The sequence below is a fragment of the Cricetulus griseus genome (assembly GCF_003668045.3).
Source record: "Cricetulus griseus strain 17A/GY chromosome 1 unlocalized genomic scaffold, alternate assembly CriGri-PICRH-1.0 chr1_0, whole genome shotgun sequence".
NCBI lineage: Eukaryota > Metazoa > Chordata > Mammalia > Rodentia > Cricetidae > Cricetulus > Cricetulus griseus.
In genome coordinates this window covers 104,413,472-104,701,829 of record NW_023276806.1, presented here as the reverse complement: position 1 = coordinate 104,701,829, position 288,358 = coordinate 104,413,472, and positions in this window count along the sequence as shown.

The following is a 288,358-nucleotide window of genomic DNA, read 5'->3' as shown; positions in this document are numbered from 1 at the left end:
TCAGGTTTACCTAGTCCCGATTTGGGAAAGCCTGTGGGTCCCACCAGAATGCTGGAATAGCTGGATGGGAAAGCACTGCCTCTCTCCACAGGTGCTTGCAGCTCACAGCCAACCCACTATACCACAAGCACCTTCCCACTGCCACTGAGCCTCTCAGAACCTTCCACCCAGCTGGGAGTGTTCTTTATATGTCCCCATGGACTGCTGCAGTTTCTAGCTGCCTGCATGGGATCAGACTGGACTGTGGGTTACCCATAGCCAGAGGCCTCCTGCCCATGAGCAGAATAGGCCTCAGGAGTAGGCCTCAGCTTTCAGCAGGGTCCACAGCTTCCCCTGGCTGCAGCTGCCATAAAACTGTGCCTCTTTCAGTGGTTGCGGCCTCAATGCAGTACACTTCCATCTAAATTGCAGCTGCCTGTGTGACCTCAGCTCCACCGCCACTGCTGCCATCTGGCCTGACAGACTGCTTCCAAAGGCCACGAGGACCAGCTGAACACCTTTGCCACCTGCTGATCAAAGATAGTTGCTGCATCTGGAGTAGAAATCAGGTAAAATCATGACAGAATATTTATCATTCTCTACAATTGATAATTTTTTTGCTTATTACGTAAATTCAAAGTTCCAGGAGGACGCTAACTTGCCAATTACCTGCCTATATGCAGTAATGGCAGTTAGCTTGCTGGTAAAAATAACAGTACTAGCTAGATCCAGGAACAGGGACAAAGATATCCTCACCACTTGCTTACAGGAAATACCAGCTTTACGCAATGAGGTTTTGAAGAACGATTAGGTAAGGCCACAATTGTGCAGCAAGTAGAACAGAAGTTGGATGATAAACTTGGCTCTGTGTCCACCACGCTAAAAACAGAGCTGTCTGTTACCCAAGGTGAGATGCACCATACTTATGAGAAGATAAATACAGAGAGATTCTCCATGTCTGAGGCATTCAGGCTAGGCTATCAGAAGACTGTGACAAACTAAAAATATCTGTAGCCAGCTAGAACCTCAGATAGGCACTGTGTCCCAGAAACTAGATGCAAAGGTGCAAAATACCCAGGATAGGGTTGAAGAATTGGGCAATACCATTCAATCAATTATTGAAACATTTAAGATCACAAAATTGAGTCTAGATTAGAATGTTTGGAAGCTAATTTAGAGAACAAGGCTGACAGATTAGATATGTCCATACGGTCATTTGCTGAGGACTCAATATCAGCAAATCATGAACTTGAATCTAGACTCCAATACCTAGAAGACAGTTTCCATATGATCCAGATGCTGTCTAAGGATGAGCATATTAAAGACCTAGAAAAACGTGTAGATGAGCAGTTAGAGCAATTTACTGATTCACTAACATGCTTGGAATCTTTTATGATGCAGGAATTTGAAACTTTTCATGAGGATATCATTACTAGGCTTAAAGATCATTGGGATGCCTCAGACACAGAATCACACTAATCTGAGGCACCTACACCTCCCAGGTATCATGACTATTCTTCTAAGGTTGTTACTTGTACACCATTAGTGTACACAGCTACCATGGGAGAAAAGCCACCTTCTAAAAAACACCCTCACGGACAGATGGCTTATGTATGGCAACCTATACAGCTGAAAGATCTGAAGAATGTTAAAGAATCAGTTGTCTCATATGGTCTCCATAGCCCATAAGTAAAACAGCTATTAGATTCATGGGAAATCTTTAATAGGGTGATGCACATGGACTGGGAAAGACTGGTGGCAGCTGTACTTGAAAATTCATGCCAAATCCAGTGGAAGGCATTGGTCAGGGAAGTGGTGAAGCTCCTTGAGCATCAAGGCATTGAGAATAGTTATGAAGCACATCTAGATAAGATTCTTGGTGAAGGAATTTATGGTAACCCACGGGATCAGGCTGAATATGATGACCATACACTGTCCCTATGCAGGAAAGCAGCATTAAATGCCTGGGATAAGGTTTGTGATGCAGGAGAATGCCTAGAAGCTTACACCAGAATAGAACAGGAGCCTATAGAACAGTTCCAGGACTTCTTACAAAGGTTAACTAGGGCAGTAGAATTACAGTTAACAGATCCAGAAACAAGACAATCAATTATATATACAATAGCTTATGAAAATGCAAACCCAATATGAAAAAGAATACTTTTGCCTTTAAAGATAAGATAAGCTCCGCTAGAAGAATGGGTTTTGTATGCAGCCAACATTGACTATAATGTGCAAGATAGCGGAGCTTGGTAGGAGAATCTATCTTGAAACTTTTAAAAAGGAAACAGGAGATTAAAATTTCTAGGGGTGAGGACACAAGGCCTTGAGAAGGAGAAGCATCTTACAGAGGTCAACATAGGTACCAAGAGGCCAGAAGTTATTACTACAATGAACGAGAACCTTGGGTAGGAAAAGCCTTGCCCAGGAGACTGAGAAGGCGCCAGGAACCTAGATTTTTCAGCTATGATAGAATGGGACATATTAAGAGAAAATGTAAACAATTTCTAACAATGCCTCATACAGAAGGCCACTGCCCTCTGGATTGTGTAGAAGATGTGGTAAGGGCAGGCACTGGACCAATAAATGTAGATAGACCAGAGACCTGCAAGGAAACCAGTTAAGGCTGGGAAGCCCCAAGGGGGTCCTCAAGAAGGCCCCCTACATGGAGAAAGGTCCGGTCTTTCCCAGTAGCAGTGGATGACAATCTCTCTCAGGACGAATAGATAGTTCGTGCCTATTATGAAAAATAATACTGGTATAGATGGTAGTTTGGCATTGCGGTAAAGCATCAAATGTGACTGGACAAAATGAGAAACGCATATTTTGGCAAACTTCCATTAATGATAAAAGGCCTCAGTTGAAAATGAGAATTAATGGGAAGTAGAAGGGAACAGGGATTGACATGTAAATCAATCTTGTTTCTAATTCAAATAAAAAATGATAAAAAAGAAAATGAGAATTAATAATAAAGTTATAATTGACTTAGTAGACACTGGGGCAGATGTGACTATTATTACCTTAAAGTCCTGGGGTCAGAGTGACCTCTTAGAGAGGCGAATATACAATTTTTATGAATTGCAGCTCTATCTACAGTTTGACAAAATGTTCACTCGGTAGTCTGAATTTGACCAGAAGGACAGAAAGGGAGACTGAAATCATACGTGGCAGATATAGCTATAAATCTCTGGGGTCGTGATCTCTTACAGCAATGGAATACTTAGATTAATATTCCTCCAATATAGGTTACAAATTATGCACAGTCTTTAGATAGTAGAAAAGATCTGGTAAGACACTATGGAAAACGGTTACCAACCATCCAGGCTGTACAGAAAATAGGTACAAATGATATACCTTCAGTGGAGCCAAAGACCCCGTCATTGAAGTGGCTTACAGATGAACCTGTTTGGGTAGGACAATGGCCTATCATCTCTGAGAAGCTAGAGGTTCTAGAAAAGTTAGTACAGGAACAGCTAGAGGATGGATACATACAGGAGTCTACCATCCCTTGGGATTCTCCTGTATTTGTTATCAAATGAAGTCAGGTAACTGGAGAATGCTGACAGACCTGAGAGCCATAAATGAGGTAATTCAGCCTATGGGCACTCTACAGCCTGGACTGTCATTGCCTTCCCTAATACAGTCTGTATTCTACCATGTATTGTAAGTCAAATTCCTTTTTCTGGAGTTCATACCTTCTACACTGATGCCAACAAATCAGGTAAGGCAGGTTATAAAGCAGGTGAGGAAATTAAAAAATTTCAAAGCACATATACTTCTATACAGAAGGCAGAATTATATGCAATTCTCATGGTACTCTTGGATTTTACAGAACCTCTTAATATATTTACTGATTCTCAATATGCAGAGAGTCGTGTTATACATTGAGACTGCAGAATTTGTTTCTTATAGTACAGAATTAATTTCACTGTTTATTCAATTATAGGAAACAATCAAAAACAGAAGTAATCCTATATATATTACACATATCCGATCCCATACGGGTCTGCCAGGCCCACTAGCACAAGGCAATGATGAGATTGATCGTTTATTAATAGGAAGTGTGCTAGAAGCCTCAGAATTTCATAAGAAACATCATGTAAATAGGAAAGGTTTAAAAAAGATTTCTCCATCACTTGGCAACCTGACAAGGAGATAGTAAGAAACTGTCCTACTTCTTCCTTTTATAATCACACTCAATTGCCAGCAGGCTCTAATCCTAAGGGCATTCTGAGAAATGAGGTTTGGCAGATGGATATCTTTCACTTTGCAGAATTTGGAAATTTGAAATATGTGCATCATACTATGGACACATTACCAGGGTTCCAATGGGCTACTGCTCTTAACTCTGAAACACCTGCTAGAGGTGATTGGAGTTATGTGTATACCTGCACAAATAAAAAACTGACAATGCTATAGCATATATCGCCACAAAATTGGAACAGTTTTTCAAATATTTTAACAAAAAGCATGTCACCTGTATACCACACAATCCTATGAGACAAGCAGTGGTTCAGAGATCTAATATAACATTTAAAGAGCTTCTCTATAAACAGGATTGGAAGACTAACCCCCCCCCAAACACAGGTTGCATAATGCTTTATTAACACTAACTTTTCTTAATGCCAATGAGAAAGGACAAACAGCTGCAGAACGACACTGGACAACGGAAAAAACTGCTGAAATAAATCAGCCGGTATACTTTGAAGATGTACCAACCTCTGTATGGAAACCAGGACATGTGTTACGATGTGGTAGGGGTTTTGCATTGGTTTCCACAGGAGAAGAAAAACTTTGGATACCATCAAAGTTGATCAAGATTCGAGTTGAAAAGGAAAAACTTCTCAACGAGGAGAAATGACTGATATTCTACTAAATTATATCTCATAAACTAAATAGAAAACTCCCAAAGGAAAGGGAAATGTTTTGCTTTTATCTTTACAGGAAAACTCATCTCCAGAAGTCAAAGGACACTGCATGGCTAGATACTTAAGAAGAGAAGGTAGTTATAACCAAAAAAAAAAAAAAAAAAAAGGAACATGCCATATGGTAAACTTTACAGCTATCTCTCAGAGAACGCTATATCTTTTTATTTCCTAGTGCCTATTCAAATAAACCTGTGCTGGCTTTAGAGGTTGATTTGGCTTTCCTCCTCTAAAATCCAAGCATGTTGTTTAACTAAACTTTAGAGTTTTTTTATTGTATCAATAAGCCAATTAATTTAAAACAGAATAAGTGAAGAATTTGGGGACTGTCTTTGTCTTTCTTGGCTCTTTCTTTCAAGGTGTATACCCTCTCATAATTGGTATGCTCCCATGGTTACCTTTTCTAGTATACATACTTACACAAGCAAACATTTCTCTGCTAACATTTATGTTTGAGTCCCATACAGCAAATGAGGACCTGTCTGACAGCAATTCCTGGACACCCTGGAAAGAAAATGGGCCACACATACTTGACTGCACTGGATCCAACTTGCTCCATTTTAACTGACACTCCGACCAGAGCTTCAGGTACTGACTTCAATCAAGTTGAGGATTTCACACGAGATTTTCCATCAAGCGAATTCCATCTAAAATGCACTGGATACAATGCATTCAAGATTGTCACTATGCTAACATTTTCATCCTACAGAACTCCATGAGGCTATCATCACCCCATTTCAGCAGGAAGTAACTTGGAGAATGCTGTGCCTTCTTTCCCCCATTGTTGTCACTTAGGATAGTGTACATAACTAGTTAGGGATAGCTTCCAATAGTTTATGGTTGGGATTGGAAGGAGGTGTTTAGGCTTGGACACCTCTTTCAGATGACTTTAGGGTTTAGTTAAAATAGATAGGATGTGACAAAAGCAGATTGCTCTATCTTGTTTTATTTCACCTTTATGATTGTTAATTTTGTATACTTTACACTGTTAAGTTTTAAACCTCTTTTAGACTAAAGGGAATTGTAGGGGATGCTGTAGCCACATCTGCTAAGGGGCTTGCTACAGGTATGCCTGAGCACATCTTCAAGGGTGTGGTCAGGGTGATGTAGGGAAGGTTTAAGAGGGAAGCTCAAGTGGCGGCCCTTCTTTCCCTTTCATCTCCGGCTTGCTGTACTTATTGCTGCCCCACTGCCTGGCTAGGTCACTCTCTAAGTAAAGCTGTTCCCTATGAAATTCCCTTGTATTTTTACCTGGCTCCGTATTGGTAATTTCCCTCATAAGCAATTTAAAATGAAATAAAAAAATGGAAATAAAATGTATTATTTGGTAACATTATTCAAACCTATAATTTGTTTGATAAATTCCCCATTCCCTCTCCTCCACCAATCCATCACCTCTTCCCCCTCTTGGTTTCATACAATATTTTTAATATCCACTGAGATCACTTAGTGTTGCTTATATATACATGAGTTTAAGACTATCCATTGGAACATAGACAGCCTAGCAATGACCCCCATCTGGAGAAAACTGGGTCAACCTTCCATAGAAATTAATAGCTTTACAAGTAAGCACTAGTTTTGCAGGTATAATAGATGCAAGATTGAATGGGTCATTAACCCTTATCCCATCTACACTGGAATTCTAATGGACTTTATCTTATTCAGGTCTTCTGCATGAATCATAGCTCTATGAGGTCACATGGGCAATAGCATTTGCATCTTCCCCAAGCCTTGTGGTGTCACAGTCATTCACTACCTCTGACTTGTAAAACTATTTCTTCCTATAGATATCACTGAAGTTGCACCATTTGCACTTTACATCATGATGTTGCCATAAAAGTGTTAGGAACTAAGCATAAAATAGGATTTGAGTGTGAAATATTCCTCATGTGAATTGGCACTTCATCCTCAGTTGACAGCATTGTTGGAGAAGGTTGTGAAAAGTTGAGGATGTAGAGTCTTGCTTAAGGGAGTAGTTCACTAGGAAAGGATTTGAAGCTGCAGAGTCTGTTTGTGTTTGTTGCCTGAGCAGTCTTTTCTACTTCCTGACTGTGGTGAAATGGGATTCTGCTCTGCTCTCTGCTTTCTTCAACATGCTTTAATCCTGCCCACCAAAGGATAAGCCATATAAGCTTTTGTTCTCTTAAGTTGCTCTTGTCGGGATCAGTAACAAGCAAATATTTGATACAGATATTGTTTGTGCAGTTAGAAAACTGAGCTTATTTACAGTTTTACCTGTAGTAGTTACCTCCATCCTCATTATTCTAAGAAAGGGAAACTATAATCTTTCCAATTCTTTTATAAATGTCTTTATAAAATTTATTCTATTTTCACTGTCTGGACCTTGAGATTGACACAGTAAATGACCACTTACAAAGTCAGTGAGAGAATTATGTCCACACATTAACATAATTTCTACATAATTTTAAAAATTACCTAAGTCAGAATACTAGCAATTTATTAAAGTTACTAAATTGTTGCATCTTACTTTCATATGTCTCTCAAATAACCTGAGATTTGTACATGTACAGCATGTGCTATGTACATTGAATATATTTATTGTATGTCATATAAAGTACCATATATATGTATAATATGTTTTATAAATATACATATATAGAGAAATATATATTCCTCTATATTTGTATATGTGAATATATGTACATTTATTATCCTTTTGACATTCATTCCTTTTTGTGTATATATAGAGAAAATATGTAGATGTGTTTCTGCTTTTATTCATAAACTAAAGAAATAAGTGGTTTTTGAAATAAACAAAGGTCAGAAATCAAAATTAGTATTGGTCTTTTTCATATTAGTCAGTCATTTATATAAAAAGAGAGATGCTTAAATTCTAGAAGTTAATTCCGATTAAAGAGAAAAAGTAAATAAAACTAGAATACTTTACCATATACTCAGTAGTAAAAAAGAAAAAAAAAACTACAATCTTTATGCCCTTGGACATAGGAAGAGAATTGGTCCTAGATGCCCAAGATAGGGTTTTTCAAATAGCACAAGGATAACATGAAAATGTGAAAGTGAGTGAGGAGCCTTGTCCTTCACCCTATCAAAACTCTGCAAGATGCTCAAAGGGAGACATATGGAAGCTCAAACTTAACTAGAACTGGGAATTCCCTTACAAGGATCACAATGATTTTATAACATGTTTTTCAACTTCTGAGATGTGTATTGAAGAAATAAAAACATGTCATATTTATGATAAGCTGTTTTGAATGTTTTCTTTTAAATAAAACCTCATGCTCATGGCACATATACATTAACAATACTACCTACTTTCAACCATAATTTTGCAGACTAAATATCACCTATCATTTAATTTTCCACAAATGACAAACAGTTATCAAACCTTTATTTAATTGTTGTATATGAATACATTTAATTTACACACACATATGAAAATGCTTCCATCATGTAGTTATATCTTAAATAATAGACACCATTTTATACTTTGCTCTTAATGACTACTAGATAACATTTTAAACTACATTTAGTGAATTTGAGGGCACACTTCAGCACAAAGTACATACATGAAGTAGAAACAGAATGAGGAATATTCATTGGTACAGTTATGTGCTAACATCATTAATTCTTCAATTGAAGAATGTGAAAACTATACTATTGGGTTTTCTAAGTAATTGCTAGCACTGCCCAGATACCATAAGTGGTTCTACATATAAGACAGCAGAAAATATTCCAGTCTTTGTCATATTATTGTCATTAATATAAAAGTGGGACATTTGAATAGCATATATGTAACATGTACACTTTATATCTCTTTATATAGTTATATGTGTGAAAATATGCATGAATACTGAGATTTGTGTAGACATTATTATACCATTTCAAAATTTGTTTGATGCTATTGCTAATTGAAATGACTAAACTAGCCTGAACAACCCTATCACTGTAATACTTTTCTTTGGAAGTCGAGAAAAGTTTTCATTACTGAAAAGGTCACAGTGATCAAACTGTTATTTCAGAAGAAAATTTGTATTACAAATCTATGTTTAGAGTTCAATTGGTGGGTTCTTACATTTGAATTTATAGCGAACATCTTCTTTTGCATATGCAAGTACTCTGGGTTTGTGGAAGAAACCTTCAAAGTACTAAGACATTCTTTTTTAATTGCATTTTTTTCACTTGAATTCCCCAAGTTCTATCTCATAACCAAATTCTGCAAGCTAGTTCTGAATGACTTATTTCTTCAAGGGGATAGTTTTTATGGAACTTGCTCCAGGATTAGTGAGAGGTGGAATTACTTGGAGTTCATGAATATAGAATTATGTTCCATGAACTAAAAAACAAAACCAAACTATAGAAAAAGTGCAACTGTCCTGGAACATATATTATTAGCATTATCTGTCATCATTTTGTGTCACCTCCACCATCACAGTGTGTCAGATAGACAGGCTATTATCTCATATTCTGCCTATAAAAACACTTGAATGTCAGAATCTAAATGATTAGTAGTGCAGTGGTAGGAACATAATGTCCTGGAGACAAGAGAGTAAGAGAAGTTTGTTGCTATGAAAAGAAACAAAACATTTTTTTAGTTCTACACAAGAACGTTCTCTGCTAGGATTGGAAAGGCCACAAAATTTCATCTGTTTATAGAAAAGTCTTATTCAATTATCTTAAGTACTAAATATCACATAAACTAACAAGATGGACTAGTTGTGCTCTTTCTGCAAACTTAATTAGGATTTCCTCTTAGTGGCACTGAACATGTTTCTCAGAGATTGTCTAAGAACATCTGATGCTTACTTTTTTATCGAAAATTCTGTTACCTTGCTTCAGTGACCTTGGGACTCAGGGGAGTTATAGGATGTATGGGAATACAGTGCTTGTCTACCAACACTTTCATGTCATACTGTATGCAGTACAATCTTTATGCTAACAGAGCTATTTGAAAAGGATTAATATTAAGCTGATAAACAATAATTTCTATTATTGTTTGTATTGCATACACACTATTTTTCTTTGTAAGTCAATGATAATTTTCAGGAAAGTCATTGTGATGTAATTACTTGACTAAGATTGACAGCAGCAGCCAGTCTAGTACGGATTTTTATGACATGCTAATTTCCCATCTGTCCAGGCTACTTCTTTTTGTGTGCCAATGTTTTAGTGGAAAGTCACAAGAACTGAAAGCCTTCTCTTCTTTTAATTGCAGGTTGACAATTGTTAATGCAATATTCTTGCTAAGAAAAAAATTCACGCCTCTTCATTTTTCAAAAGGTCATTTTCATGAAAAGCTGATAGTTCATTATAAACTCTCAATTGAAAATTATTTTCTACTAATATAAGCAGACACTATCTGTCCTTTACAGTCACTTCTAACTTTAAAATGTCTTCAGCCTTCACTTAAACTTGTCCTAATGTTCTCTGTGAGATTCCTTCAAATTTTATCCATTTCTAAGACACTTTCATGCCTCCATTGAATATACCTCTCATAAGACAGCATACATGTAACTCTTGTACTCTGATTACTATATGGAAATCAATTTATTGCTTTTCTCAGGAAAGAAAAAAATAATATGATATGCAAAGAAGAATTAAGAAACTTTAATATGAAGGGAAGCAAATGTAAGTTATATTAGAAAGAAAGTATGGATCTTTATTTTTAAGATTTGTTTCTGATTTGCTTAAGTTATGTTACATTTTTAACAGCTTATTGATAATGTTATTCCATGTATTTCTGAAGATGAGTCATTATTTACCTTTTCTTGCTTCACCTAACAATAAACCTCAAATTCATACTTATCCAGTCAGTTTTGCAGTGAAACTTTTGAGAGGCATTATGCTCTATGTCAATATTGAGGCATGCCACTAAATAATTTTATAAATTAGTTAAACATAATAAGAAAGGGAAATTTCCCTTCTATAGTGAGTTTGAAACACGATGCATCTTTGGGAACTCATTCCCCATGGAGGACTACTCTCTCAGCCTAGATACATGGGCCTAGGCCCTCCCCCACATGATATGATAGACTCCTTTGATCCCCCATGGAAGACCTCACCCTTCCTGGTGAGTGGATAGGGGGTGGGATGGGGGCATCAGTGAGGAGCATGGGAAGATGGAAGGAAGAGGGAACTGAGATTGATATGTAAAATAAATTGTTTCTAAATAAAAAAAATACGATGCATCAAATTAGGTACTAAATAAGTCATTTTAGGCACAATATAGAAGATTGTATGTTGTGGATGAGACAAATTTTTGGACATACTATAGAGATGTGGACTTTGCCTTACAGTGTCCTACTGCTGTGGAGAGACACTGTGATCACAACAACTCAAACTTTTAATTGGGTCTGACTTACAATTTCAGAGGTTTGTTCCATTATCATGATGGTAGTAGCATGCTGGCATGCAGGCTTGCATGATACTGGAAAAGGAAATGAGAGTTCTATGTCTAGATCCACAGTCAGCAGAAAGTGAAAAAGCCACTGAGTCTGCCTTGGGCCCTTGAAACCTCAAAACCCACTTCCAGCAACAAACTTCCTGCAATAAGGTCACTACCCACTCCAACAATGCCATACCTCCTAACACTTCTCGGTAGTTGCATATCCTGTTTACTAAGAATTCAAATATAAGAGCCTTTGGGTGCACTCTTATTCAAATCACTACAGGCTTTAACTCAATTGCAGAATTAGAGTATCCTAAATCAATTGTGTTTCAAATGACCTGGATAATAACTTCTCCCACTTACTATAGCTTTAATGCACTGGTTCTCAATCTGTGTGGGTCAAGACACTTTGGAGTAGAAGGACCTTCACAGGTATTTCCTAAAAACTTGGAAAATACAGGTATTTAAATTTTGATTCATAACAGTACTAAATTTACAGTTATAAAGTAGCAACAAAAACAATTTTATGGTTGAATATCACCACAACACTAGGATCTGCTTTAAAATGTCTCACTATTAGGAAGGCTGAGAACCATTGGCATAAGGGATCTCTGCAATACTTCTTGCCTCTTAATTGATTCAGGAGAAATTCCTTAATTTGATTAAACTGACTTTAAGATCATGTAAAATTATGTATTTGTAAAAAAGGTAAATTTAGTATTGCTGATGAGATAAACCCTCAGCTGATGTGACAATTACAGAGACCAGTGTTTCCACATTGATGCTGCTGGTCTGTGTCTATTCGTCATTAATTTATTACAATTCTCAGAATGCATGCTAACTTCCTTAGACTAATGTTTTTGCATCATTAGCATTAAAATGATGTTGCAGTTCCTTGGAATAACCTTTACATTTTAAGTTTTTCATGACTTCTGATACATCTCGAAGCCTCTTTGAGCTATTATTTTGCCATGATCAACTCTTCTCAAGCTGTGTTGAATTTATATTTAACCAAAGATTTAGAGTGATAAAAATTGGAGAGGCCATGTAAAGTGGTTTATATGCACATATATAATTACTTATATACACACATTAATAAAACTAGCAGTGAGACTACTTAGGAGAAAACATTGGTATATTCAATTCAAATATTACAGTGCATCCATTGCAACAAGGTGTATAAATATGTTTTTCTAGTTCAGAACACTAATGTTCAGAAATAAAAATGAATTAAGTTTATAGGTATTCCATGGCTAAATGGACTGATTGTACACTCCACAATTTACTGGTACATCTGACAGAGTTTTAAAGGCACTTCAGGAAATTGGATTTTTATGCTTTATTTTCAATGGTCAAAAACAACATGAACATTTAAAAATATATAACAAAATCAAATATGTAGCTTGGGTCATAAACAATACTAAGAGTTAACAATATAATCAATTTTGAAATCCTCATATTTTATGATTTCTGACACCACAGCTACATAGTAGAGAAATATTAATTATTTTCTCCACATAATATACATTTCAATGAATGTCACACATGCTCATGTCTCTCTATTTCCACATGTAAATCTCTAATCTTTTATAACACTATTTTGAAATAATTTTCTCTCTTTTGTTGGTAACGTTGATGGTGTCTGATCTAACTATAATAAATGAGGTTTAATACTGACTTTTCATTTCATTCACTAATTCATTTCTTGTATGTATGAACCTTCAGTTTGTGTTGTAATTGCTATCAGTAAACAAGTGAGTTTAGTAACCAATATCCTTTGTTAAATCTTATTACATGATAATAAAGCATAGCAAAACCAGAAACTCTATATTGCAATTGCTTGTTCTTTTTTATCATCTTAACAAGACTTTTTGACTTTATTCTAGTGCAAATAAATGCTGGAAAAAATAGGCTATAAATATTATCTGCTGAGAAAAGACCTTCAAATCTACTTTAATTTCTAAAGAAACAGAATCTCACACTCTAGATGCAGTATTGTTAACTTTGATGAAGAAATGCTTGCTTAGCTAGTCCCATGAGCTGTACATCAGCACCAGGACTGTTTTGAATCACTTCAATTCATTGGTAATGACTTCAGCCTAGTGTGTTGGGTAATGCCTGTAATTCCAGCACTTGGGAGGCTGAGGCAGAAAGGCTACCCCATTTTTTTTTTTTTGCAGGCAGCCTAGGGTTGCATAATGAGGCTTGTCTCAGAAATTTAAAGTAATAATAATAATAATAATAATAATAATAATAATAATAATAATAATAATAAACAGTAATCCCCAAGCAGCCAAGTATCAGTTAAGCAATTGTGATTTGTGAATGGTCACATGAAACAGCTTATGTTGGTTTCAACAATATGGTCTAGTTAAAAGTTTATAATTCAACTGCCTCACCTATATTAAATCATGTAGCAAAATCAAGCTCATTTAAAATATCTTCAAATAATTTTGTTCCTCCTAATATAACCCTCTTTTGTATGCGGTTAGGTAATAACTTCTTAAAAAATAATGTGAGAAAAGAATTAAAAGCTATTATCAGTAAACCTTGTTTTGCATTTGGACATATAAGCATTCACAATTTCCAGGTTCCTAAAGTTCTCAGGTACAATATAGGCATCCAAGATATCATACGTAATCCAAAAGTTAGACAAATTGTATCATACAAATTCTGCATTAATTCTGCTGTTTGTTAAAAACCAGTGGGCGTTTCTTTCAGTCATTTTAGGAATGAATCTTTGCATAATGACTAATTTAGATCACCATTCTCAAACGAGAGTGTTTTCCCTTGGAATTTGATGCTATTAGCAAATAGTCTGGAACTGCAGAATTCTCTAGCATCAGTATATTTTCTAACAAAGGACCTTTAAAGATCACCTCCACAGGTACTTTGCCTTTTTACTCTTGCCGAAAAGAATACTGCTTGTTCTAAAGTTTACTTCATTTTATCTACATTTACATTAGAATTTTTAAATAATCCAGAACCTTAGATGACAGAGAATAACTTTCATCAGTAAAGATAAGCCATTTGATACAGAGTTAACTGCATGAAATCCAAGTCCTTTGAGGAAAGAAGGGACAGTTTGGGAGCGAGAGGGAGGGAGGGAAGGAGGGAGGTTCGCAGAATAGGGGAAGGAGAAGAGGTGACAATGTAGAGGGGTTCCTTCTGAAAGGCAAGGGAAAGAAGTAGGGAATGGGTAGGGAAAGAAGAAATTGGAAATTAAAGGAGGAAGGAATAAAATACAGGTTTCAATAGACCAGATACAAGGACTGAACTTTGAGATCTGCACAAAGATTTAGTAGCTTTTCTAGTTTTCCAAGAAACACAGTTTCACACTCTCAGAATCAGGGGCAATGGAGCTGAATAGCTAACTCCTCAAAATAGCTGAAGCATCTTTTTTACTTCCTTGCTTCACTTCGAAAGCTTGCCTAAATGGTCCACAGCTTGAGAATCCAACAGATCTGCACCCCCACGTTCCAGACTAGGGCTCCGAGTCATTGGGAAGGAAACACAAAGATCAATGTAGCTTGCAGTTTCAATTCTTGATTCTATTTTTTTTTCAGATTGTTATAATCTGTTATATTTTTTTTACCTTGATTCTACTTTTAAAAAATTTCATTGTTCTGGACTTCAGCATTTTCTGTAACCCAAAGCAAAGTCATCAGTAGGTTTCATGTGTTAAAAGACCACATTTATAATCAAGTTTTAACTGAGAAACATATTAAGTATTTAGACAATTAATATTGGTTATTAAATGAAAATTCTGATATTTTATGGTGAAATGTAGAACTGTCCAGGTTGCCAATAGGTATGCCACTGAATACTATTTAAATACGGAAAATTCAATTATTAATTTAGCTTGTTGACATTTAATCTAATAAAAATTTCATTTAAACAGTATTTAGAGCTGTTATATCCATATGAGATATGTATGCCCAGAGCTTTGCCAGAGGCAAAATGTATCTTTGTTGTTAGAGGGAACATTGTGCTTTTTTTCTGAATTCCCCACTCAAAGCTTATTCAGGGAGTGTGAGTTTGTGTGCCTGCGTGCACGTGTGTGTGTGTGTGTGTGTGTGTGTGTGTGTGTGTGTGTGTGTTGTGTGTGTGTGTGTGTTTTCAATATTTATTGATGTTGTTTGTCCTTTTGATTTGAAATCTGTAAAGTGGTTGGCTAGAATTATGTGATTTGAGAAAAGGCCATATGGCATATTTTTCATAAAATTCAGTTGATCTTCTAGTCACAATCTTTTCTACTAACAAATAAAAGCATTAAATAGAAATAATCATCTAGATATGATAGCACATGTTTATTGTCTCATCACTTATAAAGTGAAGGCAGGAGAATTAGTATTTCAAAGCCAGCCTTAGCTAAGTTTAATAGCAAGTTACAGGCAATCCTGGTGAAGCCGGTCTCGAAAAGAAAATCTCAAAACTTTAATAATAAAGTTAAAAGAAAACAATGTGTCTGAGATTTATATTAGCTCAAGAGAGATATGTTCTTTTTTATTATTATCATTAATTCAAGTTAGGGAACAGGCTTGTTTCACATGTAATACCCCTCTCCCTCTCCCTCCCCTCACCCCCATTCCTTCTCCTCCACCTCCAACCTACCCCCCACCCCATCCACCCAACACTCCCCAGGCAGGGTAGGGCCCCCAACAGGGGCTCCACCAAGTACACCAAATCTTCTTGTGCTGGGCCTAGGTCCCTCCCCATGTGTTCAGAGACAGAGTGCATCCCTTCAAGTGGGATGGGCTCTCGAAGTCCCCCACACACACCAGGGCAAAACAGCAGTCCACCTCCAGAGGCTCCCAGGAGTACAGGGGCCTCCCCATTGGCATCTATGATCAGGGGGCTGGATTAGTCTCGTACTGGCCTCCCAAAGAGTGTCTGGGATCGATATGCTTTCCCTTTTTCAGGCCAACTTTTTCTGTGGGTTTCTCCAACCTGGTACAGACCCCTTCGTTCTTCATTCCTCCCTCTCTTCAACTAGGTTCCAGAATTCAGCTCAGTGTATTTCTGTGGATGTCTGTCTCTGCTTCCATCAGCCACTGGATGAGGACTCTAGGATAGCATAGAGAGTAGTCATCACTCTCATTCTAGGGGAAGGGCTTCTAGGCCATCCTCTCCTCCACTGCCTGGACTGTCAGATCGTGTCATCCTTGTAGGTCTCTGGAGATCTTTCTAGTTCCAGATCTCTTCTCAGACCTATAGTGGCTCCCTCTGATATGGTATCACTCACCTGCTCTCTTTCCTCTATTCTTGCCCCAACTCAATATATCTGCTCCTCCATTTCTTCTCCTCTCCTCTTCTTCTTGTGCTCTTATTGTGGCAGCACCCACTTCCCTACCCTCATGCTCTCAATTAGCTCAGGAGTTCATGCCACTTCCCATTCCTGGGGTCCATTTATCCCTTAGAGTCATTCATGATTTCTAGTTTCTTTGGGGAAGAGGATTATAGGCTGGTAAACCTTTGCTCTATGTCTAAAAATCATATATGAGTGAGTACATACCATGTTTGTCTTTTTGTGATTGGGTTACCTCACTCAGGATGGTTTCTTCTAGTTCCATCCATTTGCCTGCGAATTTCAAGATTCCATTGCATTTTTCTTCTGAGTAGTACTCCATTGTATAAATGTATCACTTTTTCTCTTTCCATTCTTCAGGTGAGGGGCATCTAGGTTGCTTCCAGGTTCTGGCTATTACAAAAAATGCTGCTATGAACATGGTTGAACATATGTCCTTGTTGTATGTACATGCACTATTTGGGTATATACCCAAGAGAGGAATGGCTGGATCTTGAGATAGATTGATTCCCATTTTCCTGAGCAACCGCCATACTGATTTCCAAAGTGTGTCTTACAAGTTCACACTGCCACCAGCAATGGAGGAGTGTTCCTCTTCTCCGCAACCTCTCCAGCATAGGTTGTCATTGGTATTTTTGATTTTAGCCATTCTGACAGGTGTGAGGGTATCTCAGAGTTGTTTTGAGTTGCATTTCTCTGATGGCCAAGGATTTTGAGCACTTTCTTAAGTGTCTTTCAGCCATTTCAGATTCCTCTGTTGAAAAATCTCTGTTTAGTTCTGCACCCCACTTTTTAATTTCATTGTGTGATGTTTTGGTGGCTAGCTTCTTGAGCTCCTTGTATATTTTGGAAATCAGTCCTCTGTCAGATGTGGGATTGGTGAAGATATTTCCCATTCTGTGGGTAGTCGTTTTGTATTACTGACTTTGTCCTTTGCCTCACAGAAGCTTCTCAGTTTCAGGAGGTCCCATTTATTGATTGCAGACCTCAGTGTCTGTGTTTCTGGCGTGATGTTCAGGAATCGTTCTCCTGTGCCAATTTGTTCAAGGGTTATTCCCACTTTCTCTTCTGGAAGATTCAGTGTGGCTGGATTTATGGAGAGATCTTTGATCCATTTGCACTTAAGTTTCGTGCATGGTGACAGGTATGGATCAATCTGCAATTTTCTGCATGTCCAAATCCAATTGTGCCAGCACCATTTGTTGAAGATGCTATCTTTTTTCCATTGTATGGATTTAGCACCTTTGTCAAAAATAAGGTGTTCATAGGTGTGTGGGTTAATATCTGGGTCTTCAATTCGATTCCATTGGTCTATCTGTCTGTTCTTGTGCCAATACTAAGCTGTTTTCAGAACTATGGCTCTATAGTAGAGCTTGAAGTCAGGGATGGTGATGCCTCCAGAAGATCTTTTATTGTAAAGAGTTGTTTTGGCTATCCTTGGTTTTTTATTTTTCCATATAAAGTTGAGTATTGTTCTTTCAATATCTGTGAAAAACTGTGTTGGGATTTTGATGGGAATTGCGTTGAATCTGTAGATTGCTTTTGGTAGGATTGCCATATTTACTATGTTAATTCGGCCTATCCAAGAGCATGGGAGATCTTTGCACTTTCTGGTATCTTCTTTAATTTCTTTCTTTAAAGTCTCAAAGTTCTTATTGTACAGGTCTTTCACTTTTTTGGTTAGTGTTACCCCCAGATATTTTATGTTGCTTGTGGATATTGTGAAAGGTGATGTTTCCATGATTTCTTTCTCATTGAGTTTATCATCTGTATACAGTAGGGCTACAGATTTTTTTGAGTTAATTTTGTATCCTGCTACCTTGCTGAAGGTGTTTATCAGCTGTAGGAGTTTCCTGGTAGAGTTTTTTGGGTCACTTATGTAGACTATCATGTCATCTGCAAATAGTGAAAGTTTGACTTCGTCCTTTCCCATTTGTATCCCTTTGATCCCCTGTTCTTGTCTTATTGTTCTAGATAGAACTTCAAGTACAATATTGAAGAGGTATGGAGAGAGTGGACATCCTTGTCTTGTTCCTGATTTTAGAGGAAAAGCTTTGAGTTTCTCTCCATTTAGTTTGATATTGGCTATTGGTTTGGTGTATATTGCGTTTATCATGTTTAGATATGTTCCTGTTATTCCTGTTCTCTCCAAGTTCTTTATCATGAAGGGATGCTGGATTTTGTCAAAGGCTTTTTCAGCATCTAGTGAGATGATCATGTGGTTTTTCTTTTTCAGTTTGTTTATATGGTGGATTACATTAATGGTTTTTCGTATGTTGAACCATCCTTGCATCCCTGGGATGAAGCCTACTTGATCGTGGTGGATGATTTTTCTGATATGTTCTTGGATTCGATTAGCCAATATTTCATTGAGTATTTTAGCATCAATGTTCATGAGGGATATCGGTCTGTAGTTCTCTTTCTTAGTGGAAATATGTTCTTTGACTTTGGAAAAATATAAACTTAAAAGTTTAAAAATGCTAATAATCATTCATTAAAATCTTTAAATGTTGAAATATTGTTTGATTCCCTTATTTTCTATAAACCTTTTTGCACTGTTGTTTTTGTTTTTGTTGTCTATTTGATTTCAGTTACATAAATCTAAAGGGATCTGCTTACCTAATTTATTTATTTATTTATTAATTTTTGGTTTTTCAAGAAAGCGTTTCTCTGTGTAGCTTTGGAGCCTATCTTGGCACTCACTCTGGAGATCAGGCTGGCCTTGAACTCATAGAGATCTGACTGCCTCTGCCTCTCAAGTGCAAGGATTAAAGGCGTGCACCACCAATGTCCAGCCCTAATTTTTTTTTAAAACTCTAAATTTTTATTTCCCTATTTTTATTCAAATAACACTATAAAATATAATAATGGATAGAGCATATCCGATAATTCTAATGAATCTGTATCTGAGCTTTAATTAGTGCCTGATTAACTCTTTAGTTTAGGTAGGGTGCTAGTCTCCATTTGTCATATAGTAGGGGGTCTATGACAATAAAAATAATTGCATTAAAATAATAAGTTTATTTATTAATAGGTATTTATTAATGTCTACAATATAGCATAGGAAAACTGTTCACATGATTACAAAGCAAAATTTTTAATTATTTTATTTTTTATTGTAAAATTCATTTTTATTACCATACAATTACTGGGTATAAGATGTAAGGTTAGTCATAACAATTAGACAGTAAATTATTGTGAGGCTATGTTTTACTTTTTTCTAAATTTTATGATCTTAGTTTTCTAAAATGCCATGTTTCATGTATTGGGGTTTTATGTGTTGTCCTATGTTATATTTTTGTTAGGCCATAATTGCTATAAAATAATTTATAAAAATAATATTGCATTTGACCAACAAACTAAAATAACTTACTGGTTTTAAATAAAATATTATATTACAAATTGCTTTTAAAGTTTGGAGCACAATGTATACAAATGACATGGGAGTTGCACAAGATTTCCAGAGTAAATACTAAGTCCCATAATAATAATGAAAACAATTTTACCACCATTACTTTGCTAACAAATACAATAAGCATGCATATGCATGATACCTTGCTTTAATCCACAAAGTTGCTTATTTATTATATTTATTCACTGAAATTCCTTGTATCTTTTCTTATTTTTTGTTTTCTTTATTTAAATTAGAAGCAAGATTGTTTTACCTGTCAATCCCAGTTCCCTATCCCTCACCTCCTCCCCTGCCCCCACCCAAATAACACCCTATCTATCCCATAACCTTACCGTTCCCTAGACCACAGAATGATAATATACAAACTCTAAAATTGACAGAGACATCTTGTTACCTGGGCAGTCACCCAAAGTTCCTCTGTAACTTTGGAGCATCCATCTTCAGCCCATAGGCCACAGTGTGTCTGGCACACCTCTCCATTTCAACAGGAACCCTTTAGTACTATCTTATTTTGTAAGTTCAGCAGTCACTTTCTTGTAGGTCCTGCATGTCTAGTTTATACAGCAAAAATCATTCCAAGCAAGATCAGTTTAATGCTCAAATGGCTAATCTTGCCATATTGAAAGCAAACTCCATAACGAGTTTCTTCAATGCCCCTCCTTTCTGGCATAATTAGTGTGCCAGGAGAAGTTGTGTCTCACTGCCAAGAAAAACCCTAAACATTTAAATGCCATATTTCTGTAGGTCTTTGAAAGTTTTGAAGAATACCTAATAATCTCAAATACATCTCTATATCTAGAAAGCCTAACTAACCTAATTATAAATTCTGACTATTATAGGTAAAAGATCTGTATAAACACAATACCTAAACAAGAGGAGACATATACATATCACAAAATTGACCTTAAAATTGTATCAATAAATGAAAATCTATACCGATGTAAATTATTCATTTCTAAATCCTATTCCCCTTTTCTTTCTTTAAAAAGAGATTGAGTATGCTCATTATCATTTATAACTAATCCCATTTAAATGAAAACAAACATTTATAAACAATATTTGGGGATTTGGGCGTCATTCCTTCTAAACTGCTTCCTGATGATTGGGGACGATGTTCATATACCATGCGGATCATGATAAAACATAGAAATCTGACCAAGTCCTTGTTTTGTAATCTGTAAGGCTGTATCATCTCAGCTTCAGGGCGTCTTGCTTGATCAAACCATATTAGGCTGGAAGGAATCCAAAGCTTTCCATTGTCTGTGGAAACACAAACAGAAATTCTTTTTCCAAGTATCCTGTCCTTAGACATACATTGTGAAGTCAAAGCATTTTTAAAATTTGTAAGTTGGATTAATTTAGCAGCATTTATAATCAAATATATTTTAACAGCAGTAATTCCTCCTCGGCAATCAAACAATTTAAAGACAACAATATGGCATATACTATGCAAATTCTCTGTGTATTTTCCATTTTATGTGGCTTTTTTATTACTTTATTTTTACTTTCTTTTGTTTACTTTTTCCTGAGACAAGATTTCTCTGTGGAAATCTGCCTGCATGTGCTTCCTTCAGCAAATCCTACTGGCGTGTGCCACCACAACCGGCTACTCTATTTCTTCCTGTTACTTTTTCTCTCACAAGCTTACATATATTTTTAAATGTAGTGTAAACCTTTACAGGTTTTTCTTTATCTGTATCTATCTTTATCATATCGACAGTGTCAAGTCCAATGCCCAAAAGCACTGGGAAGGCGCAAGCCTAGGGAACTGCTCCAATGCCTCTCAGCAGCACAACAGGGCTTGTTGTGGCTGCAGGTGTCCCTCTTTCTCTGGGAACCTTGGGGCATGGGGTCAACCTGCTCAGTGACACCATTCTGTTACAATAAATCTTTCTGTCAAAAGCTGCCAAGCCCCACCACCAAGTGTATGCTTTATGCCAGCAGCCCACCCGAGTTAGGGCCCAAATTAATGCACAGAGAGACTTGTATTAGGTTCAGTGCTGCTTGGCCAATGTCTAGGATTCTTATCTGTTAGCTCAGTCTTAATTATCATAAATATATATATTTTATAAGACTTATAGAGAATGCCTTTTGCTAGCACCCTGTCTTACTGGTGGCTCACATACATCTGCTGGAGGAGGCAAAGGGGAAAAGGGCACACTTCCTGTTTCTCCTTGCTAAATATGAGTCTCCTTGCTTTGTCACTTCTGGCCTGGACCACCACTTCTCTACTATATTTCCCAGAATCCTCTTTGACTCCTAGTCCTGTCTAATTTGCTGTCTCATTGGAAAACAGAACTTTATTTAATAGTCAATAAGATAAACATACACAGAAGTACTTACCCCATCACAGAAATGCAAACCGAAACAACTCTGAGATACCATCTTACTCTTGTCAGAATGGCTAAAATCAAAAACTTCAATGACAGTTTATTCTGGAGAGGATGTGGAGAAAGAGGAACACTCCTCTACTGCTGGTGGGAGTGCCAACTTGTACAGCCACTTTGGAAATTAGTATGGCGAAAGAAAATGGGAATCAGTCTACCACAAGATCCAACAATTCCACTTCTAGGCATATACCCCAAATAGCACATTCATACAACAAATACATCTGTTCAATGATGTTCATAGCAGCACTATCTGTAATAGCCAGAAACTAGAAGCAGCCTAGATGCCCCTCAACCAAAGAATGGATGGAGAAAATGTGGTATATTTGCACAATACAGTACTACTCAGCAGAAAAAAAAAATGGAATCTTGAAATGTGCAGGAAAATTGATGGAACTCGAAGAAACCATTCTGAGTGAGGTAACCCAATTACAAAATGACAAACATAATATGTACTCGCTCATATGTGGATTTTAGACATATAGTAAGGGGTTACCATCCTACAATCCACATTGCCAGAGAAACTAGTAAACAAGGAAGACCCTAAAAGAGACAAACTTTGTCCCCTGGAGAAGGGGAAAGGGTCACCATCCTCTGAGCAAATTGAGAACATGAGAAGAGGGCGTAGGAATCTATGGGAGTGAGAAGGGAATTAAAGGAAGGATGCAGAGGTCACAAGGAAGCAGAAATTTTGAGTCAGGTATAGATTAGAAGAAAGGACATATGATAGGTACAATTTTAGTGTGGGGGTGGTAGAAGAGGAAGGGAGGAAGAAGGGAACTGGGATCCTCATGTAATTCAATCTTGTTTGTAATTCAAATATATTAAAAATAAAAAAACAAAAAAAAATAAATAAAATAAGCTGTATTGGTTTAATCCCAGCACTCAGGAGATAGAGGCAGACAGATCTCTGAGTTCAAGGCCCACCTCATTTACAAAGTGAGTTTCAGAACAGCCAATGCTGCAAAGAGAAATACTGTCTCAAAAAATAAAAAAATACAATAAAAATATTCAAGGATATTAATGACTATTGATTGTTCATTATTGTTGTTTTGGATTTGGTGGTTGTGGTGGAATTATATGTGGATTTCCACCCCATTTTTATTTTGGCTGTTGGTAAAGTGGGATTATCTCTTGCCTATATTTTTCTGGTTGTAGTTATCTTCCTTGGCTTGGAGTTTTCCTTCCAGAACTCTCTGTAGGACTGGATTCGTAGATATGTATTGTTTAAATCTGGTTTTGTCATGGAATAACTTGTTTTCTCCATCTATATTGATTGAAAAATTTGCTGGGAATAGAAGCTGGCATCCACAGTCTCTTAGTGTAGGGAGAATACCTATTCAGAACCTCCTGGCTTTTAGAATTTCCATGGAAGAGTCAGGTATAATTCTGATAGGTTTGACTTTATGTGTTACTTGTTCTTTTTCCTTTGCTGCTCCTAATATTCTTTCTTTATTCTTTCTGCTTCGGGTTTTGATTATTATATGAGGAGGTGACTTTTTTCATGGCCCACTCTATTTGGTGTTCTGTATGCTTCTTGTACTTGTATTGGCATGTCTTTCTTTAGGTTGGGAAAGTTTTCTTCTATGATTTTGTTGAATACCTTGTCTGCATCTTTGTAGTTCGTTTCTTCACCTTCTTCTATACCAATTATTCTCAGGATTGGTCTTTTCATGGTGTCTCATATTTCCTGGACATATTATGTTAGGGAACTTTGGACTAAAATTTTTCTTAGGACGATGAGTATATTTCTCCTAGTGTATATTCAACAGCTAGAATTCTCTCTTCCATCTCTTGTATTCTGTTGGTTATGCTTGCATCTGTAGCTCCTGATCATTTGCCCAGCTTTTTTATTCCCAGCATTCCCTCAGTTTGTGTTTTCTTTATTGTCTCTATTTCAGTTTTCATGTCTTGAATTGTTTGAATTGTTTCCTTCATCTGTTTGATTGTTTTTTCTTGAATTTCCAGGCTTTCTTTAAGATATTTGTTGATTTCTTGCATATCTTCGCTTTTTCTTCCATTTCTTTAAGGGATATTCTTATATCTTCTTTGAGAGGCTCTATCATTTTCATGAAATTGTTTTTAGATCATTCTATTCTGCTTCATCTACACTGTGATGTTCAGGTTGTGTTGGTTTAGAGTCCCTAGACTCTGATGATATCATATTGTTTTTTCTGTTGTTGGATGTATTTTGTGTTGTCTTCTTCCCATCTCTTCTTCCAGTGGGTGTAGAAGGAGTCTCTTCCTCTCTTGGTAGGTGGGATCCAAGGTTCCCTTCCAGTAGGTGCAAACAGTTCCAATACTCTGATGTCTCTCCTCTTGCTATGGATGGAGGCAGGAGTGGTACCGGGGCCTTGGCAGTCTCTGGGTGTTTTAGATCCCTCCAGGATGGGATCCTCCCTGAGCAATCCCCAGGCCTCAGGTGTCCCTGAGCTGGGCAGACAAATGCGGGCCCTTTTTATTTTCTTAAATATGTCAAATATAAAAAAAAAATAAAAGCATTGGCTTTTAAAAAAATCATCACTGATTATAGAAATATAAATGACATGGTATCTGAATACCAAAATTTATTACTTACTCCCATATTCAATAAGAATGTGCAATTTAAAATGCTGATAATGAAAGCATAGTCTATTACATAAGCTAACAGTTTTGTATTATACCACATTTTTAGGTATCCTCTTTGGAAGGATAGAATTAAAAACATGTTTCTGGGCATGGGTGGCACCTGCCTTTAATCCCAGCACTCATTAGGCAGAGGCAGGCAGATATCTGTGATTGCGAGTGCTGGGATAGGCTCCAAAACTCCACAGATGAACCCTATCCCCAAAAACCAAAAAAAAAAAAAACAGTAATTTAAGAACAATGTATTCTAAACACAAAAAGGAAGGCTTCCATCTATGTGTTACAGATATAAATTATCTAGAGCAATCAATTCCTTGGGCCATAGCCAGGGCTATTTGGAGATTTCCATGATACTCCTTTGGCCAAGGACTGAACTAGATATAATCTATTCCAGCTTGGATGTTTAAGTTGGTGGCAGAAGATAATACCCATGTCTGCCATTATTGTGTGGCCAAGAACCTGAGACTAGATAGGTCATGGCTTTCAGGGAAATCAAATTGTGATTGTTCTGCTAAAGAAACACATCAATAAAATGACTACTGTTAGTATTCTATATGTCCATAGATCAGTGTCTTCAGCCATTATCAGAGAAGCTTCTTGTAGTAGTTGGGGACCAACAGACTCACAACTAGACAATTTACAGAGAGCAACAGACTTTGGCACAAGCTGTCCCAAGTGTGCTGTCTTTATCAAACCCTCCCTTTGGAGCTCAAGGAACTATGCTGAAGAAGCAAACAGACTGTAAAAGCCACATGGCATGGATGACACTGAGGAAACAGTGTTTTCTCAACAAAATAGGACTGATGAACATATGATCTCACAGACACTGTGTGAGTATGAACAGGCCCATACAGGTCTAAGCCAGATCGTGTCCCAATATTGAGAGGGGGGATGTCAACAAGAATCCTAGCCAGAAAGCTACTGACACCTGCTTGCAAATGAAAAATCCATTTCCTTCAAAGCAGTGTCACTGAATGTGTTAACATTGACCCTATGCCTAGAAGTAGATGGGCAACACAAAACAAAGTCCAGGTCCCTTTGTTTTGGTATTTAGAAAAATATCTTACTGGTGTCTGCCTTTAGTTTCTGGTGTGTGTGTGTGTGTATGTGTGTGTGTGTGTGTGTGTGTGTGTGTGTGTGTGTGTTGTATGTGTTTGTGTTTGTGTGTGTCTTCTCATTGCTTTTAAACCAATTTTGTTAGTTAATTTGTTTTACTTGCCCGTTGGTTCTCTTAGGAGACAGAAAAAGAAGGATTGGAGTTGATAGGATGGGGAAGTTAGTAGGAGACAATATGGAAAGAAGTTGGTAGAAATGATGATCTGAAAGTATTGTATTAATTTGGAATAAAAATTTAAAAAATAATAATTCTTGATATATCAAAATACATCTCATGTTTAAAACAATATCTTTTGTTTGTTTTGTTTTTTGAGACAGGGTTCCTCTGTGTAGCTTTGGAGCCTATCCTGGCACTCTCTCTGGAGACCAGGCTGGCCTCGAACTCACTGAGATCCACCTGCCTCTGCCTCCCGAGTGCTGGGATTAAAGGTGTGTGCCACCAACGCCCAGCTAAAACAATATCTTTAAAAAAAATGCAGAATAGTGATGTTAACAGAGCAAGCAGTGTCACAAGAAATGAAAAAGAGAGATCTTCAGGTGAATAAGGGAAAATCCTCAATAGTAACTTAAATCCTCAGAGTTAAGACATGCACTACTGTGTTGCTTTTCTTGGGTTAAAGGAAGCAAACATGCATGCACCAATATAGGGAACTGACCCCAGGGGAAAAAAGAAAGGAAGAGATATCACCCAAGTGTAGGTCATTGAACTAAACTGGCTATTGAGGTTGTTTGCAGAATTGTGAGAGAGGAGCTAGTGGTAGGAACATGGGCATCTCAAAGGCCATTGTATTATAGAAAACCCGACTCCACCACAGGTAGGTAGTGACTGACTGATTGTAGTGTTCTGCTTGGGGAGCATCTGATCCCAGAAGAGTTCTTTCTCACAGATGTTTTTCTCACAGATGATTTTCACTGCTTTTCCACCTTGGGGAAGAGCATTTGCATTTTTGCATCCCTTTGAATTCCTGATTTCCTTCTTCCTTTAGGAGTGGTGATCAAATAACTTCACCAGATGAACAAATACATCTGTTAAAATTATACTTTCCTGTTTACTTCCTTTAAGTACACATGACTGTTTAACATTATCAAGTAGGGCTTTCAATAAATGTAGACAACATTCATACAAGACAGATATAAAAATGGCTTAAAGGTGATAACCAGAAATACTGTGTTCAAATGTTCCTGGTTTTCATGAAATGACACTGTAAATTTAGTTAATTATAAGTTACTATAAGTCAATTATTAAAATATAAGGAAGAACATTTTGATTCTTACTGAAAACTTTAGAACTCAGAGAATGATAAAATGTTAAAAGAAAAATAAAAAATCACAGATAAAACAGATATTTCAAGTGGTTGAATAGTGTAAGAGAAGCAAGATGACACTGGATTTCTCAGTGGAACTGAAGATCAAAGATGACCAAATGATAAAATGATGTATACATCAACATCAATAGGCACACAGTATAGCAGATGAGTCCTTCTTATTAAGAGGTAAATGGCAATGATTTTTATGAGTATGTCAGTGAAAGTATCATGATACAAATTTTCCTTGTTTCTTTGTTCTTCCCTTTATTCTCAGAGATTTTTCATTTTTACTTCTTTTTAGTGGTTCTATTTAGCTTAATTTACAAAAATATTATTTATATTTTAATGCATAACAAATTGATCATGACTAGACCATGTCATAATATTTTTCACTTTCTATTCTCTCTCGTTCTGTCTTTATTAGAAATTCTGACTCAAAATACTGACATAGTCACATGAGATTTTCTAACTTTTCAATAAATTACATAATAAACTAGAGCTAAGAAAATAATTTTAGAAAATATCATTAATAGAGAACAATTATAGTCAGAATTAAAATCAATAGAAAACAATCTTTGACTTCAAATGTTAAAATGATTTCTTTAAACATAATAGAAAACAATACTCAGTTACACTGAAGTTATCATTTTGCTTTGCATTACTTTATGGTTACCACCTTTTAAAATATGTGAAATAAAAATAATCTTTTCTTTTATTTTACTATATTTTTAATATTGATTTCAATATTGTGCACACAGTTTTTATGTGAAAAGATTCATTTATGCTTTTATTGTTTGTATGGCCCATCCTAGATATAGTATTAGAATTAAGGTTAGAGTAGCTTATTAAAATGTGCTATTGTGTTATCAGACATATTGAAGAATGATTGGTGGCAGCTGTATGGGATGATCATGTTTCTTTGAGAACAGTTGCTTATATGTTGATCATGCCCAGGTGGATGGCAAGACATCCATATTGATATAGTAAACCAACTTAAATACTCCAAATAACTAAATGCATCTTCAGGCTTTCCTAATGAGGTAAACAATAATAAGCAGAATATTGTATAAATTGTGGAATCAGTTCAGCCATATTAATACATATCTTCAAGTTTACATAAAATGACATATATTGCATTTTTAAAATTTTAATGCTTTCCCACTTGTTTTTAAAAAGTTAAAGACCATCTGAAAGCTATTGTCCTCTACATCTGATTTCATTAAATTTTCAGGTGTGTATTTCAGGGATGCTTGACTTAAGAACCGATTAAAATGAAAATGTGCCCAGGAAGCCTTGCAGAGAGGCTGCTCTGAGATGTTTCCTGAACATATTTGTCAGCTGGGGACACCTGCCAAGTTCTTATAAGAAATATTTTCATCTATAAAAAGGTACCATTGCACCTGTGACATATATACAATATGTGTCTTTATTTTTAAAAAGGATGTGTAAACTGTAAACTTAAAAATAGGAATATTTTGCTGTGAATGATTATTTCTTTGACAGATGTGCTTCTCTTCCACAGTGAGAGCATATTTGTAACTTTTAAAAGTTTTTAATTTTTTAATTTATTATATTTTTAGTTCAGCAAAGTATAAAGCTCTTTTTCCTTCTTTCGTTCTTTCTAACTTTATTACAGTTGTGACGACATTACATGTTCTTGCAGTCCTCTTGGGATATGTTTGTCCAACCTGACCATGGTCAACATTGTTATGTGCAGTTACATGGACACAATCAGCAATATTTTCATTTTTGTATTTTATCTTTATTTTTTCCTCCTTGCTTTTTTCATTTATTTGCATTTTATAGAACTCTACTTGGTATTTCTACCTCTACTACTTCTCTTTTAAGTCACCCTTTAGTCAGTGGTAGGTCACAAGTAACATTTCATATTTGGGACAGATTTTCAACCTCAATTAGTAAGACACAAAGTTTCCTTAAAACAAAATTAAGCCAATGACTTGCTGAAATTATCACTGTGGCACACCAAAATTATGTAGAAACACAAGTACTCCTGGAATTCAGTGAAGATCCTCAAGTAAAATATAATATTGCATACATCCAAAATCACTCTGAAGACTATGATGACTGTGTTTAGATCAACTTTTTTCTTTTGGGTTTTTGAGACAGGGCTTCTCTGTAGGCTTTTGGAGGCTGTCCTGGAACTCCCTCTCTCGACTAGGCTGACCTTGAACTCACAGATATCTGCCTGCCTCTAACTCCCAAGTGCTGGGATTAAAGGCCTGTACCACCAACACCCGACTTAGACCAAATTTTTATATGCAGGGTTGAACCTGTAGCTTTAATGGAAAACTGACTTGAATCAGAAATTAATATATTGTAAAATATTGCTTAACTTCACTTTGTTAAACTAATAGTAATTTTGTTTTGCTTTTAGTTATGATACCTTGGGTAAGAAATAGCAAAAAAATGAGATCCTATTTCATAAAATCTTGGTAAATATAGGCTGTACCCAAATACAGTATCTTTTCCTTAAGAGGAAGAGACCCTATGCTTGGTGGCAACTGGGGCTCTCAATTCAGCAAAACTTAGGATTTGTTCTCTGAAAATTTCAGATATACTATCACTGGGCCACATACCTCTTCAGTGTTTTACTTCCTTTCATGAGGACTGACTCATGTGAAATCATGATTTTATTGTGTAAAAATTCACAGAATGATATTTCTATTCTGTTCATCTTTCTTATTTCTTCTCTGAATTTTCACATATGCGTTCAACAATGAAGACACAGGTGTTATGAATGCCCTTTTCATAGTTTCATTCACCACAAACATTTTTAGGGAAGAGCAATCTTGGAGTAATATTAGTGACTGCTTTGTGGTAGACATCATAGCAGTATTTTTAGAACCCACCAGTGATACTGGAGGTTCCATATTCAAGCTAATAAATCATTTAAGATGAAATTTAAGGCCTTTCATTTTAAATAAAAGCTTTACTTTTAAATACATATTTTCCCCCAATTTTTTTATTTGAATTAGAAACAGGATTGTTTTACATGACGATCCCAGTTCCCTTCTCCCACCCATCCTCCCCTACCCCCCCCAACTAAAACCTTATCTGTCACATATCTTTTCTGCTCTCCTTGGATGGTGAGGCCTTCCATAGGGTGTCATCAGAGTCTTTTGTATCCTTTGGTATAGGGCCTGGGCCCACCCCCGTATTTTTTTAGGTATATGAGTTGTTTTTCTTCAAATAATTATGTGTACAATGTAAGTGTCTGGTGCCTCAAATGTCCTGAGAAAGGTATTGATTCCCCCTGGGCTGTAGTTACAACTGACTGTAAGAAACCATGTAGGTGGCCAGATATGACCTAGGTACTCTGTAAGAGCAGCAAGTACTCTGAATTGCTGTGCCATTTCTCCTATCCCAGAGCACAGATCTGCTGAAATGCAAAAGTGAGTCCTGGAGAAAACTGTTTCTTTCTGCTCCCTTCCCACCCCTCCCTTACCCTTGTTAACTTATACTGAGTTAACCAAGTTGTGATTGAAATATTTAAGAAAACATTATCTTTTTCAATAACTTCAAAGCTGATATTTGGAGTAGAGAAAATTGAAATTTCACAATATTAAATTGCTAAGAATATCTTACAGAATTTGTTCTAGATGTCACAAATATGCTTCTTGACAGTAAACATATCACTATCAAATTCCTTATGGAGTCAGATTATGCTTACTATATAATTGAGATAAGTAAAAGCAGGTTACATTTATAGGCACTATGTTTAAAACATCAGTTTCTTTTACTTCTCCGCAACAAGTCATTACTCAATGTCCAAATCATGGGCTATTGTTCAGTCTGGCTGATGTGGTGTTAGGTTTTTTATTTACTTAGATAATTCATATCATATACTAGAAACACAGCTGCTGTCACAGTTGTTCACCCTGTCTCATACACCATAAAACTCATGTCTAATTTTGCATCTTACTCAAATTGAGCTGTAAGTCTTACTCCAACATGTTGCTATGCATCCAGGCCTTGGCTACTAAACTATTAAGAACCATGAATAAGTATCTATTTTGCTTGATATATAAATGTATCTTATTTGAAATTAGTTGTGTTCTAATATGATCCATGAAAGGTATTGGTTATTTAAAACCTGATGGTATGAACAATTTCCTGTAGTTTTTCCCAGCTCAATAAACCACATTTTGGGATGATATATATATATCACTGTGTTACCTAGAACTCATTCATACAAGCTCCATATGAAAATGGAGACATCCAAAATATTGACTAATATAAGACACTACTGAACCCGGACATTTCTTTAATACCAGCAATTGGGAGGCAGGGACAGGCAGATCTCTGTGAGTTTGAGACTAGGCTGGTCTACAGAGTGAGTTCCAGGACAGATTCCAAAGCCATAGAGAAACCCTGTCTCAAAAAAAACTAAATATAAAGACATTACTATAATTATATTTTTATAAATATATATTTGTGATGAAAGATAAAGATTATTATCAAAAACTATTCATAAGACTTGGATTATGTTCCCATTTAGGTCTGTCAATTCCATTGATAACACTACATAAAAACCAGCTTGAACTGACAAGATTTATATTCATTTCTATCTTTTACCATAAAAAAAGAAAACATAGCCTTTCCTATAGACTTAGCACATCCTTCTGGTCTATGCTACAAACTCTCAGTTACTCACTTATCCCTTAGTCTTATGTGTTCTAATTTCCCATTCATATATTTAATATAGATCCAGGAGTACACTATTACATATTTTCTTAAGTAGCTTGAGGTATTCATGTTTATTATTATTATTCTTTTTGTATGTTCAGGACAGGGTCTCACTATGTAGCTCTAGCTGTTCTTGAACTCACTCAACAACAAGGTAGCCTAAAGTCACAGAGATCCACCTGCCATTTCTTCCCAAATGTTGTGAAGAAAGGTATGCACCATTATTCCCACCTATGAGACCTTTAAAAGCATTATGGGAAATATACAGAGGAAAATATTTGAATAAAAGACAAATATGATTTGTAGTTTCTTCATTAAATTTTGACAGCAAATCCCACTATTTTGTCTACAAGCTGATTTTATCTTGCATCATTTAGCTATATGCACCAATTGGAGATTTTAGACTCAATCATGAAATCCACTTCTTATGATGAATTTAGAGTATTTTTCTTCACTGGTCTGTCCCTTCTTCCATATGGAATAAACAATATTGACAACTTTCATCTTTGATTGACTATTATTGTGTGAATATAATGTAATAAAAGTAAATATTTAAACAAATACTCAGTGGTAAATTTTATAGCTATTATCTTCATAGATGCAATAGATTATCTTGACTTTTATAAAATGTACATAGAACAAGCAAATATGAATATTTAAATAACATATAAGAACATTATTCTGTATATCATATATTAAGCTTTCATACTACTTATTCCAATTTAAAAGGCAATGTTAAATACTTCCACTAAGAAATGTTATCAACATATGATCACTATTTTTAATTAACATTAATTTATTGGTATGAATAATTAATGTATTTTTATCTATGGTTAATTTAAATTTCATATAAAATATGAGCATAAAATATTCAGGAAAATACTGTATATATAGTATTTTTATTTATATGCTGCACATTACATGAAACATTACCTACTGTGTAATATGAACGTTAAAATATGGCTTTATATTTCAAGAATAGTTTGATGTAACAAAATGTGGTCCTGAGTGACAAGTGTATCTGCTGTTATAATATTACTCTCTTCTGCTTGCTGTAATAAGCAAATGCTGATTTCCCAAAATTTGTGATGAGCATCGTGATAGAAATGATCTTCTATCTGCACTGCGGTTTTCTGCATTTATCTTTGATACTTGGAATTTTGTTTAGGTCCAGATCAAAACAACGATTCTATCTCAAAGTGCTTCAGCAGGCTCTCCGGGTGCCTCTCTTTTCACAGTCGAAGCTGGGGCACACTGGCAATAGCTTCAAGGGAAATTCAACACTACTTCCGGCTGGATTTCCCAGAGTCCAGGCAGGATTAGCCGACAAAGGAAACTCTGGGCTGCCAGGAAAGCAATACTTGGAGAATTTCGTGGACTTGGCCAAGTGGATATCTCCCCAAAATTTGCTGTTGTGTGCATTCTTCCTAAAATCCGGAATGAGAGAAAACAAATATAGAGAAATCTAATACCAAATTCATGTTCTCTCATCCATGCAACATTTTTTTAAATTGTGAATTGAAGTATGATATTCAAATATTGAAAGATCCCTTAAAAATTTGTACACAAACTATTTTCCCTACACAAAATTATAAATTCAGGTGAATGTTATTGATTGCTCCAAATTTTTCTGAGTGATTGTATTCTGTAATTCCTCAGAAATCTTTAAAATAAAAATTAATTGTACACATATTTCAAAAAGTCTCATAAGTTTATATAAACAATAAGAATACTGTTTATATTCTAATTTTTCATTGTTACTAGTCATTACACGCTTTTGTTACCTCACTGTGCCTGATGCTCCAGGTATTCATTTAAGCTCCTTCTAAGGCTTTGCCAGAATTGAATGTTGAAGGCCCACCTGGGCCACAGTACAAACCCTTGTCAGCCTGAACAAATCAGTGGGGCTGCAGCTAAGAATTTTAAAATGTAAAAAAAAATGCTTGGAGGAAACACATTTCAAATTAATTTGAATTTTTAAATATAATGTTCTAGAATAAAAATGAAAGACTGCCAAAAGAACATTTCAATTTGTCCAGTGCTAATAGATTTTTAAGATATAGGCAAATATACTCTTACTGGCATTTATCACTCATCCTAATATTTTCCAACAAAAGTAAAGCATTAGTTAGTAGTCTGGCAAATAGTTTAATTTTTACATGATCAAGGCCATTTTGTCGAGTGAATGGTGTTACATGACGCAGAATATTTTAAGTAAATCATAATTCTTTGAGTTTAGAAATATGAAGAGGAATTGTGGTAACCAAATTAGATGTCACACTGTGCTAAATATGCAAGACTAAAAAATCTACGTACAGATGGTGAAAATCAAATCCATTCTCAACTTCACAAGCCAGGTCTATATGATGAAAAATATCAGTTCAACAAATGAGCCATCTGCCACATTCAACCATCTTCAATCCTTATAAATTTATTTTAAATATCTTGTGGCTAATTGTATGAAATATTTTGACTTAAAATATTATCAAATGTGTATACAACTCCCTGTGCAACTCTTAGATGCAAACAACCTCATATCTACTAAGAAAATTGGCTCAAGAATATAAAAAATATAATTGATATGTTTTAGTGAGGTCTTTCTTTTCAAAATGAAGGAAAATACACAGTTCAAGGGCATAAACAAATACCCAGTTTCTTTTCCCTATATATTATTTTGATAAAACAAAACCTGAGTGCTTATTTTCTACTTATAATTGTTCTTTTTTATTTATTTTTGGGTTGGTTAATTTTCCTGTATTGTTTTTCTATCCCTGTATTGAAAATAGATTTTTTTCTCACATAATATATCCTAATTACAATTTCCCTTTCTTGTACTCCTCCCAATTCCTCTTCACTTGCCCACCTATCTGAATCCATCACCTTTCTTTCTCTAATTTGATAAAAAAAACAGGGTTCAAAAGGATAATAAGAAAATAAAATATAGTATTATTGAACATATAATATAATAATATATAAAAAGCATGTGATGGCACATGCCTTTAATCTCAGCACTCGGGATGCAGAGGCAGATGGATTTCTGTGAGTCTGAAACCAGCCTGGTCTAAAAGGGCAAGTTCCAAGACAGCCTCCAAAGCCACAGAGAAACTCTGTGTCGAAAAAACAAATAATAATAATAATAATAATAATAATATACAAAACTAACGCATCAGAATTGGACAAAACAAACCTGTAGAAGAAAAAGAGAACAAGAGAAGGCACAAGAATCAGAGACTCACTCCTTCACACCTTTTTAAAAATCAGTAAGCTGTATAGGCAAAGGACTTGAAACAGACTCATGCAAGTCCTATGCATGTTACCTCCATATATTTGAGTTATTATGTGCTTCGATAATGTTGACTTAGAGGGCCTGGATTTTTGTTGTCTTCCATTCCCTCTGACTCATACATTCTTTCCATCTCCTATTGCATGGATTTCCATGTGCTGTGAGGGAAGGGATTTGATTGAGTCATCCCATTTAAGAATGGGAGTTCCAAGGTATCTCATTCTCCATGAAATGCATGGCTGTGAGTTTCTGTATTTGTTCTTATTTTCTGCAGGAGGCAGTTTCACTGATGAAGGCTGAACAAGGCACTGATCTAAAAATATGCAGCATATGATTAGAAGTTATTTTTCACAAGCTGATTGCCATAGTGGCTGTATAAATTTGCACTCTCACCAGAAGTGGATGATTCTATGCCCCCTCTACATCCTCACCAGCATGAGCTGTCACTTTTTTTGTTATCTTAGCCATTCTGACTTGTGTAAGATGAAGTCCAAAAGTAAATTTAATTTACAATTTCCTGATGGCTAAGGATACTGAAGATTTCTTTAAATGTTTCCTTCTCAACCATTTGATTTTCCTCTTTTGAGAGTGCTCTGTTTAGATCTGTACCATTTTTAAATTGGATTCTTTGTTTGCTTGATATATGAGATTTCAGTTCCTTTTATATTTTTGATATTAATCCTCTATTGAATATATAGTTGATAGAAATCTTTGCTCTTTATGTAGTATGCTGTTTTATCTGAGTGACAGTGTTCTTTTTTGTATAGAAGCTTTTCAGTTTCAAGGGTGCAATATATTAATTGTTGATCTTAATGGCTGTGCTAATGGTCTTCTATTCACAAAGTCTTTTCCTGTGCCTATGTGATCAAGGCTATTACACAGTTTCTCTTGTACCAGTTTACATCCATCTGGTGTTTTTTGTTGAGGTCTTTGATCTATTTTGATTTGACTTTTGTTCAAGGTGAAAAATATGAATCTCTTTTCATTCTTCTACATGCAGCTGTTCAGTTTGAAAGACACCATTTGCTGATGTTTTCCTATTGTCCGGATGTATTTATAGCTTCTAAAAAATCAGTTGTCCATAGGTGTTGTTTTTGTTCTTTACTCTTCGTTCTTTACACTTGCCACCCAAAATAAATCATGCTGGGGCTTATTCTTTCTTAAGAATGCCTGTACTTAGCTTTGCTTATTTCAAGCTAGCTTACCTTAAATTGAATTATCCCATCTACCTTTTGCCTCTGGGTTTTTACTTTTTTCTCTTTCTCTGTACCTTATACCTTTTTTTTTTTTCTTCTTATTCTGTGTAGCTGGCCCCTTGAGTCCTCCTCCAGCTCTTGCTCCTTTATCTTGATCTCCCCTTTCCTCCTCCTACTTATTCTCTTGTCCTGCCAGCCCCACCTATCCTTTCTCCTGTTTTGGTAATGACCATTCAGCTCTTTATTAGAACAATTAAGTGTTTTAGACAGGCAAATTAACACAGATTCATAGAGTTAAACAAATACAACCTTAAAGAATGCAACACATCTTTACTTCTATAAACAAATAGTCCACAGAGTAGACAAATATAAAACACCTTAAATATTATTCCACAACACATAGATTCATGTATTTATGTATGTATTCAATTTGATTTTACTGATCAACGTGTCCATTCTATGGCAAAATCATACTGTTTTTATTACTATAATTGTCTATTACAACTTGAAATATGGGACAGTGATAGCTTTGTGGGTTCTTACTTTATTCAGGATTGTTATTGCTATCCAATATTTTTGTGTGTTTCTATGGGAATGTGAAAATCATCCTTACAATATCTGTGAAGAATTATGTTGGAATTTTGATGGATGTTACATGGAATTTGTAGATAGCATTTGATAGAATTCAATTTTTACTACTTTTATCCTACAGATTTATAATTATGGGAGAGTGTTCTATCTTCTGATATCCTCTTTAATTGTTTTCTTCAATGTCCTAAAACTTTTATCATACAAGTCTTTCACTTGGTTTGTTAGAGTCATCCCAAGATATTTTATATTATTTGAGACTACTGTGAAAGTGCTTTTGTCACCATATAAAGGAGGCCTGTTGATATTTGTGAGTCAATTTTGTGTGCAACCACTTTGCTGAAATGGTATCAGCAGTAGGAATTTCCCAGTGGAAATTTTAGGTTACTTTTGTATACCATTATATCATCTGAAAGTAATGATATTTTAACTTCTTCCTTTCCAGTTTATACTCCTTTGATCTCTGTCAGTTGTTTTATTGTTCTAAGACTTTAAGTAGTATATCGAGTATGTATGGAAAGAGTTGATGACCTTGTTTTTTTTTCTCTTGAGGAATTTTTTTTCTAATTTTTTAATTGAATTAGAAATTTTAATTGAATTAGAAATTAGAAATTTGTTTTACATGACAATTCCAGTTCCCTTCTCCCACGTGTCCTCCCCTACTGCTCCCCCCAACTAAAACCCTATCTATCACAAATCCTTTCTGCTCCCCTTGGATGGTGAGGCCTTCCATAGGGTGTCATCAGAGTCTATTTTATCCTTTGAGATAGGGTCTAGACCCATCCCCGTGTGTCTTGGCTCAGGGAGTATTCCTCTATATGAAATAGGGCACCCACCTATGCTAGGGATAAGTACTGCGCTTCTACAGGAGGTCCCGTAGATTTCTTTGGTTTCTTCACAGAATCCCATGTTCCTGGGTTCTGGATGAGTCCCATGCTGGTATTCCAGCTATAAGTCTGGGGAGCAGTAGTCCCCGGTGTTCAGGTCAGCTGCTTCTGTGTGTTTCACCAGCCTGGTCTGGACCCCTGTGCTCTTCACTTGTCCTTCCTTCACATCTGGGTTCCAGGTAAGTTCTGTGATTAGTTGTGGGTGTCTCCTTCCATGAGCTGCTGGATGAAGGCTATAAGATGACATATAAGTCAGTCATCAATCTCATAATCAGGGGAGGGTATTTAGGGTAGACTCTTCTCTGTTGCTTAGATTGTTAGCTGGTGTCATCTTTGTAGTTATCCAGACAATTCGCTATTACCTGATTTCTCTGTAAACCAAAAATGTCTTCCTCTATTATTATGTCTCCATTATTATTATCATCTATTCTTCTCCTGACTCAACCTTTCTGCTCCCTCATGATTCTGCATCCCTCCTCTTCTCCCCTTCTCATTCTCTTAGCTCCCTGCCCCCTCTTCCTGTGTTCCCAATTTACTCAGCAGATTTTGACCCTCTTCCCTTCTTCAGGGACCATGTATGTTTCTCTTAGGATCCTCTTTGTTTATTAGCTTCTTTGGCAGTGTGAATTGTAGGCTGGTAATCCTTTCCTCTATGTCTAAAATCTGCATATGAGTGAGTACATACCATGTTCGTTTTTTTGCGATTGGGTTACCTTCTAGATCCAACCATTTCCCATAGAATTTCAAAATTCCATTGTTTTTTTCCGCTGAGTAATACTCCATTGTGTAAATGTACTACATTTTCTCTATCCATTCTTTGGTTGAGGGGCATCTAGGCTGCTTCCAGTTTCTGGCTATTCCAAATAATACTGCTATGAACATCGTTTTTGAGGAATCTTACTAAGTTTTTCTTCAATTAAATTGATGTTGGCTATGGGCTTGTTGTAAATTTCCTTATTACATTTAAGTCTGTTATTTGTATCTGTAATCTCTTCAGGACTTTTATGATGAAAACATGTTGGATTTTGTGAAAGGTCTTTTTGTATCTAAGGAAAGAATCCTGTGGTTTCGGTCTTTCAGTTTGTTTATATGGTGGATTACATTTATCTACTTATATATGTTGAACAATCCAGCATCTCTGGGATGAAACCTTCTTGATCATGGACAATGACATCTATGATGCATTTTTGGATTTGATTTGCAAGTCATTTTTTGGGGGGTGGGATTTTTGCAAATAAGTGGATTTTGTCTCTCATTATTTTTCTTTGTTCCCTATTTACATAGTAGGGTGTCAGGATAACTGTGTCCTCCTATATTCAAATGGACATTGTTATTTATATTTCTCTTGTGTGGAATAATTTGGGGAGGACTGGCATTAACTTTTATAAAACTGGTCCTTCTCTTTTTTATTTCAGAAAATTTTAATTACAGCTCTTCCATTTCATTAGGGGTTATATGTCTGTTCAAGGTAGTCATCTGATTAATGATTTAATTTTAATAAGTGGAATATGTTGAGAAAATTATCAGCTTCTTTTATATTTTCAATTTAATGGAGTTCAGGTTTTAAATTATGTTCTTATGATTATCTGTATTCCTTACTGTCTGGTAGATGTCTCATTTTTTCATTTTTAATTTAGTTAACTTGGATCTTCTCTCTCCTACTTTTAGCTAATTTGGATAAGGATATGAAGATGGAAGTTTCTGTCCCACCCAATCCCAACAGTGGCTAATATTAATTATAAACTATTTAGCCAATGGCTCAGGCTTCTTATTGGCTAGCTCTTTCTTAATTATTAACCCATTTATATTAATCTATATATCTCCATGTGGTTGTGACTTACCAGAGAATACCCAGGCATCCTACCTTCCCAGTAGCTACATGGCATCTCACTTGTGATTCCTTCTCTGCCTTTCCTCTTCCCAGAATTCTCCTAGTCTGGTAGCACACGTATACTTCCTGTCTACAGTGAACAAAAACTTTGTCTCACATTAAAAGTATGTCAATCTGATTGATTTTCTCAAAGAATGAACTCTTTGTTTTATTGATTCTTTTTATTGTCCTTGTTTTTTTTTCAATTTTATTGATTTCAGCCCTTAGTTTTGATGTTTCTTACAATTTACTCCTTTTCATTCACTTTTGGTCCTCAGCTTTCAGGTGTCCTGTCAAGTATGAGATCTCACCAATATTTTAGTAATATGAAATTGCCCGATAAACATTTTCATTGTGTCCCATTAGCTTGTGTATTTATTTTCATTTAATTATAGCAATTATTTCTGTCTTGACAGCTTTTCATGCAGTAGCCAGATGTTCAGTTTTGGGGAGTTTTTAAGCTTTCTGTTATCTGTTGTTGTTGATATCCAACTTGGATCTGTGATGGTCAAGTAGAATGTCAGGTGTTATTCTAATTTTCTTTTATTTATTGATATTAGCTTCATGTTCAAGTACATGGCCAGTTCTCAATAAAGTTCAATGAGGTAATGTAAAGAAGAGTGTGTTTAGGTAATGCTCAATAAATGTCTGTTAGGATTATATGGTTTATAACATCAGTTATTCCCATTATTTCTCTGTTTAGTTTTTATCTGAATGACCTTCCTGTTGAGGAAAGTTGGGAAATGAAATCTCCCATGATCCACATGTGAAGCTCAACATGTAATTTAACCTCCTGTTATGATTTTTTATGAACTTGGGTATCTTTATGTTTAGTACATAGATGTTAAGAATTGTAATGTCCTCTTGTTGGATTTTTTTTCTTTGATGAATGTTTTAAGTCCTTCCTTATCTCTTCATATTTGTTTTCCTTTGAAGTATCTTTTATCAAACATAAAAAGGAAACAACAGCTTAATTCTTTGGTCCATTTGATAGGAATATCTTTTTGAATCACTTTATCCTTAGGACACGACTGTCTTTGAGGTTAATGTATGTTTCTTAGATGCAGCAGAAGCATGGATTTTTGTTTTCACATCCATTCTTTTAGTCTCTCATTTCAATTGCAAACTAAGACCATTGGTGATGAGACCTATCAATAAGCAGTGTTTGTTGCTTCCTTTTGTCTTATTTTGCTTTTTCTGTGTGTGTGTGTACACTCTTGTTTCACTTCTTATGATTTGCCAGTCTAGGGATTTTTATTCTTTGAGCTTTGTTGGATGTGGTTAACACCTTTTGTTTGCAGTTTACCTTCTAGTGTCTTCCATAAGGATGAATTTACAGATAGATTTTTCTTAAAATTGCTTTTATTATGGAATGTCTTATTTTCTCCATGTACTGTGATTGAAGTTTTCCTGAGTATAGTAGTCTTGGCATGCATCTCAGACTCCTAGAGTTTTAGAACACCTGTCAATGTCCTTCCGGCTTTAGAGTCTTCATTGAGATGTCAGGATTTTTACTAATACGTCTACCTTTGTATGTTACTTGGTCTTTTTTCGCTTGCAGCTTTTAATAGTTTTTCTTTGTTTTGTGTGTTTTTTATTTCTTTGTTTGCTTAGATTATCATATCCTCAGGGGTATTTTTTAAATCTAATCTATTCCCTGTTTCCTCTGCTTCTTGTATATTGATAGGAACATCCTTCATTAGATCAGGAAAAATTCTTTATGTGATTTTGTTAAACATATTTTAATGGTTCCTCAGAAAGAGGAAAGGGACAAGATCTCCTGAGCGAATTGGGAGCATGGGCACATGGGAGAGGGAGTTAAGAGAAAGAGATAGGGGGAAGAGGAAAGGGTAGGAAAACATAAGGGAGCAGGAAGATAGAGTTGGGAGAAGAATAGGGAGAGTAATAAAAGAGACACCCTAATAGCGGGAGACATTATAGGTTTAAAGAGAAATGTAGCACTAGGGAAATGTCTAGAGATCTTCAAGGATGGTCCCAACTAAGAATCTAAGCAATAGTGTAGAAACTACCTTAAATGTCCTTCTATAATGAGATTGATGACTACCTTAAATGCCATCCTAGAGCCTTCATCCAGTAACTGATGAAGCAGAAGCAGAGAGCCACAGCTAAGCACAGAGATGAATTCCTGGAATCCAGCTGAAGAAAGGGAGGAGAGATGATAAAAGGGGTAAAGAAGAGGTGGGGAAAACCAATGGAAATAGCTGACCTGAACATGGGTGAGGTCATAGACCCCAGACTGACAGCTCAGAAACCAGCATAGGATAGAACCAGGTCCCCAGAATGTGGGTGTAGGTTAGGAGACCTGGGAAGTCTATGGGGCCTCTGGTAGTGGAACAGTATTTATCCCTAGTGTATGAATGGATATTGGGAGACCATTCCCCATTGAGGGATACTCTCTCAGCCTAGAAACATGGGTGAGGACATAGGCCCTGCCCCAAATGATGTGACAGACTTTGATGATCCCCAATGGAAGACCACACCCTTTCTATGGAGCAGAAGAGGGATGGGATATTGGTCAGTGGGGAGCATGGGAGAATGGAATGGAGAGGGAACTGGGATTGATATATAAAATAAGATTATTTCTAATTTAAATAAAAATATATATAAAAACAGAAAACTCAAAAAAACAATTTAGTGACTTTGACCTACATTTATTCTATTCCTATTATTCATAGACGTGGTGTTCTGTTTCCCTGAGTTCCTTGATTTTTATGCCAAGAGTTTTTCTTTATTTTTAGACTTACATTTTCTCTGACCAAAGAATGAAATTAATTTTTGTGTCATAAGTGCCTGTAATTCTCTCTTTCATCTTTTGTATTTGTTAGTGATGCTTGTCTCTAAGGTTCTTTTTTGAGTCTCCAAATTTTTCTTCTTCAGATTTTCTTCATTTTGGATTATTATTATTATTACTATTATTATTATTATTATTATTATTATTATATATCATCATCATCATCATTATTTCTACTTCTGGTATTGAACTATTTTATTAATTAATTTTCTTCAAGTTTGTTTGTATTTTCATAGATTTTTAAAGGGATTTATATATGTCATCTTTAAGGTCCCCTGTCATATACATAGAGTCTGTTTCTAGGGTCTTTTCCTCACTCTTCAAGCTATGGTACAATTCTGTGGGCCTGCTATGATAGGGTTGCTGAACCTTCATGGAGGCATGTTATCCTTGATGATACTGAATATGGCTTTACACTGGTTTCTGCACATCTGGGGTTGGGAACTTTTAAATTCTATCTGTTATATATCTTATCTTGTCTATGTGGTTGTTCTTATTGCCTGGTTTCTGTTGACATCTCTGATTTTTAGGAGGGTGTGGTAACTGTAAGTTGACTGGTAGGAAATTCTTCTGGGATCCTGATAGGTTTATAGAGTCAAGGTTCCAGATAAAAAGTTTTTCTACGCATTGGAAGCTGTTACTTAGAAATGATGCTAGAAAATGGATAAGGTGATCCTCAGGAAGAAGAAAAGCGGGGTGGTTTTTGCATACTATGTTGGCTAATCACCTGGGCATTGGGGCAAATAGTGTAGGATGCAACCATAGTTCACCTATATGTCTAGAAATGAAAATTGGGGATTGGACTTGGTTGAATGGAAGGTGCAGGGAAGATTTAGCCTATCTCCTTTGCTTGTTGAAGTGTTCTGACAGTTCCAAGGGTATCCTTGTTGGAGTTTGGGTTGGTATAGAGAATGAGTGGGGAAATGAAATGTTTAGGGGAAGGACTATGCGTCTCACTGGAGCAGGGGAACGAGAGCATGGGGAACTGAAGCAAGTGGTCTCCTGCACACTTAATTATGAGTGAGGGATTGGAATTTAGAAATGAAAAGAGAAATGAAGTTATACACTTAGTCTACCTGCTACCCTAGCCAGAGTGATCTATGAGTTTCCAGCAAATGTCTGCTAGGTTTGGGGGCTGGGATAAAGCAATGAGTTGTAGGATGGGAAGATCCTTTTGACTCACTTGACCAGGGGAAAGAGAGCATGGAGACACTGCAGGTGGTCTGATGCAGAAATCAGGATGAGACCTGGGAAGTGGATTTGGAGAAGAAGAGGAAAAATGAATATTTGCATTTAGCCTCCCTGTTACCCTGTCCAGAGTGCCTTGTGGCTTCCCAGGGACTGACTGTTAGAATTGGGGCTTGCGATAAATGAGTAAATTTGCAGAAGGAGTTTAGGATCTCCTGGAGATGCAACAAGTGTGTCTGCATGGGACCCTCAGCAGGTAATCTGATGCAGACTTTAGCAAGAGATTGGGGCATTAGATTTAGAATATCTGCAGTTATTTTTATTTGTGATACATCTATAATATAATATAGCAATAATATAATTATTTCACTCTTTTGAAAATATATGTAGACTTATTCCTCACTTTGAAGTTGAGAAATATGGTATCAGATGACATCATTGGGAAAATACATGTTCTACAAATGCTGTGGAATTTGTAAATCTCCCTATTTCCTCATCATTAGAATCATTACACATCCATAAGCAATTTCTAAGATGACCTTAAGTAATCAACTTGAATCTGAGTATTTCTTTTTTGCCTTCATATGGAAATGGATTACAAACATGCTGTGATTGTAAATAGGATACAATAGCTTAGAATTTTGTTTACAAATAGAATAAATAGAAGCTAACTGAGACTGTAGTCATTGTAAAATTTTAAGTTTGGTTATAATTGATTACCTTATTCATAAAATGAATGTACCAAATAATTTGATACTTTTTCAGTATAAATGAAGTATAAATCTTATTTGAAATAAGAATCACTTCAACATAATAATATATGTGCACCTTCAAGACACTGTATTAAATATGATCATATATGACTACATGATCAAACTAATTGAATTTAATAATACTATTTTTCAAAAATAAATATTAAAGTATTCTCAATTGTTAAAACAATAAAATTTTTTCCCTAATTGGATTTTAAGTCTCTGGTACAGACTACTGAATGAAGACCAATAACAGCTATTTCCAGTGATAATTAGGTTGTCATGAAGAAAAGGGACTAACAAAAAACAAATATTGAAAAGCTAAATTATTAAGAAGGAGGACTAGTTAATTTTTGAAATTTAAAATCTGAAATAATGAATTGATATCATTGGTCATTCAGAAATCATAGAGCTAAGGGCACATTGGAAGTGTGATGAAGCTTGGTGCTATCTGTGTGAAAAATAGTGCATATTGTTTAAAAGGAATATGTGATGCAAGTAATCTCACCATTAAGAAACCAATATATTTGGATTGATAATATGTCAATAAAGATGTTCAAAGCATATTTATTCATAATAGTTTTGCATTGGAAACAATTCACATAGCTAGCAACTTATAAGTTAGTATTACTCGTTATGTCTTCCTACTTCAAATAAGTCAATAAACTCATGATGACTCATCACAAGCAAAATGACCAGCTACAACCCAGAAGGGGAAAAAAAAGTGAGCACAGACATTGCATGTGATTACATCTGGAAGCAGTTTCATGACACCAAAATAATTTGGTTGAAGTTAGGTCAGACCAGCTATTGTCTGGATTATATACAGAACTTTCATCAATCCCTTTCTAGGGAGGTAAAAAAATTCAGTCTTGATTGTTACAGTAGTTATAGTAGTGTGTGTACTCATAAAGAATAATCTAATATGTACTGAAATCTATCATAGGATGTTAGAAGAACAGAACAGACACATGTTTTCCAATATTGTACTCTATTTAATCTGAGACTATGATGATATCTTTTCTATTGTGTAACTCAAATAGGAAACTAATCAAGATATAATTTTTTAGATATCATTTGGCATAACAAATGCAAGATGACCATTAAGGGGCCAGTGTTTGGTAGCATATGACTTACTACTATTATAGAACTACTGTTAAGAATCTCTCTCCATATTTTTGGTTGTGACACTAGCCTAAAGGATGCAGATGTCATGAGGGAGCAGAAAGGTTGAGGCAGGAGAAGAATAGAATAGAGGGTATGTGGTAGATAGGGTTTTAGTTGGGGGGTCATAGGGGAGGAAGGGAGGGAGAAGGGAACTGGGATTGTCATGTAAATCAATCTTGTTTCTAATTCAAATAAAAAAGTGATAAAATACAAAAAAAATGAAATTCTCTCCAATAAGGGACTGAGTCACATGTGTTCCAAATCTATTTTACTCAAAAATTTTTGAATGCATAATACCAGTCTACCACAAATTTCTATCAGGATTCTCATGGTTTAGATGTGTCAGGATTAATTTTTTAAAATATTATTGGATTTGTGGCACTATATATGTATTTTTTAGAATGTAGTTTTGGGTTTCCATAAGTTAACAATACAGTACTTTTTGCTCTATTATGGATTAACACTTTTTCAGAAAGGTAAAATAATATATAGATAAACAATAAATTTTAAATGAAGTACATTTTATAAGTACATGCATTTTGTCCTTTAGGTGGTCTTATATGAATTAAGAATATAATATGGATTATAGGAAGAATATATTTAAGGAAATTGGCAAGGTTGAAATCATGTGTGGAACATATAATATCGTTATGTAATGAACTGACTCAAAGAATGAAACAAAGAAAATTCCCTTTATAAAGTAATATGTTAAGAAATGAAAACATATAATTTTTAAAATACAAAGTTTATTTCCCTATATTAATATTTATACCATAAAACTAGACTTTAAATTACGCTGAGGAAATTTCTATCATTAAGAAATTCCCATGTTAGGTCTCACTCTTTCTATGGAACAGAAGAGGGGTGGGATGGTGGTTGGTGGGGATCATGGGAGGATGGGAGGAAGAGTGAACTAGGATTTATACATAAAATAAGATTGTTTCTAAATTATTTTTTGTTTCTAATTTAAATAAAAAAGAAATTCCCATTGTGAATTGGCAACCAAAACAATAGGAGAGACAATGTGAATATTTGAGGTAATATTCATATGATATGAATGATATCATATGATAAATGATAAAATATTCATATTCATTTGAAATAGATAGGAAAGTTGGGTGAGAAACCAAAAGATACTTCCAAGATTTTATATCTGTGAGAGCAGGATGCTGGCAATACATTTTACAGATATCAAAATTTGGTAGTGAAAATATACAAAATTCTTTGCTATCTTAAGAGAGAAGTCACATCAGGATTTTAAATCTATATTTGCCTTTCCGTTTTATACAATGACATTTCACATGATTTTAAAAGAAATCAATGAACATCCTAAGTGCATAAATTGTATATCCTTAATCATGATACAAAGTACTAAATGTTTAAAACGTTGTTATAATTTTGAAAACATTTAAATTAGCATTTAAATAAACATACAAATTAAACATTTAAATCTTAATAAAGTAGAAAATTAGAACATATATTTTTTCTCTATGTTATTCAGTTTTCTTCTTCATGGTCATGTAATTTTGTTGCCAATAAAAGGGTCTCCTTGGCTTCATTTCTACCTATGGACCTCTGATTGCTTACTATTCTATCCAGGAAAAATTGTGAGCATTAGGGTAACCTTGATCCCCTATGATGTGTTTATGCTGCACATATGTAACCATCCCCTTATTAACCTATGTTAACAACTTTTTATATACTTCTTTAAACTACACAGCATGAATCTGTTGCTGCATTGTGTTCACTTTTGAGGGGCTATTATCTTTGAATTCCAAGTGTAGGTTCAGTTTATTCATATCAATAGGATAGCTTTCTGTGGAATGGGATAGCTTTCTATGATTTTCATTTGAATGGTATTGAAGTATAAATATATTTGGGAGAGATACCCTAAGCATTCTCTAAGTTTAAAACCTACAATTTCTCCCTTTTGACTTAGATTTGCTTTCATCTCTCTTCAGTTTGCATGCACCCACATATACACCTTAGTACATACTGTACTATATATTTTATATCAGCTTGTAAAAGATTATTAAATCATAGAGAATATTGTTTGAAAATTATCTAATTTCTTTTCTTTGTAATAGTTAATTTTCTTCTTGTGGTCGCCTTCTATCCTGTTATCTCTATAAAATTTTCTATCTTCCTTAATTACATTTCATTCCTATTATTTTAATTGGATCCTCTAGGGAGCTTAGGATGCTGGTCGTATTCCTGATTTTCAACAGATGTTAATAAATTTTGAGTTTAAATGGCTGCTGATTTTGGATTCAGGAGTTGAAACAAGAGTCTGCTAAACCTGTATATTCTATTGAGCTATGTCTGTATCTCTTAAGGTATCTATATTTACAGGGCTGAAATGAAGTTTCAGAGTTTTCAAACCCTTGGTGAACAATCAGGAGGTCAGAGGGGTTTTTTTGTTTTGTTTTGTTTTGTTTGCTTTTTCGAGACAGGGTTTCTCTGTGTAGCTTTGAAGCCTATCCTGGCACTTGCTCTGGAGACCAGGCTGGCCTCGAATTCACAGAGATCTGCCTGCCTCTGCCTCCCAAGTGCTGGGATTAAAGGTGTGTTCCACCAATGCCCGGCAAGGTCAGAGTATTGATCCCATCACATGAATAACAAGCCAGATGTTATGTTAGTACTTGTGATTCCAAAAGAGAGTATCTAACACTTTAGTACTTATGTGAGCCTACACTATATGCACTTACACAGACACAGTCATACTGATAGAGAAACAGAGAGCAGTATTTATCATGATGAGAAACTTTGATTTGATTCCTAGTGTACCAATACCTTTAAATGTTAATGAGTACTAAATTTTGTCTTTTTCTCTGTCTTAACTGATATGATTTTATAATGTTATCCTATTTAAAATGTAAGTATGTAGTGATAAATATCTGATTGAAGAAACAGTTCTGAGATTTTTGGGAGCCAAATCTCAGGGCTTGGCATGAGATCCTAGGTCATGCTTGGCAGGCCACATAGTTAACCTATACATAACAGCTCCTTAGAACCTCAGCTCAAGAAAAGAAACAACCTGACCCAGGCCTCCACCCACAGGCTCAGTCACCTAAGCAACCCCTTCTTGGACCTCTTACTCATGAACTCTTTACCCTGCCAAACATCCTCTATGTGGCTTCCTAATATCCTGCCTATACCAACACCTGGTGCACAAACAACCCATTTTGCCCCTCCCCATATCCTGACTATATAAGCTAGGCTGAGAGAAAAGTAAAGGTTGCCACTTGATCAGAATCCTGTCTTGTGGTCATTCTTTCTGCATCTCTTGTCCCCATTCCCTATCCCTGACTCTCTTGGCCCAGGTTGATGTCCTGCAGGTCAGGACATGAGTTCCTACAGTGAAGCTAAATTTGTTGGAGTCTAAAGCATGTGTGTGTCAGATTATGCACATGTTTGTGTGTGTGTGTGTGTTTGTGGAGGTCAGAAGAATACCTTTAGGTATCAGGTCTTGACTTTCTACCTTGTTTAAGGCAATGTCCCTCTGGGGATTCTGCAAACCTCTGTCTCTCAGTTCTTTCTGGCATACTGGGATTACAGACAGCTGAGCTTTTCTCTTTGGCTTTACCTGTGTTATTGGAATCAACCTCAGCTCTTCAGAATTCTGCAGTAAGTTCTTTTACCCACCGAACTTTAGTGATATATTATTTATGATTTAATAAAGATTGCTTGAAAGATCAGAATGAAAAGCCAGCCACACTAGTTAGCTATAGAAGCTGGGTAGTGTTGTCACACACCTTTCATCCCAGGACTCCGGAGAAAAGGCAGATGGATCTCTGTGAGTTCAAAATCAACCAGGGCTATATTAGAATGAATCAGTCTAAAAGAGAAATGGAGCTCAGGCCTTTAATTCCAGGATGAGGAACTCAATCCAATCTCAGAAAGCAGTCTAAGATTCTGAGGCATGTTGGAGAGCAGTGTAGTCTGGAGATGCAACTTGAGGTTCACTGGATCACCCTTTATGTCTGAGCATCAGTATATATGAGAACTCTCTAGTGGCTGGTTGCTTTGCTTCTCTCATCTTCAGCTTGAACTACTATATCTGTCTCTGGGTTTTTGCTATTCTTGTTACACTGAACCACCTCCCCATTCTGGTTATATTTTTAATATAGTTTTTATTTGCTATTATTTTTATATATTATTGATTCCATTTTCATTTGATTTAGGAGATTCCTTTCTGGTGATGTATTTGTTTAGTTTGGGTTTTAAAGTGATGAAGAGTTCCAGTGCTACAAGGCATTACATAAAGTTTAAGGGTTGACTTCCATTTTCAATCCGTAAAATTTCATGGACATTCATCTATGTGGCTTCATATATGAATGTGTTTATACTTTTAATGGTGGTATCATTGCATTAGATGGACACAACCAAATAAACTTTATTATTTGTCAGTTTAAGGCTTTAATATTTACCTCCTCCTAGCCAGATCTCCTACATCTTTCCACAGGGTTTAGCCTCAGGAGTCTCTCTGATCATCCTGTTCATACATCCTCCCCATCCTCTGTGATATAGCCCAGGTTCCACATCCAATTCCCTGGCCTATTCTGGCCACACCATCTCGTTCCCCAACAAATCCAAGGCATCTTTCAAGACCTTCCCTAAATACTACACAACCCATAAACCCTTCTACATCACATATAAACATCCTATACAGTTAGATCTACCCCCATGTTCCAGGCTTAGACCAGAAGGCACATTCAATAATACAGTCCTGTCACCTTCTGTCTATCGGACTTTATTGCGTCTAAGCCATTTCTAAGCTCTGCTATCTCTCCTGCACAAACTGTCATCTGTCCTAACCTACTTTGTCTATATCAGACGCAGAGCAAACAAAACAATTCATAGTCCTATATCTCATCACATAAATACAAATATGAAAGATCAAACTAGTATCATCTCTCTAAAACCAACCTGCCCAGTAAAGACGTTTGCCAATGACAATTTTCTAATGAAACCTATGGCACAGAATTTAATTGTACAATCAATAACATCATCAAAAAATCAAGGAATTAAAAGAAAACACAAAGAAACAGTTTAACCAAATTAATGATAAAGTAGATAATGAGAATAAATATCAGAGTAATAGCCAAGAAAAACACAAATGTATACCTGTTGGGAATAATGAAGACAGTCCAGGAAATGAGAACAGAATTTAATAAGGAAATCGAAACACTGAGGAGAATTCAAGCTAAAATAAGATGGCACTGAAAAACCAATTATTTAGCTAGAAAACTCAGAAGAATACATCACCAAAGACAAAATAGAGAATATATAGCAAATCCTCACAGCCATAAATAAAAATACTGGAAATAAAGACAACATTTTTGGTTAAAAATTTGAATTATAGGCAGAGATGAGGGAAAAGACTCATCAGTCAATTCTGTCAACACATTCCTTCATGGTAAAGAATAACACTCTAAATGAACTGAAGACCTGTTCAAGAAATAATATATGCTTGCTACTGGAAACCTATCAACTTCCCTGGGATAGTGAAATCCTGTTATTGGAGAAGAATTGGAAATAAATACTTTACTAAACCAGCATAATCATTAACTTTATTAAATACATTTCCTGTAAGTTTAGTACTCAAGTTTCTTTGAGAAAACTTCTCTTTGCAACAGAGACAAAAGGCTACAACCAATTTTAAAACACAGTTATGGATCCTTCCTTCCTTCCTTTCTTCCTTCCTTCTCCCTCCCTCCCATTCTCTCTCTTTTATTCTTTCCTTGAACCAGATCTTCTGTATCCTAGGCTACCCCAAACTCTTTATGTAGGTGATGATGACCTTGAACTTCTAATCCTCCTGTCTGTATCCCCTGAGTGCTGAATTATAGGGTGTAGCCTCATGTCTACTTTATGTGGTGCAGAATATTGGAATCAGGATTTCAGGTATGTTTACAAAGTTCACTACCAACTGAGTTATATCATTGGTTCTTGAATAATTCTTTATAAAGCATTAATAATGTCTCCCCCTTTTAAGTGGCACTTCATTCACCTTCTGTTATTCCAAACTTTCAATTTCTAACATAAAAAAGTGTCAAGACCATTCTGGGGAAACCCATAGAAACAACTGACATGAGCAAATGGGAGCTCACAGACTCAAAACTGACACTGAATGTGCCTCCTTTGAATATATGGCCAACAGTGGGATTGCAGGGTCTTGAGGTAGGTTGATGCCTAATTTTCTAAGAAATTGCTATATTTCTCTTAAAAACAAAAACAAAACATAAAAAATCTGAAAGTCAAACCAATTACATAAACAACCAATCATACACACAAACATACTCACAAAATAAATAAGTAAGCAAATAAACATAAACATACATGTAGTAATATATTTTGTATTGGTCAAATAATTCTGGGAATGAAGCCTGCCCTAGAATTGGTTGACTTAAACATTGACTATGCATTGGAGCAAACTTATTTTTCCTTTTAAAACAGTTATTAATTGCGGAAAAATTTCTCTGTAAGGAGTTGAATATTGTGTTCATTATCTACTCTCAATGTTGAGAAGCCATCTGATTTGATACTACTCAGGTCTCCTACATGCTGTCATTGCTTCTGTGAATTCATATATATGTCAGTCTATTTGTGACTGGAAGGAGCTGCATCATACATAACCTCTGGTTCTCACAGTCTTTCCACTTCCTATTCCAGATAGATCCCTGAGCCTTAGGGGGAATATGTAAATGAAGAAATCATATTTAGAACTAAGTGTTTCAAAGTCACTTACTCTCAGAACATTCCATATTTATGGATCTCTGTGTTAATCACATTCTACATAAGAAGTTCCTGTGAAATGTAAATCAAAATCACTCTGAGATTCCATCTTACACCAATCAGAATGGCTAAAATCAATAACAAAAATGACAGCTCATGCTGAAGAGGAAGTAGAGAAAAGGCAGTGCTGGTGGGAATGCAAACTGGTCCAGCCACTTTGGAAATCAGTATGGCAGTTCCTCAGGAAAATGGGAATCAGTCTACCACAAGATCCAGCAATTCCACTCTTAGGCATATATCCAAAAAATGCACATTCATACAACAAGGACATCTGTCCAACTATTTTCATAGCAGCATTATTTGTAATAGCCAGATCCTGGAATGTTCCTCAACCTAAGAATGGTACATTTACACAGTGGAGTGAGTAATACTCAGAGGAAAAAACAGCAAAATATTGAAATTTGCAGGCAAATGAATGGACTAGAAGAAACCATCCTGAGTGAGATAACCCTGTCACAGAAGGACAAGCATCATATGTACTCACTCATATATGAATATTAGACATAGAGAAAATGATTATCATCCTACAATCTCTGCCCCCACAGAGGCAGTGAAGTAAGGAGGACACTGAGAAAGACATACATGGTCCCCTGGAGAAGGGTAAAATAAAAGAGCTCCTCAACTAATTGGGATCACAGGGCAGGGAAGGGGTAGGGGAAAGGGAGATAGAAGAAGGGGGAGAGGGAGTAGGAGGAGGGAGGAGAACATGGGGGATCAGGAGGATTGAATCTTGTGGGAATAGAGGAGAGCATGAGAGGAGATGCCTTAATGGAGGGGGGCCATTATAGGTTTAAAGAGAAATCTGGCACTAGGGAAATGTCCAGGGATGCACAGGGATGAACCCAACCAAGAATCTAAGCAGTAGTGGAGAGGCTAACTTAAATACTCTTCCCCTATAATGAGTTTGATGAATACCTTAAATGCCATCCTAGAGCCTTCATCCAGTAGGTGACGGAAGCAGAAGCAGATACCCACAGCTAGGCACTAACCTGACCTCCTAGAAATCCAGTTGTAGAGAGGGAGGAGTCATGTGTAAATGGGTCAAGACCTTGCTGGGGAAACCCACAGAAACAGCTGATCTGAACAAGTGGGAGCCCATGGACCCGAGCCAGAAAACTGGGGAACCAGCACTGGACCAAACCAGACGCCCTGAACCTGGTTGTCATTTGGGAGGCCTAGGCAATATATGGGCCCCCTACTGCAGGACTTGGTTCTGGAGGGATACTCTGTCCGCCTAAATACACAGGGGAGGACATAGGCCCTACCCCAAATGATATGACAGACTTTGGTGATTCCCCCATGTAAATCCTCACTCTTCCTGGGGAGTGGATCGGTGTTTGGCTGGGGGGTTGGCAGGAGGCAGGAGAGGATTGGAGGGAGAGGTAACTGGGATTGATGTGTGGAGTAAGATTGTTTCTAATTCAAATAAAAATAAAATATAGTGAAAGGGAGAGATAATATGAACTGTGTGTAGGAAGTATGAAAGAGGATTGTGGGAGGGGAAGAATATGAATAAAACATATTGTTTAAAATTAATAAAAATATTCTGCATGTCAAAATACTATTTCCATAGGCATGTTCTGATCCTGGACTGTGGATAGTGGATGGTAGCATCTTTATAAATATCTCTCATACCATTACTTTCCTTTAACTCACTGTTTTGTGATCATTAGCAAATATTTTACTAGCATTCATTTATTTAGTATAAATTTATAAATTTCTTTACCATAAAATAATAGAGAATTTTGAAAAAATGTAACTTCACTTGCCCTTTTGAAATGTACTGTTACTGAATTTTTCTTGACACAGAATTTTAACACAAATACATATAAATTTCGGCTGCTGTGGAGATTTTGTTTAAAATAATTTCAAATAGGTTGCAATATTACAGTAAAGACACAGTACAAAGTAAATCTGTAACTGGAGATGAAGCATTGCAACTCATCCTAGAAACCAGTAGGCTGTTATTTAACATCTCTTGTGGTCACATTTTGATCATTATAGTACGACATTTTGATTAAATGATGCCTAATTTTCAAAACTTCTGGAACTTTAACTTATGGCTATTATAATGAAGATAAATAATATGCAGCTATAACTTGCCTAACTACTTCGATTGTAAATTTTGCAGAACTTGAATTGACAGCATATGCAAGTTTGTTGTGTACTTTTTAACATCTCTTTACCTAATTAGGTAGATAAAATAACAATGGATTAATACAACTATCCAGTATCATGTCTGCACTTCCAGGGATGTTAGGAGGTATTAGTGCAACAATATGTTATCTTGTATAGTGATTTGCTTATAGGGAATGAAGATCAGGTAATATTTTAGAAATACAATTTAAGCAATTCAATAATCCTACAAAATTTAGTTTTTAAATTCTTGTATCAGCCAACAGTTAATTAGATATGTGAACCATCATATTTTCATTAGAGATCAGTTATGTAATTAAAAAAAATTTTCTTAATAATTATTCAAGGGAACATGACTAATTAGACTTGGCATCAGAATTGAAGAAATTATTGAAAATGCAATATTTATTTTGTAGCATAAAATTTTAATCAATCAAAAAGAAATATATTAATTAAAGAAGAATAATAACTTAAACTTTAATTTTTACACATTTCTTATACATTTTACATTGGCATTTCAATTATTGAGTAAGTATATATTAGATTTTCTAGGTCTCATGATGTTTTTATCTCTACACAATTTTTCTCATCAAGAAAAAATCAGCTGTTTCTTTCATCTGTATAGGTATGGCAGGGTTAGGGTTAGGGTTAGGGTTATATCTTAGATAGAAAAATTACTAATTACTCTACTAACTAGTATAATTTGCCTTCAATGACATGAAACATTTCACCACACACAATAAAATATTGAAATGTCTATATCTAGGCATTGAGTTGTATTTAGATTTGTACTAAATGAAAATTCCCCAGAATATGCTGCATTACAAAAAAACTATTTTTAATAAAAGAATTAAAACTAATTATTTTACCAGATTCAGTGTATTTTTCTCTTATACTGAGGTCTTTGATCCATTTTCAGCTTGGTGCATGGTGATAAGTCTATTGGGTCTATTGGGATATTTCTTCTTGCTGTATTTCTGTTTGAACAACACTTATGCTGCTGATGCTCTCTCTTTTTTATTGTGCATTTCTCTTTTTAAAACATCAGATACTCACAGGTACATGGATTTCTCACTGGGTTTTTAAGTGTTTTTCCACTGATAAGCATGTCTATTTTTATGTCAGTTCATTGCTCTTTTTATTACTATAATTCTGTAGTACAATTTAAGATTTGGTAATTTGATAATCCCGGATTTTTATATTATTATTCAAGAGTATTTTAGCTATCAGGTTTTATGTGTCTATGTGTTTTTCCATATGAAACAACACCTTTTAAATTTAATACATAAATCATGTTAAGAAAATAAATATGTGTTTACGAAATAACACTTTGGATAATCTATTTGCCATTGAAGCATTGGAAGTAGAGAACAGATCCTGGGAATCCATGTAAACTCAGCTAACTTGGATTACTGCTTTTAATCCCAGCTCCTATGGGAAAGGAAAAGAGGAATCAATGAGTAATCTGTCTTTATGAATAGCCAGAAATGGTGAGCTTCACATTCAGATGGATACCTATGTCAATGAATAAAGTAGAAAGTGATAGAGAAAGACTATCAGCAATTTCGGGTCTTTATATAAATGTGCACACATGTGATTGTGTGCTTTCACAAACATGTGCACAAATCTGCATACAGACATAAGACATACATAACAGCCACATGCATTTTCTCATATTATTAGCCTAGAAATAGTCCAATAATAATGATTAATATAAGCATACTAACATTTAAGCATTTAATCCTGTATTGAATAATTTGTAGCTCAGAGAAATTGAAGTTTTCTCATATATTGTTAAGTAAAACCCTTCATTCTGGTTTAATATATATGTTTTTCAAGACAGGGTTTCTCTGTAGGTTTTTGGAGGCTGTCCTGGAACTCTTTTTGAAGACCAGGCTGGCCTTGAACTAGGGAAGGATATCAAAGTCTAAAACAACAAAGAAAGCAGCCTACATTTCTGTTGTATGAATCCCTTTAAGTTTTATGTCATTTGACAGCCACAGGATATCCAGCAGCCTGTGGGAAATTATTACCACTGGAGTTTAAGTCTTCCTCTGTGCAAGGCTTTGCTAGATATAGCTTCCCATAAAAGAAATGTCTTTATTAGGTAATGGTTGCTTCTATAGGAGACAGCAAGTTATCAGAGAAAACTCAGCTGCCCAGATAGCAGAGAGGGCAAAGGGAGACAAATCCAGCAATAATGAAATTAGCACTGTAATAATTAAGATGATGAGCTAATAGTAATCCCACTGTAATTTAGGTTTTTTTCAGCATTTGTGAATGAATTAAAACTCATCTTTCCTTTATTTTTATTCATCATAAGTTACCACTAGTTTTTAAACACAAAAGAATGTAATGTGTTTTTAAATAAAAAAAATAATGCTTATTTTATGGATAGACTACCCTGTGAACAATTTATTTGTAGTGGACAGCATGAATCTCTTAGCATACTGTAGAAAAAAAATGGCTGAAATTAATTTTGATGATAAAGGGCCTATGGCCCCAATTAGTCAGAAAAAGCAAAAGCACTTAGCTTATTTCCATATTTATTAACAGTTAATGAGAGTCTACCATGTCTTAGAGAGTATGCTAGGAACTGCATACATATTATGAAACTTAATTCCTGTTTTCTAAGATATTATCTACAACTACACATAAAAATAAATTTGGGGTTAAATAAGTGAAGCAAATTTCTGAAGTATGACTCTTTTAAAGATTAGAGATTGCCAAACCTATACAGATGAAAGAAAACAGCTGATTTTTTTCTTGATGAGAAAAATTGTGTAGAGATAAAAACATCATGAGACCTAGAAAATCTTAATATTTTAATGAAACTCCAGTTTCAGCTTGATTTTTGTGTTAGTTCGAAAGAAAATGTCTCATAAAGGGAGTGGAACTATTATGAGGTTTGTTCTTGTTGAAATAGTTGTTATTATTAAGGGGAAATGTGTCATCATGAAAGTGGGATTTGAGGCCTCACATATGTTCAAGCCATACCCAATATCTATGCTTAATTACTATGGCCTGCAGGATCATGATGTAACTCCTTCTCTACATTCAATTCCTTTTACAGCACCAGGTCAACCTGCACATCACCATGTCCTACCATGATAGTAATGGACTAAACCTCTGAGACTGTAAGCTAAACCATTAAACGTTTTCCTTTATAAGAGTTGCCATAGATAAAGTTTCTCTTCAATGAAACAGAAAACCTAAGACAAATTTACTTTTAAATTTTATTTGACAGAATACTATCACATTGTAAACATTCTGTTTGTAATAATCAAATTCTTCTGATCATTAATTATCTTTCCATTTATTTGTGTTTTTCCATTGAACTTAAATGAAAATCTATTTCCTAAGAAATTTAGGTTTTTCCACTTTGTATTTAATACACTAGACATGTAAAGCTGGCTGTCATCTTAGAGTTTCATATTGGAACCAGGGTACTTGCAACCATTATGAAATGGCAGTGAGCATTATAATAATAGTGACATGTCTTGGAAATCATTTGCAGTTACTAATTAAGAAATGTAGGAGAATAATTAATGCATTAACTTGCTCTGTATATACAATTGTAGTTTAGTTATTCCTAGGCCAGTACTTCCTGAAGAGTGTCTTATATAAATCATTGTTTTATGCAAATTTTCATAAAATTCATGTTGTAAATAATTGTAAATAATTGTAAATGACACTTCAATTTATCTATTCTTTCCACTAATTAAAAGGGGAAATATTTTGAAGTAAAATAAGTTTATAACAATTCATTTACTGTTTTCCTTCTAGGCATAATTTAATAGACACATTTAAGGAATATATTATTTTAATACCTACCAATATGTAAAATTAAATAACAAAGAATTTATCATATAAAAATAACAGAGGAAATAGCATATAATGTTATAGGATTTATTCAACTTGATTTAAAAACTGATACATATGATATTTAAGGATATGCATGTATCTACAGATTCATGGGTGGATTTCAGTACCAAATATACTTGAAATGATTCAGGGCACAGATATTGCTTTGTAGGGAAACATTCTTGTTTTTGCCTAGCTTCAGTTATTGTTGATCTTCCTGACTTACACAATAACAGAAATATTCATTTTCAAAATGTATGATGTTCATTTAACAGACAGCATTGCGGTATTAAGTCATTTATACATGCAAGTAAGTTGATATTGTGAAAGCATAGCACAACAATCACATGCTTAAGTATAACTGGTATAATGGTATGGAGAAACAATAATGTACTCCCTGTGTTAGGTTAACTGTTGAATCAGTAGACTACTCTGTTGAACTTGAGTGAATAGGCACTTGATCTCACAGAAATACAACTCAAAGTTGGAGATCTCAACGCTAAGTAATTCTTTATTTCAAATTTCAAATCACAATAGCACTGACTTAGAAATGACTATTTTGAGGTGGGAAACATAACAGCCATTTAGTATTGTAAAGAGTACTTCAAATCTGAGTTATGAATGTAGAGTAGGAAATGATAACAAAATCCTTCACAAGGAAACAACATGGTCAAAGATATTGAAATTGAATGTTTTAGTTATTGGTTTTGAATTGGATTCAGTAGAATACTGTTGCCCATGTCCAGCCAGTTTCATATCCAAATGTCATCAAAATCATATACGGTAACTAATATTTATAATTAGTTTTTATGTCAAAGCACTAAGGCAATTTCTGGAATAAGATCAGTTCTTAAAACAAGGACATAATTGTTTTCAGATAATCAAAAGTTCATGTTATACTTACAAATAACATAATAAATCCTGGTTATTAGCAATATGAAGGACTGTTAGAAGTGCTACTCTCCTAATAAACTTGGGGTCATGGTTCATTACATTACTTGAAGACACTTATTTTTGAGTTGACTCTTTTATGTATAAAAATGGGAAGAGGGAGTTCAGTAAGATTATAATGAACTATGTAGCAAGTGATCAATAAGGTAGACAGAAAATGCCTTTGGTAACCACTCATTTGATAAGTGCATCTGATTATTTCTGACTTGACTAAAGGACAACAGTCTTTCTTCTGGATTTTTATAGATTAGTTCCTGTAAATAAGAGCTAATATCTTACTCTTAATTTTCATAGTCAATTTTCAGGCTATTACAAAAAGATCATATGACATATTTTCAAAAGCTGAATTTGCGTTTTATACTGGTTTATTTTAGAAGAAGGATGACTTAAACCTATTATGTTAACAATGGTTACAGCTATAATCAGATTAACTTTTAGAATTTTCAAGGAAAATCAAAGATTACAATAATACAAACATATTTACACACACACACTCACACACACACACACACACACACACACACACACACACACACACACACACACACCTTTATAAAAGTTTGAAGGAAAGTGTGTTTTGGTTTGGATTTCACTTATTGAACTTAAAAGTCATCAAGATCAATTATACCAGGTAACCTGAAACCTCTTTTTATTTTCATTCTACTCTTCGTCCTATTAATTTTCTAAGACATATACCCCTCATTAAAATGGCACCTTTTTACAACACATTTTCTTATCAATTTTATTTACAATTTCTTGTTTATTATTTGCTTTGTCATTAGTGTTTCTGATTTACTTTATACACATTTCTATGTATAACTCACTCACTGAACAAAACACAATTAAGTATTTGTCATTATTCTACCTTGGTGGTTACATTAGCCATCTTTTACACTAGTTCCTTTAGACTATGGGTTATTTGATTATGTCTTTGACAAGCAATACTTCATTTTCATTCCAGAAATGCTTTTTCCTGATAAATGTTAATATTAGTAGCTTGTTACAAACTGCTGTCATGGACACAGTGATATCATTTTGTATATGTTATTGTCATTTTGAAAATATTTGTGATAATGAATACATCATTTACAAATGCAACACAGAGAATGTGACATCATCTTGTAAAATTAGTATTCATATAGTCTTTTCTTGAAAGTAATATTTTTTTAAATATTTGGTACATTAATCCCCAAAGAAAAAGTGTCATTTGTGAAGCAGATAATGGGAGCATCTACAGGAATCATATAGATCAACAAAAGCCTCAGTAACTTTTTAAATATACTCTGTTTTCATATTTTGATTATTTTGATTGATTTCAAATAAAAAATCCTAGTGTGATTTTGTGGTACATAATTTCAATGTAAAGATTTTGACAGTACAACTAAATATGATTTGGTTTTTCCCGTCTTTTTGAGATTATAATGACATTACCATCCCCTCCACCACCTTTTTTTGTTGTTGTTTCTAGCTCCAAATCTTTGTATGTGAGTGCATAATGTGAATTATATGTAGACAGCAGCTAAGTAAAACATGGTAATGTTGAGAATGGGAGAAGCAATGGGGAGAGGAATAGCTGAGTACAAGTGACCTGAAAAGGAAATTAGGAAATAAAACAAGGATGAAAATAAATATAAATGAAAGAGATAACAGGGTAAAATAACAATAAGGATGTCTGAAAAAAATCATAACTAATCTCAGTATTAACCATGTAACTAAAATGTAACTAAAATACCTTATAATACATGTAAGTTCTGGCAATAAATACACAGAGATACTTTAAATACTTTTCTTTTTTTGCATCTGGGCCAAGAATGCTCCCTCCAAGAACATTCTATCCTACAAAATCTCAGACATCAGGCATTTGAATTGTTGGTCAGTGTTGTTCAAGGCATTCCAAAAACATAATTGATACTGCTAATGCCCATGGATTCCATTTCAAAAGTAAAATATAAGTCCCTATTACTCTTCAGTACCATGTACTTCTTGGGCACAGGGCTCAAAGGCCCCAAACTGAATCAAGCCAGAAGCCATTTCTCTGAGCACTAGCTTTGTCAGCACAGGGAGGAGCACTGACAGTTTCCAAAGGGTGAATAAACCTGCAGTGCAACCTAACTATGACACCTGTGAAACACAATAATGAATGGCATCTTAGGGTGCAGTGATGGCATCCATACTTTGTCAGTAATCAACAGCTTTATAATTGGATTAACGGCTCCGTCAACAAGAGGAAAGGGATGTCTGGTACTGGAAATATGACTGTATTTTGAAAACTACTCTTTCACATCTATGCTCTTCCACAGTTTCACATAGTGAATTATGGTTTCATTAACTATTTTTACATGAATACAACTTATTTATGGGAGTCAAAGAAAGTAAATAAAACATTAAAGTAAGAAAGTTATTTATAATTCATTTGGCAGCAAAATATGGCAAAGGTTATTTTTCTATTAAAATGTGCTTTCAAATGATTTACTCAAAAAGAATAACAAGGAACTTTCCAGACTTTTTATTTAAATTACCAATCCCAGAGCCCTCTCCCTCCTGTCCTCCCCTGACCACAATCAACCCCCATCCCACTGCCTTTCCACTCCCCAGGGAGGGTGAGACCTCCCATGGGGGAGTCAAAGTCTGTCACATAATTTGGCATAGGGCCTAGGCCCTCCCCCATGTATCTAGGCTGAAAGAGTATCTTCTTGTTGTGAATGGACTGCCAGAATTCATTTGTGCACTAGGGATAAATGTGTTTCCACTGCCAGTGGTGCCATAGTACTCTGGCCTCCCAAGTGACACACACATTGAGGGAGCTTGGTTCAGTCTTTTGCTGGTTCCTTAGCTGTCAGTCTGGGTTCTGTGGGCTCCCACTTGCTCAGGTCAGCTGTTTCTATGGGTTTCCTCAGCATAGTCTTGACCCCTTTGCTCATCAGTCCTCCCTCTCTACAACTGGATTCCAGGAGTTCGGTTCAGTGTTAGCCTGTGGACCTCTGCTTCTGCTTCCATCACCTACTGGATAAGGGCTCTATGATGGTGTTTAAAGTAGTCATCAATCTCATTATCAGAGAAGGCATTTAAGGTAGCCTCTCCACTATTGCTTAGATTCTTAGTTGGGGTCATCTTTGTGGATCCGTGGACATTTCCCTAGTGCCAGATTTCTCTTTAAATATATCATGGCTCCCTCTGTTAAACTATCTCTCTTCTTGCTTACTTTCTTTATTCTTCCCTCGCCTAAATCTTCCTCATCCCTCATATTCTCCTCTCCTCTTCCTCCTCCCTCCCCACACCATGCTCCCAATTTGTTCAGGAGATCTTATTCTTTTCTCCTTCTCCTGGTGATGATGTATGTCTCTCTTAGGGTCCTCCTTGCTTTCTACCTTCTGTCGGGTTGTGGATTGCAGGAACTTTCCAGATTTAAGTAAAGATATTATAAAACAAAATAAGAAAAATACTAAGGGATGTATTAATTTGCAATCGAATCTATAAATTTTATTAATACAATAAATTTGAAAGTATACTAAACTTCCTGATTGCCTAGCTACATTACTAAGATAATAGCATTTGAAGCATTTTTCTTTTGTAATGTAATTATAGTAAAAATCACATATTTGTGACCATGTCATTCATGATGGTTTAATGAATCATCTAGGTTTCACTTTAAACTACAATTTTTTTCAAGTGCCTTCAATGTAAAACAAACATTTTCGTTTTCTAGATATGCTAGAATGTTTGATAAACTCTCACAAAAGGAAAAAATATTCCAAGGTCTCTCATTAACTTTTGTACACTTACTAAAGCCATGAGAAATTGTTCATAATACTATATAACAACTAGCTAAATCATGTATAATGATGCATTTCATGTTATTGGGTGATGAATATGAATTATGCAGTAGATTTTGCTATCATGTGTGAATGTGTAATAAAATGGAACATACTCGCCATTCTGATATTACAGGAAGTTTTATGGATGCCATCTAGGCTTTTTATTATGATGTGTTTTAAATTCATGAACATGCAGATTGATGACGCAAGGATATAGCAACACAATGCCTTGGGCATTAAAGTCTCTATAAAACATTACAACAGAATAAGGAGGATTTTAGACTGTTTTTTGACTATTCAAAGTAATTAGAACATTTACCTTTTATTTGCACCCACAAATAAACTTAATTTTAAAAAATATCATGTTGTATTCTTTCATAAATTATGTTATGTTTACCTCAACTGTAAAATGTTTAGCATCTCTTTAGAAATAATGAAGAAATTTTATTTCAAAAGATGTGAATTGACAAATCATAAGAATACCCAGAATTAGGAACAATTAATGGCTATGAGCAAATTTTTATTCATGCATAAATTATAAGCATTAACATTTACTTGGCAGTTTATGCTAACTAAATTATCTACACACACTTTATTTTAAGTATAAATGCATGAATAATCACCATTACCTAAAGCACAAAGAAAAAATAAAACTGTTACTTTTTATTTGAAAAATTGACATTTAAATTCCATATAGTAAACATTTTCTGAAAATGTACCCTCAATATGCTTACATTTGAATTTTAAATGTCATACATGTTAAATTTTATAATTTTAAAAGAAAACCTTCTTTAATACAAATGAATAAGCATTGGATTAGAGGGAAAACAAAAATTCTAAAACATGGGTAGCTACAATATTCTGTTCCTATGTAGGACTAACTGTTCTGCCAGGCTTTCTCAGATCACTATTCCTTCATTCTCTACTAATGGCTGGCTGGCACTTCACTACCCACTGAGCAAGCTGCTAATGCTGTTGTTACAATTGCTGCAGCTAGGCCATTGAGAAATGTCCTCTGCTATTATGCCAGGTATAAAGGGGTGACTCAAGTTCAATCTGGACCCCTGAAGAGCCCTTCCCAAGGTCTTAGTAACTGCAATCTTCCTGAAAGCTCTGTTCATCAGGTCCTGGCTATGGAAAAGAGGAAATCCCCGTGGGTAGTCTGTTCAGGAGAATAAAAAAATCAGCAGAATTAGATCATTTTATCATGATTCAATCGACATACGAGGTAATCTTCTGATTTTTGTCTATTTTTTAATCATTTTTGTGTAGCTAGCATAGGCATAGTATCAGAAATTATTTAAAACTTTGGCCCTATACAATATTTATTTGTTTATATTGACCTAATACAATTTAATATTACAAGACATTTTTACATAAAGGAATGCAAATTTCAACCCATAAACATTTACTCAGAAGTTAAACTTTAATGGAAACATATATAAATTCCACATGAAACATAATGTTTCCTTTAAATGAAAAATTCCATTGCCTAATATTTTCACATATACCTAAAATTATTGTTTTATAACAAAACTATACTAAGCCTTATAATTTAAGAGCTATTTTTCACACAAATGAGTGATGTTCTAAAATGTTACAAGTTATAAGCAAATCAATTACTGGATATAGTTTTATAAATGTTTTATTTTTATTACAATAAAATTCTAAATTTCATTTTTACTGTCCCCCAAATAATACTGTGATTAAAACAATAATTATTAGTTAAATAACCATATCTTAGACTACACATTTGGGAGGAATTATTTTGGTGTGAGCATATATTGCATGCTCTATATGATGATTGTATTTAATGTCTCTTGAATTTTTAAATGAAAAATCCACTACTTTATAAATAACAGAGAATACTATCACCACATATCTTCTATATTTTTCTTTACCAATTACAATTTGAAATTACAATTGAGCTTTTCAAGTGTTAAATTTTAACATCTTCAATGACACTTAACTTAGATAGGCAATAATTTTCCACACTGGAGACCTGCAAGGAATGGTGACTAATCAATAAATGCAAGGAAAAACTCATAATGATTTCTCAAAATATTGTCAACATTGAATATATTCACACAGCACATAGATCCTAGGAGCATAACACACTCCTATTCTGTGAACTCTGTTAAGTCCTAGGTGATTTATTTTTAACTTTCATTTTGTATATTGTATTCTGTTAGACAAGGACATTTTCACATTCACTATAGACAAGTATAGGTTGTATGTTGAATATATTTTCACACATAGTGTCTTTTACGTACATCTCCTTTGAATTAACTACTTTATTTCCCATAAATAGAATTCTATTTTAATATCATATATACATACAGGGTTTTATAGCATATCCAAAATTTATAAGTATTTAAGAATGTGGCTTGTATTATCACAGCCAAAATGACTGTACAAGTGCACACTCCCTCCAGCAATGGAGGAGTGTTCCCCTTGTTCCAAATCCTCTTCAGCATGAGCTGTCATTTTTGGTTTTGATCTTAGCCATTCTGACAGGGTTAAGATGCTATTTCAGAGTCTTTGACTCACATTTCTTCGATGGCTAAGGATGTTGAAAGTACCTTTAAGTGTTTCTCAGATGTTTAAAATTCTTCTGTTGAGAATTCTCTGTTTATATATATTCTTCATTTTATATTGGATTATTTGGTTTGTTGATGTCAAGTCTCTTGAGGTCTTTATACATTTTAGATGTTAGCCCTCTGTCAGATGAGGAGTTAGTAAAACCCTTTTTCCATTCTGTAGGTTGTAGTTTTGTCTTATTGACAATGTCATGTGACTGACAGAAGGTTTTCTATAACAGGAGGACCCATTTATTAATTGTCAGTTTTAGCACCTGTGCTGTTGGTGTTCTGTTCACAAAGTTATCTTCTGCACCAATGTGCTCAAAGCATTTTAACACTTTCTCTTTTATCAGGTTCAGAGTATTTGGATTTCAGTTGAAGTCTTTGGGAAACCTAGACTTGAGTTTTGTTCAGAGTGATAGGTATGGATTTATTTGCATTCTTTTACATGCCAACCAACACCATTTGTTGACGATGCTTTCTTTTTTACACTGTACATTTCTGACTCCTTTTTAAGAAATAAGTTACCCATGGGTAGACTTTTGTCTGGCTCTTTGATTTAATTCTATTGAGCAATCTGTGTAGTTTTTTTTTTTTTTTTGGCTTGTTTTATTTTGTTTTTTTTCTCCATTTTTTAATTTAAATTAAAAACAAGATTCTTTTACATGTCAATCCCAGTTCCCTCCCCTTCCTCTCCTCTCCCATGCGTCCCACTAACACTCTATACCCGTTACCAATTATGCTCCCCAGGGAGGGTGAGGCCTTCCATGGGGTGATCTTCCGAGTCTGTGATATCTTTGGGATAGGCCCTCCCCCATGTGTCCAGGACGAGGGGGTATCTTTCTATGTGAAATGGGTTCCCAAAGTCTATTTATATGTAAGGGATAAGTACTGATCTACTACAAGAGGCCCCATACATTTCCAAGGCCTCCACACTAACACCCACATTCATGGGGTCTGGATCAGTTCCATGCTTGTTTCCCAGTTATCAGTCTGTGTACCAGGAGCTCCCCCTTGTTCAGGTCAGCTATTTCTGTGGGTTTCACCAGCCTGATCTTGACCCCTTCTCTCATCACTCCTCCATCTATGCCACTAGATTCAGTTCTTTGGTTAGCTGTGGGTGTCTGCTTCTATCTTCCATCAACTGCTGGATGAAGGCTCTAGGATGGCATATAAGTTAGTCGTCAGTCTTATCATCAGGGGAGGGCATGTAAGCCTCTCCACTGTTGCTTAGAAGGTTAGTTGGTGTCATCCTTGTATGTCTCTGGGCATTTCCCTAATGCCTGATTTCTCTTTAAACCTATACTGCTCGCTCTCTGATGGTATCTCTTTTTCTCTCCTCTATTCTTCCCCTACAAAAAACTTTATGCTCCCTTATGTCCGCCACACATTTCCTCTTCTCCCCTTCTCATTGTCTTTGTTCCTTCTCCCCTCCTTCCATGCTCCCAATTTTCTTAGGAGATCTTGTCCCTTTTCCCTTCCACAGGGCACCATGTATGTCTCTTTCAGAGTTGTCCTTGTTGACTAACTTCTCTAGTGGTGTGGATTGTAGGCTGGTAAACATTGCTCTATGTGTAAATTCCATATATGAGTGAGTACATACCATATTTGCCTTTTAGTGACTGAGTTACCTTGCTCAGGTAACCATTTCTATACATTTGCCTATGAATTTCAAGATTCCATTTTTTCTGCTTAGTAGTACTCCATTGTGTAAGTGTACCACATTTTCTCCATCCATTCTTCAGCTGAGGAGCATCTAGGTTGCTTCCAGGTTCTGGCTATTACAAATAATGCTGCTATGAATATAGTTGAACAGATGTCCTTGTTGTATGAACGTGCTTCTTTTGGGTATATGCTGGATCTTGTGATAGACTGATTCCCATTTTCTTGAGGAATCACCATACTGATTTCCAAAGAGGATTTAAAAGTTGGCACTCCCACCAGCAGTGCAAGAGTGTTCTCCTTTCTCCACATCCTCTCCAGCATAAGTTATCATTGGTGTATTTGATTTTAGCCATTTTGACAGGAGAAAGATGGTATCTCAAAGTTGTTTTGATTTGCATTTCCTTGATGGCTAAGGATGTTAAGCACTCTCTTATGTGTCTTTCACCAATTTAGATTACTCTATTGATAATTCTCTATTTAGTTGGGTACCCCACTTTTTATTGGATTATTTGTTGTTTTTATACTAATACCATGTGTTCTTCAGTACTGTAGGTCTGTACTACATACAGATTGAAATCAAGGATTGTGATACCCCAGGAAGTTTTTGTTTTTCTTCTTCTTCTTTTTTTAATAATGCAGGATTATTTTAGCTATACTGGGTTTTTGTTTTCTCATAATATGATTTGTATTGTTATTTTTCAAGGTATGTAAAGGATTGTGTTGGAATTTTGATGGGGATTTTGTTGAATATATAGATTGCTTTTGGCAGGATATATATATATATATATATATATATATATATATATATATATGGTATTAATCCTTTGTCCACCCAGTACTCTGAAGATGTTTATCAGCTGTATGAATTCTCTTGCAGAAGTTTTGGAATTGCTTATATATACTATCATGTCATTTGCCAAAAAATAAATAAACAAACAAACAAAAAACTTATACTCCTTTCTTTCCAATATATATTGATTTGATCTCTTTTAATTGCCTTATTGAACTAGCTATAATTTCAAATAATATATTAAATAGATATACAGATAGTGGACAGCTTTGTTTTGTTACTGATTTTAGTGGAATTTCTCTGAGTTTCTCTCCATTTAATTTGGTGTTGCCTAGAGGTTGTGGTAATTGGCTTTATTAAATTTAACTATGCCCCTTCTATCCATGATGTCTCCAACCCTTTTATCATGTAAGGGTGTTGGAATTTTGTAAAAGGCTTCTTTAAAAACTAATGATATGATCACAAAGAGGGTTTTTTCTTTCAGTTTCTTTGTCTGGTGGGTCACATTTTCAGGGTTTTTTTTTTAATATTTTGAACCATTCCTGCACCACTGAGATGAAGCCTAATTGATTGTGGTTGATAATATTTTTATGTGTTTTTAAAATTGGCTTGTGAGTCTTATATGAATTGATTTTGTATCAATTTTCATGAGGGAAATTGGTCTGCAGCTCTCTTTCTGTGTTGAATATTTGTGTGATTTGTTCATCGGGGTTTCATGGATTTGATAATGTTCTTTTTATTTTACCTTGTTGAATAAATTGAGAATTGGAGTTATCTTTTCTTTGAGATTCTGGTAGGATTTCTAGCTAAAATCTCTGGCCCTGGGCTTTTCTTTGGTTAGCAGACTTTTAATGGTTGCTTCTATTTCCTTAGGCTTATAGTTTGACTTAAATAGTTTATCTGATCTTGATTTAAACTTGTTTAAGTGGCAGTTATTGAGAAAATTTGCCTTTGCTTTTAGATTTTATAATTTTGAGGTATATAGGTTTGTAAAACATATCCTAATGGTTCTTTGGATTTTCCTATTGTCTGTTGCTTTATCGGACTTTTTGTTTCTGATTTTGTTAAATTTGGATATTAAAGTGGGAAATTACCAGTACGGAATCAGGTAGAAATATAAGGGTATTTAATAGGGAAAAGCCTTACTTACAGAGCCACCTAGCTAGCCGACATGGCAGTCTGTACAGCAAGCCAAAAAGCGAAACTGAAAATGAAACCCAGCCACCTGAACCTCTCACTCTATGTCACCTGGACCATGGCCTTGCAGGAGTGGTCAGGCACACCTGTAGCCAGCCCCTAAATAGGTGTGTCTATAGTTTCCCCTACAGGATATTCTGTCTGCCTTTCAGTTATTTTGGATAAGGGTTTGTCTTGTTGATATTGTGTTTTACTCTTTAATCTGTGTGCAGTCTGCCATTCTTCTCCCAAATAATTACATGGAGATTTATTCTTACCTTAAATGCCTAAAAATAGATTGTTTTATTTCTAGCCACCTTTTCTAATTTAACCTGTTTTTCCTTCTACATTTTACCTCTGGGCTTTTGCTTTTCTCTATATCTGTATATCTTTTCTATCCTTCTTATTCTCTATCTGTCTGTATGGCTGTGTAGTTGACCACTGGCAACCTCCTCTTCTCCTTTTTTCTGCTACTCCCTTTCACAGTATTCTCCTTGTATTTATGCTCTCTGCATATGAAATGTGCTATCCTTTTTCCTGCCTAGCTATTGGCTGTTCAGCTCTTTATTAGATCAATCAGTTGTTTCAGGCAGGCAAAGTAACACAGCTTCACAGAGGTAAACAAATTCAACATAAAAGAATTAAACACATCATTGCATTATTAAACAAACATTCCACAGCATAAAAGAATGTAACACATCCTAAACAAATATTCCACAACAGGTTTGTTGATTTTCAGAAAGAACTAACTATTTTTTCTTTGATTTGATGTACTGATGTGTTTCTATTTACTGAATTCAGCTCTCAGTTTCATAATTTCCTGTCCTCTATTTCTTTTGAGTTTCTTTGCTTCTCTTTGTTCTAGAGCTTCAAGTTGTTCTGTTAAGTTGCTAGGATGTGATCTCTCCCAATTTCTTTGTAGGCACTTAGTTCTATGAACTTACCATTTAGCATGTCTTTTATTGGTTTGAAACGTATGTGCTCATAATATGAGGTATATTGTGGATTCATTTTCATTGAATCATAGCAAATTTTTCATTTCTTTCATTATTTCTGCCTTCACCCAGAAATAATTCAGTAGAGATCTGTTCAATTTTCAGGAGTTTGTAGGCTTTCTGTTGTTGTAGAAATCCAACTTTCATGCCTGGTGATCTGATAAGATACAGGGTATTATTTCATTTTTTTTCTCCCCAGAACAGAAGACCCATTTAGCATTAATAAGAGCCATTTCAGTTGTTAAAAGGAACATCGAGACTTCATATTGTTGTAATGAATGAAAGAAAAATGAAATTAAATGAAAGAGGAGTAAGCAGGTGGCCTAGTAGGCTGTGCCTTTTCTATAAGCTTAAGACCTTAGCTTGAATTGTTAAGACCCCTTAAAGCTGAGCTTGGTAATGTGCTGTTGTAATCATAACTACTTTGTTGGGTAGTAGAGAGAAGGGGACCACTGGAGATGATAGTTGAGTAAATATGTGCTACTACAAAAGTTACAGACCACTGCAAATATTCCCAAATAAAATGAAATGGACAGTGGCTATTATTACACTTAAAGTTGTCCTCTGTTCTCCATACACACATGCATACTCATATACACATATTTTCATACATTAAGGCTAGTATTTTATTATTACTTTTTATCTTATGGCATCTCATTTTGTATTTTCATTTTATTCATTGTACATTTACAAGTTTCAGCTTTCACCCATGTTGGTCTTCAGTACTCACCTAACGGTGTCATATAAACTTTTGTCTTGGTGAAGTCTAATGGCACTGTGTTTGGGAATTCAAGCTTCACTTATGAGTCAAGCCTCAATTGGAATAATGGCTCTAAATGGATTATTGGATTTCTTTCCTCCAATTGCTTTTTTTCAGTATGCAATGTCATAATTACCTCTTATTTTTATAGACTCAATCATCCTACCAACTTGGATACACTTCTTAATATCATATACTCCTTAAACAGACATATAAATATAATGGATAGCTAATAATTCAATGTCTTTTATAGAAAAGTAGAGAGGGATATTTACTATGTGTGTATGTACATCACAATATACATATGGTGGATATGAAGACAAAAATAATGCATTAGATCTCCTGAAACTTGAGTTACAGATGGTTCTGAATCACCAAGTGGGTGCTAGGGGTAGAACCTGGATGATCTATAAAAGCAACAAGGGTCCTCAACTGCTGATCCATCTCACTAAACTAGAGCAATATATCTTTTGACAAAAATATAATATCATTAGCAAAGGAGCTTCCCAAATTCAAGAATAAGAATTACTGTCATGGTAGCAGAAAATCCTCCCACAGGTTGTTGGAATTTGCTATGAATGGAAACAAGTGTGCTTTCCTTTCTTTGTTTCCAAATCCAGAAGAAGTCTACAGTTCTGAGAAATTATTCATGTTTTCTGAGTATTGCCTTTGAGTTGGAATTACTGATACATTGCTAGACTCAGTGCATAGCTTTAAGATGCATGTTATAAAATCATAAATGTAGTCAGTTTACTCTTGCAATTCTGTTTTAATGTCTATATTATGTTGAAATGTGCTACTTTGTAGGATGTAAGATCACATGTCTCAGGCATTCCATGAACTTTCAATATAGTGATTATGACTAGGGCTAACTAGTTAGGCAGGTAAAATATCCAGAAAAGGGCCATACATATGAGAATAGGACACTGTCATTCAATGTGAAAGGAAACAAACATTGTTTACTTGAGATTAAATGGCCTTTTGTTTCATCAAAAAAGAGTGCCTGGAAGAATCTCAAGACTTGATGCTTGCTGTTGTGTTTGCAAGAAGAACCAAGTGTGGTATGTAGTAATTCTGTCACAGTAGGTACAACATTCACAGCCTTTCTAGATAGTCATTGGGATCTCAGTGAGTTATAAGCTGAGTATGTTTTATCTAAGAAGTTTGTCGGAATATTTTTCATAGTACATAATTTCTCATGAATATTAACCCAGAATTCAAGAATACCCCTTCATACAGAGTCTCTAGAAAAATCTCTAAACCACATATTTGTCTCCTTATTTAAAGCAAACCAGCTGTTAGCAATATCTTTTGTCAGTCAATATCTTTTTTTCAGTCATCAATTACTTGACACAATCAATTTAAGGTAGAAAGGATTTATTTTTTGTCCACTGTTGTATAATGATTTTTTTTCCCATCGTCACTTGTTCTCACACACTTCAGCATAAGGTCAACATTAGAGTAGAAGACTGTGTTTGAAAACTATTTCTCCCCTTAAGATATAGGCAAAACGTGGGTGAGAACAAGACAAAAGAGAAGATAAACCCAAGGATTTTTCTTATACCTGGTGTTCCACTACATAAAGTTCTAAAAATAAACAAGATGAATCCAGAATCTGTAGACTAAGTGTGCAATAATTGAGCCTGTGGGAAGCACCTCATAGTCAAGTCATAATACTTATTTAACAAGGTGATTACCAACACACCTTGTGAACCCTGAAAGCTATATCTATCTGCCAATATATGTTTACTATTGTGATATTGGTACAGATAACATAAGAATAACAAATCATTTTTTTCTTGAACTTAAGACCTGATTCATGAGATGAAATATACAGTTGGAACCATTTGGGAGCCAAGAACTCAAAGCTGGACAAGCTACTGTTCCTGGAAGAGAACCTATTATTATTATTTAAGATGAACATAGTATTAAACTCTTCTCTAAGGTAACTGGCAACTGATACCTGCTGGAAAATGTAGTCATTTTTCTTTAAGAATATTGACCTTATAAATTGACAATACTTTCATTAGAATGTCAGAACATATTGGCAACACAAATTGGACACGGTAAGGCAGAAAAAGGAACACAATGTTGGTTGGTGGGCAAGGTGGTCCCTCTGAGACAAGTTTGGACAAAAGATGAATATGATGTTAAATGTTGCCCAAAATTGTCAAAGAACTACCAAAAATAAGAGAATAATCTTGAAAGCATTTTAAATATTCCAACTCTTTTAAAAGCTCATAAAACTTTAACTTTCTATGTTACTATTATTTTGTTTTTACTTTACTTTTTAAAATTTAATTAATCAACTAATTAATTAGTTTTTTGTTTTTTTGAGACAGGGTTTCTCTGTATTGTTTGGAGCCTGTCATGGAATTTACTCTGTAGACCAGGCTGGCCTTGAACACACAGAAATTCACCTGCCTCTGCCAGGTGTTGGTCATGTCTTTGATCTTTCTTTATTTTTTTAAATGGACAAAGGATTTGGCTATTTTAGTCTCATGGTGAGAGATGAACATATAGGATTTAAAACTTTACTTTCTGATCCCCTTATTTCTTATGGTTATAATTTTACAATGGATTCATTTATCCAGACAAAAATATGGGTAAATATCTAGCATAAATTTTTCAAGTCAATCATTCTCCTTGTGTGGAAAAAAATTCCAGGAGTTTTACAAAAGGCAATAAGCATAGGAAGTTATTCCTCATCTTAAACTTTGCTCACTGGGGATGGGCTTTAGCTTAGTCAAAGAGTGATATCCTACCACTCATGAAGACATCAGCTAGATATTCAGTACCATAAAAAGAATTTCCTTATTAGTTTAACTCCTCTGTGGTGAGTTAAATTGTTACTTTTATTATATATGACTGCCACTATATTTTTTTACCTATTTAACTAAGTTTTTCCTTATTACTTTGAAAACCAAATGGGGCAGTGAGATAGCTCAACATGTACGGGAGCTTTTCTCTAACCTGAAGACTTGAGTTGAAACTCCGGGAACCCATGAATGGGAGCAGGAAAATAATTCTCACAAGCTGTCTTCCGACCTCCAAATATGCTCTGTGGCATGAATATGGCTACACAGATACAGTATCTTCCATGTGTATAAACATATATGGGTACAAAAATCACATGGCTGAAAGTACAATTTTATTGTGGAAGTCATGATTTGTGTTTCATGGTGCCAAATTATATGCAATCCTCATTTTACTCTGGTCCACTTCATCTACAAGTCTATCATGAAATTATAAAGAGGTTTTCTAAAGAGGTTTTCACATGTAATTTTAATTATTTATAATCAGCTTGCTCCATCATTAATTTGCAAATAAATTATACTACTCAAATTCAATATATACATACTTCTAATTGCTTAATTTAACACAAATAAGAGTGTTTACCAAAAATATCCAATTTTGAATCAGATATAAAGAACCACTGCATTCAAAAAGCAATATGAACATAATGAGATCTTTCACAACAGCAAATGAAGAAGAATGTTTTATTTCATTGAAATAAACTAGCTTCAGGAATGTAGAATCTCAGCCTGAATACATACCTACAGAGAGTATATAGACAATTGTACTATGTTGCCAAAACTTAAGGCACTGGTAACATTTGATGAAGTATTCCACTTATTTGTCTATAGTACCCTTATTTATCTAATATGTACAAAATGGGGAAAGAAATCTAAAGTATCACTTAAATAAAATTGTTATTTTCTTTTGCTGGAATAAAATCAAATGATGGCAATATCTTTAAGGTTTCATCAGACATGCTGCTTCAGTTTTAGTACTCCTGAACAAATGTTGTGGTGACATGAAAATTTTTCACCTAAGCAGAAATGCTTGAAGTTAACACAAAGCTTAGAATAAACATAAATCCTGATTCATTTCAGGTTCTTCATGGATTAACCTTCCATTGAATGGTATTTTTACTCATTTTAACTGGATTTGAGGCAGAAATGGAGGCTCAAATTTATGTGAAAGTGATAAAGTCTTTGTCCTGTATTTCCAAAGTCAGTTAATAAGAAGAACAAGGTAATGGGGGACAATTGGAAAGATCTGAAGATTATGTAGACCAGGGATATATGTGTTTGTGTCTAGACTTTATCTTTCTTTTTTATTCTAATTCCTGACCTTTGATAATCTTCCATAAGCAATTTACTGTAAACAGTTACTGTAGTCAAAATTGCCAGGTTTTGTTGTAAAGTTCAATGATCAACTCTAAATACATTCTACATTTGATAATTATTAGAAAATTTATCTCAATTATTCTGTTCTTGAAGTGCAATGTTCACTTTGTTTTTGTGGCAGTGTCACCTCCCACTCTATCCTCTCACACAGAGTTAAATAATTATGCTTTATAAATTTCTAATGTAATGATCATATATATTGTTCACAAGGGTTGCCATTATGTCCAGTGTTTGTATATTCAAGTTGTTATCTTTGCCAAATGAAATAATTGAATAATCTCTTGGTTACTTAATAGGCTGTGAAAAAATAGCATGCTAAAAGGCCAATGAGGGGAATCCATTCTCTTACCTAGCTTATTTTTTTCTCAATGTCAGAATAAAACAAAACATAAAAACCCCACAAACTTGTATTTATTTGCTTTAAAAACTAATAAATATTTCTTACTTTATAGTTTTCACATGAAGATACTAATTCATACAAACATTGTCATGATTACACTATATATATATATATATATATATATATATATATCATATACTGTACTTAAGGCTTTTTAGCACTATTGTCCCTGTGTAAGCTACTGTTCACTTCTGTGTGAGGCATGGACATGACTGTACAACAGTCTTCTCTTCAGTAAACACCAATGTGGCTTTTCTAAAATCCTGGTTACAAGTGCCTTAATGGACAAGTAATCTCCTGACCAATAAAAAGGTAGGCTTCCTGGGAAACTTAAAAATGAATTTAAAAAAACAGCCTTCATGGGGACACCTGAGGCTGGGGGACTACTCACAGGATTTGAATTCAGCAGGATCCAACCCACCCAGAGACGGCCAAGGCCCCAGTACCAGTCTTACCTCAATCCATGAGAAGAAGACATATATCAGAGTATTGGAACTGTTTGCATCTATCAGAAGGGAACCTTGGTCCCTTACCCACCAGGAGAGGAAGAGACTCCTGCTACACCACCAGAAGAAAGGATGGGAAGAAAACAATATAAACGCACATTCAACAACAGAAAAATCAGTATGACAATACTGGAGACTAGGAACCGTACACCAGCAAGACTGGAACATGACAATGAAATGAAGCAGAAGAGAATTGCCTTAAAAACATCTTCATGAATATTATAGAGGGCCTAAAACAGGGTATGAGAAAATTCCTTAAGGAAATAGAAGAAAAAACAAACTAAAAAATACAAGACATCAACAAATCTCTCAAGGAAACAGGTCAAGACCTTAAAACTGAAATAGAGACAATAAAGAAAGCACAATCTGAGGGAATTCTGGAAATAGAAAAGCTGTGTAAATGATTAGGAACTGCAGATACAACCATAACCAACAGAATACAAAAGATAGAAGAGAGAATCTCAGCAGTTGAAGAGACACTAGGAGAAATAGACTTATCAACCAAAGAAAATCATAAGTCCAACAAACCCTAACACAAAATATCCAGTAAATATGGGATGCCTGAAAAGACCAAATCTAAGAAAAATTGGTATAGAAGAAGGTGAAGAAATCCAACTCAAAGGTGGAGAAAAAATATTGAACAAAATCTTAGAAGAAAACTTTCCCAACCTAAAAAAAGACATGCCAATCAAAATACAAGAAGCCTACAGAACAACAAATAGAATGGACCACAAAAAGGTCTCATCACCACATAATAATCAAAACCCAAAACGTACAGAATAAAGAGAAAATATTAAGAGCAGAAAAGGAAAAAGGTCAAGTAGCATATAAAGGTAAACCTATCAGAATAACACTTGAGGTTTCCATGGAAACTCTGAAAGCCAGAAGGTCCTGTATAGATATTGTACCTACACTAAGAGACCCCGGATGCCAGCCCTTAATACAATACCCAGCAATACTTTCAATCAATATAGATGGAGAAAACAAGATATTCAATGACAAAACCAGATTCAAACAACACATATCCACAAATGCTGCCATACAGAAAGTTGTGGAAGGAAAACTGCAAACCAAGGAACTTAACTACAACCAGAAATATATAGGCAAGAGATAATCCCACTTTACAAACAGCAAAAAAAAAAAGGGATGGAAACCCACACACAATTTCATTACCACCACCAAGTGCAAAAAAAAAAAAAAAAACATGGAGAAACAATCAATGGTCATAAATATTCCTCAATATTAATGCTACTAACTCAACTATAAAAAGACACAGGTTAGCAGAATGGATAAGAATACAGAATCCATCCTTCTGTTACATACAAGAAACATACCTTAACTTCAAAGACAGACAGTACCTAAGAATTAAAGGTTGGGGAAAAATTTTCCAATCAAATGGACCCAAGAAACAAGCAGGAGTAGCAACCCTAATATCCAACAAATTGGAATTTAAGTTAAAATCAAGCAAAAGAGTTGAAGGAGGTCACTTGCTAGTCATCACAGGAGAAATCCATCAGGATGAAGTCTCAATTCTGAACATTTATGTCCCAAATACAAAGGCAACCACATTTGTAAAAGAAACATTCCTAAGATTCAAATCACACATAAAACCTCACACACTTATAGTGGGAGACTTCAATTCCCCACTCTCACCAATAGACAAGAATACCAGACAGAAACTTAACAAAGAAACAAAGGAACTAATAGAAGTTATGGCCCAATTGTGCTTAACCAACATCTATGAACCATTCCATCTAAATACAAAAGAATATACCTTCTCAGCACCACATGGACCCTTCTCTAAAATTGACCTCATACTTGGTCAACCTCAACAGGTACAAAAACATTAAAATAACCCACTGTATCTTATCAGACAACCATCTTTTAAAGTTAGAATTCAACAACAAGCAAACTGCAGAAAACCTACAAACTCCTGGAAATTAAATAGTGCCCAATTCCGCAATTACTGGGTCAAAGAAGAAATAAAAAAAGAAATTAAAGATTACCTAGAATTCAAGGAGAATGTGAACACAGCATACAAAAACTTATGGGACACTTGGAAAGCATTGTTAAGAGGAAAGTTCATAGCTATAAGTGCGCACATGAAGAAACAGGAGAATTAACAGCACAACAGAACACTCTAGAGCAAAAAGAAGCAAACTCACCCCAAGGAGTAGAAGCCAGGAAATAATAAAATTGAGGGCTGAAATCAATAAAGTGGAAACTAGCAGAAGAATATAAAGACTCAATGAAATGAAGAGTTGTTTCTTCAAGAAAATCAACAAGATAGGCAAACCTGTATCCAAACTTACCAAAATGGCAGAGAGTGAACATGAAAATTACTAAAATCAGGAATGAAAAGGGGGACATAACAACAGACACAAAGGAAATGCAGTGAATCATCAGGTCATTCTTTGAAAACCTATATTAGTCAAAATTTGAAAATCTAAAGGAAATGGACAATTTCCTGAATATTTTTCACTTACCAAGGTTAAATCAAGAACAGATAAGCAACTTAAATAGACCTATAACCCATAATGAAATAGATGCAGTCATCAAAAGTCTCCCAACCAGAAAAAGCCCAGGGCCAGACAGCTTCAGTGAAGAATTCTACCTGAAATTCAAGATAGAGCTAATACCAATTCTCCTCAAAGTATTCCACACAAGAGAAGAAAAGGTGTCATTGCCAAACTCCTTTTATGAGACTTCAATAGCCTTGATACCCAAGCCATACAAAGACACAACTAAGAAAGAGAATTAAAAGATTATATCTCTCATGAATATTGATGCAAAAATACTCAATAAAATAATGGAAAATTTAATCCAAGAACACATCAGAGAAATCATTCACCATGATCAAGTAGGCTTCATGCCAGTGATGCAAGGATGGTTCAAAATATGAAAGACCTGTACCATAAGAATTTTGAGTCTCTAAAGAAAGAAATTAAAGATGATACCATAAAATGGAAAGATCTCCCATGCTCTTGGATAGGTAGGATCAACATAGTAAAAATGGCAATCTTGGCAAAAGCAATCTACAGATTCAATGCAATCCCCATCAAAATCCCAACCCAATTCTTCACAGACCTTGAAAGAACAATTCTGAACTTTATATGGAGAAACAAAAGACCCAGGATAGCCAAAACATCCCTATACAATAAAGGAACTTCTGGAGGCATCACCATGCATGATTTCAAGCTCTATTACAGAGCTATAGTCCTGAAAACAGCTTGGTATTGGCACAAAAATAGACTGGTAGACCAATGGAATAGAATTGAAAACCCTGATATTATCCCACACACCTATGAACACCTGATTTTGGACAAACAATCCAAATTTATACAATGGAGCAAAGAGAACATCATCAACAAATGGGGCTGGCATAAGTGGTTGCAAACATGTAGAAGACTGCAGTTGGACCCAAGCCTATCTTCTTGCACAAAACTTAAGTCAAAATGGATCAAAGATCTCAACATAAATTCAGCTACACTGAACCTATTAAAAGACAAAGTGGGAAATACCCTTGAAATAATTGGCACAGGAGACCAGTTACTGAACATTACACCACTAGCACAGACACTGAGGTCAACAATTGATAAATGGGACCTCCTGAAACTGAGAAGCTTTTGTAAGGCAAAGCAGACAGTCAGAAAAACACAACGGCAGCCCACAGATTGGGAAAAGATATTCACCAACCCCACATCTGACAGAGGGCTGATCTCCAAAATATACAAAGAACTCAAGAAGCTAGTCTCCAAAACACCAAACAACCCAATTAAAAAGTGGGGTTAAGAACTAAACAGACAAATCTCAATAGAGGAATCTAAAATGGCTGAAAGACACATAAGAAAGTGTTCAACATCTTTAGCCATCAAGGAAAAGCAAATCAAAACAACTCTGAGATACCATCTTACTCATGTCAGAATGGCCAAAATCAAAAACACCAATGACAGTTCATGTTGTAAAGTATGTGGAGAATTGGGAACACTTCTCCACTGCTGGTGGGAGTGCAAACTTGTATAGCCACTTTGGAAATCAGTATGGCGACTCCTCAAAAAAATGGGAATCAGTCTACCACAAAATCCAGCAATTCCACTCTTAGGCATATACCCAAAAGAAGCACATTCATACAACAAGGACATATGTTCAACGATGTTCATAGCAGCACTATTTGTAATAGCCAGAAAGTAGAAGGAGCCTAGATGCCCCTACACCGTTGGATAGAGAAAATGTGGTTCATTTACACAATGGAGTACTACTCTGCGGGGAAAAAAAAAAAGAAAAACAATGGAATCTTTGATGTGTTTGAAGAAGAAAGGATCATGGAAATGCAAACACAAGAAACATGCATATATTACTGAGTTTGCTGATTGAAAACTAAATCATTCCTTGCAGGGATAAATTGAGATCAATCTACGCTGAGAGTGGAGGTGTCATGATGAGTAAGAAATCATTTGCCCTTTGATCACTCTGATTATGCAGGCATATAAAAATTCTTCAAGGAAACACAAGGATGTCAGCATTGCATTTATAATGTCCAGGATAGACTTTAAAATGATAATTAAAAGATCAACATATATGATGAATGATATATCTTCAAAGATAATACAGACCTATAATATATGATGACTCATATACTATAATTATAAAAAATTCTTGCCTGGATCTATTTTGATCATAGTTAGTAGCTAAATATATTAAATCAAATGAAAGATTAGAATGAAGCATATAACATAACCAACTAGAAAATTTAGAATTGTAAATCTTCTGTAAGTTTTTTGGATTAGAATGTATTTGGTGAAGCCAGATGTTGATGAGGCATGCCTTTAATCCCAGAATTTGGGAGACAGAGGCAGTTACATTTTTTATGATTTCAAAGGCAGCCTGGTATACAGAGTGAGTGCCAGGACAGGCATGGCTATGTAGAGAAACCCTGTCTCAGAAAAAAAGAATGTATTTGGTGCCATAAAAGTTTGAAAAGAGCCAGTAAGATTGAAAATAAGGTATCTTAATTAATGTTTCTATTGCTGTGAAGAGAAACCATGACCATGACAACAATTATAATGGATAAATATTTTATTAGGGTCAGTTATATTTTCAAAGGTTTAGTCTACTATCATCATGGTGTGACATGGCAGCATGCAGTCAGACATGGTGCTGGATTGATGGATAGCCAAAAGGAAATAGTTTGTTTCACTGTATATGGCTTGACTTCATAAGAAATCTCAAAGCCTGCATGTACAGTGACACTCTTTTTATAACAAGTCCACACCTATTTCAACAAGGCCACACCTTCTAATAGTTCCACCTCATATGGGGACCATTTTCTTTCAAACCATTGCAAAAGGCAATAAATATTATGTACTATTGGTAAGAGGGAAATGGAATCAAATGAGTTCCATGAATCCAAGGAATTAAAATTTTGAAGAAAATGAGAGACAAAATACTTGGTTAAGAAAATCAATGAGCCAGGCAGTGGTGGTGCACTCCTTTAATCCCAGTACTGGGGAGGCAGAGGCAGAGGCAGCGGGATCTCTCTGAGTTTGAGACCAGCCTGGTCTACAAAGAGCTAGTTCCAGGTCAGCCTCCAAAGCTACAGAGAAACCCTGCCTCAAAAAAAATTAAAAAAGGAAAAGAAAATCAATGAAAGAAAATTACTCCCACTAAGTTACAAAAAAAAAAAAACTGTTATAAATTGAAGAATTTCATCAAAACCTTAATTGCTTAAATATTAAAGAAAATCATTCCTGCCCACAATTAATGTATCAGAAAGTATGAGGAACAGAAAAAATCATACAATTACATTTTGCCCTCTAATAACAACTAACACTAAGACATCATGACACATAAATGAATGACCTACCCAGGTACAATCAGATGTCCAACTATTGTCCTGATCATTTGGGGAGACTGGCCAAGAAGTATATGAATGACTTTTGGGTACAGAACAGGGGCAATTACAAAGACTTAATCTAGTCCCTTAAGATAAGTTTCACTTTTCATATAATATTTATGGAACTGTATTTTATTATACCCATATGTAATGTTAAACTCTTTCTTGTTTCTATTCCAGTTGCTTGAAGTCTCATTGTTACTGTTAAATGAATGTTCACATTAACCTAATTGGATTCAGAACACCAAAAATGTTAATATTTTCTGCTGGATATGAGATAGCCATAATTAAAACGATAAGAAGGAATAGGTTATCAGAAAGTCCACAGCTGGTCTCTAAGAATCCTTCTGGTTCCAGAAGAGATTCCTTAGTGTGTATCCACAAACACCACTCTACTCTTTTTATTGAAGACAGATTCTTTTCTCCTACATTATATCCTGAATACAGTTGCCCCTCCCTCTACTCATTCTAGTTTCTCTCCAATTATCCTCCCATAAAGATCCACTCACTTTTGAGTATATTCCATTATAGTGGAATTGCTGGATCTTGTGGTAGACTGACTGACATTTTCCTGAGGAATCGCCATACTGATTTCCAAAATGTATGAGCTGGCACTGCCACCAGTATGGGACTGATCCAGACCTCATTTATGTGGGTGTTAGTGAGGAGACCTTGGAAATCTATGGGGCCTCTTGTATTAGATTAGTACTTATCCCTAGCATAGGAATGAACTTTGGGAGCCCATTAGACATAGAGGAATACTCCCTGAGCCTAGACATCAGGGGGTGGGCCTAGACCCTATCCCAAATGATATGACAGTCTCTGAAGACCGCTTATGAAAGGCCTCACCTTCCCTGGGGAGCAGAAAAGGTAGGGTGTTGGTTATGGGGGCAGGGGAGGAGAGGAGGGAGAGGGATTGACATGTAAAATAATCTTGTTTCTAATTCAAATAAAAATGGAGAAAAAAGATCCATTCACTTTGTGTGTCTTCTATGAAAATAACATGCTTCTAAGAAAAGACAACAAAATATAACATAATACAAAATAAGATAAAACAAAACCTATAAAGTAAGTGTTGGACAAGACAAACCAACAGAATGAAAAGAGCCCAAGAGAAGGCACCAGAATCAGCAATCCACTGATTCTCACACTCACACACTCAGGTGACCCATAAAAATCCTAAACTGAAAGCTAAAAAATAAACAAAAATGACCTAGTATGTACTCTTGCAGGTCCTGTGCTTGCTATTTCAGTCTCTGTGAGCATTTATGAGCTTTTATCAATTTATTTAAAAGGACATAATCTCGTGGTATTCTCAATGCCTTCTGGCTATTACAATGGCTCCATTTCCACATGTTTCTCTGCTCTGTGAAGGGAGGGATTTGATAGAGACATCCCATTTAGGACTCTGTGTTCAAAGGTCTATCTCTTTATATATATAATATTGTCTGTGTGTCTCTGTATTTTTTCTCCATTGCTTCAGGAGGAACCTTCTCTGATGATGGTTGAGCAAGGTACTGATCTATTAATAAAGCGTAGTACTAGGATTCAATTTTTCACTATATTTTTAAATACCTGTAATATTTTGTTTTACTGTAGGTCCCTGGACTAACTTCTCTCTAATTCTTGGTCACCCAACTATTGTGGACTTTGAGTTTCATCTCATGAGGTGGGTTTTTAAGTCAAATCAGATGTTGGTTGGTTAATTTGACAAGCTCAGTGCCACCATTATTCTAGCATATTGTGCAGGAAAGTTGGCATTGTAGAAGAAATAATTTATTTCTGGGTTGGCATTCCTTATCTTTTGTTCTCTTCAGACATATTTGAACATAGGGTTGATGGTGCTATGTAGGAAAAAGCTAGACTTTTCCTTTTTTAATGAGTTGTGAGGATGTCGTCTTCAGCAGTTTGGTCTTGCTGCCAGTTTGTCTCTGCCTGAGTTGTTTGGGGTTTTCCATGTGATTCTTTTATTCCAACCATCAATGGGATATAACTCATTTCTGGTAGTGGAAGCTTCTTTTAGTGACAAAAGGCTGTTAGTTAGGATTCTGTTTCCCCCATTGTTTGAGTAGGCCATTGGGATTGCCTTCATATATTTATGGTTTCCACTGCTCTAGGTTTCCTTGTCCTCTCTCAAATGTGTCTCAATCCTTGTTTCTATCCTCACATTCCTCCCTCAATCCCATCTTTGTCCCCCACTTCCTCTCTACTTAATACTTCTATTACTTTCCATCTTACTAGCTTCATCTACAAATTTATTCTATTTTTCCCTCCAATGGAGTTCCATTTGTTCTCCCATCCCCAGTCACTTCATAACCTCTGATTCTATGAATTTCAACTTGGTTATCATTTACTCGGTGGCTACTATCTACCTATAAGTTAATATATAGCACTTATATCATTCACAGTCTGAATTACCTCACTCAGATTTTTTCCAAGTTCTTTACATTTTCCTGAAAATTACATGATTTCAGTTTTGAGAGCTTGTGTAAAAGTATAACAGTTTCTCTTTATTCCTCTGTTGAAGGACATCTATCTTGTTTTCGATGTGTATCTATGAAGAATAGAGGAACCATGAACGTGACTGACCAAGTATCCTTGTAGTAGGATTAAATGCCCTTTGGGTATATGCCCAATAATTGTATAGTTGGATTTTGAGGTATATTGGCTGTCTTCATACTTAGAAACTAGCACAATTATTTCTATATTTGCTCTACAAGTTTGTAATCCCACAAGCAATGGTGTCATTTGTGTTATTGATCTTAGCCATTCTGACAGGTGTAAAATGGAATATCAAAGCAGATTTGATTTGCATTTCTCTGATGTTGAACTTGTCTTTAAAGGTTTTTAGCCATTTGAGATTCCTCTATTGAAAATGCTGTTTAGATCTATAAACCATTTTTAAATTGGTTTAGTTGGTTTTTTGATATATAGTTTCTTGAATTATTAATATGTTTAGAATATTGATCATATATCAAGTTTGGAATTGGTAAAAATCTTATCCCATTCTTTAGGTTGCTGCTTTGTGTGAATGATGGTGTCCTTTCCTTTAGCAGACTTTCAATTTCATGTGTGTGACCCCTTTTATTTGTTGTTGATCTTAGTGCCTATGCCAATGGCATTCTGATATGGAAGTAATTTCTACAACTTCTGTCATATTATCCATAGTATGGGAGGATATTTCTTAGGATGCACTTTAAATGTAGCAACATGAATTATTGGTAAGGATGTGCTCTATGAAAACCTCAACCTATTCCCCAGGTCTGGAAAATGTGGCATAAAGACTAAGCACAGACATTAGAAGCAGCATTTTGTCACTGATGCATGAAATAATACATTCTACAGGAGGATAATTCCTACTTTTACTTTCTTTACTACTGAAAATAAACCTTGGCTAATTGATTGTTGATTTCTGTGCTCTAATGTGGTGATAACTTGCTTGTACAAATAAAGCCTGTCTGATTGTCAGAGATTGGAGCTTGCCACTAGCTAACCACAGAAGTCTGGAGGTCTGTCCATATAAACAGTAAGTAAGCTAGCTGGGAAGAAACCATATATAAGCAAGGAGAATTAGGAACTCACTCTGCTCTCTGCTGAGACACTAAGGAGGTAAGGTGAGGCACTGGCTTTTAGAACAGCTGATCTAACCTTCATCTCCACTTTTAGAGTTTCCAGAGTGGGCAGCTCTACTATCCTCAGCATGAACAGGTTCCCTAGGCCATATTTCCCATGTCCTTTGATTTCCCTTTGGGTCTGTCTTATGTGCCATAAGAATCAAAATTTGTGGCATGGTTATCATGAAAAAGAATATACAGTTTTCCATGTCCATAACTCTCACATTCTGTCTTTCAGTTTTGCAGCCAAGTGCCCAGGCTGAGTTTGCTTTGCTTGCAGTAGACAACCACATTTAAAACCTCCGTGAAATTCTTAGTTACTAACCAGTAATTTCCCCCCTTTTAGGCCATTATTTTCCCTTACTTCTGAGTGTACTATACTGCAGGACCTTTGTTTTATACAATTGCTTGGCAAGCAGATGCCCAAGGGTCTTTGATAATATACCAAATTCTAGCCATGTACAGAGTTTCATCGTAGTGAATGATGTAAGACTTCACCCCTACTATGGTTCAGCCTGTTCCTTATTAATACTGCCACTGTTAATGAGCAATGGTTGACTGTGACTTACATTTATTTGATTATATTAATTGGCTACTCCAACACTAGACAGATTACCTGTCCCTCAAGTTCAGCAAAGATCTTGACAAATTATCTCAGCCAGGAGAGTAATCAATCAAGTGTAAGGTCTTGAGAGGATGAAATGACAAAAGATGTAGGAGGACTCTTCTGAGAGTTAGAGATTTTTCCAAGCATATTGAGGAGATACTGCTGGAGATTGTAAAAGGGGAGTCTCACAGAGTACTTCACTAATGGTCCTTGAGGAAGTAGCAGTGTAACAGGAGAGGAAAACTCTTCATCTTCTTCGGGGGTCTGGGTATGGCTTAGCATAAACAATATAGAAGATTTGGAGAACATTGGGAGATGTTCTATAATTGATTTTTTGTTCCAACATTTATTTTTGTCTGTGAAATCCATTAAAATCTTCTGGTACAGAAGACTACAGATTTGCTGGGCATTGGTGGCAGATGCCTTTAATCCCAGCACTAGGGAGGCAGAGGCAGGCAGATCTCTGTGAGTTCGAGGCCAGCATGGTCTCCAGAGCAAGTGCCAGGATAGGCTCCAAAGCTACATAGAGAAACCCTGTCTCTAAAAACCAAAAAAAAAAAAGACTACAGATTCTTCCAAGACTAAGAATACACAGTAGTTGAGAACAATGAGCTTTGAGTATCTCCTAGCAATTTATCAAACAGATTAAAACAACCAACCAAAAAACAAACAAAAAAAACCCCAAAACTGGGAGGTAATAAAACAAAAATATGCGTTACCGTTGTTACAATTTCAGAAATTATTTTTTAAATATGATGAACATTTAGGATTGCTTGATTGTATCTCTAACGAGGCAATGAAGATTCAGTGTAATATCCCATGAAGACACCTTACTACATGAAAAAGAAGTGTGGTAGAGTGAGTGATAGTTGTATAACTATATCAATCCCTCAAGGGAGCACCCTAGCAGCAGGCTCATCTAGACAAAAGAATACACCAAGCAGCAACAATAGCAGCCACTGTTCTGTGCACAGTCCCCTAAATCTTGGCTGTTTGAGAGATATTCATTCATGACCCTTGTTATATCCAACAGTCTGTCTGCCTCACATCATCAATAATGCTTGTGGCCCAGTCATAAGAGACACAGAATCAAAGAGCCCAATTTTGGCAAAAGTTTCTGCTATTTCCTTTTTTGCCTAGATCTTTTACCTCTCTGGAAAAATGAAAATAGGGAATGAGCTCATTTACCTTCATTCCCAAGGAGGACTCAAGGGCCTATCTCATGACTTAACTTCAGTAGCATCCCAAAGGAAGAATATATGTAATCCTCTTGCACAATGGTTAAAGACTCTGTTCCTCATCAATCTTATTACCAAGTGGATGGAAGCATGGTCTGTATCCTGATTTGGGATTGAAAAAATTGTGACTTTGGTCCTATACTGACTATGGATAAGAGTTTTGCCCCACATCTTTCCCATGTGTCTTCTACACCTGAATTTAATAGTTCCTCATGTATTCTCTTTGCAGAGTACTTCTAGTCTTTATTATACAGTTTTATTTGTAAGTATAGATTAAACTGGGAACATGGGGAGAGGGGAGAAGGAGTTACGAAAATGAGAAAGGGAGAAGAGGAGGAATGAGGAGGACATAAGGGAGAAGAAATGTTGTGAAGAGGGAAGAATAGAGGAGAGAAAAATAAGAGATACCACAATACAGGGAGCCATTATAGGTTTAAAGAGAAATCAGGCACTAGGGAAATATCTGGAGATCTACAAAAATGACACCAACTAACAATCTAAGCAACAGAGGAGAGGCTATATTAAATTCCCTCCCCTGATAATAATATTAATGACTAATTCATATGCCATCGTATAGCCTTCATCCAGCAGCTGGTGGAAATCGAAGGAGAAACAAACAGGTAAACCTTGAAATGAACTGAAATCCAGTTGCAGAGAAGGAGGACTGATGAGCATAGGGTTCCATACCAGTCTGGTGAAACCCACAGAAACAGCTGACTTGAACAAAGAGAGCTCTTGGTCCCTAGACTGATACCTGGGAAACCACCATGGGACTGATCCAGACCCCCTAAATGTGGGTGTCAGTGAGGAGACCTTGGAAATCTATGGGGCCCCTTGTAGTCATTCAGTACTTATCCCTAGAATAGGAATGAACTTTGGGAGCCCATACATGGAGGTATACTCCCTGAACATAGACACAAGGGAGTTGACCTAGGCCCTATCCCAAAGGATATGACAGACTTTGAAGACGCATATGGAAGGCCTCACCCTCCCTGGGGAGCAGAAAGGGTATGGGATAGGTAGGGTGTTAACTTGGGGGGCAAGAGAAGGGGGGATGGAGAGGGACCAGGGATTAACATATAAAATAATATTCTTTCTAATTGAAATAAAAAGAATAATATTGGAGCATAATAAAGTGAAGCTTCTACCAAAAAATAGAAAGTTCCCATATTCTTATATAATTATGAAGTCATATATATAATTGCAAAGGGAAACAAGAAAGTTTTTTTAATGTAGTTCTCATTTTTGTATTTTACAGGAGTGTATAGATTATTCCATGGAACTTAATTGCTGGAAACATTACATCAAGTAAAAACAATACATTACACAGTACTTCTGAGAAGAGAGAAAAATACTTTCTGTTTCACTGATTCTTTATAAGCATAAACTTTATTAGGGAACTTAAAATTATTCTAAAAGAATAAATATACTGTCATCATTTTCAAACTACATGTATTTGCTGTTATTTTAATTACTAATCCAAATATAAATTTTCCTCAATATTAGTTACATGTTAGTTACATTCAAATAATACATTTATTTAAATTTGTACTCAGAACCTAATGGGAAATTAGATATATTTTCAATCAAAACTGGGTTTCAGAAGACTATATGAAAAAGAGTCAGGCTGACACAAATAAAATGCAAAGGTGCTGAGGTCTCTCGTCTTCAAGCAGACAGCAGCAATCTCGATGGCACCTCTCCATGAATTTTAAAGGAAATGAACATGAAAACCAGTGAACCTTTAACTGACATTTTTAAAAGTTCACCAGACTTGGGAGAGATTCTAGAGGATTTGAAAGCAGCAAACATGACTATGTTATTTCAAAAGGGTCAAGATAGAAATAAAAGAAAAAAATGTTATGAACTCCGGAAGCTGAGAGAAGTCTTATTCACCAAACCTTGGGCCCAGAGAATAGCAGACAGATAGAGTTCTTTTTCTAACTGAAATCAATCATCTCAAATACTCACAGTGGAAAAAGTGTTTAGATTATATAAATAAAAGATATAAAACATGTGCATCTCGTGTGAAGTTAAAATAGACATTGAATTTTGTCAAGGACATTAGAAAACAGGCAAAATTAAAATTACAAAGTGTAATGGGAATGTTTGGCAAGATAAAGAGAACAAAAATCTTCTTAATCTGACATTTTTCTGGTCTTACTTGTTTTTACAGTCTTTCCTCTCCATCCTTTCACACTCTGCTCCTCCTCCTCTCTCCCTTCCTTCTCCATATATCTTTTTTTATTATCTCACCCCTTTCTATACTTGTCTGATACTGTGGTGGTAGGCAGGGTTGGGGGGACCCAGAGCTTCTTGCATGCCAGGCAAACATTGTAACTACTGTGCTACATCCTCAGGTCCACTCCAATAAACTCTTTTCTATGGTTGGAGTCAGTGTCTTACTTAGCCTATGCTTCTTTCAGATTCACTATGTAGTCCAGACTCACCTCAAAATCTAATACTCCTAGAGTAGCCACCCATATACTGGGATTACAAGTATGTGTTTTAACGCATGACACCAATGTTATGTCAAATAATGAAACCACATTTTTCTGTTTATCATTCCCAATTCATCCACTTGCCTGTTGTTTTGTGTGATTTTTTTTCTTACTAATTCTTGAGAATGTTTTTAGTTTGTTGGGTTCTTCCCAATACTTCAAGCCTGACTTATTAACATTGTCCTGACTCTTCCCTTCCATTTCAATCTGTCTTCATGACATCTGCCCCTTCTTTTCAATCTCTGTTCAAATGATATTTTATGCCATGAAGTCCCACCTGGCTATACAGTTTAGGTTCTGATAACCCCATCTTATTTTCACCATGTTACTTTAGTACCCCCTTAGCATAATATATAATTTATGTATAAAGTCTAGTTTCTTGGTCTACTTTATACAGATAACAAATAATCTCCTACAGTGAGAAATAATTTTCCTTCTAGACTGAGTGATTTATGTAGTGTATCTGAGAATATTCTTGGCATTTGTTTAATGAATAATTCAGTAGGGGTTCAATGTTCTCTTATATATACAGGAAAATTGTATCTCTCATAAGTTATTTGATTTATAAGAACCATGTGATTATATTGATATATGAATATTGGACCAACTTTATAGCTTAGGTTTAGCAAGTGAGCTTTAAAACAAACAAATTTCTCCTTGAATTTCACTTGCATGTCTCTTTATTTCCTACTACTTACATGCTTTGTGTCAACTTCCTTTTGATTCTTTATTTTGTTCCACTCCATTGGCAGTCCTGGGCTCTTTCTAAGTTAGTTCTGAAAGAATAAACAATAACTCAGTACTTATTGTGATCTAACATATGCTGTGTGGCTCCACTCTTCTTATTTATCCTTAAGACTTACCTAGGTTTTTCCCATGTCTTTTGCTGTGACTACCATGACAACAATGAACATATAAATCCTTAATTATTGTATTTAGCTCTAATCTGTAGAGCAAGGGAAAAGTCATAAATAAAGCCATAAAGTCCAGATATGGATGTTGTTCAATGAATAATAAAGAATTAGTCTAGCATATGAAGAGCAAGTGCAAGGATTAAATCTTCAGCACTGAAAACCCATCCAACCCAATAGAGAAAAGTGAGCAGTGAAATGCTACTTTAGTGACAGACATGATTGTTGAAAACTACAGGTACTAACAAAGGACAAAAGCCTAAGGACACATGAATACATGATATTTGTAGGCATCAAAATAAATGTTTACCATCATATTAAAAGATAAGGGATGCTTAAATGTTCTTAAATGTCGAGTAGCTACTGAGTAAGAATGTGAATAAATGATGAACAAAGTAGCAGAGAACATTGAACAACACAAAAATCAGTTTCAGGGTAGAGTTTAGACAACCAGGTTAAAAGCTACATCAACCATGGAGAAATAATATTAACCATAAAAATCCTCCGTAGATGCAGCATCAGTCAAAATTTAGACTAGAAACACTTTTACCAAACAAGTGAATCATAAAAATGATTAATCAAATACAGCATGGAAAACTTTGTATATATGCAGTGAATGTGTGTACAGGTAGTCATGTGTGTGTAGGATTTCTTAGTGTCACAGATTGACATCTACTGTCTTCATCAATAATTGATTTATTGAGACAGGGTCACTAACTAAACCTGAAGCTCACAGACTGGGGAGAGTAGCTATGCAGCCAGTATCAGAAATCATCCTCTCTGCCTCCCCAGTTTAGTGATTACAGGTAAATTTGGTTGTTTCTGGCTTGCTACATAGGTGCAGGGTATTTGAATTCATTTCCTTATGCCTGAGCAGCAAGTACTTTACTAAGCTAGTCTTAAACTGAGCTTCTGACTGGGCATGAATGGAGAAATTTGGGATAGAAAGGTATAGACCAGTGTTTAGAGAAAGGGTTTGGTGTGTAAAAGACTACCTGTTCAATCTCTAGATCTGGAAACAAAAACAAAATAAAAGCATTATTTCCCTAAGATCTTAATAATAAAAGGAAAGGGGGTTTTATTTTTATTTTATTTATACTGTATTTATTTAAGAGTAACAATATGCTTCATATAGATAAGGGAAAATGTTGTTCTACTCCAGAAATTATGTGGAAAAGGCAGAATTGTAGAAGAGATGTAAAATTGACACTGCTCAAATAAAAACACTATTCATACTCTATTATTATCCATTTCAAATTTCCCTCAACTAAAAATATTTCCACAACAACATGAAGGATGAGGATAAAGAAAACGGGAGGAGGAGGAAGAAAAAAGCAATAGATGAAAGTAAATGAAAGAAAGCATTATAATCAAATGGTTTTATAATTGTTGAGAGAGATATACAGTGCACTCAGCTGTGCTATCAGCTTCATTCTTTTTTTTCTGGAAGAGTCATGTACTTTTCTCTGTATGAGTTAAATATTTTGTATTAATACCTTTATATAAAGAATCACTGATGTCTTTGCTGGCAGAATTTTCTATATAAAGCCTAGGTAATTATGGCCTCAGGTTACATATGAGCATCTAATGGCCCAATTAGTCCTTCAGGGAAGCTGGTGTTATTCCCTTGTTTCCTCTGCAGTGTTTCCAATTTTAATGTCGTCTCTGTATTTAGAAAGTTCACTTTGTACTTTGACTAAATTAACTTCAAAAATGATGAACTTTGGAATCTAGCAAACACTCACACCCTCATACATCCACCCAACACACATACTCACCCACGGATATATGTATATATACAAACACACACATAAACACAAAAGATACATAATTAAACTATACCAATAAAGGACCTTTGTTTTTCTTTCAGATTTTTTTTCAGCAAGGATTTCTTTGTATAGTCCTGACAATCCTGGAACTTGCTTTGTAGACCAAACTGGCTTCAAACTAACTGAGATCCACCTACCTCTGCCTCCCAAGGGCATGGGCCACCACATTCTCCTTTATGCAAACTCTGCTCAGTTCTTTAAGCTGTCTTCATGACTTTGTACCATCCTTGCTAGACACACAGAACATTCATTTTCAAAGAATCCTTTAAAAATCAATTTAGTCTCTGTCCACACTCTACCGTTGGTCCAGCAGCGGCCACCTGAGACTCAGGTGAGTACAGGCATTGCTCTGCCCCCCCCCAAACTGATGACTACTTTTTTATGCCATCCTAGAGCAGTCATTCAATGGCTGATGGAAGCAGAGGCAGACATCCACAGATATATACTGAACTGAACTCTGCAACTTAGTTGCAGAGAGGGAGGAATGAAGATCAAAGGCCGGTGAAACCCACAGAAACAGCTGGCCTGAACAAGGGGGCGCACATCAACCCCATACTGTTGTCTGGGAGTCCAGCACAGGACTGATACAGACGCCTGAACATGGATGTCAATTAGGAGGCCTGTACTCTAGGGGGACCCTGGTAGTGGATTATTTTTTCCCCTGGTGTAAGAAGGGACTTTGAGAGGCCATCCCACATGAAGGGATGAACTCCTGGCCTGGACACACGGGGGAGGGCAAAGGCCCAGCCCAGAATGATGTGATGGACTTTGAGGAACCCCTGCTAAGGGCCCTACCTTGACTGGGGAATGGATGGTGGATGGTGTGAGGGGTAGGATGTGGATGGGTGGGGGAGGAGTGGGATAGAGGTAAGGGAGAGGGAGAAGGGATTGACATGTAAAACAAGCTTTTTCCTAAATTGAACTAATCACAAAAAAGAAAGAAAGAAAAGAAAAATGTCAGTTTAGCCAGAATCTCCTACTCCCAAATAACTGATTACTCAGAATGTCAAATTTAATTCATCAACCCCTATAGTATGCTAATTGATAGCAATAATCTAGATTGTTTATTTCAGTTGTAATAACTCTGTTTTTTCTGGATTTTCTTTTTCTTTTTTTCCCCAGAATCCCTCAAACCCATTCAATTGTTATGCACCCTTAGTTAAAATTGATAATCTTTGTGGTGGCACTGTACAGTAAACAGAGCCTTATATATGCCATATAGGTGCTCTACCACTGAGTCTTTTTCCACTGATTTCTCTTCACCTGGATTCATATGGACAATTTGGTCAAATTTCTTTTGTATAGGAATGAACCTGTAAGCTGAACACCACCTTACCAGGAGATTAAGTGAACTCTATGTTAGACACCTTATATGAAGTAACCTTTCATACTCTATGTCACAACTTTCTTAAACTTGTACATCAGTGAGGCTGGTGTGTTTCACACAGAAGTAAATGGTTGGATCCTTTTAATTCATGAAATGAATATTATAGCTCATCCTGTCTGTAAAGGCTGGTGATCAGGTATTGAGGGATGCAAGAAATAGCCCAGGCCATGGTGGATGTTCCTAGAGCTGCTATTACTGGAGTTCTGTCTCTCATCAACTGAAATATCACAGAAGAATGTATGACCATGTTTTGTGTGGGGGATTTTTTTGGGGGGGGTATTTCTTTGTAACTGATACCACGATGCAAATGGGGAGAAACTTTTTTGGATTTTTCTTTGTTGAGGCTGGGTTAATCTGTATATTTTTCTCTTTCAAAGTTGAATATAGAGTCTTCCAGTGATGTTGGTAACCAGAGCACCTTACCTCTTGAATGCAATCTACTCTTACCATGTCAAGTATTGTCCTGTGGCTCTGTTTGTGTTTTTATAAAACTTAATTTGCCCTAACATTAACTAACGTGAGAAACATTTGTGTACTCCAAGATCAATATATTACCAACAAAGTAAGTTGAATGTAATTTAATAATGTCCAATTTTAATTGACTATTAATTTTGGATTACTCAATAAAGCTTTGTATTTCAGCATATTATAAATTTTCACCAAAATATATGGCCCCTCTCACTGTTTTTTTTTTTATTTGAAACCTTCCCATTCTTCACTTGATAAAAGCATATGATCATTTTGATCTTACATCTGACTTTCAAAATGAAAAATGTTAGTATACACTTTCTTTTAATTGATAAAATTATTATGTCACCACTACTAGATTTGAGAGAAATTGTTTTATTTTATGTGTAATTTCTGTTCTGTTGTAAAGGAAGGACTGTGGTTTTGTGTTTGAATATGTGTTAAATAATTGTGCTAATATACTACTCAATATATTTGATATAATTATTTAAATTCAACACCAAAATATCTTGGATATTTTTGTTTGCTTGAAATTCGAAGAAATGCATTAGAGTGTTTATCTTTCTTTGTTAGCCAAACACTAAGCTAATATCTGATTTAATATATAGATTATAAGTAACCCACGACACCTACCCTTTTTGCCAAACTTTATCTCTCTGATATTAATTTGACAGAAAGCTAAGAAACAAATAATTTGTAATGAAGAGGGCATTTATATCAGTAAATTTCTTTGTAGCAAGTACGTTAATCTAATATAACCACAAACTCTTACCATTAAGATTGATAGAAAATACTATCTTTATTGGGACTTTACTTTTTCCAAATATTATGCAATGTTAGACTTCATCTTCATTCAGAAGAATTCTGTGTGTGTGTGTGTGTGTGTGTGTGTGTGTGTGTGTGTGTGTGTTTCTACACTGTCATTCCACAAGTCAAAAACACTGTTTTCTATTTGCTTAGGCCAACATTGCTACCCTTTTTAAGACTTCGTTTACTATTTCCAAATGACTACTAGAGTTAGTAAAAGATCGCCAATTTAGTAATCCTTTATTCTACATTCCACAATGCCAATTTCCCTCAGGTTAGGTTTGATTGGATGAGAAATTTATGCATTTATGCAAATCTTATTAGAATTCATATAGGAAAACCAAAGTGCATGATGAAGATGAATGTAAAAGGCTAGATGTAGGCAATTAAGGGGTGTTGAAGGCAGCTATTCTGGTACTTGAGGTGTTGATTTGAATTGAACCAGAATAGATGTTAAAAATCACAATAGAGGTAATCAGTAAGAATTTTATCAAAATCTTTACTTGCCTATTTTTGCATCAAATTAGTTAGTTCAGCTCTTTAAAGAAGTAAAAAGAAAATAAGCTACAGACAGAACCTTCTTTTACATGCATGCCAGCCAATTAAATAAAGCTACAACTTTTAAGAGATTTACCATAACATAAGGAAAAGTAATGTAACTACTCCTTTTTTGTGAAAAATCAATTCAATCATTAAAGTCACTCAAATGAGTCTCTCTCATCCACTGCTGACAGTCCTAAACAATCCTCAGTCAACTATATACTGAGTATGTTGCTGTCTTGCCTCTAACATCTGTTTACCTTACATGACTATTCTATCTACAATTTCATAAAATATAAAAACAGCACTTTCTTCATTTCTTATATTATACTATGAGAACTGAAGGAATGCATTTCACATGCAGTTTTCAACATTTTCCCACATATGAGCATTTATGTTTCTAAAGCATTTTATACTTTAGATGTAGCATAATAATTTTCCAATTGTAACATAAAAATAAATGTCAGTGTTATCCAAAACTTTCCTTTTTTTCCACAGATAAAGAAATTACTTGAGGATGCTATGGGAGAATATATTTTATTCATAGCTGTTGGCAAGTAAAACAGTGACCATTAACAAATGTCCTTTTCTAGGAAGTCATTTTGGATGTCTGGACAATCTATGGGCCACTGGTATTGGATCAGTATTTACCACTAGTACACAAATGAACTTTGGGAGCCATCACCACATAGAGGGATAATTTCTCAGCCTAGACATGCTGGGGAGGGTCTAGGCCCTGTCCCAAATTATGTGACAGATTTTTAAGATCCCCATGGAAGGCCTCACTCTCCCTGGGGAGCAGAAAGAGGTTTGGATAGGGGACCAGTCGGGAGGGTAGAGGAGGAGAGGAGGGAGAAGGAACTGTGATTGACATGTAAATTCTAATTTAAATTTTTTAAAAAACAAATGTCCTTTTCTTTGCATTGTCATACCATCATGGGAAATGTGGAAAATACCTAAATCCTCAAATCTATCAACTGTAAGCTCATTTGTATGGAGGATATTTCCAAGTTTCATTATCCTAATCTGTTGATTACTAGGTTGGGACTTGAATATCCCACAAGTGTTCTTATTGCTAGGTAGGAGGCTAGCCTTTGAGGGGGTGATATGCCAAAACAGTAAATAAAGAATAATAAGCAATACTTCTCAAGCCCAGAAACACAATGTTACCTTAATTATGGTGTTTAGTTGTTGGCCAGGATATCAAGTTAATGGTGGTGATCAAATCCTGCTAGACCAACTTAGTATCTCTGAAAATGATACAAGGGTAATGATGGTGGACTAACTGTCAGGATATAAATGTAGTAGTGATGGCAAATTCCAGATTGACCAGTTCAATCCCCCAAAGTAAAATGAGTCTAGTGACAATGTTAGCTAAAGCATACTCAGAAAAGCATGAACGAAAAGCTGTTAGACTTTCCTCAAATGAAAATTTTAACTTCAGAAACACCTCATCCTCTGTATATATTTTTACATCTTATCATATACTTAATTGAATTTTAAGTAAATTTTGCTTCTGAAAAGAACATGTTCTTTTCTTGGCAGTGCCCATCCTGGGGGAGGCACAAGAAAACAAATAATAGAAAAGAACAGTATGAACCCAACCAATTAGAATCAGGACTTATTCTTTGGCTCTGCCTACTCTTTCTTTAAAGAGTATATTCTTGCACCCTTGTCTGTTCTATTTATACTTCTGGCTATTTAACTACTACTGCATCCAGTCTGAATATTTATTTTTTAATTAGCACTAGAGCCAAGACTTCTGCTGAAACTGAGGCCAGAAGATATTAGAGACCAACCCAAAACATCATGAACTAAATGTTAGGTGCATACAGAGAAAGGAAGATGAAGGTAGAGGTAAATAGAATAGTAATTAAGCAATATGTCATGAGATACTAAGGCTTGGAGGTGTGGCAAGGAATCTTGGTAAGCCAAAAGAACTTAATTCTTTTGCTAAGACTCAGAGGTACACAGCTCTTCTGATATTTATTTGGGAATACAAGATAAAACAAATACTTGGAAGTTATTTCTCTCTCTCTGCCTCTCTCTCTTTCTCTCTCTCATTTGACAGGATTTCTCTTCTGTTTCTCGCTTTGATATTGCTATATATATCTGAGACTAAAAAAAAAAAAAACTTATGTTCTACCTGACACCTACATTTTAATGTACTGGAATTACATGCATATGTCCCAGTGACCCGATGTTGGTCAATTGTTGGTCATGAATCCTATGGCTTTGTACATGTAGACAAGCATTCTACCAACTGAGGTGTATCCTTAGGCTCAGAATTCTGTTTGGGTTTTTAAGGCCACAAAGCTTCAATTATTTGATACAAAATCTCAGAGAAGTTTTTATAGATCCAGTTGCCATTTTCCATTATCAAGGGCCTATTTATTCTATGTCACAATCTTCTGAGCATCTGGTATCTTGGTAAACTCAGAAGTTACAGACCTTTTTCTTTTTTTTCCACTTTAGAAAAGATTGAAATTTGAGAATCCATAGTCAAAACTGAATCCTTACTCTGAAGTTGATAATTTCTTGTAAGACTTTGAAGGTATCCTTATTTAGTTATAGTTATCTGAATTGGAATTTGAGGTAAAAACATCAAACACTAATATTCTGTGCATAATAACATTTACTCACTGTCATTATTTTAGTATGTCTTATGTTACATATAAATTGATATATTTAGTGTCATGAAGCATCAGAAAATTCTAAATCTTTTTCAATTATTTTGTAATACTATAACATATTCTCTATTATATAAAGTTACATAAAGTAGTAATTATTTTCAAAGGTAAAAATCATTGGGAAATTTTCACTACATTGCAAATGTGATATATATGTGTATTAAAGAAGCTTTATTAAAAATTCAATCAGCATTCTACTTGTCAGTGTGAAGCACAGAAAGGAAAGATGGAAAATTTTCCATTTCAAATGATATTCCAAGTTGCAATTTTTTTTTTACCTCTGCCACAGAAATTGTGTATTACAAAGGTGAAGCAAACTCTTAAATTACCAGTGCCTTAAGCAACACTGTTGGGGAAGGGATGGAGCTGGGAGAGAGTCTTAGACTGAAGCAATACAGTGTATTGATATTTCTGAGTGCCCTGAAGTAGTTAGTACTTGATTCAAGGTAGAGGTGGAGTTTCTCCACTCTTCATCTTCAGGTAAAGATGAATGGGCTTTCATAAAGGACCTTGCTGTGACAATGGGAATAAATGACCATGATCACCGAGTTCTTTCAAGGATGCCTAGAGACTCAATATATGCAAAGTCTTTCATTTTATCATTGGAAGTACAGCCTTGGATTATTACTGACAGCCGAGATGCAGTTAAAGTAAAGGTCACACAGACTATTGACAATAATAAATTTCAAGATTTTCTATCTTTTTGCTAAGGTACCTTCCAAGTAATTTTTCAAATAAAATGGAAGTGCTGCACTATGCCAGAGTCTATCCTAAAACAACACAGGTATTTCCAGATTAATTCTAAATAAACAAAAAAACAACTTGTAGTTTTAGATTTTGCTAATGGAGCTATATTCTCAAGGAATAAACTTATTTGACTATTCTTAGTATAAATATTTAAGAAGTTATTGATATGTTATATGAGGAACCATTCTTTAAAATTATTTCTCAAGGCTAATCAAGCATTCAATTTTATTAAAATATGTTCTTTTAATAACATATTAATTAATTCCCAGTAATTATCTTTGACTCAGAAATGTGATAATATGCGGCTTTTCTTTTTTACTTATTATTAAACAATGGGTGATATGTTCACAATTGGAGATTTAGAAATTTAAAAATGTACACTGAGTACTGCAGATACTATCCCTGCAGGGTCCAGTAAAGTCAGAGACTGCCAGTCAGCATCATAATACCTCTCTATGACCACAGGATGAGGTAAGCTTGGGCCTGTTTCTGGCACAATTTCTGGTACCCTGCTCAGAGAAATCTGAAGCCTGGGGACTGCAGGCTATGGATCCCATTCCAGTGTGATCTAGAAAACACAGAGACTGACAGTAAGAGTCCTAGTCTCTTTGTCTGCTCACAGGATAAGAAAGAAGAGAGACATGAGAGTATTGGACCTACTTCCACTCACCGGAAGGGAACCTTGAACCCATACCACAAAGAGATGAAGAGACTCCTTCTGCACCCACTGGAAGAAGGAAGGGAAGAAGACAATGTAAAAACACATTCTACAACAGAAAAACAAAAAAACATTATGACAAAACTGGAATAAAAGTACTCTACAGCAAAATGACCTGAATATCCCAACATAGTTGAAGAAGAAAAGAAGGACCTTAAAAATAACTTCTTGAAAATGATAGAGGCCCTAAAAGAGAATATGAGAAAAATCCCTTAAAGAATTTTTGAAATCAATATGGCGATTCCCCAGGAAAATGGGGATCCAGCAATTCAACTCTTAGGCATATACCCAAAAGAAGTATATTCATACAACAAGAATATCTGTTCAACTATGTTCATAGCAGCGTTGTTTGTAATACCCAGAAGCTGGAAGCAACTTAGATGCCCCTCAACTGAAGAATGGATAGAGAAAATGTGATAAATTTACACAATGGAGTACTACTCAGTGGAAAAAAAAAACAATAGAATCTTGAAATTCACAGGCAAATGGATGGAACTAGAAGAAACCATTCTGAGTGAGGTAACACAGTCACAAAAAGACAGGCATTGTATGCACTCATTCATATATGGATTTTAGACATAGATCAAAGGATTACAAGCTGACAATTCACACGGCCAGAGAAACTAGGGAACAAGGAGTACCTTAAGAGAGACATACAAGGTACACCAGAGAAAGGGAAAGGGACAAGATCTCCTGAGCAAGTTGAGAGTATGAGGGGAGGGGAGAGGGAGTTAGGGAATGAGAAGGGGAGAAGAGAAGGGATGAGTAGGACATAAGGGAGCAGGAATGTTGTGTAGGGGGAAGAATAGAGGAGAGCAAAATAGGAGATACCACAATACAGGGAGCCATTATAGGTTTAAAGAGAAACCAGGCACTAGGGAAATGAGCAGAGGTCTACAAAGATAACACCAACAAACCATCTAAGCAACAGTGGAGAGGCTACTATAAATGCCCTCTCCTGATAATGATATTGATGACTAACTTGTATGCCATCCTAGATCCTTCATCCAGCAGCTCATGTAAGTAGAGGCAGATACCCACATGTAAACACTAAGCTGAACTCTTGTCAATGAATAGGCCTGGGAAATCTATGGGGTTTCTTGTAGTACATCAGTACTTATCCATAGCATAGGAGTGGACTTTGGGAGCCCATTTCACATAGAGGGATACCGCCTCAGCCTAGACACATGGAGAGGGCCTACCCCATATTGCAAAGGATATGACAAACCTGAAAATCCCACATGGAAGGTCTCACCCTCCCTGGGGATCAGAAATGATAATGGATCTATAGGGTATTAGTGAGGGGCAGGGGAGGAGGGGAGTGAGAGGGAACTGAGATTGACATGTAAAGCAATCTTGTTTGTAATTTAAATTTTAAAAATTGAGAAAAAAAGAAATGGAAGAAAAAACAAACAAAAAATACAAGAAATCAACAATTCTCTTAAAGAAAGCCAAGGAAAAGCAATTAAACAGATGAAGAAACAGTAAAAGACATGAAAACTGAAATAGAGACAATAAAGAAAACACAAACTGAGAGAATTCTGGAAATAGAATAACTGGGTAAACAGTCAGAAACTACAGATGCAAACATAACCAACAGAATACAAGAGTTTTAAGACAAAATCTCAGGCATGGAAGATACTGTAGGAGAAATAGATTCATTGACCAAAGAAAAATCTTAAGTCCAACAAATCCCTAACATAAAATATCTAGGAAATATGGGACATTGTGAACAGACCAGCCCTAAGAATAATAGGTTTAAAAGAAGGTGAAGAAACCCACTGCAAAGGTTCAGAAAACATATACAACAAAACCATAGAAGAAAACTTTCCCAACCTAAAGAAAGACATTCCAATGAAAGTAGAAGAAGCCTACAGAACACCAAATAGAGTGGAACACAATAAGTACCCTTGCCACATAATAATCAAAACCCCAAAGATACACTATAAAGAAAGAATATTGATATCAGCCAAGGAAAACTTCAATTAACATGTAAAGATAAACCTATCAGAATTAGACCTGACTTTTCCATTAATCCCTGAGCCAGAAAGTCCTGGATAGATATTCTACCTACACCAAGAGACTACAGATGCCAGCCCACACTACTATACCCAGCAAAGCTTTCAATCACTATAGATGGAGAAAACAAAATATTCTATGACAAGACCAGTTTTAAAGAATATTTGTCCATTCTCCATTCCCATAAAAAGTTCTGGAGGAAAACTCCAACCCAAGGAAATTAACTGCAACCAGAAAAATATAGAAAATAGAAAATCACACTATGCCAACATGCAAAAGAAAAAGGGGGAATAAATCCACTCACAATTCTGCCACCACCAACAAATGCAAAACAAACAAGAATGAACAATCAATGGTCATTAATGTCCCTCAATATTAATTGTCTTAACTCTAGTATAAAAAGACACAGGCTAACAGAATTGATATGGAGACAGAAACCATCCTTCTGCTGCATACAAGAAACACACCTCAACTTCAAAGTCAGAAGGTACCTCAGAGTAAAGGAGTGGGAAAATAATTTTCAATAATAATTTTCAAATGGACCCAAGAAACAACTGGCAGTAACAATGCTAATATTGAAGAAATTAGACTTTAAACTAAAACCAATCAAGAGAGATGGAGGAGGTCATTTCACATTCATCAAAAAAGAAAATGTTCAGGATGAAGTCTCAATTCTGAAAATCTATTCTCAAATACAAAGGCAGCTACATTCCTAAAAGAAACATTACTAAAATTCAAATCACATATAAAATCTCATACACTTATAGTGGGAGACTTCAACACTCCACTATCAACCTCCCTCGAGAGCAGAAAGGTTATGTGATAGGTAGGGTGTTAGTTGGGGGGGGTAGGCGAGGAGGAGAGGCGGAGGGAACTGGGACTGACATGTCTTTTTAATTTCAATAATAAATGGAGAGAAAGAAAAAGTACAAAAATAAATTTAAGAAGATATCAGAAAATGGAAAGATCTCTCATGCTTTTTGATAGGTAGGATCAACATAGTAAAAATGGCAATCTTGCCAAAACAATCTACAGATTCAATGCAATACCCATCAACATCCCAGTACAAATATTCACAAACCTTGAAAGAACAATTCTCAACTTTATAAGGAAAACCAAAGACCAAGGATAGCCAAAACAACATTGTACAATACAGCACTGCCCGGAGGCATCACCATGCCTGACTTCAAGCTCTACTATAGAGCTACAGTTCTGAAAACACCTTGGTAGTGGCACAAAATTAGACCTTTAGACCAGCGGAATAGAATTGAAAGCCCTGATACTAACCCTCACATCTACAAACATCCGATTTTTGACAAAGAAGCTAAAGTTAATGATACAGCATACCTGGATTCTGGCATATAAAAGATTGCACGTATATCCATATCTATCACCATGCACAAAAACTAAATCCAAAAGGATCAAAGGCCTCAACATAAATCCAGCCACACTGAACCTCTTAGAAAAGAAATTGGGTGGTACCCTGGAATGAATTGTTATAGGAGACCACTTCTTGAACATAACACCAGTAGCAAAGACACTGAGATGGACAATTAATAAAGGGGGCCTCCTGAAACCAAGGAAGCTTTTGTGAGGCAAAGAAATCAGTCAACAAGACAAATGGCAGCCCACAGAAGGAAAGATAGTCATCAACTGCACATCTGACAGAGGGCTGATTTTCAAAATATACAAAGAAGTCAAGTAGCTAGTCACCACTCACCAGATAATGCAATTAAAAAGTGGGGTAAAGAACTAAATAGATAATTCTCAGTGGAGGAATCTATAATGGATGAAAGCCACATAAGAAACTGTTCAACATTCTTAGCCATCAGGTAAATGCAAATCAAAACAACTCTGAGATACCATCTTACACCTGTCAGAATGGCTAAAATCAAAAACATCAATGACAATTTAAGCTGCAGAGAATGTGGAGAAAAGGGAACAATCCTCCACTGCTAGTGGGAGTGCAAACTCATACAGCCAATTTGGAAATCAGTATGGAGATTCCTCAGGAAAATGGGAATCAGACTACCACAAGATCCTGCAATTCCACTCTTAGGCATATACCCAAAATGTGCACATTCAGACAACCAGGACATCTGTTCCACCATGTTCATAGCAGCATAATTTGTAATATCCAGAAACTGGAAACAACCTAGATGCCCCTCAACTGAAGAATGGATGGAGAAAATTTGGTACATCTACACAATGGAGTACTACTCAACAGAAAAATAAATGGAATCTTAAAATTCACAGGAAAATGGATGGAACTAGAAGAATCCATCCTGAGTGTGGTAACCCAGTCACAAAAAGACAAAAATTGGTATGTACTCACACATATATGGATTTTTGACATGGAGCAATCACAGACCATCCTATAATCCACACTGCCAAAGAAGCCAGGAAACAAGGAAGACCCTAGGAGAGACATACATGGTCCCCTGAAAAAGGGAAAGCGACAAGATCTCCTGAGCCAACTGGAGCATGGGGGAGCGGAGAGGGAGATAGAAGAAAGAGAAGTGGAGAAGGGGCGGGGGAAGAGAACATATGTGAGCTGGAATATTAAGTCAGGGGAAGAATAGAGGGAAGTAAGAAAAGAGATACCATAAAAGAGAGAGACATTATTGATATAAAGAGTATTCTGACACTAGGCAAATATACAGAGATCTACAAGTTTGACTGAAACTAACAATCTAAGCAATAGTGGGGAAGCTACCTTAAATGCCCTTCTCTGATAATGAGATCAATGACTACCTTATATGCCATCCTAGAACCTTCATCCAGTAGCTGATGGAAGCAGAAGCAGACACCCACAGCTAAACACTGAGCTGAACTCTGGAATACAGTTGCAGAGAGGAAGGAGTAATGGGCAAATGGGTCAAGACCAGGCTGGAGAAACCCACAGAAACAGCTGACCTGAACAAGTGGTTTCTCATGGACCCCAGTCTGATAGCTGGGAAAACAGCATAGGACTTTTCTTGATCCTCTGAATTGAGGATGTCAGTTTGGAGGTCTGGGCAATCTATGGGGCCTCTGGTAGTGGATCAGTATTTATCCCTAGTACACAAATGGGACTTTGAGTGCCCATTCCACATAGAGAGACACTCTCTTAGCCTAGACACATGGGGTTGTCTAGGCCCTGCTCCAAGTGATATGACAGACTCTGAAGATTCCTCATGGAAGGTCTCAGCATTCCTGGAGAGCAGAAAGAGGTTGGGATAGGGTGTGGGGGCCAGGGGAGGGCAGGGAACTGGGATTGACATGCAAAAGAAGCTTATTTCTAATTTAAAATTGGTCTAATTACAGTTATTAAAAATTATTATAGTGTCTCAATATTTGTCTAAACAAATTTGGTCATTTACAAAATTTCACTCAATGGCTTTTAAAATTCATCTCTATGTCTATCAATATTTTACTCCTTTGGATTGTTCTTTGAATTAAATGTGATGTATTACAAGTTTTTTTTACATATGTTCCCTATTTTCTTACATGATTCATTCAATTCAGTACAGCATTAAGCAATATTTGACTTAAAACTTACTGTTGAGAAACAAAATATTTATTAGTTTAAGGGCTGGATGTATCATGTGGATATATTGGCTCAACATATATAACGCTCTTCCCCTAATATGTATTATTTCTAATGGTATGATTAATGAAATCTACAGAAAGCATGTTGAGGAAATCATCCCAAGTCTCAGAAATTAGATATGAAACATTATAATCCAGCATCTAAGTATACAATCACAGAAAGCCCCAATGCTAACTGATTAGATTCCGTTAAAGATTATGACTACAGTTCTGTATACACAGGACATAAAAGTGGCATACAGGGCCAGGCATTGGTGATGCACGCCTTTAACCTCCCAGCACTCAGGAGGCAGAGGCAGGCAGATCTCTGTGAGTTCGATGCCAGCCTGGTCTCCAGAGCAAGTGCCAGGATAGGCTACAAAGCAGTGCCAGGATAGGCTCCAAAGCTACACAGAGAAAGCCTGTCTCGAAAAACCAAAGGAAAAAAATGACATACAAGTTCATAAACTGGGATTCCCCAAGCCCTCATTATTTAATTTCTCATTCTTTTGTCATAATTATTTCTAAAGCTCATAAAGGAACACTTTCTACCAAAAGACCTAATACTGGCAGGGACACAGACTGGTATACATCTCCACTTACTTCTAGCAGGACCCTTTGTGAGTGGCAGTAATGTATGTTCAGACAACTCAACTGTGGGTTACAAGCTCATAGAACAGTAAAAGCTGATGTTTTCTGACACTAGCTAACACTATTTCCACACTAATACTATGAACATCCATGGCTCATGTATGACCTTGTAAGATTAATCTTAACATTCCAATCCATTAACGTAGTGATTCAAATTGTGAATCAAACATTATATACCCTGACATAATGCAAAATAAATGTGTACTATTAACATAAATGGTGATTGGCATCTTGACAATTGAGTAACACAAAGCATGCATAATTGTCAGCATAATAAGGTCTGAGATAAATGAGAATTTTATTCTGATATCTCTTTGGTGTTTAAGATATTTAGGATGAAAGCATATCATACAATTTTCTTACAAAAGTATTTTATAGAAATGGAAAAGATAAAGGTATCATTTCAAATTTTAATGCATTCAGTGGCATCAAATCTTACTTTTGAATTCTAGAAGATAGGTCACAGTACTTGGCGTCATTTCCTGCATTTGCTTGATCTGATATAATTTTGATTATATTCAAAATTACTGAATATAATGAATAAAGTAAAATGTGACAGGGATAATGGAACCATTATTTTTATAATAATAATAATAATAATAATAATAATCATCATCATCATCATCATCATCATCAGTGAAGGCATATGTGCACTGATAATACCATATATGTTGAAGCCCCTTAGCTGTTTACATATCATATATAAAATCTCTTTCTCTTGATTTATGAGTCATACTTCATTGACTGTGAAAAAGTAGTGTAATAGGTTACAGACAGAAGTTGCAGACTCAGGGACATATAAGAATAGTTGAAGTATGGACCACTGCAAATGCAGTCACTTTTGAATTTGTTAGCTTATCTGGGAATTTACAACTTTAGGTAGTTGCTTCATCAGTTACATTATGGCATTTTAATCTATGAATTGGAACATGAAAGAGACAAATGAATAAAACTCTGTGACACTACTAGAGCACACAGAATGGCCTACAACTTAAGTCAGAAGTTGGATTCTGATTTTCATATGTCTTGTACCTGACAGTCTTCCATTATTTAAGTCATCCCTGTGAGTATTAAATATATTCTTGACACTATGGGGTTGCTAAAGAGCTCCTCACAGTGTCTGGTCAAACATTGAGTTGTAGGAAAAGTCCATAGTATTGGTCCTTTCCTCTTGAATGTTAGATTTTTTTTTTTACTGATTTTAAAATTCCAAGATTTATTGAAATTACTTATCACTTACTGAAATTACAGATGCCTTCTCTCTAAAATACAACTCATGGGGCTATAAACTCCAACATTTAAGCATTGACATTCAGATTTGACTTATTATAAAATTGTGGGTATTTCATTGTTATACTTTGCAAGTAAAGGAAATCTGCTCTTATTTAAAGGTGTTTGTGTGGGAGAGGTAGCCCCATTTCTCATGCCCCTGGCATCCTCTTGCCTTTGTTACCTACAGTACTCAGGAGAACAGGCACTACACCTCACCTGGGCAGCATAATAGTGCCAACCCTGCTACTGGGAGCATAGGATAGCCAGCCTTGGTGTTGTGAATTCGGGAGAGCTCTCCATGAATCCCTTTTCTGCCATGTGCTAGTGTGGGAAGGATAAAAATGCTTTGTCTGACCTTTCCCCTTGTGGCAGATGAGAGATCTTATCTGCCCCTCACCAGATTCAGAAATAGGCAGAGTGGGCCCTGGACAACAAACACAGTAGAACTGAACATGTTGATGGAGACATAGGTGACCTGGGACCAAAAATGTGAGGGTAAAAGACTGAATCCCATTCCTCATCTATCATATATTAGAGTGGGGAAGAGAAGAAACCCCTATTCTCCTCAAGGCGTGTGGTAGGTGGGAGAGCTTTGTCTGTGGTCACCAGAGTGAGCCAGCTGGCCCTATCTCCCACAGGCTGCAGCACTGGGCAGAGTAACCCCTACAACTTGATTAGGAAACACAGCAGATTTGGCCCTAATAATATAGGTGTGGATGAGTTGACACTCAAGTCATAAGAGCAGGAGAATCGTCCAGACTTCTTCCAGCTTATTACATTGGGTGAGCTAGCTGGGACATTACTGACCACAAATACCAAATGTCTAAGGCTGAAAATTTTTAGCCATGTAATATGTTAAGCTCCACAAAAGAAACAGTAGTCATAATCAGAGAATAATTTGGAATTAAATGAAGAAATGCCTGTTAGTGAAGTTATTCATTTTGCATGTTCAGGTCAAGTTGTCAGAAAGATTTTACATGATTTATTCTGCAGTTCCTTTTGGGTACAAAGGATGTGAGGGGCTCCTATCCACAGAGTACCCACTGTTTACTGTCTCATATGTGGTGAATTTTTGCTCAATGGCAATGACAATTATGAAACAATGGAATACTATTTATTTAGCAATTACTATAGGTTAAATATTCCAGGTAATTCTCATAGATATTATGGGAGTTGAGAACCATTGTTACATTTTAAATATTAGGAAATTGAGGACTGTGAAATTCAGTGTTCTATCCAAAGCTAGAATCTATATGACAAATGACATCAAAATTTAAGTTAAATTTTAGATGTGCATGGTAACCAGAGACTTTATTATTATTTTGTATTTTCAGGTAATAAACAGGAAAGATGATGTGGAAATGACTTCATATTTGTTTACAATTTATGTGACATTGAGATTCTATTGTCTAATCATTTAGTATTTGTTACTACCATGACATTTTTATGATTTAATTTAATTTTGTAAATGTATTCTAGATGAGAATATGTTCATGAGTGGAGATGCTTACAGAGACTAGAACAGAAGGATTATTCCCTAAAATTGGAGTTAGAGGCTGTTTATGCTGCCAAATATGAGTGCTGGATACTAAGCAAGAATCCTCAGTTATGACAGTACCTACTTTTAGTTGATGAGCCACATGTGCAAACACAAGCATGGATACCCTTGTTCCTTATTTTTCTTAATCATATATTTTATATTCATTATCCAAACTAAAGGAATAATTCCATCCTCTTTAAGGAAAAATAACTAAGGTGATGAAATATGTGAAAGAATTCAGTGCTTATGACAAACCATGTGTGTGCCATAATTTTAATCATCATAACTTAAAAATAGGAATCAGACTACTGTTTTAATGATAAATTCAGCATAGTTTAAACAAAGAAGTTACAATTACATGTTATTGTATATATGTAGAAATAAATTTAAACAAAGAGAAAGAAAGACATCAAATTTAATTGGGTAAAATGCTAATTCATTCAGTTTAAAAGTAATTCATCTAAGAATTATTTATGGCATGATCACTTTAAGTTAAGTATGATAGATGGGTGGCTGCTGGCAGTGGAGAAACTAAAAAGTCCTGGATACTGCATTCAAACAATAACAGATATGAAAAATTAATGCTAGCCCATATAGAAGGAATGTATTACTTAAAATTGCTAATATATACAAAGATTTCCTCACTAAATTGGTTATAAAGAAAAAAGGTGCAAAGAAGAAAGAAACTAGAAACAGAATTATTTCATTTCTTCCTGTTGTGTATTTCGGTATATGAGAACTATTAAAGAGCTATTTAAAATGGAGCTGCTGGTTTCACCTTTCATGAACACATACATCTATATACACAGAATCTAAATTTCTATATAAATGGATGTATAACTGGCAGTAGTGTCACTAATAAGTAATAAATAATAAGTGATAAAACAATATATTGATTAGGATTCCCAAGACATTTATTGTTAGTTATATCTAGTATTTTTTTCTATCTTGCAGTCAAAATATGAGAGGAGTGGTAATATTTCTTATTTTCCAGCTCACTGAAGGAAAACAAAACATTTAACTTTTAATGGTCATTTTAAAATGAGAAACTTTAACGTTATCTTCGAAAATATGAAGTAATTATAAAACTACTATTTCTCAGTTTTTATTGTGTTTTGCATGTAATACTAAATCTCAGCAAAATATGAGAGTTTGAAAATAAAATTCTTATTCCTAATTCCATTTTGTATATTGTTTCTTCATCATTACTAGTATTATAATATAGATACTTACTGTCCCTTTCTTACTAGAAAATAACCTCTGGTCAATGGATTCCATTAGAATCAACTGATTCAATAGTCAATAATTCCTTCAAAATAATTCAGTGCATGTATTATTACATGTTTTGTGGTCTTTGGGATCACTGAAAGAAAAGCTATTTGTATTATGTGTGTGTGTACCTGTATATATGTATAAATATTCATAGACAGATGATAGACTTAGCTGAAAATTAACAATCTTTCCATGTTCACATAAGAATCTTTCATTTCCTCTTGTCTTCTCCCATATACTTTTTAGTTATTCATTTTAATTGTAAGTTTTCAAGTAACAACTAAATAATTACATTGCTTTCAAACACAGTTTGTTCTAACTTTGATAATATTTATTTTATATTGATAATGTGAATATAATTTTGTAGTTAACTTCTTAAAGAAAATTTTGAAATCTAAAGAATTAATAACTTTCTTTAATTCTTTTTAGTTACAAAATGACATTGTGAATACAGAATATTTCTCAAAGTGGTATTGATAGGGAGAATACACTATGCAACCGAGGTAAAGGAAGACAATCTATGCCAACATACAACTGCCACTTCACATATATCCAATAATTACATAATATGAGTTTCAGAGCTAAAAAAATTACCTAAGTTTATAGGGAATGTAAAAGGCAACTCTGGTCTTATTTATACCACTACAATTCTGGAATTCTGGAATCCATCTGTTCAAAAGTCACTGACTCTCCTAACAATGCTTTCTAAAACAAGCCCAAGATTAAATACTTACCAAGATGCTAAAGATTCATTGTTCTGAAGTTATCAAGCATGAGATGTGTTCATTCTTCATCAAGGATTGAAGAAGTGATGCAAGACATGCATTTAAAAATTTCCTGGGAGGTTTTAAGGAGAAAAACAATAGCTTTGAAATCAGGGAAAATCTAACATTTCATGGAGGTATGATACACAAATGGCAGATGATACTTTTAGATTTGAGAATGGATTGGTTGACCCAACAGGAGTTAATTTAGTTATCTGTCCATTCCTCAGATGCTGATGTTTTCTATTTTTACTAACAGGAATATGTCTCATTTAACCAGGTCTTGGTTATTGGTGTCCATCTGTCTTGTATAGTTTGCTATTTTCAGGTTATTACCATTGATATTTTCTATATTTGGAATTCTCTCTCATCTTTGATGAATTTGCTTTTTATTTGTGCTTGCTCCTATTTTTAAAATTCCACATAATTGTCACAAGTCATGACTGAACACTCATTTTCCTTTACAGTAAGGCCACATTTATGTCACTAAATTCAAATGAGATCACTCACATTCAGAAATGCATATGTGACAGAAGAGACATTTCTTCAACCATCATTTTTTGGTGGTGTGAAAGGAAGCAGTTTATTCCTTCTTTATAAGGTACATGTAGCTGTGCCCACATATTTACAGTATTAATGACCCTGCTTCCTAAATTGTTGTATGGGAAGGCAACTAGCACTTACTGGTATTGGATTGCAGAAAGTCGTGATGTATCTTAACCTGTTTAGAGGTACTTAAAACTTATGGAAGTAATCAACTAATTTGAGAAACTTCTGATTGAATTTCTGAACTTATCTCCCTGCTCCAAGATTCCAGGGTGATATTTCTGTATCTATGCTACTATAAAGATAAAGACATATAGAAAGACTATTCTACATATGCATATGTATATGATTGACAATATTCATGCAAACAAAATCTCCAAATTTCCCTTCAAAATTTGGTAAACATCAGCTTATTTTCAGCAAGCATATGCTGTAGGTTGAAGGTTTTTTGTCTCTGTAAAATCTGTGTTGAAATTCTAGTCATAAAGGTGATGTTATCAGGAGACAGAATCATAGAGTGGTCAGCAGGAAATGAGGGCAGGTCCTTAACAGAAATATATGACCATAGTCATGTGAGTATAAGGAAAAGAAAGCAATCAATAAGGCATGGGTCCTGGGTGGGCAATAATCTGTTGGCATTCTGACCTTGGACTTTGCGGTTTTGAAAGTGATGAGAAATGAATTCATATAAGCTACTCAATCCTTCCTGGTTTTAAGAGACTAAGAAATCTTATTAAAGAGAGGTTTCGAATCCCACTAGTATCTATTCCTTTGAGGAAAATTTGTCCTTCTTTTACTGAGGTATAATTGACAATTAAATCTGCATTTTTAAGGTAAACAACATAATTTGAATTTTATGTAGATGGCAAAAAGTCATCCTTCTATGCTTTTTTATTGCTCCCAGTTGGAGAAGACATGAGGGAACACAAAGAGAAGTACACTTTTTTCATTTATTATTTCTTAAGATTTGAATGTATTCAATTAAATATTATTTATTCACATAATATTTTCAATTATTAAACTCATTATATTACTTTTTGCTGTAATTTTCCTTTTTCAATATTCTCTGTGAATGTATTTTTAATTACAATATGTTGCCAGTCTTCTTTGTCCTCAATAGTTTACAGTTCCTTAATTTTCTCTTCATTCCACAGTGTGTATTCTTTATTTCAATGAAAATTCAGAAATCACTGATATTAGTTTTTATATTTTAAAAGGATAACTAACATTAATTGCATACTCTTAATTGACATGGGATATATTTTTTACAAACTTGTATTTCGAAAGAAGCCTCATTACAGACATCTATATGGCCCATAATTTATATGATAAATTATCTGTACTCATGTTTTATATAAATATGGTTTAAAATTTCTCTGTCATCTCTGGAACAAAAATTTGCTTAGAGACATTTTAAGTATATTCAAGGTTTTTAAAGATATTAAAAAATAAAATTAACCAGATTATACATATTATTTCCAACATAAATACACTAAATGCAATATGTAGGTGTTCTCTAAAGATACTAAATATCTCTCTTTCTTGCGATTTAAAAATTCAAAATGTGAAAAAACCATTGTCTTCATTGAGGACACTCACTGGTAGCATCTTCAAATTTAACTTGCTCATAGGGGCAGAGTTAATCATCTCCTTCACCTGTATCCAAGTGATAGAGTTTATTTAGATCAAGATTTTTCTAATGTTTCTTGCACTAGCTTTTCTTAGTCTGAGAGACTTTATGAACATATTTTTGTATTAATATCTGAGTGATACTGGCTTTTACTTAACTATTTGAACAGAGGTAGAAAATATACTAGATGCCTCATAAAGAAATTAAAACAGGAAGGTAACTTCCAGTATAGCATGCTCATGGACGATCCATAGTCCGTAAGGCTAAGATTTCTTTATTCAAATAAACACCAGCCAAACGCAAGCCAGAGAGTGCGCAGAGGCAGCAAGCTAGGAAGGCCAGAGAGAGAAGAACTCTCCACGTGTCCAAGGCACCTTAAGAATTGCCCCCGTGTCATCTTTGACCTCCCCTGATCATGCCCTCATAGGCATGGCCAGGCACACCTGTAGGGGCTTCTAGGAGGTGGTGCTACAGTGTCTCCCTATAATTCCCCTTTGGGTCTAAAAGAGGATTAAAACTCAATAGTGTAAAACATCCAAAATTAACAATAATAAAGGTGAAATACAAGAAGATACAATAATCTGTTATTGCACATCCTAACTATGTCTATTCCGGCTAAGCCCTAAAGTCATGTGGAAAGGGTGTCTAACTTGAACACCTCCTTCCAATCCCAACTCTAAATAATAAGAAACTTATTCCTAACTAGGCTTACACTACCCTAATGGACAATAATGGGGAATGGGGGAGTAGCATCTTCTAAGTTACTAGGAGATGATGGGCAAAGTACTTCTGTGTATGTTTATCTTATTGACTGTTGAATAAAGCTCTGTTTGGCCAATGAAACAGTAAGTTAGAGAGGACTAGGAGTCAAAGAGGATTCTGGGAAATGTAGTAGAGAAGTGGTGATCCAGGCAGGAAGTGACATAGCAAGGAGACTCATATTTAAGTCCCCTTTGCCTCCTGCAATGGCAGGATGTGAGCCACCAGCAAGAGAGGGCACCAGCAAAAGGCATCCTCTATAAGTCTTATAAAATATATAGATTTATGATAATAAAGACTGAGCTAACAGATGAGAAATCCTAGTCATTGGCCATGCAGCTTTGTACCTAATATGTCTCTGTAATATTTTGTCTCATCCACATGGAGGGCAGAACTTGGGCGCTGGCAGAGACCAAACACATGGCGGTAGGGCTCTGGCAGCTTTGGTGGAAAGATTTATCGTAACATTCCAGATTTGAAATTTTCTAGGAAATAATCAAGTTCCTCCAGTGTATTTTGACTTTTTTCATTTTTCCTTTACATTTGTCTTTTACCTAATCCATATTTTTCTTTTAAATCAATTTCTTTTTTCCACCATTTTTAATTAAATTTGAAACAAGATTTTACATGTCAATCCCAGTTCCCCCTCCCTCCGCTCCTACCCTGCCCCACCAAAACACCCTATCTCATACCATTTGTGCTCCCCAGAGAGAGTGAGGTCTTCTATGGGGGGTCTTAAGTGTTTGTCATATCCTTTGGGATAGGGCCTAGGCCCTCCCCCATGTGTCTAGGCTAAGGGAGTATCCCTCTATATGAAATGGGCTCCTAAAGTCCATTCCTATGTTAGAGATAAGTACTGATCTACTACAAGAGGCTCCATAGATTTCTGAGGCCTCCTCACTGACACCACATTCATGGGGTCTGGATCAGTTCCAAGATGGTTTGCCAGTGATCCATCTGGGGGGCCAAGAGCTGCCACTTGTTCAGGTCAGCTGTTTCTGTGGGTTTCACTTGTCCACTTTGCTCAACACTCCTCCTTCTCTGCAGCTGGATTCCAGTTCAGTACATTGATTAGCTGTTGGTATCTGCTTCTACTTCCATCAGCTGCTTGATGAAGGCTCTAGAATTGCATATAAGTTATTAATCAATCTCATCAGGTGAGTGTATTTAAGGTAGCCTCTCCACTGTTGCTTAGATGGTTAGTTGGTGTCATCCTTGTAGATCTCTGGACATTTTCCTAGTGCCTGATTTCTCTTCCAACCTATACTGGCCCCCTTTAAAGAAAGAAATTAAAGAAGATACCAGAAAATGGAAAGATCTCCCATGTTCTTGGACAGGTAGCATCAACATAGTAAAAATCGCAATCTTGCCAATTGGGATCTACAGATTCAATGAAATCCACATCAAAATCCCAGCATAATTCTGCACAGACCTTAAATCAATTTGTTTCAGTCAATCATTCTCCTTTAATATATAGTCACTGATACTAAGCTCTATAATTCCATATTACACTATGCTCTATAACTGCATATTCTAATTAAAGGGATCATTTCAGTCAGACACTTCCATGTGAAGTCTTTGAATTCATTCATTAATCCTCTTTGCTATTTAATTTTTAACATATTGTTTAAGGTAATAAGTATTAGACATTTATCTATATGGACTGAATAGAAAAGTGACACCAAACAGACAAGTATCCTGGATTCACTGAGTATGTAAGAAAATCAGAGGGAACATTGTTGAAGAGATGGAAGAATTATAGTACACACACAAACATACACAAGTATCTCTATCACTGAAAGTAATGTATCTAATTTGAGTCAAATTTGATATATTATTGCATAAGCTTAATAGGAGACAAGTTTTTGTGGTTCTCAGGCCAGTTTCCCATATTTATCATCTATCTGCTAAGATAGATTGATACTGCTTCTCCATAAATCAATGTATTTGATACTTTTTTCTTTATTTCTTTTATTTTTGCAATTACAATGTAATTACCTCATTGCACACTTACTTTTCCTTCATGTAAACACTACCTTATGCCCCTTCTTACTCTCTTTTATATTCTTAAATTCACTTTTAATTAATTATCATAATGTGCACTTATGCATACACACACATATATACATATCCCTAAATGTAACTTGTTTGAGGAAATCCTCTCTTCATCATTCAAAATTTGCTGCATACATTTTACAACCTGAAAAACCATATGTATGGATAGAAAAAGATGTGATACAGTATTAGTGTCAGGGCATGTGGGCACAAGAAGAACTATAACAATTTTTTAAATCCAACATGAGGTTAGGAAAAGGATGTCTATTCAATTTTGTGCTTGGTTCAGATTTTGTTTTTGATCTGAGGATTAGAGGAAAGGGGGAGGGAATAAAAGGTCATCCTATCTACATCCTGCCAGCAGCCACAACAGAAGCTTCTTCCTGATTGTGTATTTAATCCACTCCCCTTGGCCTTGTAGCTAATGGAAATTCCTCTCAAAGCCTGACAATCAGTTGACAGTGAGTCCTGGCTCAGCGTTGTGCAATTTCATTTTCTTAAGTCTCTACCTAACTATCTTAGTGAAAAGGTGGAAGAGGCTATTTCAAGGGCTTCTATCCAAAAGACATTTTAAACTAGAAATGAAAGTATAGGCTTTTGAGTTTCCAATATACCCTTTCATTCTGTATAAGAAATAATTAGGCCCACTACAAAACAGATGTGGTTCACACTGACCATACAGAAAAGATTAAAGAAGTCAAGCAAAATAAATAAGAAATGCAGGTTGCTAAGATTCTATTCTAATAACATTATTCTTTGATTTTTCGAGGTATGTATGATTTATAATATATCCTCATACTCTCCAAAGCAATGTTGAATTTTAAAAACATTAACCAAGTGAAAATTAATTGATTTCTTCAGTGTTGTGCCATGCCCAGAATAAACACGTAGTTTTAAAGCAATCAGATCTTTTTGACAATAAAAATGAAAATATTTCATGTTCTCCTATTTGCTTCGATGTTATTGGAAAATTTTAACTTAGTTAAAAGATACTCATGAGTAAATAACATTATTATATATAAAAAAGCAGCTGTATAGGTAAGTGCTCATTTTTATTTTACTGTTTTTATATATAATACTATTCAATAATTGTATGTATTTCTGATAACCATCATAAAAAATAAAAGGTATTTCTTAGAACTAATAGAAAAACATAGGGTGAATTTAAAAAATAGAAAAGAAGAGATATTGAGAAAAAATTAAATTAAGAATTTAAAAATCACCTTTAGTTGAGTCAGGGGTAGAATAGAAGAAAACAAGAAAGGAGATACCATAATAGAGGGAGACATTTTAGGTTTACAGAGAAATAAGGCACTAGAGAAAGGTCTGGAGATCTACAATAATGACACCAGCTAACAATCTAAGCAAGAGAGGAGAGACTAACTTAAATGCCCTCTCCTGATAAAGAGATCAATGACTGTCTTATATGCCATCCTATACCCTTCATCCAGCAGCTGGTGGAAGTAGAAGCAGACCCCCACAACTAATCACTGAACTGAACTGGAATCCAGTTGCAGAGAGGAACGAGTGATAGGCAAAGGTGTCCAGACCAGGGTGATGAAACCCACAGAAACAGCTAACCTGAACAAGGGAGACCTCTTGGTCACCAGACTGATAGCTGGGATACCAGCATGGGACTGATCCATACCCCAGGAACCTGGGTTTCAGTGAGGAGACCTCGGAAATCTACAGGAACTCCTGTAGTAGTTCAGTACTTATCCCTAGTATAGGTGTGGACTTTGGGAGCCCAATCCACATACAGGTATACTTCCTGAGCCAATACACATGGGGGTGAGCCTAGGCCCTATCCCAAAGGATATGATAAATTCTGATGACCCCCTATTGAAGGCCTCACCCTCCATGGAGAGCAGAAAAGATATGTGATAGGTATTGTATTCGTTGGGGGTGGGGTGGGGTGGGGGAGGAGGTGAGGGAGTAGGAACTGGGATTGACGTAAAACAATCTTTTTTCTAATTAAAATAAAAAAATAAAGGAAAAATGAAAAAAATAATTTAAAATCACCTTTTATTAGAGACAGACAATAGATTTACATGTTAAAAGAGCTAAAATATATTATTAAAGATAATATTATCTAAAATGTTTAAAAGATAAATAAAATGACAATGTGAAATGAATTAATTTCAAAACTTTGTATGAATGAAATGAACAAAAACTTACCTCCACAATTATAAAATTGATGTGGAAAATTCCATCTCAAGAGAGCTTTTAAAAACAATATTAACAAATAGTAATATCATTTTAAACTTATTTAATAAGTCATTATTGTATAGAACATGGAGTATAGGCTTGTTGAAAATTTGTAATACCAAATAGGATTGGAATCTAAAAATACTTCCAATAGAGAAAATTCATTATGAAATAAACAAGAAAGCTAATATGTATCTGTCTTATTCTGAGATACATACAGAAATATTGCTTTGTTAATCTTGTAAAATTAAATTTATAGCTTGCTAATAAAAATACAATGTTTCTCATCAGATAAGATGCTTACATAAGATACATTAAATTATAATTTAAAAACTCACTATAATGCTTAAAATTGTTTCAGAAACAGTCATCAATAATCAATGTTATGAAGCCCTATACACTGGGAGTAAATATTTAATATATCTGAGGAGAATTGCCTCATGAAGGACTGCAGTTCACATGCCATCATAAAAGCCAAATTTTAGAAGCACAGTAAAGTTACGAACAAGAAAAGGACACAGCATACTTCTCACATTACTGAGTGAATTACTGGTACTGTAGAATATCAGAATCCAATAAAAGCCAATGAAATATTGAACCTTTGAAGCTATTCTTTTAAAGATCATATGATTGCCAACATATATAATCTAATGAAATCTAGAAGCAATATGAATTAATAAGTTACAGTAAGGTTGCAAAATACCAAAACAATTCAGAAATCAATACCATATATACACAAGCAACAGCTGATTCTAAAATGTAATAATAAAGCATGCTCCTCTGCAGTAACAGCAAGAGTTGTAAGTTATCAAATAATGGATCTAATAAAAAGTGTTTAAGGTATTTTGAAGAATATTACTGAGAGATATAAAAAGCCATTAAATAAACCAAGAAATTCAGCTTTTCTTTTGAAGAAAAATATTGGATAAATTTCATCTCCTGGTGATCCATAATTGATATGACTTCAATAACACACAGAATTATTACAAAATATTCAATAAGATAATATGAGATAATAGTTAAGAATACTAAACTAGCAGGAAAAATCTTTAGAGAAATATGAAATTAGTAACACTTTTACTATTTCAGTTTCATAGACTAGAGAATGTGGACAACACAGAGGACGTAAAGATATTGAAAATACAAAATTTCTTATATGCATGGTGAATTTTATAATAAAAATAAGTCATTAAAAATCAATAAGGGGGCTGGAGAGATGGCTCAGTGGTTAAGAGCACTGCCTGTTCTTCCAAATGTCCTGAGTTCAATTCCCAGCAACCACATGGTGGCTCACAACCATCTGTAATTAGATTTAGTGGCTTCTTCTGGCCTACAGGCATCCATGCAAGCTGAACACTGTACACATAATAAATAAATAAATATTTTTATAAAATCAATAGGGAAATTATACATATTTAAAGATCTTTGAAGGCCAAATGACTATTGCTGTAATAATATAGTAGCCCATTGAATAAGTAATTTTTCCATTCCTGTACTAGACAGTTGAGATTAATCAACATATAAATGAACAAAGGCTCATGGACATTATACAGAACACATTGGATATTGTCCATCTCAAAAACCCTCACAACATTAATTTTGCCAGCAATATTAAATTTGTTCTGAGAATCATGTAAATGTTGCTTCAAGTTGTTGTGGAACTCTAAAGAAAGCTATGTGTTTCCCCTTACAAGGACACCAGGTAAAAATTTGCATTCTAAAAGGCAGAAAGAGAAAAATGGGAAAAGAAATATGATACTATCAAATTAACACCAAACGTCATAAGAGAAAAGAAACAAATCCCAGTTATCTCCATGCTTACATTTAGGGTGCAGTGGTTGGATGTTGATTCCCAAGTGCTCACTCATCCTTTCTGTCATCACTTTGCTGACTGCAAATCACACAGATTCTGCCTTAAGCCGTTGAGCTCAAGAGTTATTCCTTTCCCCTGGTATCAGTCACTCTCTGGGACTACTCTTTTATGTTCAATTGTTCTTTGTAAAGGTAAAAGTTCAGTTATGTTTGTACTTCTGTTTGTTGCAATCCATGCTTGTGATTGCCTTTTGGACTCTGACCAGAATGGGAGATCAGTATATCACAGCCTGAGTGGATGATGCATAGAAAGCATTCCCTTTGTGGCTAGTAAATCAAAAGGGAAAGGAGAAGCTGGATGTGCCTAATCCTTTCATGGGCACACTTCCAATTGAAACTTACAAAGTCCTACATCTTAAAGCTTTCTCTCCTTTCAATAGCACATCACAGGGATTAAAACCTTACAGCAAATGAATCATTGGGTAACATTTGAGATTCAAACATTAGTACCTATCATAAACACGCAGACACAGAGACATACAGACACACATAGAGACAGAGACACATAACGTGGGGGGGGGAGGGTTTAGGTCCTGACCTAAAAAAAACAAAAAAAAACCAAAAAAAAAAACAAAAAAAACTCAGAAATTTAATAAAATTGTGAAGTGTGTTTATAGCCTCAGATTAGGAAATATTCATCAAGCATATATCATAAAATGAAAGTATTATCAATTGGGCTATTATGAAGTCACTACTTCAATGACATATTAATCAACTCCCCTTCCCCCCCTCAAAAAAAAGAAAAAGAATAAATAGAGACTTGGAAACAGTATTTTGGGCAAGATGGAGTAAAAAATACATGTAAAAAGATGATAACACTAACCCAAAATTTGTAGAACACTCAATAAACAAATGATGAAAGACAGGAAATGACTGCTCACAAAAGTATCCATATGCATTGATAGGAAACAAGAAAGGTGGTATGATATCAAACTTTGGTTGGCAACACTCCTTGGAGAAGAAATCTCAACTGAAAAATCACCTCCATCAGACTGGCCTGTAACATGTCTATGTGACAATTCATTGATTGATAATTGAGAGAAGTTCTACACCGCTGTGGACGGTGGTTATCCCTAGGCATGTGAACCAGACGTGCCTAATGAAGGTAACTGAGGAGGAATGTAAGCAGTGTTTCTCCATGATCTCTGCTTCAGTCCTTGCCTCCTGTTTGAACTGCCTTATGGCTTTCCTTGATGACAGACTAAAATCTGTAAAATGTAATACTCTCTTACTCCACAAATTGCTTTTCATTAGTTCTTATCAAACTAACAGAAAAGGAAACTAGGATGTGCATATTATTCAAGAACGTTAGTAATCAGAAAAATATTGCTAAATTTAAATACCAATATATTTTCTTTCATATCCTTTCATTTGCCAAAATACCAAATAGGAGTATCCTATCATTCAATAAAGATAGTAAGAGATGGGGGGGATACTCTGGCATGACACTTTGGGAATAAAGAAATTGGTAAATCATGATCAATAATTGAGGATGTACACAGAAGTTAACATTAATAGTTATATTTTATGTCCAATACATAATTATGTATTTATTTAATATATTTAATTTCTAATATTTTTTCCTTTTTATTTAAATTAGAAACAAGTTTCATTTACATGTCAATCCCAATTCTCTCACCCTCCCCTCCTCCCCTGACAACCACCAACCCCCTATCCTATCCCCTTTCTCCTCCCTTGCGAGGGTGAGGCCTTCCGTGGGGGATCTTTAATGTCTGTCGTATCATTTGGAGAAGAGCCTAGACACTCCCCCATGTGTCTGAAAGAATATACTTCTATGTGGAATGGGTTCCCAAAGTCCATTTGCACACTAAGGATAAATCCTGATTCACTACCAGAGGCCCCACAGATTAACCAGACCTCGAAAATGGCATCCTCGTTTAGGGGTTCTGGAACAGTCCTATCCTGGTTTCCTAGCTATAAGTCTGGGGTCCATGAGAACCCCTTGTTCAGGTCAGCTGTTTCTGTGGATTTATCCAGCCTGGTCTTGACCCATTTGCTCATCAATCCTCCCTCTCTGCAACTGGGTTCCAGGTTTCAGCTCAGTGTTTAGCTTTGGATATCTGCTTCTGCTTCCATCAGCTACTGGATGAAGGCTCTAGGATGAGATATAAGGTAGTCATCAATCTTATTATTGGATAAGGGATTTTAAGACATCATTACTAATTCTTAATAATAAATATTTTTGCAACATTTTCACATTGATGAGATGAAGTTTATGGAAATATTTTTTTCATGCATGATATGTGTTAATAAAAGGACATCATCAATGTATTTATCAAGAGAATAAACATGTTTCCCTTAAAGAAGCTGGTAATATAATTTCATAATCTAATCTGAATCTTTTAATTTGAGTTGTATCTTATGATTTATTTCTGATCCATACTTGTTATCATTGTGGCAAGCTTTGCACATTCCAGCAGGGGTGAGTTTAAGTGAGAGAGTATTGCAAGAGGCAAGGCTCCTTGTACATTGTGCACCCTCTTCTCTTCAACATTATTTGCAGGATTCCCTAGTCAGATTCAAAATTTTCAGATGAGTCTGAAACTTTCAGGGAAATACAATTTTCAAGTAATTCAGGTTATCTGCTGAACAGACATAGAACACCAGTGTCCTTCTTAGAAGTTGTTTCTCTAATCCCAGTTACACTTTAGACACCTGCATCCCACAGTTCTAGTTTCATTTGAACAGTAAGAAAAACCCAAAGAGAGCCACTCATCTAAGCCTTGCATGGATCTCTAAGAACAGAAATCCTATAGGGGCTGGAGAGATAGCTCAGTGCTTAAAAGCACTGGCTGATCTTCTGGAAGTCCTGAGTTCAATTTCCAGCAACCTCATGGTGGCTCGCAGCCATCTGTAATGAGATCTGGTGCTCTTTTCTGTCCTGCAGAAAGACATGTACACAGAACACTGTATACATAATAAATACATAAATCATCTTATAAATTCTTTAATTACTACTCATATTTACATATCTATCCCCCCATTCCCTTGCCCTGCCATCCTCCCATGTTCCTCACCAACAGCCACAACCCATCCCCCAACTCATTCCCAGGAATAGTGAGGGCCTCCACGTGGGACCTCCAAAGTCATTCATATCATTTGGGGGAGGGCCTAGGTCTTCCTTACTTTATCTGGGCTGCAATAGTATCCGTCCATAGGGAATGGGCTCCCAAAGTCCATTTGTGCTCTAGGTAAAGACTGGCTCCACTGTAAGTGGTCCCATAGACTGTCTTGGCCTCCTAGCTGGCACGCACATTTATAGGGCTTGGTTTGCTCCAATGCTGTTTCCCCAGCTTTATGACAAGTGTGTAGGGGAAGCTGTAGCCAAGCCTACTTAGGGGCTGGCTACAGGTGTGCCTGACCACGCTTTCGAGGGCGTGGACAGGGTGATGTAGTGTGACTGCGTTTTCTCTTTCGGTTTCACTTTGGTACTTGCTGGACAGACTGCTGCCACGCCAGCTGGCTAGGTTGCTCTGTAAGTAACGCTTTTCCCTATTAAATATCCTTATATTTCCACTTGGCTCCGTATTGGTAATTTCCCACTATATCTGGTTGTCGGGAGCAGGATATTGGAAACCTACACCTCATTTGAGACAGGCTGTGGGTTCCATCAGGCCCTCGGCCTAGGCCTGGAAAGCACCCTCTCTTCATAGGCATTCCCGGCTAGCAGCCGACCCGCTGCAGCTGAGCTGCTCAGAACCATCCACCCAGCTCGGAGATAGTTTCTAGCTGCCTAGAGTGGAGGTAGGCCTCGGCTTTCAGCAGAGGCTTCGCCTGGCCCCTGCTGCAGGAAAGCTGCATCTGTTTCAGTGGTTGCTGCCACAAGACCGTATACTCTCTAAGATAAGCGCAGCCACTTTTGTGACCTTTCTCCACCGCTGACCTACTGCTGCCAAACACCACGGACTAAATGAACACCTGTGCCACCCACTGGTCAAAGATAGTTACTGCATCTGGAGTAGAAATCAGGTAAAATTATGGCGGAATATTTATCATTTGCTAAAATTGGTAATATTTTTGCTTATTACGTGAATTCACTGTTTGAGGAGGATGTTATTTTGCCAATTACTGGCCTATATGCCGTAATGGCAGTTAACTTTCTGGTACAAATAGTATTACTAGCCAGAGCACTCAGGAATAGGGATAAGGATAACCTCACCACCTACTTAGAGGAAATAACAGCTATACGCAATGAGGTTTTGGAGAACAGATTAGGTCAGACCATAATTGTGCAGAAAGTGGAACAGAAATTGGATGATAAGCTTGGCTCTATATCCAATACGCTAAAGACAGAGTTGTCTGTTACCCAAGATGAGATGCAGTGTATTTATAATAAGATATACACAGAGAGATCCTCCATATCTGAGGCCTTATAGACTAGGCTGTCAGAAGACCCTGACGAGCTAAAGAATATCTGTAGCCAGCTAGAAACTGAGATAGGCAATGTTACCCAGCAACTAGATGCAATGGTGCAAAATACCCAGCATAGGGTTGAAGAATTGGACAATGCCATTCAATCAGTTATTGAAGCATCCAAGGCAGCAGATCAGAAATTTGAGTCTAGATTTGAATGTTTGGAAGATAATTTACAGTACAGGGCTGACAGATTACATAGGTCCATATGGTCGATTGCTGAGGACTCAACATCAGCAAATCATGACCTTGAATCTGGACTCCAATACCTAGAAGGCAGTTTCCATGCCATCAAGATGCTGCCTAAGGATGATCGGATTAAAGACCTAGAAAAACATGTAAATGTGCAGTTAGAGCAATTTACAGATTCACTAACATGCTTGGAATCTTTTATGATTAAGGAGATTGAAACTTTTCAAAAGGATATCATTGCTAGGCTTAAAGGTCATTGGGATGCCTCAGAAGAAGAATCACTCCAATCCCAGGCACCTACTCCACCCAGGTATGGTGACTATACTTCTAAGGTTATTACTCGTACACCATTAGTGTACCCAGCTAACATAGTAGAAAAGCCAGCTTCTAAGAAACACCCTCACGGACAGATGACTTATGAATGGCAACCTATACAGCTGAAGGATCTTAAGAATATTAAAGAATCAGTTGTCTCATATGGTCTCCATAGCCCATATGTAAAACAGCTATTACATTCATGAGCAACTTTTAATAGGGTGACACCCACAGATTGGGAAAGATTGGTAGCAGCTGTACTTGAGAATTCATGCCAAATCCAATGGAAGACATTAGTAAGGGAAGAGGCAAAGCTCCTTGAGCGTCAGGGCATAAAGGAAGGTTTTGAAGCCCCTCTAGATAAGCTTCTTGGTCAGGGTATTTATGCTGACCCACAGGTTCAGGCTGAATATGATGATGATATACTGTCTTTATGCAGGAAAGCAGCATTAAATGCCTAGGATAAGGTTCGTGAGCCAGGAGAACGCCTAGAAGCTTATACAAGAATAGAAGAGGGACCTACAGAACAGTTCCAGGACTTCTTAAAAAGGTTAACTCGGGCAGTAGAATCACACATAACAGATCCAGAAATAAGACAATCAATTATGTATACAATAGCTTATGAAAATGCAAACCCATTATGCAAAAGAATACTTTTGCCGTTAAAGATCAGATCAGCTCCGCTAGAAGAATGGGTTTTGTGTGCATCCAACATTGACTATAATGTGCAAGATACTGGAGCTTCGGTAAGAGAAGCCATCTCCAAATGTTTAAAATGGCAACAGGAAATTAAAAGTTCTAGAGGTGAGAATGTAAGGGCTTGGCAAGGAGAAGCACCTTACAGAGGTCAACATAGGTACCAAGAGGCTAGAGGTTACTACTACTATGAACCAGAACCTTGGGTAGGAAGAGCCTTCCCCTGGAGACCAGGAAGGCATCAGGAACCTAGATGTTTCATCTGTGGTAAAATGGGACATACTAAGAGAAATTGTAGGCAAACGAATTCTAACAATGCTTTTACCACTTACTTGCCTGTAGTCCTTTTTGGTTGAGGCCCCCAGACACCTTCCCCCTCCCTGCTGCACATATGTTTCCTGAGAATACAAGGAGACAGTCTATCAGCATACTCAACAAAAAGGACTAAAGGCAACTAAAAGTGGTGAAAGCAGTTTGATATTTAAGTGCTAAGTCATTGATGCTGTGCTTGATATCAGGCAAAACAGCAAATATGTCTGAGTAGTTTAACGTGTTTTGTCACTCAGAATCCATGTGTTAGGGGCTTAGGCCTCCATGTGGTGATAGTATGGCTGTGGAGTATTTGGGTAGGGACTTTCATGGCATCGAATGTTAAGTTTGAAAGGCATTAATTCTATAATGCAGAAATGAGTCCACCCATGGAAAGTCTCCTTTATTTAGGGGTTCTGCATGCAATTCCTTTTTCATTTTTGCATATCCATCTGTGCATTCTCCAGAAGCTGATGGTATGAAGCTAATATACCAATTGCTGTGCTAAGTGTCCAATGGTATCCATCCTGTTATAGGTACAATAAACAATATCTTTTATCTGTTTTGTTTTGTTGTTTTTATTTTAAGTAGATATTATTTTGAAAGGTACTTACATTGCCTCTGTGGAAGGAGATTTTATTCCTCAAAAGATGATGTGTTATAGATGAACTCTTTCACTTTTTTCCACAAATTTTATAAGACAAGAAATTTAAGAATGCATGCGCTAGTATTTTTTTCTGTAAATATACAGTATATTTAGTAATATATCCTCTTCTTAACTCACTTCATTGCATGTCCATTTAGAATTGAATATTTTCTCAAAGTTTTAGATACTGAAAGTAACTTCTGGGAACACTATGTGTTTTCCTTAGTTTTGAAAACTCCACTCTCCTCTGTAACTCCAGGTATGGTTTTAACTAATTTTTACTTTATTAAGAAATACATTGACAGAGGAGATTTAGAATATTTAAAAGTTCATATGCTCAATGTTACTGTTGCTTGGACTTTACATTGAAGACAATTTATTGAATGTTTTTACAATCTGACTATTGTATTCCTCAGAACTTAATAAAAACCTGAAACTTGGAGTGTGGAGAAGGCTAACGAGACTAAATATCACATACAGCTCTTGCAGACAACCTGGCCTTGATTCCCAGCACCTACTCCCCATTTCTCAAAACTCTCTGTAACTGAATTTTCAAGAAATTCATCAGTCTTTTCTGGCCTTTGTGGGAACCTACATTTGTTCACATACAACTCTCAGATAGACACATACTTAAAAATAAAATGCAGATCAAAAAAAAAAAAACAACCCTGATACCTTTTTGTATATAGACAAATAAGTCTCTATTAGGTTTGACTGTGGTGTAATTATTTAATAATGCCTTCATAGATATAAATGTTAGATATTAATTCTTTGATATGATATTTCAAAAACACTGTAAAAGCTATTCTTAGTAATATTTTATCCATAAAAATTTAATTAGTTAAATATATGTTTAGAAGTATAATTTTTGGTGAAGTGTTTTCATAATTCACATAAATACTGTATCTCTTCAGAAACTGTACCATATACAATTTTGTATAATAGGATCCATATTTCAGATTTCTAATTTATTTTCTTTCATTGTCACAGTTTTATTTTAAAAATGTACGTGTGTGTGTGTGTGTGAAAGAGAGAGAGACAGAGAGAGAGAGAGAGAGAGAGAGAGAGAGAGGGAGAGAGAGAGAGAGAGAGCTGAAATACTCATAATTGGCTAGATTTTTGTTTTGCTTTTCACTTTTCAAATACTAAAATGACAAATGTTGTGTCAAAGATCTGCTTAAAGAGAGTTACCACATTTTTGTGTAACTATTTGTACTAGGGACATATATCTATATTAGCCCCAAGTTCAGGCTGAGCTGAACATCATTATGATAATAGATTGTAATAATGAGCTCTTTGTATTGACTTTGTCTCTGCTATGAAGGCTCAGTGACTGAGGCACTACATTACTCCTGATTTTGCTGTATTCTGCTATATTCTGCCTTGGTGTGTTTCCCAGTAGTTATTTTCTTTCACTATTCTCTAGCTTGAATGAAGCTCATTGGATGCAAATTCTTGATATTCTATGAATTATTTTGTGACTTCTTTTTTTCATTTTTACTTTTATCTTTAATATATTATTGAAATGAATATATCAAAGATTCTTTCCATATAGTTAAAGTTGTGTAGGCTAACAAACTTTAACTTCTTTTTAATCATTTTTACTTGAATTAAAACAAGATTGAATTACCTGACAATCCCAGTTCCCTTCCCAGTCCCTTCCTCCCCTACAACTCTCCCCCAACTAAAACTGTACCTATCACATATCCTTTCTTCTAACCTACACCTGACTCAACCTGCTCCCTCATGACCTCTGCATCCTTCCTCTTCTTCACTTCTCATTCTCATAGCTCCCTCCTCCCTCTTCCCACACTCTCAATTTGCTCAGAGGATATGACCCTTTCTATTTCTCCAGGGGACATTGTTTTGCTGGGTTTATACCAGCACCATTTGTTGAAGATGTTCTCTTTGTTCCAGTGTATATATTTGGATTGTTTGTCAAAAATCAAGTGTTTGTGGGTGCGAGGGTTAATATCAGGATTTTCAACTCTATTCCATTGATCTACCTGTCTATTTTTGTGCCAATACCAAGTTATTTTCAGGACTGTAGCTCTGTAACAGAGATTGAAGTCAGGGATGGTGATGCCTCCAGAAGTTCCTCTTTGTACAGGGTTGTTTTGGCTATCCTGGGTATTTTGTTTCTCTATATATACTTGAGAATTGTTTTTTCAAGGTTAGTGAAGAATTGTGTTGGGATGTTGATGGGGATTACATTGAATGTGTGGATTGCTTTTGGCAAGATTGCCATCTTTAATATGTTTATCCTGCCTATCCAAGAGCATGGGAGATCTTTCCAATTTCTCTTATCTTCTTTTAAATCTTTCTTTAGAGACTCAAAATTATTACATTACAGGTCTTTCTTTTTTTTTTTTGGTTAATGTTACCCCAAGGTATTTTATGATGTTTGTGGCAATTGTAAAGGGTGATATTTCTCTGATTTCTTCCTCCACCAATATGTCATCGGTATGTAGTAGTGCTTCAGATTTTTTTAGTTAATCTTATATCCTGCCACTTTGCTGAAGGTGTTTATCAGCTGTAGAAGTTCCCTGGAAGAGTTTTTTCGGTCACTTAAATAGACTATCATATCATCTGAATATAGTGAGAGTTTGACTTCGTCCTTTCCCATTTGTATTCCCTTGATCTACTTTTGTTGTCTTACTGCTCTAGCTAGAAATTCAAGGACAATATTGAAGAGGTGTGGAGAGAGTGGACAGCCTTGTCTTGTCCTTGATTTTAGAGGAATTACGTTGAGCTTCTCTCCATTTAATTTGATGTTGGCTCTTGGCTTGCTGTATATTGCTTTTATTATGTTGAGGTTTGTTCCTGTTATCCCTGATTTCTCCAAGACCTTTATCATGAAAGTGTGTTGGATTTTGTCAAAGGCTTTTTTGGTATCTAGTGACATGATCTTTTTTTTTTCCTCAGTCTGTTTATAGAGTGGATTACATTGATGGATTTTAGTATGTTGAACCAACCTTGCTTCCCTGGGATGAAGCCTACTTGATCATGATGGATGATTTCTCTGATGTGTTCTTGGATTCAATTTGTCAGAATTTTATTGAGAATTTTTGCATAAATGTTCATGAGGGATATTGCTCTCTAGTTCTTTCTTAGTTGTGTCTTTGTGTGGCTTGGGAATCAAGGTTATTGAAACCTCATAAAAAGAGTTTGGTAAGGACCCTTCTACTTCTATTGTGTGGAATACTTTGAGGAGAATTGGTATTAGCTGTCCCTTGAATTTCAGGTAGAATTCAGCACAGAAGCTATCTGGCCCTGGGTTTTTTTTTTGGTTCGGAGACTTCTGATGACTGCTTTAATTTCATTAGGGGTTATAGGACTATTTAAGTTGCTTATCTGTTCTTGATTTAATTTTGGTAATTGAAATCTGCCCAGAAAATTTTCCATTTCCTTTAGATTTTTGAATTATGAAGAATATAGATTTTCAAAGTATGACCTGATGATTCTCTGGATTTCCTTTGTGCATGTTGTTATGTCTCCCTTTTCATTCCTGATTTTATTAATTTGCATATTCACTCTTTGTTGTTTTGTAAGTTTGGATAAAGATTTGTCTATCTTGATTTTTTTCGAAGAACCAACTCTTCATTTGATTTTTTGTCTTGTTCTCCTAGTTTTCATTTTATTAATTTCAGCAATCAATTTGATTATTTCCTGGTGTCTGCTCCTCTGGGGTGTATTGGCTTCTTTATTTTCTAAAGCTTTCAGTTCTGCTGTTAATTCTCTAGTATGATTATTCTCCTGTTTCTTCATGTGGGCACTTTGCGCTATGAACTTTGGTCTTAGCATTGCTTTCAAAGTATCCTATAATTTTGGATATGTTGAGTCCACATTCTCATTGAATTCTAGGAAATCTTTAATTTCTTTTTTATTTCTTCATGGACCCAAGAATTGTGCAATTGGGTGTTACTTAATTTCTACGAGTTTGTCGATTTTCTCTAATTCTTGTTTTTGTTGAATTCTAAATTTAAAGAATGGTGGTCTGATAAGATACAGAGGGTTATTTCAATTTTTATGTACCTGTTGAGGTTTGCTATGTTCCCAAGTATGTGGTCAATTTTAGAGAAGTTTCCATGTGGTGCTAAGAAGAAGGTAAATTGTTTTGTATTTGGATGGAATGTTCTATAGATATCTGTTAAGTCCAATTGCACCATAACTTCTATAATTTCTTTTGTTTCTTTTTTAAGTTTCTGTCTGGTGTTCCTGTGCAGTGGTGAGAGTCAGGTGTTGAAGTCTTCCACTATAAGTGTGTGCAGTTTAATGTGTGATTTTTTTTTTTTTTTTACAAATGTGGATGCCTTTGTATTTGGGGCATAAATGTTCAGAATTGAGTCTTCATCCTAATGGATTTCTCTTGTGATGAGTAGTAAGTGGCCTTCTACATCTCTTTTGATTGATTTTAGTTTAAAGTGCAATTTGTTGGATATTAGGATTGCTACCCCCACTTGTTTCTTGGGTCCATTTATTTGGAAAATCTTTCCCCAACCTTTAATCCTTAGGTACCATCTGTCTTTGAAGTTGAGGTGTGTTTCTTGTTTTCGGCAGAAGGAAGGATTCTGTCTTCTTAGCCATTCGTCTAATCTGTGTCTTTTATAGGTTAGTTAGGATAATTAATATTGAGGAATATTAATGACCATTGGTTGTTCATTCTTGTTTGATTTTGATTGAGTGATGGTTATGAGATTATGTGTGGGATTCTATCCCTTTTTCCTTTAGGCTGATGGTAAAGTGGGGTTATTTATTGCTTATATTTTTCACATTTTAGTTAACTTCCTTGGGTTGCAGTTTTCCTTCCAGAACTTTCTGTAGTGCTCGATTGGTGGACACGTAGTGTTTGAATATGTTTTTGTCATGGAATATCTTGTTTTCTCCATCTATATTGATTGCAAGCTTTGCTGGGTATAGTAGTCTGGGCTGTCATCCATGGTCTCTTAGTGTAGGTAGAATATCTATCCAGGACCTTCTGGCTTTCAGAGTTTCCATGGAAAAGTCAGGTGTGATTCTGACAGGCTTGCCTTTATAGGTTACTTGAACTTTGTCCTTTGCTGCTCTTATTATTTTCTCTTTGTTCTGTATGTTTGGTGTTTCGATTATTATGTCAAGGAGACCTTTTTTTTTTTTGGTTCAGTCTATTTGGTGTTCTGTTGGCTTCTTGTATTTTCATTGGCATGTCTTTCTTTAGGTTGGGAAAGTTTTCTTCTATGATTTTGTTGAATGTGTTTTCTGGGCCTTTGCATTGGATTTCTTCACCTTCTTCTATACCTATTATTCTTAGGTTTGTACTTTTCATGGTATCCCATATTTCCTGGATATTTTGTGTTAGGGATTTGTTGGACTTAAGATTTTCTTTTGTTAACGAATCTATTTCCACTAGTGTCTTCAACTCTCTTCCATCTCTTGAATTCTGTTGGTTATACTTACATCTGTAGTTCCTGATCATTTACCTAGCTTTTCTATTTCCAGAATTCCCTTAGATTTTTTCTTTATTATCTCTACTTCAGTTATTAGGTCTTGAACTGTTTCCTTGAGAGATTTGTTGATATATTGTATTTTTTGATTTGTTTCTTCTTCCATTTCTGTAGGGGATTTTCTCATTTCCTCTTTGTGGTCCTCTTTGAGGTCCTCTATCATTTTCCTGAAGATGTTTTTGAGGTCATTCTCTTCTGGTTCATCTGCATTGTGATGTTCAGGTCTTGGTGGTGTATTGTTGCTAGTCTCCAGTGGTGTCATATTTGGTTTTCTGTTGTTGAATGTGCTTTTACCTTGTCCTCTTCACATCCTTTCTTCTGGTGGGTGTAACAGGAGTCTTTTGCTCTCCTGGTGGGTATAGAACCAAAGTTCCCTTCTGGTAGATGCAAACAGATCCAATACTCTGATGTCTGTCCTTTTCTCATGGATGGGGGTGGCACTGTTACTGGGGCCTTGGCAGTGTTTGATGTGTTGGGTTCTGCTGGGCCTGCAGATGGTGTCAGAATTTCCACTGGAGCCTCGGTTTGTTGGATATGGTTTGCAGATAACTGGCATCTGATGACTCTGAGCATTGATGCCAAATGGAAACTGGAAACAGCCCATGGCCTACCTGGACCAGCAGATGCAGGCAGAACTGCTTCCGAGGCCTTGGTATGTCAGATCCTGCCATCAAATTCGGATTCGGCGAGCAGATTACTGGCATCAAATGACTCTGCAAACTTTACTTCTTAAAGCATATACATTATATAAATCTTCTCCAACCTTAAAATTGGGTTATAGAAATTATATTTGTATTTTTTTATTTAATGTCTCTTCGTTTTTCTTTAAGAACTAGATTTAGAATGGAAAGCCAGGCAGTGAAGAGTTACATATGAAAGGCTTTGTTCTTATACGATGTGGTACCTGGCTGGATATTTCCCCACAATCCTTGGTTGTTGCATCTTTGCATTTAGCAGGTATCTATGATGTATCTCGTAGATGATCTGTGGAGGGAACCAGTTCCTAAACTGTCAACAATATTACTTCATTGAACATGTGGAACTTTTCTCATAGGATATGATTTTTTCTTATCCCTCCACACTACTTCTGGCTTTTCACATCTCTCTTCTCATGGAGATCTACCTCGTACATTTTCTTACAGCACATGATAACAGGCAATTCTATGGGGTCAGTGTCACTCTACAGGAACCCATCATAGAGCTGTGCTTGACTTCTCCCTTCCGTGATCACTCAGCTAACCTTGGTATGTGGATTTGCCACATGGGAGACAAATGTATCAAATGTCTCTGTGGTTTTATTAGAATAGTCTCCTGAAAATATGTTAGTGACATGCCTCTGATGGGGACTCAGGGATCATTGTCTATTCTCTATCTTTCTCTTCTTCCTAATTAATGATATGAGTGAATTATATTTTCCTTCTGATATGTACTCATCTCTATTATTACATACCTTTCTCATTTAAGGCTCAATAATTGACACAAGTAAGCTCAGATGAAAATCTACTTTATTATGAGTGAAAGTAAAATTTGTGTTTTAGAAGTTAAGCATTTATTGTAGTAATGTGAAGCTGATTCAAATAGTTGATATTATTTCACATCAATAGAATCATTGTTAATTCACTGACAGAACCATCAAACCTCTTGTAATCCCTAGACCAAACAAGCTTCCTTAGTTTATACAGAAATTGAAAACATTCTGCCAGTTAATCCTTCAGGTCAATAGCAGAAGTGGATACTTCCATACAACTCTATGTGGATAAATCCAGGAATTCTTTTAATGGGAACAAAAACAACTACCTAATGAAGTAACTGGTGAAGTAACTTAGCAGTAGTAGGTTATTACAATGTTCAAGCCAACTGCTTAAGATGAAAGAGTGAGATTAAAATATTAAACAGACAGTGAGTTACACATACATGATCCAATGCCCTATTCAATTAGCTGTGAAATAAAAACTCTGGACTGTGGGATGTCAACTATTTCAAGTACTATAACATTTGGAAGATGGAAATTAAGTACATAGATACTAGTGTTCAGGAAGTAGAATTTGCAACTGAGTAATGCAAATTTATGTCCATCACTGCATACTCAAATAACAGACATTCTATGTTTGACAGAATTCCTACAATTCCAAGAGCTTCTACTAATTCTGTGGACAATCCATTGGAAGTAAGCTACACTTTGAGGAAGATCAGAGCTGACATATACTTCTAGCAGAATGGATACCTAGACATGAACATAGCAAGCTTTGCCCTGTGGAATATAAGTTTATGATTGCAGAGACCATGTGTTACTTTCATATGGGAAGTGTATATTTATTAAATAAATCACTGGGGCATAATAAAAAAGGATGAATTATGTGCACTTTATGTCCAACCGCCCAGGCTTAGAAGTTTCCAGATTATTTGATTCTCTGGTGATCAGTCACTTCAAGACAACTCTATTCATCCTACTTCCATTCCAAAAAAGCTATTAGAGAAAAGACCAATATTTCTACCAGGCTCTTATCATGCTCCTTCCTCACCACCAGCCAAGCCCTCATCTGTATAACATGAAGCACTATGGACCCAATTCAGTTATTAAGTTTATAAAGATAAAATTAAACTGTTGGAGAATTGATTGACATTTTGCCCATGAAGATAATTCCCTTTACCACTGCCCTTCTGGGTCATTTCAAATTAGGGCTGCCATGATATGTTTTCATTCCTAAAAAGCAGAAACACTTTTTACAACAAGCACAGGAAATTTTGATGATGGCACAGACTGACTGCATAGAAATGAGGAGATAATGCAGGGTAAGCATCATGAGAAAGTGAGTGCACCAATCATTTAAGTTATTTTTCAGGTCTTAGTCTCAATCAACTCACTGTGTTTTAATTCTTACTTTTAATGTTTTCATTTATGTATTTTAGAATAAATACTCAAATCTTTCAGATGTACATTGATTTTTAATAACTAAAGTCAAGTAACAATACACCTGGATCTCTGCAAATTCTTATATATATTCATTCACTGCAGAGTTTATGCTTGTATTGTTAGTTCTCACATATCTTTTAGTAATTCTTGTATATGAGATTCTCTTTTTCTTCATTGTAGGGCAACCTGGACAGGTTTTTCTTTAGGTGAACATACATTTTATTTTTTTCATATTGGGATGATCTAGCATCTGCAAGAGAATTTACAATATTACCTGCTTTGAAGGTCAAACACTAGCTCTTAATTGAGTTTAATGAAGGTGGGTATATGTATTTTTATAGCCTTCAACTACTTAGTGTACATTTCAGTTGTCAAACATTCTTTTAGACAACCTAATTTGTTTCTAGTGCTTTACCTTTTATTTATGTTGAGAAAGTGTGCATAAATGGCTTTGACTAGTCTATTTTTAATTTTCTTACCTTCATTTAATTAATTTATTTCTTTAATCATAGATTAAAGTACAATAGGTCCCCTAATATTGTTTCCTAAAAATTTAGATTTGATGCATTGATTTTCATGACCCAAGGCTTATTTTTCAGGTATAATCGCACATATATTCCTTAAAATTGCTTACTAGTCTTTCCTCTTTTGTTATTTTGCCCATTCAAAATGTATTTGTACAAAGAAATGTATGACAAGGTACTTTGATAGATTACAGATTACATATTCAAGAAATCTTAGGAAAAACAGTGTACAGATCCATACCATACTAATTTCATTGCTAGAAAGTACTGAAGTAAGAATGGAGAATGAATAAAAAGGAAGTAATTATGGAAGGAAGGAAGAAAAAAGGAAGAAAGGAAGGAATGAGTGATGGAGCAAGGGAGGAAAGGAAGGGAAGAAAGAAAGAAAGAAAATAGGAAAAATCAATGAATGCTCTACGAGAAAGAAAATAAGAAAAACTGATGCATGCTATATTGTACCAATGTTTGGTTGTTATAGTCTGGACTCCTTTTCAACATTTTTCTTTTCAGATTCATAAACACACACACACACACACACACACACACACACACACACACACACACACACACCACTATTCTTTTTTCAACGTTCCCCCACCTTTTGTTTTTTATCACTTTCCCCTCACACCAAAGCTTTCTTCTAAGCAAGGCCCTTCAACCTTCATGTATTTTTCTTCTGTTTGATTAACACACAGTGCATTTAACTATGCTTGACTCATGAGCCCAAGTGAGCAATTACTTGTTTCATTGTAGGCAATGCACCAGTCTCTCTTCCCCAAACCATTTTACTATCTGTGCCTCTTTGAGAGATTTGACACCTTAAAAACTTTAAGTCCCCTTGATGGGTACAGTTTTGTGAAGCTAACTAATGGTACTGTGACTTCACAGTGTAGCCACCCTATAATACACAGAAGACAGCATTTTATATGTCAACTTCCAGTATTTATAGTCATTCTGCCCCATCCTTAACAATATTCCCTGAGCCCTGGAATGTGTCATGAACATGGCCCATTTATGCATTAGCACTGAGTAGTCATTAGGACTCATATATTTGTTGTATTGTGCCTTCTTTGTAGCCTAATGCCCATTGCTTCAACCATATAGATATATATCATAAAGAGATCAAAAGAATGATATTTGGTGAACATTGACTTGAGGAACTATGAAAGAGTCTTCAAGAAAAAAGGCAGATGGCATTTTACCTCAAGTGCATTTTTTCCCTGGATTGTGTATGGGTATGATTTCATGCCTCCTGTGTTAAACATTTACATTCAATTTTTATTACATGTTTATTCTTGTTTGATGTTACAATGCAGCTATAGAAACCAATCTGTTGAAAGGAAATGCTGAGTGCTATCCTCAGTGTACCGTGAATCTAGATATGGCCTTCTGTCTTGTTTCTGTACTTGCTGGTATAAAATTTATAGTACATGCCAGGGAATTGTGCTAAAATTGGTCTGTCCTGAGAAAGTTATGGGAAAGGGCTTCTCTGTTATTACTTGGTATGTGGTTACTAATGCTTATTTACATATTTTTCTGATGATGTTTTTCTGATCACGTTTTACTGAATTGAAACAACCTGCCATGGATCATTGCTTTATTTGTTATATCTATGGATAAATATACACTTCAACTGAAGTAAAATTGTCTACAAGACTAGACTGTATTCCTTATCTTTAAGGTCCTCAAATCCCAGTTCTCTCAGACAGATCTGCATAGTTTGTTGAAAGTTTGAATTCCAAATTTACTTCATTAGTGTGTGTATTCTGTATAATGACATTTCATTTATATAAAGACAATCTCTATCACTTGCCCCCCTTTCCACTCAATTATTGTATATATAAGTAATAAATAGATAATTATTCAAAACATAGAATTAAATAGAGTAATTGTAGTATAAATCTCAACTTTTTCCATTCTAGGAAAGGCTTTATCAAACAAAAGACAGGTATACAGACACACAAGCCTGAGTTCCTTAAGATATCCTGTGAATTTGAATATATGACAGACAAACAAAGAAAACACACACCAGACTTCATTCTTCTACAGTCTATACTTGCCTTGATAGCTATACTTAGAAATATGTAGCAATATCATGTCAGGATGCATAAATTTTGTCACTGAAATTATGATTCATGTCTGTATGCCAGGGTTTCTGAAATATTAATGGCATATGAGTTTGTAAAGAAAATGACCGTGTGACCTAATTGTTTTGGTTTTAAATTATCAGTGTCAGGATTTTTTGCATTGGCTGCCTTTGTGAACCACAACCCTACTTTACTAAGTGGACAGTCTGCCACATGTGAATTTCATTTCTATTCATTTCCGGTACTTTATTTCCTAGCCTATTTATCTTTTCCTTTCCTTTTCATGTGTAAATTTTCATTTGAACTGATTAACATATCTAGCAAATCCCATAATTAATTTTTCAATTGAAATTGAGGCATGCATTTTTTCCTAAAATATGTCAGAGACTTCTCAATAGTTCCGTTGTTAATACTTACTTGCATTTTAAACCAAGCCTGTTCTTAGAGTCAGTATATTGCTCAGTTTCTTTGGTTTTCTTCAACTTCTAAGTTTAGAAAACATTTGTTAATTAGAATAATTGCAAAGTAGTACTAGAAGCTCTGTCACTGATGACAGTCTCTTGTACAGTGTCAACAATCTAGTTTTTGTAGGAGCACAGATATGAAGAAGATGATCCACTTCATGGAGTACTGAAGGTGCTATGAAGCAATGTGGCAGAGGAAGCTGGATCTTGAATATTTGCTGAATGCTGGTAGTTGAGACATCAGGGCTAGGAGGAATATATAAATATTCTTCTGCTTTACATAATATAGGTACTGTTTCATGAAAATATGGTAAAAATGTATATGTGCCAGAAAATGTTTAATTAAAATGGAGATTATTTACAATTATTTTGAATCTCAGAGATTATATATTTACCTTTCAGAGGTTTCCCCCACCTTTGAAAATTGTAATACAGGTTAAAGACAAAATTATTTGAAATTTTAAAGTTTGAGAATGAGATTTACTAATAGCAATTTATACATTATCATTTGTTTGATTTTTAAAAAATTAGCACATTTTGTTTTCATTCATATGGTAGTATTTGCATATTCTCAAAACTATTTAAAGTTTCCCAAAACCAAAGCATAAATTACAACAAAGCATCACAGAAATTCTTTGTTTACTGTCCATGCCTTCATTATGTCATTGTAATTGATTATGTTGTTAACAATGGAAACTACATTATGCATTGAAAAATGACTAAAGACAACTCAGGTAGTAGCTTCAACTCCACACAAAGTGTGGTCTCCATTTAGTATCTCCCATCTTACTAATGACCGCAGAGCTTGGATGATGTAGTTACAATGACTATTTGTTATCTATGAAATACTTTTTCAGGTTTGCAAACTTCTGTGGTGATATATTATTTATAGTTTGTTAAAGTTTCCCTGAGGATTCAAAAGCAAAGCAGTCAAGCCAGATATCTTAGCTCTATCAAGCTGAAATGGCAATCCTATCTCCATGAATCCTCAGAGGCAAAAGATCTGTTTATACCTTTCTCCACCCAGTCACATCACTCCTGTCCCTACCTTTCTAGTGTTAAGATTAAGGACTTGATCCCAAGTGCTGAGATCACCTTTGTGTTACTTGTTTCTTTTAGAAATGAATCAATTTTGTGTAGTCAGTGTGTCCTTAAACTAACAGATATCTGTCTACCTCTTAATCCTGAGTCCTAGGATTAAAGGTATGTAGCATCATGTCCTAGCTAACTAGTGTGGCTGGCTTTGCATCCTGAGCCTTCAGGCAAGCTTTACTAAATCATAAACATTCTATCGTCCCATGAACATGTCTGACCATGACCTTTGCATTCTCCAGAAGGAGGACAGAACCCCACAATGACAATTTCATGAGGACTATGACAACACGATTAATTACAAAAACTCCAACTAAAGATAGACTTCAGACTACAAACTTCTGAGAACAAATTTGAGGTTGCCAGCTGATATGATCAAGCCTCACAGAAACTACTCAGGAAACTTTAGTGGTGTCTAGCCTAATAGACTACTCTATCCAGGACTTGAGACAAGCCCTGCACTCTGCCATCATGAAGAGATTGGACAAAAATGATACAGTTTTACATTTAACCCCAAATTTTCTTTTCAGGGTTCTCTAAGATGTCATTGTCCCTGTCAATAGGCAGTAACTTTAAGAACATGACACCTACATTCCCAAGATGTGGATTGGGTGGTTTTTGGTCCTTCAATGAGTTATGGATATTTGTCATTGTTTAGTTGAATTGGGTACAGAATATTTTTGGTTTATGGTCAGGAAGAAAGTTGAATAAAGGAATTAGATTCAAGGTTCTTATTTTGAAAAACAAAGAGGGAATACTGACATGATAGGACAAAACGGTATATTATTGTATCTATTCTGAAAAGATTACAGGTTATAGATATGACAATATACAAGATAGATTATTGAATCTATTTATTTAAAAATCAACTACTAGTTTTAAATATTTTACATTAGATTAGACATTTGTATATTGTATGCAAATATTTTATAGTGATACAAAGTTGAGATTAATACCATTAAAACCTGTTATATGTTTCTCATATTTTTCAAGGTATTGTACACATACAACTCATTTAAAAATTTAATGCAAACCTCTAGTCTTTGGAAGTTATTTTACCAACTATATAGGACAATAAGGAAATGTAGGTTTGTAACTTAATTAATCTCCCATTACAATTGAACATTGAGTTACATTAGGTACATTTACAAGGTCAAGCAGAGATATATTTTAGGAAGACAAATCATTTTAGGAAGACAGGCATTTAAGATGTTTTTTTTTTTCTCATGCAATAACTAACTTTATTAGAATATTAGACTGTAGGGGAAGCTGTAGCCACACCTACTTAGGGGCTGGCTACAGGTGTGTGTACAGCTGTACACTCTCTAAGATAATCACAGCCTCTTTTGTGACCTCTCTCCACAGCTGCCATCGACCACTGCCAAACACCAACCACTGGTCAAAGATAGTTACTGCATCTGGAGTAGAAATCAGGTAAAATTATGGTGGAATATTTATCATTTGCTAAAATTGGTAATATTTTTGCTTATTATGTGAATTCAATGTTTGAGGAAGATGCTAACTTGCCAATTACTGGCCTATATGCTGCAATGTCAGTTAGCTTGCTCGTACAAATAATATTACTAGACAGAGGGCTCAGGAACAGGGACAGAGATAACCTCACCACCTGCTTACAGGAAATAACAGCTTTACGAAATGAGGTTTTGGAGAACAGATTAGTTCAGACCAAAATTGTGCAGAAAGTGGAACAGAAATTGGATGATAAGCTTGGCTCTGTATCCAATATGCTAAAGACAGAGCTGTCTGTTACCCAAGATGAGATGCAGTGTATTTATAATAAGATATACACAAAGAGACCCTCCATGTCTAAGGCCTTATAGACTAGGCTGTCAGAAGACCATGACAAGCTAAAGAATATCTGTAGGCAGCTAGAAACTCAGATAGGCACTGTTACCAAGAAACTAGATGCAAAGGTGTGAAATACCAGGATAGGGTTGAAGAATTGGACAATGCCATTCAATCAATTATTGAAGCATCTAAGGTAGCAAGCAGATCACAAATTTGAGTCTAGATTTGAATGTTTGGAAGATAATATACAATGCAGAGTTGACAGATTACATAGTTCCATAAGGTCAATTCCTGAGGACTCAAAATCAGCAAATCATGACCTTGAATCTGGACTCCAATACTTAGAAGGCAGTTTCCATACCATCCAGATGTTGCCTAAGGACGACCATATTAAAGGCCTAGAAAAACATGTAGATGATCAGTTAGAGCAATTTAAAGATTCACCAATATGCTTGGAATCTTTTATGATTGAGGAGATTGAAACTTTTCAAAAGGATATCATTACTAGGCTTAAAGGTCATTGAGATGCCTCAGAAGCTGAATCACTCCAATCCCAGGCACCTACACCACCCAGGTACCATGACTATTCCTCTAAAGTTGTTACTCATGCACCATTAGTGTACCCAGCTAACATGGTAGAAAAGGAAGCTTCTAAGAAACACCCTCATGGACAGATGGCTTATGAATGGCAACCTATACAGCTGAAGGAACTTAAGAATGTTAAGGAATCAGTTGTCTCATATGGTCTCCATAGCCCATATGTAAAACAGCTATTACATTCATGGGCAACCTTTAATAGGGTGACACCCACAGATTGGGAATGATTGGTATAAGCTGTACTTGAGAATTCATGCCAAATCCAGTGGAGGGCATTGTTCAGGGAATGGGCAAACTACTTGAGTGTGAAGGCAAAAAGGACAATTTTGAAGACCCCCCTAGATAAGATTCTCGGTGAGGGTATTTATGCTAACCCAGAGGTTCAGGCGGAATATGACGACTGTACACTGTCTTTATGCAGGAAAGCAGCATTTAATGCCTGGGATAAGGTTCCTGGGCCAGGAGAATGCCTGGAAGCTTATACCAGAATAGAACAGGGACCTACAGAACAGTTCCAGGACTTCTAAAAAAGGTTAACTAGGGCAGTAGAATTACAGGTAACAGATCCAGAAATAAGACAATCAATTATATATACAATAGCTTATGAAAACGCAAACCCAATAAGCAAAAGAATACATTTGCCTTTAAAGATTCAGGTCAGCTCCACTAGAAGAATAAGTTTTGTATGCATCCAACATTGACTATCATGTGAAAGACACAGGAGCTTGGGTAGGAGAAGCCATTTCAAAAGTTTTAAAAATGCAACAGGAAATTAAAAGTTCTAGAGGTGAGGGTGCAAGCACTTGGGAAGGAGAAACACCTTACAGAGGTAAACATAGGTACCAAGAGACTACAGGTTACTACTGCTATGAACCAGAATCTTGGGTAGGAAGAGCCTTCCCCTGGAGACCATGAAGGGGCCAGGAACCTTCATGTTTCAGCTTTGGTAGAATGGGTCATACGAAGAGAAATTGTAGACAAACAAATTCTACCAATGCCTCATATGGAAGGCCACAGCCTTCTAGATTCTGCAGAAGATTTGGTAAGGGCAGGCACTGGACCAATGAAAGTAGATCGACCAGGGATATGCAAGGAAACCCATTAAGTTCGGGAAATTCCCAGGAGGGTCTCAAGAAGGGCCCCACATCGAGAAAAGTCCAGTCATCTGCAGTAGCAGTGGGAGACAATCTCTCACAGGATTAATAGATAGTTCTTTGTCTATTGTGAAAAATGCTCTAGATGGTAGTTTGAATAGTGATGAAGAATCAAATGTGACTGGATATAATGATAACATATTTTGGCAAACTTCTATTAATGATAAAAGTCCTCAGTTGAAAGTGAAAATTAAAAAAATGTTTTTACTGGCTTAGTAGACACTGTGGCAGATGTAACTATTGTTACCCCAAATTCTTCACCTCAGAAATGACCTCTTAGAGAGGCAAATGTACAATTTTTAGGAATGGGAACTCTATCTAGAGTTCAACAGAGTGTTAACTAGGTTGTCTGCATTGGACCGGAAGGACAGAAAAGGATACTGAAACCATATGTGGCAGGTATAGCTATAAATTTCTTGGTTCGAGATCTCTTATAGCAATGGAATACTCAGTTTCATATTCCTCCAATATGAGATACTAATTATGTAAATATTTAGATAGTACAAAAGATCTGGTAACCATCCGTGCTGTACAGAAACTTGGTAAAATGATGGAACTTCAGAGGAGTCAAAGGCCCTGCCATTGAAGTGGCTTACAGATGAACCAATTTGGGTATGACAATGGCCTATGACCTCAGAGAAGCTAGAGGCTTTAGAAAAATTAGTACAGGGAAAGCTGGATTCTGGACATATGGAAGAAATTACCAGTTGTTGGAATTCTCCTGTATTTGTTACCAAAAAAAACAAGTCAGGAAAGTAGAGAATGCTGACAGACCTGAGAGTAATAAATAAGGTAATTCAACCAATGGGCTCTCTGCAACCTGGAATGCCATTGCTTTCCTTAATACCTAAAGGAGGGCCTATCATAGTCATTGTTCAAAAAGACTGTTTTTTCACAATACATTTAAAGGAAAATTATAGAGAAAAATTTGCATTTCCTCTACCAACTCTTAATAATTCACAGCCAGTTAGGAGATATCAGTGGAGGGTTTTGCCACAAGGAATGCTAAAAAGTCCTACTTTGTGTCACCACTTTGTACATCAACCTTTGGAAATAATTTTTAAGAAATTTTCACAATCTCTTCTTTAACATTACATGGATGACATTCTCTTATCAGATTCTAATAAGGAAACTTTAGAACTTATGTTTGAAATGGTGAAGGAAGTTCTGCCTCATTGGGGGTTACAGATTGTCCCAGAAAAGATACAAAGAGGAGATTCTATTAACTATTTAGGTTACAAGATAGACTTACAAAGAATCAGACCTCAAAAGGTACAAATTAGGAGAGATCGTTGTCAAACTCTTAATTCTCTTCAGAAATTATTAGGGGAAATTTCTCAATTGCAGATGATTATTGGTGTAGAAGGACATGACTTAAAGCATTTAAAAATGGCCCTTAAAGGTGATAAAGACCTAAAGAATACGAAATTATTATCCACTGAGGCAGAAAAAGAGTTAAAATGGGTAGAAATCAGAATATTAGATGCACATGTAGATCAGATAAAACTTCATTTAGACTATACTCTGGTTATCATGCCATCCAGATAATACTTTTCTTGGATTCTAATGCAGAGGGAAGATACCATATTGGAGTGGATATTTCTGCCACATAAACAGAATAAAAAATTAAAGTCATACATAGAAAATATTTCTGATTTGATTTTAAAGGGTAAATTAATACTTTGCCAACTGACTAGAAAAGATCCAGCAGATATTATAGTACCTTTAACTATTGAAATTTCCTCCTTATGGGAGGATTATGAATATTGGCCAATAGATCTTACTGACTATTTGGGAACAATTAGCAACAACTGTCACAAAACTGACAGAATTAAATTCATAAAAAATACAATCTGGATTCTTCCATGTATTGTAAGACAAACTCCCATTTCTGGAGTTCTTACCTTTTACACTGATGCCAACAAATCAGATAAGGCAGGTTATAAAGCAGGTGAGGTAATTAAAGTAGTTCAAAGTCTGTATACATCTGCACAGAGCACAGAATTATATGCAATTCTCCTTGTACTTATGGATTTACAGAACCTCTTACCATAGTTACTGACTCTGAATATGCAGAGAGAATCGTGTTACACATTGAGACAGCAGAATTCATTCCCGATAAGGCAGAATTAACTTCATTGATTTTACAATTACAGGAAACTATAAGAAACAGAAGTAATCCTATATACATTACACAAAGCAGATACCATACCAGTCTGCCAGGCCCACTAGCACAAGGCAATGATGAGATTGATTGTTTATTAATTAGAAGAGTGTTAGAAGCCTGAGAATTTCATAAGAAACATCATTTAAACAGCAAATATTTGAAAAAGGACTTCTCCATCACTTGGCAACAAGCCAAGGAGATAGTGAGAAACTGTCATATTTCCTCCTTTTATAATCAAAATCCATTGCCAGCAGGTTGTAATCCTAAGGGCATTCAGAGAAAGGAGGTTTGGCAGATGTATATCTTTCACTTTGCAGAATTTGGAAATTTGAAATATGTGCATCACACTATAGAGACATTCTCAGGGTTACAATGGGCTACTGCTCTTTACTCTGAAAAATCTGATTGTATTATTACACACCTGCTAGAGGTGATGGCAGTTATGGGTATGCCTGCACAAATAAAATCTGACAATGCTCCAGCATATATCTCCACTAAATTGGAGCAGTTTTTCAAATATTATAACATAAAGCATGTCACAGTTATACCAAACAATCCTACAGGACAATCAGTGGTTGAGAGATCTAATAGAACACTAAAGGAGATGCTCAACAAACAAGCTTGGAATTCTAAACCCCCAAACATAGCTTGCATAATGCTTTATTAACACTAAACTTTCTTAATGCCAATGAAAAAGGACAAACAGCTGTGGAAAGACACTGGGCTATGTAAAAAACTCATGAACTGAATCAGCTGGTATACTTCAAAGATGTACTAACCTCTGTATGGAAACCAGGACCTGTGTCACGTTGGGGTAGAGGTTTTGAATTTGTTTCCACAGGAGAAAAAAAAAAAAACTTTGGATACCATCAGAGTTGATCAAGATTCTAGTTGAAAAGGAAAAGTATCTCAACTAGGACAAATGACAGGTATTCTACTAAGGTATATCTCATAAACTAAATAGAACCTCCCAAAGGAAAGGGAAGTGTTTTGCCTTTGTCTTCACAGGAAAACTCATCTCCAGAAGGCAAAGGACACTGTGTAGATGATTAAGAAGAAAAGGTAGCTATAACCATCAAACAAAAGGAACGTGCCATATGGTAAACTTTACAGCTGTCTCACAGAGAACTCTATTTCTCTTTTTCTAGTCCCTATTCAATAAAACCAATGCTGGATTTAGAGGTGGATTTGGCTTTCCTCCTCTAAAATCCAAGCATGTTGTTTAACTAAACTTTAGAATTTCTGTATTGTTTCAAGAAGCCAATTGATGTAATACAGAATAAGAGAAGAATTTGGGGACTGTCTTTGTCTTTTTTTGGCTCTTTCTTTCAAGGTGTATACCCTCTCATAATTGTTATTCTCCCATGGTTGTCTTTCCCAGTATGTGTACATCACATGCAAACATTTCTCCGATATATCTTTATGTTTGAGTCCCACACAGCCAATAAAGACCTGCCTGACAGCAATCCCTGGACACACTTGAAAGAAAATGGGCCACACCTCCTTGACAGTACTGGATCCAACTTGCTCCATTTCAACTGACACTCCAGCCAGAGCTTCGGGTACTGACTTCAATCAAGTTGAGGATTTCAAGCGAGATCTTCAATCTAGCAAATTCCATCTAACATGGACTGGATACAATTAATTCAAAATTTTTACTATACTAAAATTTCTTCCTATGGGACCCCACAAGGATATCTTTGTCCCATTTCATCGGGAAATAACTTGGAGGATGCTATGCCTCCTTTCCCCATTGTTGTCATTTAGGATAGTGTATTTGGCTAGTTAGGGATAGCTTCCTATTGTTTATGGTAGGGATTGGAAGGAGTTGTTCAGGCTTGGACACCTCTTTCAGATGACTTTAGGGTTTTGTTAAAATAGATAATTACAATGTGACATAAGCAGATTGTTGTGACTTCTTATATTTCACATTTATGATTGTTAATTTTGGATACACTGTTAAGTCTTAATCCTCTTTTAGAATAAAAGGGGAATTTTAGGGGAAGCTGTAGCCATGCATACTTAGAGGCTGCCTAAAGGTGTGTCTGACCCCACCTTCGAGGGAGTGGTCAAGGTGATGTAGAGTGAGAGTTTCAGGTGGCTGGGTTTATCTTTCAGTTTCACTTTTCTGCTTGCTGCTGCACTGGCTGGCTAGGTCGCTCTGTAAGTAAGGCTTTTCCCTATTAAATAACCTTATATTTCTACCTGACTCCATATTGGTAATTTCTCACTTAATTAGACAGTTTCTATTCTGGCAGTATTCTGAGGGTTAAGCAAGGTCAAATCAGCAAAGTTCACTTGACTTCAAGCTGTGGTATACAATCAAAAGGGCAAGACCACAAGAGTTTAGGCTCTATACAACTGAGAGGACAACCAGTGCTTGGAAACAGCATTACTAATGGTAATAGTAGATGACAGGTAATCTGAAGTAACCACTCCTATTTACTACACCTTAGAGAGGCACAAAAATACATCTGAAGCCCAATCATGTTATGGAGAAACAGGTTAAAATATTTTTTCTGCACAAGCTACTACACAAGCTCTCAAAATTCTCCTCCACAGCTTCTTTCGTGGACTTTATTCTGTCAGTCAGTGTTCTATTGTTGTGAAGAGACAGCATGACCACAGCAACTCTTATAAAGGAAAAATTGGGCTGGCTTAAAGTTTCAGATGTTTACCTCAATATAGTTAAGGCAAGAACCATGGCAGCATGAAGGCAGACATGGTGTTGAGGTAGTTGAGGGTTCTGCAGCTGGATCAGCAGGCAGCAGGGAGGGAGAGAGACAGGCCTTGGTTGAGCATTTGAAACCTTAAACAATCTTGTTTTACATGTCAATACTGGTTCCCTCCTCCTCCCATGCCCCCCAGCAACCCCTTATTCCACCCCCTTTCTGTTCCCAGAGAGGGTAAAGCCTTCCATGAGGGATCATCAAAGTCTGTCTTATCATTTGGAGAAGGGCCTAGACCCTCCCTCATGTGTCTAGGCTGAGAGAGTATCCCTCTATGTTTAATTGGCTGCCAAAATCCATTCACACACTAGGGATAAATACTCATCTACTAGCAGAGGCCACATAGACTGCCCAGGACTACTAACTGACACCCATGTTCAAGCCATCTGGTTTGGTCCTATTCTGGTTTCCCAGCTATCAATCTGGGGTCCATGAGCTCCCCTTGTTCACATCAGCTCTTTCCATTTGTTTCTCCAGCCTGATCTTGACCCCTTTGCTCATCATTCCCCCCTCTCTACAACTGGGTTCTTGGTGTTCTTGCTGTAGCTTTTTATCCTGGCATGTGAGATTTATCCTAGACTTGTGTGATTTCCCCCAATTTATGGTGGCATGTCAACTGTAGATTTCATTGTTCTGATTTTGTATAGGAAACAATATTATTAAACTTTCATGCATGGTATCTAGAAGACAATACCTGATGGTAAATAAACCATTAGATATACTGGACTTTTGCTCTTTTACCCTCTTCTGTGATATACCTTAGGGATAGGAGTTGTGGATGTATGGATTGTTGTAATGTTTTGCAGATCTACCATACCTCTTCCCTGAGGACTAGCTTTCAGAGTATCTCAAGGTGCAATTCAAGCTGCCGAAGCAAGAAAGGCAATCAATAGTCTTACCTAGAGGTAAAAATTGTGAACCACAAATACGACTGTTATGGTAAAATAGACACATGTTACACTAGTGACATTTTTAACTGTTGAATTACTAACAACTATTTTATTGGATTTAAAGATCTCCGGAAGGGCAAAAACTCAGTTTGGTTCTGTATACCTAGGCAAATAAATACCTGTGTGTAATGAAATCATGACTCTTAGAAGAAAACTTACTACTTCCACTTTCTTAAACCAGGATAATTCTGAACTACATTGTCACTCCTTAGCCTTATATCCACAGAAATGTGTATCTTCCATTTCTCATCAAAGATGTTTCATTTTGCAACAGATGAAGACCATTGCAACAAACCACAGCTAGTCAAAATACATATACCAAAAAAAATAAAATTACTCTTTCTTCTTGCATTTTAGAGTTAATGGGGGTTGGAATTAAAATAATAGGAAAAAGATCAGTCAAGCTTGCATCACTAAGAAAGTTGATAAATAGGCCTTGTCATTTGGTATACCAAGCTCAACAGAAAGAAGGAATAACAAAACTCTAGGCCACTGATTACAATTTGACTGTGTCCCCTTTCACTTCTGTTCTCAAAGTTTTGAGGGTTATGTGTAAGCTACTCTTGACCTTTCATAGAGCCTTGTTTCTAATATAGATAATTATCACAGACTTATTTGTCAATAAGGGTAGGCTTCAAAAAGAAGCTCTAACAGGCCAGTCCAGACCTCTCTGTAGATCATATGCATTAACCAAGAAGACTTTAGCAGTGTTTGTTAGCTAGAATACAGTTGCCTCTTGATCATGATAAAGCTGCAAATGAGTCCTGTCTCTGAAAGAACAGACAACTTGGTATAATTAACAACACCTTCTATACCAAAAATGTCAGGGGATAGTAACACTATCCTGGAGACAGACCAGCAGAACTTGGCAAATCACATTTTTCATAACAAAAATAGGAGTTCAAAAGTAAGGGGGGTTCTTTATGCAATCCAAACAGAATGTTTTCCTAAAGCACAGATCTTGATGAATTTAAAGTTTACATAAAAATTGTCTGGACAGTGGTGGCACACACCTTTAATCCCAGCACTCAGGAAGCAGAGGCAGGCAGATCTCTATGAGTTGCAGACCAGTCTGGTCTACAAGAGCTAGTTCCAGGACAGCTTCCAAAGCCACAGAGAAAGCCTGACTCAAAATGGCCCCCCAAAAAAGTTTACATAAAAATGCTTTTTCTTCTTTTTTAAATACTCAATTTCTCTAAAAATACCATTATCATCATTATCAATAATATCTAATTCATATTATGTACTTCTGTTCACAGAGATTTTTTATTTTATGCACATTTATTTTTATAATAGATCTCATTGTTGAGTCCAAGCTTGTAATTATTTAATTACTAAATTATTAATTAAAAATTAATAAAATTTAAGTTTAAATTAAACTGAAAATACTGAATAAAGTTTGAATGTCAATCTCATTGGTCACATTTATTGAAATTATTATTATGAAAATAGCATATGTAGAGTATTTCCATCATCTGAGAATGTTATGGAAGGAGGATGTAGACAGTTTTCAGCAACAGGCTAGCAGAAGCCAAAGTCTTAGCCAGAACCATTGCATTACATTCTAAATTCCACAGTGATATGCACTGATTTTGTTATTTTCCATAATGCTCCTAAAGGTGGGATGACTCTGCTATGCTCAGTAGAACATACATGACTTAGTAGTAGAAAGAATAATTGAGTAAAAGTTCACCCAAGATAAATGAGAGAAAATGAATTGTACATCTCTCATTTCTATTCTCAATTCTATTGCCCCAATTTTATTTCTTAATTGAAAATAGCATATTTTGTTATTCACATTGCATATTGGGTAACTGAAAAATGTAATCCATCATAATAGCAATCAATTGAATCTGAATAATTCTTGCCTTCTGGGTATGACAAAAATTAAAATGAACTAAATGTTTCATTATTGTTCTTATTGGATTTTCCTCACATATTTCCAATACCCATATTATTATTATGACATTGTTTTATCGATTTATGAGTATGTACACGTCTCAGTATTTTCCCCTGACTCTTCATTGTTTCATCCCTGTTAAGATTATGCAAACCTTTAGTCTATTCTGTTTCAATAGTGTGCTGAACAACAGCAAAAAATATTTTATTTATATTCAGTTTCTCTGGAGATTCATTGATTTCCCAGGTACTTGTATTCAGTGAATGGAGTTAGGAGAACTTTTGTGACTATTAGGACTTTCCCCTTTGGTACTTGTATAGAATTCATTTTGATAACTAATGAGCTTCTGGGTTTTTTTCTGGCTTATGTATAATCTATACCTTGAGAGACAGATTTCTACAACTGCAATTAGTTGTTATTGGTGCATCAATGAATTGTTCATTGATACTTGTAAGATATGAGAATAAACTGAAATTATAGAAGCAGTAGTCAATAAAATTCTGTATAATATAAATATTTAGACATATAGGTAATAGAGACTGAAAAGTCTAGCCAGTAAAAGAAGCCAAATGTTACTGGTCTCTTTGTGGACATAATAGCAAAAAATAAATTTGATTGATAACTTTTATTCCATGCTATTTAATGTCTAAAGCAAAGGATCTATTATTACTCCACCATCCATTGAGCAAAATCAGGAGGAATTCATATACTCCAAACCAAAGCTACCCTGCCTATTTACTCCTGTGGACAAGTGTCATTATTCTAACAGCTGTCTTCATCTGTAGAACAAGATGCAATTAGTTCCTGTCTCTAAGAAGTGCATTTAAATTCACTATCAGCCTATAGTGATTCAACCAATTAATCACATCCAATCACTGGAAATGAAAGCACCTACTTCTCTAGATTCAACCATGTGCCACTCACAAATCCAAGCTTATTTTGACCTGAGAACCCCCCCCCATGAGATCATGGCAGGAACTCATTGATTTCCAGTTGCTGCCATTCTTACCATACAACACTCTGTGCAGTGCTGTGGGACATGAGTCTAGCCTATCTTATAATCATAAGTCAGTAATACCTCCATTAACAATGAGATAAATACAATATACTTAAAATAATCTAATATTCATTGAATGCATTATAATATTGTATGTGCATTAGCAGAAATACAAGCGCAAATGAGTGTATCAATTAGCATATAAGTATTTGCTATTTCATGCAAGTATACTCTAATTTTTTTAAATGATTTATATACCACTGGATTGTCTGACAGAAGACAGAAATTGGAAAACACTCCAAAAGAGAATGGCCATAAGTTGAAAGAATTAAATTTTAAACATTAAATATTTTGAAAATTTAAGAGTCTACATTATCAATATCATAAGTAATAATAATTCATGAAGACTTGGATATGTTTTTTATGGAAGAGTATATGGTGTCTGTAAGAACATTGGGAGATGATAAGCAGTGATACAAGACACCCCATAGTTTGGTATTAATGAGTTATTTATTTCTAATCCAGAAGACCAGCTTAAAGTGACCAATAAAATAATATCTAGGAATATTATTTCATGGCAGTGGTGAAATACTGCATTATCTAATAATTTAGAATTAGAGTGAGAGAAAAATATAATAATGTTCATGGGGAAATGTTTATGATGCTCCATAAAGAATAAAAGTCATTTTATAAAACTTGTACTAGAGAAAGCATTGATGAGTAGAAATAACTTAGAATGTTCTTCCTGGGATATGTATATTCACATATTTTTCAATTTGGATTCAACATATCAGAAAAAGACATATAGTATTGTATTGCCAAGTTTGTATTACTTCATTTAACAAAATGCTTTCTAGTTGAATTGATTTTCCTGAAGATGCCATGATTTCAGTTCGCGTTGTGCCTGAAAAAATTCCTACTATATATATATATATATATATATATATATATATATATATATATATTAGTTCAAATTAGAAAGATGCTTGTTTCACATACCAATACCTTCTCCCTCTCCCTCGCCTCATGCCTACCCATCCTCCCCAACCTCTGACCTAATCCCCACCCCATCCACCCTCCACTCCCCAGGAGAGGTAGGACCCTAGATGGGGGCTCCCAAAAGTCCACCACATCATCCTAGGCTGGGCCTTGGACCTTCCCCTTGTGTCCAGGCAAAGAGTGCATGCCTTCACATGGGATAGGCTCTCAAAATCCCTTCTTACACCAGGGAAAACTACTAAACCACTACCAGGGGCCCTCTAGAGTGCAGAGGCCTCCTCATTGACATCCATGTTCAGTTTCTGGATCAGTCCTGTACTGGAATACCAGACAGAAATCTGGGGTCAATGTGCTCCCCCTTGTTCAGGCTAGCTGTTTCTGTGGGTTTCACAAGCCTGGTACTGACCCATTTGATCTTCATTCCTCCCTCTCTGCAACTAAGAGTTCACTTCTGTGTATATCTGTGGATGTCTGCCTCTGCTTCCATCAACCACTGGATGAGGGCTCTAGGATGGCATAAAAAGTAGTCATCAATCTCATTTTAGGGGAAGGGTAAAGTGGGAAATTACCAATATGGAGGCAGAAAAAAATACAAGGGATTTTAATAGGGAAAAGCCTTAATTACAGAGTGAGCTAGCCAGCCAGCAGGGCAGCAGTCCTTACAGCAAGCCAAAGACAAAACCAAAAGCAGAGTCGCCTCACTCTTAAACTTTCCCTATGGCACACTGATCATGCCCTCGCAGGCATGGTCAGGCAGAGCTGTAGCCAGCCCCTAAGCAGGCATGGCTACAGTATCCCCTACAATTCTCATTTTAGTCTAAAAGAGGATTAAACACTAACAGTGTAAAGTACCCAAAATTAATAATCATAAATTTGAAATATAAGAAGCTACAACAATCTGATTATGTCACATCCTGTCTATTTTAACTAAAGGCTAAAGTCATCTGAAAGAGGTGTCCAAGCCTGAACACCTCCTTCCAATCCCAACCATAAACAATAGGAAGTTATCCCTAACTAGGTATATACACTATCCTAAATGACAACAATGGAGGAAAGGGGACATAGCATCCTCAATGTTACATCCTGCTGAAATGGGATGATGATAACTTCCTGAGGTCCTGTAGGAAGAAATTGTTAGTATAGTGAAAGTTGTGAATGGATTATATCCAGTCCATGTTAGATGGGTTTGCTTGATTGAAGATCTGGCTTGAAATCCTCAATTTGTTTGAAGTCAGTACCTGAAGTTCTGGCTGGAGCGTCAGTTGAAATGAAGCAAGTTGGATAGAAGGTGTGGCCCATTTTCATTCCAGGGTGTGCAGGGATTGCTGTCAGACAGGTATTCATTAGCTGTGTGGGACTCAAACATAAAAGTTAGCAGAGAAATGTTTGCTTGTGTAAGTATGTATACTACAAAAGGCAGCCATGGGAGCATAACAATTGTGAGAGGGTGTATACCTTGAAAGAAAGAGCCAAGAAAAGACAAAGACAGTCCCCAAATTCTTCTCTTATTCTTTATTACATCAATTGGCTTCTTAATACAATACAGAATATCTAAAGTTTAGTTAAACAATGTGCTTGGATTTTAGTGGAGGAAAGCCAAATCAATCTCTTAATCCAGAATTGGTTTAATTAAATAGTGACTAAGAAATAAAGAGAAATAGAGTTCTCTGAGAGACAGCTGTAAAGTTTACCATATGGCACGTTCCTTTTGTTTGATGGTTATAGCTACCTTTTCTTCTTAAGTATCTACCCATGCAGTGTCCTTTACTTTCTTAAGATGAGTTTTGCTGTGAAGATAAAAGGAAAACACATCCCTTTCCTTTGGGAAGTTTCTATTTAGTTCATGAGATATACCTCAGTAAATACCTGTCACTCGTCCTTGTTGAGTGGTTTTTCCTTTTCAACTGGAATCTTGATCAATTTTGATGGTATCCAAATTTTCTTGTCCTGTGAAAACCAATGTAAAACCCCTACCCCAACGTAACACATGTTCTGGTTCCCATATATAGGTTAGTGCATCTTTGAAGTATACCGACTAATTGAATTCAGCAGTTTTTTCAATAGTTCAGTGTCTTTCTGCAGCTGTTTGCCCCTTTTTCATTGTGGTTAAGAAAGTTTAGTGTCAATAAAGCATTATGCAACCTGTGTTTGGGGATTTTGACTTACTAGCCTGTGTATGGAGCATCTCCTTAATTGTCCTATTAGATTTCTCAACCACTGCTTGTCCTGTAGGATTGTGTGGTATAGCAGTGACATGCTTTATGTTATAATATTTGAAAAAGTGTTCCAATTTTGTGGAGACATATGCTGTAGCATTGTCAGTTTTTATTTCTGCAGGCATACCCATAAATGCCATCACCTCTAGTAGGTGTGTAATAATAGAATCAGCTTTTACAGTGTTAAGAGCAAGCAGTAGCCCATTGGAACCCTGAGAATTTCTCTATAATATGATGCACATATTTCAAATTTCCAAATTGTGAAAAGTGAAAGACATCCATCTGCCAAACCTCCTTTCTCCAAATGCAGTTAGGATTACAACCTGCTGGCAATAGATTTTGATTATAAAAGGAACAACTAGGAGAGTTTCTCACTATCCCTTTGGTTTGTTGTTAATTGAGGGAGAAGTCCTTTTTCAAACCATTGCTATTTACATGATGTTTCCTATGAAATTCTAAGGCTTCTAGCACACTTCCTATTAATAAATGATCGATCTCATCATTGCCTTGTGCTAGTGGGCCTGCAGAAATGTATGGGATCTGCTTTGTGTAATCTATATAGGATTACTTCTGTTTCTGATAGTTTCCTGTAATTATAAATACATAGAAGTTAATTCTGTATTATCAGGAACGAATTCTGCAGTCTCAATATGTAACATGACTCTCTCTGCATATTGGGAATCAGTAACTATATTAAGAGGTTCTGTAAAATCCATAAGTACCATAAGAAATGCATATAATTCTGCCTTCTGTACAGATGTATATGGACTTTGAACTACTTTACTTACCTCATCTGCTTTATAACCTGCCTTACCTGATTTGTTGGCATCAGTGTAGAAGGTAAGAACTCCAGAAATGGGAGTTTGTCTTACAATACATGAAAGAATTAGACTGTCTTTTTTATGAATTTAATTCTGTCAGTTTTGTGAGAGTTGTTGCTAATTGTTCCCAAATAGTCAGTAAGAGCTATTTGCCAATATTCATTATCCTTCTATAATGAGGAAATTTCCTCATTACTTAAAGGTACTATAATTTCTGATGGATCTTTTCCAGTCAGTTGACTAAGTCTTAATTTACCCTTTAAAATCAAATCAGAAATATTTTCCATATATGTATTTAACTTTTTATTCTGTTTATGAGGCAGAAATATCCACTCCAATATGGTATCTTCCCTCTGCATTAGAATCCAAGAAAAGTATTATCTGGATGGCATGATAACCAGAGTATAGTCTAAATGAAGTTTTATCTGATCTACATGTGCATCCAATATTCTGATTTCTACCCATTTTAACTCTTTTTCTGCCTCAGTGGATAATAATTTCATATTCTTTAGGTCTTTATCACCTTTAAGGGCCATTTTAAATGCTTTAAGTCATGTCCTTCTACACAAATATTCATCTGTAGTTGAGAAATTTCCCCTATTAATTTCTGAGGAGAATTAAGAGTTTAATAACGATCTCTTCTAATTTGTACCTTTTGAGGTTTGATTCTTTGTAAGTATATCTTGTAGCCTAAATAGTTAATAGAATATCCTTTTTGTATCATTTCTGGGGCAATCTGTATCCCCCAATGAGGCAGAACTTCCTTCATCATTTCAAACATAAGTTCCAAAGTTTCCTTATTAGCATCTGATAAAAGTATGTCATCCATGTAATGATAAACAAGAGATTGTGAAAATTTCTTAAGAATTATTTCCAAAGGTTGATGTACAAAATTGTGACAAAAGTAGCACTATTTAGCATTCCTTGTGGCAAAACCCTCCACTGATATCTCCTAACTGGCTGTGAATTATTAAGAGTTGGTAGAGGAAATGCAATTTTTTCTCTCTAATTTTCCTGTAACGCTATTGTGAAAAAACAGTCTTTTAGATCAATGACTATGATAGGCCCTCCTTTAGGTATTAAGGAAGGCAAAGGCATCCCAGATTGCAGAGAGCCCATTGGTTGAATTACCTTATTTATGACTCTCAGGTCTGTCAGCATTATCCACTTACCTGACTTTTTTTATGACAAATACAGGAGAATTCCAAGGACTGGTAGATTCCTCTATATGTCCAGCCTCTAGCTGTTCCTGTACTAACTTTTCAAAAGCCTCTAGCTTCACAAGGGTCATAGGCCATTGTCATATCCAAACAGGTCCATCACCACTTCAATGGCAGGGCCTTTGGCCCTCTGAAGTTCTATCATTTGTACCTTGGTTCTGTACACCCTAGATGTTTGGTAACCTTTTTCCTTAGCGTCTTACCAGATCTTTTCTACTCTCAAAAGGTTGTACATAATTTGTAGCCGAAACTGGAGGCATAGTCAGACATACTGTAGCCAGTCCCTAAGCAGGCGTGGCTACAGCATACCCTACAGAAGAGTGATTTGCTTATCCTCTCCACCATTGCCTGGATTGTCAGTTAATATCATCCTTGAAAGTCTCTGGAAATCTCTTTAGTGCCAGATCTTTCCTCAGACCTATAATGGATCTTTCTAATGTGTTATCTCTCATCCTCCTCTCCTCTATTCTTCACCTAACTCAATATTTCTTCTCCTCAATTTCCTCCTCTCCACTCCTCTCCTATCCTCTTCTCATTTTGGCAGCTCACTTTCCCCTACTCTCAGTTAGCTCCCAGTTAGCTCAGGAGTTCCAGGCCCTTCCCATTCCTGGGGTCCATGCATTTTTCCTTTAGAGTCCTTCATGTTTCCTAGTTTCTTTGGTGAAGAGGATTGTAGGCTGTTAATCCTTTGCTCTATGTGTTAAATTCATACATAAGTGAGTACATACCATGTTTGTCTTTTGTGACTGGGTTACCTCACTCAGGATGGTTTCTTCTAGTTTGATTCATTTGCCTTCCAATTTCAAGATTCCATTGCTTTTTTCTGCTGAGTATTACTCCATTGTATAAATGGAACACATTTTCCCTATCCATTCTTAAATTGAGGACCATCTAGGTTGTTGCCAAACAATGCTGTTATGAACATGGTTGAACATATGTGCTTGTTGTATGAACGTGCATCATTTGGGTATATTCCCACGAAAGGAATTGTTGCATCTTGAGATAGACTGATTCCCTTTCTTCTAAGCAACTGCCATATTGATTTCCAAAGAGATCTTACAAGTTTGCACTCCCACTAGCAATGGAGGAATGTTCCTTTTCTCTACATCCTCTCGAGCATAGATTGTCATTGGTATTTTTTATTTTAGCCTTTACAGATATGAGGTGGTAGCTCAGAGTTGTTTTGAATTTCATTTCTCTGATGGTCAAGGATTTTGAGCCCTTTTTTAAGTGTCTTTCAGCCATTTCAGATTCCTCTGTTGACAATTCTCTATTTACTTCTGCACCCCACTTTTTAATTTCATTGTTTGCTGTTTTGGTGTCTAGCTTCTTGGGTTCATTGCATATTTTGGAGATAAGCCCTCTGTCAGAAGTGGGCTTGGTGAAGTTCTTTTCCCATTCTGTGGGCTGTTGTTTTGTCTTACTGACTCATCCTTTGCCTCACAGAAGCTTCTCAGTTTCAGGACATCCCATTTTTTAATTGAATATCTCAATGTCTGTGCTACTGGTATAATGTTCAGGAAGTGGTCTCCTGTACAACTTGTTTCAAGGGTATCTCCCTTCTTCTCTTTTGGAAGATTCAGAATGACTGGATTTATGTTGAGATCTTTGATTCATTTGCACTTAAGTTTTGTGCATGATTACAGATGTGGGTCTGTCTGCAGTCTTCTGAATGTCTGAATCCAGTTGTGCCAGCACCATTTGTTAATGATGCTCTCTTTCTTCCATTTTATAGATTTAATAGATTTAGCATCTTTGTCAAAGATAAGGTGTTCATAGATGTGTGGGTTAACATCAAGGTTGTCAATTTGATTCCATTGATCTTTCTGTCAATTTTTATGCCAATACCAAGCTGTTTTCAGAACTTTGTCTCAATAATAGATCTTGAAGTCAGGGATGGTGATGCCTCCAGAACATCCTTTATTGTACAGCATTGTTTAACTATCCTGAGGTTTTTCCATATACAGTTGAATATTGATTTTTCAAAATCTGTGAAGAACTGTGTTGGGATTTTGATGGGGATTGCATTGACTCTGTAGATTACTTTTGGCAAGATTGCCATTTTTATTATGTTGATTATACCTATCCAAGAGCATGGGAGTTTTTTTCATTTTCTGGTATCTTCTTTAATTTCTTTCTTTAAAGTCTCAAAATTCTTATTATACAGGACTTTCACTTTTAAGTTTGCATTACACCAAGATATTTTATGTTGCTTGTGGATATTGTGGAGGGTGATGTTTCTCTGATTTCTTTCTCATTGGATTGATCATCTTTAGGGCTAATGATTTTTTGAGTTAATTTTGTATCCTGCTACTTTGGTGAAAGTATTTATCAACTGTAGGAGTTCCTTTGTAGAGTTTTTCTGGTCACTTATGTAGACTGTCATGTCATCTGCAAATAGTGAAAGTTAGACTTCTTCCTTTCCAATTGTATCCCTTTGAGCTCCTTTTTTTTCTTATTGCTCTATCAAGAACTTCAAGTTCAATATTGAGGAGACATAGAGAGAGTGGAGAGCCTGGTCTTGTCCCCGATTTTTGAGGAATTGCCTTGAGTTTCTCTCCATTTAATTTGATGTTGGCTGTCAGCTTGCTCTATATTGCTTTTATTACATTTGGATATGTTCCTGTTATGCCTGATTTCTCTAAGATCTTTATTATGAAGGGATTTTTGATTTTGTCAAAAGCTTTTTCTGTATGTAGTGAGATGATCATGCTTTTTTTTTAGTTTGTTTATATGTTGGATTACATTGATGAATTTTCATATGATGAACCATCCTTGCATCCCTGGGATGAAATCTACTTGACCATGTTAGATTATTGTTCTGATGTGTTCTTGGGTTCGATTAGACAATATTTTGTTGAGTATTATTGAATTGATGTTCATGCAGGATATTGGACTGTTGTTCTCTGTTTTAGATGTATCTATGTGTGGCTTTGGTATCAAAATGATTGTAGCCTCATAAAAAGAGTTTGCTAATATCCCTTCTGATTCTATTGTGTGCAACAATTTGAGGAGTACTGGTATTAGCTCTTATTTAAATACTGGTAGAATTCTGCAGTGAAGCCATCTGTCCCTGGGCTTTTTTTGGTTGGGAGACTTCTGATGACTGCTTCTATTTCATTAGGGGTTATAGGTCTATTTAAACTGCTTATCTTTTCTTGGTTTTATTTTGGTAAGTGATATCTATCCAGGAAACTGTCCATTTCCTTTAGGTTTTTTGAATTTTGTGTAGTGCAGTTTTTCAAAGTATGACCTGTTGATTCTCTAGAATAACTTAGTGTCCCTTGTTATATCCCCCCTTTAGTTTCTGATTTTGTTAATTAGCATGCTCTCTGTCTGCCTTTTGGTTAGTTTGGATATAGGTTTGTCTAACTTGTTGATCTTCTCAAAGAACCAACTCTTCGTTTCCTTGATTCTTTGTAATGTTTTCCTAGTTTCTACTTTATTGATTTCAGCCCTCGTGTTGATTATGTCCTGGTGTCTACTCCTCCCTGGTGAGTTTGCTTCTTTTTGCTCTAAAGCTTTCAGTTGCTCTCTCAATTGTCTCATGTGACTATTCTCCAGTTTCTTCATGTAGGCACTTAGAGTTATGAACTTTCCTCTTAGCACTGCTTTTAAAGTGTTCCATAAGTTTGGGAATGTTGTATCTACATTCTCATTAAATTCTAGGAAGTCTTTAATTTCTTTTTTATTTCTTCCTTAATCCAGGAATGGTGCATTTGGATATTATTCAATTTCCATGAATTTGTAAGTTTTTTTGCAATTTGTATTGCTGTTGAATTCTAGCTTGAAAGCATGGTTATCTGATAAGATACAGGGTGCTATTCCAATTCTTTCCTATCTGTGTAGGTTTGCTTTGTTGCCAACTATGTGGTCAATTTTAGAGAAGGTGCCGTGTTGCGCTGAGAAGGCATATTCTTTTTGTTTGGATGGAATGTTCTATAGATATCTGTTAAACCCAATTGGGTTATAATTTCTATTAGATCCTTTGTTTTTTTGTTAAGTTTCTATTGGGTGGTCCTATCTAGTGGTGAAAGCTGGGTGTTGAAATCTCCTACTATAAATGCTTGTGCTTTAGTAATGTTTCTTTTACGAATGTGGGTGGCTTCGTATTTGGGGCATAGATGTTCAGGATTGAGACTTCATCTTGATTTACTCTTCCTGTGATGAGTATGAAATGCCCTTCTTCATCACTTTTGATTGATTTTAGTTTGAAGTCTAATTTGTTAAATATTAGGATTGCTACACAATCTTGTTTCTTGGACACATTTGATTGGATACTCTTTTCCCAACCCTTTACTCAGAGGTAACGCCTGCCTTTGAATTTGAGGTGTGTTTCTTGTATACAGTAGAAGGATGGATTCTGACTTTGTATCCATTCCGTTGGGCTGCATCTTTTTATGGGCAGGATAAGACCATTAGCATTGAGGAATATTAATGTCCATTGATTGTTGGTTCTTGATTGTTTTGGATGCATTGTTGGTAGTGTCATTGCATGTGGATTTCACCCCCCTATTTCTTTTTGTGTTTGGTAAAATTGGATTATCTATTGCCTATATTTTGGTGAGTGTAGTTATCTTCATTGTGTTGGAGTTTTCCTTCTTGAAATTTCTGTAGTGCTGGATTTTTGGATATGCATTGTTTAAGTCTTGTTTTGTCATGGAATATCTTGTTTTCTCCATCTATAGTGATTGAAAGTTTTGCTGGGTACAGTAGTCTGGGTTGGCATCCATGCTCCCTTAATGTTTGTAGGATATCTATCCAGGACCTTCTGGCTTTTAAAGTTTCCATTGAGAACTCGGGTGTGATTCTGATAAGTCTGCCTTTATATGTTACTTGTCCTTTTTTCTTTCCTGCTCTTAATATTTTCTCTTTATTCTGAAGGTTTGGTTTTTTGATTGTTATGTGTTGAGGGACTTCTATTTGTGGCCCAATATGTTTGGTGTTCTGTAAGCTTCTTGTATTTTCATAGGCATATCCTGCTGTAGGTTGGGGAAGTTTTTTTATATGATCATGTTGAATATATTTTCTGTACCTTTGAGCTGTATTTCTTCACATTCTTCTATACTTATTTTTATGTTTGGCCTTTTCACAGTGTCCCATATTTCCTGGATATTTTGTGTTAAAGACTTTTTGGACTTGAGATTTTCTTTGATTGATGACTGTATATCCTCTAGAGAGTCTTCAACAATTGAGATTCTCTCTTCCATCTCTTGAATTCTATTGGTTATACACACATCTTTAGTTCCTGATAGTTTTTCCAGCCTTTCTATTTCCAGCATCGCCTCATTCTTGTTTTCTTTATTGTTTCTGTTTCATCTTTCATGCCTTGAACTGTTTCAGAGTCCTTCCTTCACTTGGTTTATTGTTTTTTCCTTGGCTTTCTTTAGATTCTTTAAGAAATTTGTTTACTTCCTTAATTTTTTGGTTTGTCTTTTCCTCCATTTCATGTAATTTTTTGCTTGTTTTTTTCTTCTATTTCTTTAAGGGATTTTCTTGTTTCCTCTTTAAAGGACTGTATCATCTTCCTAAGATAATTTTTGAGGTCCATCTCTTCTTCATCCTCTGTGTTGGGCTTTTCATATCTTACTTGTATGGAGTTTCTAGATTCTGGTGGTGTCATATTGGTTTTTCTGTTGTTGAGTGTGTCGTTATTCTGTCTCCTTCCCATCTCTTCTTCTAGTGAGTGCAGGTGGGGACTCTCTCTCTCTCTCTCTCTCAGGATGCTGGTAGAGTGCTCTGCCCCTGGAGGTAGCAAGAGCGCCGAGGGTGTGGTGTGGACAAGGGTAGGGTTTGTCCTGATTCAGGGTGGACCTTCCTGGTCTGGGCAGGTCCACTCTTGCCTGGGTGGGAACATGCAGAAACAAGCCAGGGTTGATGGGGTTGGTTGGGGAACAGAAAAATGCCCAGACTCACCTGAGGCTCGGGCGCCCTCAGCAGGACAGAGGGCAGAGTGAGGACAGGCATGAGGTATGTCCAGATTCAGAGTGGGCCTTCTGGTCTGGGCAGGTCCACTCTTGTCCAGGGATGTGTGTTCAGGCAGAAGCGAGCAGGGGTTGATGCAGGAGTTTAGGGGAACAGAGCAGCATCCAGACTTACCTGAGGCTCAGACCGCAGCTGAGGCTCTGGCACCCACCGCAGATCAGAGTGCAGAGTGTAAACCCCCACTACATTTTTATTACCTTTCTGTCCATTCATCTGTTCATAACCACCTTTGTTTACAGTGATTAGTACAACACTACAAAGGATATTCAAGTAATATTTTGTAGCATAATATTTTATTGATTATTTGTCAAATTAATACAATGCACCACATCACACTCAGTTCCCATTCCTCCAAATCCACTCTCCCAACCTAGTGACATCCCAATAAAAGAAAAAAGAGGAAGAAAAAATCCAATTTGTGTAGCCTCTTTAAGCATTGGATCATGGTCAACCTCCTTTAAGTCTTCAGCAACTTAAACAAATCTGAGTCCTTCCCAACCTGCTCAGCAGAAGCCTGAAACCATAACCTGTGAAGAGCTATACTTTAGCACTTTTATCACTATTTTTAAGGACATTTTTCAATGATTTCTTTCTGGAATGTTCCTTCCTTTTATCTTTTTTTCCTTTTTTGTGGAAGGTGGGGAGGAGATCCACAAAAGCATTCAATGTCTTGTATTCTCAATTGTGAGTTTGCAGTCATCAATAATACTAAAAATGAAATTACCATGCCCCTAATAGCCAGCAGCAGCACCATGGATCACTGACTTCCACATGCTTTCTCTGACCATAGACATCCATAAGACCTCTGCTGTCAGATCTTAGTATGTTCCCCAGTGAAACCAGAGACCACAGACATTGACTTCACTTCCTGAGGTATCACAGATGATACACATAATGAAGGTTTCCTATAAAAGACCTGATTATTGACATCGACATGGTATACATTAACAGCCTGGAAACCAGCATGGTTTCTGTGGTAAAATGGATGACAGACATGAATATAATCTCCATGGATATCCAAATGTCCTCCAGCAATAACGCTAAACAAACATAGTTTCAGGCAGCAACACAGATCACACACATCAACATGGCTTCTGGTTGTGGAACAGATAAGGGGGCTTATTTCAGAAAATGAATGATAACCTCATCTCTGATACCTTGTTTTCTTCTAAAGCCAGGGTGATCGTGTTGCTAGGAAGTTGTTTGCAAGGAAAAGCCTGTGCGATCTCCAGACCGATGCATACCACCCGTCAGCTGTACTCGGCAACATTCTCCCCTGGCCTTCTACATCTCTTACCTCTGCCTCCATATTGCTAGTTCCTCCTTTCCCTATGACATGTGATTCTGCCATCTTCCCACATCTCCATTGCAAATTCATATATTAAAATGGCTTACATACTGCAGTTTTGTACATTAATATTTTTTGCACAAACTGCTTTACATACAAATATATATTGTAATGAGTCATTGGCCTGGTTGAAGGTTTCTGATTTTCCAAAATTCCATAAATACTGGATTGCTGATATACATCTCAGATAAACTTGCCCAGAGTCAGCAGATCTGGGGCATGAACCCAGTAAGTCCCAGGCCATTGCTCACCTCCCTGCCCTAGAGGCCAACCTCAAGCACCATTTTTGCAGCCCTTGGTACTCACCAAGGTGGAGTTGCAGAAGCTGAAGCAGTGGTGACTTGATTCTATAGGCCAGGCACACTGACCCAAGCCTCCTGACAAGGCTGAGGACAAGCCCCACTCAGCAATGACATGTTTCCCTTTTGTTGTGGTCACCACTGTTGTTTCTAAATTTGCTTATTGCAAGTAGCTCCACTTAGCCATCTTCACTTCCTATTCTATGAGACCGATTTTTAGAAGTGTGTTCCCGAGACCGGTCCTTTTTTTAGTTTTTCTGGAGACACGTGTACTCTTCAGACTCACCCTCCCTGGTGGTGTCTTTCCTTGAAACCCACTTGGGTCTCTTGGGTTATCTGGGAGCAGCTCTGTGCTCCTTCAGGTGCTGGTGGCCACTTCCATCTACAATAGATTCTTAGGTACCTTTTTGATAGGCCAACTTTGACTCATGATTATAGTTAAGTATTCTATGCCTTTATCACATGGTAGTTCTATTTTAATTATTTATGAAGAACCACATTGATATCCTCATTTGTTCCACAAGTTCACATAGTACATGATTTTTCCTTTTTCTTCATATCATTACCAAAATTGTTTGTCATTGTTTTGTTAACAATGACATTTATGGTTGGGGTGATAATTAGCTATACAGTTTTAACTTAAATTTCTTTGAATAGTTCATCAAGTACATATTGAACATTTGTATATACCTTTGTATTTGGGGTCATTTTTATTTTTTATGAGTTGGATTTTAGAGGGATCAGAAAAGACAGCATTTTATATAGAAAATATTTCCAAAGTGTGTTTTATTTGGGGGATGGTTGACACAAACATTAAGGTGTAATGGGGGGCTTCTTTAAGCAACTGTAAGAATCCATGAAATAAGTCACAGATTCCAGCTCAGCATTTATGGGGTCTCAGCATAGTAGCCAAGATATAAGGCTGTGAGAATGAATGGACAGAGAGTAAACATGTATGTTTTCACATAATGTGTGATGTTGACTTTATGCTTTGTGAATCACCATAACTGACATGGGGATCTTATTGACATACTTGAGACACAGTGTAGCTTTATTAGTAATTGATAGAGACAAAAATAACACTATCAGGACACAGCCCATTTTTCAACATTTTCATTGAATCAAATTGATGACCATGGGTACCATTAAGGAGTTGAGGAAAGGGAAACTCTTATCTTTAGTGTATGTTGGGAAAGAATACTTTATATAATGTAAAATAACTTGGTATATGAACTGGCTTTTTGGAACCTATTTCCCCATGCCTTGTCTGGCCTGGCCTTGACTAGTCTTGAGGCAGGGGAAGAGATGGTTTCTTCCTCAATTTGATAGATAAGTCATGCTTTGTTAACTCCCATTGGAGGCCTGCCCCTTCTGAACAGAGGAGTGCATGGGAAGAAAGTTGATGGGATATGGGGGAAGAGAACTGGAAGAGATGAAGGAGGGAAAAATTGTTGATGAATAAAATAAATGAAATTCTTTCATCAAAGAAATGAAAAAATAGAAATTTTAAGAAATAACATGTGTGTCTAATGGTACGTATGCTAATTAAATTCCTAAATTTGTAAATGTTTAGAATAAAATATATATAAAACCTCAAAATAGTTTTAACCTAGAGAACTATAAATTGAAGGCTGTAATATAATATCAAAAACATAAAAGGAAATAATGAGAGAGAAAGAAAGAGATTGGATTCTGGTGAACTAGGAACACTGTAGCAAGCAACATACACCAGCAGGACTTGGAGAGAGCCCCCTCTTTGTTCACAGATAACTTTCCTGACCCTAGAAATGTGCCTTGAACCAAGCAGATAATAATCTCCCAGCAGCCTTTAAAAAAAGAAAAAGTAACTTTTAACCTGGCTTTTTCTCTGTATTACTAATGGGCCAGAATCTTGCTGTGTGATTGCCTTCATAGAAAGTAGAATGGTACAATTTTAATGAAATTTTAATCACAATTGCATAGTGTATATTTTACATTTTCTTATAATTTTAAAATGCAAATATTACATTAGCAGACATCAAGAGGAAAAGTACTGAGTGAACTGACAATAGAGTCATGAAAATAATAACTTTTCTTCTTCAGCAATAGGAAGTCACATGGAAGCAAGAGCCTTATGTGTTTACATCTGGGACACTGAAAATGGCAGAGTGTTGGAAAAGCTATTGTGGAGTTTTTAAAATAAAACTTTTGTTATGAGAGTGGAGGAACTGAAGCTTAAAAGGATTTAAAATGTAGATATTAGATGAGTTTTTGTATTTTAAAGATGAATTATTGCTTTTAAAATTTCCTGTCTAACTGCCTCTAACCACCCCATACCTCCAGGGAAATAAATCTAATAAATGATAGCACAAAGATTTCATTATGTATGACCACCAAAGTATCAAATTTAAAAGTTAATATAATTTGTTTTACTGAAGCAGAGATCTAGGCTTAAGATCTATCTCAGGAATATATATTAGATCCAATGAATTCATCTGAGAAAAGGATTCAAATGCAGAAACCTGGAAATATTGAGGGGGTGAGGAAGTAGAATATTAGATAAGATTCATCAAACATTTAGCCAAGTGAAACAGATATCTGGGTAGATAGATGGATAGAAATATGATAGGTGGTGGATAGAATATAGACATACAGATAGATGAATAGATAATGGTAATACAGTGATATAATGCTTGAGAAATGATAAAGACTGATAGAGAATTAGTTGTTGACATTTATTGATACTCTTTTATGCCAGACTGGGTTCACAATTCTTTAGATGAAGCTGCATAAATTTTAGTTTGCTGAATAAATATCTATTTATAGTATAGTTTCCATGAGATTTTGTCAGCAACTTACTCAGAGTGAAATAGTTAGTGTGGGCTCTATGGAAATCAATGTCACACCCAACTGTGGACTCAGCAAGAGGTAGCTACTAGAACAATATTGGAAAGTCTGTAAATGGTGATAACTAACTGCTTTTGATTGTATCTAAAGCTTGGTCCTCCATAAGGAAGATACTTCTGGTACTATAAATTTGGCCAAAAGACATTAGGTGGTAACCTGCTACTACTTATGAAATAATATTTTGTAATATTGCTTTCAAATACTTAAATGTTTATATCATTAGGTTAGTTCTGTTCTCAGCCTCAGCCAGAGAAGCTTTGGTTTGGAATATTTATGATGATTAATTCAGAGAATCATTACTGATTAAAATTATCAGAATAAGCTACTGTTGATTTCTCAGTCCTAACTGGCCATCAATATCTTCTCCTCGAAAACTTAACACATTTCAAGAAGAGGACAATGAAAAAATCTATGAGCCTCATGATGGAAAAGAGTGATGTGATATTGTCTTCAGGCATGGAAAGCTATTGTTCTCACAGATTCATACTAGTTGTGTTTACCTACATAAGTCAATCTCAACACTGGCACATTTCCATTTCCATTTCCCACTGCATCCTGAGGAACTTTATATAATTAATGATTGCTGAGTAAGGGACAGCATATTCTTCAATGGTGTAGTCACTGGCAATGTACACTTGCTAAAATCCATACTGCCAAACCATGCTCATGAAAAACTTTTAAATATATGTAGTAGAATATATATAAAATACACATGGAAGTAGGAGATACAGTTGTGGGGAAAAATATGAAATAATGAAAGAAGCAACTAAACAAATAAAGTTCCCTCTTTTTCAAATTTAAATTAGAAACAAGCTTGTTTTACATGTCAATCCTAGTTCCTTCTCCATCCCCTCCTCCCCTGACCCCCTCCAACCTGCTATCCCATTTATATCAATTCCAGAACTACAGAATGTATAGTCAATGATAATGAATTTGGAAAACTCATGATACATACTATTCTTTCTGTAGCTGAGCAGTTGATATTGGTGAAAACTGTATCACTATTATGTCTTCCAAGTCTGGAAGCCTTCAGGATTCTTGCAGTCCTGGTTCCTCAAAGAATGAAGGTGAAGTTATGCAGATTAAACTGTTATTTAAGCTTCTATCCAGGTGGTTCTGAATCTGAAATACAATAAAAGAACAGGGAGAAATTAGAAATATTTCATTCTACCATGATCACCTTAGTATAGGTTAAAAAGTAATTCTCTTCTCTATTTCTTTGTATCTCAGATTAAAACACCCAATTCTGTCACATCTAGTAGTTTTAACAAGTCACATATTTTTATCTATTCACAGTCGACTATAGTAACTGCTATTTGTACATAGAAATTTCCAATTATTCTTGGAAAGGTCTTAAATAAAATTGTGTGTTGTTAGAATGTTTGAATATACCACAGTGTCCTTTTTAATCAGTAAAATTTTTTATTCTCACATCTGTCACTACAATACATACAAAACTCACAATTATTAAAAAAGTGGGGTGCAGAACTAAACAGAGAATTCTCAATAGCAGAATCTAAACTGGCTGAAAGACACTTAATAAAGTGTTCAACATCCTTAGCCATCATAGATATGCAACTCCAAACAACTCTGAGATACCATCATACAGCAGCAGAATAGCAAAAAACACCAATAACAGTCTATGCTGGAGAAGATGTGGAGAAAGAGGAACACTACTCTATTGCTGGTAGGAGTGCAAACCTGTAAGACCACTTTGGAAATCAGTATGGCAGTATCTCAGAAAATGGGAATCAGTCTACCTCAAGATCCACTAATCCTCTCTTGGTCATATACCCAAAGAATGCACATTCATGCAACAAGGACATCTGTTTCTATGCTCATAGTAGCATTATTTATAATAGCCAGGAACTGAAAGTAACCTAGATGCACCTGAACAAAAGAATGAATGGAGAAAATGTGGTACATTTACACAATGGAGTATTACTCAGTAGAAAAAACAATGAAATCTTGAAATTAACAGGCAAATGGATGGAACTGGAAGAAAACATCCTGAGTGAGGTAACCCAATCACAGAAAGAGAAGCAGGGTATGTACTCACTCATATATGCATAATAGACATAGAGCAAAGGACTGCCAGCATGAAATCCACACCACCAGAAAAATTAGGAAACAAGGAGGACCCCAAGAATGCATGGTCCCCAGAAAGGGAGGGGAACAAGAGCCCCTGAGAAAATTGGGATCACGAAGGAGGGAGAGGGGGGAGATGGGAAGGGGAAAAGGGGAGAAGTAATAGAGGAGGGCAAGAAAGGAGATGCCTTGATTGGGAGAGCCAGTATAGGTTTGGTGAGAGGTCTAGCACAGGGGAAAAGTTAGGAGATCGACAGGGATGATCCAAACTAAGAAAATAGGCAGTGGTTTAGAGACTGCCTGTGATACCTTTCTCCTATAATGAGATTGATGGCTACCATGGTTGCCATTCCTAGAAATTTCATCCAGTAGCTGATTGAAGCAGAAACAGGCACCCACAGCTAAACACTGAGCCATATGACTGGAATCCAATTGAGGAGAGGGAGGAGGGATGAGCAAAGGAGCAAAGACTGTGCTAGAGAAACCCACAGAAACGGTTGACCTGACCTATTGAGTGCAGGGAGACCCTGGTCTTAAAGCTGTGGAACCAGCATTGGACAGAACCAAGGCCTCTGAATGTGGGTGCCAGCTAGGAAGCCAGGGGACCTCTAACAGTGGGGACAGTGTTTATTCCTAGAGTAAAAATGGACTTTGGAAGCCCATTCCCTATGGAGGGGTACTATTGAAGTCCAGATAAAGGAAGGAGGGCCTGGGTCCTCCCTCAAATGATGTGATGGACTTTGATGGTCCCTGGTAGAGGTCCTCACTATCTCTGGGAAGTGGATGGGGGGGTGGGTTGAAGGTGAGGATGGGAGGGTGAGGGAATGTGGGAATTGATATGCAAATAAGAGTTCTTCCAAAAAAAGATATACAGTGCGGAGCTTAGAGGTTTAGGAAATGATGAACACCAGCAAATCAACAGCATAACATTTGGAGTTCACATTACACTTAAATGCTTGTGTTTATTCACCCACTACTCAATGGAAGAATAGACCAAGTTAACAGAGAAACAAGTGGATACCATGGGGGTCACTGCTGCAGTGAAAGTTGAAATTGTTTTCTTTCAAATAAATTTGAAAAAAAGAAATGACTATGCTTACATTTCCTTTCTTGTTCTTTAACTTATTGCTCTTTTTTTTTTTACAATGAAATTGGTACATAGGTTTTGATATTGCCTGAACCATAATCTCTATTATTAGTTCTACCAAAATTTTATGTCAATCACTTCTATATGTATGAATGACTTCTACTGAGGAGAGAGCTAAGAATACTGTATCATGCCTACACCCCAAAGGTACATGGATTATATTTGTATAAAAAAAGTGAGTTGTATGCTGTAATATTCTAGGTGAAAGGAATTTATATTAGTAAGAATTGTACATTTAATTTCAGAGAACTTTTAGGGATCTATTTAAGAATATTTATATCTTAATTAAATCACTTGCTAAATGAAACTTGTACAAACCTGCTACTAGAGATACATTAGCACAGATCTGACTTCCCAAGGTGGATTGAAACATACAAAAACAATTGTAGAGTTGTCTATTGCATCTTAACAAAGACAAGAAAAAGAGAAATAGTCTCCCTCAGGATAGAGAAAATCAGTTGATTATCCAATACCAAATATTCTGCCCTGAAAATATATCTAGAAGTTAATATTACATAGACCAACATTATATATATATTCATATCAATGAAATTGATGAGAAAGGGGGACACAAATTTGAAAGAGAGACAGGCAGGTGATATGAGATGGTTTGGAGAGAGGCTAGGAAAGGAGGAAATGAAGTAATCATTTTATAGTCTCAAAAATGTTAGAAATGTTTTAAAAATGAAAAAATCACTTGAACCTGGATTTTGTCATGGCATTGCTCCAAATAACAGTATCCAGAGCTTTTAGAGATCCTTTACATTAAATGACATAATTGATTATAATGTATATCCTTTCTTTATTCACTTTATAATACCCATTTAATGTTATGTAAATGATTGTTTATGTAGTCATTAAGCTCTATTTATAATTACAAAAAGCAATGATGTGAGCAAGTCCATTCAAATTCTACATAGGGACAATATTTCTAACAATTTTTCATCCACATCTGGTTTAATACATTCACATAGAACCTGTGTCAAGTAGAAAAGATGATTAATAATATATCATCCATTTGACCATCCAATCAAAAACCAAGAGGCTATTAACATATAAAGCTAAGTAGTTAACCCTTAATTGAGCAAATTTATTTTGAAATATTTAACCGTCATACACTAAAACATTACAAAAATACATAAATTTTAAAAATATAGATCTAGACTATCTGGGAATTATTTTAGCAATATGTATCTCATATCTCAACTGCCCTTTACTAAACTTTATATAAACACAAATAATTTGTAAGTCATGAAATTAAATTCTTTAAATTAGAAAAATATATTCATATTCATAATCACAGTAGAGAAAAATACGATGTTTGTAACATTGACCGTTTCAGTAACAAATATTTCATATCTGATTAATTGATGTCTCTATGTCCATATGCTGCATGCTACCACAAGAATGAGTAAAAAATAATATTTGGTATTCCATATGCAAACTCTATGCCAGTTTCATATAATTGCACATTTTCTCATAAATTCATTGGTCTTTTAGAACTTAACACTTTTTAAGATTTTATTTATTATGTATACAACATTCTGCTTCCATGTATATCTGCACACAAGAAGAGGGTACCAGATCTCATAACGGATGGTTGTGAGCCACCATGTGGTTGCTGGGAATTGAACTCAGGACCTCTGGAAGAGTCTTCAGCACTCTTAACCTCTAAGCCATCTCTCCAGCCCAGACCATAACATTTTTATTAATGAAATTTGTGTAGCCAAAATTTGATTTACTGCTATTAAGTAGTATTAAAATACAATCTCTTCAAATATTTGGAAATATATTATGACATTTCTATTTTATGTATGTGACCTCAAGGCTAACAAAGCCAGATATTGACAGGAAAATCTAGCAAATTCTAGCAAAACAATATATAATAAATTTTCTTGATGATAGCTATGAAACTTCATATGAGCACTAGTGAAAAAAACAAAATGTATTACAAGATAGTTATAAATCATATGGCAAATTACTTCAAAAGATATCTTTTCCATTAAAATAATCACATTATCTAAACTCATTTTTAGGAGAGGCTCTCTCTTAATATTACATGAAAAATAATATCAGCCTTTGTTTTTCTTACAGTGTTAGACATTCATTATTCATAGGATAGTATATAAATTTCTATTATTTTTGTATTATTTTGGCTAAGGAATGTATTTGATCAGATATTTTTTGAGAAATGTCACATTTTAGCAATGAGGACCAAAAAATAAAATAAAAAGTTTGACACAGAGACAATTTTGAAAGTACTTCAATGATTTGTAGTTCTTGTTCTTCCCTATAAAATGGTGTATCATTTTCATACTTTCCTGACAAAATTATTCAGATGATAGGATAGAAAAGATTTAGAAAGGCTTTTTTAGAAATATATGTTATCTACATTAGTAATGGACCCCACACATATACTTTTAGACATTATATATGTGTACTGCTTTTATGTGTATATTTATGTACACAAATATCAAGGATTAATTTAAATGTGTGAATTTTTATTTGCAAGGATTTTTAATAATAAACTTTTTAATAATAAACTTTTAAAAGTATAAGTTCCAAAGCACATTTCTGAAACTCTCATAACTAAGCATGATACCATTTATAAAACCTGAAGCATGATAAATGGCCTTTGATATATTTAAGTTTACAAAAAATGGAATAAAATCTGAATATGGTAATATACCTCCTGGGGTATGGTAGGATAGAATTCATTTAGCATATGTGGGGTTCTGAGGTTGATTCTACCACTTCAGTAACAACAAAAGAAAAGAAAAATGCATGGCCATCTTTGTGCTAAACAGAGTAAGAGAGAAATTTTTTATCAATATTTTGGCTTAATTCAAAATCTTACTAGACAAACAGCATGACATCGAGCTAGGACCTATAAATATATTCTTTCCTTTTGATAGAACATATTAAGTGGACTTAAAATCCACAAGGTATGATTGATACTAGGTTCTCAAAATTTTGGGATTGGATTGTGTGTGTGAATAGCAAGCCCAAGAGTTTTTCTGTCTCTTCCTTGACAGTAACTGTGATATACAAGAAAGAGACAGAAAAACTCTTGAGCTTGCTGGCCAACCATTCTTGCCTGATGTGCAAGTCAATTGTCTTAGTGAGAGATCTTGTTACCGAAAACAAATTGAATGATTTCAGAATTGGCATCCAAGTTGATTTCTCAACTCCACACATGCACAATCCCTTGCATGCATGTGAGCATATAGTGTTACACATGTGTGACTCTAACATGCTTCTTTTGTGAGTACTGAGGATAAAATTTATGTCTACAGCATTGCATTTGGCAAACACTTAACTGATTGAGACGCACAAACTTTTAATAGGAGCTTTAGTTCTATCAGGACTAAACAATGATAAGTGATGACTTGACTCAGTGAAAAATATTTTAGAATATTAAATTATATATACATTATATGTATATATACCCTAATATATGAATATATGTGCATAATATGATACATTGTCTAAGATATGAAATTTAATATGCATTATGTATGGATTTGATTTTTAAAAGGCCTTTGGTATTAGTCATCCTTCCCCTTCCTCTTATTCCTTAAATTCCAAGCCCCCATCCCCTTAACTCTTTGCTGTTGGATTCAAAAGATTACATTCTGGCTGGGAAGTGGTGGTACAAGCCTTTAATCACAGTGCCTTGGAGGCAGAGGCAGGTGTATCTCTTTAAGATCAGGGACATCCTAGTCTACAGAGCAAGTTTCAGTACAGGCTCCAGAGCTACAGAGAAACCCTGTCTCAAAAAAAAAAAGATTATACTCCCTTTTTCCCTTCCTTTAGAGATTCTGGAATGTAAGTAGAAGGGTGGACAGAAGATTAAAAATACAAGAAATTGAATGCCTTAAAGAAAATGGATTTCACATACAAAAGGACATATATACATATAACTCTATAGAGACTGTGACAAAAGATCTACAAAAGTTCACACTAGGGAAACAAATCTCAGCAAGTAGAGGGGTGGTGGTCACAAAATATTGCCTACTCTGGGAGGGAAATTTTAAGGTCTTTTTTTTCAGTTATGTAATAGTTCATAAATCACCAGTCCCTGACAGGCCTCATGACTCAGAGTAGTCAGAACATCAGACAATATAAACTGGACTTAGATGAGTGTGTTCAAAAAATGTGTAAAATTCTCAACTTTTAAATAAAGCACACTATTGGAAAATGAAATGAGGATATATAAAAAACAAGGACCATTTATGTATGGTACAAAATGATGGAAAATTAATAAATAAAGCACCACTGGAAACAAAGAAAAGGTGTTTTTACCTAGGTCAATTAACAGATTGGCAATAAAGATCTCCAGTACCAGTGGTAGAGGCATTTGGACCATGCAATGAAAGAGACAGAAAAAGCAAAGTTTCAAAGGTCAAAAGTACAAAGGTGCAATTTGTTTGGCAGAATAATGTTTAGTGGAGCTGAAATACTATTTGACAGCTCTGAATGTAGGGCTTGATGCTGTTTCACAGCTACTAAAACAATGAGGGATACTCCAAACTGAGTTTGTCCTAGTTCAAAATATTTAATGGAGTGTATTCACAGATGTTTCTTCTTCATTTGTTCCTCTGTTTTGTCTAGAAACTCTGAAGCAACTCTGATTGTTTTGCCATCTAAATTGCAACCAACATCTTGAAAATAAAATCATAGTGATTTACCTAGAATATGGAATCCCCTCTGTTTGTTTTTAAACAGAGAAAAGGGGTAATTGTATATAACAGACATAATTTTCTTAATTGTGTACTGGAAAAAAATGGAAAGGTATAAAGGAGTTTCTCAAAGGTGGGAAATTCTAGAAGTTTCTAGCTCTAGGACTGAAGGCAGGGATTAGAAAAGATTGATGTAATAAAATGGAAAATATTTCATGAGAGATCTTGCATACACCACCCAGCAGAGACACCTGACAAGGGAGAGGAGGATGAAGGTGATTGTTAATATGATTCTCAAGAAGCTCAAAGAAATAGGAAGTCAGTAAAGAAAAGCAGCTGCCTGCCTCCCCATGTCTGGTTGTCTTCCTCCTGCAGTCATATCAGTACAACCTCAGAAACTGCTTGGCAAAGTGAAGATATTTGGCGGATTATATTCTAGAGTCATAAAGCAAAGAATAGAAATTATAAGTTTTTAGCCAAGAATCAATTCCCTGATAATTGCCCAAATTGGAAATGACATAAATGCCCATCACTGTGTAAAGGATATAAGATTATAGTGTATTGATTAAGCAATCCAGTGTGCTGGTGAATCATCTATTCTAAACGGCAGTTTTCTCAGTGGAGTGCAGGGGAAAGCACGTCTTCACAGGTCAGACACAGTACTCCTTGTCTATCATTAGCAAGGCATTGACTGGTTTTGACAGGTTCGCCTTGAGTGTTCTCCCACAAGTTCAAGGCCTGGTAGATGCAGAACTAGAATTTCCAGAAAATCATTTAAATGATTCCAAGACAAAAGGTCAGGAAGTAACTCTAACTGTCTTATGCTAAGTTATAGCAATTACAAGAACAAGAGAAGTAAGTATTATTCTTGGTTTACCTGTTAACAGATGTCTTCCCATTTGGTCAATTTTCTTTGCCAACAAGTCTGGATTTAGAATTGCCATGAAAACACACCTTTTCCTGTGTCTTGTGGAACTTTTGAGAAATGTTTTACTGAGGAGGTGACACCAGTGACCTTGGGTCACTGACTAAAAAAGGGAAAGTAATGTGAACACCAGCATTCATTTCTCTCTGATTCCTAGGCAAGGATCATCCAACCTCTATGACTTCCTCATCATGATGGGTTGGTCCTGTCTTCAATCTGTAATTCAAAATAACACTTTCCTCCCTTTATCTCTTTTGTCAGCTGTTTTATCAGAGCAGTGAAAAATGTAGTTAGTAAGGCACAATTACTTATTACTTCTGTCCTAGGGATGCACTCTCCTTTATTGCAGGCCTTGAGTGTATTATTTAATACTAGAAACTAGATCCCATCACCTGCATCACTGAACCTATTTACAATTCTAAGATCTGTGACACAAGAGGTTGGCTTTTCTGTAAGCATACAGCATCCCAGCAACAGTGTGCTACTCAGCTCTGTGATACTGTAATGAATGCTTAAATTATCAATTTGTGAATAGAAATGGTTTAGAGGGACGAAGAGTTTGTGATGAATTCATCTCAAGTGATGAATGAGCATGTTGCTTTTATGTCCCTAGCAAGACATCATGGCAGGTATCTATGGTAAAGCAAAGCCATTCATCCTGGGACTGGGAATTGAGAGGAAGAAAGAATTGAGGTTTCTCTATGACATTCAAGGGCATTTACTAATGATCAGAATGTCTCCTAACAGGGATATTTTGAATATTTTAAGTGTCTTACTAATTATGACAAAATGGAGACAAAACCAGTATTACATCAGCTTTTGGATACTGCAAGTTATAAACTATATTAAATAGTGACCATGATAAGATAATAAATAACTCCACTCCTGAAAAGGAAGTCAGAAAAAATATTTGTGAAAGCTCAGGCTCCTGGAATTCCAGGATCCCCCTGTGTGAACATGTTACTAGTTAGATACACTCCTCTAGTATCATATTCTATTGCCTGGAATTGGCTTTCCTGGTATGTTTTTTTTTTTCTTTCAAATACTGTGTACTTTTCAATTAGTACACATCTTTTTGTACTAATAAAGTGATGACAAATAGCTTCATTTTCTTGGTAATCTTATCAAAATTACCAAGGCTGTGACCTTGACTTCTTGCACTTTGTTTCCCTGTAAATTTTAAGAGTTCCTAATTTTACTCCTTCCCAGATAATTTATGTTTGGAAAATTTTCAGTGGGGGGAGAGGAGGGTAGGAAATCTATTCAATGAAATATCACAGTTTTCTCCATTGACCTTTCTCTTTGTAAATAGACCCAGTCTTCTCTGCAGTTAACACTTAGTGATTTGCTTGCATAAACATCATTGTGTCCATTTTTACAAAAGCATTGGAGGGATGTCTTAGTTAGGGTTTCTATTACTGTGATAAAAAAACACCACACCCAAAAGCAAAATTAAGAGCCGAAGTTTTATTTCATCTTGCATTTTCAGGTAAAAGCAGTCTGTCGCACAGGAAAGTAGGGGCAGGGACTCCAAAAGGACAGAAAACTGGAGACAGGAACTGCAGTGTAAGATACTGAAAATTTATGTTTACTGGCTTGTTCAGCCTGGCCTGTTTTTTTTTTTTTTTTTTTTTTTTTTTTAAAAAACTCCATAACTGTGTTCAAGAGTTGCACTTCATGCTGTACATTGTCCCACCCACATCAATCATTAATTAAGAAAATGTCCTACAGACTTACCTCCATGTAATTTTATGAAAGAATATTCTTAATTGAAGTTCCTCTTCCCATATAATTTTAGCTATTGTCAAGTTGATAAAAAAATCTTGTCCAGGAACATGCCATATTTTAGTAAATAATTTTACTGTATATCATTATCTAACACAAATCACTATTGATCCAAACCCCTAAAACTTCTACAAAGCCAAGGACACATAGTTAGAGTTTGTTCAACTCAAGGTAAAGCAATAGTCTAATAGTGTATCTTAAATTTATGAGATAAGAGGGTATATGTTCTTTTAGCAACAATGTGAATACATATAATTTATACATGGGATTAAATTATACAGGTGAATATTGGGAGCCAAAAATGAAGCACAAAGTTAATGCAAAGAAATAAATTGTACCAACATTGCCTGAAGAATTTGTCATGTAGTAAAATGATTAAATGTAAAAAAGCAATTCACAGAAAAATATTCCATAAACATTTACATTTATAAGAAATATGCCAAACAGAATAATGTTTAGCTTATGAAAATACATATGATTCATAAGAAAAAGTGTCCAGGAACTTTAAATCCAGTTCATGATAACCTTTAGCTCTAGAATTACAGACTGAAGAAGATGAAGGAAGAAATGACAGGAGATTCTCAGATGTTATCCATGTATTCAGGGATTTAAGTGTATAGGTTTCCAGGTACCATTGTTTCACCCTTTCCCCCTTATATAAATACTTTTGTGTGCTGCTTAGATATTTAAAACTTAAGTTAGTTTTAGGCTATTTAGCTTTAAGAATATGTATATTGATGTAGTATATTGATGTAGAGAAATGATTACTCACGCTATCCCCCACAGGAGAGAAGATAAGTAAAAGTGGCAGAATCAGGAAGAGGACAGTAACAGAAACTGTTTCAAAGTCAAATTTCCTTTATTCATCCATTTCTGTTATTGCTCAAAATGTACCCTAGAGCCATTTTATCTTCATCTCAAACATAAAAAAAAATCAAAATAATTTTGATTGTATAATTAACCAGTATTAATGTGGAAACTTGAGAGAAGTTAGCCATCACAATCAACAAAGGAAAAAAGATTAAAAAGCTCATAAGTCATCATGAAATCTTCAAGTCACACATTCACAAATTGTTCTGAGTATGCTCTTGACATATTACTAAAAGGTAAGTAGCAATTTCACAGTAATTTGAAACACTGTGGAAGATTTAGGAGACTGTCTTCACAACAATACAAAAAGACTTTCTTCCTTTTCAAGTTGCTTTATAATTAATATAAATAATTGCATATAATAAAATTAATATGCCAACATAACACTCACAATAACTCACAGTAATTAAAATTACAGTGCTGTTAAATTTTAAATATTAACTACATAATTAATTGATTTACTTTATAAGTACTTGAGAGTAAATGTTATGATTTATAAATATTTACTGTAATTATAATGTTGTATACATTTTATACATATTTCCTTTCATAATATTCAAAATCCACAGCTTTCAAAAAAACTAAACCATGAAATTAAGCCCTAATTCCATGCAGAATAATAGATAACAATTACCCTTTGTAAAAGGCAATTAGATGCCACAGAATCACATGCTTGCCTTTAGCCTTATGAAGGACAGGCAAAAGCTCATCAAAAGTATCATACCAGTTTCTAGGATGAAAATTTGATTAACAGTTCCTTGGCACTGCTATTATGTCTGTATATTTAGAACACAAAGGTTTAATTATTAATGCACCATTGCAAATGGCTATCAAGATAAATGTGACCATTTACAGTCTCTTTCTTCTCAAGAGTCTTGTAAAATAAACCTGTTGTCTTTGTGTTTCAAGTTAACCCCTGATTACTGGCTGTATCCTACAATCAGCAAAGGAATCAGTAAGTGCTTCCTAATCAGCGCTGTGGTGGCTTATCTATTAAATTAATTTGAGTCCTTACCCACTTGTCTTTGAAGTCCTGTTCAACCAAATGGCCTTATTTTAAAAAGTCATGAGGGACTTTAAAATTCAAATCGCATGAGCTTTTCCCTCGTTAATTTAAAAAGAAGCTTGGAAAATTTAATTAGTTTTGAAGAAAACTTTCTTTGATTTTATTATAAGTTAAAACAAGCACTTCTAAGAATTCTTTTGTGAAATCAGATTTCTATATGAAAGGAGAAATACTTTAGGAATTTAATAATAATAACTGTAATTTGTAATCAATTTACTTTCTCCTAAAAGAATTACTTTGCAGAAAGAAATAAGAAAGAAAAGGTGATGAATATTTTAATAAGAAAACAAAGACAAAGTTGGCACTTTTTCTCTTGTTTTCTCTTATTTGGTGCTCTTTCATGTTTCTACACACAGCTGTGGGGGCAGATCCTATGGACTAGGACTTAATGAAGCTTTAGCATACCATAGAAGTAGAAGGGTTGTCTGTTCCCCCTGAAGATGGTTGGAGACCTTCACATGAGAGGTCTCCTCCTCTTACCCATAATAAGAGCATCACTGTCTTTGCAGACAGGTGACGATAACATGTAGCCCAAGGCTTTTCTTATCCTCTCTTGTACTTTTGCCATTATGTCATATCTTCCTTCTTCCCCCCCCAGCTACATATTTGTTCATCACAAACTATGAAAGTATTCAAGTTTCCCTCTTCCTATGAGTGTTGTTTCTGAAGTCTCCCACATCACATAAAGCTTACATAAAACAAGTTTGCTGTGACAATCAAGAAGTAGGCATTCATGAATAGATTAATTTACTAATTAAACAAAAGTAAACAACTAGAAGCTATTTCATCATAAACGTCATGCTATTTTGGTATATGGGTGCCATCAAAAGAGGGTCAGTCCTACCACAACAAATACAGTAGATTCTGTGTGACAAGTTCCACAGACTGAGGTGATAACTTCAAAAGAATGAGGTCTCTTGGAAATGGTTGTGGAACTCTCAGCAAGAGAAAAATATTGAGCTGTGATTCTCATGCCAATTTCTGTTTGTTCTTCTATTCATTTTTTCACATTAATGAAATGTTCCTAAAAGCCTATGCTGATATTTCAAACAAAAGAAATAGATAGGAAACCATTCTCTGAGATGGGGTCACTAGCCATGACCTCATCTCAGGAATAACCAGGGCTTTCCAAATCATTCACGCCATTCACATAAGCACAAAGAGTAAAAACTTTCCCATCGATAAAATTTAAAATATCTGTACATGTGTCATCAAAAGTGGATTTAAGTGTCTAGTAACAAAACTTTTAATAAGAAAGAGTTAAAATAGTTAAAATAGCTCAATACTTCAGAAACTCATAAGAACTAGGTAATAGATATTAAACAATAACTGACTATAAAATATATTAATTTGAATATTAAGAAATACTTGTTTAGACTTGGATGATACTATGTTAATCAAGGATGGACTTATGTTTTGACTAATCAAGGACAAATTTCATGTTTTGATTAACCCTGGATGATACTATGTTTTGGATTTCTGCATCACTATGCCAAGTAACAGTAATGTCATATTACTGTTTGGGTTTGTTTAACAAAAATATCCCCTGGGAAAGTATCTCTAAAAAACCTTGTTTGAGAACTGCAAAATACACTCAGATTCAAACTGCCTCTGTTTTTGTTTCTGTTTATCACCACTGAATCCTTACCCATCTATTCTTCAGGGACCCTCATCCCAGGGAATCCCATACCTGGCTGGGGTAGTACGTGGCACAGTCCTAAGTTTATGGGTTAAAACTTGACATGATGAGTTAATTTAGTGAAGGAAAATTTATGTTACCAGAAACTAGCAATGAAGTATTTTGTCCTTGTGACAAAATACTATGCAATATTACCTAGAGAACATTTGAAAACATCCTCCTAATAGAGGTTTTTTGAAAAGACCCGAAGCAAGAACCTAGAAATCTGAGTATTGTAAGAAAAATGTACCGCTAGGATAGAGAAGAAGCAAAATCCTGTTCAGGAAAAAAAATAAGAAATTTAAACAAGAACAAGACATTTACAATTTACTGTGACAACCTTTCAGAATGAATTAGAAGTTAGAAGTGTTAGATTGTGGAACACATTGTTGGCCATAATTTTAATGTAGACATTATTAAATATTTAAGGCAAAACCATTGATTTCATTTCTGAAGCCTGTTACCAAAGCTGGCCAGTTGAAGGATATTTAACAGTTTTTAGTCATAGAACAGCAACTTCATCGCTGAATCAGAGCAGACATAATGGGCATTTATGACTGGCTATTAGAGATTAGATGAGACAGATTTGAGATTTAAAGATGCTATAATTAAAATGGAAATGGAAATAAACTGCCAACAACATACACCACATCTTCTTCTAAGAATAAATAATGAGAAATGAGTAGATCAAGTGGTCAAAGGGAGAAATTTGTTCCTATGGAAAACAATCAGAAGTTTCACTTGCATTGTACAGTTAAAATTACTAAAAGGCATTCAACTCTAGTTGTAAATTAGGTTGGAAGCCAAACAAGGATGGGGAATTTAAAAAGTGCTCTGCTCTTGGGGAACTGCATTATAATGATCAAATTGTTAAAGTTATGAGAATTCAGAAGACAATGGAGAGAGAGGGGGAAGGATACTTTATTCAGAAGCTGTAGCTGAGGGTGATGGGTTGGTCTTTGAAGAAAATTAGGAAATATTGAGTCTCTTCTGAAGGGGAAAATAACTACAAAAGCAGAAACATTGCTATTAGGGAGAATAAAGTAATGTTGAACCCAAACATGTTTAATGATGGTGCAAAAGTAATCATTATGAGTCAGAACTGGATAGACCTGGGTTCTAATGTCTCTAACTGGGTTAATGTGAAGTGAGACAGTAGAAAATAGGATTAATGACTACTTTATACTGATGAATCTAAATTGAATATTAGGAGAATAATAAACATTTTAATACTGAAACCAGAATTGAAAAACCTTACCCGTTTAATTACAGGAATAAGTATAAGCTTTCCCAGAAGGGAACACTACCACTTAAGTTCAGTAGTACAGAAATATGCTTTTACTTTTGTTTTCAGGTTTCAAAACTCACCATCTCAAAGTCCTCTAGCTTCTCTTGGTCATAAGTCCATGCAAAAATAGAGAATTAAAAGAAAAGCTCACTTATGGTAAGCAGTAGAAAAAGGGTGCTGGGTTATCACTATCTTCCCTCCTGACCTAGAGGACATGATCATTGCAGCATTTCAGCAACGATATGCATATTCAAGAAATAAAGGGGCAACAGGTCTAATAGAAAAACACCATATAGTCTGTTTTCCAGTATTCATTGGTTGTACATGCAGCAGCAACTAATAAAAGTTCACAGAACTCATCAATTACAATGCCATAAATTTACTCCGAGATTAAGACAGGCTTATTTTCCAAAGGAACCTAGAGTGACTCCTCTGTGAATAGAAATGAATTGGACTGTGAATGAAGTATATAGTCTCAGATAAGGAAGGGTTGTAAAGATATAAAAACTGTAAGAGAATGTGTGAAAACTAAAATGTATACAGAAGTGATGGATCCTTTTGCAAAGAATGATAGCATAAAATAACTTTTATTTTATTATAGATCTTGTCTCAAATTATTCAAATTGCTGTGGTCATATAGTGATCACCAAAGAAAGCTTAATTTCTATAAAAAAATATTATAAGTTCTGCTGTATATCAATCAGAGCCTAGTTGAAAATTACAGTCACACTTCAAATTGGGTATTCAATGTGGGCTATCATATGAAAAACTTCAGAAAGTAAAATTTTCTTTTTATAAATGGGAAAGGCATATGTACTGATATGGATATCACAAACGAAAGGACAAAGTAGAAGTCAATTTTCTGTTTCTGTCAATGCCTGTCTGTCTCTCTTTCTTGCAGCTTCTCCCAACTGCATCTGTCTCTGTGTATTCACAGCCATTTTCTTTTTACTGTGTAAAATTTATATAATAGAAATTTTATGTTTGATCACCCATACTTTAAAATCAAGATCATAGCCAATGATGTCCCAGACAGAGCACACCATTGACTGTTTACATACATGCAACTTGATTGTGAAATTGAAAAGGAATCTGTGGAAGTGATTATCAAAATGTTCTCTTTTACAACACCAGCCAACATGTGAATTGGATTACGACCTACCAAAGAAACTATGACAGTTTCTTGTACAAAAGTGTCCAGGTTCACTGTAAAATTCTTGACAACATTCAGCATAAATTATTCTGCTAATAACTTAATTGTGATTTTTGGTAACAAGCACAAATCTTCCTTAACCAGCCTCCATTAGTTGCTACTAGTTCAAAAAGAAAATAGTACTTAGAAAGATAAAATATAAACTTGTTCCCAATTTATACTGACAAAACATCTCATTTCAGTTCTCTCTAACCTAGATGTGAAATATTCTTTTAAAAATCAATTGAAATTTCAAATGCACCAAAATGGTGAATTACTATAGTAATTCAGCATCAAATTATACTTCAAAGCACTTATTTAGCAGAACCAGCACTTTAGCCTATAAAAAAGTAATCTAAATTATGATAGTTTGGTCTGCTGAACATTGACTCATTGTTTCTTTTAGATTACAATGACACTAAATCAATTATTTTTAGCGTGATTTAAAACGAAAATAATTATAGAGACAAGGATAAAAATATATTACATGATATCTGAAGATCAAAAATACACTCTGGAAGCTGGCAGATGGCTCAGCAGTTAAGAGCTTGTATCGTATTTGTAGGGGCCACAGTTGAGTTCCTGGCTCTCTCACAAAATGTCACAAAGTATTCACAGCTCCAGGGAATCTTCTTTCCTACTCTGGACTCTATGTGGCTCTCTTCACATGCATATATCTCTCTCTCTCTCTCTCTCTCTCTCTCTCTCTCTCTCTCTCTCTCTCTCTCTCCCTCTCTCTCTCTCTCACGCACGCACACACACACACACACACACACACACACACACACACACACTGCAATTTTTAAAATAAAATGAAAATGATTTAAAATTAGCTCTGATTAAAGTTCATTGGGAAGATGAAATTTAAATGCGTCCCTTTTAAACTGACACATTCATCAATGTCTTTTGATTAGTGATCAGTACTTCATGGATTGTACAGAATATTAATACAGTTACTTAAGTAAGAAATGCAAACAAGTAAGTCATCATGTATTGATCTGTAGCTGATTAAGTAGAGTATTTTAAAAATAGTGATTCATTACTGTACATTGTGCTAGCACAAACTTACATATAATATTATATGACTAAATATTTACGCATCTGTGCATTTGTGTTGCATGTAGTCTGTGCACTGTTGCATGTCACCACATACTGTATAACCCAGTATATTTTTAGATTATCCCTTGCCATATAGTTTTAAGGTGAAAATTAAAGTCAACTTATTGGCACAAAAAAGCATATGTGTCAATACCCACAAGGCACAGACTGTCAGTAAATAGGAAGAGATACTGCAGAATTTTTATTCTTTTAAGAAGAGATGTAAGAATTCATTGTAGCATAACATTTTGATTGGTTTTTTTAAAGAGAAGATTTATGGTAACAAATGGTAGAAAGTATTAATAAAAGTAACCCAAGAATAGCGAAATCTATGAAACTGAATATGTTCCTGGTGTTAGCAAAGAAACAGAAGGATAAGCACCTGACACTTCATGGTGAAATTTACCCATTACTATTAATAGAATAGAATGGGTATAATTATAATGAGAATTTAAAAGCATGACTTCTGAACACAGCAAATATTCCTCCATAAACTGACTATGCTGTGATATGGGAATACATAGTCTCAGAAAATACTGTTTTTAATATATCATGTGTCAAGGATGAAGATGGCCCAAACAAGTCTCTTGTAGATCTTCCTGTATTCACTACCACAGCCTTGATGACTATGAAGAGATAGGGTTTCTGAAGCAACAGGAAATAAAGGCCAAAAATATCACCAAATGAGAAATACAGTCTTCCTTTAGAAATTCCTCCTTCTTTGGAAAATGATTCCTTGTTTTTCTGCAGGCTGAAATGGGATTTGAGAATGATAAGGAATGCTTACAGATTCAACTCTGGACACAAGAGTGCTTCAAAACTAGAAAGTTCTCTACATTTGTCTTTTTGAGAAGACGACTGGTTAAACAAAGAAAACTATATTCAATGCTATAGAAAAAAAGTTAAAATAGGCATTGAAAACTGAAGTTCTTCTTCCCACCTTCCTCTGTCCCTCCCTTAATCCCTCCATCCCTCTCTCTCTCTATCTGTATCACTGTCTCTGCCTCTCTCTTGGTGTGTATGTGTGTTTGTTTGTTTGTGTGTGTGTGTGTGTGTGTGTGTGTGTGTGTGTGTGTGTGTGTGTGTTGAGAACGTTTTATTGAGAATCTAGCAGATACAGTGTCTATTAAAATGATTTTTAATAGACCAAGTGTTTGGAGAAAGAGTTAAGAAATTAAATGCATTAGAATAGACCTCTCTGATTTTTTTATTTGTCTTTGCCAGATTCACCTCTCACCATTCCAATAAATTACTTTAAATCACAAATCACTGAAGGTATAATATTCAAATTTCAATATAATGAATCTAAATAACTTTTCATCAAGATGTGTACCTAATGGTATTACTTTTGCTTTAAATTCCCTAACTTCTAATTAAGTTTTCTGAAGCAATAGCAGCACAAGTGACTTGATTGTCGATGAATAATGCCAGACTCAGTAAAATTTATTAAATTCTTGTATCTGTAGAATAATGTGGAACCTGTTTTCTGTTGTACATACCCAGGCAACACTCAAAGGAAAATGAAGTCTAATATAATCATTATTAAATGTTTATTAGTCACAACTCAAAATCTCATTAATTGTACTGCTGTACAGAAACACCTATTTCCCAAGCACAAACAACTTTGAGGTTTGATAATTAAAACTTTGTATGTCAATACTCTTCCAGCTAAAGGCAGAAAGAATTTCAGCTTATCGGGTAATAAAAGCATATTTCCAGCTATTCAGTTTTTCCATTTATAACTTAAACTGCATTCTTTTATGTCATTCCTTTCAAAATTGCCTAAGTGAACACTTTGAACTGACATTTATTTATTGTGATGGGGAAAATATGGAACACAAGACACAGAATAGGAAAACAAAGTAAAATGGTATGCAGAGAAAGATGTTATCTAAGGATTAGTAAATAGTTAATCTTTTAATTTCTTTTTCCATTTATTGCACACAGATTATTTTTGCATGTAATATAATATGAACAATGTTTCCCAACTCCTCCTAGTTCCTCCCCACCTGCCTTTGCCTACAGATCCACTCCCTTTCTGTCTCTCACTACAAAAGAACAGGCTTCTAAGAGATAGCAACCAAATATGACAGAATATAATAAGAAAAAACAAACAAACAAAACAGTATAACAAATTTGGAGAAAAAAGTCAACTGAAATTTATAAGAGCCCCAAGGTGTGAACAAGCATCAGAAACCCATTCATTCACATATTCCTGACTACCAAAACCTTACTAAACTTATATTATATACACAGAAGAACTGGTGAAGTCCCTGTTCTCTTGTTGTCCTCCCTTTTCTCTTTCTTTGTTTCCCACACCATTTCTTGCTCCTACTCCTCTGAGCTCTATATGAAGATCTCATATAGAGCCATGTGTTTCAAAGTCTGTCTGTCTATCTCTCTCTTTCTCACTGTCTCTCTGTCTCTCTCCCTCTCTCTCTCTCTGCATTATGTCTGGTCTGGTTTAGGGTGTCTGCATCTGCTCCCATCTGCTGCTGGAGGAAGACTCTCTGAGCTTGACTGCATAAGTCACTGTTATATGAGTATACTGTGATGTCATTAGGAGTCATTTCATTGACATATTTTTTAAACCTGTAGTATTTTGTTTTACCCTCTGAGATATCTAGTATCTGGTCCATGATCACCCAAGCAATGTTGTTCACTTGAATTTCCCATCCATGATTTTCAGACAGGAGAGATTGCAGATCAAAGGTTTTCTTTGGGTGGTGTCTATGTTTCTATTTTGGAAACCTGAAGAGTACCTATGTATTTCAAAGACCCTAAAACATGGTGAAGGGTCTGCCCAGGCATCAGCTCCCCCTGTCAGGTTCAATGACTTGTATAGATGATGTCTTCTGGAATGGGGCCTTGTTGTCAGGTTATAGAGGAAACCTATCATCATGGCAACAGCCTTGGTTGTTTGGGGATTTCCACTAGACACTTTCTGTCAGCAACTCATTGGTATGAAACACAGTCCAGGTACTGGAAGGTTCTTGCACCTAGTGACACTGGGTGACAAGAGAATGCAAGTTATGGTTCTTTCTACCCATTATTTGAAGACTTTATTAGGACGACCTTCATATATTATAGGAATTTTTCACTAGGTTTCCGTACTGCCCCTCAAATGCCCTCCATTTAGCTCTCTTCAATTATTATTTACCTTAATCCTATCTCACCTTCCCTTTCCCATCATACCTTCCATTTTTGTCAATATCAGGCTTTAATACACACATAAAGTCCATTCTCTTTCTCTGTCCTAGGGAAATACATGAGACTACCCCTGCACACACACACACACACACACACACACACACACACACACAGTTTCCTGCTCTATGCCTAACTTCTTGGATCTACTGATTGCTTCATAGCTATAATTTATTTATTGACTATTTTCCATATATAAGAATATGTGTGTCATAGGTATGTTACCTCACTCAGAAAGTATTTTTTTTCTAGTTTCATACATTTGCCTGTGAATTTTTTGAGGGACATCTTGGTTGTTTTCTATTTCTAGCTTTTCTGAATAAGGCAAGTATCCTTGTGGTAGGATGAAGCATCCTTTGAAATAGATTTTCATCTTTCTGAGGAACTGCATCAGTGATTTCAACAATTGCTGTACAAGTTTTCAATATCAGCAGCAATGGAGGAGTGTTTCTTTAGCTCTACATTAACAACAGTGTGAGCAGTCCTTTTGTTATTCATCTCAGCAATTATGACAGGCTAAGATAGAATCTCAATGTATTCTGATATGTATTTCCTTGATAGCTAAGGATGTTAAACATTTCCTTTTGTATTTTTCAGCCATTTGAGTTTCCTTTATTCAGATTTCTGTTTATATTTGTACTCAATTTTTAAATTTTTTTCTTAAGTCTCCTGTGTTCTTTATATGTTTTGGATATTAGCTCTCTATTCGATATGGAGTTTAAAAGTATTTTCAAATTTTGTAATCTACTGCTTTGTCTTATTGATACTGTCCTTTTCAAAGCAGAAGTTTTTCAGTTTAAAGAGGTCCTGTTTATTAATTGCTGATATTAACACCCACATTAATGATGCATTTCTCAGGAAATCTTATTCTGTTCAAGGAGTTGAAGGTTATTCCCTACTTCTCTTCTATCAGGTGCCAGCCTTGTGTATGATTAAGGTCTCTTTATTCCAGAAGACACCAAGGTAAAACACAGGCCAGAGCTAGGTTATAGAACCCAGCCAGCGCAGCCGGAACAAAAAAGGGGCCAGGGTCCCCACGTGCAGCCCCTTAAGAAGCTCTCTTATGTCACCCCGGCTTTCCTTCACCACGCCCTTATGGGCGAGTCCCGGGTCCACCTGGTACCTGTCCCAGGACTATTGGGCGGGGCTAGGGTGTCTCCCTACAGCCTCGTTTTATTTTGTGGTTGGTCTTTGATCCATTTGGAGTTGAATTTTGTGTAGGGTGCTTGCTTTTTTCTACATATAGTCATCAAATCTGAACAGCACCTTTTGTTGAAGTTTTTTTTCCAGTGTGTATATTTGGCTTCTTTATTAAAAATTAGGTGCCAATATGTGTGTAGATATGTCTATGTTTTCAATTTAATCCCGTTGATAAACATGTCTATTTCATGCCAATGTCATGCTGTTTTTACTATTTTAGCTTTGTAGTGCAAATAGAGATAAAAATAGTGAGACCTCCCACAGTTCTTTTATTGTTCAGGATTGTTTTTAGCTATTCTGGATTTCTTATTTTCCATATCAAGTTGAGCATTGTTCTTTCAAGATCTGTGAAGAATTGTGTTGGAATATTTATGGGGATAGTACCGAATCAATAGATTGTTTTTGGTAGGATGGTCACTTTTGTTATTCTTTTGCTTAAATTAGAAATGAAAGAAGAGACAGAGGATGAGACATGAGATTATTAGACATATTAACCAGTTTATTATAGGCCCAGCAGAGCAAAGAGACTAAGAGAGAAGAGGAACAGGGTTATTGGCTGACTGCAATGGCCAGTTGCCATAGAGAGACAGAGAGTGTAAGAGAAGAGACAGACAGAAGAAAAGAACAGAGAGAGGAGAGCAGAGACAGAGAAGAGTAAAGAGGAGAGGAGTATACAGAGAGCGTTAGTGGGCAGGGATCTGTCTTTAAAGGGGTCCTTTGCATCTGCGTGCAGACATAGTTCCCATGGAACCCTGGGCTGATCAGGGTACTGCCTGAGTGGATTCCACCAGGTAACAGAGTCAGGCCAGCATAATGCCTGAATCTTTCAACATTTACTATATTTACAGTTTTATGAGTATGAGAGATGTTTCCAACTTTTGATACTTTCACCTTCTTCCTTTAAAGAAGTAAATTTTTTTTTTACCATAGACATTTTTCCTTGCTTGCTTAGAGTTACCAGAACTATTTTATGATATTTGAGGTGATTGTGAAAGGTATTGTTTCCCCAATTGTCTTCTCACTTGTTTTCAATTTTGTATAAGATGGCTGCTAATTTTTGTGCTTTAATTTTTTGTCCAGGGACTTGGCTGAAATGTTTATCAGCTATTAGGTGTCACCAGTAAAAATTTTAGGTTATTTATGTGTGCTATCACATTACCTAAAAATACAGTTTCTTTCATTTCTTTGTTTTCCATTTGTATCCCTGTGATCTCCTTCATTTGTCTTATTGCTCTATCTAAGTCTTCATAGCTATATTGAGTTGTAATGGAAAGAGTGGCATCCTTTTCTTGTTCCTGATTATAGTGGAAATTGATATTAGGTATGCATTTTCTGTAGACTGTCTAATGTTTACTTATGTCTCTTGTATTCCTAATCTCTCCAGGACATATTAACATAATTTTTATTGATTATTTTGGGATTTCACTTCATGTACCCCAATCCCAATCGTTTCCCATTCATTCCATATGTGCCTTTCACCACTGCCTCCCTACAAATGAGAACTAAAGAACTCTCAAAATGAAACAAAACAAAACAAAGAAGGAAAAGAACCACTTCTCTCCTCCATTATCCCCAACTCCCCAACACCTCTTCATTTGTCTTAGTGGCTTTGGGACCTGTAATATTTTGCATGATCTACCTTTTTATCTGCTCAGCTTTACTTGCAAATGTTCACTGTGTAATCTGTCGTTGCACAGATTCAAGGCCTCTGTCTCCTAGTACACAATCAATACTAGACCTTCACCAAGAATCTCTCAGATATCATACAGTTGTGCCTACTTGTGGAGATCCTGTTTTTATACATCTGCAGGGAAAGTCTCCTCATGTGCTCGTGCAGATCATAGATGAGGTAGATGTTGAGGTGTGCCCACTCAAAGCTATGGATGTAGGTGTGAGAGGTAGCTGATTTGGTCAAGGCAGGCTGCTAAGCCTGCCTTAGTCAGGTGAGGCACAGAGTAAACTCTTCTGAGCCCATGCCATCTGAGTCAGCTCTTCCATGCTCATGAATGAGGGGTTGGGTCATTTCTCCAAATTGTGGGTCCAGCTCTTCTGCTGCAATGGCCAGCAAAAGGCAGGACCACTTCACTCAGGGCCAGCAAAGGTAGGTGTGTGCTCAGCACACCCTTCAGATTTCAAAATGTGTGTTTCCTATAGCCCCTTGTGCTAACACACTGAGATCAACATGGTCTCCAACCAGCTGGGGCAGGACCACTGACTCAGACATGGCCCAGTTGACAGGAAGTTGGGTCTAGACATCACATTGGTCCCAGTGTAAACACCAGGATCAATGTGGCCCTGGTGGCAGCATTGACTTTGGACATCAGCATAGTCTAACCAGACCACAGGTATCCTCGTGGCTCTTAGTGGTGAAAGCAGCAGCGATGCATATCAACTCAGACCATGGATGCTATAGGGACACAGACACAGATATGGCACTCACCAGCAGCATAGGCAGCACCAATGCAATGGGTGGCAAGACAGGTCACAGAGATCTGTATGTCCCTACTGCAGCATGACTCATAGACACCAACCTGACCTCAGGTGGTGGCCCATACCTTGGGAATCCTCATGGACTTTGTTGGTTGAATGGGTAACAAATGTCAATCCAGACCCTGCTGGGATAATACCAAGGACCCATATATGGCTTTTGGTAGCATCCAGGGTGGGACTTTACCTTGTTACCTGGTGGCAAACAGGCCCTTACATGAGACTGTCCCTTCCCTCTTTCTATTCTTCAGGTCCACCTCTTTTCACAGCATATGAACCTGTATGAATTCCCTTCTCTCCTATTTCCCCACCAAATATTTATTCATCACAATAACACTTAGCTGCTGGCACTTCAAAATGTCAGGAAGGCCTGTGAATGTCCTCAGCCAGCTCAAGTCCATAGGATCCTCTCCAGAACTTTTATCATGAAATATTGTTGGACTTTGTCAAAGGACTTTTCTGCATCTACTGAGATGATCATTTATTGATTTTTACATACTGAAAAATCCCTGCATCTCTAAGATGAATATTATTCAATCATGGTAAATGATCTTTTCAGTGTGTTCTTGAATTTTGTTGGCAAGTATTTTATCAAGTAGTTTTGTATCTATTTTCATGAGGCAAATTTTTCTGTAATTCTCTTTCTTTTTGTTGAGTCTTTATGTAGTTTGGGTATTGGGTAACTGGTTTCATAAAGTGAATAAGACAATGTTCCTTATGTTTTTCTTTTGGCGAATAATTTGAGGAGTATTGTCATTAATTTCTTGAAGGAGACATTAATGACTACTATTTTGCTAAGTGATATAGGTCTGTTTAAATTGCTGGTCTGATCATGATTTAACTTTGGTAAATGGTACCTTTTAAGAAAATTGTTCCTTTCTTTTAGATTTTCCAACTGGGGAGATTATAGGATTTTATCTTTGTCCTAATAATTCTCTGGATTTTCTCATTTCTTGTTGTTATGTCTACATTTTCTTTCATTATTTTGTAAAACTGGATAATCTGTCTATCTTTTATTTAGTTTGGAAAAGGGTTTGATGACAAACTGATTTTCTCAAAAAAAAAAAAATTCTTTGGCTCATTGATTCTTTGGATTGTCCTATGTTTCTATCTTTGTTGATTTCATCACTGAGTTTTCTTGCTGTCTACTGCTTTGGGGATTGTAGCTTTTTTTCTAAAGTTTTCAGGTGTGCTGTTAAGTTACTAATATGAGATCACTTTAGCATTTTTTATGTAGGTGCAATTCTATGAATTTGTCTATTAAAACCACATTGATTGTGTCCCATATGTTTGGTTGTACTATGTTCACATTAATTCAATTCTAGAAAATCATTAATATATTTATTTCTATCTTGACTCAGTAGTTACTCAGCAAAAGTTATTCATTGTTCATGACTTTGTAAATATTCTGAGGTTTATTTTGTTGTTAATGTCCAGCTTTATTCCATGGTAGTCTGATAGGATGCAAGGAGTTATTTCCATTTTTTTGAAACTGTTGAGACTTGCTTGGTGCCTGAGAATATGCACTTAATTTTGGATAAAGTTTAATTAAGTACATTGAAGAAGGTATACTTTTTTGTTTGTTTGGGTAAAATTCTCTACAAATATCTTTTAAAAGGGAAGATATGTGGGAACTACAGGACATGGAGACAGGGGGACAGAACAGAACTGAGGATGAGAATAGATCTGAGGAACAGAAGGAAAGGAGAAGTTCTACAGACAGCCTACCTGGTTTTCTGGAACACATGACCTATGGATTAGTAGATGGTGCATGCAGGATTTTTGGAGTGGGATAAAGTAAATGGCTGATTTGAGGAATCCACAGATTTTAGCAAGGATGGAAGAATGGGTGAAGCTGGTGCAGAAATAAGGATGAGACTGGAGGATATGGATTTGGAGGGGAGGAGGGAATGATGAAGATACTCATCTGCCTTAACTGTTTTCCTGCCATGCTATCTGTTGTATTCCCATTGAATGACTGATGGTGTTAGAGGAGATATAATGTTATGAGTTGGAAGATGGAAGGTTTGAGGGGAGAATATCCTTGTTATCCACTGTTGAAAATGTCACAGAGGAAAGGAGGACCAAAATAAGATTTCTGCTACAGAGTTGGGGGTAAGGCAGAGGGAGTTGTATATTCAGGTAAATAAGGTATTGTTTTTAGTTTTGTACTCTTTTGTTCTTTAGTCTTCCATCTTTGAGGGCCATCCACCCAGCTCCCAAATGAATCACATATCAACATCCAGCCTTATCTTGGCTTATTTCTTCCCAGGTTTGTTAACTTAAATTATCTCAACTAACTTTTGTCTCTGGACTTTTTCCTTTTCTCATTTCTGTATATCATACTTTCACTCTTACCTTGTGGCTGTATGAGTGGCTGGGTAGCTGGGCCCTGACATCCCCATCTCTTTATTTTCTCTTGATTCCCTTCTTATTTCTCCTTCTATATATTGTCTCTCCCTTCCAGCCCCACCTATCATTTCTTCTGCCATTTTATTGGCCATTCAGCTCTTTATTAGACACTCAGGTATTTTAGACAGGCAAAGAATCATTACTTCATAGAGTTAAACAATTGCAACATAAGCAAAAGCAACATATCTTAATATCATTCAATAAATGTTCCAGGGTAAAAATAAATATAACACAACTTAAAATAATATTCTACAAAGAGAAGGGGAAGTGTGAACTGAAAGCAGCCTGTAAATAGTTATTCTTTCCATATATTAAAATATAAATGTTTGTCTATGTTATGTATGATAAAATGAGTTTTATTTATTTTTTGTGTATGAATATTCAAATGTGAGATGTTTACATGCCTATGTGTTACATGTGAACATACTTGTATGCCATGCAAAAACATTCCTGAGAATTTGTTGTCAAGTGATGGGGGAAGTACTTCTGTGTATGTTTATCTTATTGATTGTTGAATAAAGTTCTGTTTGGCCAATGAGGCAGCAAGTTAGATAGACCTAGGAGTCAAAGAGGATTCTGGGAAATGTAGTAGAGAAGTGGTGATCAAGGCAGGAATTGACATAGCAAGGAGACTCATATTTAAGCAAGGAGAAACACAAAGTGTTTCTTTTCCCTTTTGCCTCCTCCAGCTGTGCCATGTGAGCCACCAGCAAGAAAGGGTGCCAGCGGAAGGCATCCTCTTTAAGTCTTATAAAATATATTGATTTATGATAGTTAAGACTGAGCTAACAAATGAGAAATCCTAGTCATTGTCCAAGCAGCATTTGAACCTAATACAAGTTTCTGTGCATTATTTTGGGCCCTAACTCGGGCAGGTGGCTGGCATAAAGTGCACATGTGGCAGTGGGGCTCAGCAGCTTTTGGCAGAAAGATTTATCATAACAGTCAAGTGTCTTTCTTGATTTCTTTCTCCTTTATTGAAGAACTATGTCTCTACTCAATTTAGGGGTCACTTATCAGCTAAATTAGGCAGCTACCTTTTCCCAAGAATGCCTGTCACTGTTTTCCCAGTGCTGTGATAAGTAGGGGCCCAGCAGTCTGCTCAGTTTTTTCTCTAGGTAGTAGGGATAAAAAGATTTGTGACTAGTGCTTCATCAACTTAAACCTTTTCTAAGGCCCTAGACTTTGAATTACTTAAGGAATTTTTAGAACAATTTATTTCATTTTTCTTTGGATGTATATGTGGCTGAGTGTATGTATCTGTATCAGTTGTGTGCAGAAAAATGCACAAGGCAGAACAGGGTATTGGATGACCTAGAACTGGATTTGAAGCTGATTGTGAGCTGTCATGTAGGTGCTAGGAACTAAACTTGGTCTTCCAAAATAGTAGCAAGTGCTCTTAACTTCTGTGAGATATGTCTAGTCACAGCTTTCAATTCTAGATAATGTTTTAGCATTCAATCTAGTTTATCCAAATTTATTCATTTAATTATTTCCTACTTAAACATTTCATGCAATAAAAACTTAGTTTTAAAATCTATAATTTGCATATTTATGTCTCATGTTAAACCATATTCCTCTTTTGTTTTAATTCATATTTACTGGTTTTGTTTAATTTTAAACATTATTCCTATTGATAAATAATGAATGTTTTCTACAGTTTTATTAAAAATATAAAGTACTCATTTTCCATCCACAATTTTTGCTATTATTGATGGCTTAAACAGTATTATAAAAGTTTCTATATGTCACAAAGAAACAAATATTTTATGTTTGTTATTAATCAACTATGTATCTGGTGATTTGCAATGCTGTCTCTAAATTTATTTATTTGGAAAAAAGCAATTTTAATGTATCATCTTTATTGCATTTGTTGGTTTTTACATTATAGGAAATATCAAAAGTTTTATTAAATTTTCTGGTAAGAGTGCAAACTTTACAGCCACTTTGGTAAACAGTATGGCAGGTTATCAGGAAAATGGGAATCAGTCTACCCATAGGATTCAGCAAATCTATCCTTAGGTATATACCCAAAGGATTCACATTCATACAAGAAGGACATCTGTTCAACTATGCTCATAGCAGCATTATTTGTAATATCCAGAACCTGGAAGCAACCTAGATGAGCTCAACGAAGAATAGATAAAGAAAATGTGGTGCCTTTACACAATGGAGTACTACTCAGTGGGAAAAAAATACAGCAACAATGACACCTTGAAATTTCCAGGAAAATGAATGGAACTGGAAGAAAACATCCTGAGTGAGGAAACCCACTAACAAAAAGACAAACATGGTATGTACTCACTCATATATGGATTTTTGACAAAGAGCAAAGGATTACCAGTCTACAATCCACACCACCAGAGAAGCTAGGAAACAAGGAGGACCTAAGAGATACACACATGGTACCCTGGAGAAGGGGAAAGGGACATGATTTTATGAGCAATTTGGGAGCATGGGTTTAGGGGAGAGGGAATTAGGAGAAAAAGAAGGGAAGAAGAGGAGGAAAACAAGAGATAACAGGAAAATTGTGATAGGGGAAGAATAGAGGAGAGCAAGAAAAGAGATACATTAATAGAGGGAGCCATTATAGGTTTAAAGAGAAATCTGGCATTAGGGAAATTTTCAGAGATCTACAAGGATGACCCAAACTAATATTCTAAGCAATAGTTAAGACACGATCCTAAATGCCCTTCCCTTATAATGAGATTGATGACTACCTTATATGCCATCTTAGAGCCTTCACCAATAGCTGATGGAAACAGTAGCAGAGAACCACAGCTAAGCGCTGAACTGAATTCCTGTAATCCAGTTGTAGAGGCAGAAGTGTGATGAGCAAAGGGGTCAAGACCAGGCTGAGGAAACCCACAGAAACAGATGACCTGAACAAAGGGGAGCTTATGGACCCCAGACTGACAGCTCAGAAACCAGCATAGGACAGAACCAAGCCCTCTGAAAGTTAGTGTCTGTTAGGAGACCTGGGCAGTCTATGGGGCTAATGGTAGTAGAACAGTATTTATCCCTAGTGTATGAATGGGCATTGGGAGCCCACTCCCCATTGAGGGATACTCTCTCACCTTAGATACACCAAACAGGGGCAGGCTCACAGCTAAACACTGAGCTGAACTCTGCTATCCAGTTGTAGAGATGGAGGAGTGATGAGCAAAGGGATCAAGACCATGCTGGGGAAACCCACAGAAACAGCTGAACTGACAAGTGGGAGCTCATAGACTCCAGCCAGATATCTGGGGAACCACCATAGGGCCGAAACAGGCCCCCTGAACTTGGGTGTCAGTTAGGAGGCCTCGGCAATCTATGGGGCCTTATGTGGTGGAACCAGTATTTATTCCTAGTGCACCAATGGACTTGGGAGCCCAATCCCTGGTGGAGGGATACTGTCTCAGCCTATCTACATGGGAGAGGGCCTAGTCCCAGGCCCAAATGATGTGACAGTGTTTGATGATCTGCCTTGGAAGGCCCCACTCCCCTGGGGAGTGCATGGGTTTTGGGATTGAGGACTGGGATGGGGGTAGAGGGTATGGGAGGATGGTAGTGAGAGGGAACTGGGATTGATATGTAAAATAAGTCTGTTTCTAATTTAAATAAAAAAGAAAATATAACTTTTGTTTTTAATATGTTCAGTTTCATTTGCAAACATCTTGAATTTTCAATTATTATGGTGGAAAATAATTATCTTTGGATATTATCAGTACAAAATTTTGAAAAATTATCATTATCCTTAAAAAACTGCTCTTATGTTTTAGAAGTCTCTGTGGTTTTAGCTACATACTTGGATGGACTGAAGTCTAAAAGTTCAGAGGATCATGGATGACAATTATGATTTTTGCTTCTACCTGACATTAGAATGCAACTTGGAAATTTTCTCTTTTAATAGTTGTCTCTAGGAGTCCATCTTATTACAAGCTCACTATTCTGGCAAGTTTTATGTCAACTTGACACAAGCTAGAGTTATTAGAGCGGACAGAGCCTCAATTGAGAAAATGCCTCCAAAAGACTGGGTTAAATTAAACCTATAGAGATTTTCTTAACTAGTAATTGATGGAGGAGAACACCAGCCTATTGTTGGTGGTTCCAAAACTGGGGTGGTGATCATGGATTCTATAAGAAAGCACACTAAAAACGGCATGAAGAGCAAACCATGAGGAGCCAGCCAGTAAGCAGCACACTGATGGGGAATGTACTGTGTATGTTCATCTTATTGATTATTGAATAAAATACTGGTTGGCCAATGAAACAGCAAGTTTGACAGGACTAGGAGTCAAATAGGATTCTGGGAAATATAGTAGAGAAGTGGTGATCCAGGCCGGAAATCCAGGCAAGGAGAATCATATTTAAGCAAGGAAAAACAGAAAGTGTCCCTTTTCCCCTCTGCTCTTCCTCCAGTGGTGCCATGTGAGCCACCAGCAAGAGAGGGTGCCAGCAGAAGGCATCCTCTATAATTCTTATAAAATATGTAGATTTGTGATAATTAAGACCGAGGTAGCAGATGAGAATCCTAGTCATTAGTCAAGCAGCATTGTACCTAATACAAGTCTCTCTGTACATTAATTGGGGGCCTAACTCGGGTGGTGGAAGGCATAAAGCACACATGTGGCTTTGGGGCTTGGAGGCTTTTGGTGGAAAGATTTATCATAACAGCACGCTTCCATGACCTCCTCATCAGCTCCTGCCTCTAGGTTCCTTCCTTGTGTGTGTGTGTGTGTTTTCTTTTTCATTTTATTTATTTATTTTTTATTAGTTCAAATTAGGAACAAGCGTGTTTCACATGTCAATCCCTTCTCCCTCTCCCTCTGCACACCCACACCCCTACTACTGTCGCATCTATCTCGACCAGCAAGAGAAACACGACCACGACTCTTCTTCAAGCAGTTTATTCAGAAATCTTGTCCATCAGCATTTCTCTCTCCCAACTCCCTGGCAAGCCCTTAAAAGCAAGCTCATTACCCAATTAGCTCATGCTACCTGGCGATCACGGATAGGTCACAGCTGGAGGAGGCACACCAGATCCACTAAGCACTTCCAAATAAGGCATGTTTACAGCTAAGCTCGGTCTCCCTGGCATCCAGCCAAGCGCCATCTTGGGGCTGTGGCTCCCCACATCCTACCCCTCATGCAATCCACTCTCCAGGCAGGTTAGGACCCTCCACAAGGGCTACACAAAGTCCACCATATCTTCCTGGACTGGGCGTAGGCCCTTCCCCATGTGTCCAGGGCAAGAGTGCTTCCCTTCATGTGGGATGGGCTCTCAAATTCCCTTCTTACACCAGGGAAAAATACTAAACCACCACCAGGGGCCCCATAGAATGCAGAGGACTCCTCAATGACATACATGTTCAGGGGTTTTAATCAGTCCTGTACTGGCCTCCCACACAGCATCTGGGGTCAATGTGTTCCCCCTTGTTCAGGCCAGCTGTTTCTGTGGGTTTTGCCAGCCTAGTAATGACCCCTTTTCTCTTCATTCCTCCCTCTCTGCAACTAAGTTCCAGAATTCAGTTCAGTGTATATCTGTGGATGTCTGCCTCTGCTTCCATAAGCTGCTGGATGAAGGCTCTAGGAAGGAATAAAAAAGTAGTCATCAATCTCATTTAGGGGAAAGGTGTTTAGGTTATCCTCTCTAACATTGCCTGGATTGTCCATTTCTGTCATCCTTGTAAGTCTCTGGAAATCTCCCTAGTGCCAGATCTCTCCTAGGACCTAAAATGGGTCCCTCTAATAAGGTAACGCTCATCTTGCTCTTCTCTATTCTAGGCCCAATTCAATATTTCTGCTCTTCCATTTCCTCTTCTCCTGTCCTCTTCTCCTGCTCTCATTCTGGCAGCTCCCTCTCCCCTACCCTCATGCTCCCCATTAGCTCAGCATTTCCTGCCCCTTCCCAATCCTGGGGTCCATGCATTTATCCCCCAGAGTCCTTCATGTTTCCTAATTTCTTTGTGAAGAGTATTGTAGGCTGGTAATCTTTTGCTCTAAGTCTAAAATTAATATATGAGTGAGTACATACCATGTTTGTCTTTTTGTGACTGGGTTACCTCACTCAGGATGGTTTCTTCTAGTTCTATCCATTTGCCTATGAATTTCAAGATTCCATTGCTTTTTTCTGCTAAGTAGTACTCCATCGTATAAATGTACCACATTTTCTCTATCCATTCTTCAGTTGAGGGGCATCTAGGTTGCTTCCAGGTTCTGGCTATTACAAACAATGCTGCTATGAACATGGTTGAACATATGCCCTTATTGTATGAACGTGCATTATTTGGGTATATACCCAAGAGAGGATTTGCTGGATCTTGAGGTAGACTGATTCCTATTTTTCTGAGCAACCACCGTACTGACTTCCAGAGTGGTCTTACAAGTTCGCACTCCCACCAGCAATGGGGGAGTGTTCCTTTTTCTCCACATCCTCTGGAGCATAGATTGTCATTGGTATTTTTTATTTTAGCCATAGCAGGTGTGAGGTGTACCTCAGAGTTGTTTTGAGTTGCATTTCTCTGATGGCCAAGGATTTTGAGCAGTTTCTTAGGTGTCTTTCAGCTATTTCAGATTCCTGTGTTGAGAATTTTCTATTTAGTTCTGCACCCCACTTTTTAATTTCATTGTTTGGTGTTTTGGAGACTATTGTCTTGAGTTCATTGTATATTTTGGAAATCAGCCCTCTGTCAGATATGGGATTGGTGAAGATCTTTTCCCATTCTGTGGACTTCCGTTTTGTCTTACTAACTATGTCCTTTGCCTTACAGAAGCTTCTCAGTTTCAGGAGGTCCCATTCATTAATTGAAGATCTCAATGTCTGTGCTACTGGTGTAATATTCAGGAAGTACTCTCCAGTGCCAATTCATTCAAGGGTATCTCCTACTTTCTCTTCTGGAAGATTCAGTATGGCTGGATTTATGTTGAGATCTTTGATTCATTTGCACTTAAGTTTTGAGCATGGTGACATATATGGATCTATCTGCAATCTTCTCCATGTCCAAATCCAGTTGTGCCAGCACCATTTTTTGAAGATATCTTTCTTCCATTATATAGATTTAGCATCTTTGTCAAAAATAAGGTGTTCATAGGTGTGTGGGTTAATATCAGGGTTTTCAATTCAATTCCATTGGTCTATCTGTCTATTTTTTGTGACAATTCCAAGCTGTTTTCAGAACTATGTCTCTATAGTAGAGCTTGAAGTCAGGGATGGTGATGCCTCCAGAAGATCCTTTATTGTACAGTGTTGTTTTGGCTATCCTGTTTTTTGTTTTGTTTTGTTTTGTTTTGTTTGTTTTTCCATATAAAGTTGAGTATTGTTCTTTCAAGGCCTGTGAAGAACTGTGTTGGGATTTTGATGGGGATTGCGTTGATCTGTAGATTACTTTTGGCAAGATTGCCATTTTTACCATGTTGATTCTACCTATCCAAGAGCATGGGAGATCTTTCCATTTTCTGGTATCTTCTTTAATTTCTTTCTTTAAAGTCTCAAAATTCTTACTGTACAAGTCTTTCACTTTTTTGGTTAGCGTTACCCCAAGATATTTTATGTTATTTGTGGATATTGTGAAGGGTGACATTTCTCTGATTTCTGTCTCATTGCATTTATCATCTGAATAAAGTAGGGGTACTAATTTTTGAGTTAATTTTGTATCATGCTACTTTGCTGAAGGTGTTTATCTGCTGTAGGATTTTCCTGGTAAAGTTTTCTGGGTCATTTATGTTGACTAGCATATCATCTGCAAATAGTGAAAGTTTGACTTCTTCCTTTCCAATTTGTATACCTTTGATCGCCTTTTGTTGTGTTATTGCTCTAGATAGAACTTCAAGTACAATATTGAAGAGATATGGAGAGAGTGGACAGCCCTGTCTTGTTCCTGATTTTAGAGGAATTGCTTTGAGTATCTGTAAGTTTATTTTGATGTTGGTTGTTGGTTTGGTGTATATTGCTTTTATCATGTTTCGATATGTTCCTGTGATTCCTGTTTTCTCCAAGATCTTTATCATGAAGGGGAGTTGGATTTTGTCAAAGGCTTTTTCATCATCTAGTGAGATGATCATGTGGTTTTTCTTTTTAAGTTTGTTTATATGTTGGATTGCATTGATGGAGTTTCTTAAATTGCACCATCCTTGCATCCCTGTGATGAAGCCTACTTGATCATAGTAGATGATTTTTCTGATGTGTTCTTATCCTGTGTTTTTATCCTAGGTTCCTACAATGATTAATTATAATGTTGAAGTATAAGCCAAGTAAATCCTTTTCTCTCTAACTTTCTTTTGTTAATATGGATTCACTGTAGCAATAATAACGCTAACTAAGAAAATCATTATTTACCTGAGCATGAAATTCATGAAAAAAATCATAATTTTGGTGACTTTGAATTTTGTCTAGAAATTTGTAAACATAAGCATTAGTCATTTTCTCCACACATTATTTTTCATTTTATAAATTGTAATTCTCTACTTGGTTTCCTTAAATATCCTATCAAGTAAATTTTGTTTTTATAATTGAACAAAATTATAATACTCTGATCTGTTGTTTCATGGATGGAAATCATTGTATCCTCTTAAGATTTGTATCAAGTAATGTTTTACTTTAGATTTTTCTCTTTTTTTCATGCCTACTGATTTTGCATTGCACTCAAGAAATTGGCATGCTACTAGAAAACATGGAATTCTGTATAGTCTATAATTATACTGTGTTAGATTTGTTTTATAAGACAGCTAAACTAGTTTACTAAAACTAGAATATTTTTTGTTTTGAATCAAATATGAATTTTCAATTCCAATCTTTTATAACTTAATTCTACCACTAGATACATGCCTCCTCTGAAACCTGAATTTTGATTCTTTTCCAGTGATTACTCTTAGAATACATTGTTACTCTACTCTTTGTCTTCCTTTTACATCCTCCACATTTCATAATAGCTCTCGTTGTCCTTAATTTGTATTTGATTCCGTAAGTTGCACTTTTAGACTCTCACATATTCTATTCTCCTTTACATATATGTCTCAGAAAGACCAGAATCCATTTATTGTTTGAAGTATCTCTTCATTTGTTCAATACTAAATTGGGATTTTGATATTTTCATTGGTTTTTCTGTAGATGGAAGTGTTCATTAAATATGAATCAACAAAGAAAAATCTGAAAGGAATAATTTCAGTGTATACTTCCTAGTTTTTCTACCCATGCATTAAAAAAGATAAAAGACCAGTAGCAAGAAAATTTCTATAACCTCTTTTACCCCTTTCACTCAAGATTAATTTTATCTTCTCATTGATGTTCCCCTAAAGGCTGTCAAGAACTCTACATAAATTCATTCACCACAAATATAAAAAGGGATGTATTTATCTGTGAAATACTCAAAGAAACACCTAAGTCAAGAAGCTTTGGAAATTTTCTGTTTATCAACTGAGTATTACCCTTCTCTATTCAACTGATTCTTGATTAATGCTACATTTAAAAAGTCCATATTTACTTGATTTATTCCAGTTATCATTTCTGAAAGAGTTTATTGCATATAAAATTTTACTTTAAATATTAGTAAATATTATCTAGCTAGTAAGATCACTAGATGTCATTATTCATCTGTTGGCTATTAGCTATCCACTATCCTCTATCTATCTATCTATCTATCTATCTATCTATCTATCTATCTATCTAACCTATCTATCCATCATTTATCTATCAATCAAGAATCTGAATAGAATTTCTTAGTAATCTGTCTTTTGGCTAGGGAGTTCAGTTATAATACTAGTGATAAGAAGGAATAAATTTCTATTCAACTCTCAGAAAAATAATATTTTTCTATGTTAGTATTTGGTTCTAAAATAATCATGGATTTGATTTCATGACTCAGTTTGACTTTTATTACTGCTTTGTGTAATGTACTTGTTTGCTGTCTTGAATACATTGATTTTCTGGTTTTTGAAAATTAAAGAACAAAAGTCTTATCATTGATACATATATATATATATATATATATATATATATATATTAGTATTTGCATATAATTACCAATAGGTCTCATAACTATGTCATATGTTTTGATAGAAATAAGGAATTGAACATTCACAATGGTTCACTTTATATATACACTGAATTTCTTTTTTGTACTTACTGCATATGAACTTATTTTAGCATTCAAATAACAGAAAAATTCCCAAAGGAATGCAGCATTAGTTTTTTTTTTTTGAAGCACTCTTATTTACATGTCATTCCCCCATTCCCTCACCTTCCCATCCTCCCATGTTACCAAATGACCCTCCCAACCCATCCCCACCCACACCCCAAGAATAGTGAGGCCCCCCACAGATTACCAACAATGTCCATCTCATCATTTGGGGGAGGGTCTAGGTCCTCTTTCTTGTATCTGGACAGCAATAATACCCATCCATAGGTAATGGGCTCCCAATGTCCATTTTTGCTCTAGGGATAAACACTGTCTCCACTTTTAGACTTCCCATGGACTTCCCTGACCTCCTAGCTGGCACCCACATTCAGAGGGCTTGGTTCTGTCCAATGCTGGTTCCCTAGCATTAAGACTAAGGTCTCCCTACTCTCACTAGGTCAGGTCAACTATTACTGCTTCAATCAGGTACTTATGAAAGCTCTAGAAATGGCAACCAAAGTAGTCATCAGTCTCAGTATAGGGGAATGGCATCAAAGGAAGCCTCTAAACTACTGCCTAGTTTCTAAGTTGGGATCATTCCTGTGGATCCCCCAACTTTTCCCCTGTTCCAGACCTCTCACCCAACCTATACTGGCTCCCTCTATCAAGGCATCTCCTTTCTTGACCACTTCTATCTCAAACCTCCTATTATCTCCTGTTCTCCTCCCCCTCCTCTTCTTCCCCTCTCCCCTTTCCACCTGCTTCATTCTCACTTCTATGCTCCCAATTTTGTCTGGGGTCCTTGTACCTCTCTCCTTCTTTAGGAGATCATGCATTCTTCTCTTGGGGGCACTCCTTGTTCCTATTTTCTCTGGTGGTGTGGATTGTAGGCTGATATTCCATTGCTCTATTTCTAAAATCCATAAATGAGTGAGTACTTACCATGTTTGTCTTTTTGCAACTGGGTTACCACACTCAGGATGGTTTCTTCTAGTTCCATCTATTTGCCTGCAAATTTCAAGATATCATTGTTTTTTTCCCCACTGAGTAATATTCCATTGTGTAAATGTGTCAAATTTTCTCTATCCATTCTTCCATTGAGAGGCATCTAGGTTGCTTCCAGGTTCTGGCTATTACAATCAATGCTGCTATGAATATAGTTAAACATATATCCTTGTTGTATGAATGTGCATTCTTTGGGTATATGCCCAAGAGAGGAATTGCTAGATCTTGAGGTAGACTGATTTCTATTTTATTGAGAAACCACCATAGTGATTTCTAAAGTGATCATATAAGTTTTCAATCCCACCAGCAATGGAGGAGTGTTCTTTCTCCATATCCTCTCCAGAGTACACTGTCATTGGTGTTTTTTATTTTAGCCTTCTGGCTAGTGTAAGATGGTAACTTAGAGTTGTTTTGAGTTGCATTTCCCTGATGGCTAAGGGTGTTGAGCACTTTCTTAAGTGTCTTTCAGCCATTTTAGATTAATTTATTGAGAATTTTCTATTTAGTTCTATACCTCATGTTTTAACTGAATTGTTCGGTGTTTTGGTAGCTAGTTTCATGAGCCCAATGTATATTTTGGAAATCAGCCCTCTGTCAGATGTGGGGTTGATTAAGATCTTTTCCCATTCTGTGGGATGATATTTTGTCTTGGTAAATGTGTCCTTTGCCTTACAGAAGCTTTTCAGTTTTAGGAGGTACAATTTATTAATTGTGGATCTCAATGTCTGTGCTACTGGTGTTATGTTCAGGAAGCAGTCTCCTGTACCAATTCATTCAAGGGTACCTCCCAAGGGTACCTTCTAAGTGTGTGACTTAGATTTAGGTTCAGTGTAACTAGATTTATGTTCATGTCTTTGATCCATTTGGACTTAACTTTTGTGCATGGGGATAGATATGGATCTGTCTGCAATCTTCTACGTATCCCTGTCCTGTTATGCCAGCACCATTTGTTGTAGATGCTTTCTTTTTCCCATTGTATAACTTTATCTTCTTTGTGAAAATCAGGTGTTCATAGGTTAATATCAGATATTTCAATTGGATTCCATTGGTCTACCTGTCTATTTTTGTGCCAATATCAAGCTGTTTTCAGGATTATAGAGCTTGCAATCAGGGTGGTGTTGCCTCCAGAAGTTGTTTTATTATGCAGGGTTGTTTTGGCTATTCTGGGATTGTTAGTTTTCTCTATAAAGTTGAGTATTGATCTTTCAAGGTCTATGAAGGATTGTGTTGGGATTTTGATGGGGACTACATTGAATATGTAGATTGCTTTTGGTAAGATTGTCATTTTTACTATGTTTGATCCTACCTATCCAAGAACATGGGAAATCTTTCCATCTTCCCTTCTCTGAGGTTTTCAAATTTATTAACCAAAGTTCCTGGATAGACATTTCATCCAAAATTTTAGTATATTTGATCATTTTATTAGAGAAAATTCAAATCTCAATATCTTTGTTGGGGAAATTACTTCATGTATTTTACAATTACAAAGCAGCTCATGAATGGAGAAAAAAGTATCATACAAATGAAAAGGAAAAAATTCCATGCTTTTCAAAAATCTTGATCTTTTTTCATATTCATATAAAGTATTATGCATGCACTTTTGATTGTGACATGAATATATATTTCTCTAATATGTACTGAAAATTTACTTATGGTAAAATAAATAAATATGAGGAATGGATTGCCTTCCTCCACAGAAATATTTATATCATCTAAAAATTCTTAAAATAAGAAACTTCAGAAATTACAATGAATATCACCAGGCCCTTGATACAAATTATACTTGTGACAAAATTGTATTAAGTGACAAAATAGTGCAAAATAACTGCCATGGAAAAGTAGATTATAAAAATAATTGTTATATTTATTAACAGAGTAAAATGCTAAAATTGTACATAATATTCAATAATTGGACTAATATTGAAATGGAACACTAAGAGGACAAAAGGTTTACATTCAATCATACAGAAAGTGATATATTACATTTACTTATTACTAAATGGCATCTTCATTCAGAAAACTGGATTAATCAGATTTAACAGTCACTATAAGGTGACATTTTATCTTATCCTTTTAATATTTGATGTAGTTCATTTATATAGCAAATTGATATGATCATGAGTTGGCCAGTTATTGTAAAACTCTTCAATGCTTGTAGACTGACAGGTTATTTAAAGAGCAGGTGAGAAGCTGTAGGAAATATGACAACTCTCATACACCTAACCTATTGGTGACAAAGAAAAGATAGTTGGGGTGACATGGAGAGAGTGAGACAAAGAAAGAGAGGAGTTTTGATTAATGTAAAATTTGATGATCTAATTTGGCCTTGGATACTTTCTACCCAAGGCTTTATTCCTGGAATTGAATATCCATCACCCGATCTTCCCTGCTCTGTGGGTTTCAAATTTTGTCACCAACTGCCCTGGACCTAAATCATCCTGGTTCTGGATCATAAGATTTCTAAGCCTCCCCTCCTATCAGCTAATATCTTACAAGCATCCATATCTGCAATCTGTGTATATATCCTGTTTGTCGTTTTAGGAGGTAAGACCTACTTTCAGAATGAGTTTACTATGTGATTTTGGGCAGGGTGGGGGGGGGGACAGCTATGCCTTGTCCTGGTCTTTTTTAATTTATTTTGCTTGGACAGAACTGTCCATCATATTCTGCTTATCTATGACTTCAACATGAAGGAGCCAGTTAATCAGATACTGAAATCTCCACAACGATGAGTCAAAACCTCCATTTTTCTTTTAAATGGTCTCTAATAAAAAATGTAAACTTTGTCATAACTTTGAAAGTTGAACATGGGTGAAATAAGTTAAACTTAATAATATATATTGAAGGCGGAACCTGGGCTGATGTGCAAGCATTCTTTAGCTCCCATGTAAGGATTTGAAAATTAAGTATTAAAACTAAAAAATGGAAAGAGGATTATGTTCAATAGGAATAAGTTCTGCCAAGTGTTATAAAGCTCAGAGAGACCTATCAAGTTCTAAAGCAGACTCTATAACTCAGAGAATTCTACACATGTTCATTAAAACTCAGGTTGAATCTTAATCACAATTCTTGAGAAGTCTGTGATACTGACCAGATACACAGGGACCTCCCTCCTCAAGATTCTGTGTTCTGAAGGACTGCTGAAGGGACTCAAGCCAACTGAGAACTGAGTGAGGCTCAGACCATCCCATATCTTAGAACAAACTCTACTCTGCCTGGAAGTTATGCTATAGACACAGGATTAAAAGTTTCATGGTTTTCCCCCTACCTTGGGACATATTGTCCATGCTTATAGAAGTATATTGTCACTCATACTTCTTCAAGTAGCCGCATTAAAATTTTTGGCACACTATGTTAGACTTCAATGATATTGTTTCTGTCATTTTTTGTTCTGTTTTGGTTTTTCAAGACAGGATTTCTCGGTGGCTTTGGAAGCTGTCCTGGAACTAGCTCTTGTAGACCAGGGTGGTCTCTAACTCACAGCCATATGCCTGCCTCTGCTTCTGGAGTTCTGGGATTAAAGGCATGAACCACCACCACTCATCTGGTATTGTTTTTTAGTCTGTCACCAATTACTTCTCTGTTGTATGTAAAAATTTGTTTAGGTTTCTCTGATTAATGTGGAATAATCCCAAGAAAGTTCAATGAATGAGGTGAATATGACCAAATTTCATTAGGCACACAAATAAAAATTCTCAATGAAATACACCAATATATTTAGTTAATATATGGCAACAAATATTTATAATGCTAGTGATTGAAATAAGAAGGAATACAGTGTCAAAAATGGAAGACAAATTAAAGTTTAGATTTGGATACATGAATCTATTGAATTGATTTCATGTGCCAAGTTGGTTACACAATATGTACTAATATGGGCTCATATATAATTTAGGTAATTTGTTCACCAAACCTACTTGTTTGCTATGGAAATACATATGATAGTCATCTCAACTTCAATCAGTGGCCAAATAAAATACTTTAAGATTGTGAATGTTAAGCAGGACATCAACAGTGAATGTGCATTCTGTGAATCCACATGCTCTATCTGGAGATTTTTCTCATTTATTTTTCTCAACTTGGAAAGAATCAGATAATATTGCAGTGACAATTTCTAAACCTCTGTGTAACTCTTCTATTAATTTAAAGGAAATGAATCCTGAAGCACAATGTACAGGTGATAGCTTAATTTTCAAATTTAATGAAAAAATTTGTAAGATGTTCATACAAATATGTAAGATTGTAAGATTCATGTTTTAAACTAATATTGTGCCACTTAGTTCCTGTGCCACACAGTCTAAAGATCTGAAAAACAAATCACTAGTCACAGCCTAGTGGCTTCACTTTATGATTAGATTAACAGAGTTCTGTAAAATCAGATCAACGGGTCCAGATTACAGGAGCTCAAGTGGTTTCCATGACTTCTGAGGAAAGTTAATGATTTTGGAATCAACTGAATAGGGATGAATTTCATAGTTTCTTGAAAAATACAATGACATTGAGATATTAATTAAACATATTTATATGCCTAGAAATTGAATTTCCAGGTAAAGATAATAAAACGTGGTGTCCTGGAAAATCTTTGTAGATTACTATTTGAGTCTCTAAAGTGCAAGCACTTTGGATTATAATAATATTTAAGAATATAAGATATGCTTTGCCTATCATTGCAAACCTTCCAGGAATATTCAAATCTGGTAAATAATAAAAAATCTGCAAAATGAAAATGTTGTGAATTTTTTACTTTTTTCCTAAGGGAATTTTCAGCATAAGTGAAATTCACTAATTTTAATACAAAAGTTATATTAATATATTCACTGTGTTATCACCTAGATGGAAGTTTCTGCAGGTTAAAACTTTGAAATTGTTTCTGAAGGCAGTTTCCTTCAGGGAAATTTATCCAGATAATTTCCTTATGCTTCTTTTATTCCCTACTGTCATTTAGAAGCACACAGCCATGATTGGACCATGAGGGGTACAAAAAGATGCTATGAAGTTTTTAGGATTCTGTGGCACGAGGGATCTAGAGGCAATGGAGGAGAAGGGAATGAATGATGTGTTCCAAATGCATTGTGTACTTTTGTGGAATTCTCAAGTTGTGAAATTTAAAAAGAAAAAATCTCAGTAGACTGAAAATTATACCAATTGAAATTAAAATAATTGATTTTTAGTAATTTATTTTTTGCATTCCAATCTCAGCTCCCCCTCCCTCCTTTCCTCTCACTCCCTCCACTCCCCCCTCCTCCCAACTGCTGGGTAAGCTCTCCCATCTTTGGGTTAGGTCTCCCATAGGAAGTCTACTAAGTGTGTCCCATCATCTAGTTGAGGCAGGTCCAAGGCAATTCTCCACCCTTACATCTCTGTTTCTAGGTTGGTCAAGGTATCTCTCCATATAAAATGGGCTCTACTAAGTCAGTTTGTGCATTATTGTTAGGTCTTGGATCCACTGCCAATGGCCTCATATGTTGTCCCAGTCACATCATTGTCACCTATATTTAGGGAATCTAATTTGGTTTTATGCAGTTTCCGCATTTATCAGACCTGAGTTAGTGAAGTCACTAAGAAGGAAGGAGGGAAGGGAAGAATGAGGGAGGGAATGAGGGAGGAAAGTTATGAAGAAGGAAGGAAGGATGGCAAAAACCCAACCAACACCAACGATAACTCTATGCAATGTTAATGAAAAGGGAAAAGAGTTTGAAGGTTCAAACTAAAACTCCTGCTGCATTATCATCCAGAAGTTCTATTAATACTGGGTATGATGAAGGATTGGTGGGCTCATTTTCCTACAAATGACATTTTGACACTTTGGAACAACTTCTAATATGTTTAAATTTAGGCATATAAAACAGTATTAACCATGTCATTGGAAAATAAACCTGACAATTTGTTCATCAATCAAATATTTACATCTTCAAATTGTTTGTCAGTTTCTTGAAACGTCTGCCTGTGAAGAGTTAATGTGGATATATTTTAGGTACCTTTACAAAAGATTACTCTACACTGTGGGATATTTGGCTGTTTTGAAATTCTGAATTGACACCATATTTCAAGATTATAATAATGCATGTGGAAAAGTAAAAAAAAAAATTGAAAATGCAGCATAAAAGCAACAGAAAGAGTTATGTTTTTGTTGCTGTCTGTTTTGAGGCATTATAATGTGTCCTCCAGTTTTTATCAAAATAATGTATCCAAGTATGACTTTCAACTGCCAATACCTCTGTTTCCAATTATTTATAAAAATAAATATATACACTTCACTTATTTTTAACAACCTAAATACAGGGCATATAAATTTAAAAAGAAAATCAAAACACGCTTGATATTAAGTTATTCATTTTATTTAACTATTAATAACATTAGTTTTATTATTAACATTAATGTTTTATACTACTTATTTAGTTTAATTATATTTTCTTACTAGTAGACTACTATTAACTACACATTGTGTACAATAAAATCGCTTAGCATAGCAATAGGAATAATCCATTATTTCTCTTCTCACATTACATTCTCAAACAATAATTGTTACATTGAAAATGGAGTTGGATATGTTGACAGCTGATACTGAGCAGTTTTAAATAGATATTTGATCAGTACTTATTTAGGTTAAGGAAGTTCTAGACTTTCACCTTGGCTACTGATGAAAGTAACCACTACTATGTTTAATTAATTCCCTCCCACTATGTGAAACATTTTCTCAAGTCATATCAAGTATAAAACACCTTTAATCTTCCCAAGGTAAAGCAATGGAGAAATTTGAGATGCTCAAACAGAACTTTAAAAATTGTGGCTATGTTCTTTTCCTATAAAGCATCTTGAATTTCTGTGAATCCTTTTTCCAGTAAAGAGGAATAAGGGATGGTGGCAAGCATATATGTATATTAATTGCTCTATGCTAATGTGAAAAGGGACATTCTAGGATATTTAAACTCAGTTTGATCCTAATTCCTTTATAGATTCTCATTGATCTGCTTCTGAGGCAATTATTTGACAAGGACACAGAAACCTTGGAGGAGAATCTCAGCTAATGACAGTATAAAGACACTTCTAATAAGTGGTCAGGAAAATGATCAAGGATGCTTTGCATTGCTTTAATCTCGGCAAGTTGTATTAATGATAGTCACATTTTTGTGTTCTGAAGCTTCATTTTTATTTAGGCAAGTGCATGTCAAAATATACTAAAAACAAATTCAAAATATTAAAGGTATAACCATCATGTTTTCCACCTCTATTTTATATAATTTATATTCATCTTAGTGGAGCAATTTGAGCATACAAAATCTAAAAAAAAATTTAAGTCAATTATTACAGTTTTCCTTATTTTCTACTCAATCAAAATGGAGTAGATGAGTAGATTAATCAGCACCGTTGTTATATACCTGACATTATTACTTTGAAAATAGCTATTTGGGAAAACCTTAATGCATTCTTGAGTATTTTATTAGTATAATTAGTCCCCAGATGTTGTTATGACTAGCCATAATGATCTATCATAGTAGTTATTGTACACATTTTTTTCTTAGTGAGATCACTGTTCAATTGACTATTTACAAGCCCTCTTCTGCAGGAAGAACACAGATATCAAGGCCACATCACTCTATGATTTAATTTCTCCTTAAGGTTGACAGTGAAGTCCTAAGTGGATCATTTAAGAAACTTCTCAGTGCAAGCTTGATGCACAAGAAAGAAAATAACCCAGTTATGTACATCAATGTAAGAATCCCTTCTACATTTGGACAAGTCCCAAAGCAGACATGTATCAATGGAATTGCCTAATGAATTGTTTTCTCAGTGATACAACATGGAAAGAAACAGATTCATGAGAAATTACACAATTTTGTTCACAAATATTATCTAGTTACAGAGTCATTTGTCAGAATATATGGTGAGTTAAAATGCATATATAACATTTTATGGCTTAAAATATAGTTCATTATTTCTGTATACAGTAATTATTTATTGGTATTTTATTATTTGTGGCACAAAAGGCTATAATTTCACAAACAAACATTTGATTCCTTTTGTTAATTCTTAAAATTCTTCTAAGTTTTTATCTATTTGCATTATTTACCCTTGATTTAAACCTAATTTCTTGAGTCTATTGTGATGTATTGAGAAGACTTCATCAATTCATATTACAATTTTACAAATCTCTTTTCAACAATTCCACAAATAGGTAGTTTAATCTTCAATCACCAGAAATAACACTAATTTTTATTGAAAGCTACCATGAGAACATTAGTTAATAATCCCTTTTTAGTGTCATTTTCAAAATCATAGGAAAGAATATGTTGAGTAATTTGGTGTTGCAATGCTGTGTGATGCTAAAAACTTACAAAAGATATTAATAGAAAAAAATTTAAACTCCAATTGTTTTTAGATGAAACACACTCAAGGTAAAGCTGTTGTGGATAAAAACTCTTAATATTCATTTTTACTAAGGTTTTTATCTCTAAAATTCAACGTATTATGAATTTTAATGTTCAATACATGGTTTATTTATAGTCTGAAAAATTCTCTCTATGCTTCTAATTATTTAGAAGTTCTCATAATCATTTGCTTAAACATTTTAAGCACTTTTTTAAATATATATATTTCATTAGTATTATATGACACAATCCATATTGAAATGTTTATTTTTTGCTATATTAAACTTTTGTTTCTCTCAACATTCATAGAATATCTTCATTGGCATTTCCTTATATCATCTTCAACTATATTTACTTAACCATCAATTTTATAGTAAAACAGTAACTAAATATGAGGCATATCACATCACATGCTATTAAAATTTAATTTGTAAAGAAACTCTACTTTAAATTCTTTCTGCATTCTTAGCAGAAATAGATTGTTTCTATTCTTCTTTCACAGTTTTTATAAAGTGTTAGAATATCTCTGAGTAGTTTTTGCTGTGCTGTGTGTGTGTGTGTGTGTGTGTGTGTGTGTGTGTGTGTGTGTGTGTGTGTTTTCTGTTCCCAGTGTGGTTTATTTGCCAGGCTATAAAGTAACATAATCATTGGTGCTGAAAATTATGTGAACTGAATAGTACACATAAATTGCTTAAATGCAAGTATCATTCCAGTGAGACCACAGTTAAACAAAAATTAAAGCAATGTAGTCATGGGAATAATTATTGTCATATGAATGGATTTGAATAAAGAAAGATAGGAGACTGTTTCTCAGGGTAACTCTTCATTTCAATAGGGAGCATTAACATTCATTAGATTTAGTTACTAAATAACCAAAACACAATATGAGTGCATTTATATCTAGGTAAATAATATCAACAAACTGACAAAATTAATAAAAACAAAAATAGCAAGAATCAGCTTTATTTTGGAAAATCCCTTGTGTCTCCTGGGTTCCCATATTCTAGAAAATGTAAAGTTTCTCTCTGACTTCCTAATTTCTCTCCCATGAACAAAGCAGTAAAATGATTTCAATAAAATGAAATCCAGTGAAATATTTGTTTAGAGAATTTAATAAACAACTTAATTGCAATGCATTTGAGGGAGAGAAAAGAGAAAAATAGAACTGAGAAATCACTCGAGTGACAAATGATGTCTATAATTTATGAAAGAAAATTATTTATATTATTATATCCAAGCTTCAAATTGTGTTTTAAAAGTATATTAACAATTGCAAATGAAGTACAGTTTAACAGCAAGGATCAAATGCACATTTTTGTCAGGCAAGTTTACAGAACATCCTCCAGAATATTAGTATATTCCAAAAACAAATAACCTCTCAGTATGTGTCAGGCTTTCAGATCTATGGGGAGTTTCTGTTTTTCCTAAGTCTCTTGGGAATCAAAGCTGATGAAGGAACCACTGCAGGGGGCTGATATTATACCAGGGAAAACAAAATTGAAAGAGCTCACACTTTCAAATAAATTTCGCCTCAGATGTAAGAAACAACTAGAAATAAGTGCATGCCTTCCTCCATCCTAACCAAAGCAGAAAATGGAATGAATGCACATCTCTGTTTTTCCTCCTTATTTTGTTTCCTTAATTTAAGAATCCTCTCTACCCTGCTTGACAAGAGGCCATAGCTGTCACCAGAACTCCAGGTAGGCCACAGGCCTAGAGAAATGTTCCATTGAGATTCCATCTTAAACCTGTCCGAATGGCTAAAATCTAAAACATGCATGATATCTCATGCTGATGAGGATGTGGAAACAAGAGGAATACTCTTCCACTGCTAATGGGAGTACAAACTTGTAAAACCAGTATGGAAATCAATATGATATTTCATTAGAAAACTGAGAAAGAATCTATCTAAAGATCCAGCTATATGACTTTGAGCATAGACACAAATGATACTCTATCCTATCACAAGGAGAATTGCTCAAATATGTTCATAGAAGTTTTGTAATAATAGCCAGAAACAGGAAGCAACTGAGATATCCATCAACCAAAGAATGAATAAAGAAATTGTGGTACTTTTATACAATCAATGGAGTATTACTCAGGTGTTACAAAACAAAAATGCCAACATGAAAATTGCAGGTAAATGAATGGAACTAGAAAAAAATAGTCTGTGGGGGTAAGCCAGACATAAAAACATAAACATGGTAAGTACTTGCTTAAAAGTGGATATTAGCTGTTAAGTAAGTGATAATCTTGCTACAAACTATACACACAGAGAGGCTAATTAACAAGGAGAGATCAAGGGAGGAATGTATTCATCTCCTGAGAAAAGCAACTAGAGTAGATTACTTGGGTGGAATGGGAGTATGCAATGATGGAAATGGGGGTATCAGGCAGTGGATGTGGGGGGAGGCTTAGAGGGAGACAATATTAGTAAAGAAAATTGGAAATGCGGCACACTTAGAGGGAAACGAAGTTTAGTGAAAAACCCCTGGATTTCATGAAGGTGATCCTATCAAAGTCTACAAGTAACAGGGGATACAAAGCCTTAACTGGACATTTTCTATAACCAGGCAAGGCTTCTAGAAGTGGGACTGGGATATCAGTCACAAATCCTTTGGTCTATAATTTGTCATGCTTGCAAGATGTTCTAGGGTAATAGTGTGCATAATTTCTGGGAGTGGCCAACCAATGACTAGTCCAACTTGACGCCCATTCCAGGAGCAGTATCCTATGCCTGACACTTTCTAATTATGCTATGCAGGAAGAGTAGCATGTACAGGCCAAAGACCTAGGATAGACAGAACTAACCAAAACTGTCAAAACCAAAATCAATTAAATGATTCCTAATTATATTCTGCTATGCCCATAGATTGGTACCTAGTCCACTCCTCACCAGAAGGGTTGAATCCATCAACTGATACACTAGAAATGCAGACCTACAACCAAACAAACATTAGTCAAGAGTTTGCACAACCCACAGAGGAAGGGAGGAAAGATTATAGGAGCCAGAGTGGCCAAGGATACCATAAAATCAACTGGAAAAGGGCTCACAGAGGTTGCAGTGACAATCATGGATGTTGTATGTATTTAAGCTAGGGCCTCTGCATGTGTTAGGGTTGTGTAGCTGGGAGGGATTTCTAAGAGTGGGAGTCGGGTGAGTCACTTACTCTTTTGCATACTCTTGCGACTTTTTCTTCCTACTAGCTTACCTCATCCAGGTTTTATGCTCAGTCTTATAGTAACTTTTTTTGGCATGTTTGGTTGACATCCTTGGAAATCCTGCTCTATTCTAAAGGAAAATGAAGGAGGAGTGAATCTAGATTAGAGGGGAGTAGGAGATGGGTGAGAGGAGTGGAGTGAGAGAAAACTGCAGTTAGGATGTAATATACCTTAAAAGAAAAAAATTAAAAGTAGAAAAATGTAGAAATAAAGAAAAAGTAAAAAGGAATTACTAATAGATGGAAATGTTTCAAAAGTAGTTAAATCATCTAGATGTTTCCCCCCTTTTTTTTTTTTTTTTTTTTTTTTTGGTTTTCGAGACAGGGTGTGTAGCTTTAGAGCTTTTCCTGGCACTTGCTTTGGAGACCAGTCTGGACTCGAACTCACAGAGATCCGTCTGCCTCTGCCTCCTGACTGCTGGGATTAAAGGCGTGCACCACCAACGCCCGGCTAGATGTTTCCCTTTTAAGAACTCTATTTGTCGGGCATTTTCTCTTTTCTTCTAGACTACCATAGTTACATGATACACAGTTTTTCTTTTGAAATATTTAATATGCAGAAAACCTTTAGTAAACATGGGCTGTTCTTCACTGTTTCCTAGTGTAAGCAATTTTAAAGATCTATTAACTAAAGTTATTCTATATATTTTCTTAAACTAAACTCTTTGATGATTTTCATTTCTTCATTTTTTTCCAAATTACACATTTGCCTGGAAAATTATTTGCTATTTCAATGTTAATACATTGATCATTTATAAAATTACAGCTAAATATGAGATATCCTAGAAGATATTTAGCTTACATACTTTTTCAATTCACTGAAAAATGTATCAATTTTTCATCTTTTTTTACACTGAGTTAAGGGCTTTTTTAAGTATATTATTAGTCATAGGAAGAAGGGATATGTTAGCTATTTTTCCATAAGCATTATGCCACAAGAATACATGAATCTAAAATGTCTCTAAATTATTATTTCACAGCAAGCTTTTCAGCCACTCCAAAATATTACATTATTAACAACTTGTCTTAGTCTCCTTTACCAAGATGAAATGTTGAGACTGCTAGTGCTCTGCAAATAAATGAAAAAAATCAAAAAACAATAGTTTTGTCTTAGTAATATGTAAGTCTCTCAATTATAGCCCTAGGTAGAGAAGTTGTTGAATTTATCTGAATTCACTGAAGGCTATGAGGAAAATGTGGAATGTCATGACCACAAGCTAGGGACAAAATTCTATAAGCTACAATAGTTCATTTCACAGCATGTTTGTAGCATAGTTTTATTATCACCATAAAGGTTGGATAGTTAGTCAGTGACTAAACGTTTACTGTGCAGACAGCAGGAACTAAGTTTAGATCCTTAGAAACCACTACAAGCTTGGTGCAGATGTACATGCTGGTATTTCCAGTACTGTCAAATGAGGGTAACAATAAGCAGACACTAGTGGTTTTGAAACAAGTTAGTTTAACCTGATCAGTATACCTCAGGTTTCATGGGTAACCCTTATTCAAAATAATAAGATAGAGAGTAGTTGAAGAAGACATCCAGTATCAACCTCTAGCATCTATACCCATGCTTACACACCCTATGAAGAAACATGTAAAAATTCACTCCCACACCTAAGACAATCAACTTTTTTATTTTATAGTGGAAGATGGGAAGAAGATAAGCCTGAAGCCTGACAACTTCATTGAGCTGCAAATAGGCTGTGTAGATTTTGAAATATTTGCATGCATTCAATATACATTAAGATTTACATCTATTTGTATTAACATAGTATAAAGTAATATACACAAAGAAGAATTATTTGCTAAGCTGGATTTTAAGAGCACTACAGGCATTTATTTTGCTCAATGGCATCATAAATACTGTATAAACACATATCTGATTAATCTTTTTTAACAAATAATACAGCATTGTTTTAGAATTTTGAGGATATTTAAAGGAGATGTCATATCATAAGGGCTAAATTTATGCATTTAATTTAAACAACTCCAGCTGAAGAACCACTGATGCTTAAAGCAGTTCAGTTGCCTGTGTGGACATTGAAGTAGCATTGCAGAATATATCAGGCACCCAGTGGCTTGGTGTGACAGTTATGCAACACTTGAAAATACAGGTATTAATTATTTGTAGGTTGTTTCTTTAAAAGTCAACAATATGAACCAATTATACTATCACATCTTTAATGACACAGAATTCTAACTGCAATATTTAATACTGGAATAGAAGTAAAGACTTAACTGGGGAAGTCAGGAAAGCCAGCCATTTTAATAAGTGCTTGCATTATTATTTATCAATTACTGGCTTAATATATACTCTGATTGTATGCTGCCTCTCTCTCATAGGAATTTTGCCAAAAAAAGGGGATTTTTTTAGTATAAATATTATGGCACTCAGGATTTAATCTTAGTCACATGACCAATATTTGATTTGTAATATGAAACGCTGAAGAGGTAAAGCAAGTGTAATGAGAAAATCACTGTAACAAAGTAACCACTAGTGTAGGATAACAAAGTCCCCATTTAACTATTTGGCTAAAACATGAACTAACATTTGAAGACCTGAATAATGAGAATCGCTGATTTGTCTCAACAGGTAAAATCATTTTCCACATTAACCTGATAACCTGAACTTGGTTCTTGTAACTCACAAAGGGGGTGTGGTTGCCAGCATCTGTACTCCCAATATCCTACTGAGAGTTAAGAGAGGAATCATCAGAAAGCACAGAGTCAGATGGGCTGCAATACACACTGCAGCAGACACAGTGGGACTATGCTTCATAAAGGTGGGAATGGAGAAGTGACACACAGAAATTGACTTCTGACCTATCCATATGTGTTACTCATACAGGTGAAATCAGGTACACACACACACACACACACACACACACCACATGACAAATAATGTCAAAAGATTTAGACATTGATCAAATAAAGGACTCAACTCAAGCCTCCATCTAGTATTTGATTGAAGCATAAGCAGAAATTTACAACTAAGCACTGAGCTGAACTCAGTGGTCAAGACCATGCTGAGAAACCTACAGAAACAGCTGACCTGAGTAAATGGGAGCTCACAGACACCAGACTGACAGCTTGGGAACCAGCATAAGACAGAACCTGGCTCCCTGAATGTAGGTGTCAGTTGTGACCTGGGGGTGGGGGTGGGGACAAGTAGGGGGTGGGAAATCTATAGGGACTCTGGCAGTGGAACCAGTATTTAGCCCTAGTGCACTAATGGGAGCCAATTCCCTGTGGAGTTATACTCTCTCAGCCTAGATACACAGCAGAGGTCCTAGGTCCTTCCCCAAATTATGTGATAGACTTTGATAATACCCCATGGGCGGCCTCACAATCCCTGAGGAGTGGGTGGGGGTGGGATGGGGGATTGGTGGGGAGAATGGTAGGATGGGAGGAAGATCGAACTGAGATTGGTATGTAAAATAAGATTGATTTCAATTTAAATAAAAATTAATTTTAAAAATGAACAAATTATTTTGAAATCTGTACTAAATCCAAATTATTTTTGAAGACATTTAAATGAGTTTCCACAGTCATCTTATTTTTTCCCTTTATTTTTTAAATTTGAATTAGAAACAATATTGTTTTACATGTCAATCCCAGTTCCCACTCCCCTCCTCCCCTACCACCCCCTAACTAATACCCTACCTATCTCATATCCTTTCTGCTCCCCAGGGGAGAGTGAGGCCTTCCATAGGAGGGTTATCAGCCTAATATCAATGTCATAGTGAACAACATTGGCAACAGTTTTGGAGTTTCAGAATATTTTTTCCTGTTTCTCCAGGTCAGATAAGTGGATGTTGCCCTGTCAGCAAGAACACAAATGCATTTTATTTTTCTTATAAAGCTTATGGATGAGAAAATACTGTGACTATAGGGCAACATAATAATTGGGCATGTCCTATTTTATTATTTGTGCTGAATTGTCTTTTTACTACAACAGATTGCATTAGTGCAATATTAAGTACAACAGAAATAACCCAGAAAACTACAGATTTCCACACTTAAAGACTGGCTTCTAGGCTTGTACACATGCCAGCATTTAACTGTTGAGAATGCTAAACTTTTAGTACTTCTCAGTATAGAAAGAACTCAATACTATTAGGTCAGATGGGATAAGTTTTAGAATAACTGGCAATTTTACTGAATAACTTTTATGGAAGCTAATCTGTGTGTTACTTATTGAACATGTTATATACAGTAATGAGTTTTATCTGCTGTCTAGTTATCAAATCTACTAGAATTATAAATATATGTAGCATGGTTGTTCTCACCCCTCCAAATTTAACAAGCCTGTAGAATGCAGTAATTTCATTCCATAACTACCAAGAGGGCACCCCAGTCTGCTGAAAATTGGTACAGTCATATGTGTAAGCAATTTGATCTCTGTTCACTAGCGGGATCAAACTCGTGTCTGGTATATAAATTTAATTAATTTTTTTATATATTATGATTAACTGGTGTATGCTCCTAAGATTAGATGAAATAGAGAATCAAAATCATTTCATATACAAAGGAAAGACTGAGAAAAAGGTAAGAAATTGAAGAATGTTGTTTTACATATCTTTCAACATCATTGTTTGGTGCTTTACAAAAGGATATTTGCCAGTGGGCTGGAAGGTCACTTATTGAAGTGATCCCACACATATTCTATGCTATTTCTTAATACAAATTTTGAATAATGATATTATGAAAGGTTTTAATATAAAATTATTAGTTTTTTACAGATGACAAGGAAATGATATCAGCAAACATCAACTAATCCCTGAAAATTTTTAGTGACACATGATGTATAACCTCCTAAGGATCAGTAAGACAACAAGAAGATCTGCTGAATAGTGAGGGCAATTCATATCTAGAATGTGAGTAGAACAGAAGCATCAGTCAAACATGAAAATTAGAAAATCATTACTTCAAGAAAAAGTTTTGACAAATGATGTTATAAAAGCTTTGAAGAATTTTCAGGTGGTATTACAGCTTCAATGTAATATCAATTAGAAAGTAGGTGACTATCGAACAAAGTGTGTAGCTCACTTGGTAAATGGACCTTTTGCCTAGGGCAAGAATTCCTGATTCACAAGCTAGCACTACATAAAGCAAATGCAGTGGCATAGCCTGTAATTATAGCAATGGTGAAGTAGGGAAAGGAGGATCACAAGCAGAAGGCCATCCTCTGCTATAGAAAGCTTGAGACTACCCTGAGCATTGTAATATTATGCCTCAAGATATTAAAATTATAAATTAATAAATTGATTGATCAATGAATAGATGGGTCAATTGATAGACAATACATTTCTAAATTGATACATAAATAAGTGATACACATATATAAATATATAGATATAGATACATTGATAAATATACATATATATATATATATATATATATATATATATATATATATAGAGAGAGAGAGAGAGAGAGAGAGGGAGAGAGGGAGAGAGATTTGAAGCAAATCCATCTGCATTGTGAAGAATTTCACTGTCCTTTTGGTATTCTAGTTTAGAGATGTGGATGTAGTCCAAAAATGTAGGCTTTAAGGTAAAGATTATTATTAGATGTACTTTTAAACATGAAAAGTATTTGTAAAGTATACAAAAGCCATGGGGAATTATTCAGTGGATGACACAGACTCAAAAGAACTGAAGCAGCACAATTCTGTATCTGAAGTTCACATTACCATGCTGTAGACCTTTACAGCCTTGGAGGAACAAAGGAAATTTCACTTCCAATGTGAAGTCATCATTGCTTTTTATTTTTTTTAAATTTAATTAGAAAGAAATTATTTTAGATGTCAATCCCAGGTCTCTCTCCCTCCTCTCCTCCCCTGTCCCCCCAACTAACACCCTACCTATCCCATACCCTTTGGCTCCCCACAAGGGTGAGGCCTTCCATAGGGGGTATTCAACATCTTCATATTCTTAGGGATATGGCCTAGGCCAAGCCACTTGTGTCTAGGCTCAGGGAGTATCCCCCCTTATGGATGGTCTCCCAAAGTCCTTTCCTATGCTAGGGATAAGTACTGATCCACTTGTTCCTTTTTCTTAGAAGATACAAACTACTTGTCTCACTTTTAATGGGTCCAAGAAACTGTTGAATGTCTTTAGAGATGTTGCATGTATCCATATGCTCAGTTGAAGAAATCAGGATCTAAGACCAGATGCAGAAAGAATGGTACTATCTGTAATTTTCATTGCATGAAAATTATTTTATTCAAAATAGGAATGATTTATTATAGATAAAGGAGATGAATCGAATTACTGTTATTCCTTGCCTCACTGTGCACAGCCACTGGATGTGATGCTGTGGAAACTAATTATAGAAATTATCAGTAATATCATCCAGAGATAGGTGTTGTGTACATCTTCCTGTCAATGGTTATGTCATGCTTTTATCTAATGTCAATATTTGAGACCTCATTGGAAGGTTTCAGCAGGGATTGAAACTATTCATATAGCTGTGAGTGATGATTGGTCATTTTTGGAAGACTGTGCAGGAAGATCTTCAACTTCTACCTCAAAAGGAATATAAATGGACATGAGGGAGAAGACTCGGGCTCAACACCTCACATGGATGAGTTGATGTAAACCCTATGTTCAATAAGTGACAGATATAGACATATTGTCTTCACATTTTAGTACCATCGGTAAATAGGTAAAATTTTGGACTATTAGTTTTTATGCCAAAATATGGGTATATTTTCTGAAAGAGGAGAATGATAATGTGTGTCACAATTTGTTTCAAATGTTTAGTTAAATAAATGCTTTTTCAAGTGTGACACAAGAAAGAGATTGAATCTAAATGTGTAGTAAAATAACTCTAGAAGATTATTGCTTCTGAAAAAGTAGGGTATAATACTGAAGTTGAGCCATGTAGTTGAGTAGTTGAGGTCTGAGGCCCTATGTTCAATCATTGGCACTACAAAAAGAATAGATAGCTGGATAGGCAGCTGATAGATGGAAAGAGTAAATAACAAATAATAAGTGAATACTTTTAAACATCCACATCCTGGAATCTCTGAATTTGAGAAAAAATGAAAAAAATACCATGTACATTTAATATGGTTGGATAAAATTCAGAGGAAGGAGCCATCACAAAAAAAAAATTTAGTTAAATTTGCATTGTATGATATTTATGTTAGGACATCTAGAGTTAAATATATATATATATATATATATTTATATATTTATATATATAAATATATATATGCTTATTATATCTTTACATATTATTTTATATTGAAGTATAAAGTCTATACATATGCATGTTATTATATATTTTGAAATTCTTGTAAATTGGTGAGAATGCCTACAGTCATTTACTTTCCTTTAATATCTGTTGTGTAAACTATTTTTATCCACATATTTGGGGTGGCTAAGTCTCTTACAGTTTGTACCTATCAATTAGTGCTCTCTTTCCATGGAATCCTAGTTGCAAATCAAAGCTTGACCACACTACATAAGAACAAGTGAGTCTTCCCTTACTTCAACTTCAACATATTTTATTTTTCTGGAGTTTCTATTAAATAAAAAGATTTAATTATCAATGATGTTTAATTGCTTTCAGAAACACTAACATACTGTAAATTAATTTTACATGAAGTACTACAAGCCATTGCAGACATTTCTCTGTCTTGGTCTCCTCCATTTGGATCAGAACACTGAAGCCTCGTGTCAAATTGTCTCCTATTATTGGACTCCATTGTCTGTGAACCTTTGGGTATGATGATAAGGAAAATAAGATAAACAAACAAACAAACAGGACCACATTCAAGCAAATAAACTGGAGAGAACAAAATTAATTTTAATGTATAAAATATTAAGAGAAAATGTGGGGTTGAAAAGAGAAACTAAATCACCAAGTTTTCAACATTTTCCCCAACTCTAAACACAATCCATGTTCTCTGAAGTCAATCTTTCTCTTCCTAAACACAGGAACATTGACTCAAATTGTAATTTCAGTTTTAGCCCAGACCTTATGAAGTCTAAATATGTCATGTGACCATGGAAGTTATCAAGAAAGAGCTGGGGGGAGAACTGTCATTGGAATGTAAAGTGAAACTAAAATAAATAAATAAACTTTTAGTATAAGAGAGACATTGCTTGAATATAAGTGAACAAATCTGGGGCAACATAAGTGGCTCATTGGGAAGGAGCTCTCACTCTACAGGCATGAGGACTATTAGCGTGGATTCTTATCACCATAAGAAACTAGCCTGGGTCCTGATCCCGGCCCCAGCCCTGGACCTGACCCTGGCTCTGACCTGTGCCCCTAACCCCAGTGCTTTTGGTTCAGGATACAGGAGGAGTATTAACTTAGCTGCCTGTTGGATAGCCCTGCTTCTCTTGTGGATAAGGTGAAGTCTGACAAGGCAAGAGACCCAATATGTCCCCTTGCCTTCTCATAACACCCACAACAGAAAATTATCAAATTTAACTAGTTGTCATGAAATCTGTTTAGCTCTTATTTAAACCGATTCTGCTGTAAATAATTATATTTTGTCTGTCATAATATGAATCAAAGTGTTACCTGCATACACACACATATTTTCCTATATGTTCATACATATACATATATAGCAACACATATACCTTCTATATAATATACTTAGATTTGTGTGTAGTCTTGACTAGAAGTTTTGCCTTTAATTAAACATTTATTTTAGATAATTGTAGATTCACTTGAAACAAAAAATAGCATAGTTGAAACCCTGTATCCAATTACCTCAAATATCATGAAAAGCACAAAAATATTGTAACTGGAATACTAGCATGACACAATATCCAGAAAAGTTTCAGAACAAGAAGATCCCATATTCTATTTCATTGTTAGGAATACCAAAAATCTTGTCCCCATTTCTCACACTCAACTTGTAACACAACACTTTTTTCTAGTATTTTAAACATGGATACTACTAGCATCCAAACATTGACAAAGAGTGGATATAAGGTTCTTAGATAACAGAACAGGGATGGGTTACATTAGCCTGAAAGCTATATGCATATTGGTGAGTAGTCAATCAGGACATGATCAAGACTATTAGAAAATGTTTTAAACTACATAGGGAAAATGAATGATACATTATTATTTTGAAGATAGCCTCCAGTAAAATGATTAAAAAAGCCAGAGGGAGTAAAATTCATTATATTTTTTTTTACAAAATCTATAAAAAACATACAATTTCTTATTGTTGTTTTATTTGTCTCAAAGCAAAAATTTATAAGCAGTGTTAGTGACAAACTAAGATCATTGCTTTCAGGGATGTTGTTTATTTAACTACAGTATGGTACAGGTTCTTGGAGCTGTAAAAATATGAGAAACAAAAACAATCACTGTTAAAACTCAGAGGTATGTGTGCATATACCGAAACAAACACAAGCTCATAAGTGCTCACACACCTGCAATTATAGAACTTCAATAACAGGTAAATCAGCACATACAGTGTTCATCCATTTTCTGTGTTATTGCGCATCATTTAAGTAGTGTAGTAGGGTAACATCTACATTTTAAGGCAAGATAGTTTAATTCATTTAAGCATCAGTGTTTTATTCCATTCTTTAAATAAAATATTTTCTTCACACCTCAACATCTAATAAACCCTCTTGGTCAAAACCAATTGAAAATTTCCAGATAGAGATGTTTAAAGGGATACATATTATTTTTCTTCATGTAACACCACTGGAAAATAGCTGCCATCCACTCTCTCCCATTTGTATTTAATAAAGAAAAATAAAATCCCAAACATTTTATGGACAGTTAAGACATTAAATTTTATAAACCCAATGAAATAAAAATACCAGCAAGATGGCTTGTGGTAGCAGGAAATGGAAATGAGATTATGGATGATCAAATTCTTTTAAGAATGTTGAACACAGAGATCATTATGGATAGCAAAAGCTGCTCATATTCAGAGAGAAAGTAATAGTAGGATATGCACCCCAATTATACTTATAGAATAAAACATCCACAAAAAGGCTCAGTAACATCATGTAAGATGGGTGTGGGGTGGACAAAAAGTCTGAATGAATCAAAGCATCAGGAAGTCTTCTGGAAGATTATGTCTCCTAGGAGTGGCAGAAAAGCTACTTCAAAATTATGCCTGTCTAAATAAGTCTTCAATAATGACAATACTTGTGAGAGGAAATCCAACCAGGCCCAATTTCTAGACAAGGAGCTTCTGGGAAGCAATAAATACTAAAGAGGGAACATTGGTCTTCCCCAGAAATGATGTTCCTATTTGTTTATTCAATGGCAAGTGGTCAGTCCTGAAATCATTTACAAAGAAGGTAAGCAAGCAGATATATCAACTTGTCTTTGTATATCTACACACAAAAAGTACGCTAAAAATAATAACTACAATAATAATACCAAAAGAAATCCTGGATTTGAGAAGCAACAAAAGGCAAAACAAAGAGGAGTTTGAGAGAAAAGAGGGAGGTTATGTATGTGTTGGGGGGATGATGCAATTATATTTCAATTTTAAAAGCTGTAAAAAGAATGATAACTTAGATCAGAAAAATGAAACCTCAAACACAACAAAGTGAGGGAGCACTGATATACGTGGGATACAAAAAAAATAAATAAACAGCCCTGAAGGCAAAGAGAATACTATCCTGCATTTTCATCTGCAGAAGAAACCAAATGCAAGACAGATTATTAGCAGTCAGAAAAACAGGATAATTAGTAAAAAAATCAAACAACTAAGGTAAATGGCAGGTGGAAAATTAGGATAGTTTAGAGTTAATATTTTAATTTCTGACAACCTAGCTGATTAGCTGTCGTCAATTTAAGTGAACAATATCTGTGATTTATGCCAAAATCATCAAATTCTGACAAAATTACCTGCAGTTAACCCCTCCTTGTCATTTATGCTCAATCATGTATACAAACTCATAATTTAATTGAAAGAGCCACAAGGAAGTTTATTGAAACATACTTCATAAAAGCAATAAGAAAAACAAAATGAAAATAAATTAGTGAAAATATAAAGCAGGAATCAATCATTGTAGAGTCAAAGGGCCAGCCAAAGAAATATCCCCTGGCCCTGAAACCAGAGCTAGTGAATGAAACCCAACCTGGCCCTGAAACCAGAGCCAGTGAAAGAAATACTTATCCCTGAATCCAGATCAAAGTAATGCACCCTCACTCTGAAGCCATAGCCAAGGAAATAAGCTTTGGCGCTGGAACCAGAATCAGTGAAAGAAATAATCCTGCCCCTAAAAATAGAGCTAACAAGGTGAAAAGGGACAGTAAAAGAAACATAATTTGGCCCTGAAAATACAACCAACTCTGCCCCTAACCAACTAAACCAACCAATCCCTGTGCAGTAAAACTAACCAATCTCTGAGCAGATCTTCTCTTGGGCAAAACTGTGTCCCTAAGAAGTCTTATATTCTACCTGTTCATTTTCTGTCTGTCCTTTCCCACCCTGGCAGAGGCAGCCACTCTCCTGGTGTCCTCCTTCACAAATAAATCTCTTTCTTAAAAGATTTTTAGGTGAAGACCTTCTGTCACTGGTATGGAACAGAAGAACATTTGCTGAGATATTACCTTGGTGGGGGTCATCTAGAATAAAGTAACAACTTATCACCTGAACTGGAAGAGATTGCTTTAGGAGTTTCCTCTTTAACAGAGTATAACAGAAGAAGTAGCAACTCAGACTGGAGCAGAAGAAGAAATGGATAGCTCTGCTATTGCATTCTCTCATCAGAACAGAGAAGAGCTCAGCTGTAATGGCTCTCTCAAAGAGAGAGGCAGGATTGCTTAATTATGTGGGGAGACCAGCCCTCCCTGCACTCCAGATTCAGGTATAGCCTGTTTTCACAATAATCCAGGATACCTATCCCTGGAGAGCTGTCACACTTGCAATTATAACACACACACACACACACACACACACACACACACACACACACACACACACACACACAATCACACACACGCGCGCGCGCGAGCGCGTGCATGCGTGCGTGTGCACGTGTGTGTGTGTGTGTGTGTGTGTGTGTGTGTGTGTGTGTGTGTATAGAATGAATGACTGTATCCTCTTCTTATCAAACAAATAAAAAGGAAACCAAGAAAGAAAATAAGATATGGGTAAATAACCATTTCTAAACAGGAAAATATCTTCTACCTGTCATTAATATCAGCAATACAAAACACCCACAAAAATAGAAGAAAAAAATTACAAAAGACGTCAATAAATATATGCAAACAGGTCTCCTCTGTACAAAAGCAACCAAGTCAACAGATCAATGAATGCAAAAGTTTCACACAAAGCCATATGGAAGACATGAAAATCAGCATCCCAAGATAAATAGGCAATTAAAAATGAGAGATTAATTAAGATTTGGGGAGGTAAGGTAAGACATGTAAAAAGCTTACATGTCAATTAATGCTGCTATGAACATAGTTGAACAGATAGCCAGAACCTGGAAGCAACCTAGATCTCCCTCAATAGAAGAGTGGATAAAGAAAATGTGGTAAATGGAGTATTACTCAGTGGGGAAAAAAAATGGAATCTTGAAATTCATAGGCAAATTGATGGCCCTAGAAGAAACCATCTGAGTGAGGTAACCCAGTCACAAAAAGACAAACATGGTATGTAGTCACTCATATATGGATTTTAGACATGGAGCAGGGATTGCCAACCTACAATCCCACCACCAGAGAGTCTGTGAAACAGGGAGGACTCTAAGTGAGACATGCATGTTACCCCTGAGAAGGGGAATGGGACAGGATCTCCTGGGTGAATTGGGAGCATGGGGCAGGGTAGAGGTAGCAAAGAGAAAGAGAGGGGAAGAAGAGGAGGGGAGAGGAGGACATGGGGGAGCAGGAAGGCTGAATCTGGGGAAGAATAGAGGAGAGCAAGATAAGAGATACCATAATAAAGGGAGCTATTATAGGTTTGAGGAGAGATGGCACTAGGGATATTTCCAGAGATCTACAAGGATGAGACTAAGTGGCAATCTAAAAACTAGTGGAGAGGCTACCTTAAATGTCCTTCCCTGATAATGAGATTGATGACTACCTTATATGCCATCCTAGAGCCTTCATCCCGTGGCTGATGTAAACAGAGGCAGACACCCAAAGCTAAACACTGAGCTGAATTCCTGGAACCCAGCTTCAGAGAGGGAGGAGTGATGAGCAAATGGGTCAAGACCAGGCTGGTGAAACACATAGAAACAGCTGACCTGAAGAAGGGGGAGCTCATGGACCCCAAGCTGATTGCTTAGAGGCCAGCATAGGACTGATCCAGACCACCTGAATGTGGGTGTCAGTGTGGAGGCCTCAACAATCTATGGGGCCTTTGATTGTAGATGTAGATAATTATTTATCCATGGCATACAAATGGACTTTGGGACCCAATTCCACATGAAGGGATGTTCTCTCAGTGTGGACACATGAAGGAGGCCCTTGGCACTGCCTGTGATGATATGAAAGACTTTGGAGATTCCCCCATGGAGGGCCTCATCCTCCTTGGGGAGCAGAGGCCAGATGGGTTGGGAGCTAGGGGGTGTGCTGGGGTGGTAGAGGAGAGGAGGGAGAGGGAGCTGGGATTGACAAGGTAAGAAAATTTCTTTCTAATTAAAAAATAAATTTATAAAAGCTTACATATCCTTTACAAAGAAACAAGAAGTAAAACTAAAGATCCTTACATCCAACACACAGAGATTCACACCATTGAAAAATACAGATGTTCAAATTATTTCTCTTGTTCCTTTCAAGACTGGTAAGAGCAAACTGCTAATGAGGATTCAAAAGAGAAAATAAATTTAATTAGGAAAACAATTAACCAAAAGAATGAAAAAAAATATATGAATAAAAGAACCAAAGGGGAAAAAAGGAAGATTATAACATTGCTATCTATATGAACATAACTGCTCGCAGAGCAAGTTATACATTAGAAACAAAATAACAAACACTTAAATCATGAATGTATGTCAAGAAAAATCATGTAGTGTACTGTGAGTGGGATACTTTGAACAACTCTACGTTGTATGTGGCTTAAAATAAGAAGTACACAAAGAAGAACACTCATAGAATAACCATTCTGCTTCAAATTCTGCTTGGACAGACAGTACTAGTTTTCATAACTTGAAGCAAAAAGTGATGAACCTAGAGTGGACTGAGACATTCCAGGGCTTTGGGGATATGCCAGATTTCTTCAAATTCATGTCACTCCTGAATAGAGTGCATACTGACTTCTTTTGAGGAATGTATTCAGGTACTGTCTTGCAGAGACTCCATGATGTCATTTTTCTCTAAAATGAACATGACTAAAAGTTTGCCATAGTGTTTGTACTCTCCCATCTGTCTTAGTATAAGCCATTTTCTACTGTAAGCTCACATTCAACTGAAATTGTTGACATGGGGTCCTAACTAGTGACAAACTATTTTGAGACAATGAACAAAATGGCAGTTAACAAACATTGATATGTCCTGTGAAAGTATAAGGCAGTGTACCAAACAAAGTAATAATTCAAGGGGCTTAAAATGCTTTGCATTTTAACCAAATTGATTAAAATTTAATGAAATTGACAGATGGTAGATCATGAAATCTTTTTATGTCATTTTATTATGCTCTTTTGATTACAAAAGTCTATTGTGAGAATAATTTAGCAGCATTACTGTAATAGGATTTTGACCAGTACTTCTAGATAACATTTGCAAAAGAGTTCTAAAAACTTTTACCAATAAGAACATGAAGTGGGACAAATTTAAACTAAACTCTAGCTCATTCTGTTAAAAATCGCTGGTTTCAGCTGGTCAGACTAGGATAATACACTGAAGAATACAGGCGGAAGGATTGTGTGCACTTATATTACAGAGGACACAGGTTTAGTTCCCATGATCTGTGAGGCAAATTTACAATTTCTAATAACTCTGATACAAAGAACCTGATGTCTTTTAAGGAACCCTCATGAGAGAAAGAGAGAAATGAAATGGGGGCGCAGAGACAGGGATAGAGACAGAGAGACAAAATGAGAAATACAAATTTAAAGCAACCTAGATGCCCTTCAACTGAAGAATGGATAAAGAAAATTTACACAATGGTGTACTATTCAGGGATAAGAAACAATTACATTGTGGAATTCACAGGCAAATGGATGGAACTAGAATAAACCATCCTGAGTGAGGTAATCCTGACACAGAAAGAACATGGTACATACTCACTCATAAGTAGATAATAGACAAAGAGCAAAGGATAAACAGCCTAAAATATACAACCCCAGAGAAGCTAGGAAACAAAGAGGACCCAAAAGGAGACATGCATGGTCCCCTGGAGAAGGGAAAGAGGCAAGATCTCCTGAGAAAATTGGGAGCACAAGGGGAGGGGAAGGAGGGAGGAGAAAGAGAAGGGAAAAAGAGGAGGGGGTAGAAAAACATGTGGGTTAAGGAGAGTCATGTTGGAAGAAGAAGAGAAATGAGATCAAGAAAAGATGTATCTTAATAGAGAGAGCCATTATGGAGTTAAGGAGAAACCTGACACTAGGAAAATTCTCAGGAATCCACAAGGATGACTATAACTATGAACCTAAGCAATAGTGAAGAGGCTAACTTTAATGCAAGACTGGCACTCATGTTCAGGGCACCTTTATTGCCATTCCCCTATAATGAGATTGATGACTACCTTAAATGCCATCATAGAGCTTTTATCCAGTAGCTGATAGAAGCAGAAGCAGACATTCACAACTGAGCACTGAGCCAATCTCCTGAAGTCCAGTTGTTGAGAGGTTTGATTGATGAGCAAAAGGGTCAAGACCATGCTTGGTAAATGCATAGAAACAGCTGACCTTAGCAAGTGGGAACTCAGGGACTCCAGAGTGTCAACAGCTGGGGAACCTGCATAAGACTGAATTATTCTCCTGACATGAGTGTCAGTTCAGGAGCTTGGGCAGTCTAGGGGGCTGTTTGAAGTGGAACCAGTAGTTTTCCCTAGTACATCAATGGGTTTTGGGAGCTCATTCCCTATAGAGGGACACTCTCTCAGCCTTGATATAAGGGGAAGGGCCTAGGTCCTGCCCCCAAAGTGACAGACATTAATGATCCCCCATGGGAGGCCTCACACTCTTTGAGGAATAGATGGAGGTGGGATAGGGAGATGGTAGGAGGAATGGGAGAATATGAGGGAGAGGGAACTGAGATTGGTATGTAAAATATGATTATTTTCATTTAAGTAAAAATAAATTAAAATGAAAAATATAAATGTAAAAATATTGTTAACTGTTAGTGTTATTTGAGAGAAAAATGAGGTTGCATCTCTGATATGTTGTTACTATTATGTGCTTTAAATTATCTTTCCAGTTTCTGATTTTGTTGATGATAGGATTAAATAGGACAGATCAATTTCGTCCATTGAATACCTGGAAGTGGTAGAAAATATTTTCAAAATCCGCAGAAACAGTGGACCTGACCTACTGACAGCATGGAGACCCTAGTCATAACGCTAGGGAAACAGCATGGGACCAAACCAAGCCCTCTGAATGTGGGTGCTAGCTAGGAGGCCAACACAGTCTATGGGGACCTCTATCAGTGCAGCCATTCTTTATCTCTAGAGCACAAATGGAATTTGGGTGCCATTTCTATAGAGGGATACTATTACAGAACAGATACAGCAATGAAAGCCTAGGCCCTCCCTCAAATGATAAGAAGGACTTTGAAGGTCCCCTGTAGAGGGCATCGCTATCCCTGGGGAGTAGTTGGGGGGGATTGTGGCGTTTGGTAGGGAACATGGGAGGATGGGAAGGCAAGGGAATGGGGGGATGGATATGTAAATATGGGTAGTAATTGAAGAATTAAAAAAGAAGAAATGTTAAGAAGCACTGTGTGGACATTTCTTGGTGGGGATGTTAACAGACATCTACTTGCCTCACGTGGGATACAAAGAGCAGGCTTTCACAAGTTCAGCTCAGTGAACCATGTTAGAGCTATTTACAGATGTGTGAACAACCTTTGGGTGTCTTCACCATTGAAGAAAAACTATCATTCTCCTAGCAACCCAGTGTGTGCCTATAAATCCTTTGGAATGGCCTGGTCATCTGGAACTCTCCCTGAAACCATCACTGAGAGTTAATAGGCCCATCTTTTAAAGTTTACTGAGGGTAATCACATGGGCTGACAGTTAAAGAACTAAATGGTCATGTCATGCCCAGAGGGTAGCATTACACAAGAAGCTGAACAGATTTTAATAGATCAGCTGGCTAAAGGAGACACTATTCCAAGGTTTATGGGACCTTGGAAAGGAAATGGAAATTTTGAATGACTTCCTTGAATGAAGTCTACTCATGAACAGGTCATTTCTCTTTAATTTCTTAAGACAGTGTTCCAAAACACAGGAACACGATACCTTTTATTGTGGGTGATGGGCAAGATAAGTAAATCATTAAATAAATACAAATGAATATGGATTCATGGAAAACAACAGTAAAAAGAGCTAAAAATCCATGTTGCAAAGCATATACCAACAATAATGCAAACATTTGCCAGTACTTCTTAGTGGGTCACAAAGAGCAATTTTACACATGCCAATGTCTCAGTTCTTCAAGCTACTTCATGCATTTTATACATATTTAGCCTTAATTGTTTTTGTCCAACTTTTTTTATTTGAATAAGAAGCAAGATTGTTTTACATGTCACTTCCAGTTCCCACTCCCTCCCCTCCTCCCCTACTACCCTCCCCCAATTAAAACCCTACCTATCACATATCCTTTCTGCTCCCCAGGGAGAATGAGGCCTTCCATAGGGAGTCATCAGAGTCCATCATATCCTTTGGGGTAGGGCCTAGGCCCACCCCCTTGTGTCTTGGCTCAGGGAGTATTTCTCTATATGGATTGAGCTCCCAAAGTCCACAGCTATGCTATGGATAAATACTGAACTACTACAGGAGGCCCCGTAGATTTCTGAAGCCTCCTCACTGAAACCCATGTTCCTGGGTCTGGATCAGTCCCATGCTGGTATCCCAGCTATCTGTCTGGGGACCAAGAGCTCCCCATTGTTCAGATCAGCTCTTTCTGTGGGTTTCACCAGCCGGGTCTGGACCACTTTGCTCATCACTCCTTCTTTGCATCTGGATTCCAGTTCAGTTCAGTGATTAGCTGTGGGTGTCTGCTTCTACTTCCACCAGCTGCTGGATTAAGGCTAAAGGATAGCATATAAGACAGTCATCAATCTCATTATCAGGGGAGGACATTTAAGGTATCCTCTCCTCTGTTGCTTAGATTGTTAGTTGGTGTCATCTTTGTAGATCTCCAGACCTTTCGCTAGTGCCTGATTTCTCTGTAAACCTAAAATGTTTAGCTGTATTATGGTATCTGCTTTCTTGTTTTCTTCTATTCTTCCCCTGACTCAACCTTGCCTTAACTGATTTATTTATGTCTAAGTATGAATTCCACATCTTCTAGGCAGCAAATGAAAAATCTACAAATTAAGAAAGAAAACAACACAATAGATGATTGCTTCTGAAAAAACTTTCCTGAGATTCATAGGTTTGAAATATTTTTCTGACAATCTTTTATTTAAATTATGATATGTAATCTATATTTGATGATATATCTGAATGTTATAGATAAAATATTTGTTGTGATAATTATTAATTTAAAACCTTTACATTCTACTCTTTCAACTTATTACAATAAAACAGAACACACAAAAATAATGATAATTTTCTTTATGAAATAATAGATATTAGATAGTGTATTTCATGTAAATTTTAAGAGAGATATTATCCATATCCATTGAGCATGAATAATTAGATATCAGCACAGGTTCTATCAAATTTGGCAAGGGACAATATGGCTAAATCATCAGAAAGAAATACATTCTAAAAATTCCGCAGAAAGTTAGTATTTACTGATAATGTCAAAAACACTTATGACAGCTTACACTGGAGGGGATGCAGAGAAAGGAGAACATTTCTCCATTGCTGGAGGGAATGCAAACATGTACAGCCATTTTAGAAATCAGTATGATTGTATCAAAGGAAAATGAGAATTCATCTACCTCAAGACTCAAAAATTCCACTCTTAGACACATATCTAAAGGATGTATGCTTACATTCATACCATAAGGAAATCTGTGCAACTATGCTCATAGCTGCATTATTTTTAATAACTAGAACTGGGAGGAACAAAGATGCTCCTCATTCAAAGAGTGGATAAAAATGTTGTGCATGTACACAATGGAGTACTACTCATTGGTTTTAAAAAAAAATGACATCTTGCAATTCTCAGACAAATGGATGGAACTAGAAGAAATCATCCTGAGTGATGTAACCCAGACACAGAAAGCAAACATAGTATGCACTCACTGGTAATTGGATATTAGAAATAGAGCAAAGAATAAAGAGCCTACAATCCACAACCCCAGAGAAGCTAGGAAACAATGAGGACCCTAAGAGAGACATATATACAACCCCTGTGGAAGGGGAAAGTGACAAGATCTCCTGAATAATTTGAGAGCATAGGGGAGGGGGGATGGAGGTAGGATAGAGAGGAGGGTAGAAGTGGTTGGGGAAGGAGAACATGAGGGATCAAGAAAATTGAGTTGGGGGAAAAGACAGAGAAGAGCAAGGGAAGAGATACCTTGATACGGGGAGCTATTATTGGCTTAAGGAGAAACCTGCCACTAGGAATATTCCCAGAAATCCAAAAGAATAAGTGCACCTAATGATCTAAGCAATGGCAGAGAGGCTACTTTAAATGCCCTTCCCTGGAATGATATTGATGATTACCTTAAATGCCATCACAGAGCCTTCGTCTAGTAGTTGATGGAAACAGAAACAGAGATTCATAGGTAAACACGGAACAACTCACCTGGAATCTAGTTGTAGAGAGGGAGGACTTATGAGCAAAAGGATAAAGACCATGTTGGGGAAACACACTGATCAAGTGGGTGCTCATTGACTCCAAAATGACAGCTAGGAAACCTGCATAAGACTGAATCAGACCCCTGAACATAGTTCACTTAGGGGGATTGGGCAATCTATGGTTTCTGGTAATGGAAAGATTATTTATCCCTAGTACATGCCCTGGTTTTTGGAGCCCATTCCCTGTAGGGATATTTTCTCAGCCTAGATAGAAGTGGAATGGCCACAGTCCTGCCCCAAATAATGTGACCTACTTTGATGATCCCCCATGAAAATCCTCACCCTCTCTGAGGAGTGGATGAGTAGCATAGAGAGATGAAGGGTATTGTAGGAGCACAGGAGGGAGTGGTTATTGAGATTGACATGTAAGATTGTTTTTAATTTAAATAAAAATAAAATTGTTCTCTTACTTTTCTGTAAAGAAAAGATTACAAAAATGTCTGTATACTCATCCCAAACTGTAGAGGTTGTTGGATTAGTTTAAGCCTCTTTATAGATCCTCCTTTACTAATCTAGATGTAATATATTCCACGAAGGTCATGGTAAAGGAGTTAATGAGCACCAAAATTTGTTATAAAAATAACAAAAGTAGGTTGCTTTCATTTCTGGTTAAAATCACCTGTGTATGTGTCATACACTGAAATATTTAAGGAAGCCTAAAAGGAAAGTGTTTATCAAAAAGAAATGTAGCTCCTGGAGCTTATTACTGTTGCTTGGCATTACAAACAGAAAATAGACTAATATTGATGAAGATGGAATGGCATTGTGACATTGTCTCAGAAAAAAAATGATCCTATGTCATCCTCACACTCTGATAAATTGGAGAGCATGGCAATAGATAATCATTTATAGAAATACTTGAAATTTTTCATCTCATGAGCACATTGTACAATTGCATTGCTGTATTTGTATACTAACTTTACACAATGAATGGTTTCATTAAGACAATTACATGCATAGCCATAATGTACATGCACCATTTTCACCACATATCACCCTCACGTGCCTCCCTCTACATTTTACTTTCTTCATTTACACTTAGCGATAAAGGTGTGTGTGTGTGTGTGTGTGTGTGTGTGTGTGTGTGTGTGTGTGTGTGTGTGGCTTCTCTTATACTATATTTCTGTTCAATAATAGAAAAATCCATTAAGTGCATAATAATTAACACATTTCATATCCTATGGAATTTATAAATTCTTTTTTATTGCTTCAATACCAGTAGCCAGAATGGGATTGAATGTGCTATGTATTCAAGATTGGTCTTATGTTCTTGCTCCTGGTGCATCCATAGTCAAATACTACTCTGGTCTGTGAAACCATCCTCAATTGTAATAGCTTTTTAAATAATACGTTAGTGACCCTAGTTACCTAGTAATAGAATAGTTACCTAGAATAGGTAAGCCATTTACAATAGAATAGTAAATGATAGTTACCTTAGTATTAGAATAGATAAAACTTACCCTGATCATCCAAATGAATTAATTAGAATACTATAATAGATAATATAAATGTAAAATTAACATTGATTTTTTCTTTTGATTTTTATAAAGTTTTGTTGTTCTGTAGATTTCTTAGAGTTTAAATGCTACAATGAGTTTTTTTATTACTGAATACTCTAAGAAATTATAGCTTCAAATATGAATGAATGCATAAATTTTTCAATCCAGAGTTTGGTATAAATAGATCAGATGTTCTTCCATTTAAGATCTTTCCTTATTTATATTTCAGTGTGCTTCACAAATCAGAATGTGATTTTTCCTTCTCACATCAAGTGCTTTTTTGTACATTGGATTTCAAATGAGAGTCATGGTGTCCTTAGTAAGTCTGCCACTATTCAGCTGTCACCTAACACACTTAAATGCTTTTCCTTATGTGTCACTTGTAACTGTCTATTCATCAGCCATTGATTTTCACTCCTGTTCCCAGGGAAGCTATGAGGATGCAGAGTCTGAGCTGTGTCATATGTTCCCTCTTGGAGTTCTTATATACTTCATTACTACAATAGTCTATTTTCTATGTGTTTAGAGTTATTTCTCCAGTGTAATCTAAATATTTTAATGTCTTTATTTAGTGATGAACAGTCAGTGAATGATAGTTAACTAGTCTTACAAAACAGTAACAAGAAACACTTTTCAAAGAAGACTTTTTACTGATGCTAATATAAAAATTATAAGAAGTTACATTAAATTTAGAAAATATAATATTCTGAAACACTATATTTAATCTTAAATACTATTTTTCTATTAGGAGTAAAATCTTAAAATAATGGAAATTAGTGAAATGAGTATCACTGCATGTTTAAGTCATAGAAAACTGGATACTAAATCTAGAAAGTCTCTATGTGGAAGGAAACAAGAGACATTCAGTGAGTCACATCTATAACCTTTACAGAAAGAGGACAAACAGACATATAAACTAAATTCTAAAAGGAAAGCTAAAGGAGCCATCATGCCTATGACTCAGATGTCAAGCAAAAGTATCTATTTCTACTATAAATATATAGAATAAAAATGTTACCAGTCTTACCTGTGAATTCTTGCAGCTTCAGTAATGACCAGACTGGGTAAACATTAACTGATGTGATACTGGCACAGGTTAGCCAGCTGTGGAGGTGGTGTGGTTTGTTATCAGTCACACAGTTGAAAAATTCTCTGAGAATTCTCTAGACAGAACAATACTCATCATGTGTTCTTTCTGATAGGTTAAAAATTAAAATTTGTAAATTTGGAAATAATATATTTGCCATGTATTCGTCACCACTGCCTAATAAATATGAATGCTATTAAGAACAATGTGAGACAAACTTCTTTGAAGAAATAGCCCTGCTGATATCAGCATTTCCTAATTGTTTGGGTTCCTAATGGCTAATTTATCTGCAAACAATTTTCCCAATTAAAAAGTACATCATGATTATATTTCCCATTAATAATAAAAGTATGAATTATATTAAATATTACTCTTACAGAAAACATACCAATCAACTATATTCAGTGTTGTGGAATATTACTTTAAGGTTTGTTACATTTGTTTAATGATGCAAAGATGTGTTGCCTTCTTATATGTTTCATTGTTTAACTTTGTAAACCTGTGCTACTTTGAATGCCTAAAACTTCTGATTGGCATAACAAAAAGCTGAATAGCTAATCATAGGCAAGAGATAGGTTGGGATGCCAGTCAGAGAGAATAAATAGAAAGAGAAATATAGGCTTGAGATAAGATAGATAAGTTATTATTAGAGGTAAGGAAGACACTAGGGGCCAGCCACACAACCACCCAGCCAGCCACTGAGTATGGAAGAAAGAAGGATATATTGAATAAAGAAAGATAAAAAGCACAGAAACAAAATGTACTTAAAGAGAAATGGAGGGAGTGGGAACTGGGATTGGTATGTAAACAAGAAAAGATTGTTTTAAAATTAAAAAAAGATAAAAAATGAGATAATTGAAGTTAGAAAGGTTAGCAAGAAATGAGCCAAGCTAAGGCCACATGCTCATAAGTAAGATATCATTCAATGTATTTATTTCTGCCTGCGTGGTGGCCCCCCAAAGAGTAAAAACACAAATTAAAAAAACAACTACATTTTGCACTCAATATGGGGCCTTAATTTCCATGTAGTGTTTGATAAAGCAAAACACAAAAGCAAACAAATAATAAAGGAAAAGGTGCTGTTCTTTTAGGATTCTGACATACAGCAGAGAACTTAAAAAGTCCTTTAGATTCAAAGAAATATCAAAAATCTACATAAAAACATCTGTCACAGTACAGGTCACTGTCCTTCAAGAGCAGGAGGGTTAAATGTAGTTCTTGGTCACCCACCTCTGACCATGCCCACAAGCTTTAGGCAAATTTACTCTTTTTAATGAGACTTTTTTTTCTGGATGATTTCCCTTCTTTCTCATATGTGTCATTTGTCCAGTGGTCTTCAGATTGATTAGTTTGATGCTTTTCTTTTCCTGAAATGAGATAGACAAAACACTGACCCAACTCTATTTTTTTCTTAAATTACTACTCATATTTACATATCCATCCCCCATTACCTCGCCCTCCCATCCACCCATATTCCCCCAAAACCCTCCCTAATCCATCCCCCAGGGATAGTGAGGCACTCTACCAGGGACCTTCAAAGCCAGTCATATCATTTGGGGGAGGGCCTAGGCCCTCCTTGCTGTATCGGAGATGCAATAGTATCCCTCCATAGGGAATGGGTTCCCAAAGTCTATTTGTGTTCTAGGGTTAAAGACTGGCTCCACTGTTAGAAGTCCCATAGACTGTCTTGGCTTCCTAGCTGGCACCCACATTCAGAGGGCTTGATTCAGTCAATGCGGTTTACCCAGCTTTATGACTAGTGTCTCCATGCTCACACTAGGTCAGGTCAACTGTTTCTGCGGTTTCTGCAGCACTATCTTGGCTTCTTTGCTCATCCCTCCTCCCTCTGCACAATTGTATTCCAGGAGTATGGTTCAGTGCTTGGCTGTGGGTGCTTATATCTGCTTCAAACAGCTACTGGATGAAGGCTCTAGGAATGGTAACCAAGGTAGACACCAATCTCCTAATAGGGAAGGGCATCAGAGGCATCCTCTCCACCACTGCCTATATTCTTAGTTGGGGTCATCCCTGTATCCCCTAACATTTCTCCTGTGCCAGATCTCTCTAAAAACCTGTATTGTCTCCCTCTAACAAGGCATCTCCTTTCTTGACCTTCTCTATTCCTCCCCTGTCTCAGTCCTCTTGTTCTCCTCCCCCCTCCCCTTCTTCCCTTCTCACCTCCTTCCTCTCCACCTTCCCCCATGCTCCCACTTTGTTCAGGTATTCTTGTCTTCCTCCCCTTCTTCAAGGGATTATGCAATCTTATCTTGAGGTCCTCCTTGTTTCCTAGCTCCTCTGACAGTGTGGATTGTAGACTGGAAATCCTCTTTGCTCTATGTCTAAAAATCATATATGAGTGAGGACATACCATCCGTCTCTAAATTTGGGGAGTTTCTGTGTTGGCAGCTATATCTGTATGAAGACAAAATAATTTTGGCAACAGGAAATGTATTATATTTTAACAATAAAAAATAATATTTTATACCTGATCAAGTAAAATGGATTTAATTTTATAATTTAATTAGGATTTAAGAGCAAGCTGTTTGATGAACTACAACTTCTCTTATTCAAATTGTGCCTTCTGTTTGAATTTAATCTCTTTCAGTCTTGATCATATTCATAGCCTTTCTTTTCTGGAAACAAAAGCAAAACTTCTTCCTCATTGTAATACATATCCTGCTTTCCATTCTAAAGTGAACCTCTTTAAAATATATAGGGTAATTTAATTCAGCAGGTCTTATTTTCTTCTTCAATGTCTCTCCAAAGACATTGTTCTTTTCTCTTTAACACTTAAAAACTTTAAAGTTAATTACATAATGTGTAATATATCTCTGGGTGACTTTACTACCCCCATCTGAATATTAAGCACATCTTTTAAGGTGTAATTAGATATTTCTACAACTTTTTGTCCTGTAGGATTGTGTGGTAACATGCTTTATGTTGTAACAAGAAAAATATGTTTCATTTTTCTAGAGTTCTTTACTGGCGCATTGTGAATCTAAATCTAGTCTATTAAACAATGGCCTTGGCTTCTAATTAATATGCAATTACAGAATCAGCCTATTTACAATTTAAAGCGGTTTCACTTTGAAATTCTGAATATGTATCTATGGCATAATACACATATTTTAATTTTCCATAATGTGAAAAAATGAATCATAACCATTTGCCAAATTTTCCTGTAGGGAATGGAGTTTGATTATTCAAAAAAAAAGTAAGACATTTTCTTTTGTTTTAGGAATGTCTTTTTTTTCAACTTTTTAAAATTTGAATTAGAAACAGGATTGTTTTACATGACAATCCCAGATCCCTTCTCCCTCCTGTCCTCCCCTAGCACCCACCCCCCCAACTAAAACCCTATATATCACATATCCTTTCTGCTCCCCCTGGATGGTGAGGCCTTCCAAAGGATGTCATCAGAGTATATTGTATACTTTGGGATAGGGCCTAGGCCCACCCCTGTGTGTCTTGGCTCAGGGAGTATTCCTCTATATGGAATGGGCTCTGAAAGTCCACACCTATGCTAGGGATTAATACTGGGCTTCTACAGGAGGTCCCTTAGATTTCGGAGGTTTCCTCACAGAAACCCATGTTCTTTGGGTCTGGATCAGTCCATGTTGGTATTCCAGCTATCAGACTGGGGAGCAAGAGTTTCCGGATATTCAAGTCAGCTGTTATTTCGTGCTTCACCAGCCTGGTCTGGACCACTGTGCTCTTCACTGGTCCTTCTCTACATCTGGCTTCCAGTTCAGATTGGTGATTAGTTATGGGTGTCTGTTTCTACTTCACCAGCTGCTGGATGAAGGCATATAAGTCAGTCATCAATCTCATAATCAGGGGAGGGCATTTAAGGTAGCCTCTCCTTTGTTGCTGAGATAGTTAGCTGGTGTCATCTTTGTCGATCTCCAGACATTTCCCTAGTGCCTGATATTTGTAAACATATAATATATACTAAATCTTTAGTAGAGCCACCTCTTTGCATTTTTCGGGAATGATTTGCAATCTCCAACAAGGCAAAATTTGTTTTAATTCTTCAAACATTTTTAAAGGTATCTGTGTCTATATCAGTAGTAAGATATCATACATTCAATGGTAAATTATAGATTGAGGAAACTGTTTATGAATTATTGCCAATGGCTATTTTGTAGAAAATATTGACACAATGTGGGGCTGTTTACCATCCCTTATGGATTAATTTTCCCTGATGCCTTTTAAAAGACTAAGAATTATTATAAGCATGCACTGTGAAGGTAAAATTTTCTCTATTCTGTTCTTATAAAGGCATAGTAAAAAAGTTGTCTTTTAAATCATTAATTAAAAGACCATCCTTTAGGTAATAAAGAAAGCAAAGGAATTCTAGGTTGTAAAGTGCCTATTAGCTGAATAAACTTAATTATGGCTCTCAACTCTGTTAACATTTTTAATTTTCCAAATTTATTCTTAATGACAAATAAAGGATCATCTCTACCCACACAGGTTCATCATTAAGCCATTTTAAATGTAGGGGTTTTGGAATCTTTGAAAGACCACCAGCTATTATGCCTTGCTCATGATCAACCTGATCTATGGTCTGTGACTATTATTGATAATACTTTATAATATTTCTCAAAGAAGCATTCTTTATTTTATCTTTTGTTTCTTAGATTGGAGGAATGTTAATTTGTATTTTCCATTGTTGAAGAAGCCAATATAGATACCAAGTTTTTGGTGAAATTACTGTTACATCTCTACCTGTGTCTACCAAACCCTCAATTTCAAAGTCATTGATTTTAGCTTTGGCCTCTGATAACTTGTAGTAGTTTACCAAAACACTTAGTTTCTCATCCCTCCTAAACTTTTTGATATATACATATACACATATACATATATATATATATATATATATATAATATATATATATATATATATATTTGTTCTGTCATCTTAGGTCACAACCAGATAAGTATTGTTTTTAACATCAGGAATTAAGTCTTTTAATTGGTCTATTGAGGAGTATCCACAAAGCTGAGATGCAATGATTGAATGATTGAGCCAAATTTGACAATGGGGCCTGTAAGAGGCCTCCAAGGTGTTGTCCAATGACAAAGGGTTGCCTTGCCTTTTGCTTGTTAACCTACACTCACTACTTAAATGTAGGCCTTTGAGATACCTTCTGTATACTCCAGAATGCAGAATGGCCTTTTGTTTGCACTGCCGCTAGGGGAAACACATTATTTCTAGGAACATCTGGCTTATAATCCCTCTTCAAATGACTTTGTTAGCCACAATTAAAACATCTGACATTTTTTCTTAAAATTTCTAGAAATTACTTATCTTATCAAAGCAACATCATAAGTATCAGATATTATATCAGCAGTATTTCAAATCCATTCATCTACTGGTGCTTATGTTGACTTTAGAGGCCTAATCATCCTTTTGATTTCTGGATTAACATTTCAAAAGAAAGATCCAATTAATATTTGTCTATCTTCTGGATCTGGTATCATTCTATTTATAGCCTGTCATGGAACTAACTCTTGTAGACCAGGGTGGTCTCAAACTCACATAAATCCACCTGCCTCTGCCTCCCTAATGCTGGGATTAAATGGGCCCTAGCTTCTTCTCTCCCTTATATTTCCACTATATATGAGGACCAGCTTCCAATATTTCAGTAGCTACATCTTTCTAGTCTTTTGAAATGTTCCTCTTCCAAGTTGTTCATGATATTAACATATGCTTTGCAAAGAGTGAATGGATAGCATACTGAATGACTGGCTCCTAAATTCTCTTCATATTTAACATTTCAACAGGATCCTAGTTAACTTCTGCATTTCTTTGTGGGTACCAATCATCTGGTGCTTATTTTTGTATGGTAACTGGATAAATTAAGGTTGGTTTATTAATAACCTTGGGCTGCTACTCTTCAGTTTTAAAATGTAATGGTGCAGTATGTTCTGTTCTAAATTTCTCTGTTTCTGAATTTTTTTTTTTTTTAGTTTTCATCAGTGAGCCTTTCTAATGATTGTATCTTATCAATATTAATTCTTCTAAGGCTTGTATATTATCAGTCAAATTATCATATTTGGCACAGATATGAAAACATTTTAAGGACAAAATATGAATTACCAAGCTGATAATAATTATGATTGAAATTAAGTCAATTTCAGTTATTTATCCCCTCATTCATATTTTCCATTAGCAAGCCATCCATAGTAACACCAAACAGGTTCCTAACTCCATGAATTGTGATATTTCCTATTTCTAACATGGAAAAGATTTCTTCCTTTTTTGATATTCAAATTCTCCCATTAAGGTTTTCCAGGTATCTCACTAGATCTGCTGAAGCTGACAGTGAAGGCAGACCTGTGTGTGATGTAAAAGTATGAGGGTAAACAGCTGTGTCATTGACACTCAGATGGTGTGGGAGGCACAGCTAGCTGTTGTTAATCAGCATGGCTGGGCAAAGATGAGGACAGTGCACATCTGGCCCCTCATCAGCTTTCAGTGGTGACAGCAGCAGCAAAAAGCCTGAGCCTTGAGCGGCCAAGCTCTACTAGTTTGGTGGCCTAGAAAGGGGTCTATCGAAGGCCCATGTGGCAGGAAGTGAGGGCACATGCTGACAGTGGGGCCACTAACCCCACTGTTATTTGGGGCCAGGGACTGGCAGCAGGAGGAGGCTGCTGTAGAAAGACTGCAACAGAAAAAAACAAAACAGAACAACAACAACAACAACAAAACCTGGACTCAGAAAACCAGGCGCAGTGGGTCTGTGGGGTTGGAGACAGTTGGCCATGGTGGTGATGGCAGTGGCTGAGACATGGAGGTTTCGCAGACTTGGCATCATTTTATAACGCTCAATGTTGGGTTCCAGATGCAATGATTATCTAAAATTATTCAGTATTAATCATTACTTGGGAGTCAGTAGGGTATGAACCTCGTAGATCCAAATGGAGGAAAGCTTAGTGTGTTATTAGTGACTAAGAATGTAAGTTCCTTGAGGTTAAGCATTCTACTAATGTCCATATCATATTACCACACCCTGAAAATTTTCCTAGAAAAAAGTGGGTGGCCTATCATTCTTGAATTAATGGGTATAATATTAGTTTTAAAGTTTTATTTTTACTTTTAATATGTAATACTTGTAATATGCAAGTGTGTGTATGTGGGGACATATGTGTTTGGGTGAAATTTCCTACCCTGGCTAGAAAAGGTATCAAATTCCCTGTGGCTAAAGTTAGAGAGGGTTATGTGCCTCTGGAAGATGCTACAGAAACAGAATTTGGATCTTGTGCACGAATAACATCCACTCTTTTTTGTTTGTTTGTTTGTTTTTTGTTTTTTTTTTGTTTGTTTTTCAAGACAAGGTTTCTTTGTGTAGCTTTGGAGCCTATCCAGTCACTTGCTCTGGAGACCAGGCCGGCCTCAAACTCACTGAAATCCACCTCTCCCTGCCTCTCGAGTGCTGGGATTAAAGGCATACGCCACCAACGCCCGGCAACATCCACTCTTAAACACTGAACTTTCTGTCCAGCCACAGTTATATGATTTTTAACTACTAATTCTATTATCTTCTATATAGCAAAGGTGACAATGTTGTTAGAAAAAGAATCTAGATGTCTTTAGATAAAGGTAGAAGATGAAAATTCCTGGACGAGAGAGTAAGCAGACACGAGTTGTGAGAAAATTACAATGATGACAATGAATGGGTAATCTTACATGTTTTATGGAAGCATGCATTTGTATATTTTATTTTGTACAACATTGCTCTAATAGGTAATTATCTGGACTCTGTGGCCAGCAAAAGCCTGAAATTTAAACTTTAAACTGACTGACAATAAATAAATATATTGCTACTCAAAGTAACAATGAAGTCATTCATTCATGGCAATTTTAGATTGACTGCTCTCACATCATCTTTCAGTTCGAAATGTCAGACTTCAATCCAATTATTACAACTGTGCCCTGTTTTTTTTTTAATATTGGAGTATTAAGTAATTAAAAATATGTCCACTGTTTTCACATTCTTCATCATATTCTCACATAAGGACTCCTCTCTCCTCAAGGAAAACAAGTTTCATAAAACTATTAAAAATACATGCCAAGTCAGTGGAAAAGATATGAAATATATTTTTGTCAAATTGAGCTTACATTTTAATAACACATTTTAGAACACATTTGGTATCCAGAAACTTTAACTGAGATTCTATATTCCTAAGAAGATTATATAAAAAATGCTACTTGCGTAACATTCTAGAGAGAAGATTTAGAATGTGTTATCTTCTAAAGATCATTTAAATATAAGACTATGCAGCAATTATCCATGAATGTTTAAAACATCAGAAGGCAAAAAAGAAAATCACCTCATCCTGTTCAATGGGAACAATCTGGAGGCGAATGGCGTGTGTTGTGATTGTTTTATTATTTTTAGTCTAGGAAAAAATGCTTGTCAGAATTTGATTACCTGCCCAAGCCTCCATAAGTAGCTATAAAGAAACACTATAGCAAATCTGACTATTAGTCAAAAGTGTGCTTAAACTCAATTTGTGTGTGATGTTCCAGACAACTTAAAATTAGAATCTTGGAGATTCTTGACACACTTTTTAAGATTCAGAGAGTGTGAGGGAGAAGTCAACAGAAGAACAATCTATACTGCATCCACTAAACAATGAAACCTCAATCCTGATAAATAAAAAAAATCAGATATTTTACTTCTCAAGGTTCTTTGCCTTTGAAAAAAATCTTTCAAATTCCAAATGGAAATAATTTTTGTCATATGTTACCTTTTACAGACTAAATACATCATCAAGGATAAAAGGACAGGGAAGCAGAAAGAAAGGAGAGAGAGAGAGAGAGAGAGAGAGAGAGAGAGAGAGAGAGAGAGAGAGAGAGAGAGATAAGGCACCATGCTTTCCAAAACACTTCTCCTTTAAGATAATGTATTCATCTTTGGATTTGCCTTCTGCTCAACTGCTCTAAATGAATCTATCAGGAATATACAAATGCCTGTTCAGGGTTTTTATGCATTCCTGTAACAATCCATTCATTTGGGAAATGTGTCAACCCTGATATATGCTTGGCATGTTTTCCAGGTCTGTTGGTGCAGTCAAAGACAAAACATAGAGTAACTCTACCTTCAGGAAGTTTATATTCTATGGGAATTGCCTATAGCCTCTTACTAATGCCACTGACCACTTAATATTTTTAATGCATTTTCTTATTTGCTTTCCTTACTCATGACATTTTTAATTTCCATTTGATGAAGTTGTTTCTAAATCTTTGGTCCTCACTGATAAAGTAATTTAAACTTACTCTTTCAGTCATAACAAATATTTTTGTACTTTCAAAACAATTTTTTACATGTAGTGTATTTTGATCATATTATACCCTCTCCCACTTCTCAAATATTCTCCTCACCTACCTACCACACACCTAAAAATTTCTGTAACTCTCAAAAAATAAAGAAAACTATGATGCTTAAACAAGTGCACGTGCGTGCACCCGCGCGTGCTCACACACACACACACACACACACACACACACACACACACACACACACCAATTTAATCAAATACTAACAAAACAAAAAGCATGCACACAAAGAAAACATGGATACCATTGCTTGTTAGATAGGTACTTCTTATCATGAAGCCTGCCTTGGAGTGGGTTTATGTACACAGGGACATTCTTCTCAAGAAAACTAAGTTCTCCTTTCAAATAGGTATCAATTGCAATTTTGTTTCTTGGTTAAAGTTGGGGCCTTGATTCTACTTTTCTTTCTTAGTGCTGGGATTTAGTGTGATTTGAACCTATTCACGGGTATATGCCATCACAGTCTTTGACTTTTTATGAGTATTAGCCCTGTTGTAACCTGAAATCATTGCTCTGCTAGAAACATTCACCACCTCTGTCTCTTAGAATCTTTCTACCTCCTCATCCTCATAGATCTTTTAACCTTGAGAGATATAGTTTTATGGACCTTCCATTCAGGAATGAGTGCAATGTTGCTTCTTTAAGACTAAAATGTGTATATGCATTAAATTCTGCTACTCTGAATACCTAGAACAATAGTCACACCTGCATGATGCTACTTACAAGGGAACTACTAAGAATTTCAAACAGAGCTCAGGGGGTTTTCTTCTAATTTGGATGCACAATGTAAACAGTATGATTGATTGTTACTAGCATGCAACCAACCTGAACCTTATAATAGATACTAGGCCAGCTAGGGTGTCTGTGTGTGTGTCCGTGTGTGTGTGTGTGTGTGTGTGTGTGTGTGTTGTGTGTGTGTGTGTGTGTACCTTTTGTTCACATACATGTACAAACAGAGCACACACACACACACACAAAGAGAGAGAGAGAAAGAGAGAGAGAGAGAGAGAGAGAGAGAGAGAGAGAGAGAGAGAGAGCAGAGAGAGCATGTTGGTTCATACTCAGGACCCCGGAACTGGAGAAGCAGATATAGAAACTTGGAAAGTATAAGAAAGCCTGAACTACATGGTGAGACCTAGTCTTTTGAATCCACCCACAAACCCCCACCACCAGTATTGAATGAGTTATAGTTCAAAACTTCTGAGTGATTTGACAGTCCTGCAAACAGGTTATAAATGCTTAGTATGAAAAGCCAAGTTCAGGTAGATTAAGGCAAAAACAAAAAGTAAAATGAAAGTGAATATATAATATTGTTCTTTCCTGGAAAGAATATTCTACAATATTCCATGTTCCTGTATCTGCCTCACCAGATACAGAATATGAACAATATTCAATGTTTTAAAAATACATTCATATGGAACTAACTTTATCTATTGTAGGGAAAAAGTTTTCCCTCCAAAACAAATACAATTGTTTTATTTGGCTTTCTGCTAAATGCCTCAATCAAACTCAAGTAAACTGTTGTCCTTGAAAACACTAAGTTTTACAACTTCAGGCTCAATAAGTGTATGAAACTTGAAAAAATGTGCTTAACCTTTCTATGCTTCAGTTTTCCCATTTACAATAAACTACTGACAAAAATTGCTTGCATAAAATTGGAATGTAAATATCAATTGTTTGGCATCCATAAAATCTATCAAGAATTCTAAATGATCCAAAAACACACTTCTTTCCTTCTGCTATTCTTTTTCTTTCCCTTGGAGACTTTTGGATGCTTATTTTGTTAGAAGAGTTTTGTATTCAAAACTTTTAAAAATCAATTACATAACCTGGATTTCAATTTCTAAGTCAACTCTGAGCTTTTAAAGGGGTTTCATTTGGAAATAAGCTTGACATTCAAAGCTGATGCCACAGCCTCCAGGGCTGCTTAGCATAGAATGTAATCCTCACTAAAATAGTATTTGATCCCAGGGAGGAGAAAAGATATAATGGATTGCTCTTCTGCACAAAAACCATAAAATATAGTTTTGGGTTGCTGCCGTTCTCACAAATAGCAACCAACAGCAACACTCACACTTCGCTATATGCAATTCCATAGCATGTGCAGACATCAATTTGAAATTAGTAAACATTTAATGGGCAGGCCCTGTTCATCTAGGCATTACTTCTTCCAATATTGCCCCCTATTTCTATATGGAAAGAGAAACAAAACGGTGAATGAAAAGGAAGCAAATGTCATTTGCATTCAAGGCAGCAGCAGCCACAAGGTTGGGCTTTCACTCCCTCTTCTGTAGTCCTTCAACTATCCCCAGCGTTGCTTTTGAAAATGAAAGACACCTACACTGTTTCAGTAATGTAGGCTAGACTCCTGAGAATCAGCACATGAATTAAAATAATCAAATAACTTTATTATTTGATCCTATATCTTCTCTAATTCACAATTTTATTCTTTGTAAACTAAGATCTACACCACATTATGTGAAAACTAAATATTAATAAATATTAAAACATTTCTAGTTAACACTACACTTTAGAAAACAGATAATATATAATCTTCTTTGGATTAAACAAAACTTGCTTTCTGCTTTCCTATTAAGAAACTACTTGCTTTCCATCATTTAGTATCCACATTGAGAAGTGTCAAATTTGAAAGCTATTCCACCATGTGTACTGAATGTGTGAATATGGAAATGTAGCCTAGATGCATATGCACTTGCTCTCTTTCTGTAGCAGGGCTAAAACAAGGGAGATTTTTTTCTGTTTTAAATACACCATCAAATTTAAATCCATGTTCTCTCAATGCCATAGACTGTAGGGGAAGCTGAAATGTACAGGCTACTGCCATGCTGGCTGGCTAGGTCGCTCTGTAAGTAAGGCTTTTCCCTATTAAATACCCTTGTATTTCTACCTGACTCCGTATTGGTAATTTCCCACTGTAATAGACATTGTGGCCTTGCAAAAGCACCTGGATTGGAAGACAAGTTTAAGGATAATCTTCATTAGAAAACAGAATCAAATATGACAATGCTGATACTGTCACAACAAGTAGTTACAAGTCATACAGGTTTTTAAACAGTAATCTATCACATATCTATAAGAAGATACTCTGGACTTGTACTGATTAAAAGGGGATTCACTTAAGTAAAAAATAAACACATCAGAGAGCCTTAACTCGAGGCTTAATATTGATAAAAATGAGGAAATTATGACTCACCATAGCTGTGACATGCTTTCTTGAATTATCATTTTGCTCAATTAAAAAAATAAAACATTATATATTTCCTGCCACAGTCAAATCTGATGGAAAGAATGTTTAGAAAAGTAATAGGAATTAAGATGTTGCCTTTGATGTCTCTGTATTTTTATAAATCTTAAAGTGTGATAGCTTTTGGTATATGTGTTACATGAATAATAAAATCAATAGCTGCAATAGCTTATTTAAATATTTCTATATATTTTCTTATTTGTTGCAGAATTGAGATTCTATATCTGCAAGAATAGGAAGTACCTGAAGTTCAGGAATTGTATTTGAAGTATTTCATTATAGTGTACATGCCAGCCAATGAGTACAACAGATTGAATGAGAGTGGACCCCTAGATATTTTTGAAAACTTGGCCCAGAGTTAGTGGAACTTTTGGAGAAGGATGAGAAGGATTGTCCTCATTGGAAGAAGTGTGTTACTAGGAGTAAGCATCCTACATGCAGATAAATATGGGAGCTCTCACCTCTTCCTGTTAGCAATCCTTGGTGCCCCTATCATGTACTTATATCCTCTGAAATGGTAACTTCAATTAAATGCTTTCTTTTAAAAATTCCCTTTTGATACCTCATACAAGGCCTCCCAGTCCCTGGGAAGTGGATGGGGGATGGGATGGGATGATTGGTGGGGGGCCTGGGAGGATAGGAGGGCGAGGAAACTGGGATTGATATGTAAAATAAATTGTTTCTAATTTAAATAAGATCTATTTTTAAAAAGTTGCCTTTGTTATAGTATTTTGACACGGAAATAGGGAGGTGGCTAAAACATTGAGTCCTTACATTTAATCCTACTTCAGAGTTTTTGTTTTATTAAACTAATATAGCAAATGTTTATTTAATAAAACTTTGGCCAGAATCTTCTGCTACAAGTGCAATTGATAAATACCAATGATTCTTTTTTGCAAACATCATAAATTCCGATTGACTTCTTTGTAAGAAGCTATTGCTTCCTATTGATTTGAAGTTCTCAACAATTATTTCCTTGAATGTGAAGCTTTTAAATAATGTATAGGAAAAGGGAACCTAGTCTACTTCACCTGAATGATCAAATAAAGCAAAACATTCAAACAATCTTTTTGCTGAAAAGCAGCAGTATTATAGAGCTACAGAAATTAATAACTGACCAGGGCAAGACAAAGACAAGCAAGGTAGACATTTGTGTGACAATATCAGCCATTTCTTTAAATTGTTTTCTGGAATGAGAATACCACTTATTCAGTATTTGTTTAAATAAAAAGAAACAAGACCCAAAACTCTGTCAATAAAAAATATAAGACTTATATCCCATTTAAATATATGACATCATTTCAATTCATATTTGGTTTCAAGTTACTTAATAAAATGAACATGTTTCTATGCATCTGCACATTAGCTTACAAGTAGTAACATTCAGTATCTAAATACTTGTTATTTTAGTAATTTCTCACTGTGGTGGTAACTCAACATGTAGCCGAAGCTAGCCTTAAATTTGTGTCCTTCCTTCTACCTCAGTCCTTACTTAGCTAATTTTATTTAATCAGGCAACATGAGCAAATAAATAAAACATAATCTTGAAGTTGCAAGTGATCTACTTTCTTGTTAAATTATTTCAAATAATTTATTTGAAATGTAAATTAAATAATGATGTCTCTTAAAAGTCAAAATGCAGAGGTTAAAGAGAGTGTTTGGTGGGTAGCACTTGCTTCACATAGATGAGCCTCTGAGTTCAGTCCCAGCATTCTCATAAATACGGCAGGAATGGTGGCATGCACTTGTAACACAACATCTAGTGAGGTGGCAACAGGACTGTCCCTGGACTTGCTGACACAAATAGCCAACTTGAAGTTCAGTGAGAACACTTGTGTCATAAAGCTGGTTAAAAAGAGATGAAGAAAACATCAAGTCCTGACTTCTGACTTTCATTCACACAGACCTAAGTTAGTATATTTCCTCCCCCCACACACACAACCACGGTTTTCTCTTGATCTTTGGTTAGTCAGAGCAATGACAGCCAACCCAGCTCCATGGGGCCTTTTAGAATTAGGGACAGGAACAGAAAATCTGTCTTAGGACCATAGAAATAAGCAGGCAGGACACACCAAAGAGTGTATTGTTGAAGATGAAATAAAATAAAGTTTTCCACTAATATCATTGCACAGAACATTGATCTTTTGAAGAAACAATTGGTACAAGAGATGTGATCTCTTCCTGCTGTGCAGAGTGGACTTTGTTAACATTTTTCATTTGATATCTTCTTGGTTAATTATTCCTGGGATATACAATCCTTTGATTGCAATGATGGGTGGTAGACCTTAAGTGATCATGCTCACAACTTTCATAAACCTTTCATTTTATAGATCATACTATACTGATTTCCTGGGTGTTTTAGAAGTTCATTAAATCTTCTGAAGATAGGAAAAAATAAAGAAGCAAGAATGGAAAGTCAGTTCACAGAAAGTGCAGTGAGAAGACACACCTTTGAAATTCTTGCAAATATTCTTGCTAGGTAAGAAATGGATGATACACAACAAGTCAATTAAGAAGAATTCCCCAAGACCCAGTATCTTTAATTTTGAAAAGAAATTGTTAAGTGTTTGAATGAAGATAGACTATGTGCACTGAAAAAAATTTTTCCAGGAGAAATGGTATTTTAGATGGAAAAAAAAAAAAAACTCCCACACTACAAAGGTTGTTCTACATCATTGCAAGTTGTTAGCTATGAATACACCTGGGGATCTGTGATGGCTATTCTTGGTTGTCAATTGAAATACATCTGCAATTAACTAAAAACCAAGGACTGGATACACCTGTGAGATAGTTTTCTTGATGGAATCATTTGGAGTAGGAAGACCAAATTTTAAATCTTATCTTTTGAGGGGGGAAGATCTGCCTTAAATCTGGACTACACCTTCTGGTGGCTACCTATATAAAGAAAAGGTAAGAAGGAATCTTTTGATTTTGCCTGTTTGCTCTGTTCTCATTGGAAAGTTTGTTACTTCAGTAGTGTTAAAGCTTACTTCTTTGGGATTCCAGGTATTTTGAAAACCAGCTGAGAAATCCAGCATCCTGAACATAATAACTACAATATTCTTGTATTTTCATTGGGAATAAACCATTGTTGAATTGTTAGACCATAACCACACCACACTATAATAAATATCACACACACACACACACACACACACACACACACACACACACACACACACACACACACACATATATATATATATATATATATATATATATATATATATTCTATCAGTTCTCTTTCTTTAGAGAACTTTGGATAATACATCCCCCCCAAACAACAAACTGCCATTGGCTACACTAAGACTCTACTGCTGAAAACATTACACATTTTACATAAGGTCATGGAAAATCTAGACTAGTCTGAGTTTGAGATTTTGTCGTCTTCTTCATGGTCTGCTTGTTTTCATGATCACAAATGTTGTTATACAGCCTGATAAGCAAGAATTATCAGTGGCAGATTTACTGAATTAATTAGTAGCCCCTGAATGATACACTACTAACATGCCAGGCAAATATGTACCCACCAGTGCAGGTACAATCCACACATATGGTTGTAAATGTAGTCAGTCACTTTCTGTTTGGATTTATGGTCCATTCCACAGAAAATAATTTATGTCTAGCAAGGTTAAGCATGGTCAAATGTGATGGGTTGGGGATTTCATAAGTTGCAGTAGGAACATTATTGCTGTAGTTTTGTTAATTTCAATATCAGATTTTGAAACTCCCACATTCAAATATATTAGGGATGCTGTTATCTTTGGTCAGAGAAGTTGATTTCTTTAGTGGTCTGTAGTTATTATAGAGACTCATGCAAGTTAAAATGCTGGGCACAAGTGATTGGTAAATACTCAGCCCAGAATGGAATATCTATATAACTCCTTCAAAAGATAAGGAAGGTCCATGGAAGATGGATCATCATGAATGTTAGAACTGAAAGAAAGAGCAGTGTGTGGTGAAAGTTATATTATGATCAGGACAAGTATTCTTAACTCTTGACTATCAGCACCTTTGATCACCAAAAGGACACCTGCATGGTATCAGGCTTAGTGAGGAGGGATTCATCCAGCAAGGATTATTTTCACACCTAGGGGAGAAGTCTAAGGAGGTTCCTCTACTCCAGGAGACTTACATGTAGTTAACAGCTAATGAAAGCTTAAGGGAAAGTGTTTTTTTTTTTTTTTTTCTCCACTGGTATAGCCACATGCAACTTTCCAATTGTCCTGTGTGTAATCCCTCATTCATGTTACTGTATGGAACCTGAATTGTACTTATTTTTCCATGAAACAAGACTTGGGAGGAATCAGTTTTTGTTCTGTAGTTAAATACCTATCCGAGGAAATTTTATGTCCCTTTCTTCTTTCAAGAAAAGTTAAAATTACATGCAGTTTTACAATCATGCTAACCCCCCCACACACACACATGAATACACATACAGGCACACATATCAACAGAAAACCCAAAAGGCAGACTCCAGTATCATTAAAACATATTGCATATCCAGACCCCAGGAACATGCGTTTCTGTGAGGGAACCTCACAAATCTATGGGACCTCCTGTAGAAGCCCAGTAATAATCCCTAGCATAGGTGTGGAATTTGGGAGCCTATTCCATATAGAGGAATACTCCCTGAGCCAAGACACACAGGGGTTGGGCCTAGGCCCTATCCCAAAGGATACGAAAGACTCTGATGACACCCTATGGAAGGCCTCACCATCCACGGGGAGCAGAAAAGATATGTGACAGATAAGGTTTTAGTTGGGGTGGGGCGTAGGGGAGGACTGGTGGGAAAAGGGAACTGGGATTGTCATGTAAAACAATCCTGTTTCTAATTCAAATAAAAAAAGTTGAAAAAAAAACATATTGCATACACACATGCACACAAAGACCAAAAAAAAAAAAAATACATGTATATGAATCTAAATGAGTAAATGTACAATTGGGATCTGTCTGTCTATGTATCTATGTATCTATCTATCTATCTATCTATCTATCTATCTATCTATCTATCATCTATCCATCTACTTAACTGTCTTGATATTGACTTTCTCTATTTATGCATGGTTTCATGAGCCATAGCACTTTTGCACACACACATAAACACACACACACACACATACACACACACACACACACACACACACACACACACATACACAACACACACATTAGTTTTATAAATATATCAATCCATTATGTTTTTATTTCTAAATTGTATCTTTTTTGCTAATTATTTGCAGGATATTTTAAATAATAATTAGATATTGTTCTTCACAACTGACAATGTTCTAATTTAGCATTAACAGAGTTCCCTGAAACTATGTTTCAAGGTTATCATGATTTATAGGCCATATTTATGTCACTTCTGATCCTCATGCATATTCATCATCTAAACTATCATTCCCCTGGATTAGCAAAATAAAAAATAGATTTTATTTTCTGTGTGCTGTGACTATAGCTCACATGTTAGAGTATTTGCATTTGCCTAACAAGCACAAATCTCTGTGTTTGATTCCCGGCATTTAATAAAATCAGGCATGCTGGTATCTGCTTGCAGTCTCAACACTCTGGATGTGAGAACTAGGCAGAGCATCAGAAGTTCAAAGCCATCCACTACAGGAAGATGCATCTGTAATACAGGAATCCATATCTCTATCTCTCTCTGTCTCTCCTGCACACCTAAATAAACACACAGCAAAAAAGAAACAACAAAAAAACAAAAATAAAATACAAATTATATATTTTCTAAAGTTATGTCTTTCATTTGTAGGTAGTATTAGTGGCCTGCAGCTATTAAATTACCAGAATGAGAGATTTATAGAAACAGGCATTTAATTCTAGAAGTTCTTGCAAGTAGAAATCTGAGATCAGAGACTTTTAAAGTTTAATTTCCTCAGAGTATTTGTCCTCCACTATAGATCCTTTTGTGGTTGATCCTGAGTCTGGGTATTATATGTACTCTAATTTACTCTTCTATAAGAACATGAGTCATATTTAGATAAGTGACCCTCATGACCTCACCAGTCATAAACTCTCTCTTTAAAAATAGCATTTCCATGAAAAGTTCAATTCTGTATTAATAATGATCAAGATGTCAACACATAGAGGAGGGTAGGGTATAGCTGAACATATGATAAATAAAGACTCATATCAGAAGACAAAAATTTGGCAGAGACAGTGCAGAGTGCAGAGTGCAGAGGTGAGCTGTTTCGGCCCCTGCCTTGGGCTCATCTTCTGCCTGTCCACTCTGGGAACTCCCACCATGGGGTCTGCAGGCAGGTTGAATTGGCCCCAGATGACCAAGCAACACAGAGTCTGCTGACATCTCTGCACTAGTCCCACTCTCACCTACCTTGAGACCCATCAGAGAATCAGAGCCAATTCTACCTACTGGAAGAGAACTTTACACACCAGGAAAGGAAGAGATACCACCTGCACCCACTGGAAGAAGAGATGGAAAGAAGACAATATAAGAACACATCCAACAACAGGAAAACCAATATGACACCACCAGAGTCTAGGAACGCTACACCAGGAATACCTGAACATCCCAACACAGATGAAGCAGAAGAGAGCAACCTTAAAAACAACTTCATGAAGAAGATAGAGACCCTAAGAGAGGAAATCAGAAAATCCTTCAGAGAAATGGAAGGAAGGACAAACCAAAGGATGCAAGAAATAAAGGAAAGCCAAGGAAATTCAATTAAACAGCTGAAGGAAACAGTTCAGGACCTGAAAACTGAAATGGAGACAATAAAGAAAACACAAACTGAGGAAATGCTGGAAGTGGAAAAGCTGAATAAACAATCAGGAACCATGGATGCAAGCATAACCAACAGAATACAAGAGTTGGAAGACAGAATCTCGGATGCTGAAGATAAACTAGAGGAAATAAATTCATCAAGCAAAGAAAATCTCAAGTCCAACAAATACTTAGCAAAATTATCCAGGAAATATGGGACACCTTGATTTCTTTCTCAGAACATTTATCATCTGTATATAGTAGGGCTACTGCTTTTTTTTTTTTTGACTTAATCTTGTATCCTACCACTTTGCTTAATGTGCTTATCAGCTGTAGGAGCTCCCTGGTAGTTTTTCTGGTCACTTATGTAAACTATCATTTCATCTGCAAACAGTGAAAGTTTGAATTCTTCCTTTCCAATTTGTATCTCCTTGAACTCTTTTTGTGTTTTTATTGGTCTAGCTATAACTTCAAGGACAGTATTGAAGAGATATTGAGAGAGTGGCCAGACTTGTCTCATTCATAATAGTGAATCCCCTTGTGGGGGTTGGGTGAAAGGGTGTAAAGTTAACTGTATTTATATTTCAAACTCTCCTTTATTTTAATTTTTGTGGTGGTTAATGCCTAAACTGTATTTGACAGTGAAAGTGTATAATCCACTGTAACGCTAAACAATTTTTTTTCTGGATGGCTCTTCTAACTGTATAGTAATTTAGTGAGGAACATAAATCTGCTTAATTTTTGTGTTTGCATATATAATTTTTTAAAATTCAATTTAACTGAAATTACAAAATTTTAGATACTATTTTTCAATTTTTATTTGAATTAGAAACAACATTCTTTTACATGTCTATCCCTGTTGTATATCCCGCCCCTCATCCCCTGTTACCCCGCCAACTAAAATCCTACCTATCACATAACCTTTCTGCTCCCCAGGCAAGGTGAGTCCTTCCATAGGGGGTCTTCAGAGTCTGTCATATCCTTTGGGATAGGGCCTAGGCCCACCCCTGTGTGTCTTGGCTCAGGGAGTATCCCTCTATGTGAAATGGTCTCCCCAAATCCACACCTATTCTAGGGAAAAGTATTGATCTACTACAAAAGGCCCCATGATATCTGAGGTCTCCTCACTAACATCCACTTTCATAGAGTCTGGATCAGTCCCATGCTGGTTTCCCAGCTATCAGTCTGGGTACCCAGTGATTCCTCCTTGTTCCAGCCAGCTGTTTCTGTAGGTATCCCCAGCCAGGTCTTGAACCCTTTGCTCGTCACTCCTCCTCTGTAACTGGATTCCAGTTCAGTTCATTGATTATCTGTGCGGGTCTGCTTCCGCTTCCAACAGCTGCTGGATGAAGTCTAAAGGATGTTATATAAGTCAGTCATCAATCTCATTATCAGGGGAGGACATTTAAGGTAGCCTTTCCTCTGTTGCTTAGATTGTTAGTTGGTGTCATCCTTGTAGATCTCCAGACATTTCTCTAGTACCCAATTTCTCTTTAAACCTATAATGGCTGTCTCTATTATGTTATCTCTTACCTTGCTCTCTTCTATTCTTTCCCCACCACAACCTTCCTGGTCCCTCATGTTCTTCTCACCCCTCCTCTTCTCCCCTTCTCATTCTCCTAGACCTCTCTCCCCTCCCACCAGGATCCCAATTTGCTCAGGAGATCTTGTCCCTTTCCCCTTCTTCAGGGGATCATTTATTTCTCTCTTAGAGTCCTCCTTGTTTTCTAGCCTCTCTGGTGGTGTTTTATTATGCTTTTTGTATTTACCCTATGAAAATTGTGCTGTTTTCTTAATTAACTTAAGAGGTATATGCCAATATCAAGACAAGGCAAAAATAATTAATTTAGTAACCAGAAAGTAAAAGTCATATCACTGAAGGCAGAATTTTATTAGACATTCCAAAATTTCATCCTTGATATTCATAGATCATAGGATATAGTTTTCCTCTGATGCTTTCCAAATCATATGGTTTTAAATTAGATAATGATATGTCTCCATATGTGGTTATAAAATTTGCATAGGTTATCCAAGAAGAGTTAATTTTATGTATGTGTGTTTAATTTCTTTATGTCAGTGCTACACTAAACTAAACAAAGCTTCTGGGAACTACCAAATTACCACCTATGACCCTCATTCTTGTTACTGATCCAGTTTCAGCAATTACATTCCAAGCCATCAAGCCACATCAAGTTCCTTGGTCACTCTCCTACTTATAACTTTTCCCCTATGAAGACATCAGTTACATCTTCCAACATGATCTGCCATAGCTTCCCTCTTTTCCTTTTGTAGCTGCATCAAGGAAGCAAAGGGAGGCATCAGATTGTTGACTCTTGGCTATAGATTCAAGAATAATCTAAGGATTCTTTTGGAGTCCACATATTCAGGTGCTGCTTGAATCTTGCTAAATTAGAACTATTCCTTACATGAGACACTCAGGTCAGATTTTTGCCTAGACCTTGGTGAATTCTAACCTTAATATCCTCTGCAGTGACTCCTGCTTGAGGCTCTTCCTCTGTCATTACTGAGTAATCCCTTATGTAGCCCTTTGATTTTATCCCATCTGTAACAAAAATACACATGTGCCATTTTTCAAATTCATATTTCTCAAATATTTCACAGTATCAGAGGCATCTTTAATTGTTCTCTTCTGACATGCAGACTGTTTAGGTATTTGAACAGTTGTTTCCCTCATATTTGCATGTCCAAACTTTCATATTAGCATTTCCAATATCTAAAACTCAGTCATGTTACATTCCTCCTTCCTAACTCACCAGCACTACAGCAACCTGCAAATATGTCTACTGTGAGACACATCTGTAACAAAATCCACCCCGTGAACAAGAGCAAACACTGAGATATAAATGGAAATAGGAGACAGAAATGACCAGTGACACATCAATGTCCTAGGGCTTCATAAAGTAGGGAAATCAATTCTAGCTTATTTTGAGAAAGAAGGAGAGAGACACAGAGAGAAGCAGTGCTCAAAAAACACAGAATGATGGATGTTGACCTCTGAAAATCACCAAGGCAGAAAGTATAACAAAAATGATCACCATGAAGGTGTGATTAAGTTAGTCTATCTCAATGAATCACAGTGATGGGACTATTCTAGACATCACCTGCAGATGTGAAAAATGAAGTTATTAGTGAAAAGCTGAATGCAAATATCATCAAACTCTGGAACATTTCCCATTACTTATTAAGAGGGCATTGCCAACTTGGAGTGACACACACTTCAATTTTTAAATAAATTGCTATGATAAAAGTACTACATGGACTTAAAGACTAAAATTGATTTTTTTATCACTGGTGAAGCATCATACAACAAGTGAGAGAAGATCTTAAAATAGTATTTTAAGTAATAATATAGTGAATATAATATACATAGATTTTCAATTAAATGTTTTCCATATTTTCAATTCCTTAATTTTTTACAGGCAACAATGAATACTGAAGAGGCAACTCGGAGGTTAAAAGCATTTTCTGGTCTTTCAGGAAATACTTCTTTAATTACTAGAATGCACATGGTGTCTCCCAAAGATCTGTAACTTTAACTCCAGGTAATCAAACTCCATCTCCTGGCCACTATGGGCCCCTGTACACACATAATGTAAATAAACCCATGTAAAGAAACACTCATATGTATTAATTAGTTAATTGATTAAATAAGTAGAAAATGAAAACAAAGTAACACTATATCCAAAGAAAAACATTTCAGATGGCTACTATTATTAACTATTGATTTTGTTAAATAAAAAGCATTGGACATTAAAATTGACTTTCCATTTTAAATGTGTCAATGTTTGCATGTTCTCCAATGTGTATGTTGAGAAAAATTAAAATGAATTATTAATATGTACAGTATGACTGAACTTCATTAGTAGTATAAATGCAGAGAAAGAATAATGAGGAACACTTATAGGTAAAAAAATGGTAATTTAAAACAATGTAAACATTGAAGAGGTTTTATTCCTAATTGTCTTATCAACAGGGAACATGAGAGATGAGTGAATGTAGGAGTTGGGGCCAGCATTCAGAAGCTTAGCATACTGAGAACATAGACTTCTGTTCTTTAACTGTCATGCAGAAGAGACATGTGATAAACAGCTATAGTGATCCAGCAGGATGACCACATGTAGTGAACATGTTCTTCTATGGACTCCTGCTACTCCTACATAGTGTAGGGTGCTATGTGTGCATACAAGGTATGCAAAAATGCTTGCCCATGTAAGCATTTGTGGGGCTATGGTTGACAGTGAGTATCTTCCTTACCTTATTCTATCTTGTTTTAGAGCTAGGTCTCTCACTTAACCTGAAGCTTGCATTTTATATTAAAATTGTTGTCCTCAAGGCCAGGAAAGTCACCTATCTGTGTCTTCCACCTGGTGGGATATAGGGATCAGCTATATGCCCAGTTTTTATGTGCTGGCTGGATATGACCTCAAGTTCTCCTACAGCCTACTCACCAAGTTTTTTACCACTGATTTCTCTTTCCAGCTTCCTACTTCCCATTGTTTCTTTTAGGTACTTGTTGACCAAGCTGATTTAACCTGTAATAGAATTGATGGCTATTAAATACCAAAGTCTACTGTTAGCCAAATTGATCTAACTTTGAAAGTTTTAGACTCTTAAAATAGTTGGGCTCTATTATATGATTTTTAAAACTGCACTTTGTTTTATTTTTTGCTTGTTTGTTTGTGTGTGTGTGTCCATTTGTATGTTGTGTGTTCAAATGACTTATCTATCTGTATGTGTATGTATGTAGTTAGTTGCCCATGGAGTTCCAAAGAGGGTGGAAGATTCCCTGTCATTGGAGTTATAAGCAGTTATGTGTCATCCAACATATGTACTGGGAAAACCACTTGGGCCCTGTAGTAAAGCACCATGAACTCTTAGCCAGTGAGTTATCTATCTGATCCAATTGATAAAGTTTTCACTCCCCACCATATTATATCAGACATTGTGATTTCCCAATTAATGATGATTGAATGTTTATGGGGAATGATTCTAATGAGTTGAACTAAATCCAAACATGAAATTTGATAGTCTGTCCTGCCTATGGGGTATGGAGGCATGGGTAAGATTGGTGTGGAGATTGCAGGAGTGGCCAATGAATGGCTAGTTCAGCTCAGACCCATAATACAAAAGTGAGTCCACTCCTCACACTACCAAGAGTACAAGGACCCAGAGGCCAGATGGCTCAGAGACCAAAGACAGAACCAAACATGATTGGAGAAAAGAGAAAAGGAAAATGTATCAATGTAAGATTCATGGTGATATTTGGCTATGCTCATAGATTGATACCTAGCACAATTGTCTTCAGAGAGCCTCTATTTAATAACTGATGGAAACAGACTCAGAGGTTGACAACAAAGAATTGGGTTGAGTTTCTGGTATCCTGCTAAAGAGTGGGGGGATTATATGAGCCTGGGGCATCAAGGACATCACAAGGAACCCACAGAAGCAGTTAACCTGGGCTCATAGAAGCTCAGAGTCTGAACCAGAAGCCAGGGATGCTATGTGAGACCACCCTAGGCCCTCTACATATGTGTGAGAGTTGGGTAGATTGATCTGCTTGAGGGACTCCTAGAAGTGGAAGGAGGGAATGTCCTTAACCCTTTCCCTGTCTTTTGGGAATCTACTCCTCCTACTGGGCTATCTTGCCCAGCCTTATTACAATGGGAGAAGGTTAGTCCTACAGCAACTTGATATGCTATGGTTTGTTGATATCCATGGAAGGCCATGTCTTTTCTGAACACAAACAGAGAAGGACTGGTTTGGGGTAAGGGGGTGGAGAGGAGATGAGGAAAGAAAATGAGAGGAGTGGAGAAAGGGGGAACTGAGGTCAGTGTGTAAAATAAATTAACAAATTTAATTGATATAAAAAGAAATATTAACAAAGATTTAATCATTGGCATAGTTTAGCTCAACAATCTCTTAAGGAACAGACATCAGGACTGGAGAAATGGTTCAGTGGTTGAAAGTACTTCCTGCTCTTTCAGATGACAAAGGTTCAAATAGGGTCAAATCCCAGCATCCACATGGCAGCTGACAATGTAAGGCACCCACATGTGCCATAAGGACCTCAGTTCCAGGGGATCTAACACTCTCACATACATAAGAAACACCAATGCACATAAAATAAAGTAAATAAATCATTTACAATCACCCAGACATATTTAAAAACAACAAAAAGAAAAATGCATGGAAATAGCTTACTTTATGAACTGAATAACTATTTTAATCAACCACATACTGGGAAACCAAGAAGTTCCTTCAGGGACAAGAAAAGATATGAAGGAAGAATAATAAAGGAGTAAGTATACTAGGAAACTGAGGAGATGGAATTGTATGAACACTTTTCTTCTTTCCTATCTAATTTTCTCAGATACTCAAAAAATAACACAAGATTCATTAAGTCATTTAGGAAGGAAGCCACTTTCTTTATTCTTAGGCTTGCATCATATGACTTTACAATTTTATGCTCCTCAAATTAGTGAGATAGAGTTAAGGACATCTCATTGAGCTGGTACCCTAAGGGGTCCCAAAGGAACCACCAAACAACATATAATGTTGCCAAGAATATACATAGGCTGCTGTCTTCAAACTGACAACAAGGCCCCATTGCTGAAGACAGCACCTACACAACTGGTTAACATGGAAAGGTTGATCTGGTGCCTATACAGATTCTTTACCCCTACATTCTATCATCTGTGGTATATAAAGGTACTCTGCAGGCTACCAAAAGAAACATAAATGCCATGATAGCCATAAGCCTTTGATGTACAATGCTGTCCTGCTTGCAACATATGCTATTGTAGTAGTAGCACAAAGCTTCTGAGTGTAACCAGCCAATAACATTTGTTTTGCTTCAACACCACTCCAGGGGGTGGAACCCATACCCAACACTGCTTGCAGTATCTATCAAGAACCTGAGACTAAATAGTCCAGAAACCTAGGGTAGAATCAAACACCACTGGCCTAAAAGGGAAAAAATATAGCAAAAATGACTCTTAATGATACTCTGCCATACTCATAGATCAATGCCTTGCTCAGTCATCATCAGAGAAACTTTCTCCTGCAGCAGATGGGAACAAGTACAGACACCCAGAGGCAGAGATTATTTACTCTGAGAGTGAGAAACCTTGGAAAACTCATCCCTAAATGGGATGTCTCCATTTAATTTCTCCCATCAATGCTTACAAAACCCTGTGGAAGAGGAGGAAGAAAAAGCATAAGAACCAAAAGAGACAGAGGACAAGAAATACCTCTAAATTTGCACGAGCAATGCATATATGTTGCTGGTTGTTTTTACTCTTTGCTGTTTTGGGGGGGCCTGCCACTCAGCACCAAATAAATACATGGATGAAGGACCAGCCCTTGCTTGGCTTGTTTCTAGACACCTTTTCCTTTTTTTGTGGTATTTGTTCTGAGTTTAATTGGAAAATAAAATTAAAAGGAGATACATGTTTGTTTCTTTGAGGATAAAAAAATGTTGTATGTCATTTACTTAGTAATATCATTATGTTAGTCTCCTATTTTGCTTTACATTTATCTGTTAGGAACTAATAAAATATGGAGAACACCACAATTCCCGACTTAGATCTACCTGGTATTGCTTACTATTTTAATAATACTTTTTCATTTAAATTAGAAACAAGATTGTTTTACATGTCTAGACACACTTTTTTCTTAAATTATCTCATCTACCTTTGCCTCTGGGATTTATCTTAATCTTATATAACTTTCTGTACGTCTTACTCCATGCCTGGCTGTGTATCGGGGTGGCTGTCCCCTGGAATTCTCCTCTCTCTCATTATTTTGCTCCTATACATTTTCTTTCTAGATTTCTTCTCCTATTTATTCTCCCTGCTGCCAGCCCCACTTTTCCTTTCTTCTACATCACTATTGACTGTCCAGCTCTTCATTATAACAATTGAGAGTTTTAGACAGGCAAAATAACACAGCTTCACAGATACAAATAAATGCAACATAAAGGAATGCAAAACATCTTTGTATCATTAAACAAATGTTCCACAGCATAAATAAATGTAACACATCTTTAGCTAATATTCTACAACACACATATAAACTCCTATCGGGGAAACAAAAGCAGCAGGCACAGAGCCTGCACAGGTTTTTTAATGCATTTTATAGTTGCCAGTTTTGTGTTTTTAATGAGATTCATGTGTGTAGAAACAAGTGAGTCTCTCTTTCTTTTCCTTGTCTTGGTATCTTTCCATTCTCTTAGTTTGTTTGTCCAAATCTGATGTGTTAGACTTTGTTTGGCTTACTTATTTGATCACATCTTAATTTATGCTATTTTTATTTCCTAGAGGCTTGAAGAAAGGGTGCACATTCAAATGGGATGGAAGCTAAGGAAGAATAGGAAGGATTAGAGGGAGGGAAAATCATAATCAGGATATATTATGTGAGAAAAATTTTATTTTCAATAAAATGAAATAGTAAAAAAAAATAACATTTTTGCCCTCACCTTAATTTTTTGAAGCCCAGTATTATTTAAATATCATTTAAATGCAATGTGGACATTTTATGTTACTTATGCTAAATCAGCAGTATCAGAAAAAAATTATTACTTTTCATTCCAGAACTAACCTGACAGATTTTAGGAGATGTTTTGCTTTACAGACACAGGAAAATAAGTTAAATATTTGAATTCATTTCCTACATGTAAACAATTGAATAAAATAACATTTACATTTCAAAATACCTTATTAATTCAATAAAGGAAATGGTCCATGAATTCAAATTAGACTTTGGAATAAATCTTAGTGATGTCAGAGTTGATGAAGTTGACAGAAGAAATGACAATTGTTGACCTCCAACTCACTTGTCCCTGGACATGCACACTTAGAGAAGTTTTACATATCTTGTGACCTATCTGTGTCAGTAGCTCAGATATTACGCTAAAAAGCAAACATGGAAGAAATTAAAAGCACAGGAAATGGAAGGGTATGCATGATATCACTTGAAAGTAGCCTTAGTCTATTTATGTGAAGGAATGTAAGAATGCAAATAAAGAATACTGGCAATGAGTTAGCACATCTTTCAAACTTCATTGAATACTTCAATATACTAACCTGAGTTAGTGTTTAGCTAAGTAGATGAGAAGAAAACACTTCACATGTTAACAACAATTCAGTCATTAATAAGTTTGGAAGCTTATTAAAATATTGTCTTTGTGCATTTTGGGGGACACAGTCTACTCATCCATGTTAAGTTTTCATCATTCCTTTTTTATCTCATAAATCTAAACTATTTTGTTTACAATAACACTATTACATTAATGTTTCTGGCCCAGGGGGCCCTGCTGCTGACTCTGAGCACCGCAATAAACACATGGACACTATATTAATTATAAAATGTTGGCCAATGACTAGGGCTTTTTATTGGCTAGCTATGTCTTAATTATTAGCCCATAACTACTAATCTTTGTATTTCTTCATGGTCTCATCTTACTTGAGAATGCCTCAATCAAGTCCTCTCTTCCAAGATTCCCATGACGACTCTTCCTCTGCCTACAGTACCCAAAATTCTCCTCATCTCCTAGACCCACCTATTTTGCTTCCCTTTTGGCCACAGTGATTTATTCATAAACCAGTAAGAGAAACATATCTACAGAAGACATTCTCATCAGAACACAAAGTTTAAACATATGAAAGAATAGCTTAAATTATTGATTTTGAAATAACTGGTTCTTTATCTATATGAGATTAAGTAGATAAATATTTTAACTAAGAATACTTTTAAAGTTAGATATTGTGATTAATACATTAAACTTTTCTTCATTCATATAAGAACTTTAATGTTACACCATATTTATTTGTTTCATTTTTTAATTTATATGGAAATCAAAATATTAAAATTGAACTGAATTAAAACTGGGTTATAGAGAATAGTGAATATGCTCTAATAAAACACCGGGCACAAATCATCTTCCTATGGTAGTGTGTGGTTGCACTTAATTTGAGGTAGGAAGCAAAGAAAAGCTCATTAAATTTATTGAACACCTTTCTGTAATTATTCAACATTATTTTGCTAAAGAGCTATTATTGGAATTTTAAGGTTGAGAAAATAACACTTGTAAATATCAGTAAGATACCCAAGGTGATAGAGTTTAAGAGTTGTGTAGTTTGTGGTCAACTAACTTATAAAGAGCTTACAATTTTGCACATAATTCAGAATCTTAATACCAGAATTTCAATTAATTAAGTAGTTAGTTCAATTTAAGTTGTAAGTATGTTGTACATTAAATATCAAGTAATTGTCACTCTTGCATAGTCTTTAACACATTTTTAATTGTGAATAAACCTAAAAGTACCTATTTATTTTATGTATTTTTGATATTTATGCATTTTTTTACTGTGTGTTTGTGTGTGACAACAAGCATGCTAATATTTAAACTTAAACATCAGAGGATAAATTTCAGAAGTATGTTATCTATTTCTACTCTGTGAGTTATAGAGCTTGAACTCATCTCTTCATTGCAGCAAATGCAATTACCCACTGAGCCATTTTGCTGGTCTTCTGTTACCTGTCCTCCCCCCAAGAAATCAGATCTTTATAATGTAAGACATATGATTAAAATATACTACTTTGAAGGTTAATTATTTTAAGTTTTCAAATGATTGAATGAAAACCATTGTCATTACTGCATCATTAATATTTAGGTACTGTTAAGGTTTCAAGATATAAAAGCATTTAAATATTTAATAAAAAGAGAAAGAAAGAAACATAGACAGAGAAAGAAATAAAAAGAATGAGAGAAAGAAAGAAAGGAAGGAAGGAAGAAAGAAAGAGACTCTACACCCTCTGCTTGAGAACCTTCATCCAATAGCTGATAGAAGCAGAAACAGGCACCCACAGTTAGGCACTGAATCATACTCCTGGAATCCAGTTGCAGAGAGGGAGAGTGGGATGAGCAAAGTAGGTAAGATGGTGCTGGAGAAACCCACAGAAACAGTTGACCTGACCTAGTGAGAACAGGAGACCCTAGTCACAAAGCAGGGAAACCAGTATTGGACAGAACCAAGCCCTCTCAATATGGGTGCCAGCTAGGAAGCCCAGACAGTCTAGAGGACTTCTAACAGTGGAGCCAGGGTTTATTCCTAGTGCACAGATGGACTTTGTGAGCTCATTTCCTTTGGAGGGGTACTATTTCAGCCCAGATACAGCAAGGGATTGTAGCCCATATACAGGAAGGAGGGCCCAGGCCCTCCACCAAATGATATGACACACTTTGATGGTCCCCGTGGAGGGCCTTACTATCCCTGGGGAGGAGGTAGGGGGCGGGTTGAGGTGGATTGGTGGAGATCATGGGTGGACGGGAGGGTGAGGGAATTGGGGATGGGTATGTAAATATGAGTGCCTCTAAAATAAAAGATAAAGAAAAAGTAGAAAGAAAAAAGAGAGAGACAATTGTCATCAATGTGTGCTTTGATTTATTAATTTCCTTTGGTAATCTACATATTATGTTTCTTGCATATTACATAATATATCTAGTCATTTCAAACTTTGCATCCAGCAAAAGACAGGATTAAGATGAACCAACTAAACTGGGCTCATAAAGGCTCACAGAGACTGAACCAACAACAACCAGGAAGCTTGAATGGGACTGATCTAGGCCCACTACATATATCTTAACAATCATCTAACTTGATTGTCTTGTGAGACTCCAAACAGTGAGAGTAACACTGTCTCTGACTCTGCTCCCTGCTTTTGTAACCTATTCCTCCTACTTATTGATTTCAACTAGCTTTAATAAAAGAGGAGGTGTCCAGTGTCACTGCAACTTGATATAACATGCTGATATCCATGGGACACCTGCTTGTATCTGAAGAGAAACAGAGGGGGAGTAGATGGAAGCAAGGGGAAGAAGAAAGGGGCTAGAAAAGAGGAGAGAAGGGAAAATTTGATTGGCATGTAAAAACAAACAAAAAGTATAGGAAAAATCAATAGCAACTCAATTATTAAACTGTACTTTAATTATAATTACAGTTGTAAAGATATATGCTGTTAATCACATAACCTAAATACTTTTCTGTGAAATGCATATAGTAAATATTTTAGGCACTGCAGTTCTTTCTGTAAGTATGAAATCTACTTATAGCATGGCAGCCATGAAGTAAAATAGATATCCTTATAATCAAAGAGTCTTTACTCATGGACACACAATTTTACATTATATAATTTTATATGCATTCAAAAATATATGTTTGAGTTTTTCTAACTACCTTTACCTATGAAAATATTCTTAGCTTGCAGAAAAGGAAAATAATAAAAATAAGTTATGGCATACATTTGTATTCATTGCCCAAATAAGGCAGACACCTAAAATCCATATTTGGCTAATAATCACTATGAAAGATTTCTAAGAAAATATTTCTGCCTTGGCTGTTTTATAAATCTTGGCAATGAATAAAGTCAGGTATTCTATGTAAGGACATGAAGGAGCACACTGGATATCTTCCTGTCATTATATTTACAAAAATTGACACAAATGTTGATATGCAATTATTTTTAACTGAACTGGACATCAAATTAATATTTTTCCTATAATCCATAAGAGGAACTTTACATAGAGCTTTCTCTTTTAGCCTGAGATGAACATATATTAAAATCTATGTGGATTATATTCATGACATGATTCACCAATATTACTTTTAAATAGTTTATATTTGTCCATAAATAAATTGTCATTACATGTTCTACCTGCCCTTTACTAACTTCAACCCTACTTGGTACCTTTGCTTTTCCCTTTTCTTGAAATCATAGCACCTTTTTCTTAATCTTCATTGTCTTCAATGTGATAAGAGAAGCACAGAATTGTTTTTTATGCACAAATGGACAAGAATTTTATGTAGACTTTTCTCCTAGCATTGCCTAAATCCCCTTTGTTTATACTTCAAATTGACAAAATCATTTAATAAAATTTAAGGAAATTCATAGTTTAAGATTGTAGAAAAAAATAAACATTAGGTTTGCCATTCCTTAATTTCCCACATAACTCACACCTATTCATCTGAAATATGTGTGAGAGAGAAGGGATACCAATCAATGTCAATAGATAAGTAATCACTTTAAAAAGAATAGGAAACCCTTGGTTGGCCTGGACACATAGTCTTTCTTTTGGAAGGACAACATGATTTACAATGACCTAAATGACAGTGGATTAAAACTAATACCTGCTTTGTAGTTATCATAAAATAAAAACAAAAAGAGAAATGCACCATATACAAATGGGGGAGAGGACCCCAAGGCTATACCCATTCAAGAGGGGATATTGGGAGTCAAGATTCCCTAGTGAATGAGAGACTCTCTACTTTAGGGACATGGCTGCTGGTATGTTTCCATGTTCTAGTAGATAGCCCCAGACCTGAGTGCATAAGGGTAACACTAATTAGATTCAAGGATTACTAATAGTGAAAAGAAAATGGCATGAAGTTGGGAAGGAGAAAAGACAGGGGCAAGTTGGAAAGAGGTACTTCATGTGATCAAAATATGTTTCACAAATGCATGAAAATCTGAATAAATAAACAATAGATATTATTAAAAACAATGTAAAACACAGGGTGGATCAAATTTAAGATAAAATACACCAAATGGTATGGGCTAATAGTTCCAGGTACCTGGGTAATACATGAAGTTGGATTGTAAGCCCATGGCTAGCCTTGTCATCATAGTGTGACTCTCATAATTAAATAAATGTAAGGGGCCTTAGCTCAAATTATTCAGTATTTGTGCAACAACCATTATAAACATGGATTGATCCTCAGAAATCACGCAAATTCTGGCATGTTTCATGCTTGTAAATCTATCTTTGCAAAGGTAAAATGGGCCGATTCCTGGGGTTTAGTGAACAGTCTGCACAGCATACTTAGTATGTGTTAAGATATCAAGAAACCTTGGCTTATAAGAATACTCAGGTTTGAATGCAACATCTATGTCTCACATCCCCACTTCAGTGAAATGGTATCATTGCAGATAAAGGGTGGAATGAATGTGAGAGAAAGGGGCTGATGATAACTGCAAGAAAATAGGACCTACTGGGAAAAGAAAACCAAATGCAAACAGGAACTCTTGCACCAGTAAGCTCAATGCAACCTCAAACCATATGAAATTACATCATGGAGAGGTAAAGAGGACATGAAGTTCACTGTGAAGGAGATATGGGCATTGACAGTTAAATCAGGGAAACATCACACTTAACAATATCCACAAGCAACATAAAATATCTTGGGGTAACACTAGCCACAAAAATGAAAGACCTGTAGAGTAAGAACTTTGAGACTTTAAAGAAAGAAATTAAAGAAGATACCAGAAACTGAGAAGATCTCCCATGCTCTTGGATAGGTAGAATCAACATAGTAAAAATGGCAATCTTGCCAAAAGTACTCTACAGAGTCAATGCAATTCCCATCAAAATCCCAACACAGTTCTTCACAAACCTTGAAAGAACTCAACTTTATATGGAAAAATAAAAAACCCAGGATAGCCAAAACAACTCTGTACAATAAAGGATCTTCTGGAGGCATACCATCACTGACTTTAAGCTCTATTTTAGAGCCATAGATCTGAAAACAGCTTGGTATTGGCACAAAAATAGACAGACAGACCAAGGAATTGAATTGAAAACCATGATATTAACCCACACACCTACAAACACCTTATTTTTGACAAAGATGCTAAATTTATGCAATGGAAAAAAGATAGCATCTTCAACAAATGGTGCTGGCACAACTGGAGTCAGACATGCAGAAGATTGCAGATAGATCCATACCTGTCACCATGCACAAAACTTAAGTGTAAATGGATAAAGGATCTCAACATAAATCCAGCCACACTGAATATTCTAGAAGAGAAAGTGGGAGATACCCTTGAACAAATTGGCACAGGAGACCACTTCCTGAACATTCCACCAGTAGCACAGACACTGAGATCTTCAATTAACAAATGGGACCTCCTGAAACTGAGAAGCTTCTGCAAGGAAAGGACACAGTCAGTAAGACAAAACGAAAGTCCACAGAATGGGAAAAGATCTTCACCGACCCCATATCTGACAGAGGGCTGATTTCCAAAATATACAAGGATCTCAAGAAGTTAGCCACCAAAACACCAAACAATGAAATTAAAAAGGGGTGCAGAACTAAATAGAGAATTCTCAAAAGAGGAATATGAAAAGGCTGAAAGACACTTAAGAAAGTGCTCAAAATCCTTGGCCATCAGAGAAATGCAACTCAAAACAACTTTGAAATACCACCTTACATCTGTCAGAATGGCTAAAATCAAAAATACCAATGACAACTTATGCTGGGGAGGGTGCAGAGAAGAAGGAACACTCCTCCATTGCTGGTGGGAGTGTGAACTTGTAAGACCACTTTGGAAATCAGTATGGCGGTTGCTCAGAAAAATGGGAATCAATCTACCTCAAGATCCAGCCATTCCTCTCTTGGGTATATACCCAAATAGTGCATGTTCATACAACAAGGACATATGTTCAACCATGTTCATAGCAGCATTGTTTTTAATAGCCAGAACCTGGAAGCAACCTAGATGCCCCTCAACTGAAGAATGGATAGAGAAAATTTGGTACATATATACAATGGAGTACAATTCAACAGAAAAAAAATGGAATCTTGAAATTCACAGGGAAACGGATAGAACTAGAAGAAACCATCCTGAGTGAGGTAACCCAGGCACAAAAAGACAAACATGGTATGTACTCACTCATATATGAATTTTAGGCATAGAGCAAAGGATTATCAGCCTATAATCCTCTTCACCAAAGAAACTAGGAAGCAACAAGGACTCTAAGGGGTAAAGGAATGGACCCCAGGAATGGGAAGAGGCATGAATTCCTGAGCTAATTGGGAGCTTGAGGGTAGGGGAGAGGGAGCTGCCAGATTGAGAGCAAGAGAAGAGGAGTGGAGGAGAGGAAATGGAGGAGCAGAAATATTGAGTTGGGGTTTGAATAGAGGAGAGAGAGTAGGATGAGAGATACCATATTAGAGGGAGCCATTATAGGTCTGAGTAGAGATCTAAAATAAGATTGATGACTACTTTTTATGCCACCCTAGAGCCCTTACCCAGTGGCTGATGGAAGCAGAGACAGACATCCACAGATATACACTGAAGTGAACTCGGGAACTTAGTTGAAGAGAAGGAGGAATGAAGATCCAAGGGGTCGGTACCAGGTTGCAGAAACTCACAGAAACAGCTACCTGGACAAGGAGGAACACATCGATCCCAGATGCTCTCTGGTAGGCTAGTACAGGACTGATTCACACCCCTGAACATGGATGTCAATGAGGAGGCCTCTGCACTCCAGGGGGCCCCTATTGGTGGATTAGTATTTTTCCCTAGTGTAAGAAGGGCCTTTGAGAGCCTATTCCACATGAAAGGATGCACTCTTGCCCTGAACACATGGGGAAGGGCCCAGGCCCAGCCCAGGATGATGTGGTGGACTTTGCAGAGCCCTGGTCGAGGGTCCTATCCTGCCTGGGGAGTGCAGGGTGGACAGAGTGGGGGGTAGGTCCCGATGGGGAAGAAGGGATAGGGTTGAGTAGAGGGAGAAGGAGAAGGGATCGACATGGAAAACAAACTTGTTCCTAATTTGAACTAATAAAAAATTATGAAGACAAAAAAAATTACCCAGTACCAAATAAATAAATAAATAAATAAATAAATAAATACACGAGAGAATGATGCAGCTTTCTCTAAGAGTATTCCCACTGGTGGATTAACCACACTCCCGTGGAAGAGCAGACACGACCAACATATAGATTGGACTCACTGGTCATGATGGGTGAAAATGAGGACCCAAAGTTGGGTGCATACAGAATGGGAGATATATCTGGGAAGATTTTGGTAATAGGATGAATATGATAAAAACTTGTATGAAATTTCCAAAGATTGCCCTCTGGCCTACACAAACACACATAAGCACACACATCAAAACACATACCAGCACACATGAAAATACACATATACATAAGCATAATTATATAATATCAAATAATATACAATAAGGTTGTCTCTCAATTCCATTGGTGTAAAGCAGCTGCCTAATAAGAAGTAAGAACAGACAGGTCATATGTGACAAAAAGAAGATAAATTGAAGAATAATGTACAAAATCCATTTGTTTAATATTATTTATATTTCATGGAATATTTTATTTCTGCAAAGCAAAAAATTAGACAAGTAAATATCTACCATTTTCAACCCAGAAAGACTGTTTTACATCCTATCACTTGCAATGGGCATGAAATGCTGCATCCGTGTTTCAATCGTCAGTATGCATCAATGACAGAAATGTATATATTTCTGAAAGTATCTTTGTAGTAGTGATGTAGCATGCAATAAGAACTAAACAGGTAATCATAGGGATGTAATAGCTGCATTTTGGAAAATAAGATAATGAATCCATTCTACATAAGGAACTCCAAAAGACCTAGGATTTGAGACACTTGAATTGCATATTTGAAAACAAGTGGTATTTAACCAAGTGCAAAGTGTAGGAGAAAGTCATTCTAGACAGCAAAAATCTTGCAAAGAAACCCAGAGGAGTAAGGGAGAAGGTCATTTTCAAACATCTATAAATAATCAAAGTGTAGTGAGAAGAGGGAGGCATAATGGGAAAAGGAATATAAATAAGACAGGCAACAAATTATACTCAACCTTTCCATGCTTATGAGAGTAAGTCACTGAAAGATTTAAAGCTGGGTGTTATGATAAATTTTCAATCTCAGAAGAACATTCTGGAAGCACTTTGGAGGTGTAGAGTAGAGAAAAAACTGTTGGAGAGGAACTGAAACTATCTGAAACTTCCCATAGAAATAGCATGGCTCTTGGCATTGGTGAGTTGGCTTAGTGGGTAAAGATGCAGGTTGTAGCACTTCATAAATTGAGCATAATCCACCATCGATTCATGGAATAAGGAGAGAAGTGACTCCTGACAGTTATCCCCTGACCTACACACATACCTGCCCTCTCTGGACAAAAGTAAATCAACATAATAAAATTTATATACATATATACATATATGAATCTCAATACTCATTTAAATTTTGTGTTCACACCTGTAGCATTTTTCTCTTCATTCCCAAAAAATATGTTTTCTTTCTTTTTTTTTTTGTTTTTTCGAGACAGGGTTTCTCTGTGTATCTTTGGAGCCTATCCTGGCACTCGTTCTGGTGACCAGGCTGGCCTCGAACTCACAGAGATCTGCCTGCCTCTGCCTCCCGAGGGCTGGAATTAAAGGCATGAGCCACCAATGCCGAGCTGAAAATATGTTTTCAAAGGATTAATATGAGCTAATAAAAGAAATAAAAACTTACCCAAGAGATTAAAAGTTTCATTCATTGCTTATAGAATTTACAATGGATTTGGCAGAGTGTAGGAGTAAAGCTATCACTAGCTGGTGAGGCAAGCTTGGTCTCTCTTCTCATTTTAGCTTATTGTTTACCATGTAAGACAATGAGGGGTGTTTGGAGACAGAGATATAAAAAAGAGAGTAGAAAGAAGAAAGGAAGAAATGAGACAGAACAAGGAAGGGTAGATACATTCTATGGATCACAGAATATGACTTGGTATTAAGAAAGTGATGTCATTCTTTACAGATGAAAGAAAGTTCATGAGATCTTGGAGAGATCTGACATGAAAGGGTTTTGGTTTAGACTCAAGGAGTACAATGAGATAGATTTTCCTATTAGGTAAGAAATTTATTTGAAGTATTAGTAGTACCATAGACAGGCTCATGCAGCATGGTTAGAATCCACTCTTACAGGTTTTGGAGGAAGAGGGAATTATGTATGACATGTAAGTGAAGCATAGTATACAGCATATACTTGCAGTCTGTCTGTGTCTGAAACAGTTATGAGGGCATGGAGGGAAGTAGCTGAAAAAAACTAAGTATACAGAATATCAACCCTTTTTGATTAAGAAAGAGAAAGCATTTTATATAATTAAGTGGAAGTTATTCATATAAAAGAAAAATATTTTCTGAAGGGATTTTGCCAAAAAAATTGTGCTAACTGTAAATGGATTAATTGACATTAAATGATTGCCTAAGGAAGGGAACATCTTTAATTGATAAGTGGAGAATTTTACCCTAAGTAGACTAGCTTCTTATTGTTGTTGCAGACTTAGAAACAAAAGAGAGAAGTTAATTCGTGAAAAAACCTGGTTGAAGGACTACACAGTAGAAGCATCATGTCCATGTGGCATGACCTCCATCACCAGCAGATCTGCTACTACTCGGAACATTCCAAGAGGCTTGTAAGTACATGGTCAAATGAGTCACAATTCATGTAAGCAAATTGCCCATTGTCCTATAGCCAGGGAGACTTGAAGAAATAATGAAAAGGTCAAAAGAAAAATGATGAAAATCTTACTGGCCAATGATGCCATGAGACACATTATCTGCTTTATAGCTCTTGGATGATTTTCAAGTACTAAAAATATATATTAGAAAATCCAACAAGCACTTAGTTGAGAACTAAAGATAAATGGAATCGTTAAAAATCATCTCAAGTGTGGTATAAAACACAGAATCTATAAACAAAATGAAATTGATGATGGTATGTTCCTATTTACTGAATTATTTATATCTACGCTCATAATAACATAAATTTTTGTTTCATTCACATTGTTACTTGGCATCATGCATTGCAAAAAAATGAAGAAGTGATAATGCACCAAGAGGAAAAGCATGACTGTTTCAAGATTAATATATTTGTCTCCAAATTGAAAGATTCAAAACATAATCATATAAGCTAGGAAATGATTTTAGTATGATTTCATTACCTTTGTGTTATGCTCATCATTTGATTTCATGAAAAGATTTCTAACAGTTTTGTTATAGCATGGGTACACAAGTTAAATCTACACATTCTCAATGGGAGATCTGTGTGTATCATCTTGCCAAAAGGCAAAAGCCATTAATTGCATGTCTTTGAAATTTACATTTTTATATTTTTCCTTTTCCTTTTCCTTCTTGCCACTTTCTGCCTCTCATTTAATTAATTCCATCACCTGCTATTTCAACCTCTGTATATAAAGCAGTGTGACCATTGTATTTCCAAAACTAAGCCATTACAATTTTTATTCCATACCACAGCCCCACAACAGGGCCTTGAGAATCTTTGCATAATGGAGCATCCTCTGATGTCTAGCTAGGCTTTGCTGAGTAGCAAAAGCTAGCCTACAGAGAAAAAGCATGCATATCTTTCTTTCTGGGCACTCATTTTTTATGTACTGGGTCTAACTAAGACCACAAACATCATCATGAGGAGGAACTATGTAGAAGAGCCTGATTCCTTGATTCTGAAATTTCTCCTGTGAAGTGTAATAGTCATGTAATTGGAGCCATATTAAAACCTACTGCAAAAGTACTCATATAACAATCATGTAAGCCATTTTTATTTTCTGACTACAGAAATCATGGAAGTTAATAAAAACTTTATTTTCTTAAGCCTCCCAAATTGAGGTGATGCATTACAGCAAGACAGGAGCATGAAGGTGACATCAGGACTCACAGATGGTAAGCTCACAAACAGCATTGGCTTTCCTTTTCACCTCTTTACAATCTAATATGTTAAATATGACAATGTGATTCATAGAATACACCTAAATTCCACACATTCAATTTTCTTGGAACAGAGAATTACAAAGAGGACTGAGACTGACCACCCCCATGTATTCTAGCTGGGCAGACAAGGAATCCATTCATACCTCTGTGGTTATTGTGAACTAAAATGAGAAATAGAATAAATTCATGTTCCCTTTACCTATTTCAAACACATTGTATTGATATGATAGCCTATTAAATGATGGTATTTGTGGAGACCCACCTGAACTTTTTACCACTGTGTCAAAGAAGGCCCAAAGGAAGTGTTAATGGTAGCAATACTCTGTCATTGTTCATAAATCATTTGTCTCTGACCCAAAAGTATGGTGATTTGTGCTAATACTCATTGAGTATGGACATTCTAGTGTGGCTATTATTTGCATTAAGATTACTCAGTCAGATCTTGCAGAATTCTGCCAAGATTGTTGCTTTTGCTTGCCTTAGAAAGACAAAAACCTCATAAACAATAGTTATACCTGTATTTTTCTTGCTTTCATTTGTGTAGGAATTGAAGTCTCCATGTGCATGTCTACATAGGCTTCCTTCTTGATTCTATCAAACCAAAGCTAATTGCTTTGAATTGTAATTTTCTGAATCACATGTTTATGATAGTGGAAGTTCATGGCTAGATTTCTCAGCATTCTTAGACAATATACAGATTTCTGGATTTGAAAATACATTGAGTTTTCACATTTTTTGACTGGCAAGTTTTTTCCTTTTTAAATTTAATTCAGAAACAATCTTGTTTTAATATAAACCCCAGTTCCCTCTCCTTCCCATTCTCCCATTCCCCCAACAACCCTCTTCCCAACCCCCATCCACTACCCAAGAAGGGTGAGGCCTTCCATGGGGGCCTGTTAAAATCTTTGACCAATAGTTTATAAAAATCTGAAAAAATATGTATTTTTTAATGTTGTTACTGTCATTTTTGTTATAAGCAGCTATCCTCTATCTGCAGGGTACTGAATTCACTGAGGACCTCTTTGTGCTAATCTTCCTGAAATTCCAATGTCTACATGAAATATATATTCCCTAGCATGTTTCACTATACTGGCTCATTCTCAGTTAATAATAGAAAATGGCCATATGCTTTTAAAAGAATGGTATTGTCTCTTGTGTTTTATAAGATGATTCATCAACTTAAATGGAGAAGAGGGGAGAAAGCATAAAGACACTTGGTCAAGTAAATGTGCTTATGTTTCAAAACAATGTAACAATGGTTTCTTGTTTTGCATTATATTTTACAAAAATAGTTTGAAAGTCTCGGAAGTATACAAATCATATATATATATATATATATATATATATATATATTATCCATGCATAAGGAGATATTCTATTCCCTCACTATGCACTGGCAGTTTTTTTTATCATTTGAAGCACATGCTTATTATTTCTAATATCTGCCTAGGAAATATGTCTTCTCATACATTTCTTAAACAACAGGGACCTACTAATCATATGCAAAAGCTAAACCAGCTTGAAAGGAGGAATGCAAAAGGATGACTCAGCAGGGCAAAGTACTGGCTTCATAGCATCCATGACCAAATATGTACTTTGGGAGCTTAAATACAAGTGGAAGGAAAGACTCAATTCCACAAAGTCACAGGATATTTGGTCTGCCTCCTCTTTGGTAGGCTTCCCTGAAACCTGAACATAATGATTCATTGATGTTCTCTGTTTATGTTCCCATATGCTGCAGGAGGAATTTTCTCTGATTATGGATGAATAACTTATTGATGTTTAAGTATAGCTGAATATCATTAGATGTGATTTTAGTGCTACTTTTTTTTTGTATTTTTAAAATAGTACTAATTAATTTTACCCTAGGACCTTAGGTTTTCTAATTGTAGGTTCTTGGTCACTCAAGCAGTGCTGAGTACAGTTTCTGTCTCATGGAACAGACCAGTGATTGTTTATTCCCACACACTTGGTGGAATAAACCTTAGCAATAGCATAACTTAAATGCAGAAGAGCATTGTCAGTTACAGGTTCTGTGGCTTGGTTGATGTTTGTATTTTGTCTTTGGTGGTGTGCAGAAACTATCCTTGCATCAACATGCTAACCCATAGGGGTTAAGACAATATATAGTTTGATTTCTCTATGTTCAGTGATTTGTGAAGGTGTTGACTTCAGCAGTAGGACCTTGTGAAGAGTAACTTGGAGAACAGACTGGTAATTTGCACATAAATGAACAGAACTATAAAATAACCATGATGAGTGAGGAATCCCAGAAGTAGAGAGACAAATGTATTATATATTCACTTGTATATAGTTATTAGCTATTAAATCACTGATTGCCAAGGTACAATTCATAGAACTACAGAGTTAAGGTATAGAGTAAAGGATTGGGGGTGGTGGTGGTAGATAAATCTCCTTCTTAGGAAAGGGAAATAAATAAAATACATAGCTTTGGATGATGATGTTCAACTGGAATGAGAGGTTCAAGAAGAGAGGGGAAGATAAGACATGGACAATGTAGGAATTAGGGGGTAAAATGGGCAAAATTAAGGGCCATTTGAGTAGTAGTATGGAGACCTAATACAGTTTGTAAAATATAAACATTTATGAAGGTGATCAAAATAAAATTGCCAAATAATGTTGGAGACAGATTCCCAAACAGACATTTTTTTGTCACCAAATGAATCTTCCAGTACTAAGATTGAGTTACATCTAACAGAATAGTTGACGAAAGGGGTCATATGTGAAACCAAAAACTACCTAGGATTTCATTCTTAAGTTGAGTAACAATTGATTAAAGGAAACTTGTAATCACATTCTCTCTGCCAGCCTGCTTGCCTGCCTGTCTGTCGGTCTGTATGTATGTATGTATGGTATGTGTGTGTGAGACAGAGATAAAATGCCACAATTAAAATGGGTACTTAAGTCTCTCTCATTTGCTTCTGACTTTGTTTCTCTTCTAGATACAAACTCATGAATAGGATAACAGGATCTTGACAAAATTGTATATTATTTTAGGACCATTCATAGAGCTTCATAGTTTGGTATCACTCCATTTGCCAATTTTTACCTTTGTTTCCTATGTTTTTTGAGTCCCAGTTACAACATTATTTCTAGGACCGAAGCACCTGCTTACTTTGCCCTCTGATAATTTCAGGTGTTCTGATTGATTTTGAGTTGACTTTTTATAGCATTAAGGATACAGCATATTGTTTGAACTTCTACACACAGACATTTACCTTTACTAGTATTTGTAAATACGCACCATTTCACTAAAATGGGTTGTTAGTACTATTCTCAATATCCAAATGACTATAGCTTCATGGTTTACACACTTCACACTAGGTAATAATGCAATTACAATATTACTATGGGAAATGAATGAGTTTACATATAAATTTCCTATTAGCAAAAAGAGGGTGTTATGTCTCTGGTCACACCATTGTTTGGAATATAAGCTTTTTTATGCCATCTTCCCTTTAGAGACACTTTATTTAATTTAGGAGCTTTGGTTATGAATAGTGAACCTCAGTGTATAGCACCAAGATTCATATCATAACAAAACTTGTCTGGCACATTATATTTCATTAGGCTTAACATTCCTATATGTAGGAGCATGAGAGTCCTTATTTTTGAAGAACATTTTAAAGAGTAAAACCACCAAGAAAATGTGCTTAAATCAGAAACATTAGAATTCAGAGGCCACCAAATCTCTTGTTTATGACCTGAAAATTAAAACATTGTTTCCAGGAAGAGTTATGGAAGTTGTCTGTCATATAACTCAGATGTTTCACTGTTCTGATCATCATTAATTTGCCACCAGGGTTTACATGACAAGCACAAATGGACTTAGGTTAATGGATAAAACTGCAGCTTTAAAAATAGTGGCATTCAGGCATTAATGAGATACATTGAAAAAATAACAGGAAAAATGACCAGAGACATCCACAAGCACATAGTCACAGTGACAAGAAGGAAGAGGAAGATGAGAAGGAAGAGGCAGAGAGAATAAGAGGGAGGAAAGAAGAAAGGAAATAGCATTAACATATTACAGTTAATTAGTAGACCAAACTGTGTCCTGAGTAAGGAACACAAATGAAATGGCAATGTACAGCCATCTCTTGTTCTTAAACTTACACATTTTAATAGTTATTTCTCCAAAACTTTCCTGTATTAGGGTTCTCTAGAGAAACAGAATATATAGAATATGTTCTGTAATGTATAATATATTATATACATATTTGTATATGGGATTTACTAGAATGGCTTGCAAGCTTTGGTACAGCTAATCCAGCAAAAGGACATTTTTCAACACAATGAAAAGTTCAAGAGTCTAGTAGTTGTTCAATCCACTGGACTATGGCCTCGGCTGTACTTCAGTTTGCACTGGAATCCAGGAGAATTAGGCTAAGGCCAGTGAGGGAATTTACATACCAGATAGAATAAGAGCAATCAAGAAAGAAAACTTGCTTTGTCTATGTCCTTTATATAGACTCCAAGTATAAAATGGGCAGAGATTAAAGGAAGATTTTCAAACCTCAAAAGTTCAGATTAAAGGTGTATCTTCCAATCTACATGATCAGGATTAGGAGTAGGTCTCCCCAATTAAAATGATTTTAATTAAGGAAACAAAAAAATCAAAAGTGTGCTCCGTCATTTGGATTTTAGTTTATCCAAGAGGTAGTCAAGGTGACAACCACAAATACCATTGAAATACAATATTTAAATTTATCTCTCTAAGTAGATATACTAGTCTAGGAGATAAATTCTTGAGAGCAGATGAAGAACTCAGAGATGCTCTACTAATGGCATTTGCTTTTGGTGCATTAGGATGTCAGTCTGTTCCCTTTCAGATTGCTCTCTTGCTGACTTCAGAAAATTGCAATAACTTTATGTTTATTACTTTTGCTGGGTTTTGCTCAATTGTTTGCTGAAAATATTTGAGATCATTCTTTACACACACATTTCATCTATGTAACAAATTTGTCCCTAAATAAATTAGCAAATAAGTGTGTGCTCTTTTTTTCATCCTGTTTTTGGAAGAATGCTTTCTATGTTAAAGTATATCCCAGTTTCTCGCATTTCTTAGACAACTTGGGTTTTGTTCTCACAGACCGCTGAAAGTGGGTATCAGTGAGGAGACCTCAGCAATCTATGGGGCCTCTGGTAGTAAATCAGTATTTATCCCTAGTATAGCAGTGGACTTTGGGATCCCATTCCACATAGGGGGATACTCCAAATGATATGACAGACTATAAAGATTCTCCCATGGAAGGTATCGACCCTCCCTGGGGAGCAGAAAAAAAATATGGGCTAGGAAGTCAGTGGGGGGGGCAGGGGAAGAGGGAAGGGAAAGGCAACTGAGATTGACATGTAAAACAAGCTTGTTTCTAATTTAAATAAAAAAGGAAAAATAAGTTATTATACTAATATAATCAGTTTTAATTTTTAGTTTGGACCTATGATTAAGAGAACTATGATATACTTTTATTTTATTTGAATGTTTGTTTTTGAATGTATTTGTGGCTTGAATACTCTTCTTCACACTTTAAATATAAAGGCCTGATTCTTTCTGACACTGAATTTTCCCTTGTGACTATGTTAGAATTCTTAACACAGTCTCCTTCTCACCTACATTGTATTTAGGGACACTTGGATTTCTTCTCCAAGATGTATTTTGAGGGCTGATGATGCCCTGGGATGTATGGTGAGGTATGGTAAATATCTAAGTTGGGTAGATAACACCTAAATTCACATAAAGATAAATGTCTCTTTGCTTTTCTTTCAGCGTTTTATAATTAACTCTTGAATTTCATTCCCACCATTTTTCACAGGATCCCATCTACTTTTCTTTAGGACAATTGAAGTTTCCTCATTCAAAAAGAAGTGTCTCCTTTTAATGCTTACCATTTCCAACACTGTATAGCCAGCAGCTGGTTTCCAATAATTTTTATTCCAAAGGAAGAGGAAATAATGTTCTGCTTCTCAAAAGCACAGAAATGGTAGTAATTAGGATAATGTGAATACACCTAGATGCCAGAAGATGAAATTTTCTGATAGCAAGCAATTTTCTAGCTTGGTATATTTTCTAGTTCTCAGTATATGAAAACATGATACGATTGGCGTGTTCTGTCTTTTCTTAAAAACTCACTTGCTCAATTTTGTTTTACTATTACTGGCCTTCACCTATTTCATCAAACAATAACAAAGTCAAATTCTGAAGGGTTTAAAAAAGAACATTATTAAGAGGTTTTTATAATATTTTGTTATCATTATTGCTTCCTTTTTGTTTTTCAGTATGCTAACATAAAGGTATCCAGACCTGCTGATTAAAAGAGTACTAAATCCTGAATGATTTGTGATAATATTTTCCTTATTTTTTTCTTGCTCTTGTTTGTCTAAATCATCTGCTGTCCCTCATCTTAATAATAATTATGATTGCTATGTTATGTTCTTGAAATGCATCTTCTAAATTTAATCCCACTTTCTTAAGAAACAACAAAATAAAACTTAAGGAACTCCTAGTCAATGTCCTTAACAAATTTCAACCAGTAATCCTCTGACGTCTAGTATAGGAAAGCAAGCCATTATTCATATCCTATATAGAAATTTGTTTTTCTGTAATTCTCAATTATTTAATGGATTTCATATTACTGTGTGAATAATCCAAATTACATAATTAACCACAGACATCAATCATACAGCTACTTCTTATTCATCAGTCATCTCTGTATCTACCTGTCATCATCTATCAAAAATCTATCCATCATCTATTTGTGATCTCTCATTGTGTAACGATGCATTGTCTGTCTTTCTGTCCATCATCTACCTGTCTGATATTGATCAATCAATCATTCTTTTTAATCTTTCACTTATCTATTTATCTTTAATCTATCATATATAACATATGTATTATCTCTATCATCTATCATACATTTATCTATAGGTTATCATCTACCATCTATCTCTGTCATTTACCTAATGCTTTATAATTTTGATAAGTTAAAAGCACTATGACAATACCTACCTAAAAATCACTTAGAGAAACTTCATAAAAATGTTCTTATCCAGCAGAGCAGTGGTTGTACCTGCCTTTAGTTCCAGCACTTGGGAATCAGAGGCAAACAGATATCTGAGTTCAATTTACTTTTGGTCTATAGAATGAGTTTCAGGACAGATAGTGATACACAGAAAAAAATAAAAATTCTCTGTCTGGAAAAAAAAGAATGCCCCCAACCAAATTATAGCTTTATAAAAACAATTGCAAATTTGATACCAGCTCTCAGTCATGGTGTTATTGTACAGATAATTGTGATATTTCCTATTAGGATATAAACTAGTGAGCAACTAGATTTGCTTGCTAGAAATATATTATTATTGAAAATCCCCACTTAGATGAGACAAAAAATAAAGTGAAAGGAAATGCACTAGCTGCACATTTCAGCATTTCCATTGAAAAGCATAGGCTATCTAAATATTTACCAGGAACCCTCCCTCTGGCAAGAACCTTCCCTTCTCTAATGCCACTCATTAACTAAAAACTGTCAGACTATTTAAGAGTATAGTTTTGTAACAGTGCTTTGTTTTAATCAGAAAAAAAGAAACCTTTAGGTTTAAAAATTGCATGTATATTAAATTGTTATAAATTTAATACAGTATATTGTATCATATTAACTTCTCCTCGTGTCCTCAAAGAACTACCCTAACCCCCATATCTACTTAACCTCACCCAGATACATCATAAACCTGTACCTCAACTTTCAGTTCTTTCTTTCTTTCTTTCCTTCCTTCCATCCATCCTTCCTTCCTTCCTTCCTCCCCTCCTTCCCTCTTTTCTTTCTTTTTCTTTCTACCAAGCCCAATTTGTTTTTCACAAGTACTCTTGGATGTAGCATAGTGGGTGGTCAACCTATCATTTTAGAGCCAAGTAGAAATATAAGGGTATTTAATAGGGAAAAGCCTTACTTACAGAGCAACCAGCTGGCGTGGTAGCAGCCTGTAAGAAAGCTGAAAGGGAATCTGTAAATTTCTCTAACTGCTCATCTACATGTTTTTCTAGGTCTTTAATACGATCATCCTTAAGCAGCATCTGGATGGCACGCCTTCGAGGTATTGGAGTCTAGATTCAAGGTCATGATTTCCTGATTTTGAATCCTCAGCATGGACCGATGTAATCTCTCAGCCCAGTACTGTAAATTATCTTCCAAACATTCAAATCTAGACTCAAATTTCTGATCTGCTACCTTGGATGCTTC